We start from the raw sequence: 260,084 nt of genomic DNA, 5'->3' as shown, positions 1-260,084 counted from the left end.
ATGAAGGCATGCCGGCTCGGACGTCGCCCGGATCAACAAGGTCCGCGTCAGGTGTTGAGGAACCAGGGCACCCTGACGAAAAGTGGGCTACTGGAACAAGAAGGCATCGGTGGGCAAGGGACGAAAACAGGGCGTTGTTGGAATGCTACTACGCAAGTAACCCCGGCGGAAGGGGCTACATGAATAGGATGAGGGACCTATGGATTCTTCGATACCCAACATCCACAATGACGGCGAAACAACTAGTAGCTCAGTGTTCCAACATTCGAAAGAAGGGACTGCATATATATATATATATATATATATATATATACACACATATATATATATATATATATATATATATATATATATATATATATATATATACATATATATATATATATATATATATATATATATATATATATATATATATATATATGTGTGTGTGTGTGTTTTCATGAAGAACATTTTTCTGTTACCAAGGGGGGAGGTATTTTAATAAAAAAAAATCTTTCAACTATACTTCTCCAAAACCAATTACATGTAAACATTTACAAGCTTATAAGAACGGGAAGACCAACTTTAAAACACTGGAAGACACAAAACTTGTCAACATTTTTCTATTACCTTTGCAAATCCCAAAAGCAATCAAAAAGAAAATGGTGGTTACAACCATGAAACTTTTTCTGAGCTAAATCCCCAGTCCTTTCATCCATCTATAGTAGTACAGATTAAAGGTCACATCACTCACAACAGAACAGCAGACAAAAATAGACAACTTCCATTTGGCCAAAAAAAAGAAAGAAAAAAAGGTCACACTTTGAACAAAAGATATAAAAAGGCCAAAATCAACTTTTGTGCTGGGTCTTGTTTGCCTAAGCAAACATCTTCATTTTCATTTGCTGCATCTTTGTACTGAGCCTTTGTCCATCCAGATTCATCAAAATCTTCTGACAGAACTCAAACGTGTACTTGTGGTCATTTGGATAGCTCAGATCAAGTGCATAAATCAGTCCAAAGAGGACGATGAATGCCATGATGACACTACCGAGGTTGTTCATAACTGTAGTACCTTCAGTGACAACTCCAACATCCTCTGGCTCCTGAATCCCTTCTCTTCTGATGGTGTAAATACCCATGACAGTTGCTGCAGTGGACCTCAACCGTTCATCCTCAGTGGAGGAGGTCTGAAAAACAGGTTGTTTCAGGTTTAAGGGCTCTGTCACTTGGAAGGGGACATATTATGCAAAACTCAGCTTTTGTATCATTTTGTGCTGAAACATAGGTCTCTACCGCCTCTATAAACACTCCAAACATAAATAAAACCCGTCAATCTGTTTCCTATCAATAGTTTGGGTTCAGGTATTATGTACCTCCCTTTGGGAGGGGCTTGATATAGAGCAGCAGCTCCTCCAGTGTCTATCAGTGTGTGTGTGTGTGTGTGTGTGTGTGTGTGTGTGTGTGTGGGCTGGGTCAATTTCCCTTATTCCATCACAATTGGGAACCTTTTGAAACAGCTTGTTTTATGCACATTATTCCTGAAACCAGGAGATTGCTGTAATGGCAGTGACACTAGTTAGTGTCTTGATGCAATCTGCTGTGTTCCTTATAATGAAGACTTTTTACTAATTGGCATAATAAACTGAACTCCATTGGAGTGTTTACTTTCTGAAGTGCCTTGAGATGACTGTTGTTGTGATATACCGCTATATAAATAAACTGAATTGAAACACTGACAGAAAATGGATGAATGTTTTGTCCACATTTACTGTGTTTATAGAGGCAGTAGATACCTACATGGCAGCACCAAAAGAATGAACAATTGAATTTTTGCTGAAACCGTCCCCTTAAAAAGTGCTCTCCAGTGCAAGTTTCAACAATGACTATTAAGAATAATACATATTTCACAATTATATTGTCTCTTTTGAATATATGAGGATTTTGTGTGCGATGAACCTAACTCAAATTGAATCTAGAAAAGAAAGTGTGATAAGCGTACCAGATACTCCTTGAACAGTAGGTCTGGATCTTCATTAAAGTAGATCACCAGGCTTTTAAGAGTATGCTCCCTCTTTATGTCGATGTCATCACACTAATGCAAGGGTGGAAAAAAAAGGGTGAAAAAAATGGAATTGATTGATTGCATTTAATTGATGGGTTTATCATTAGTACCGACCAAACTACTGATCGCCATGATATCCTTGATCTTTTGGCCCTTTGCTCCTTTGCTCCCCTGAAAAATTTGCATCAGCTTGTCTGTTAAATTGTCCAGCTGAGCCAAGAACTTCGCCTGCAGGGGTTTTGTAGTGATCTGCAGGAACTCTGCATTCACCTGGAAATAAAACATACATAAATATAGTAAACTAGAAGTTTAAATACAGACTGCTGAATCAACACACTGAAAGTTGCTAAACATTTGAACCATCAGTGAAGTTTGTCAAGACCTAAACTGTTTTTAGCTGAGTTTAGGAATATATCGCCACCTGTTGCTTTGGCATGTTCCTAGCAGCGTTTTCCTTCATTTTTGCGTTTACCTGTGGACGGGATTATTTTTTAAAACGAAAACGGAAAATCTCCGTTTTCAAAAATACCTGTGTAAGTGTGGACGTAGCCGAAATCTTTTATAATAATAAATAGGTTTGAACGTCATGGGAGTGCGCATTGTGCTGCCTGCAGTTACTCTTCTGGCCACATGGTTCGCTTTTGGTAGCACCCTCAGTAAACTATGTAGTGCTTTTAAAGACATCTCAAAACGATACTTTCTACTAGAAAATGGCATATAATAATAAACACAGAATACCACATTTTTAGATTATAAAAAGAAAACAGTAAGAAAGAAGTTAGCTATAGGACATCATCTTTCATTGAGCACAATGGCTAGCTGCTAATAAGCTAGCACACGCTCCGACTTAAAAGTTGGCAGATACACAATTTCTCCTCTAAAACAAGGCACTTTTGAAAAGACCTGGCTATATTGTCAAAAAAAAAATAGTATTCAAGCAGAGAAGAGAATGGTAGCACCACCAAAAGTTCAAAAAACAACTGTTACAAGCTTCTATGATAAATAGCATTGCCATAGATTTAGCTGATAAAGAAATACACAATTGGATATATGAAAAAATAATATGTTACCTTACCTGAAGGTGTAGTTTTATCCAAAAAGTACAGAGAGGCGAAGAGCAGCTGCATTCATTTAGGTGATCCTGAAAGAGCGCAAAATTTTCAAAGAAGGCGGACCGTTGTGTAACTCAATAACTTTGTGTTCTTGTGACAAAGACTGCTTTGAGAGAAAATAATTTAGGTTCACCACACGAATAATAATTGCAGTAACGCTGGAGTGCTACATTTGCGTTGAATGAGATTAAAAATAATGTTTAAGCTTAAAGAGGGGCTTGAATTTATTTATTTGACTTTACAAATACTTAAGTGCAAAAATGTACTCCTCCTACCCCCAGTGCCCCAACAAACTCATTCATTTTGTGTTCAGAATCAGCCTCTGCTGGTTTTGAATAATTTTAGGTTTACACAAAGAAAATCAAATTAATTTGGTATTTTTTAATTGCATTTGTGAACAACTAACATAATTTGCATGTGTTCTTTGAAAGGAGGACCTGAATCTGTTTTTTGAGTGTGTTCTGCTGTGAATTAGCTATCCCATTCAGGTATAAGCAGAGATGGGCAGTAACGCGTTACTGTAATCCAATTACCTTTTTCAAGTAACAACTAAAGTAAGGGATTACTATTGCAAAAAAGTAATTAGATTACTGTTACTTTCACGTAAGCACGCTGCGTTACTAAACCAAGATTTTGTGAGTGTCTCATGACAATGACGTAAGCGCGTGGCAGAGACAGACGTGTGTAGATCAACAATGGATGATATGGAGTGTGGGAGAGAGTACGACCATGCAGCGTTTAAAGCTTGGAACTACTGACCTTACTTAGAGTTTGATTCTGTAAAAATTGACAGGAACATCAGCCTCCGCTGTTCACTCTGTGTGGGAAGAAAACTTCTTTCTACAGCAAAAAATTAAACTTCAAATCAGGAATGTGAAATTCACAGAGAAACCCCCGGATCCCTCCAGTGACATTACCACATCCAAAACCTCAGACGGCCCCACTCCAGCTAAACAGGTATGTTTTACTTGCATTTATTTCAAAGAGTGAGTGTAAACACAAAAAAAATATTTTATTTTATATGCTGGAATATGCAGAAAATAGGTTTAAATGCTAAACAAATTTCTCCAAGTCAGAGAATGTTACATATATTTTAATTTTTGCTTGATGCAATGTGCATAAAGTTAAAAGATTAAAACTAATAAAACAAATTTTAAAAAGAGACTTTTTCATTTGATTCAATTTTATATGATGGATTATGCAGAAAAAATAGAATTGGGCTGTAAGGTCTATTGCTTTATTACATATTTAGGTTGTGTATCATGTTTTTAAACAGTAACTAATTACTTTTGAAAATGAGTAATCAGGAAAGTAATGGGATTACTTTTTTATAGAAGTAATCAGTTTATTAGTAGCTAATTACTTTTTTCAAGTAACTTAACCAACACTGGGTATAAGGAAAATTTAAGAAACGTTCCTAAATTTGCCTCTATCTGTTAGTGTTATCTAATTATGGTCTTACATGGCCATCTTTTTATATAGAGGAGCCAGCTTTCTAGAAGCACTGGACTACCACAAACCACAAACTCAACTCTATGCATCACATAACCCTGGATTTTAGTTTAGATTCAGCACCATGTCTTATGGAGAAAATGGAGCACAGACGTGGAACCCAAGGGGTCTATAGTGTGTAGATTGATTTCTTTTAACATACCTCATCTTGCTTTCTCCCCTATTCAGTGTTAGAGAAAGTCAAGGGCTTTCCACATTTCCAACAGATGGGCTACAGTGTTGAAATTTTTACAGACAGAATTTGGGTTTTGAAAGTTTTACACTTTTTTTTTTCAAATGGTTTAAAGAGATTCATAAAAAATACCTTTTGAAACAGACTACTTGGAGAAATTGTGTTAAGTATACTTTTCCAGCTCTATGGCTTTCTCTGTGATACACATAGAGAATGATATCTCATTTCATTAGGTTACCTTCTTTAGTAACCTGCAAAAATATATTTCATTTTTCAGTAATTCAGTAATTTTTGTTATTGTTGGTTCTTTTCTATCCCACTAGAAACTAAATCCTGATTCTTGAGGTATGCTTAATGGTTTTTATAGTGGGATATTTATTCTACTATTATAAGGGATAACCACTTATTTTTTATATAGTTTCAGTCTAATTGTGAGAATATTATTAGAAAGTATGAATCTCTCTCCCACCTTTTAATCCTTGTAAAGGCTGATGTAATAACTGTCACAATGTCCAGAGAGAACAGCGATTATAAAATGCCTAATATGTAATAATTCTCAAATAACAACTTATATAATCATCTTCCTGAAACTGTTTTTAATAGAAGTCATTTTGCTTGGATAAAAAAAGTATTTCTGGCATTTTTTTTCCCATTTGCATCATTCTCTTGTATTTTTCTTTTCAGATTTTCCATAGATATGTGAATTATTTTGTTAAGGCAGCAACTTTTTGGCCATAAAAATTGTGCAGCGAAAGCCTTATTCCAAACCTGAAGGCCTGTCATTTACTCGTTTTCCATGGTCATAATAAGAAGGACCTTTTTGCAGGCTACTCAGCACATCCACGTCACTTTATGACACAATCACTGAGCATTATGTCAAAGTGCCCATTGGCTTCTTAAGCCATTTTTGGGTTCACATACACGTTCAGTTCCCAAAAGCAAGTGACCACAGAGGCACCTCTGAGCGGTATGACCAGTCCAAATTTTTCCCCAAGCATGGAAATCATGTGTAGCTCTGAGCATCCATCAAAAACCACATTTACCATATAAATATACATAGTAACATCGCAAAAACTGGACAAAACTAAGATGTAAAAAACAAATACTCATGTGCTAGTGAAGGAATGGAGTTGAATAGAACCACTTAAGGGTCAGTCAGTATGGCACAGGTACATTTGTAACTCGCTTGATCCCTATATCAAAATCCTATTTGAGGTTGACAGTGATTTTCTAAATTGTTAAAATATCAGTGTTTGAAAACTTGTGAGACCATGGACTTAGGTTAGAGACATGCTACACATAAAAAGCACTGCAAAAATAGCTTAGATGAAGCTTATAGCAGGGCACACTGACACTAATAAAAATAAGGGGCAAAATGATACAGCATGTTAAAAATACGAGAGTCAAAACCAGCACAGAATCGATTCAGACACAGAATCAAAATGTTATCACTTAATGTGCAGTCTCCATAGATTGTAGTGGTTTATGTGAACTCATTAAAACTGCTGCAGTTTTACGTAAAACTGCTAACCTATCTCTTTGTGATACTGATGGCATGCAGTGTATAACAAGAGAGAAGAAAAAATGGTAAGAGGGTGACAGAAGAGAAAAAGGAGATGGAGAGATAGTGATGGGAAGAAAGCATTTGCAAAAAAGAGTTGATGCTGCTATTACCTGCAGTGACAGGTGTCATTTCATTCCCTGATAGTCCTTTTCCCTACCTGGGGGAGTTATGGGTCATAGGCTATGGCTCAATCACATAGGATCAGCTTTATATCTCCTCTCGCGCATAGTCTCTTGTCCTTATTCTCATCCATCCATCCTGATTACACCTCTAATGGTTTCTCTTCACAGCAGCCACCAACTGTAATGGAATTATGCTTGAATGAACAACTGTGTCTCTCCACTTCTCCCCTTTTCTCCCTTTCTCTACTTTTTTTGTCTTTCTTAACACACACTCAAGCCTTCCCTTTCTCATTTGTACTGAATACAACATACTGGAACCCATGGAAAAAGACAAAAGCACTGCTTTTTCATATTTAGAGTGTGTTTGTAGTTGGCTCCAGTTGGAAAGAGTCCCTCAGCGTATATATCCACTATGTGAAACACTTCATTCAGGAGTAAAGGTAGTTAATCATCTCCTGCTTTGCCCTGTATTTCCACATTAAAATGCTTTAATAATTGCTCATACTTTAGCATTATTGTTCAATCTTGTCCCTTTGCCCCTCCCCGTGTGCCTCTTCAAGTCTGTATTGTGACACTGTTGCGTTGCATCTCCCTCTCCTCAGGGAAAATCATCCTCCCATCGTCCAACCCCGCCAGCCTTATCAGTGACAGGGTAGAGATGAATAAGGGATCAAAAGGGCCTTTTCTCTCCCTTTTTTCACACTGTCAGGTTATATTTACTCTGGGTCCCTGTGGCTCAGCACAGTGCCACACACACCAATTACACATGACAGGCTTTTTCATTCCTGGGATCCTGTCTAATGCAACTATAACTGCTGTACCAAACATGTCTGAAGACCATACCTGCAAATATCACCCAGCTTAATTTTACAAACTTTTTTTTTTTTTTACAGTAACTTGATTATTTTCTAATTTTGCACTCTGTTTGCCAGATTTTGGAGAAGTTTGCTCACGGCAATCCTTCGAGTATAGATTTACAGCAGGCTAGAAAGGCCAGAAAGTGTTTACATGAAATGATTTAATTGACAGAAAAGTATCACCAAGCTACCGTTAGCTCATGTGAGACCAATTATCATCTTGCACCACAAATGGACAGCTTGTTTGGCAACATGATTCATCCATGGATTCTCTGCTAGTTCAAATAAACCCTGCTGTGGAGAAAAAAAGAAAAAAAATCCCCAAATCCCACAAATCATTTAAAAGGAAACAATGGCTAACAGTATCAGCCAAGCCAATATAATGACCCGTGTCTCATTCTTTTAAAGAATAAAAGATGCCTTGTTTCAAGTCTCTACGCTAACTGCAATGTCACGATATGTCCGCGCACTACATAAGTGACGAGTTCACCCCTGCCACTGGGATCAAGGTTAATAACTAATCCTTGATATAAGCAGGCAATTTAGCTTTACAAAACTACAGCAGGCCAAAAATCCCAGTGTGTTTGAGTGTTTACCCAGCCCCCATTACAATGTACTAAAACCTTGGCTCTGATGTTGAGCACTGGCAATAACCCACCACTTAATGAGTAAGGCCTACTGCTGCTCCTGCCAGGCGATAATCTTCTCTTGGCATAACCAAATCAAGCAAAGAAATGTTCTTATCAGGAGGGAACAGCACACATCCCCCCCAAACACCCAACAGACCCCCGACGTAATTGATTTTCACCATCCCAAGGCAGCTCATTGCATGCATCAAACTATTTTATTTACTGGACTCCCTGTTTGGGTGCAGGATTGTTTTCTCTATATTTTTTCTGCATCCTTTTTGATTTGATGATGTGATTTTGCCCTTGATCTCGGTTGTGGAAAAGCAGCACAGATGTCATTGGGCGTTTTTGTGTTGCTGGTGTGTAAGTGGCCTTGTTTTAGTCAAATTAAATCGGTTTCAAAGTTACATCAAAATGTTGTACAATGAAATATTAATAAAGACTTTTTTAGGGGACATTCCAAGGCTTGTTAGTCAGATTAGTCATTTGTAGGACAGATTCATACATAACATGTGTAAAGGGACCTGTCTCTGTGAATGTCTTTGTAGGTCGGTTTCTCTTAATACAGTATATAATGACTTTTATAGTTAAAACAGCAATCAGAGTAGAAAGGGTTAGTTTCATATTTTATATTTGTCTTGTCAAATGTTAAACCTAACCTGATTAAACAACTAGACTACCACTCGGACTAGGGAGAATAGGGATGTCCAACTAATCATACATCCTGGATCACATGCAACTGGTGTAGCTCACATTGATGGGTTGGATCAGTTAAATTCCCTTTTCTAAAAGTGTAAAGACATTTTAATTGAACATGTATTACATATATTAAGACATGTCTTAATATAAGAAATAGCAGTGCAGTCGTGCAATTTGTTTGTAATATATGTCTAACAATGCATTTCAGTTTTCTTCATGACAGACCTGTAAAATTACAAAAGAGATTTGTGTATCTCAGAACCCAGACTGTCCTTTATTTTTAATGTTTTTTTGTGGTTGTTTGTTTTTATCATGGACCTACAATAAAAATAAATAAATTATTAAATACTTCTATAGCAAATATTAGAAAAACAGGAACTTTTCCATCATTTAGTTGTTTGTCTATTAGTGAACTCAGTTAAGTTAGGATGAATGCTGTGAGGGAGCTATAAAATGTATGAAAATACAATTAACAGTTTAAAATCTATGCACTCACATCCCAAAGCACTGCAGTGAAGTCTCTGCTGTCTGGTTCTTGCCCCCGGGCCTTATTTTTAACACCTCAGCATTAGACTATTAGATATTTTCAAACAAAGCTTGTCAGATTTGAACTTTCCCACTTCTCCTCTTAATTACAACTTTCATTTTTTACTTGGTCCTTGAGGTATAATTAATCCTATTAGACATCTCCTTGTCCTTTGGGTAAAATATTACAAGAGTGTTTTGTAAGTATTTTTTTTCTTTTAAAATAATAAATTTAACATGTAATATTGTAATAGGATTCTAGAGGATGAACCTGAGCAGATTGCGCCTCGTGCTTTTGCTGTACTTGTAAAAACCTCTTAACAGGATGACAGGTGATGTGTTCTTGGTACCATTCATCACTGTAAAATAATTAGGCAGTTAAAAAAGAGGCAAGAGGACACGCAAACACTGATGGAGACAGGAAGTGACATTTTCTGCATAAAAACATAACAAATCTTATGGAACAATTTAATCAGATAACTTATGTAAATGTTAGTCCAAAATATACACTCATTCAGTCATTTTATGACCAACTATTGTTATAAGATGTTTTTATTTGTCACTTGCACAGACCTATTTTTTTTTAAAGAAAGAGGAAAGGCGGGTGAATTTATGCCTGTCTGGATGCCTAGATTTAATCCTGCTACAAAACAGACTGTTGCCTCATTCAAAGCTAAACTCTAAACTGTCTTGGAAGAGGGATTTTTTTTTAATCTACAACATGTTTTTCAGTAGCTTTTTTTCTTTTTTTTGCTATACCATACCCGTTCTTGTATTTGAAGACTCCTGCTGCTCGTCCTTGAATAGTAACTTACTTTAGAAGAAGCCAAAGCATGCAGAATGCCTAGTGGCTATGGATCTCTCAGTATCACAAAAGTTATTAACCCTTAAAGCAGGGTTTGAACTTGGTTGCAGACGGGAACATAAACAGCAGAAACCACAGATGAGTAGTCACTCCTGTTCTTTGAAGTCCACTAGAAATCCATCTGAAGGGTGCATGTGTAGATAGTTCATTCACAAAAAATTGGCAGCGACATACACATTCTCACTGAGCTTCAAACTCACTTAAGAGGAAATTTACACGAACCCCAGCACACGCAAGGATATGCAGACGCTATACAGAGCAAATTTTTTGTTTTGATGTGTTTCAATATTTAATCTCGTTTTTATCTATGTATAATAGAGGTGAGCCGATGGACAGTGATGCCAGGGACGGACGATGGTGATAAGGTTAGGTAATGGTGATAGCTCATCAGTCAAGGAGATTTTTATCTAATTTCACCGTTGAGGCATTAAATTAATATTGTCATTGTGCTGAGCTTGATAATAAATCGTATCTGGAAAGCCATCGTTTCATATCACACCTCCACACATAAGCAGTGCTGCAGCACAGACGTGTCTGGGCCTGCACAGGCGTCCTCGCACAAGTTGGCATATTAACTTCTGCACGCGTTGAAGTTGGTGTGTGTGGAGCAGTTGCATGGATCCATCATAATCATCATCAAATGAGAGGAAAACAGGAGGAGGATATTTCTGACTGCCGGATTGATTTTTAAATCAGAGCTTAATGTGACTGCATTTGTGGAGACGCTCGTTTGTCTCGTCTCCTTAACTTTGTTCCGCCGGGCGTTTTTGTCAGCGTGTTGGTGGGAGGGGGTCAGTGAAGAGACATTTTATTCAGAAAAAAAAGATGAATCAGTAGAACTATAAATGCAAGTTAAATAAAATATAAAGAGGCTTTAAATCTCATGACCTTATAACTTTTTAGCTGCCACATTACTGTAATTACTGGCTACCAAGTATTGTCGATCAGCATTTTATGTCGACGTGCAAATATTTCTTCATCCTCGAAATGAGAAATAAACTCCCAGTGTGCATGCTTCTATTTCACCTGTGTGTGTGTGTGTTTTGTTTGGGTTTTGGGGGAGGAGGGGTTCTGCAGCTTTAGACCACAGTTTTGCTACATTACGAAGGGTGGATAGCACTAAAGTAATTGTAGGCTCCTCTGCTGCCCAGCAGAGATGCCATTGTTGTAATGGGATGCAATAGGATGATTGGACTATAAAGCAACCCTAAAGTAGAATGTAACCAGCTGTCATTTCTAGCTCTTTTGAGATTGTATCTTCTGGTACAGATTATTACTAATTTGAAGTTTGCTGTACTAGTAATTGAGACTATTACTTTTACACTGTTTATTGTCCCTAAACACTCTTTCGGTCATGGAGCGTGGAAAGTACATGGACCGGGCTCCACATCTGCATAGTGAAGCACGTGGGAATGTGTTTTAATCTGCTTTCGTTCTAATAAACATAATGAGGTGACTTATCTAGTTGCAAAACAGAAAGTCTGACTGTAAAAAATCAGAAGACATCTTAAGTTAATTGCCTTTAGATATGTGTGTGTATGTATTTCTATAAAATGTTTAACTTGGATAATTGTTGCTTCATGTATTCTCTTTGTGTTCAGTTCCAAAATGATTTGCTTCCTGAATTTGTTTTATTACACTCTTTAATTTAACCACTCCAGTTTTGAGACTGTACATTATAGCAGTTTGGCTGCATGACAGCCTTGTCAGCAGTAGACGATCATTTCCTCCTCTCCTTTACCCGAGTTCCCCACTGTCGAATGAAGCGTATACAAAGTGAGAGTTAAGCAAGATATATTTGGCATTGTTTGGCTGTGGTGTTTAGCTCAAGTCAATTTGCATACATAATGATTAAAGTTTTCTGTTTTCAAACTTTGGAGGAAGGCAGTGCTGCATATGCAGTGTGCGGTATGCAATCCCAAACATTAAAGCAGCTTTAAAGCAGCTTTATTATAGCAATAAATCAAATGACTACATGTAATGTGAAAGCTATCTAAGGATTGCAATGACAGTGCAACTCTTACACTCCTCCGGGACACAGCAGGGAAGGACTGATCAAGAAATAGCAGCTACTATGGATATTGTGGCTTTCCGAGCTCAACTGACTTCCGATCTACTCGGGTTTATGTCTGTGAGAGATCCCATTTTGTTTTTGTTTACTCTCGTGGGGGGGAAAATGGCAGTATTTGCAAGCCAGAAAGCGAAATCGAGATGAGATAACACAATGTATGCTCACAGTCTCCCACTAAGAAAGCATTCAACAAGGGGACAGAGCCGTTTGTAATCCACCCGTGATAAACTAAGTGCTTCGAGAGACGGTTTATGAGAGCCGCTCCATCTGCTCCAGATACCCGAAATGCATCTTTTATCTTCCATGAGTATTGTAATCACTTCCACATTTAGAATGGATTTCTTTCTTCCTTTTAGTCTTCCCATGCAATTTGTTTCCAATTTGCCTTTTCTTGGTACAGCACTTGAATACACACATCACCCGAAACGTCAGAGTGCTTCAATAAAACTTTGCACAGTAAAGCAGTAAAGCATATAGTCCATGTATTTATGATCCTGAGTTTTCGTCATTAGTGCTACCTGGTGTATACAATGTAATCTTTGTTTAAGTTGCACACTGATACAATTTATTAATGGATATGTGCCTATACACAATAGGCATTGGCACATATTGTGCATCAGTGGAAATATTTGCTTTGTATTGCAATACCAGTTCAACACTGCGTCCTACTTCCTCTATGAGGATACTGCTATTATTCATTTTTGCTCCACACTAGTTTTAACCACAGTATCCACAAACACAATAATAACACTTGACTACATGGGAGACAGGGGTTTCTGCAGTCACACCACTGTGTGCCTGAACAGCTGGTAAATAGCTTTGCAGCCCCACAGGAAAAATTCCTGTCTCCTTTCATGTTCACACTGCACACTGTAGACTTCAAATGAAACCAGGGCTCATCGTGTCTTTGACAGAATGCCTCAAATGACTCTGCAGGATAGCTAAGCAGGGGTTTGAGTTCGGGGAGCAGACTGACAGCTTGATGGAGTGATGTGGTGTGAGCCATATGGACCTTATTGTGACAAAGACAAAGAAGATTGTTGATTTAGGGAGAACGACGAGCAACCGGCCGGTCAGTAGTGGGTGCACACGTAGCATCAGCAGAAACCAATCTTGCTGAGGATGTCTCAATCTAGTGCAAGTCCAAACACAGAGGAAACAGATAAACAATCACAACTTTACTGGCAGAGGCTTTATCTAAAACTCATGTGGCCAAAATGTAATGTCACAAAAGTCCATGTAGATGGACACAAATTGTTCTGTAAAGGTTACCATGTGTTTGAAAAAAAAAACAATTAGAAGTGTGATTTATGTGAGCATATGTGAGGTAATTTAATCACACATACAACCCCAAAAGGGAGCTTGGAAAAATGTTAAAAATAGCATTTTTACCCAATCCACATTCTTTTAATTAGCTTTAGTTTGGTGTGGAAACTTAACTAAGCAGAGTGTTGTTGTTTTTTCTTCATTTTACATGTTTTTTAGCCTAATCCTAACTACACAGCAAGTTAAAACGGTCACGATCCTGGGTCTTTTGACCCAGCATTTTAAGTTTTAGTTTATGGTTTATGTTTAAGCCCTTCAAGTTTTCTAAGTTCATTTTTATCATGCCTAGGTTGTTATAGTTCTTTGTCATTAGATTCCCCTTGTGTCTTCCACCCCTGTTAAGTCTCCCTTGCCCTTCATGTGTTTCATGTCTGCGTCTTATGTTTCCTGTTTTATTTTGAAGAGGTCTTGCGTTCCTGTGTTCATCGTGTTTAGTTTTACTCTTCCACTGTGACGTCCTTATGTTCATGTTGTCAGCTGTTTCCCCCATGTGTTCCCACTTCTCTCATTAGCCTCCTGTGTGTATTTAGTCTGTGCCTTCTCATTCAGTCTTTGTTAGATTGTCTGCGTTGTTCCCATGCCATGACCTGCGTTCAGGTTTTCATATATCCTCATCATCATGTGAGGATACATGTTTAGAGTTTTGTTTGTTTTTCTGTTTGCCAGGGTTTGTCACAGGTTTCCTTTCTAGTTTACCCAGTTTAGGTTATTGCTTAGTTTGCGTTGTTTTTGCCCTTTTATTTTGTACTGTTCTGTCTGCCTTAATAAACGGCTCATCATCAGTTACGTTTGACTTTTAGAATGTCTGCACCTGGGTCCACTCTTCACACTCCACGCAGTTTGCCTCGGCAAACTGTGACAAAAACACATACACGTGGATAAAGTCACAGTTTACTACAAAATGAAAATTCACAAAGAAAAAGTAACAAACAATGGTCACGGACATTTTCAGAATCCCGTATTGACAACTTTCAGCTTTTTGGTATCTATATTCATTAACAGAATTCAATTCACAATAACAATCACCTCATATTACTTTACTTATTGTAAGATAAAGACCTACAATAATAGAGAGAAAACCCCAACAATCAGATGTGCTCCCGTGAGTGAGCAATTGGTGACAGTGGCAATAAAAAAAAACTCCCTTTCAACTGGAAGAAACCTTCAAAAGAGCCAGGCTCATGGACCATCTGCTGCGAATTACTGGGAGTGAGGGGAAAGAGATGAAAGCAGATAGACAGGACTAGTGGAAAATTATAGTAGAGAGAGCCAGGGATTAATAATTGCAATAAATTAAATATTTATAACAAAATTCCATGAGACAGTGTAGGAATTGTTAGCCCCAATGGATAGAGCTAGGGCCACTTACAGAAAATCCACTGGATTAATTAAACTGATTTCACTGCAAATCTTCTGCATTTCATGTGCTGTGATTGCAAGTTTAGAGATGTCATCAAGACTGTAGTGCATTATCAAATGTTAATGTATTTTATTCATTTCTTTTCAGTCTGTGGTATGATCCTGGGCTACTAGTAACACATGCCCACAATGGTATAATCAAATCATGTCAAGCACATATGAGCTGTAGGCTACAGATGTCTGGTAAGCTCATTCTTTCTAACCTCCGTTTTTGCTTTCAATTAAAAATTTACAGCACTTGTTCCACCCCTGCTGACATTGCCAAGTGACATGACTTGAGAAAATTTATTAGACTTTGCACAGCCTCCTGTAGGACTACAAACAGTTTTTTATATTTTATTTATACACAGTTTCTCTTACATGAGAGTATCCCAAAACCTAAAGAAACCATGATGTTTAAAATTTATTAAGTTCACCTTTAATTTATAAAATACTCTGCGTTTTTTTACGGTGGAGATCTTTCTTTTGTTTGTTTCTTTGATGTTCTCTGTGTGGGCTATTAAAATATTTAATCAAATTTGATTATTTGTCATGAATTTCATCAATACTTGTTTGAAGCACATTAATTGGGTGGACTCGTAATATTTTTATGGTGTTTTTCGGCTTTGGCTCATCTCGAATTATGCATTATTTGTTGCCTTTGGATAGTCTGTGGAAATAAAGTGAATACTGTGCAGATTTATTTAATATGAACATTTGCACTATGTTTAGTACGGGCGCATCAAACAGAGGATTTCTGTTCTCACTCCCAAAGTACCGAGTTAAGTATTTGAACACAATTCTTGAGGGAGTGAGCTACGTCCAAATTTAGATATTAATCACTGACTGGTGGCAGAGTATAACTACAAGCAAGCAATAAGAGCATTCAGCCTTTTTAGGCAAGCATAAATTATTCAAAAACTTGATATTATTTCTTGGTATTAAATATAATACTGTCGAGATTCAAAATAGACACAACCCCAAATATATTAGGGTCAGCCAAAGCTTTTAGGAGAACAGAGCCTTTCACCTTTGGCTTGCTCCCAACATAAGTAATTTACAGTTTTTGTGTATGGATAGATATGTTTTTCTACACCAAAAGATTAAAGAGTTGGATCCTCTTTCATCCATGGCAACTCAACCCACACACCCCTCTTTAATCAAGGTGCTGTTTTACCTTTCCTTCAAGTCAGGAATGAATTCAATAGGTTGACATTCTGTCCTGACCTATCTGCAATCATCTCCAATAGCTCTGATACTTCAAGCAGCAAGACTGTGATATTATGATTATTATATATCATTTTCATTCTTCTCTTTGGTTCAGGCTCTTTGGTTTCACCTGAAAGTGCACTGACACAGGCGGAGTGAAGAATTTCATCTCTCTACCTTGATAATTCACACACATTACTGCATATCGGCACAGGAGAGACTCTCTCGCACAAACTACAGCTTATTCATTTCCAGAGCTCTGCGGTCACATGGTGCAACACCGCAAAATTCTGGTGATGACCACAAACGTTCAATTCTGGAATACATGCCGTAGACACAACATACACATTACATTGGTCCTTAATAACGTATGAGAGAGAAGGGCACAAAAACATGGCTATTATTTAACTATAAACAGATCCGAATTTATTTTGTTGCTGCTATTGTGCTTGTTGTGGGACCTAGATAATATTACCTGCATAACAATTTGCTCAAATGGCTAGAACATGTACAATACACATTGATACATAGAGCCCAACGGTCAGACCTGACAAATGGATCACCTTAATCAGGTTCATCTCATCCAAAAGGACAACAAAACAGCCCCCCAATAAATCAATTAAAGGTGGAATTATGCTAATGAATCCCAAGGTGAATGACTGCAATGCTATTTAACTACATTTCATGGCATTCGGCTTATGTTAGCGAGCAAACCGTTTCTGTGATGAGCTACAACATGTCGAACATCACAGCTGACAGATAAACATCTGTCCTCTGTGCTGTGTAATCAGACACGAGGCACGACTTTGATGGTCCTGCAAAGAGAGTTGGCCAGTTGTTCCCATTAGGCCAAATGACACACAGCTCCATGTGAGAACTGTCATCATTAAAAATCCCACACACATTATATAACCTATTTGATTCTTCACAGTCAAATGAGAAAAAAAGATAGAACAGAAAATTAAATTCATGTGTTCAGGAGGATGTTTATGTGTATTCATAATTATGCAGGACTCTGCTGTGAAAATATTAAAAAGCCATGCAGCTAAAATCAATTTCACATTTACAGTAATAATACAATAAAATGCGATGATTGCATTCAAATTCATAAACATGACACATGACTGTGTGAACATTAATATTTTCTTCATTCACTGGTGCAGGCATAGTCCAACAATTCCACAGGAGGAGGATCCAAACACAGGCCACCCTGAGAACAGAGTTAAAGTCCAAATTCCAAATCTTTAATCCAAAAACAGGAGATGGTCACAGACAGTGAGGCAGGCAAACAGTTCAGTGAGCAAAAGTCAAAATCCAATAAACAGACCAGAAGGCAAAGTAAACAAAGAAACAAGAAAAAGACTTGAAACATGGGAAACAAGAAATGATGCCTGAACACCTTAAGCAAAGAAACAATACGATCGAGCAAATCAAAGCTGCAGGCATAAACATATACGTAGACTCATTACTGACAGGTTTGACATAAAACTACTGGAAACAGAAATGCAACTAACTGAAGTCAGAGACTTCAAATTAAAACAGGAAGCCAGTAAATATATGCTAATACAGTGACCGAAAACTCTTAGCAGTGGGCAATTACCAATGATGACAAAAGGAAATAGCTCAAGAGAAACTCACTGTAATAAATACTAACATACAAACTTGTTTCTTTCTCGCTCCTCTCACCCCAAAACAGTCAGTGTAGATGGCTGCCCCTCCCCGAGTCTGGTTCTGCCAGGGAGGTTTTCCTTCCCGCTGTCACCATAGGGGGTCGTCTGGGATTTTGTCTGTATTATTGTTGAGTCTTTACCTTAAAATATAAAGCATCTCAAGGCAACGGTTGTTGTGATTTAGTGCTATGAACTGAATTGTTTCATCAGCAGTCTATGCAGTGCACATCTGACTGTTGCAAAGCTTCAGGTTAAGTTGAAAGTGGATGCAGGATACAAGTGCATTGTGTTATATACATAATGTTTCCATTTTAGCCTCGCAGTAAACACGACTGACACTCATTGTTATATAAGTATAGACATTTATTTAGCAGGACCTCGGTGTGTTCATGAATATAAAAAATAAAGATATTCAGGGGGGAAAAATCATGTTGTACAGGCAACTAAACCCAGAAAGCACACACTCAGTGTAGTAATGAATCAACCGTTATATAAGTTACATTAATTTGCTAAAGTTAATAAGCATAACAGGGTGTCAAAAACATTTTTACTAAATCAAGAACCAAAGCCTGACATGTTTTGAATAATACGGCACTATGAGACACTACTACTACTGAGAGACAAAACAGAAAACTACAACTCCTAGAGAATCAAGAAAACCAAAAGCCTTTGGTCAAAGAAATGACAAATTTATGACAAACATCTTGGTTGTGTATTATGTTGCATGAATAATTCACATTTCCTGATGTGTGTGGCTACACTCCCTTACAGTACTGTGCAGAAGTCTTGAGACACATTTTGTTTCCAAGGAGTCAGACTTTCTTGTAATTTTTTTTTAAAGTGGTCGTGAGCAATAGTTCTCCAGGCCTTCTGTAAGACTTTAAAAGTTTTTCTTGGGGCACTGGCTGCTTTTTCATTCACTTTCAGTTCAGCTCTTGTACTTGACCATTTTTGGAGGAATGCTTTTGTCCTGTTAGGCTACTTTACACTGACCTATGACTCATTCAAGCACATAAATGGCACTGAAGTTAATGGAACAAGTGTTGTGTCACAGAACAGAAAAGTTAGAAGTGAACTGATTTTTAAAATGTATCTTTATATCAACAGTAGCAAAGTTTACCAGGCTTAAAATAGTAATTCTGCACAAAAAATGTGATTCCAAAATAAATATTAACTGAAAACTTGGCATACTTCAGCAGGGCGTGCAGTGTGCCCTAAAACGTGGTGCAAACTGAGCAACCAACTCACCCACAAAGTGACTTAATAACCTCAGACTTCCAAGCCTCCTCTAGCCTTAACATCAGCACAAAAAAAACTGTGCACCTGGGAGCTTAACAGTGTGGGTTTCCAAGGCCGAGCAGCTCCTAGGGTAGTTTAAAAGCATGACCTCACTCAAAAATTGCAAAACAAATGGAAATGTGTTGAAGATATTCTGTACTCACAGCCCATCGTCCTAGTGTGCGGTGAGTTCATTGATCCATTTCTGCACTTAAAGAAAACTTCTCTCCCTCCTGCTTGTGTCCTACCTTTGCCTTTGCAATCTAACACTGATATTTTTGCACTTCTAGAACCGTGGCTACATTTCTCTGTGAGGGCACTGTCCGTGTATGGTTGTAATAAGATTTGTGACGTAGTTTAAAGGAGCTTATTTATCTATAGATTTGTTGTGTGGCCTGTAAATTTATATAGGTTTATTAATCATGTAATATTGACTCTTGTAGTACTATTTTAAATATACATTTACATTTTTGCTGTGTATTTTAATTTATAACCTCTGTTTTGTTGACATAGGGTGCAAGTACAGTTGCACTTATGCACCTATGTGACAATATGAGTATTTCAGTTTTCTTTTGTTTTTAATTCATAGCAAAGTGGTTTCATACAAATGGCCTGCTGACAAAGTTGGTTGCCCATCCAATTCATATGCTCTGGCACCATACGCCACACCCAGCTACTACAAAGAAACACGCAGAAACACATAGTTTCTGTGTCCTGTGATGGCAATCAGAACTGTAATCTATGATCCTGAAATGAAAGAAAATCTGAGTGTCTACCATTTGCATATACCATGAATGTAATAAGAGCAACCACCCTCAGCCATCTGTTGTTTTGGGGAGATACATCCTGATCTAGCATTATTGTAGACTTTACCAATTCACCTCACATGCAAAGTTAATTTTCACTTCAGCCACACCATGTTTTAAAATGAGATTTGGGTGGGCGGTCCACATTAAAAGAGAAGCATTTTCTTTCCAAATGTAATGACCCAGGAGTATTAAGGAAATCCTTGTGTTATTTAATGTCTCTTTCACTTTGTGCAGATTACACTCACAGGAGATTTCAGGGGCTAAAAAAAATAGTGGGGCATCCTTTCCTACCCAGGAGCTACCTACAGCTTAAGGACATTGTAAGGTTAAATGGTAAAATGAGGTATCCGTCTGTCTTTTGGGGAAATAAATAGCCTTCATCAGGTAACTGTGAGCATGTGATGCTGAAGCCTGTGTGTTTAGTTCTAACACCTGTAAACACAAGGCAGAAGAAAAGCTGACACTATATTGGGAAAGGAGGCCACTGGTTTCTATTTTCTTTTTTTCCCTTTTTTAAAAAAAAAAAGGAAAAAGCCTTAGGTAGACTTAGTCGTGTTCCACAGAGGAAAACAGCTAAACATGTGCAATTTGGGGCATCAAAGAGATTTAAGGGCATTATATGAGTCACATTAAGTCTTGAACTACTTCAGATATACAGGGTCGTCCTTGTAGGGGGTAAAGATACTCAATGGAGTTATATGGCCCTATGAGATGAACAAGTATTTTTGGATTACTTCCTTCCTACTTAATGCCCAATCCCTTAAAGAGGTACAGATTGGATTTAAACCACTCTGAGAGCTGAGTCCCACATACATTAAGAGACTTTACATATTACAGGATTCATCAGAGTCAAATACTTGTGTGTGTTTTGGTAGGTGTGCTTGTTTTTGCATATACACATCAATGAGTTGCTTAGGAAAGTAAACTGGGAAGTCAGAGGCTGAGAGGTGAGTGTGTATTAAAGCAGAAGGGTGGGTTGGTTTTTATGAATACTCCTACTTTCTACTATCTGCATCTCTCAAACTAAATGTGAAAACTGTGTTTTCAAACATCCTGCAAAGAGCAGTAGCTTCAAGTAAAAAGGGGTTAATCAGAGTACTGCAAACTTGTAAAGGTGCCCCGAAGCATTGCCCATGGGAGGCCTGCGGATAATTACAAACCATTCAGCAAACACAACCCAGCAGCTCACCGAGACATTCTGACAGGGAGCCAAAAGGTAAACACCGTGCAAACAAGACATAGATGGCAAAACACGGAGTATATGGTAAATGGTAAATGGCCTGTATTTATATAGCGCTTTACTAGTCCCTAAGGACCCCAAAGCGCTTTACATATCCAGTCATCCACCCATTCACACACACATTCACACACTGGTGATGGCAAGCTACATTGTAGCCACAGCCACCCTGGGGCGCACTGACAGAGGCGAGGCTGCCGGACACTGGCGCCACCGGGCCCTCTGACCACCACCAGTAGGCAACGGGTGAAGTGTCTTGCCCAAGGACACAACGACCGAGACTGTCCAAGCCGGGGCTCGAACCGGCAACCTTCCGATTACAAGGCAAACTCCCAACTCTTGAGCCACGATCGCCCGATCGCCCCATATAAGTTATACAACATTAGCTCTCAGATTGAAAGCGTGGATCGAAGGGACACCTGACTCATAAATGGACCACAGCTACGCGTGGAGCATAATCAGGCTACGGATACTGTAAAACATCACACACAGAGAGCATAATCATAGTTAATAGCTTAGATACAGAAGTCTCCCACCATATTTCCAAGATCATAATCATTACAGTCTCTTTTGTGATCATCATCAGCACCACCACCACTTATGTAGTTCCAACTCCCAGATTTGTGCCTAATTAGCCTCATTAGTAAATGTCACCTCAATCTGAATTTGTACTCACTGGACCTCCAGTGCTCAAGAATGTGTGTTTGCAGTTTGCTGCGTGTGTGCTGCGTTTGATAAAATAGTTCTGCCCCACGGGGTTGATATTGCAGCTGAAAAAAGGAATAGGGCAGAGCGAAGACTGCAAAGAGTCTGATGTATCAGTAACCTCCATCTTGTCCCACACCTTTGGCTAACCTCGGGCTAAGTTAGGGAATTAACAGAGGGAGCCGGGGAGAGATGCAAGACTGCCTTTGACTTTGCACTTCAGAGGTGTGAGTGGTTTTTGCCCCTCCTCTGGAGACTTTGAGAAAGACCGGCATTATACATTAATAACACCAGAGATTTTTCACCCCGTCTGCACAGCATTTGTTTGTGCTCCTTATTGATTTTTCATGGAATTCCTTTGATGAGAGTATAGGAACTGACACCTTTGATACCACCTACCGTTAATCGTTGTGTGCCCTTTTGTGTAAGCGTGAACCTTTTTAGTATATAACCGTGCGAGCCATTGCTAATTGAATGTATTATTAAACTGTGCACATCTGTATGTGCATATATGCGTTTTACTAGGTGTTCTTTTCTTGTTTAGTAATGAGTGCTGTTCAATTATCTACATTAAACCACAGTGTCATAACGTCCCTCATATTTTTTTTATAACCATGCAAGCCTTCACACACATCTTTTCTTTTTTCTTTTCCTTTTTTTTGCATCTCTGTCACTTTACAAATTATAGACTTGGTATTTTGGGAAGGGCAGTTCACGCTGTTGGATCTTCACAGTTCTGTGCATTTGTCCCACTGCCACTCCATGCGTGAAAATAAAAAAAAGAAAGGAAGAAAGAAAGAAAGAAAGAACATCCAAGAGGAGAAAATCTCAGACAGCAACAATGAATGAAGTATGAAACATAACAAAAAGCACAATGGATGTTAGGAAACCAATGCCAATAAATGGCTGTATAGTTTGGGTTAATTTTAGAGATAAACAGCTTTTCCAGGAGATTTCTGGATGTCTTTGTAGATGTAGCTGATCAGATTTCAGTGACATTCAGAGATGAAACCAGAACTAAGCACACAGATGAATGCACATAAATGAAAGCATGCACGTTTCCAGTCAAAGACACAACTGATGGGATGACCAAGATTCTAACTTTAGCCGCTCTGCTGCATTTCTGGCAGCCCTCTGTTAAGTCTCTTCCCTCGATATTAAATTCATGGCTCATTCCTTGTGAAATAAATTGCTATATTATTGCAATATTTTGTCAAAAGCCCGGAAGGATATGGGCTAAATTGAACACCCCTGCAGTTTGTAAGCAAATGTGCAATGTTTGCACATTCCTTGTTTTTCATCAAGTGGTTACCACGACCCCAGGGTGTAAAAAGACATTTGGTGTTAACTGCCTTTTGTTCCAGTAAGCACGAGTCGATACTGTATGTCTGTTTTTACATGTTATGATATATGACACACTCTCTTGAAGCTGTTTGCGAATGCCTAAAGGATATCATGTCACCTGACTTTGTGTCAAAACAGACATAATTCATGTCTGTTTGCATAAAAATACTTCACCGAAATTTGTACATTTGAAAAACATGTGATGCCCCTGCCAACATGTCATCACATGTTATCTTGAATGGTGAGCTTGATGTTTTTTTAGGAGTACTCAAAGGCTGCACAGATTGTGAGGGGAAAAAAACACATTGGGAATGACAAAATAAAAAAATAGGAGAAACATAGAAGATTTGGCTGTAACAATGAAAAGCATATTTACTGTTAACCTGCTCATTAAATATGTAGTACCCAATCAACCAATTGCACGGCAGCAATTCAGTATGTTTAAATGTTTGATAAACAGTCACCCATTACAGCCAAGGTGTGCAGCAGAGCATCTCTGAATACACAACACGACCATAAAACAGAAGGGCAGCAGAAGACCGCACCTGTAGCTGAAGCTACAGTTCACACATTGGACCACAGAAGATTGGAAAGACGTTGCTTGGTAATGAGTCTCTTGTGGCATTTGGATGGTACGGTGTGAATTTGGCATAATGAAAGCATCCATCCAGCCTTGTATCAACTTTTCAGGCTGTTGGTGCTGGTGGTGTAATGGTGTGGTGGATATCTCTTGGCACATTTTGGGGCCCTTAGTGCCAACTGAGCATCATTTAAGTGCCACAGCCTTTACGCAACAAGTGTCCAGTGACTGTACATATGCTCTTTCTACTGTGCATGTTGCACTTACATGTTATTATGTTCATCCACATAGCCAATGTCATTGAGCATGCATGTATTCAAATACAATTACACAGAGATATGTGTGTTTTACAACCAGTTTTCCATGCATGACAGTTTGTGGATTTGAATTCACATATGCATATTGCATATTATTAAAAACATACATACACATGTATTTTTAAATAGCTAAACAGATGAAAGGAAAACTAGAATTAATGTGTAACATTAAAAACTACAAGCTTTTCCCCCATTCTTTCTTTATTAATCGCCCTACGAAGCCTTAGATTGAAGGAATTCACACCACCAATCCTCCAATAATTATTAACAAAAAAGTGGCAAATATGTCTTTTCAGAAAAATGCAGGACCAAACTTTAAAAACTTTAAACCACAATTCTCCAGTGCTATTGTGGTTTTCTAATATGTCAGATAGGTTCCTGCATGAGCACAATGTGTTCTGCCAAAACGGAAAAAGTTATTTCACACGAGAGTTCAAAATTCCTTTTCCATGTTGATTTGTAGTCGTCTCGTTGGTTTAAAATGAACTGGAAAGGGTGAAGTTGCATACTGTCCTTGAAAGATTTATAAGAATCTGTGTGACGGACTTAATCTTCACCACTAATTTAATGAAACCTTATCTGAATTGAAAGAGCTACAAAAAAGAGCAAGTCTGCTGCGTATCATAGCATTATTTTCAAGACATTCATGACGAACCATGCAACCTTAACCTTTACATACTTTTCCTATTTCATACCTTTATAGTATGCTATCATGTATCATGTCTTGATTTACCTAAGAAATGAGAACATGATAGCTGTAACAACTTAAATATATTTTATTGTATGTAAAAATGGCAAAACAATTCTGAAACTGTTGGAGCTTGTTACATAACTACATTATTGTATAACCGTTACAGCTGGTGTGCACTCACTGCTATATCCTCACTGCTATATCACAAAAATCCTCAGAACAACCATCTGTACTGTAATCATTATTATTAATTCAACATTAAGAATCACTGAAAACACAAAACATGCTTATTTCAAATTAACATATTTAAAGCAGTGGGAGGAAACCTTACATTTATGGGATTTCTCACGTGTTTCCCACACACTCACTGAAATGGCAGCTCAGGTGCATTATAATCTTAGGACTTTCCAGCCCCTCTTGGGATCTCTCGTCTCTGTCTTTAATCTCACGAAGCTCTCAGTTTGATCTCAGCTCAGAAAAAAAGAACTCTGATTGGTTTAGTTTTAGATTATTTTATTATATTTCAGATGCTTTATTTAGCAAGAGCAAATATGTTTGCATTTATATCTAATCTCACTGACCACTTAAACCACTTTTAACTACAATTCAGACTTTAACTATACATTAATACAGCACTACATTCTGTGCAATTCAAGGACTTTATTTACCTCATACCCATGGCCGATTTAGAATCACCAATTAGCCTAACATGCATTTCTTTACTTGGGGGAGAACATGCAAAGTTTAAACAGGCTCTGCCTAGATTTGAACCAGGAACTTTCTTAGTATGAGTTGACAGTGATAGCTCGTGCACCAACATGTCACTCCTGCTTTGCCCCCTGCACTAATTATCAGATCTCTAATCATCAGTTTATCACACTTTCTTAAATGAGCAGAAACAAGGCCAGTATTGAGGCCCATCTTATTGACCGTATCGACTGCGTGGAAAAGAGAAGGGTGGTGGTGGTCTGAGGTGGGAAAAATGTTGAAGAGAAAATTGATTTTTAGGAACGTTCATCAATTCATAACTGGAGTTCAAATAGTAGAGCTATTATGTTAACCAGCTGAGCTTTCTTTTAATGGTGTTTTTTTTTTTTTTTTTTTTTTTTTGTAAAAACTGCTTCCAAAAGAACCAAACGAGTCAAGTGCACATTTTTCCCTTATTATCATTTCCCCCCTTCATAGTGGCAATTCATATGATTTTCCTTTTATTTGGTTGCCGCTACATAGTCACTTTACTACAGGTGGGAATGAAAGGAAAAGGCTGAATGAAAGAATGGCACAACACAAAATATGCAAATGATTCCACACAGATTCATCGCATGACACAATTGGGCAATTAACAGCTAATCACGCTCTGTGTTCAGCTGTCTGGTGTGTCAGTAGATACAGTGCATTTAGAACTATGGCAGACACCAGAGTCAGAAACAGAGATGGGAAAGTGCGCGTTTACAGACCTTGATACTTGTGCATTAGTGCCATATGCATGGAAAAACAGAGGATCAACTCTACCTTAGAAAATGTCAGTGGCGTGATTAAACTGCAAGCAAGACTAGTCAATAAATTCTTCAAATACAGAGAAATTTTTTTATACCGAGCTTTAAGTGGAAAAACTCAATTTTAAGATGAATGCACACTTTAGAAGTCAGCATTGTTCTGCAGAGATGCAAAGAGAAGGTGATATGGTGAGATGAGTCATCCATCACCAACTTCTCAGTGTGTGGGCGAATGCATGTCATGCACCAAGAGAATGCCCATGGACATAAAGGCTTGACCCCAGCAGCAAGAGGATCCAATGGCTCTGTGATGGTATGGGAGGAATTTTGCTGGCATCAGGAAGTGTCACTGCAAACCACTGCAAAGCTGTACCGAGTGGCCACCTTTATTCTGTGACCAAACATTTCTTCCCTCATGGGAGTAGCCTACACTCTAAAAAATATTCCTTGTGTTTGTCAGTAGAACTTAACAAAAAAGCATTTTTCTGCTAAAAAAAAGTAAGTTGCCTACATGTACACGTTTCAGTGAGTTGAATAATCAATGTTAGAAGTCAGTGCAACACAAAAATTAAAAAACAGCTCCTTAACTTAAATGTTTGAGTATATTGAATAAAATACTTTTGTCATCAATCAACAACAGAAAATATTAAGTTTGTGTAACATGTAAAAATGAGTTTCAACATCCTTCCTGTTTGAATTGAGACCATTCAGACAGACGAGGGCAACCCCGTAGCATATGTTCGTATCTTGCGCAACAGTTTCTGGATTCTTGTGGCTTCGTGGGAGAAGAGGTGTGTTTGCCCTCGACTGTGTTCGGTGAGTTAAGTAAGTACTGAATTCTAAATAGATGAATTACAAGTTATATTTGTACACTCTAAAATGTCATATTTAAAAAAAACTGAAATTTGATGGTTTAAATCGTAATTTAGCAGAGTAGAGCTGTTGTTGTTTTTTTAAGTTTAGCTAGCCGTTTCTTTTAGCTAGCAAACGTTCCTCACAAATAAAAGAGACATTAAAACATGTCACTTGTCAGGGTACATTTGGTTAGCTGATAGACCATGCCGACAGCAGAGCATGTTCAATTTGAACCCGTATATGTTCAAATTAACCGGTCAGTAGCTGCCTGCATTTTTATCATGGTGTCAGAGTAAATTCGTGTTTCCACAAGATGGTCTCGGGTGAGGTAACTAATTACTGATAGAGTAAAATGTGGTGAATTTATCCCTGACTAAAAGTAACTGCTCATTTGAACATATGCTTCTCATAGGAACCGAAAACACACTCCTCACTCATTGGATGACTTCAAGCCTGAGCTGATAGAGAGGTGTGTCAGTCGTTTGAATGCAGGAGATGATCCTCTTGAGGAACATAATGAAAATCCATTGTGTGAAGATGTAGCAAATGAAGAGGATGAAGAAATTGGGGAATTGCCTAATTTAATTGAGAAACATTTAGCCCACCTACTACTAAAACTGGAAAGTATATATAATGTACTTCGCAGGTGTATTGATGAATTAGTTGTTACAGTTACAGTTATAGTTCATGTCATTCTCTGATTCAGGTCCTATTCATCAAAAGCACAATTGTGCTGTTGATGAAATTGAGGTTACATTTACTTTTAGTCACTTCATCCTATTGCTAGCAAAGTGGGCAGTTAAAGCAGGCCAGTGTGTAACAGTTTAAATTGAAGTTACAAAGATTACATCTTTATTTCTTTTAAAAACATATTTAAAATCAATATTTGGCACAATGCAAGTCACATAAATGTAATAGTTTTGACTTTTCACCTAATAAACTGTAAGTTTAAGTTTTGTTTTGCTTTTTTTATTCTCCAGAGTTCGGTGGAAATGAAGAGAGAGGTCGCAATCCGTTGCCTGAAGGTGTATCTGAAAGAGAAGGAAGAGGATCTCTTCAGAGAACAGCTGGTAGGTGAATCTCGCATTCTTTTGTGTTTTATTTTTAAATGGCACATAAAATGCTGACATGTTTCCATTTAAACTACCTACTTGCCAGGATGGTGAACAACAGTTCCCAGAAGAAATGGTAAAGACTGTAGTCACCAGACGTGCAGCAGTGTCTCTCAAAGCTGTCGCTAAAATTGTGATTGAAGGAACAGCAGTCCTGGAAGACCTTGATGTGCCCAGAGTGTGTGCCTTAATGATGGGGCTTATATACACTCTCAATCTGAGCTACCCAAAACAAGTAAAGAACACTAGAGGTATTTCTGGAACTTGATGGGCTTAAACCAGTCCACGGGTAATGTCTGTTAAGTGCAAACTTCTGTCATGAAACGAATGTGAATTGGACTGTAGTATTCCGATGTGCCTCTTACGTTTTTGTATGCAGTCCTAGATGAGTGTAGTTTTGAGAAAAGTTTGTAATACATATAATCTTAGCTTTGGATTGTTCTGTTGTTGAACATTAAAATCTTTTGTCATTTCCTTGATTCTGCGACAAGTTGAACAAGTTGATACCAATTTAAGTTAATGTACATGAAGTACTTTTTTTAGTCATTTATAATTAAAGGGCTGCTGTAATGTTTCATTTATGTTGTATTGACACAGAAGTGTATTACTTTAATTTTGTAATAAAATAATCAATTGGAATAAGTGAAATGGCTTTGTGTGATTTTAGAAAAGCTACTATAGAAACCTAAACTAATTGGCATGGATAATTGTGAGTAGGATATATGTAAAAAAGTTCGTTGGTGTAACTCAACTAATGTAATTTCTCAACTTAATTTTACCAGAAATTTTAAATTAATATTAGGTTGAATAAACTTAATTATGCTTGTGGAGGTCAAGGTAAATCATGTTGGTTTGTTAAACAAGTTGAGTTAGCCAAACCTAAAAATTACTTGCTGAATTTACTTAATAATATGCAAAATTTGTAACTTAAAAAGCTGAGTGGAAATTGTTACCTTACTTTTTTAAGTTGAGGCAACAAAATATTTTTTAGAGTGTATTTGAGGATGACAGTACCCCCTTCCCTATGGCAAAAGTGTTCACTGAATGGTTTGAGTCACTGGCCGGAGCTGTGGAAGCTTTTGAACCAACAGCGCTTCTCATAACCATCATTGAAACTGTCCAAATCTCTTTGGATGAATTGAGTTCAATCTCTCAGGTCGAGTGCAGAGTCAGTACAGACGTGCATGCAAACTGTAGTGATGTCAACACCAAACTGAGACGCTGTATGTATGTTTTTCTTTTAATTTGCCACCCCTTTTTTTAAAAACTGGCCTGGATTTTTATGTTTGGGATTTGATGTCCACTGAGCTTGAAACACAACACAAACTTGTGTTAATCCAGGAAAGGGCTCTAGTCGTCTGACTTCTGTGAAATAAATGAGGTAGTAGCTTCAGTTTAATATTCTGATTCATCTCCCTCTTTTTTTATATACCTCACTGAGGTTCTTCTGCCTTTAACTCCCGAAGAGGCCCCCCCCCCCCCCCCCCCCCCACACACACACACACACACACACACACTTCTAACGGCTGTCACACCAATTAGAAATCCTAGGTAATCTTACGTCTAGTCATTAAAATCCAGTCAGACACTGGGTGCAATAATGTTCAAAGGGTGCTGTGACAATCTCTGAAATATGAAGCAACCTTTATTAGATTTCCACAAGGAGGATTCCGTCAGCAATCTGTTCTCAGGATTGTGTTTAACCGCCTACAGTCTGTTGTCTCCACATTAGAAATATATATATATATATATATATATATAAATATATATATATATATAATCTATGATCTGCTTCTGTTTGGGTTGCAGCGGGATAGGAGGGTTTGCGCTGAGGTGGAAGTGAAGCAGTAGGCGGTGAGGCGGTGGCACATCTATCGAGGGCAGGGCGGTACTGGGGTGGAACGTTGCCCTGGAGCGCGCCGCACGTACCGAAGGGACGCGCTGATTGACAGTCGGAGGCACGGAGCGCCCCGTGCGGAGCTCGCAAGCGGAGCACGCTAATCTCACCGCAACACGTCTTGTCAACGGCATTGTGTGAAATTCCCAGATAGATCAGCCTGGCGCAGAAAAGAAAAAGAGCAAGAGTATCCGTCCAGCGGCTCCGTTATTGGAGGGTTTCTGGAGAAGTGGAAAGGACGCGGCGGCTCTGCAACTCTCTCCCCATCTTCTCTCTACCTGTTCAGTGATAAGTGGAAACAGTCTTGGCCAACCTGGCGCCTCAAAGTGTCCGGATAACGGGAGTGGGTGGACGCAAAGGTCAGAATGCACCAAGCAATCTGAGCGAACAAAGATTTTTGTCGATTTCTTTTTGTGGACTAAAAGGACTGCGCTTGGTGCTTGATCAAGATAAATTTTTGGGGGGAGAGGTTGCTCTTTTTTAAAAAAAAAATTGTTAAATGCAAAATAATCGCGTTTGTGAATCTGTTTTTAATTTCCAGGCGATTGTAATAGAAGAAAACTCTTTCTAATTGGAATATTGGATACAGAAGCAGGAAAGTCTGGAGGAATTTAGTCTAAGTTCCCTTGGTGCGTAATGTGTGCAAATGCCACATAAGTACTTTTGCCTTGTCCGTTTTTCTACGTCCAGTACCCCCATTTTTCTTTCTCATGGAGTAGGCTGAATCGCAGGTAAAGACTTAAAAAGAGTGGGCTTATTCCCTGCCGCCCCGAAACACAGGCGGATTCGATGCGCCGATTCTTCGTGTGATGGTAAATGACCGATGGGGAATCATGAACAGCTCTTCTGAACTCGAAGATGGAACTCGGCATAAAAACCAGGTATGTTCCGCACATTCTCCACTCGATCTGTGGGCTTTTTTAAATTATTATTATTATTATTATTATTATTATTATTATTATGAGGAGTGGTGCATCTGCTTGCTGCAGTGTTACCACGCTGAATTTGGTGATGTGCCTCTCGGGCGAATCACTGCACTGTAGAGACAGAAGCTGCAGATGAGCTGTTATTCCCGACTCCCCGAGCTTTAGCACTTCTGTTCCTGTCATAATGTTTCAACCCACCCGCGGATCACACGGTCCCCACGGCTACTTTTTATTTATTTTTTTATTTTAATGTGTCACAGCGCGCGAACGTGTTAGTTAGCCCTACTTAGAAATACATTAATTAAGGGGAATAGGTGAAAATCACTGCAGGAGATAATTGCGCATCTCGGCTGCATCCTCACCACATATTGTCAGATTACTTCGGGCTGCAAACTGCTCGCTTGTCTGAAAATCCCGTTTGTCTTGTTGAAAATGCCGAAACTTGGCGCACAGACATCCTCCCGACAGTCTTGAGTTCAGCCTGTCTCCCGCTCGGGTGAACTGGGACAGGGTCGGACGTGTATGGTGTTGCATGCACGAAAGGCTTACTTTGGGGAATAGTCAATGTGTTTTCACAAGGTCAGTAGAGGGTTATTGACAGCCAATGAGAGAGAGAAAGAGACAGAGAGAGGAGGCGAGAGAGAGAAAGGTCTCCTCGGGAACAAGGGATCGGATTTCGGGGCACTGATGCAGCTTGTGGCCTTTGCAAAACACACAGAAAGGAGAAAACACACGTTTTCCTTTCCTTGTTTCTAAAAATGTAGATGGCTTTTAATAAGAAATGTGAAAGTGCTGAAAAGTTCCTCAGAGAAATCTGAGACAGTAAGAGCAAATCTGACGTGAGCCTGCAGTTTGGCGACCTTTCCATTGCTGACGCACCTTTGATTTGTTTCAAAGGAAATCAGCTCACATAAATCGCACAATAGATTTTTTTTTAAATATACGACAACATTATTATCCCAGTGAGACTAATCAATAATATGTGTTTTTAGAATGTTTTTGTTTTGTTTTTTGTACTGTGAATTGCGAATGGTGCCATTCCAATTGTTAGAAAGACGCTCGACTTTGGCACATTTCTAATACTGCTTAGGTGTTGGATGTGTGGCTTGCTGCTCTCCTGTAGATTTCAGGGCTCAGTCAGAGTCACTTGCATGGTGGCACTGTGGGCCTGTGTTTGAGTCTTGCTGCATGAGTATGGACTGATACCGAGATGAGTTTAATGTGTTGTATGTTACAGCTGGCAGATCTTCATGTAACCTGCTTATAAGTGAAGTCGAGGCCAGCGTTTTATTGCCTACAAGCTCCCCTGTCTATTTTATAAGCACTTAAAGGTCACGTGAACACCAGATAGCCTGCCCTGGGTTTTAATGTGTTGAGTGTGTGTGTGTGTGTGTTCTGCAATGCTAGCCTCTCTGTGTCTGATCAGTAAACTAAACTGAGGTTGGGGGGGGGGGGGGGGGTGTTGTTGATGAATGAATGAAAAGTGAAGAGTCATGTTTAGATTTAAAAAAGAAAAATCTGAATGACTCTAATATTGTGAAAAAGCCGAATGTTATCCATAACTTCAACACTGGGTGAGAGGAGATGTTGTGGGAAATAAGAATGCCTAATGCTCCAATCTGTCCCACTCCTCCCTACATCAATCTGTCTCTTTCTTCGGCACTTGTTATGTTACTATCACACACAGGCAGACATAGCCATTCTCTCTGCCACCCCCACCCCATCCCTCTTTTTCTGTCAGCCAGTCTCTCCCTGCAATCTTTAGCAGTAATACCAATCTTTTATCTCCAGTCTCGTGCTATTGACACAGTCATTTCAGACCCAGTGGGGAGGGATCAGGTAATAGAGATCTCTTGCGGTCTCTGTTTGTCTTGATATTACAAAACATCGCCTGGTATTTGTCTGGTAACTCTGCATATTTGAGTCGTTGCTGTAGGTGGGCTGTCATCTGTGCCCTTTTGTAACAGATGGGTGCCATTTAGAGTAAAGCGGAGATTCAAGTGCGACTTAAAAACCGGCTTTGAAATCTTCGCCAGATACAAAGCAACTGTGTGACTGTGGCCACATGGTTGGATGTGCTATTAACTTGGGAGAATTTCAATAGCGGAGCATTCATATTAGGCTTTTTTGATGAAAAAAGTCAGAGCTGAGAAAAGTCAAGGCAACAGTCACCTCAAGGTGCTTTATATTGTAAAGTAGACCCTAAAATAATACACACAAAGAAAGACCCAACAATCATATGCACCCCCATGAGCAAGCACGTTGGCAACAGTGGGAAGGAAAAACTCCCTTTCTATATCAGATTTATAGATTTGTATATTAGTTACTGTGATGTGATTCTTATAGCAGGTTAAGGGGCATTTTCTTTTTAAATTTCATAGTGTGATATAAGTGCATACACATGTGCTAACACCTATGGTATATATAAATGTACTGCACATAGGATATGTCTGTATATTTCTCATCTTTACCACACATGATGCAGAAACACGCACACAGTACAGCTTTAAAGGGAGATAAGCCCAGTGGGGTTGCCCACTTGGGCTGGAGATAATCAATAACATTCTCTAAACTTTCCAAAGCATTGAGGAAAAAAACCTTTTTGTTTATGACTAGAAAACCATGGAATATATCTGACAGTTTGTCAGCTCTTACACCCTAAGCTTCACTTTAGAACCACAACCAACACAAACTGATCAAAGTCAAGAAATGGAATCAATGAGTCAGCAAAGCGTGTAACAATAGTTAGGAAGTCTATCTATCTCCAAAACATCATGAAGGAAAGCTATATGAAGGAGGATGATGTGCAACACATACATGCAAAGATATGTGCACACACACACTATGTTTATCACACACAAGTATCAAAAACAGACTCAGCAGCAACCCATATCACAAATTATGTCGACACCTCTGCTGGTATTTATCAAACTGCACTAACTCACTTAATTAGATGTTGTACCCACACGCAACTGTGGCACAAGAGTCAGGCTCTGTAGCACTTCATGCACACACTGATTTACGCCTACAGCAATAGTGGAAATTTTTTTATTTCTAAGTAACTGTGTGATTATTTTATTTCTGTCCTGTACATTAAACTGAAGTGCCCTGAAGTGAGTGCAATCACTAAGTAATCTTACTCATGTACTAATGGAATATGTATCATATGTATTTTTTAAGCACCTTAACCTCAGTTTTTAATGGAAGGGAAACGTGCAATATCTTCTGGTCAATGGGAGGGGGTGTGCCAATCAACAGTAGTCTCATGCTTGACATTGCTCAGTAGCATTCAAACATAATGAAGAAGTTCCAAAGTGCCTTTAGATTTCTGGATAACAGCACAACACGATTGCAGAGTGGCTACTCCATGATAATAACGACAAGCAGCTGTTAAGAGGCAACTGATGGTAATCTTGATATCTGCAATCACAAAGCACGCTTCTTTGCAGCTCTGAATCGTTCAGGTCACGATTTATAGCGTTCATGTGACGAGTTCAAAACAGTAATGTGCGTACAACTGAGAAGCCATTTACACTCGACAAACAAACACATGAAACTGCCATGATCACTGTACAAAAATGGTAATTATTCTTTTTTTCCATATAAAGAATACGTCAAATGGCAGCAAAACCTTTCCCACATAGCGATCAATACAGAGAATTATTAATCTCCTCTTCTCTGTAGAGCCTTTTAAACCAAAAGCCATAATTAGTGAAAAAGAGTGAAAATATAGATGAGTGCAGCCTGTAAAAAGTCAGCTACTTCCCAAAGGATTTGGTAAAGACCAAAAACATGACTAAAAGAGAGTCGTGGCTGTACTTACATTCCCCGCTGCTAATTAATGATCAAATTAAAACTGCTGGCATGCCCACAGTTAGCATACTAGCTAGGATGATAGCTAGGATATGCAAAGATTTAACATTTATTAACTGTAACAGAAAGAATTTGCAGTTGTCATCATAGTTTAAACTTTTACTCGCTACGGCTTATTTGTGTTTAATAGGGCAGCATTTGCGATTGGAAAATTGCGGCCTTTCATATCGTGACTTTGATTAATTGTTCGGCCCTAATAACAACGCTACACTGGAAGCAGACACATGTGAAGTATATGTTCTATACAGCCATGCCATGATACTTTAATCATCAGCATAACAGTATGTTGAGGGCTGAAGATTGTAAATGCGTGCCGTCTCCGTGACAGATGTGGGCTTGCTGCTTCTGTGGGTACCCTTGTCGAAATAATGAACCTGCTGAGCTGGCCAGAGGTATAGGAGGCCATGTGGACTGGAGCAAAACAGAGCAGAGAGACTTCCCTGGATCACTGGGCCTGTGATTTCCCTGTGGGGGGTCTTGCTGTGGCAGGACTACAGCTCTAACAACCTCGGCCTTGGTCTCCCCTGCCTTGCTCTGGCTTGGCATCGAGGAAGCACCTGACACCAAAGGGCTTCGTGTATTTGTCACATCACCGATACGGATACAATAATAGCTACACATTCTGCTTTCAGTCAACTTCAGCGCATCAATTACAATGATAATGTGGAAGTTGCTTTCTCTGTCTTTACATGTGGGCGCTTTTGTCTGTACTGTAAACATCTCAAATTAGGCTGTGTTAAGAACTGTACAGTACATGAAAGTACTTATAGTTTGACATTTTCATGCGAGGGTCTATGCATGTTTCTCTTGTGTGATGACTTACTTTTATCAATCCTTTCAAACTTAGTTGGGGGAGGGGGACAGAATAGATATAGTAACTCTATTTATCAAGAAGAAAACAAAAACAGTCCCTCGGTGTCACTGATTTCACTTTGCTCTTCATAGCAACATCCCCTATAAACTGGCGCGTGTACTATAATGAATTTCAAAGCCTTAATTTTTTGCTGTTTCTCATCTTCCTGTGGGTACGTCTCTTCTCACACAAATGCTTTTCTAATTGCCTCTCTCTGTTTTTATTCTTTGTATTGGTGCAATATCAGCTTCCTTCCAGCTATAAACACATCCATGCGCTATAGATGCTTTCCATTGTTTTAGTATTGTTGAATTGTGGGTTCAAAGCCTAAGTGGTTCACAGGAGTGTAGGACTATTGTTAGAATGAAGGTATGAATGTGTGAGAGGACCCTGTGTGTTGGTGGATCAAAGAGGTAATGAGCCATTACTGTCAAGTTGTTATATAAGTGAAGAGTGCTTTCTCATAGAAAGTGATTGAGTGTCGTAATGGAGCGGCATGCAGTTTTGTTTAGGTTTCCGACACAGACAGAGCCATTTTGTGTAGCATCCCAGCACACTCCATGGTTACAGCAATAGAAATGGTCACTGTTCAGCTGCAAAATACTGAAGGGTCATAATGAGCAATGAGGCCAGAGGTGGCCAAAATATTGGTTACCAAATTGCTATGGAAATAAAAAGCAGATGCATGTTGTTTTTTTATATTTTTTTAATATTTCCAACTTTTTTAGTTACAAAATGGTTGTAAACAGATAGTCTTAATATGTTGAGTTATTTTTTTTAATTGAATAAAAAAAAAAAAATTTATGTATGTATTTCAATGTAGAATGTTGGTGGTTCAGTCCCTGAAGAACCAGAATCCAATCCAATCTGAACCCCGAGCTGATCCTGATGCGTTCATCGGACTCTGAATGTGTGTCCGAATACTGGATAGGAAGTACTTATGCAGATGAGACATATTGTATAAAGCCACTTAAGCGCTTAAGTACTCAAATGGCACTATATAAGAACCACTCCCATATTTGGAGTTTTCAAAATCCAATACATAGGCTGTATTTTTTCAAAATATTGGTTTATGTGTAGGGATGGGTATCGTTTAGGTTTTATCCGATACCGGTGCCAAACCGGTACTTTTCAAACGGTGCCGGTGCTTAAACGGTGCTCAAACCGGTGCTCAAACCGGTGCTTAAAGAATGGAGAACACAAAATTGGTCCAAAAACCTCTCATGTTCAGCTGTTTTTTTGTAAAAAGATAACAATGTTAGCCTTTTCTGCAGCTATAGGGGATTTATGGCATCACTCTGGGCTGGAAGCAGTGCTTAAACAATGGAAAAAACACAAACTTTGTCCAAAAACCTCTCATGTTTAGCTGTTTTCCACTTTTTCTTTGGTCATTTTAGCCTTTTTGGCCAGGGTGAAGGGAGTATCTGCCATCAAACAAGAAGACAGCCGCATGTAACTACGACGGTGTTTGCTAGTTCACCTTACATGCATTAATGTAATAACGTGGTTAGCCTACTCAACGTAAATTACACACAAACAACATTAAGCTACTCACGCAGAGAAGAACGGCTGCTGCTGCCATCATCATCCGTCATCATTTCTGCTACACTGGCAGGGCTAGGGGCCAGGACTCTCTTCGGGTTTTTGGGGGATGTTGCTAACTCCGGGTCCGATAACAGGCACCACACCCGCAGTAGATGTGCTCAGTGTGAGGTCTCGCAGCAAGCTATCAAATACGCGCATTTTTCAGCTTTTAAAAAAACGCTATGCGTCGCCAGGTGTTTCATCAGATTCGAGGTGTTACCTCTTTGCACAGTATCACAGTATCAGCTTAAAGCACTTGTTGCAGGCTGCTGAGTTTGCATATTTTGCTGTCAAGTACAGCCAGACTTTTGACCGCTTGGCCTTGGGCGTTTTTAATCTGTAGCTCTGCTCTAAAAGAACGTACGTACCTGGACCCGCCTACTATCCTCAGAAACGTAAAATGATTGGCTAGAATCTAAAGTGTATCACAGCTCAGGAAAAAAAAAGCACCTAAATAAAGCACCAAAATGTGCGCTGCTTTTCGGTCTGGTTACTACCGTTTATGTCAGAACCGGTGCCATCATGGCACCGGACACCGGTACCCATCCCTAGTTATGTGTATTAAGTTCTTACAATAATGACATAAAGATCATCTTTTTTTGTTGTCATGACAAGTCGTATATCACTCATGTCTTATAGTCTGCTAGCATTAGCTTGTTGTTATTTTTGTGGTGTTGAAAACAGAGAAGTTGCAGAGCGCCTTCTGATGGATAACTGTGTAATTAATTTTCAATTTTCCACTGTTGTAAATGCCAGTACCAATATACTGACAAATAGATAATACACAAATACAACCCTATGGTTAAATTGTAATTTGGCTAGTTCATGGTAGGATTAAGATTATGAGTCTGTCTCATGATTGTGTTTAATGTTCTCATGTTTCCTACTCTTTTTATAAGTATTTCTGTCATCTTTTGTTCTAATACGACGTTTTTGTAAACAAACTGCTTGTTGGTAAAAAGTCCAGGAGGGGCATCTAGGCGATATTCAAAAAGGACATAAAACAGGTCACATCTGGAATGCCTGCACCATTTTTCAAACAAGACTACAGATCCACAATATTGGTGAGCTAGTGGATATTCAGAATAGAAATGTATGCTGGGATGCGTAGCTCTATGAAGATAGGCCTTTGCTCATTTGAAGGTTAAACATGGGAACTGCTTTCCTGTGTGCTTTTCACCCCTTATTTCTATATTTTTTCTCACTTTCTCAGTGTATATATTTCTTATTCACATGAATGTGCAGACTTTCAGATCTCTAGTGCTGCAAGCTGGCCAACGAGGCCTTCGGAGAAAAAAGAGCCATTATCCAGGAAGGACAGGAACACAAATGAAAACAGAATTTGATGAAGAAGAATGAAAACAAGACCTAGAGTAAAGAAACAAAAGAGTAACCCAAAGTGGAGTAAAAATGACACAGGAGGGTTGGAGCGAATGAATCATAGACAGTCCCAGATCAGTGTTGCGCAGACAGCGGGCTAGCTGGGGGCACATGTACCTTTGCAAGATGACGCAGATATATTCCAGCTGCTCAAAATCCCACGTACCATCAACAAAGGGTTGTTATCAGATATACCACACATTGCTTTTGGGGAGGGAACGCAGTCTTTTTCCACACAGTCAACTCTTGGATCAGTTACAAGGCTCATTGCAGATGCCCCAAAGCATCACCAAGGGCTCACTCGCATTCAGGAAAACAGCTGTAATAGGGAATAACTGTACCTAATTGATTCATGGTTCTGGCGATTATGTTGATTTTGTGCACTACATACGCTTTGGGTCAAGTGTGTATGCCCGAAGGTGCACGTGACTCAGTGTACTTGCATGTCCTTAAATGTGTGTGGGCAAACACAACGTGTGTACATGATGATGATGGTGGTGGCCTGTTGTATGTTTTTGAACAGTTGTGAGAAAAAGTAAATGCGAGCATTAAGAAAGAGGCCAAGGTTACTCTCTACCAGCCAGAGCACGTATTGACAGACCTGTCAACAAGCTGACCTGATGGGTAGGGTTTTACAGTAGAAGAGCTAAGAGTCCAGGAAAAGACTTGGGGGGAGAGGAAAGCAGGCAGGGAAGGACATGAAAAGTACATCTGTTGGACCTTTGCTGGTCCTGCAGCATATGTTGCAAAAAAAGTCATGAAGATTAAAAAAGGAACACTTTAAAGGAAAGAAAATGTTTTATTTTATTCCAAGAGACTATAATATCACTAATATGCAGCTGATCATTCACCTCCCTGCTAATTCAGCATTAAAAATGCATTGGAAATCACCTGTGAGAGGCAGCAGAGCGAGGCAGATGAGAGGTGTGTGGAGATGGGAGGAAAAGAGTGGGCTAGATGTGAAACGAGCGGTGGGGTGAGGGATGAGAGCGATGCAGCGTGTGCATGTATTACAGAGTTCAGTCATCGCAGAGGACAACTAGCCGGGCTCGTTTCCCTGACAGATTGGACCCTATCTTTATATCTGCAGTGAGAAATGTCCAATTTCCTCCTGGCGATTTCAATGTAAGAGTTAAAGAGCTCTGTTCATGTCACGCTAGCGTCTTGATAAAATAGAGATGTGAGATTAGGATCCTTCTTTTAAGCGAACATACATCGCTCCACAACACCACATAATGGGCTTTTTTTTGTCTTGATGCTCCCTCATCATTAATCAACTATTAAATATCATCACACATGGAAGCACACAAAACAAGTCACCTACGCATTTTTCCTTTCTGATGCATCAAACTAAAAATGAAGCCTGAACAGTGAATTAATTGAGCGAATTCATTTGAAAATCTAGTAAATAATTTATGATATACAGGGAAGTTTAATCAAGAAATCCATCTGCTGGCCACTGGACCTGGAGCAGAAAAAGCATAGGAGAGCAGGGGGTAAGAGGATGATAATGCAGTCTTAACATAAACTAAGCTGAATATGGAGAATGCCTCGGAGCAAGCCACAGCTGATTTTTAAAATAGTAATGCTAAAGAGTGTCATCTGTTCCTGTACTTGTGTACTGGGGGCCTCTTTTTACTGCCAGAGCACACGTGATCGAGATACTTTGCTCTCTCTCGTGCAGCCATCTCTCCAAAATCACATTATTGGTTCTTCTCTGAGCCAAGTAAAGGCAATTCCACAGCAAACCAGCTTCATATATTTACCTGCTGATGACTTGCTTAGGCTAACGGAGGAAACATAATAGCGTCATTATGGGCCATGCGCCATCAGATGTCTCAAGGTTAATAGCAGCATTAATTGACAACAAGGATGGAGGCTAAGAAAACCTTGTTCTAATTAGGTAGTATTCTTGACTTATGAATTGGCTTGGAAATGTAATTCCTTATCCATTCAGTTAAATGTGTCAGAAAAAACACACTCAGTGGATGGTTAATAGCCACCGATTTTTTTTTTTTTTTTTAGTTTCAAGGACCGGCTTTTACAAGATAATAAGAAATGAGAATTAATTAGATCCTGCACCAAACCAAGCCCAATCCCTTCCTTTAAAATGTACATCACATTTTCTGCAAGGATGGCACTGACCGCAAGCAGTAAAGCATCTTTGGTATCAGTCATTAATAGTAGAAGAGTTCCCGCTAACTATATTTTAAGTCAGTTATGTTTTACGTTTGTGATTAGTAGGATATGAAGAAAACACCAAGAGAGAGGTTAGGTGAGTGATATGAGTATCCCAAAAGGTATTGGAAGTGAGAACAGTTTTAGGAGAGGAATAAAAAATAAATAAATAAAATAGATTTGATCCATGAAATCTATCCAGGACTAATCAGACACAGAGGGAGGCAGGGGGGTATGCAGAAATGTATTTATTGCAGCTATCCAATTAAACAGTTATGACAAACTCATGGCTAATGTATTAACAGACTTATCCACTAACATCCATTATTTATTCATCATCAAAAATCCAATCTGGCAGACTGTGTGCCATTATTCAGATGTGCTGGGGGAAAGTGGCACATTTGAATAAATGAGGATTGTAGGCCTCACTCCCATGGCTTGTTGTTATTCCAAAACCCTCCTTTTAAGTGATTCAAACATTAAATCTGTCAAAAAAAATGTAGGAGAATGATTGTTGTTGCGTTTTGTTTTTTTTAAAAATCCCTCCCTAGCCCACATAGCTGGATTTACTATATCTTTGGGAAGAAACATATTATTGTTCTCAGCCCATTTAAAAAAAAAATCACACAGACACAGAGCTGCTGAAATGGGCTTTGTCATACATCATCTACCTTGCATTTTTTTAATCACCAAAAAGAAAACCATTATGCTTTATGTCAACTTACATCTCATTTCAGAGCAGTTTTTGAGCCCCTCGTATGGCTTCACTAGACAAGAGCATAATTATTATATGTGGTTTGTCTTGTCTCCTTTGGTGAAATTCTGCACGTCTCTGCAATACTATATCCTGAATGTGATTGGATATGGAAATGTTGAGTACTGCAGACCACTCGTTCTGCTGATGCTGTGGAATTTGGCATCAACAGAACGACATATTCCTCAGAGAAACAAACACTCACTCATGCAGACACCTACTGTGCATGAAACCGGACACACAGACTCTTTAGTAATGCAAAACATTACAGGAAAACCAGCTACAGTAAAATGTACACATCTAAAGCTCGGTAGCTAAAGCAGCTCGTGAATGGACACAAATATCCAGGAAACAGCAGATAATAGGCATAGCATTCTACAATATTCCTAATACTCAATATCACATGCAATACATTTTGACATGGAGTCTGTAGTCCGTAATAAGCTTGTAATGTTAATGCTTAGCATGGACCAGCAAGTTCATCTTGGACTGACTCACTTTGGTTGATCTGGCTTCACTGAGCCTAGCATTAGGTGCTCTGAATAACTAACATCACAGAGCAGGCTGTGTTAGATTTAGATTTACCTATTCAGCAAAAACCATTTTCATGTGAAAGAGGTAGAAGTACATAATTGCAAACTCCATTATGATAATTATGAACAAAGCACCGGGAAAATGGTGTTATAGTTACACACAAATTATGATTTGACATTTAAAATCTGATCTGCAAATATTTCCGATGGTCTTCCTGTCAGTCCTGTGGGAATGATGACTGTAATTTAATCAGTAGTGAGCTGCTGGTCTGATCCTCTGAAGTTAACCCGGTCGAGAATAGCGCTGGGATGACCTTGGTGAGCCAACCTGGTTAAAGTGAGACATCTGTGTGGCAAAGGTAAACACGAGTTAAGCTGATAGTTTGCTGATAATCTTCTCTGTGTGTAAAGTTTACCATGTTACCTTTACCTTTACCTTGGTAACACAGTAGTAAAGGAAAGTACCACTTTTATGAGCTTCCATGAGCAAATATCTGCAGACTGACTCTGCACATATTTGCTCATAACCTTGGTCATATGGGATGAACTGTTGAGATCTCACCATAAATGTTACAGTTTGTCTTTGAGAAACCATGACTTCATAAAAATTAATTCAACTCTATGATGCATAAAAACAACCAGCTGGGCAGAGGTTTTGTATTTTCTTGTTGTGTGAAAGGCAAGCAGTGTCCTTTACTGGCATTTTGTCTGACTTGGCTCTCACAGTGTGTATTGGCGTAGACTTGATAGCCACCTGTAGAATAATTGCAATCTAATACAACATCCATATAGGAAATAGTATAAATAGTTTTCAGGCTTTTAATGTTAGTGTTTTGTTTAAATTGTGCCAGAGGGGATTTTATTATTCTCTGCTGAAACTGATGTCTTAGTTTTGTTATTCTGCTGGAGTGCTTGTTATTTTATCCAAGGACTTAGAAGATGTATGGCCCAAACACTGCAGCATTCAGTCCCTGACTATCAAACAGTTCAAAACAGAATCTTAAGACTATCTTTGCATTCTCTCTGAGCATTATCTGCCCTCTATATCCCCCTATCCTTGTGTTTTTAGTATTATTTAATTTCATTCATCTATTTTTGTGTCTCATGGATGGCATGTAAAAGCACAATTTAAAATCTATACACTTGTAAAAGTTTCTTTTTACTTTCATCTTGACCTTGCTCTTAAATTGACAATTTCCAGACAAGCTGTCAGATTATCAGGTACAAGTGCTTCCAGTCTAGGTTTGTGTGATATTGTAAAAGCCTTTAGAAAGTCTGTCAGCACAGCAGTGTCTCAGCCATTTGTCTGCCACCTTTATTTAAAGTTTCCTTACAGAATCACTAATGAATTAAGTTTACACGCGACGGAACTGGACTGGATCTGTGACAGCCCTCTGTCTTGGTCAGGGCATGATGTGTTACGGCTGTTTGTTCATTTGTGTTGTCTGGTAGGCAGAGTTAATCAGTACAACAGGAAACACCTGGCCAGTCTTCCCAGAGCATTTAAGAGCTTGGTGTCTCAGCTTTTGCTCCATCTCTCCATTCACCCAACACCATATTATTTGTTTTGTGGGCTTTGGCCTGGTTGTTTAAGGTTATCACAACATCCAAAGCCATATATATTTAACATTCAATCACCCATCCAACTAGTGTTACGATGAAAACGCTGATTAGCACACCTCATGAAGCACGATGTTTGTCTACTTTATTTGGTTAATAAAAAGGTAAATTTTGGTTTAAGTCATTTCTCTCCTATTATTTGTCACGGCACTTGACTAACTGTGACAAATTTGGGGGCTCGTCCAGGATTTGAACCTGGGACCTCTGAACTGGTGGCATCATGTTATTGGTTGGGCGGCTTTTGGCCTGGTTGCTTTAGGTTTTACACTAAACAACACATACCTAACATTCATCCGCCAACATTTTTGGAGAGGCTCCAGGTTCAAATCCCAGATGAGCCCCCAAATTTGTCACAGTACAACTAAAGGGCCATGACAAATAATGGAAAAGACACTACTTGCACCAGAATTTAACAATGTATTAACCACATTTAATAGAAAACTATAGTACTCCATGAGGTGTGCTGATGTGTTTTATCAGTTGATAAAATGAAATGAAAGCCAAAGCAAACAAATACCATGGAGTTGGGTGAATGGAGAGAAGGAGCAGGAGCTGAGACACCCAGCTCTTAAATGCTCCAGGGAAGCCGGCTAAACTTTTCTGTCACATATCTAACAGAAAAGTTTGAAGTCTGGTGTTTTTATAAAAGATGTAGGGTTTGGAGAAAAAGCAGCGAAAAGTAAATAATAAAACTGAGAGTCTATTTCTTTTTTTGACAACCCTTAATTTGCGACTAGACTGTAGCATAATTGTCATATAATCACAGACAAGTCTTGAAAATTGTTCTTTAGCTAACAGTGTCTTTCTTTAATTCCCACCATACTTTGAACTTATTTTCTCTCTCGCACAGCCTCTCTCACTTGGGGAATGAAATCTGGCAGCCCCCTCACAGGCTCCTATAATGTGCTAACATAAGAAATCAATCAGACTCACACTATTTCTACAGCCACTCAGCTCACATTGATTTATTGCATGTGTTGAAGATGCAGAGAGAAACTCTTTAGCACTATGGGGCAGGGTGGTCAAGAGGAATGGATGTAGGAGAGGAGGATGAAGGAATGACAAGTTTAGGAGAAGAGATGGTGGGGGGATTTGGGGTCACTAACCTTTGTTCTGACAGACTGACTTTTAACTCCAGGGTTAAGGTACTGCCTTCATCAGCTGAAGAGAAAGTGATGATTGTGTATTTTCTATTTTAGGTGGCTGTGGTGTTATTGCTGTGGGGATTTCTGTTACGTGGGGTATAACAGTTGCTGTCAGCTTGTAGTGAGACGTGTCAGGGGTCACAAAGCTGCAGTGGCTTAGATATCTTCCATATATTATCAATAAATGAACCTGAGAAACTTATAGAACAATGTTCCTGACTTCCCTGTCTAATGGAAGAATTCTGCCCTAATAGCATTTGTTTCTAATCCACTTAACAATTTAACTCGATTCAAGTCTTGGCATCAAGTGTGTGCCATTGATGCATGAGCATCACTGGGAAAATGTGATAAAAAATGACTCCTATCTTTGAAACAAAATTATTACTGTAATAAAATCATAATCTTTACCTAATATACTTTGCAATGGCTTTTTGACTGTTGTCACTGATCTGAGGAAAATTCAGTTTTGACATTTTTAAGCTCAAAACAAATTATTTTGCCATTACTAAAAAAATTATGACTCATGCAGGTGAAGGGGAGGGAATACCTCACCAGTAAGTTATATACACCTCCCGAGTGGAAGGCTTGTTTATCTGTTTTGTGAAAGATGACTGTCTTAGGGAGAGACAGAGTAAGTAAGAGCTTAACAGCAGCTTGGTATATTTATATCATGAGCATACACTTAGAGACACCAAAGGGAGTTGATGGAGATGACGAGTGAAGTGGATTACTGAGATAGGATGGCACTATGGGGAGAATGAAATCGTATGTTTATATTAGGCTTTCATGAAACACATAAGCAGGAAAACACACGTCATTTGTGGCCATATGCAGCTCCGCTGAGTGGCTGTAGGCGTCTCTCTGCTGGGGCTGCGAGGCCGATGGAAGGGGTTAAAGAGAAGATTAAAGTGATAATGTACATCTCTAATCCGCAGCACATTAGGAGGGCAAAGAGGCAAAAACTGCCTCTGACCACGGAGCCTAACATAAAGAGCATGCATCAGTCGCCATCAGGGTCAGCTGTCACCATGGTAACAGATTATTCTGAATAATTGTGTGCCATATGCGCCTTGTCACAATTAGAAGTTGGCTGTGAGCCGGGCCATGGGTCAAATGGTGATCAGGGTATTGGGGGTGGTGGCAAACACATCCCTCTACAGTGTTTATTAAAATAAAGTTCAGCTTGCTGTTCACATCTGTCACAAGCCTCACAACCCACTCTCTGCTTCAGAGCAGATTTTCTTAGAGCTACAAGCTACAACACTTTGTTGCTGTGGCTTACTCGAAATGTCACTGCATGCTGTATGTATTGAGCTTTCAATAGTTTTTTCCCCCCTTTTATAATAGATCTTCCAAAATGAAAATCTGGAAATGAATAAAAATGGATTTATGATTTCAGTGAGACTACTAAGCTTCTCGAATCAACTTTTTAGCAGAGTAGCGAGGAAAGGAAATGACTGTGTGAAGACAGTGCTCAAATGTAAGCTGACAGAGGCTCAAGTAAAAAAAAACAAAATTGTGTGGTGTGTTCTCCCTCCATTAGGAGTCCAGACATTTTAACTCATCACTGCAGTTTTCCCACCGGGCTTATACAGAGAATGCCTCTGTTCCCATAAGCCATGTTCACACTAGTGCAGTGGGAAAAGCAGCAACAAGGTGCAAAGTGGTTTATCCATTATAGTGAATCATTTATTTTGACACTTCAGCCCATGTGTGAAAAGTCATTTAGAGTGAGATACTGTGCTTCCCTGTAAAGCATAAATCCCCAAATCACAATTAATTAAAATAGAAAAGCTGGTCATCCAAATACCATGAAGTAATGCAGCTGAGTTCCTTCTTGGTAACTTAGAGCGTCTTACGTTTGGCTCATTTTCCTAGCCAACATGTGCCATCTGAAACTTAACTTTCTCAAGTGACCCGTGACGATCTCTATTCACATCGAGTTTCTACATCTGATTGTGAATTTGGCACTAAACAGGAATCTCCAGGGAAGTGCAAAATGTGACAGCGGCTTAATCAGTCTTAAAACGCTCGCAACACCTCAGGCTTGTTACTGCAAGCTGTCAGATTGCATGAGTTGCACAATGATACTGCTTTTCTCTGATCAAATTTGTCACATCATGTCAGGCTGGATCATAAGGTGCAGGCGCAGTCGACACATTTAGGAAAGAGCCTAGATGTGTTCAGACAAGTCACTTACATTTAAACACCAATTAAGCCTCGTGCACCACTTATATCTGTAGTCTATTAGATTGTCACCCATCACTATTAAGAGGTACTTGAAAGCCCTCTGGCATTCTGGGAAAATAATTACATTCTTTCTGCGTCATAATTACTGCCTTGAAAGTGGCTCTTTCAAACACTAACAAAGCAGGCTCTTACTCTTTCTCCGTCTCCCCATTTCTCTCCCCCCCCAAGGTCTGCCTTTCTCGTCTGTCTGTTTTCTCCCCAGACACTAATGAAGCAGTTTAATCTCGTAACTCCAGAGAAATTGTCAGCAGAGAACTCCATTAATTAAGTTCTTGTGTGTCTTCCTTTTAAAGTTTCCTTATTTTGAGAATGGGTCAAATCTATAGGTTTGCCACCTTACTGTTGTTTTGAAATTGGAGAATTGGCATGCTGTAAGGACTGCATCGTCTTGTTTAATTAGTCAAAATTAAACTAAGTTAAGTTTTTTAATTTGATCCATTTGATTTCCAGTTGCCAGTCTTAACTCAAGTCGATGTGTAATCTAGAAACTCATATTAAGATTTGTTTTTGCTAGCTAACAGTAAGCTAGTAGCATTAGGATACCATATGGTTATTTTCCTGTCACTTCTGAACCTACACTAGCCCTTGCAAGAAGTTGGTATGAAAAACCTGCCAGACATGAGGTGAGTTTGAGTTATTATATAGTTCTAGTTCAGTAAATACAGTGAAAAGCTTGTCTGCTACTTCCTGAGCATGACTGATGTCTAGCACTAGCTAACCACACTCAATTGGTCTGTTTATGCAGTCACTCTACATTTATTTAGTCCTTGCCGTATTCTGACTGTTCATTTGGAGTACTTTTTTTGACACAGCCCTAGTTCATTCACAGGAAAAGTGACAGTTGTGTGACAGTTCCTATTACAAACAGCCAGAGAGCAAGTGTGCTTCTGCTCTCATATTTGTCTGCTTCTCAGTCCCAAAGATTCAGGCTGGTGACTTTTGATCCAAGTTTTCAGAGTAATGTAAAAGGAAAAAAAGTGCTCTATTTCAAATGGTGTGGCCTGCATTTCATTTTTTCCACCTCATCACTTTTTTTTTCTTATTTGAGCACTAGCCCAAGTAAAGTAAAATATGCTAGGTTGCAATTCGGATTGCATTAACTGGCTTCAGTAACTGTTAATGGAACAGCTTAACAGTACATACAAAAAATTGTTGTATGCAGTGTTGTTCCCGGATTCAAGTGCAAATAGTTATTTCAAACCATATTGAACAAATGGGATGCTTGGATATATCTAACAGGAGTTTTGCAACAAAAACAAATCAAATTCACCACGAGGGAAAATGTCTTACCACAAATCAGAACACTAATTTAGTAAGATTGTTATTATACATGAACATAAATATGTTATATGGTTAAGAAATATATTAAAACATACCACTAAAAATGTTAAGGGAACATGTGAACAACATTAACTTATTTTAAATGCAATATTTAAAGATTTGCTGATTTTGGTTTCTACTGGCTCTTGTTATGACTTTTGGTTTTCAACAAATTATATGTCAGTAAAGATTTTTTAGTTTGATTATTTAACTCATCACAATTTTTGAGCAGTATATACTCCATACCAACCCTGGGCAAGCCATTAGGGTTTTACTTTATTTCCCATTTTTCACTAAGGTGGGTACTACTGCTTTCCTCGTGGAGTGGAAAACAGTGCTTGCAGCGCTTTTATTTTTGCTGCAGCACTGTTTTATGCATAATGCCATTGCTTTGCTTTGTTTTGACTCATTGCTAGGGTATTGCTTTACCATGCAATATGTATTTGCTCGTAAGACTATTCCTTTTCCATTTGTTTGCCCTTTGATAGCTTTAAATCTAAAAATATGCCCTTACTGATGCTGAAACTGTGTCATTCTCAATAAGTTATACAATAACACAAACATTTTCCTGTGACCGATACTACACCTTATAAAGGCAGCGATCAAACCCCCGCACTCTACATGAAGAGGCCCCTTAACGATGCATGCATATCCCCATTCTGCAGTACGTGCTCCACTTATTGCCCATAGCTTCTGAAGGGTTATTGTGCACCGAAGTTTAGAATGTTTCCATTACAGTAAAGGCCCTATTGACAAAATTGCTTTGGTATTTATGAGTAGTGCCAGCAGCAGTACTACTGTGTTTGCTTTCTGGGAAGCTTTGTAAAGGCTAACAAGACCGAAGCCAGTAATAATCTTTTCACATTCACTTTTGAGGAGGGAAAATCAGATTTAGGACTCCAGGAAATTGACCTTAATGAACAGGTGTGTTCACACATACATGATCATAGTCGAACACAAACACATACTCTTTTCTAATGCAGAACATTGAAGAAGTTTGGTTATTTGTTGTAGAGGATGTCACTTTCAAAGAAAATGTGAAAAGGTACAAATGTCAGGGAGACAATTAAACTTAATGGGTATATCTTTAACAACAAATCTGTTCTTTAGATCTTTAATAAAAAGATATTATAGCAACATATCAGAAGGTACCTTCTGTAGTCTTACAGTTATTTATGTTATGATAAATAATACGAGTTACTGTCTACACTTGTGCTGGAAGTAACTCAGTAAGCATTTCATACTAAAACCTAACATCAATATTACAAGATGTTTAAGAAATACACTGTTATCCACTGTTAAGGATTGAAAGTGAGGTCAAGGACTCACAGATCTTAATAATGCCCTTGCTGTGCTTAGTCTTTCTCAGTGCAAAAAGCATAGAAATGCAAGTCATTGCACTTGATTGGTTAACATAACATCCTATTCTTAAGTAATATATCATTATAAAACCTTGATAGAGTTATTAAAGAGCAATTTGGTTTCCATACACTAGCATTAGCCATTTTTTTACAGTTCTTCTGCACTTTAATGAAAAGAGTTTCTATTTTACCTCTTAGCACAGTTTTCATATATCAAGCTAAGTTGCAAAAAAGCAATAGCAGACGTGATTAGCTATAGAGTGGTGAGCATTTACTCCAATGTGTACAGTCTAGCTTTTTTATGCCTGTCTGATTTTTCTGTGATTTTCCAATGATTCAAAATCAGAATAGAAATTCCTAATACGTAGAGCACAGATTATAAAGTTTTGAGAAAATAATATAATCTTCTCCAACTAAAAACAACAAAAATGATTATGCTACAGAGTGCTAAATATAATAAGAGATTAGTTTATTTGCTGTGTCTTCATGGTAGGCCACAATGATTTGAAAGGAGCAGCTCTGTGTAAAGCTCATGATTGATGAAAATGGTGCACTTTCTTTGGATTCCCTAGCTAATGACTCGCAAAAATATTATATTACCCTTTATGAGCAGTTTATATGTATATACGCATATATTTTCTTAATTCTGCTGGTTGTTGATGCTGTATTCCTACTTAGTCGGAGACAGAACACAGGGTCAGACACATTTGGCATATGTGTTTGGCTGAAGAGCCAATGGTGTGAAGCTACCATCTGTGGGATTATGACTGAATGCCTCTAAGACAAATCCTGGCTAGAAATCACAATATTAGAGCAACGTAGAACTTTGGTTGGTCCCAGACAGCCACTCCAGACTGATTAGAAAAAAAATCCCCAGGTAAAAATAAACTTAAAAAGTCATAATAAAATGCATAATATAGTACCAAGGCCTAAGGAATAGTTTTTATGATAATGTTTAAAATGTTTTATATGGTCAGAATAGTATATATAAAATATACAGTATAAGTATTTATATCTCCGTTGGGCTAAAGCAAATATGTAAATTGTGCTGTAGCGCTTTGTTTAACATACAATATCCGTATGTGAATGTTAATGGCTTATTTGAGGATCTGTGACCTTGTGTAACTGTGCACGCTACACAAACTCTAAATTCGGAAAAGACAATATGCTGCATCAGCTAAAATGAATGCATGCAAACACTGCAAGAAATGTTCTTCACCTTCAAAATAAGACAGCATGCAGAGAAAGAAGAGGAAGGAGAGGCCAGCAGGAGAGCAGGGGGATGAGTTCAATCCTAAGAGACAAATCACCCGCTCTACCCTCCACTGCCTGTCCTTGGAGCTCACACTGCAATTGGCCACACAGAGACTGACTCTGTCACCAACTGTCCCTGAGACGCACACACTGGAATGCAAAAACATATCACTGCAGCCACGATTATAAAGCACGCAATCACCGTAAGGTCAGAACGGCTTCTTTGTAAGCATGAAGTGAAACAGCAAGATTGAAAAAGGGCTTTCAGTTTCAAAAGGCATATATTGTTACCTCTTCTCTCACAGGTTATGTGAGACTAACCAAATGGAGACAAAATATGAACTTTAAGTAAATATTTTACATCTACTTTATGTCTTGTAAGACCTATATGTCCTATGCTGTCGTTTAGTGATAAAAAAAAAAGTGTTGCTTGCAATTGTTAAACACATAAAGCCTATCAGTATGAGGTAGGGAAATATTACATATTGAATGAGAAATGTGTCAAAGCAGTAAGTTTCAAACATCTTAAAGAGTTTTTAATAAAATAAAATGATTTGAAATTTCTTTAAAAATCATGTCTCTACCATATGGGTCTTTTTTGCAGACAGAAAACATCATATTTCAAAAGCTCAACCTACAATTTTTGCAATATTATGTTAATTTTCCGTGATTTCTGTGAGTTTTCTTCGACTTCTAAGACATTTCAACTCATAATTTTCACTTTTCTCTTTGATTTTTTTTGTTCCATGTCACTGACATCCCCTCGTTCTTTAAGTTTTTCATTCCTTTTTCAGAACAAAAGCAACCAGGCCTTGCTTTGGTGATATGATGACAAAGAAGACAGTGAATGTGAGATTGGGCTTCACAAATAAACCTGACTTGTCTTGACTTGAAATTAAACTTTAATGTGCAAGACGCAGGTCAAGTAAGGAGGATTTGAGCATGATTGCATAAAATGTCAAAAACATAATGCTCATGCACATATGCACATCAAGAGGGGTGTATTCTATTGGAGATTATACATGCACCAGTCATGCTTTGTTGACAGCAACAGCATCCTAATTGCACACACAAACACAAGAATATCTTTGGTAAAGGCACACCTTCACCATTCAATAAATTATTGTGGAGTGAAAAGGATAGATTTATAGTGCTTTTCCTGTTACTCTCGTCAGGAATAATCAAAATAATTCTCATCAAGGACTCCTCACAGCTGAACTTCACCAGCTTGCTTGTCTTTCTTCGTCCTTTCTACTCCCACTTCAATTTTTCTCTTTGAAATTGCAGGCCACTTAGAGTTGTGATTGCTGTTGCAAGAACAGTTAAGTGCACAAGCACAATCATGCAAGGACAAGAAACACACTTACCTGGGCACGCAAGTACACTCCTACCTGGATGCACAAGCACATTCACTGATACCCTTATGAACTTCATGCAGACACACACATGCGCACGCACACAAATAAGACGCATCATTAAAAAGCAAGATGAATCTCCACCCCACAGTGTTGCTACTTTAATAGCAGCGTGATAAGAAGGCAGACACTTCCTCAAATAGGCAAAAATGAAGAGCTGCGTCTCCTTAATGTATACATTTGCATATATCACTACGTGTAAACCGTACAGGCACTCATAAATAATACATGCATGTTAGGGATACTGGTGTCCTGCTTCATGGTACAGCTACCCTGCAGAATGACTAATGACTGTAGCTCAAATAGCACTACTGGGTCCCCTTACTTGTGTGTGTGTGTCCATGCATGTGTGTGTCTGCCCATCTATCTCTCTGTGTATGTCTATGTTTGCGACTGCGTTCGCACAAAGGGGGTATCCTACATCTTAAAAATTTGACCTTGGCAAGGAGATCAGATTTTGATGCTGATGGCACAAGACAAATGTAGCGTTTGCTCCTTTACTCGTGTTAGAGGATATGTGCATGCATGTGTGCGTGTGTGTGTGTGTGTGTGTGTGTGTGTGTGTGTGTGTGTGTGTGTGTGTGTGTACATGTATGGCAGTGCACGAGTAAAAGATGTGATGGTTGAGTGCTATCGGGTGGCAAGTGGTCATGTTCACTCTCTCTCTGAGGGGATGCTGTGCTGCAGTGGATATTGGTCTTCTAAGGTCAGGGGGTTAACTCAGCTCTCCGTAACAAAACTATAGTTGTGCCATCATAAAACACACAAAACCATTATTTTAAGGACACCAGCACCTAATCAATTTCACCCTGCTAGATATTTGTTAATATGATTACTTCCATACATCTTCAGTCCTGCATAAATAACAATGGGAAGGACAAGATCCATGAAAGATGGATATTGGGTGGTGGTTTACTGGGACTCAACAGATAGCTTAACATTTGGACCAGTGACTGGGTACAGTAAGTTCTACCCCCATACTGACACTCTGGCTGACTTCTGTAAGTAGATGATGATAGCAGATCATCTGCAGACATGATACAGTGCAGCTTTGGGGTGTCTTTTCTTTTAGTTAAAGTTGGAAGCTTCCTTTCATCTCAGGTAAGCATCTGTAAGACCATTAATCATCATTATTCTGGCAAGGCCGGCCTCAGAACTTGTTGAATTTTAAATGTAAGTCCCTGAATTAATGATTAGACAATGTTTATTTTGTTGGGTTGTGACATTTGAATCCTCAGAAAGAAAAAAAACAAAACAAACCCTCAAGAAATAAATGACCGTAAATTTAAAAAAAGAAAAGATTCGGATTAACTCCCATTTAAAACAGCCCCAAATTATCTTTAAAATCCAAGAACTTAATGAGTTCTTTGTGATTTTACATTGCCATATTTTAATGTAAAATACACTCAAAAATGATTCAATGCCCTCATAAACAGGACGCAATTGTGTGAGTAAAACACAGCTGATACAAATGTATATAAAATCAAAAGTGTATCTATTCAGATAAATAATCATTAAGGAAAAAAAGCTTCATATAGACTGAATGTATATCAATCAAGTAGATTTGTTTTGATGAGATTCTGTTAAATGTAATGTTTTACATTGTATAATATATCTACATGTAATCAAATTACTTTAAGTCATTATTTTGGGTATTAATATTTCCTTGTGGGTTTGGAAAATAACTTGTTGAAATAACTGCATGAATTGTTATTAAGGTATTAAAATGTTAGATTAAATGTATATTTTTAATACTAATCTGTCTCATTATAGATTTCAAGGTGTATTATAGTTTATCTTCTTAAGATCTGATTACAAGCTAGAGAACATCACAATTTATTTTGGAGGAATGGCACAAATTTATACACTTAGTCATTATTTTCTCACTAATAAAGTTTCCGTTTGGTTTTGAGTGTTGTTTGGTATAGCAGTGTCTACAGAGAATGCACACTTAAGTAGATAATCTCTTATATGAAACACTGCTGAACTATGTAAGGGCGTTCACCCCTACACAATATCCTTCTGCTTTTCATCCTGCTTTATATACCCCCTTTTTCTGCTTTTTTCATCATTCTGTCCCCTCATTTACCAATCTGCAAGTCCCATTAAATGATTTGTAAGCCCACAAGTGAATATATGCAAAGCCTCTTTTACTCCATCAGCTTAGTGAGCACTAGGCTAAAACACACCTTGCTAAAGTCCCTGTCACACAGTCTCACGCAAAGGTATTCTGCAAAGCGAACTAATTATCCCAAGAACAACACGTTCACACAATCCAAATATTCTTAGATAGACTGGGGATACTGGCCTAAAATATTTATATTCACACACTATCCATGCACTCATGCAAATACATAGGTACGCTTATTGAAAAAGCACACACGTACACATTCAGGCACGCCCGGGATAAGTCTGAGCCCTCTCTGTCTTATCGAGACGTGCCTCATCAGATAGGATTCTGCTTGTAAGGTCCAACCAATAAAAAGCCCAAATATTCCATTAAGTGTAAATCCTCTCCGCTGGTGGAGCTTGTGGAGTCAGTTTAGGACTAGACAAACACTGCCAAGCAGTCATGTCCAAGCTGGGACCACTGCCAACAAGAAGCTCCACAGATATTGGTGTGTCACTGTGGGGCACGTGCGTATATGTTTGTGTGCACGGGCAGCATGAAACCCCAATGTGAGCATTAGCAGGCAGGGGAATGAACAAACTAAAGCTCTGATCCATGCTGCTCAGTATAATGGAAAGGCAGAGTCTCAGGAATCTAAGTGGGTTGCAGCTGCAACACATAAGCTTTTGTTCTGTGTGTATGTGTTCACATGTGATGTTTTTATAAATTTTTTTCCCTTTTGCAACAAAACTGGAGTACACGTTGTGCCCATGTGTGTTGGTGCACACAAGCATTTACGCATTTTGTATACTCACAACACATTTGCCTGCTTTTTATTACTAAAATGAATTTGTAAGACACACAAATTCAGTAGCTTTCACTCTACTATGTAGCTGATTTGTTAGTGCGTTGGTCATATCACTGTGGAGTCTGTGTTTATTTAGTAACGCAGCTCTGTAGCTCTCTGTGTACTGCACAGACAGCTGCAATGTTTTAGGCAGAACAGACATAGATTTCTATCACTGACCCTAAGGCTGCTCATTAGAATTCTGCACACCTCTCTCAAATCTCCCGCTTCCCCCATCCACCCACCCTTAACTTTTTTCTCTCTCTCACTACCTTCCTTTATTTCTTTCTTGCTGTCTTACACCCTGGAAATGAATGCTTAGAGCAAAAAGGTGAGCTATTGGTTAGCCGAGATAACAATGACTGTGTGAGTAGCATACGCGGCAAGTCGCAGCTGACAAAACATACACAAAGGCAAGCAACGCTGCACAACTGCATACATGTAACTGCTGTTTGCATGTTTACAACATGCACTTTCACAGCTACTATATTTGAAATATTAACATTAAAAAGCTCAAGGCATCCATCATACCTGCATTAATCTGAGAGAATTATCAGCAGTCTCCCAACTTTAAGTGGATTTCAAGACTCTTTTAAGTGTGGCTTTTTCAGAAGGCCCACACAGTAACTGTGTGGCTTTGTATAGCTGCCACACTTGCCCCCCATAAGCAGCCATTTCCACATTTAGAAAGCTTAATGTTTAGAGATTTCTCATTTGAGGTCATAAGCCCATTGCTCCAGAGTTAGCCATATTGAGCGTCTTGCTGCCACCAGCTGCAAGTGTAAAATGTGTATTCTGTCATTGGTTGACAAGTAGTTGCCCGAGGTTGCCCATATGGAAAAGATATATATAAATCTTATAAAGTTTGTATCTGTCTTGTGTGAAACTTGTATGAAAAACATACAAGAGTGAAAACAGATATAAGATCCCTTGAAAAATTATATAAATTGAACTTGTATTTTTTGGATACTTACTAAAACAATATATGAAAGTAATGAGAAAGTGGCCACTTTCACGAGTAAAACCTTATATGATTCACTATATGGAGTAGGCCACATCTTATGCAAGTCTTTTATAAGTTTTTGCTATTTCTTTTCCATATGGTTGTTGACTGACACTAGGTGAAATTGGTTGCAAACTTATCTGCAATCACTTGCAAACTGCTAGCTAAGCTACTTGAAAAAGTGGACTTTTATTTTGATGGGAAAAGTTCTCTGTGTCTATTTTGTGTCGCACTTTTCACAGTTTCACTACAACCTTAAAAGTAGCTGCTCAGTGTTTTTCCACGTTTGTTTTGGGGTTTTTTTGTGGACTTTGGATGACTGTGCCAATCTCCGACCAACCAAAGCAATTCCAAAGAGGCTTTTGCCACATCTTTCTTTAGTGTCAGGGAGTCATTGACTTGTCAGCAGATGTAGGTGACTGGGGCTTTTAGCAGTCGATTTCCCAGCAACTGCCATCAACCTCCAGCAACCACTCACCAGCTGGTAGGGGAATACATATTTTTCCCTGATGACCAGTGGTTTTTAGTTGGTTGTAGATGGGTCTCTAGGTTTGTGTGACTGGGGCCTTAATCACTTGGCCACATGTTCAAAAACAGAGCAAGTTAATGGTATGTCGTTAGAAGTCATGTGTCTGCAAAACCACCATATGAGTTATGAGCATCACAACAGTCAGACAAATCAAGTTAGCTTAACAATTAGCACACAGATAGTTCTAAGGCCAAACCAGAGGTAAAAAATGAGTGTGGGAGGGTGGACATGCCATGTCTGCTGAATATAAGAGTCAGTGGTTCTTTGCCAAACCAAAGCAAAACTTAACCAAACCCAACTTACTTCACCCCCTGGTTACTGAAAATTAGTACAGCTCTAAAGTGATCTTATAATACTGCTCATAACAGGTGTAAAGACATATAGTCTTAGTCATATAAATTCACTAATGAAAATCTTATGACACCAGGCTTGGATAGAAAACTCATTTTGATATATTAATTGCTAATGTTTGCTGCATCCATTCTTAAGTACTCAGCTGGGATTGGGGATGTGTGCTTTTGTGTTGGGGTTATTGTCCCTAGCTAATTGAGCAATTCCAGTGGGGGAGGAGTAGTGTTTAAGGTCATGGAATAACGTGGTCTCTGGAAGCAGTTAGAAAGCTCACACTTCCGTAATTACTCTGCTTTTATCTGTGTAGCAGCTAGAACCGCTAGACAAACACACATATAAGCAGCACTAGGCACATACTGTATCCTGAAGCATGTTCAAATTTCACACTGCACACATTTACCTGTATGAATAAGTGCTGCTTGCACACAGTGTTTTCCCCGCATGCAGTTAATTAAAAGTTACTTTTTGATATTTTCTATTTTAGAAGAAACTCTGTCCATGATTTCTGGAAATTGAACCTGTCATAAAAACTGAATTTAATGATACGTTTGAGATGTAAAGGAAACGTTTGAAAAGTCATGCTGAATATTTATACTGACATTGGATTGGGTAATGTGGAATGACAGGATGCCACATCACTTGATGGAAATGAAAATGATGAATCTACTGTACAGAAGGCTGAATTCGGACATCCCGAAAATCAAAGTGGAAAAATGATGCAGCAGACTCCATTTTGACAGACCTGAACAGTCTGAGGTGCAACCTGGCAGCGTTGGACGGCCTAAAACATAAAGTTCCAGAGGTGTTCGATTAGATTTAGGTCTGGCAAGTGTGGGGGTACAGTCATTGGTATCAATTCCTTCAATCTCCAGGAACAGCCTGCACACTCCTACCACGTGAGGCTGAGCATTGTTGGACACCAGGTGGAATCCAGGACCCACTGCACCAGGATGAGGTCTGACAGTGGGTCCAAAGATTTCATCTCGATACCTAATGCCAGTCAGGGTGCCGTTGCCCATTGGCTGTAGAGGTCTGTGCGTCCTTCCATGGTTATTCCTCCCCTGATGATCAGTGACCTACTACCAACCCAGTCATGCTGAATGACGTTACAGGCAGTATAACATTCACCATGGTTATCCAGACTCTTTCAGGTGTGCTGAGGGTGAACCTGCTGTGATCTATGAGAAGCACAGGGTGCAAGTTTTGGCACCAATTGTGGTATTCTATGGCAAATGCCAATCTGGTTTCATTGTGCTCTGCAGTGACCATGAAGCCCTTTAGAGGATGTAGGTTCCTCATAAAGTCTTTTTCTGATTGTTTTCTCAGACACATTAACACCAGTGGTCTGTTGGAGGTCATTTTGTAGTTCTGACAGTGATCATCCTGTTCCTCCTTGCAAAAAGGAGTAGATGCTGGTCATGCTGATGGGTTAAGGACCTTCTATGGCTCTGTCCGGCTCCCTTAGAATAACTGCCTGTCTCTTGAAATCCCCTCAATCCCCTCAAGGTCCAATGTGCTAGGACCTTTGCACCCTCTGTACGGTCCAGATTTCAGCTCACAGTACCAGTAGTGACACTGGCCCTAGCCAAACAGTCAGAAGGGATGAGGAGGGAAAAAGTCAGTGGCCTCCACCTGTAAAACCATTCCTATTGTGGGTGCTCATTGTTACCCCTCTAGTGCACCTGTTTTTAATTTCATTAACACCAAACCTCTGCTGCCAGATCAATATCCTACAAGTTTAATTGACTTGATGCTAAACCCTGATTAAAAAGTATTCCTTTACTTGTTTTCAGGAGTATATATCCAAAGCCTGTGCGTCTATGCATGTATGTGTGTGTTTGTTTGCATGTGCACGCATGCTTGATTGCACATGTGACTTGAACAAACGCCAACACTAGTGGCCCTATCTGTTTGTCCCATGCAGACGTTCTGTGAATGTGTGCCCAGCTCCTCTCAACTCAAACATCGCTGGTCAGATTCAGAAACAGCCAGGGAGACCCCAGCTAAGGTAAGGCCCCGTTATCACAACATGTACGCACATGTATACTTGAGCAATTTGTCTTTTTAACTGGTTGAATTTACACAAATCAAACAAATTATTTTGGCTAGAGTTTGAATTAGATTTCTGCAGAATAATATGTAAGTTGATATGGGGACTAGCAAACACTGACGTGGATAGAAATGGCTAAATAAAAATAATCCAAACTGATATAATGTATAATATTATAATGACACAAATTAAATCCCCTTATTTCTTCCTCTATACTACGTGCACTGCTGTATACACTACCATCCACCATCCTCCTTTTTAGTCAAATCAGGGGCAGACATTGAATAGTTACTTGCTCACCTGTGGAGGAGATTATGTTTCACCGACAATTATTTTTTTAATCACCAGCCACTATCTCACTCCTTTAGAAATGAATCGTTGTGTGTAACACATTATATTTTGCCACTGAGAAGCAGCAATTGCACAACCTCAGCTCAAATACCCAGACGCACAAGAGGAAGATGGATAAGACCCTGCAGATACTCTGAACTGAGAGGGGAGGTCATGGCTACACTGGGAAATGGAGCCTGATTGTATAGCAGATTATAATGAAGAAACTGCACTGAATGCTGTTATGAGTCAGATTCAAACCGCCAGTGAATGAAAGGAGGGTGGAAATGGTGAACATGACTTCTTTTAAAACCAGTCCGTGCATGCCAGTTTAGCTTCAAAATATTTTTGTACCTTTCTGCGTGTATTAGTTTGGCAGCTCCAACGTGAATGTCTTCTGTGTATACATCGATTTGTGTCAGCATGTGCGTGTTTGTGTTTTGAGAAGAGGGAGAGAGGACGAGAGAGTGAGGATGCTTGGAAGAGTTTTGCTAGTTTCCTGCTTATCTAATGAGCAGGCAAAACCTTTTGTCCAAGAACTGTCTGCCAGTTCTCCTGCGTGGGAGGACATCATTTCCACAGAGAGGAATTCTCTCTAATTCTCTGCCTCTTCTTTCCGATCTATCTATCAGAATTCCCCAGTTCTCCTCTCAAATCCCATGGTGTGGCTTGAGTACAGAAAGGAGAGGACGTGAAAGTCAGCCACTAATTACAGAGTGGTCTCCTGCTGTGAGATCGAGAGTCTCATTTACAAAAAAAACCTAACTGTTAAGAGGCTGCTTGCATCCTGTTCTCACTGTCATTATGCCACTACAAATCTCAACCTGAGGTGGGAGACCGTGTACTCCAATGGGGCATGAAGCAGGTTGCTGTTTCATTTCATTTTTACTGACCATCAAAACACAATGCAAAAGAAAATCTCTGGCTCCAGAAACATTTTGGTTGGTTAATAATGCATAAAAAAAGGTTAAATTAGCCACCTTTGTTTCTAAAGTGGAAAAGATGCCTGGTTAGTTAATTTCTTTTTACACTTGCTCTGTTTTCTATTTCTTTTCTGTTGTCTTATCCCTATGCCATGTTTATTACTGGGAACATTGTTTGCCACAGCACAATAAAAAAATAAAATCATAAAATTATAAGATCAACTTAACTGAATAACCACCTTGTTGTTGAGCCAGTGCGTTTCTACAGACCAAAATATTACCTGTAAACAGAAGAATGAGTGCATTTCCTGTGATTATTCTTCTGTTGAAAAATAAATAAATCCTCATCCTGTACTTGTTTGAGCAAACATCCTATAATGACACATAATTATGTTATTGTTAAGTGACCTCGTCTTTTATTGACATTGTAAGTTGTAGGAAAAATTGACATCCAAAGTAGTAGAACTTCCCAGGAGAAAAAAGGCCTTAACAAAAAAAAGTCAGCAAACCTTTTAATCTTTTTTTTTTAATTTGATTTGATGGAATACGTGTGTGGTGAAGTGTGGTTTGTGCAGGGGTGGGGTGGAGCAGTGGGTAACTGCCAGGGTATCCAAAAAGAACTATAATAAAGCACTGTTGACTGTGACACACTGAGTGAGTTGTGTCCTGTCTTCACAACATGCAATTTTGATGATTTTTGGTAATGGTTCAAAAAACTTTTCAAATAAGTGTCTATGGGCATTTCGAGATGGTGCTGAGTAACACACTTCTACAAGGACTGTGTCTCTATCAGTGAACTGAGAGGTTTTCAGCAGTATTTCAGCAAATGCTTCCCAACAATGCAGTGTCTGTGGGCAGGAGGGTGAAATCTGGATTGACAGATTAGCAAAACACAGAACTTTAACACTGAACTGCACTTTTGTTGATTCATTGTTGTATTCATAAACATGAAAAACAGATTCTGCAGTCACGTTAGGGAAAATGGTGGTTTGAGATTGCAGCAACACCAAAGTTACTGCAACCATGTGCAATGAATTTGTGGTTTTGTTGCCCTTTGAAAATGTTTCTTTGAAGACGAACGGCAGGTATGTGTATGAGTGATCAAAGCAACTTTGGTTCATCAAACCAGCAATAGAGCAGCAATAAGACAGACTCAATAAGACTGAATTAGATTAATAACACTTAATAAGACACAGAGTTGAATGTTAGATAGCAAGCACTTAGATGTAGAAAAAAGTTCTTATATAAATGTGTGTGAATGAGACATGTTATATGAAGTGCTCTGAGTGCTCAGAGTAGAAAAGCACTATGTAAAAACCAGCTCATTTACCATAAATGAACTGGTAAACACAAAAGTAGAGATTCCTAAAAAAATAGGATTATTGTACAACAGCAATTTCATGGCAACGTAACATAGGCACGTTCTTTTATAGAAACCAGTTGGCAACTAGTTAGGTCGAGTTGGGAGTCTCTCCACATTTATATATTATATGCCAATTATAATTGGCATATAATATAATTATATTATATTAGCCTTAATTTTTCAAGACTAAATTATTATTACAGATTCGATTATTGTCTAGTTACGGTTCAACATGCATGAAACACATCTACTCCTCTGTGTTCTGAATATGTTTTAATGTATAGAGGTCTGCCTGTCAGCATAACTATGACTATCATATATCTTTTCCATTCTACGTTAATAATCAGTGTGCTAGCAATGAATATTTAGTGTAGTGCCAGTGATAGCTTTCACTGATGTCTTGGCCCGCTAGCGATAGTACTCAGGCAAACCGTTCTAATGTTACGTTGCTGTCATTCTGCAGAGCAAGGCCATTATACACATTATGTACGACACAGACACCCCTCTGCACACACATCCATAGACACAGCCAAGCCCAGTGAGTTAAAATCACTGAGCCGCACCTCATACAAACTGGAAAAAAGAGAAACACAGTTTTGATATGTAATGAAAGATTTTAAGGTAAATTCTAAGTATAGTCATAAGGCCTACATGTTGAATTAGAGCAAGCAAACGAAAAAAAAATGCTATGTGCAGTATTATTCCCCTGGAGCTCATTTCTACGATGATGTATATGGGTGAAAAAATAAAGCAATGCGCCAGTTTTTTTTATGTTCTTTTTCCCAAAAAAGCATTATGGTCAAATTATGTACAGTGGGGCAAAAAAGTATTTAGTCAGCCACCGATTGTGCAAGTTCCCCCACTTAAAATGATGACAGAGGTCAGTAATTTGCACCAGAGGTACACTTCAACTGTGAGAGACAGAATGTGAAAAAAAAATCCATGAATTCACATGGTAGGATTTGTAAAGAATTAATTCGTAAATTAGGGTGGAAAATAAGTATTTGGTCACCTCAAACAAGGAAAATCTCTGGCTCTCACAGACCTGTAACGTCTTCTGTAAGAAGCTTTTCTGTCCCCCACTCGTTACCTGTATGAATGGCACCTGTTTGAACTCATCATCTGTATAAAAGACACCTGTCCACAGCCTCAAACAGTCAGACTCCAAACTCCGCCATGGCCAAGACCAAAGAGCTTTCGAAGGACACCAGGAAAAGTATTGTAGACCTGCACCAGACTGGGAAGAGTGAATCTACAATAGGCAAGCAGCTTGGTGTGAAAAAATCAACTGTGGGAGCAATCATCAGAAAATGGAAGACATACAAGACCACTGATAATCTCCCTCGATCTGGGGCTCCACGCAAGATCTCATCCCGTGGGGTCAAAATGATCATGAGAACGGTGAGCAAAGATCCCAGAACCACACGGGGGGACCTGGTGAATGACCTGCAGAGAGCTGGGACCAAAGTAACAAAGGTCACCATCAGTAACACACTACAACGGCAGGGAATCAAATCCCGCAGTGCCAGACGTGTTCCGCTGCTGAAGCCAGTGCATGTCCAGGCCCGTCTGAAGTTTGCCAGAGAGCACATGGATGATACAGCAGAGGATTGGGAGAATGTCATGTGGTCAGATGAAACCAAAGTAGAACTTTTTGGTATAAACTCAACTCGTCGTGTTTGGAGGAAGAAGAATACTGAGTTGCATCCCAAGAACACCATACCTACTGTGAAGCATGGGGGTGGAAACATCATGCTATGGGGCTGTTTTTCTGCCAAGGGGACAGGACGACTGATCCGTGTTAAGGACAAAATGAATGGGGCCATGTATTGTGAGATTTTGAGCCAAAACCTCCTTCCATCAGTGAGAACTTTGAAGATGAAACGAGGCTGGGTCTTCCAACATGACAATGATCCAAAACACACCGCCCGGGCAACAAAGGAGTGGCTCCGTAAGAAGCATTTGAAAGTCCTGGAGTGGCCTAGCCAGTCTCCAGACCTCAACCCCATAGAAAATCTGTGGCGGGAGTTGAAAGTCCGTGTTGCTCGGCGACAGCCCCAAAACATCACTGCTCTCGAGAAGATCTGCATGGAGGAATGGGCCAAAATACCAGCTACTGTGTGTGCAAACCTGGTAAAGACCTATAGTAAACGTTTGACCTCTGTTATTGCCAACAAAGGTTATGTTACAAAGTATTGAGTTGTATTTTTGTTATTGACCAAATACTTATTTTCCACCCTGATTTACGAATAAATTCTTTACAAATCCTACCATGTGGATTCATGGATTTTTTTTTTCACATTCTGTCTCTCACAGTTGAAGTGTACCTCTGGTGCAAATTACTGACCTCTGTCATCATTTTAGGTGGGGGAACTTGCACAATCGGTGGCTGACTAAATACTTTTTTGCCCCACTGTAGGTCTCCATGCAACTATGTGTCCATGTGCAAATATGCAGTGAACATTAAGTGGCATAAATGTGTGTAGTGTATCTAGTGTCTAGTTGTACAGTATGCAGTATGTTGCAAAATATTACATATTAGGACATAATAAAAAATTATCTGGTCATCACCAGCTCTTAAATTAGATAACAACAGAAGACACATTATACGGTCTCATTACTTATTTAACTAAAAAAAAAGTACATTTGAAAAATTAGTACACCAGAAGATTCAGAACTTTTAGCAACAGTAACTAGATGGCTTTAGTCTGTCACATCATTGTGGAGGAATTTGAGCCCATTCATTACAATGTTGTCTGACTTTATTGAGGTTTGTTGGGATTCATTTATGCACAGCTCTCTTAGGGCCCTGCTATCCAGTCGTTAAGTGATGACGTGACGAATCCTACTTCCGGGCCTAAAGTAGTCTGCGTTTAATATGGCTTTTGTGTTGTTAACATGTTTAATGCTTTGTATTTTCTTCTATTTAATCTCAAAAAGCTCCTAAAACAGTCAGTGATCACTGTTGACCTCCCTCGGCTTTTATTACCACTAATCATTTATTTAAGCTCAGTTTTTAAAACCTTAGGATGTAACTACAGCCCAGTCCATGCAGCAGTATATGAATGACTAACCTCCTATTGTGGATGGATTATCTCAGTTGTTCTCCTGGCTGAAGTTTGGTCCTTTTACAGCATCCTGCCATGCGATTACATTTGTTCCTGACCACCGAGAACACTAACGTTAACTTTTATCGAGTGGGAAAAAAGTTAGCTTGTTTATATTACGCTAACATAGCTGAGTCGCTAGCGGTCACATAGCACATCATTATATATCAGCTAGCCAAACTTCAGTAACCCTACAAACGTCACTGCTGTTTAGTTTTCTGTCTTCATTTATGTTGGAAGTGATAACAGAGCTGTACGCTTTAATTTGTTTCCAAAACCCCGCAGTCTTGACATGCTATATTGCATTTAGATAGAAGCTAGCGAGCTAACTTCCTGCTAACTTCTAACTCCGTTAAATGTCATAAATTCTGTTTTCATTGATGCCTGGATGTTAAACTCAATTGTTACACCTGGTAGAACAGAAGTCTGATCATTTTATTAAAGATGAAAGACTTTAGACAGTTTTTCAACTCTCAGTAATGCCATAGTGATCGTTTGATATATGGACCTGCAGCAGAGTTTAGGCCCAGACACGGCTAGTGACGTCAGACTTAACGACCGGATAGGAGTTCTGTCAAGTTTAGGTCTGGACTTTGACATCTTGGTTCTGTTCTTTTTCAGCCATTTCGCTGTAGATTTGCTGGTGTCTTGGAAATATTATTATTATTGTCCTGTTTGCCAACCCACTTTTGCCCAAGTTTATTTGTCACACAGAAGCTCCCACATTTGACTCTAGAATATGTGTGAGTTCAAGGTCAACAAGTAGCTCCGCAGAGCGGATCAGCCACTAACCAGAAGGTCAGTGGTTCGATCCCAGGCTGCTCCAGTCTGCATGTCAACCCCATGTTGCTCTCCAATGCATCCATCGGAGTGTGAATGTGTATGAATGTTAGGCACTTAAGCTTAGAATTGCTTGTGTGAATGGGTGTGATTGGGTGAATGAATTAGCTGCATAAAGCGCTTTGAGTGCTCGGACAGAGTAGAAAAGCGCTATATAAGAACCAGTCCATTTACCATTTAACTAAGGGACTGCAAAGTGCTCAGGTCCTGTGGCTAAAAAAAACTAGTCCGAATCAACATGCCTCCACCACCATGCTTGACAGCTGGCTTGATGTGTTTATGCTGACATGCTGTGTTTGGTTTTTGCCAAACATATTGGTGTGCATTAAAGCCAAAAATTTCCACTTTCATCTTGTGTGTCCAAAGGAAACAGCTTTGCAAATGTAACCTTTTTTTTCTATGAGCATTATAATTTATTGAGCTAACTGAGGCTTAAAAAGTCTGAGATGTAGCGCTTTGGTTTTTTGTGGTCCTTTGGAAATAGGCTCATTACCTTCCCAAACAAATGGGGAGGATATAAGACCGTAATGAAGTAGCAACTGTTTCTTAAAGATCATTGCTAATGTCTTTCTTCCTTGGCTTTGTGTTAAAACACCTGAATGCCTCAGACCCACAAAACTGCTGCTTTTACTCAAGTGCTCACACTTTTTGATGATTAGTTAATCAAGTGTATTTGATTAGCAGCACCTGATTGCTTCTTACCCTCTTAAAGCAGTAAAGGTTTTTGTTTTTTTTCAGTTCCTGCATTTTGGCTAATTTTTGGTTAAATAAATAATGTCATAGTGAAATATGTCACATGTTGTTCATCTGAGAGCATCTTTTTTCCCATTTCAAAATCTGCTATGGACTTTTTTATTTTGTCCCAATGTGTAAAACCTTACTATTGAAAGAGGGTGTACTTTCTTTTTACCATACCTGTACACCAGTTAACACCCTTAACCTACTAATGTTGAGATCCTCATCATTTTTACCTGTCAGGGCATGGTTGCCCATGCCCTGTAGGATGATGCCTTATAGCATGTTCTGAAGCATCCCATCCCTCTGATGCTAAATCAAATTGGGTATTAGAAAGTATGGAGGCCTGGTACCCTCTGACACTTTAGCTGTCAGTAGTTTTAACAACATTGTTTATCATTACATCTGTACAGCAACTCATTTTAAAAAAATTTACGCAAGAGAGTTTTTGCAGCGACAGTGATCACACACATGTGAATGGTATCTCAAAAACAAAAGCCACATTAAGGTGCTTTAGTAAGCAATGATTCATGAAATTTCACTAAATGTAATCAACAGATTCTACTGGAGACAGGAATTAAAAAGAAAATAATAAAATAAGCCAAGTGCGGTTGAAGTAGTCATATTGGTTGTGTGTCTTGTGTGCTTCAGGTTTACAAAATTGGCATCCCATGTACACCTGCACATATCCAGGCAGTAACAACGTTTTATGTCTTCTATCCAAAGACTGTGGGTAAACAAAGTTGATAGGAGTACTTCCTGCACAACACAATTGATTTTCCTCACATTAAAAGAACTGTAAACCTCTCTCGTAAAGCAGGCCATTAGCTGTCTATTAGTGTGCTTCGCGGTGCTTTGTACAGCCAATTTACATATTAATGTGCTCACTCTCACTTTCACATGCTAACATAAACCAAAGCCCACATACAGTCATTGAGAACAAAAAAAAATACAGACTGTAGAAAATAAAAAACAAAAATCACTTAGACATCAACTGGTGATTCATTTGTTAGAAAGATATTGGGGAGCTAGGAACTATTAATCATTCATATAGGCGGGCCATAGTGCTTTCTCCTATCCATTGCTTAACCTAAGTGGGCCATCATAAAAAAACATTTTATAGCCCAATTATTGAAGACTATGTTACCGGTACAGTTCCTCCATTTTTTCTCTAAGTGGTTTCTGCTCATTTATTTGCATCCGACTGGCCGTCCACATCGTCTTTGCTTTACTCTTTCTCAGTAGCTCCAATTTCTTCATGTTTTCTTGTTTTCTTCTCCATGTTAGAACTGAAAAGAAGGAGCTCTCAGGTCCCTGAGTGGTTTCCAGACATGTATGAGGCTAGTATCCTCCCCCACACTGCATCACCACTCCAATGATAAGCAGGGTCTTTGGACAGAAATTGTCTCTTTGAGTTTTAATAAGGCCGACAGTTGATGGGATCTTTTTTTTTTTTTTTGGCTGCATAAATAATTCAAAACTACACTTTATCACGGAAATATGGTTACATTACTTAAAACTATGGCCCCGGTGATTGAAGAAAGTCATTTCTTTTTGAATAACTCAGCTTTTTTTTAAATGTCATTTTTGGTGTAATTGCATTTACTTTTCTAAAACATACCTTTTCTCTGCCTACCTTTCTCCCTCTCTTCTTTCTGACTTACAGAGGATGAGCTGCAGCTACCTGCTCTGCACTATCCTTCTCTTCGTGGCTGTATTGCTGGCTGTCACTGTAACTGGCACCATCCTTTTCATGAATCACTATCAGGCTCCACCCATGTCTGATGGCCTACCCCACATTTCTACCAACCAGGATGAAGCCAATGCCCTGGTCACTGTTGAGAGAGGCGATGGCTCTCGCATTAACATCTTCATTGACCCCAACTGTCCGGATTACAACAGTAACTTTATGCGACTGGAGGGTGTGCAGACCTCATTGCTCCACTCACTGACCGACCACGACTCCGACTTGAAGTCTGTGAAAGGACAGGATCGGGCTCTGCTTGTCAGTCTGGCTGAGGAGGTGGCCAAGCTGTCAGCCCACGCAGGCCAACTGAAAATGGACTATGAATCTCTACGCAGGGGGCAGAGCAGCCTCGGGCAAGACCTTAACACACTGCAAACGGAACAGGGACGCCTCATACAGGTGAGACGCATAAGCAGAGAAACATTCCTTATACCTCAGTGTGATGTAAAGATCAATACCTCTTTCATCACAGCTTTTAGTTGAAGTATAAATATATGAAACCATCCAGAGTAGTAAGCATCTTCAATTTTTTTGTACTTATTTTGGCACATAGAAGATTAGAAAGGGTTTTATTTCTTAAGAAGAAAGGGAAATTCATGCAGTTTGTGGGAAAACTATCAGTTTTGATTTGATTGTTTGTTTAGTTGTTGTTGTTGTTTTCTTAATCAATGAACCAATTTGTGAACTGTATTTAAAGCAATGCTCCTAAACCCTTGGGCAACACCCAAGTCCTGACTTTAAGTACTGTACTGAGGTGTTCAAGGACTGGATTGTGACACATCTATCAATATGTATCGATTGTGACACCACCTTCAGGAGCGTGAGACAGCATTGGACTTTCTGGTGTTATTTAGTTACTTCCTTTTCCCGACTAGAGAATCCAAACACCATCACTGACTAATCAAATGCCAAGTAGACTGTGTCAATTTCTTTTTAGACTGTTAAAGCCAAATAACAGCTAATTTGAAGTGCAAATAGGGCTCATGTTCCACTGGGTACAACTCGCTCACTGTAGTGTTTGAAGACGAGGTCACGGGGGGAAGAAAATGCCCATCATGTTTCAAGAAACAGCAAACACATTTGCACATTAATGCAGTAAAACAACATAATGTTTCCCAGTGTGTAAGTCAGACTGAGCATTGGATGTAAACATAATTAGACACCTTTTAGTTTCGACTGTCCACATTGATTTATTGATGATACATTTCCCAAATGTGCGTGGAGAATCTTCACACTACATGGTCTTTTAATTTTGGCCCATCAGGCTCAGTCTCTCTACTCTGCAGTAAATAGATTTCATAGCTGCCAGCCATATAGCTCAAACTACTGAATTCATTCTGCTTCTGCCAGTCCCCCTTTCTTTTTCTTTTTTTTTTTCTTTCTTTTCTTTTTCTTTTCTTTTTTTGTTAAGCCAGACCTTTAAAGCTCACAGATCAACATTGTATAAAAATCACCCAGAAACTCCCTAGATGAGTCTGCTCTGGACCTGTTGGCTAAGAAAACATGGGTGCTGATTGAGCACACAAAGAGAACGTAAAACGGTCCATTGCCTTTGCTCCTGTTAATTTCTGGTGTGGGTGGCATCGTGCAGTGGGTACTGAGGCTAAGTGGAGGTGGTACTAGCAGCTTAGACAGTCCAAGTGATTGATTTCCTCTTTGGAAGCAAGGCATGTGGTGCGCACATCCGCTGTTTCTGCCTGACACTGTGGTGTGACTATGTGATCTATGGGCCACCTGTGGCCAAGACGTCTGATTTATACGATGACACAGAGCTGACTGTGCCAGTGTTAGTAATGGCTCTGTGTGCACTGCAAGCCCCCTGAAGAACAGTTTCACCCAGCTACATAGGGAGAGGCCCTTCCACATCACCTGATGTACAGGGAAATGTGATTGCAGCGGGTTTAGGACCAATCTTTTTCGATCATTGAAAAACTGACATTCATTTTTCACAGTAAGTGCTTGCAGCCTCAAATAGAAAGGTACGCCAAAGCCCCCGTATTTGCATCCAAATAAATCACTGTGATGGGAAAGGCTCGTGAAATATAGGGATATAGCAATGAGGCAATACATCCAGCTCATGGTCAGGTTTCAGCACCAGCAGAACACAGGCGGTACTTCTCGTTAGTTCAATTTTCTTTCCTTAATTTGAAAAACATAGCTAAATTTGACAGCGTTTACTGTGCTGTAGTGTTACTCTAATCTAAAAACTTTAATTGGGAATTTAAGATTTAGAATTGTGAGCAATGACGTTTTGACCACCTGATAATGAATGCACATATCCATAACACTTTGTTCATTAGCCCATGTTCACATTTTAGATAACTGATTATTTAGATGTGCGTGCATAACAGGCTGCTAGCATAACACATCTGGAGCAAGAGCAGATGAACTACAAGCTAGGCAGTCGAAAACTCTGCAGTTCTGCCTCTGAACACTTTTGCTGAATGTTTTGACAGATTTCTCATGTTCCCACCTTTACAAGCAAAAGATCTGTTGCATTTGTGACAACACTGTCGGCATCGACTCTAGCAAAGTGCAACCGCACTTTTGAGCATTTCATTCTCTCCTCCATCTGCACAAAGACCAGGATCTGTGTGGTATGTGCGAGACAGAGCTCCCCTCGCCCCTCACATGCAGGCTCTGAGAGAGATAAAGAGACAACTGTCCTCAGGATAGGGAACAGGGGAAATGCCTTGGATTAATGGCTTAATCAGTAACAGAGGAGGTCAGATAAAATGTGAAAGATAACTTTTATGTACCAATAGTAAATCTATTTTCTTAATTTTTTCCAGTATTGAAAATAATACAGATAACATTGGAGCTTACTGATACTTAAATCGTTTTGCCCTGGAGCCTGTTTAATATCAGATTTCAGTACCCATTCCCATTTAGCATCATATTTTTGCTGCTGATCAAATACAGTTGTTAGGATAGAGTGCCACTGTTTCTGTTGTTTTTAGGCACAAATAATCATGGTACCCTGTTAAATTAACACTCTCTATTAATGTTACAGACAGGCAGGAATGATAATGTTAGCTGCCAAGGCTCCAGTGTTAACATTATTGTTTTATTACTGAGCTGTAGCCTTTGGCAGCTACCTTAATGATAAAAGACAGCTAATGTTACTGTCAGGCAGTTGCGAATGGTGAAATGAGTAAAATTAACGTGTCCGTCAGCCAGGTTAACGTTAATGATAACTATTTAATACTTCAGTGTTGTTGAAATGGGAGCTTTACTGACCTCTCAGAATTCCTCATGAAGAGTAACTCAGTGTTATGAGCCTCAGCTACTTCAGCTGCCAGTGAGGGGAGGGGCTGTGCGCCTCACTGCCCACGGTGGTGCTATGTGAAGTTGTCCGTTAGCTGGAGGAAGAGAAGACTATCATAAATTAGTATCTAAACTGGTCGTCCATTAGTATCTGAGAGGTGATTTTTCTTTGACAACCCAGTTGCTTACTTGTTCAGAGTACGGCAGTGAGTATTCATTTGGAAAATATTTAAGGGCCATGAACAGAACCCTGGTGGACTCCAGTTTGCTTCATTGCTGAAATTCACATATGCAGTGAGGTGATGCCTATAACTTCTAGCTACAGCTTCATTCAGACACATGTGATTTATTACTTTCATTGGTGTGGCCTCACCAGCCTCAATGCTATGATGTTATAACAAGCCAGAATGAATACTGTCAGAAAGGTTACATTTCTATTTAGGTCTTTATTACACATACACATAAAGGTGTCACACCAAATTACTTATCTGTAGGTTTAAGCTTTACGTACTAAAAAATATAACTATAGTGCTTAATATTCTTGCACCCTTTTCTCAAGCGCCAACTCACTGATTTTGCCTTCTGTCATTTATATAACATAGTTGTACGCTGTAACTGAAGATTACACTTCTGGTTACCGCAGGGACCAAAAGTCAAGCTAACTTTTTAGTTCTTATTGTAAATTACCCAAGTCCCAAAGCACTCCAGTGCAACACCCTCACACTACTGCAGTGTAGATCTTTATTTCCTGTGAAGTGTTCTTACCGTTAGGGGTTGTCTCCATTAATCTTTTTTTTGTATTAAGTTAGAACCTGTCAGCAGCGGTATGAATTACATTAAACATTTTTAATGTATTTTATTTTTAGATCTGACCAGCAGTGGCAGCCCTGTGCATAAGCTATGATGTACAAAGTAACCGTAAAAACTGAAGGCTATGGCCCATTAACAGAACTCCAGCGCCCACAAAATGAGCCTAAATATAATGTTTGGCACAATATATGACTGCAAAAACTCAATGAGGAAAAAGCAACAAGGAAGAGTATGACTTGCTGATATCCTTGAACCACAGGTCACAGTTTAAACTGAATTATGTGCCTGTGGAATTTTAATGTTGTTGACAAGCAAAACTCAGCAATAGAAAACCGTATTGCTCAAGATGTTCATTAAAGTTGATGCAAGTACTGTAAATAGCTGAGGAGTTTAATATTTTCTGCCAGAAATAAGATTTAAAGAGCTTGAAAAGCTAAAGCCTCAGTCACAATCAGTAAAACTAAGACTAGTAATTGGTTGTTTATTGATTGTGGAAGGCTGCCAGCTGTCGTTGGATCAAATCAGCTACAAAGAAGGCGCCACACTAAAATCCTCCTTGTGGAAAATTGCATAGATGACACTTAACTTCTCATGAATATGCGTTAACTAACAACTGAGCTGTAGTGAAATTTGAAAAAAAAAAAACACAACTTAAACTGGAAATACAAACTGTTTTCTTTTATAATAAACATTTTTCTTTTCCTCCTGAAGCCAACATGTTTCATAAAGGAGCAACTTTTACTTTGAAGGCAAAATGGCCTTCATTTCCTGCATAACACTCTTTATAGTTTCACAACTGCTTAGCAAGTAGGTGTGCATATGCATCTTTGTGTCCAGTTTCACTGAGCTACAGCACTACAGCAAGCAACTGGTTCCCACCACTTGTTAACCGGTTGGGGAATGCACATTTTCCTAGGAAAAGTTGGTTTCCAGGGGGTCGCTGACTGGTCTCTAAGCCTGTGTGACTGGGGTTATATTAATTTAATAGATTACAGTTACCAACCAGTTTCTTGGTCTGTGTGACTATGCTCTATTAACAGTAGGTATTGATGACTTCATAAAAAAATCAATTGCAATTAACAGTTTAAAAGGAATAAGGAAAATGTATGTTTTAAGAAATAATTGAAACAATACAAATGCTAAGATAACCTTTATTAGTCCCACACGTGGGAAATTTGTTAATATACCATATTAAGCTTTTAAAAATATCCAAAATACAGTCAGTAACAATAGGTCATTTGCCTCTAACATGAATGGGATCATTTAATTCAGTGGATTAAAATTAGAACTGATGACTGTTTTTGTTAAATCTAATATTTTGTAACAAAACACAAGACATCATGAATTTCTAGGACTGTGGAAAACAACTCTGAGACAGAAATGAAATGCAGTACTTATTTATGCATGTGTGGGCCTATTTCGCAAGTGAGACTTAGGACAAGTATAGCAGAGAAATGTTGAAGAGCCATTGCACGTCTTTATTTCATTAACAGTGATTTAATGGCATAGCTGGGCTCTTTGCACTCCACCCCAACAGCAAGCTACATATAGAAAAAATCAAAATCCTTATCAGATATTACTCATATTTGATATGAAAACATCCTGTTTATGTATGAAGGCTCTCTCAATCATCAGGGTAATCTTTTATTCATCGTTTCTTTGCTTCAGAGGCCTCATATATCTAGAATCGCTGACTGTTTAATTAAATGGATACAGGATAGGAAGAGGTCGGCCTAACATTTATGAAACACTTTAATACAGCGAATTAAGTCAAGCCCTTGTTGATGGTCAATTTAAGCACTGCTGAATTGCTTTCACATAAGATATCTGTGCATATCTGTGAAAAGTATATGTAACTTTTTCCCCCTTAAAAGATAAAATGATTATTTTAAAACTGCATTTTTGTGTTTACATGGGTTATCTTTGTCTAATATTGAAAGTTGTTTAATGATCTGAAATATGTAAGTGTGACAAAGATGCAAAAAAAAAAACAGGAAAGGGGACAAGTACTTTCTCACACCGTAAACTCACAGGCCTGTTAACTAAAGATATGTAGTAAGTACACATGTACAATATGATACGCAAGATTACATTAATTTACTTACGCATAAACTTTTAATTGAACATTTGCACACATCATATGCTAACACACTTATTTCCCATACTATAGTATAGTAAATGGTAGATTGTGAATGACAGACAATTCACAGACAAGGTATCAACATAAATTACAGCTGACAATGATTATGCGCCTTAGATGTGTTACAGTAAGTTACAGGTGTTTCCTTTTTCATTGGAAATACTTTGTGGAACCATTTGTATACTACCCAGGTTGTCTGCAAATGAACTGTCACTGATTACGCCGCTTGAGCGCAAAACAAAATCTTAATGTTTTCCTTTTGCATTTTAGACCTGTTTGAAATTATATCTGAGGTTCGGAATAGACAGATATGGCTGAGAGTTTAAATTATTTCTAATTTGCAAAAGGAGAAGAGGGTGACTTTGTGAAGTGAAGATGTCATATTATGCAGATGGTGACTAAATGACATTTTGTAATTGCCCTTTCTAGCCTTGCTGTGCCTCTCTGTTCTGTGACTCGGCACCCCAGGGATGAGAACGGACTCTTTATTGTGTTTTGCCACAAAGTTTCAGCAGGTCAGCATTTAAGTTTGCAGTTTTAAGAAACAAAGCATCAGATGAGAGTGGATTTTATCGATGGTGAGAAGCAAAGAAGCTGATTTTGAGTGCGAGTGCACTGCACATTATCGTCTGAATTGTGTTAAGCTCTAAATAGGAACACTTACTAACAATTTGACTTTAACCTTGACTCATGAAACAAGGCTCCATGTGTTGAGTGCTGTGGTGTAACTGATTTTGTAAGACTGTGCAAAGGCTGCCTAATGAGAGGTAATTACTTCATGATCCTAATTGATGTGTCAGTCAAGGCTTAGCATTAAGACCACAGACAATCCTTTGTTTTTGGTACGTACAAACAAACACAATTAACTTTTAAAGACAACACCAGTAATAATGTTAAATGTGCACAAAAACAACATTTACAGGGTAACTCAAATCTTTGATAATTTCCCTACCTTTCTCATTTTTAAAAATGAATTTTTCTGACCACACAATGGGTTTGTCGTCAAACAATCAAGATGTGCTTGAAGTGCAGACTTACAGCTTTAATTCAACGGGTTTAACAAAAGTATTCCATTAAACTTTTACATGTTACTGACATTTTTATATGTAATCCCTCATTTTTAAAGGCTCTAAAGTAACTAGCCCTCCTTCACAAAAGTAAAGAATTGCTTTGCATGAACCAACTAACATCACCAAATGCCGTTTCCTCTGTTGAGAAGAACTGCAGCCACTTTCCATTGCTGTGTGTTTGTAGGTCTCTTTGAACTGAACTGAAAAGCTCGAGCCATTGGTTTAAGATCAGGTGACTGGCTTGCTTACTGAAGAATATCTCATTTCTTTGCCTTGAGAAACTCTTGGGGTTGCTTTTGCAATATGCTTTGGGTCATTAACCATTTGTATTGTGAAGCACTGCCTGATCAGTTTTGCAGCATTTGACTGAGCATTGCCCAGTACACCTTTGACTTTATCCTGCTATTTCTAGAAGCAGTTTCATCATAAATATATTCTAGTCACAGGTTCAATTGGCAACCATACATTTGCATGCTATAAGATTGCCTTCACACCATGTTTGACAGATGATATGGTATGCTTCACATCATTAGATCTCTTTCCATCCCTATAGGTTCTGCTTCCCATCATTCTGATACAAGTTTTATTCATCCAAAGACTACACACACTCTTTTAAACATATTCTGGCCATGTCCAAGCCGACCTTTTTGACTTGACTCAATATCATAAAAGGGTTATTCTTAACCAAAGAAACAATTCTGTGACCCTGAAATAACAATCTCTCAAGCCTTATTAAGAATTTGGCTATTTAGCTGTCTCTCTGAATTTTTCACCCTAATAATGGCCTAACTTCCCTCCCTGTGGTCTCTTTGGACCTCGTATTGATAGTACCTGTCACCAGTCACCAAATCAAGTTCAAATCTTTAAATTAATTCTAGCTCTTAATATATAAAGTCTTTGTCTGTCCACACACTCCTTCTAGACAATCAATAGCTGACCAACCAAACTTGCCACACAGGTTCATCTTAGACCTCTGAAGGTTTTGTCTACATCAGGTATTATGACACCATCATGCAACTGCTTAGCAGCCGGCTAAAATCACGAATTTTTCAACACTTTATAAAATATAAAAAGGGTCACATCATATCAATTTTACAGCCAACAGTGCAAACAGGCCCAGCAGTACTGTAGCATGGGCATGTACTAGTCTGTTTAATTTGGCATAGGATCATGAGGGACAGACCTTACTTTGCTATGAATCTCCTTGTCAGTAAATTCACCAATTGCTTTTCAGCCCCTTTAAAATTGAGGTCTGGTATACTTGTTAAAGCCCTTAAATTAAAGCTGAAAGTCTGCACGTCGATTACATCTTGACATTTGATTTCAAATCCACTCTAGTGGTGAACAGAGGCAAAATTACAAGCTGCATCATTGTCGAAGTAAGTACGGACCTGTCCCTGCACTTGCAGTTGTACACATCAAACTGTCTTTCTTGTATCTAGTCTAGGTGTAGAGTAAGTGATACCTGTATGGAAGGCATGCGTCTTCTTCTTTTTTTTTTGCTTTTAAATTAAACACAGCATGCTTATACAGATTCAACTTAGGACAATTACTACATTTAGCATTTGTGAACTTATAAGCATGGAAAAAGGAAGAAAAAAGAGGAGGAAAAAATATAGCAATATTAACTAAATAAAGAGTAAAATAAAATAAAATAAAATAAGAAAATTCACGCGGGGTGTGAGGCATGAATTATGAGCAGTTCATTTTTAAGAATTCTAGAAATGGCTGCCAAATCATACAAAAACTCGCCAGTTTCCCCTTTCTATCACTTATCTGTTCCACCCTGGCCACAGACACCGTCTCATTAAGCCACCTTTTAAAACACGGGGCCGAAGAAGACCGCCACTGTAAAAGCATACGTTTCTTTGCCACCAGCATGCCCATTGTAATTATCTGTTTTTGTGAAAAGGAAAAAGATTCGATTGATGCAAATGATCCAAGTATAGCCAGTGTACCATCAAGTGGTACTTTTTTCCTAAATTGGTTTGAAAACCACGTAAGAATTTGGCTCCAAAAAGCTTTCAAGACAGGTCAATGCCAAAATAGATGTGCAAGGGAACCTTCACCGATATTACTTGTATCACATAAGTGGGACACAGAATTATAGATCCGGTTAAGTTTAAGTTTAGAAAAATGTGATCTGTGAATGACTTTAAACTGGATTAATTTATATCTGGCGTTTATTGAGCCTTTCTGAATATTGGTAAAAAAGTTTGACCATTGGTCCTCAGACAGAGGAACGCCGAGGTCTTCAGCCCATGTACTCCTAATTCAATCAGAGTCAACTGGGATTGTAAAGCACTTGACAAACTGAGATATCAGATGTTTAAAATCTGCTTTCCGAATTATATCAAAGTAAGTATGACTTAGTGGCTTCAGCGGAAAGTCTAAAAAGTTTCATTGAACAAAAGGCATGCGTCCTCTTTGCACTGACATGGAGGCATGCATGTAAATGTGTCTTTTTGTTTGCAACTTTGTGTTGTGTTTGTGCGTGAGTTAAACCCCCAGTGTCACCATGATATTATTTCATTTTAGGTTGCTGTGCCTCAGAGGTGTGTTGCATGGTTATTGAGGGCAGGGAATGGCCACTGGGGTTTCTAGCTAATGCAGTTTTAGGACCCAAATATAGCTGCACAGACATACGTTTGATAGAAGATTCTGAATCCCCTATACATGTCTTTGAACACTGCAGGTCTCGGTGTGTGTTTGTGGGTGTGCATGTGTGCATTTGGGTACAGGTAAGATGAAAGAGAGGGAATGAGATGAGGATTGTGTCCGTGTACAAATAACAGCCAGACTATTTCTCCTGTCTGCACAATATAGTGTGCAGTGTTCTCAAATGGAGCTTAAGTCCTGGCTGTGCATACACTTTGGCCAACTAGGGCAATGTGTGAAAACAACCTTTCTGCAATGAAAAGCACATTAAGGGCTGCAGGTATGTGGCCGTGGCAGATCAGAGAGGTTACACTGATCTTTGCAAGTCCTAGCATACATATTCATCAGCATCCTTCCCACAGGGCTCTTTGTGTTTCACAGCATAGTTGATTGCTGGGAAGCATTACCAACACATATTCTGAGTCCAACCTGGAAAAGAGCCAACATGAACGTGGTAAAATACATCGAGTCTTGCATTTAACATACGAATCCCAATTATAGAAATTGGACTGCTAGAAATATTCAACCATAACATCTAGATCATCCTTGAGAAGACAAAGGAGGAATTTCAAAGTCTGCATATGTAACATTGATTTTACATTGGAAAAGTTCAGAGAATATAACATTTTAGTTTGGGTTTATGAAGCGGGTAATTATAAATGCATCTTTCAAAGCTACACTGTTAAAAAAACATCCTAAAACAACGGTAATATTCCGGCAGCTGGGGCGCCAAAATACGACCGTAAAATAACAGAAAATAACTGTTCCATAAAAATACGGTTATTTTCAATAATGAAAATAGAGTTTGTTGCGCTAATTTGACATGGGATTCTGCCTTTTCCAAGTGCTTTTAGACATTAAATTAGGAACATTTTTACGCGATCAAACAATGAAATTACCTATAAACAAGGTCACTGAATGTGGAAATATGAATCATAATACGTAAATGTACAGAAATATACAGTTAACAGTTGGTTTAAATAATAATTGATTGCATGCCCTGGGACAGACTGACAGAGGCGAGGTTGCCATATCGCTCCATCGGCCCCTTTGGCTATCACTAGTAGGCGGTAGGTGAAGAGTCTTGACCACGGACACAACGACGGCGAGTGTCCGAGCCGGGGCGCGAACCGCCAATCTTCTGATCACATGGCGAACTGCCAACTCTTGAGCCATGAACGGCCTAACTAGCAACGATAATAATACTTATGTGATGTAACACAAGCTTATAGGGATCATGTTATATACTTTTCCATAGCATTACATTTGAATTCAACAGTTCAATCTTTCAAATAACGGACAGATATTTGTGAAATCATGATACATTTGTGAATGTATTTTAACAATCTAAATATGCATATGTACAGACAGATACATTTAATAATCATGACAATTATGTTGTATTACATTACAGTGATTTAACGTTAATTTACATTCAAAATGTGAAGTTAAAGTCTATTTACGTAACTTTAATGATATTCTAGAAGAACAGAGCATTACTGTAAAATGCACAGTAAAATGCCTTCATATTAGAGTTTTTTCCTACGGTCGCAGCGTTACCCACAACCTTGTTGTTAGTTCACATTCATTGGCCAATGCTTAGCGTCATGTTATTTATATTAATTGCAATTCCTACCTCTACATTTCTTTTTTCAAAATATATAATTAGCACAGCGTGTCCGTGCAATGTTTTACATTGTGGCATGCAGAGAAATCTTAACAAAGTAGCTCACAGAGAGAGATTGAGCTTGTTATTTAACCCCAAGCTGGTAGGGGGAGCTCCTTATTAAAACACTTGCCGGTGCTACAATGTGCCTCAAGGTTCAACAACAGCACAACAGAAGTCACTCATGGTACAGCACTCTCTCTACAAAACAACAACTGTCAGTGACTCTGCACCACGGCGTAAACACAACATTCAAGATAACAGTTAAAAGTAACGTAACCATAAACAGTAGAACAAGAACATCTAAACAGCAGCACATGTCCCAAGGCATGATGGGAGACATTTCTGGATGTATTTTTACGATCTAAATATGCATATGTACAACAAAATATATTTAACAAACAAGTAAATTGTGTTTTATTACATTTACAGTGATGTTATGTTATTTTACATTTGACGTGTCAGATCACAGTCTACTTATGTAAATGTAATGATATTCTAGAAAAACAGTACACAACTGTAAAATACACAGTAAAATCATTTGACATTACTATTTTTTGGAACAGTGTAGACTCTTCAGTCCATTTTGGTAGTGATGAAATTCATAAATCTTCCTTATGTAGCTGTATCTATAGTTGTACTGACAAATATGAGGAGATTAAAGGGAATGGCATTATTTCATTTGAGGATAAATTATGTTACTGCACTTGGACTCTGCACCTGGTTAGCTCCTGCCTTCCAGATAATGTGTAGTACGTGTATTGTTTTCACATGGTATTTGAATCCAGTGCAGAAACCACTGACAGTGCACACTTTTCTGAAGAGGGGTTTGTTATGCTGCCAGAGTGTAAATACATTTCTGTCAGGAAACAGTCTAAGTAGCATTGCTATTCCATATGCATTAATTCATATTTGGAGGTATGGCTCTGTTCTGGGACTCCCCAGCTGTTCTATTTGCATTTGTAGAAAGATTAAGTATGGGAGAGCACACACCTCCTCCCCCTCCATTTATGGACATGGAAAGCAGGAGGCAAAGATAGATTAAAGACACTGAGCATGAAGGTGGAAGTGGGATTGCAAAGGGGCTTGCCTGTATGCAGGTTGATGAGGCTTAAATAGCATTAATCATTTTATATTTACCATATCAGCTAATGTTGGCTGGCACTGACATCAGCTGATCTGCGGGGATTGCTGGCTGAGCTCAACTCTGCAGCTTGCCAGAACTAATGTCATGCTCAATTGATTGTTTATAACCGAATAAATTCCAGCCCTTAAGAGGGTCCAAAACTGATTTCTTTTATGAAAACTTCAAGAACCACATTTTACCTTAAGACTCACATTCAGTTTTACTATGCATATCTAAACAGTAATGTGTATGACATGTTCAAAAAGGTAGAAGAAGCCTGGCTGTCTAGGAGGTAGTAAAAAACCCTCGGAAAGCTTTGGGAAATGGTCTGAAGCAATGTGCAGAGTAGACAGTTTAAAAATGTTCAAAGTAAATAGAGACGACTGGCTTGTGTGCATTTGCATTGTAATTACGAGTGTAACGCAACATATATTTAAGTGTTTTTCTCTGTCATTCCCTGTTTGTGTGTTGCAGCTGCTGTCAGACAGCCAGATCAACATGGTGAAGGTAGTGAACTCGGTTAGTGATGCTCTTAATGCCATGCAGAAGGAGAATGTGGGTCTGAAGGCACGTGTCAAGGCTGACTTACAAAGGGCACCAGTCAGAGGTGCCCGCTTCAAGGGCTGCTCCAACGGTAAGAGAAATGAAGCATGGTTGGACTTTATGTATCTGTCCTGTGGGCTTGGATTCTTATACACTCAACAAAAATATAAACGCAACACCTTTGTTACTGCTCCCATTCCCCATGGGATGGACGTAGAGACCTAAAATTCATTCCAGATACACAATATAACCATCCCTCCCAAACAGTGGTCACAAATCAGTCCAAATGTGTGGTAGTGGGCACATCTGCCATATTGAAATAATCCATCCCACCTCACAGGTGTGCCACATCAGGATGCTGATCTGACATCATGAGTAGTGCACAGGTGTACCTCAGACTGCCCACAACAAAAGGCCACCCTGGAATGTGCAGTTTTTTGCGCTATTGGGGGTCTGGGGACCCAGAACCGGTCAGTATCTGGTGTGACCACCATTTGCCTCATGCAGTGCAACACATCGTCGCATGGAGTCTATCAGATTGTCAATTGTGGCCTGTGGAATGTTGGTCCACTCCACTTCAATGGCTGTGCGAGGTTGTTGGATATTCGTGGGAACTGGTACACGCTGTTGTATACGCCGGTCAAGCACATCCCGAACATGCTCAATGGGTGACATGTCCGGTGAGTATGCTGGCCATGCAAGAACTGGGACATTCTCAGCTGCCATCTGCCCTGAACAATGTGAACCATGATTCATCCGTGAAGCGCACACCTCTCCAACGTGCCAGACGCCATCGAATGTGAGCATTTGCCCACACAAGTCTGTTACGGCGACGAGCTGGAGTCAGGTCAAGACCCCGATGAGGACGACGGGCATGCAGTTGAGCGTCCCTGAGACGGTTTCTGACAGTTTGTGCAGAAATTGTTTGGTTGTGCAAGCCAATTGTTCCAGCAGCTGTCTGGGTGGCTGGTCTCAGACGATCTTGGAGGTGAACCTGCTGGATGTGGAGGTCCTGGGCTGGTGTGGTTACACGAGGTCTGCGGTTGTGAGGCCGGTTGGATGTGCTGCCATATTCTCTGAAACGCCTGTGGAGACGGCTTATGGTTGAGAAATGAACATTCAATGCACGGGCGACAGATCTGGTTGACATTCCTGCTGTCAGAATGCCAATTGCACGCTCCCTCATTGCTTGTGGCATCTGTGGCATTTTGCTGTGAGACAAAACTGCACATTCCAGGGTGGCCTTTTGTTGTGGGCAGTCTGAGGTACACCTGTGCACTACTCATGATGTCAGATCAGCATCCTGATGTGGCACACCTGTGAGGTGGGATGGATTATCTCAATATGGTAGATGTGCCCACTACCACACATTTGGACTGATTTGTGACCACTGTTTGGGAGGGATGGTTATATTGTGTATCTGGAATGAATTTTAGGTCTCTACGTCCATCCCATGGGGAATGGGAGCAGTAACAAAGGTGTTGCGTTTATATTTTTGTTGAGTGTATGTAAGGTTTTCTTTTTCTTATATTCTGTTTTTACCTTTGTCTCTGTATATGTAATGTATACATCGACACATTTGACCTTTTCAAACTCTATTCTGCTCCCCGTCACGATCAGTCCTTCTCTTCTTCCATCTCCACCATTCATCAAAATTTTATTCCACAGACGTGCGTCTACCATCGGTCTTCCCACATATTTATTCAATCCAGCATCTCCTCGTGATATCAATATGTTTCTCTGAGCTACATCTCATCCACCTCATCCACATTATCCACTGGCCTTGGTAGAGATGTGGATTTTTTTTTCTCGCTCTCAGCATGAGAGATGACTTGCATGGCCACCGGGCTGTGTTGCTGAAAGGCAGAGAAGGGCCTGAGGCATCATCCCATTGGAAGGCTTTCAACCAGGCATAGTACACCCAGTGGCATCCCCCTGTTGGATTTGCGCTGTCTTAGGTAGCCAAGGTCACAGATTGAAAGCTGCCCGTGTATAGCGGGTACGATGCCAGAATAAAAGAGCAACCATTTGTGTCTTAGAGGTACAATTTGAGAAGGTGCAGGTGTTTACATAAATCTGTAGACATAAAGAAGTAGGCATCGTCTAGGAATTGCATAACAAAGGGATATTTTGAAGTTCAAGTTTTGCTTATGCTCTAGAATGCTTTATAAAAAACTCATGACTAATATTTAGTATATTTATTATATACTTTAATATTAATATATTGCAGGCTTGTAACATCATCAACCTAACTGTTGCAGCTGAGTAAGTTCTCCTTGATGCTGATGATGGGTTTCTAAATTAAATCCAAGTACCATATTTATTTATTTTTACAAATATAACATATATACTGTTATATTTTAGGTAAGTGGGTCAACGATGTTCAGAATTTTTATATTTAATGTATCGCATTTTACAAATGTATCTATAATACATTTAATATAAATACTAATACTTAACAGTTATAATCAATTTGATCTGGAATCCATTTAAGCGTCACTGTTAATTGGAAAGCAGGTCTTTAGGTTGAATAACACTATTGGAAACATTATATATTCTTTAAAATTTAATCTGTGACAAAATTCATAGTCAAAACTCAGAAACTCACAGTCAACTCAAGGTTCAGTTCAGAGGACGCCGCGCTAAGGCTCTGTCCATGGCGCCGAAGGTTTTAACCAGTGTGCCAGTATATTGTTTCATGATGATGGCAAGAGTTGTCATCCAACAATATGTAATACACTTCAGTTTGGCTTTAATCTACTGTCTCCTGGCTATATATTAATGGCAACAACATCCGAGACAAAAACATTAAATTCCCCTATTCAGTCAGGAGATCATTAGTCAATTTATGAGCCGCATTGTCATAGTCCTGTGTCTCCCACCGAGCCGGCATCTCCACCCCTGGGAGGGGCCTCAGTGTTCTGCTGATTGCTCGCACCTGTGGGTAATGAAGCCGGGGACTCATAAGGCCAGCACACTCAACCTCTCTTCGCCAGATTCTCAGCTAACCCTACCACGCACCAAGTTGCCAGACACAAATCTCCGCCAAAGAGCTCCAATCCGGACGCTGGACCTCCTGACAGTCCCACGGGCTGTTCACCCGACTCACCTGCCTGCCTCCCTGCCTCAACGCCAGTAATTTCGGACCACTCACCTGGCCCACTCACCCCTTCATGCCACTACAGACCACCCACGGCAAGTACGCAGTACTAAGGAAGATTCAGAACGAATAGCTTGCCCGTATCTCTCCCGAACCATACCTGAACGTCTGTACTCTATTTACAGTGACTCTGACCCTTGCCCTGGACCCAGTTTGACTCTCCCTCCAGCCCAATCCCCGGAACAGCTGTTTCCACAGACCAACAACCAGATTGCTTTCTTAGCCCAGGCTGCTTAAAACCCTTTTGGTTTAATTGTGGCATTTAGCACTTGTTAAAGTCACATCCCAGTTTTCCTGATTGTGAACACTTACTGAGAAAACAAAAGTTGTCACTGAAACTACTTACGAGCATTTGAGTCCTTTCCCTTTTGAGGCGGCCTCGGCCGTGACACGCATAGATTTCCCCCCACTCAGTTTGAAGGAAAAATACTTTCAAACTCTAAAGAGTCAAAGAGAGAGAGTCAAAATAAGACCCACAAGGTGCTATTTATTCGATAACTTCCATCATATTAAATTGTACATGTATTTGCGTTACTGTGATTATGCCTGTTCAAATTAAGGAGTCATCATGTACAAGGTATATGTTTTTCCTAATTCCGTTTCTGGTTTACATCCAGTACGGGGTTGTAGTGATGATTACATCAGCCCTGTTGTGCCTGCTGGAGTAGCTCGCAGGCTGCTGCCTCTCTCCAGTTTTCTTACGGTGGAGCCTAAAAACAGGTGTTGAGTTCAGTCAAATATTTGTCACGCGTTATCGCTCATTATTAATAGTTTTCCACATGAGTAATTTCACCACTTTGCATAAAATTTACCAATGCAAGATTTTTTTTTTTTTTTTTTTTGCTAAAAGAAAAGTTTAAAGCCAATTTAAAATGTGCATACATTTTTATGTTGGAAAAAAACATTTTGTGTTTTGGGACTCACATGCTTTTTGGAAGAAAGAAGAATACAGTCTGCAGATATGCTTCATGCCTGAATGTACTATTCTTTGTCCCACTGATATAAGGGAATACAGGAGAATTATTTAATTTATTTATTACTCCTGTTTACTTCATCTATCATTTAGGATGAGCGTTCCAGAAAAATTCTGGTGTGTGTATTTCCAACAAATCTTTCCCATAACATAATATATGTTAGATCCTGTTAAAAAAAGCAGAAAAATGACCAACTCTTGTCTTAAAATTGGAATAATAGCGTACCATAACGCATAACTGTCATTGCCTGTAAGGGTGTAGGCAATGACAGTTTGACATCAAAGCATCTTAAAGCACAAAACGTCTGTTATAGTCTACCTCTTTTTAATAGCGCCAAGGTATAGAGTATAAATGCAGAGTAAAGATAATTAAAATACATGCTTAGAAATCCCATAGCACTGGTTTAGTTCACAGGTTGAGCAGGCAGCCATATGCTGGGAAGCTAAACTGTAGAATCTCGGGTTTAACTTTTTTCTTTTTAACTAAAGAAAAAAGGCAGATACCTTACACAGCCATTACTTCAGTGTCTCAATGACATTAAGACTTGGATGTCTGTTAACTTTTTTAAATTCAGTGATAAAAAGACAGAGGTGATGGTTTTTGGTAGCCCCACTGAGACCCCCAATGTGTATGTAGATTCCCTGGCCCAGTATGTTAAGCCAACTGTCACAAACCTGGGGGTCAAAGTGGACTGTGATCTGAAGTTTGATGGTAAAATCTAGCTTCTTTCACCTCAGGAAGCTGGGAAAAATAAAGCCACGGCAGCACTTTGAGACAGTGATCCACGCCTTTGTTAGCACTCGGCTGGATTACTGTAATGCATTTTATATTGGGGTCAGCGCTTCACATATTAGTCATCTACAGAGGGTGCAAAATGCCGCAGCTCGTCTTTTAACTGGCACTCGAAAGTTTGAGCACATTTCCCCTGTTTTAGCTTCATTTCACTGGCTGCCCATTTCTTTTAGGATTCATTTTAAAATTCTTTTATTTACTTTTAAAGCCCTCCATGGCCTAGCCCCATCGTATCTCTCTGAGCTGCTACAGCCTTATACACCCACCCGCTCTCTCAGGTCAGCTGATCAGCTGCTCCTGAATGTACCCAGGACTGGGCGTAAACTTAGAGGAGATCGTGCTTTTGCTGTAGCAGCTCCAAAACTGTGGAACGAGCTTCCTTTAGAGATTAGACAGGTCAGTTCTTTATCTGTTTTTAAGTCACACTTGAAAACCCACCTTTGACACCACGTGAGATGTTGGTTTTTATTTTTATTTCAGTTGTTTTTAGGTGATTCGATGCTGTTTTATCTTGTTTTTGTTTTAATATAGGGCTGTTTTAATTTTATGTTTTATGTGTTTTATTTATTTATTTGCTGTTTTCTGTTATTCTATTGTTTTAAATTATTTTCTGTACAGCACTTTGTTCCTGTGCTGGGTATTTTAAAGTGCTTTATAAATAAAATTGGATTGGATTGGATTGGATTGGATTAATGCTGACATGGAGCCTTGTGTTGCGTTTCTTTCCCCACCCACTCACCCATCATCTCTTTCTACCTGCTTTCCTGTCTGTAACTGCACTGTCTAATAATGGCAAAATCAAAAATAATTAAAAATAAAACCGCCTGCCCTATATTAAGAATTTTACAGGAGTGGAAAGACCTAAAAGAACGTCTGTCTGTTATTTGCTTTTTAATTTATTGCGATGTGAAATTTTTGTGTATTTTTCAAGTTAAAAACACACACTCACACATAGTGCTTCACAGAAACCTGTTTTAATGGTGCTTAACCTGTAGCTATACAAATGTCAAGAGTAGAAAAGGCATTCATGCTAACTGATCGACCAGCTTCAGGGTTCAGCACCCTGGACAGAGCTTCACATACTGAACCGACTAGATTCTTTGAAAGGATGTTTAAGCTTGAGGCTCCATTTTTCCGTGCTTTTTATGTCACTTTAAACAGGCATTAGTCTTTTTTTTCCTTTTAAATCTGTGCCTATTTGGTGACAAGGAAGAAAATGAAAGAAAAGAAAAACCTCTTTGTATGTGACCTCTTTCAGATGGTGGCACATCTTGGTATTTGATGCAGTATAGTATTTTATTCACACCGAGGAAGTTTTTCAGCCTACGCTGTCATCTAAATATGTAATATGGTGAACCGTAGTCTCAAATTAATGTACATACTGATACTGCAGTTGATGAGCGCGGCATCTTTCACCAACTTAATACCAGTAGTCATCGCACTGCAGCAGAAATGATCTACAGTTGCTAATTTCAGACTTGCTGTGCATAATTTGAAAGCATGACATATTAGGAACTTTATTAATTAAGACTGGTGTTAAGCATTTTTCTAAATGTCACTCTACAGAGGCAGACTCCATGCTCTGCAGACTAATCATCTAGAGCAGTGTGCAAGACGACTTCTGATATTTTTACAAACAGGACAAATTTTCAAAAGAAAAAAAAAGTGCAGGATTTTAATAGTGGGGAGTTGAAATTTAGTGAAACTTTAGTTCCTAGTTCTTTTCTGTTAACAAACAATAAAACCGCATCTTTAAAAGTTACTAACTTATTAAATTTTGGTTGGTAGAAGATGGTCCAGGTGGTTATTGTAGAGTGGTAACTGATGTGTGCAAGTCTTTGTAGAGACAAAACATTGTGTAGTGTATTTACCAAGATTATTTGCTTCACTCCTGCTTCTGCTTCACTCAGTGTTTAGTTTTGTTTTCACTTGCTGTTTACTTTCACCTCCACTTACTGTTTGGTTTAGCATCATAATCTCCAGAGGGGTGTGCTGTGAAGAAAGTTAGACATTACCAAGGATATCTTTTCTTTATCCTGGCTTCACTAACCCTAATATATTTTATCAGGCTAAGCAGTTACACACAGGCAGTTATCAAGCCCTTGTTTGTCAGTCCAAAAATGGAGCTCATTCAAATGAAAGAGGTAGTCTTGGCAGCATATAACAGTCCCAAACTACAATACTACAATATGACAATAAAACAAAGCAGTGTATTAACAGTGCTGTGTGAACGTTCATGTGCATTTAGCACTTTAGTCCTTAAGAATGGAAAAAGCACTGCTATATTAACCCTTTAGAGCCGATCGGAGCGGGAACGCTCTGTTATACGTAACTATTTTTAAATCCCAGTAGCACTGCAACCACGTAAGCTAGCGCAAAAATTTTTTTTGCATATGAAACCGGAAGAGTTGTACTTACATCTTATGCCATCAGCTTGTCCTCGGTCACGGTTTCCTTCCACATAAAGCTTTGCAAAAACTGCATAAAAAGCGCTTGCAGGAACAAAAACATAATATTCCAGAAACACGCTTTACCGATCCGATCAGCTGTCCATAACACTTCCTACGTTGGAATAGACGTCAGCGCGAACTTTTGCATTTCCGCCATTACCTGCCCGAAACCGGAAGTGACGTCATTTCCGCGGAAATGTAGTCTTTTTTGCGATCAGGGCCTCAGGGCCTATACTGCTCTTTTTAAAAGTTATCTTTGACTTTATGACTTTCTGTGTCGTTTCTGGGATGCTTAGGACTCATATTGCACTGCTGGAAATAGTTTATTTTGATGCATATGCTGCTTTTTTGCAAATTTGCAGTATAATATTTATTTTCGTTTTTCCTGCAGTGTATAAAAATTGGTGTATTTCAAAAATAAAACTATGAAGACACTCAAAATAAATTTCCTGTGGTGGGAAACTATTTTGTGCAACTTTTTTGTATTTACAGTTTTGAGGGATAAGCCTCTTAAATTTCTCTAACTACAAATATATGTTAAAAAATCAAAAACGATTTTCAATTTTTTTGTAGTTTATTGCACTTTTTTGCAATTTATGTAATTACTATGCACTTAATGAATACATATTATTAAAATCTGGGCTATAATGGTTGTATTGATGTATAGCAACTTGAAATGCTCCCAAAAATGGCTCCACAGCATGTAAAAATATAATATAAGCTCTGGCGGACTTGGTTCTATGGTAGGTCTTAAAGGGTTAATAAAGTCTTACATGTTAGTAGCAAGGAAAGCCAGCCAAATTGCAGGCTGTGTAAGTTAATAGACTTATCAGTACTGCAGCTCCATTATTAAGACACAGGGGAATCTGACAGATTACAATTACGTATTCCATTAAATTAATGTTTAGATGTATGTAAGACAGTTGTAACATTATTCTTTCAGCTACAGCCCCAGTGGTGTTTAAAGGTCTGAGAGCAAGTGAAAAAAAATTAATAAAATAAAACATAATTTAAACATAAGCTTAGACTGCCTTCCAGTTTGGCATAAGTTGAAATAGGTATTGAAATGGGATCATATGATAAGGCTCAAAGAACAACAAAAATGTTTGAAAATTACTAACAGCAACCAGAGAAAAAGCAGGGTAAAGTTGGTGGTCAGAATCTGTATTTCTTACTGATTTCCCAAGACTGAGCTCTTATATGCAGTTTAGGTCTGCAACATAAATGTTGCCTGATACAAATCCTGCTTCATAGCACAGGTCTCTGCTGAAGTTTCACAAGATCACAATGTTTACATTTGGAAAAATTGAGAATACACATAAATTATGACGTTAAAACCATTTAACTTTGGCATTTATTACAATTTTATTGTTAGGAATACAATAATTATTCATTAAAGTTGCATTAACTGCAAATTTACCATCTAATAATAATGGTTATCATAAAAGTAATGCTAGCCACGCTACGTGCGTATTGCTAAGTCATACACAAAAGAAGGAGCCAGAAATTCAGGTCTGAAATGTTTGGAATTAGTTTTTTTGTATAGAAGCTGCAGAACAAATTAGATTACTTATTGTCAATTAATTATTAATTTTTAAACTGGTGTCATTAAAAATTTGTTGTTGTTTTTTTTCCAAATTTGGGATAAATGCAGTATAGCTTTTCTGATCTTATCCCATAACTTCATTAAAAAATTTTACAAGAGGTACCAGCACAACAAAAAGAACTCATTTCCAACTGAATCCATCCTTTTATGCAAGCTCACTGCAACATGTTAAAAAGCAAAGAGAAACGCAGAGGATACAGGATCTTTTTGAGCAAGGAGGTAATTAAAAAAAAAAAAAGACATGATTGCTCTTCGCTTTTTAACATGTTGCAGATATGTTCATGGTAGGCTCCTGTTTCTCTCTTATTATTTGATCTATTTCTTGAAGAGGAAGAGGGACGCACATGTGACCGGTCATTACTGAAGCTCACCCTGACTCCATCTGCTTATTCCACATTCCTCCTAGTAATAATGTATTCAGCCTCTCTTCCAAGCTGCATCCAGCTCCACCTGCTTTGCTCCTGCACCTGTGCTCCCAGAAATTTCAAAAGTAGAGTTTGGCACAATGCTGTGAACCAGTAGGCTTCAAAATAGCTAAATGGTATGTTTACATGTGCTTATAGACTATAAATATGCTCTACATTAAGCTTGTGAAATCCTGAAATGCAGTTTGATGCTGGGTTTTACTGCTTTTAACCCCTAGAGTTACTGTCAAGATAAAGTACATCAAAGCTGCCGGTGGTAAATCAGTGTTTCTTCTTTTTTGGATTGTTTTGGGGTTTGTTTGGTTTTTTTTTTCCTCTGTGTGGAGCAAAAACATCTAAACTAGGATAGACAGCAAAACAGCACCACAGAGCATCAAAAAATGATTTTTTTTCCACCTAACCACCCATACTCGTTAACTACATTGATTATTTTTATTATTACTAGCATTAGTAACTCTTGTGGTGGTTAAGTCCAACTCCAAAAATTTGGATTTACATACTAAATGTTAAAACCAGATACTATAAAAGTTGTGTGTGCACATATTTTATGTTAGATTTAATAGATTTACATGCAGTCTTTAGGCAAAAAGTGATCTTTGACTGGCTGTGTGCCCATATGTAAGTTCTCATGTTGAAAAGCAACAGAAAAGCATATGTAGTACATGTACTAGACAGACCTGTTGAACCACATTTTAACGCAAATATTCATATAACCAATCATATAACAGCAACTCAGTGCATTTAGACATGTAGATATGGTGAAGACAAACTGCTGAAATTCAAACTGAGTACATCTTTTTGTACATCTTTTCCATATGGGTGTGAATGTTTTAATAATTCATGTCAGTACTGTTTGCTCTATATTCCCAAAAGAACATATTAGATTTTCAAAGATATATGAATGCAAAACTGACAGCACTGAAGTCCGTCCCTGCATGCAGCAGGGTTTCTGATCAAACCGCTCTATTAGTCCTGCTCTGCAGCTCTCAGCGAGCTCGACTTGCTGTATTGTTACACGTCTCTACTGCATTAGACGCCAATGTTGTTTCAAATCCATGGCTGGGAATATTCCCCCAACAACTGAACCAACTGGAAGCTTACATTTATGGAAAAACTATAGTGGTTACTTTGCCGCTAAAATAGATTCAGAAACCAGAAAGTCGATATATTGTACATGTTATAGGCAATGGTACATTTTAACATTATAGGTAATGTTTCTAAAAGATCTGTAGAGATCTGGGCGACATTATGTTTTAAAGTTGATGAAGTAGATTTTTTTAAAATCCTTATAGTAATAATCAACAACCACATGATCACCTAAGCAACTCAGAACCCTGCAAATGAAGCAAATTTGTGCCTACAAAGTACAGAAATGCTATAAAAGACATTCCAAAAAGTTTTTAAGAAATGATTGAAACAAATTCTTTGATTGAAACAAAACAAAGAAATAGTGGGCAGGAAATGCAAAGCAAAGACTCCTTAATGACTGCAAAAAACCTGCAGGAAGGTTTAGCTGACACAGGAGAAGTGCTACACCATTTCATTATGCAATTTCAGTGCATTGACAAGGTTTACATGGATGAGTCACTAGATAAAAGAAAAAAACCTACAGTCTCATCGCAGATGTCTGAAGTATGAAAATCGTCATCTCAATAAGCCGTACATGCTGTTGATAAAAAGGTTCTTTGCCCACAATCATCAAATATATTTAGAGAAATGTTCTTCTTTGGTGTTTTGTAGCAGACCTTCAGGACTAATTGAAAAATGTATTCTGATAAATCTAAGTATAACAGTGCAAATTTTAAATTAAGAAACAGAGATTGAAAGGAGGCTGGCTAATTCAAAACAGGTAGATGATCCAAAACTCACCTCAATATGCTGAAACAACTTCCTGAGCTGAAGCTTTCACAGTAACGCTAAACATCATTAAATGTTTAGCGTTAGTGAGACTGAAACCTGCCAGAGGTGTATAAAGTCAAGCACGCGCATGCAAGTCTGCCTTCACAAAAGAGCTTATTGATTTGAAAGCGATACTGAAATTTGATGGCACAGTTGCAACAAGTCATTTGGTGAAATTTGTTCTATACTAGACATTTCTTGATCAACTAAAATTTTAAGTGATGTTATTGCAAACTGAAATCTTTTTTTTTTTGCCTGTCCCGTTTGGCTCTTTTGCCATCAGAATTGTTGTCTAAAGGCAAAGAAAGATGCCCAACGGATTTACTTTACCAAATGGACCGTCCCAGCCTTGCCGTAATGGTCTATTTGATTCACCTTTTATTGTTTATTTTAGTTTTTATTTTCACTTGCTAGAGATGGGACAGACTTGAATGAGGAAAAGAAAAGGGAGAAAGAAAGAGGGGGAAAAAACAGCAGAGAAGAGGGACGGGGATAAAGGGCAAAAAACAAAAACCAACAAAATAAGCAGACAAAAAATACATAAATCAATCACCTGGATCACCTGTTGAGAAAGAAAAAAGAAAACAAGCATTTAACAAGAGATAAACAACATCATGATGATCTATGGGAATATAACAGTAAATACTAAGTGTTAAACATTATTGTGCAGCACGTAAGATCGACAGCGCACAGTGTGCTTTAAGGTAGGAGCCAAAAAGGGTGTAGTTTGTGTGTGTGAGCACCCGTGTGTGCACCTGTGAGCATGAACACACTTGTTTTTAAAAGGTTCCTTCATGTAATGATCTGCTAGAGGGTGTGGGGAGCCACAGCCCCGTCCTCCAGGGCATGAAGCAGGTATGGAGGAGATCAAAACTCCAGACATCCAGAGGCCCCCAGAACACAAGAGACCAAGGAAGACCAACAGAGGGGCAGCCGCGCCACTGTCCCAGAAAGAGCTGAGGAGAGTCCCAGATGAGGGCTCACTCAGCAGCCGTGGAGCAGAAGCCAGGAGGGGTTGCAGTGACGTGCCCGTGAGCTCCGCCGGCAGCCAGCTGTGCCAGAGTGAACGAGCCCCAGGCCGAGCCAGCTCCCCCGCACCCCCACACTCCGCAACCCGCCAGGGAAAGGGGGCCCAGGCCCATCCGGACCGGGGCCCAGTACAGCAGCGCCGCCTGGCCTCACAGAGCCCGGGACAGCCACCCGACCCCACCACAGAGAAAACTGCACCCACCCCGTCATCCACTCATGTTCCAGACTACATGAGACAATAGACGCCCAGGCTGAGATCTTCCTCCACCTCTCCTGTATCTCCCCCTCCTGCAGAGTGAGGTCCTGAAGAGAGGAGAGCTCCTGCAAGATGTAACAACCTCCCCCACCAGTCGAAGAGCCCCCCAGGTGGCTCGATGCACCGGCGGCACCCTGCGCAAACTGAAATCTTATAAAAACTACAGAAACTGCTGAGTCCCAAACTCTTCTGGCATTAACATCAGCACAAAACCTGTGCCGGGAGCTTTGTGATGCCTATGGCCGATCTGTAGATGTAATGTGTAGACGTCCCAGTACTTCTTCCCATGTAAGGTGGTTCTGGGTAGATCTGATAAAACTTGTGTGTGAGTATGTGTAAGTGATCTGCAAGTAATGTTCTTATTTATTCCAAAATATGCTTGCATTTTGGAATATCTAATGGGGCATTCCCATGACTCATTAGACTGATAACTTTCTGTGCATGCCACAATTACTGTTTAATTTTCTGCGTTTACTAAATTAAAAAAAAAAAGTAATTGCATTCAATGAAAGGGCCACATATATATCTAATGCAGTGGGGTTGTATTTAAAAAAATAATTAACAGAACATGGAATTTGATGATAGATGCGCAGACATATGCATACAACTATAAGACATCTAAAGTTGTGAATGTAAAGCCTGTGTCACTAAGTCTTGGAGAAAGATTTGAAAACGAGTGATTCCCATTCATTTATTGCTTCCATTGTATGCTTTTGTATTAAATATCTTGCAGCCATAAAGCAGGTCAAGTAAAAGCAGACCTAGAGTGTAAGTGCAATCAATGAAGGTGTTACTTGGAAGGAAATTTTCTCGGCTCTAAGGGATGATTAAGCTGAAAAAGAAATGACTGTGTTAGAGAATTCCTAAATAGCGACTCTTCTATCGAACCTAGACACCCCCAGTTTCCAGTAATGAAAAGAAGTAGGAAATGTTACCATTTATGTGTGACGGTGATGAAAGTTCGGATCTTATTAGCCGAGGCTTACACGGAGAAACTGAAAAGCTTCGGGGAGAGCAAACATTTCCTATCATGTAGGGTTCTGTAAAAAAAAATCTTGTATGGTCTTTTTAAGAAGTCTCCTGGCTGTTTTAAATTCAGGGGTTTGACCCGGTGAAGGCATAATCTATAACACTGTCCTCATCACAGAGTTTCTCTCCTGCTTCCTGGTGAATAGATTTTGTATCCCTTGTGTAAGAAGGGTTTCTCAGTCACAGACAAGGGTGCTACTATTCTGCTCTGCTGTGGCTTACAAGCTCTCTCTGTCACTGTCACGTCTCCTCTTCACTAACTCATCTCGAATTCTGCCTGTTATATACTTCTCTCCAATCTTTCTGCCTCCTTGTCTGTTTTATATCCCTCAAATGTATATACCTCCTCACTAAGATATCCTTCTTTTTCTCTAACTTCCTTTTGATTATTCCTTTCCCAGCTACTTGTATTATCTCGCATCACGGTGCTGTATATCTGCGCTCCACCCTCGTGTCTTCCCAGCTTCATTTAACCTACTTGCTTTTCATATTTTTCCTCCCATAATTTCGTCTTTGACAGACTTACAGTGTGTTTTGTTCCACTTTTGTCATCCATCACCTGCTCGTCGATCTCATCATCAATCTTTTTTTCACAACACTCAAACTGTTCCTTTACAATTCCTGTGTCCGTGTGTCAGTGGCAGTGCCTGGATTTAAATGGAAGGCAAAGCAAGACTCGTGTACAAGTGCATGCTTTGCCTTTGAAATCCATATTAGAGCCAATTTATTTAATGACTCGCTGTTTTTGCATGTCCCCAGGCTCACGTCCCCGTGACTGTGGTGATCTGTATGCCAGTGGACAGAGAGAAGATGGCATCTATTCTGTGTTTCCTATTCACCACCCTTCAGGCTTCCAGGTCTACTGTGACATGACAACAGACGGTGGAGGCTGGACGGTGAGTCAGAGAAAAACACACTTTTGTATCACAGTGAGCACACACCCACACACAGCTTTTAACCCCTGTGTGTCTCTCCCCGAGGGAGCAACATTCACTCTTTTGGTGCGCTAGGGTAGTAATCAAGATGTATTCAGGGAATGCAAGGTACTAGAAGGTCATTTTATTAGGTCTGCTTTTTAAAATCTGCATGTATGAACCGATTACCTAACCCTTGTCTTGAGGGAAGTTTTGCAATATTTTTTTGGACAACAATGGACTTATTAAATGTTGCTGGTTAAATATAAAGTTAACAGTTACTGGACGAAGCAATGTGTGCAATATGTCATGAACACCTTGAGATTTTTTCAAATTTGGGAAAGTCTTTACTTTAAAAAAAACTGATTATAATTTGGTGGTTGAAGCATATATGAATGAAATATGAAATATAAATAAAATATATTTTGTGCCATACAGTACCATGCAAACGTCTTGAGTCACCCCATCCATCCATCCATGTATTTTCCTCTGCTTATCCAATTCAGGGTCGCAGAGGGCTGATGCCTTTCCCAGCTGCCCCCCTTAATTCTTTATGATTTCCTAAGGAGTCGAAATTCCTTCCAATTTTGTTAAAGTGGTCTTGTGCAATAGTTCTCCACACTTTCTGAAGGCCTTTCAAAGTCTTTCTTTGGACATTACCTGCTTTTTAAATTACTCCAGTAATTGTACTTGATCTTTTTGTTGTTGGTGTTAGCTACTTAACACTGATCTAAGAAGCATTTAAGCATAAAAACATCACCTAACTCAAGGGATGAACCGCTCTTGTGCATACACATAACATACAACAGCAAAGAAACTATTTAAATTGTATTGTATCTTTAGGTACTTTTTACTACTGCAAAAACACATAATCTCTTCCCAGTTTATTAGCTGAATCTCCTAAATATGACAAAGGTAACGTAGTTTGACAGGTATAAGATAACATTTTTGCACTAACAAGCTGATTCCCAAAGACCTATTGGCTGAGAAATGTCTTCGCATGATTTACAATGTGTCCTTAAAAAATCTGAAAAGAGTTGGAGACAAAATATGATGTGGCAGTTCTAAAAGAAACTAAGTACAGCAGATGAACAGGATCTCACGATCATGTCCATAAGAAACAGGAGAAAATCCAGCAAAGACCTGAGACATGACTTGATAGAAGCATCGGGCTCTTTGGCTGATCCATCTACTTTTCACTGAAGCCTCATTAGAAATGGTGTCAGTGGAAGGGTGTCAAGAAGCCATTTTTAAGGAAGTAAAACGGGGGGGAAAGGCTGACATATGCCAAATTACACAAGAACTGGACTCAAGATCATTGGTACCATGTTTTATGGAGTGATGGGCAATGGGTGGAATTATGAACACAGAAAAGTCTGATTGGCAATGGCTTCATTTTTCAGCATGACAAGGAAGTCAGAAGAACCCACAATGGAACAATATGAGTCATGGATTGGCCTCGTCAGAGCCCACCCCTCAACATTATTATTAAAATTGGAACAAAAAGGCAGCAAACATCCCTTTAAAAGGCTTTGAAGGTCTTCAAGAAGCCTGGAGAACTGTTCCTGAAGACTACTTAAAGAAAGCTGCCTAAGAGACTTCGCACTCTGTTGGCCTGATATATATATATATATATATGCTGTATATCAGCGTATATTTGCACAGTACTGTAGCTCAAGAATTTTCACATAGATACATGTCTAAACTCTGGTAAAATTATGAAGTTGTGACATTTTATATCCAAAAGTATTGTCTAATTACTAAAACAGAGGTTTCCTGCTCATGATTTGCTTTTAATTTCAAAAACATAATATTCGTGACTCATAATTTAGGTGACAATATCAAATGAATAAAGCAGAAAAGGAAAGCCAGTATTACAGGGGCAGTCACAGCAGAAGATGATGACACCTTTTGTTTTGTAAATGCTCAATAAAGGTTAAGTAAGTGCTGTCATCATGAGTAGAGATTCAGATACTCTTTTGCTTTGCCCGTGCTGAGATTTCTTGTAGAAAAAATACAAAGAAAGCATATTACAGCATCTGACTTTATGCGTAATTCCATTCGCTGTGCATCAAACTCACCGGAGAAAATGTTTTCATTATAGCTGACAAATTCCTGCACTGATTGTGTGTTTTTCGCTTTGTAATTCTTGCAATCTTGTCTTTGTACAGTAATATTTTGTATTTAATTAAGAAAAAAAAAGAGATATTTTTGTTTCCTAAGAATGTGGTTTTTCTTTGATCAAATACATGTCAGCTGTCTGGCCTTGTTAAAGCAAACATCACGGTTTAAGTGAGACTGTATACTGGATGCACTGCATCTTTGGGGAATGAAAGACAAGCGAGGTGAACAAACATTTACACAGGGATGTTTGAGGTTATATTTGGAAGCGTGGTTTAGATGTATCTCACACAAAACACACACGGAGGCACACGCACACACTCTTACTGGTTAGAGCCATTTATGTCTATTTGTTCTAAAGCATAATGTAGCAGCTGTCAGGAAAGCAGAGCAGTTTTTAATGGAGGACTAAGACTCTGAAACTGAAGCTGCACAATCCAATATTTTGATATATAATAGGTTGTGATACTTGTAAGTAAAACCAAGAGCCCGGTTTTTCAGCTCTGTCCCATGTATTTGAATGGATAGTTAAAAAAAATCTATTCAATGAGCTGTTAAAGAAAAAGATTTCTGCTTCTCGCAAAGTAACATAAGCAGCATTAAAAGTCTTCTACATCCTTTAAGGGAATAATTAAATCTCTCCCATTTATAAAGGTTAGGGTGCAATGCTGCCTTGTTTATTCTTTTTTTTAAATGGATAGTTAAAACTCCTTGAAGGCTTTCCTCCTGAATGTGTGCAGAACTTTCAAAGGTTTAAAGGAGAGCACACAGTTTCAAACCTCCAAACTACTTTGCTCGCAGTCTGTGGCTGCAATCACAGCTATATTGTCTGCATTTTACGCACTAATTGACTGTTTATACTGGCGGACGTATTATGCCGCTACAGTCATTATGCACATTGTCAAGCTTAATAAGGAAAAGAAGCACAGCAAAGGCAAATGTAGTCTGAAATAGGTATCCTATTATACTGCGTCTGAGTTTGCTTTCCACATCCGCGACAGTGACATAAGCACATATAAAATATCAGCTCAAGTCGCTGTTTAATCGGCATGTCAGTGAATTGTGCGTGCATGTGTGTGCACTTGTAAACCAGTGACTAACTGCGTGAGATAGGCAAGGTCGTACCCTCCTATCATCAAATAAAGCCAAACTGTCAGAATGACAGAGTGCTTAGCCCAGCATGATGGAATAGAGCTACATACCAGCCTGTCAGTGGATAGCAGCTTGTATGTGTGTGTGTGAGTGGGAGGGTGTATGTGTTCGTGTGTCTGTGCATGAATTACTGTTTGTGCATTAAAGCGAGCATACTTCCACAAAAACAGTTTCTGAACGTGAACGTGCTTTCCTGTCAGAGTTCCCGTCCGTTTTCCGAAAGATGCAGCAGTGTCAAAGTGAGCAGACTTTGAGTATGGTCCTATAAAAGGATTAACAGCTCCGATTGAGGTGATAATATAGCAGTTACTGATCCGGCCTGGTGTGTTGAGCTGATTGTGATAACGCTTGAGCCTCATTAAGAGATCAGTGTGGTGTGATCCAACTGGGGCAGGTAGGAAGAGGAGATGCATGGTGAGTTGAGTGGCTTAGTGCCTGTCTGACGGCTGAGCTTAAATAAGGAATGAGCCATATGCTGCCACCTCATTAGCATACTGACATACTGTAGCACTGTTGCAGAGGCTGCTGCAGACACACTGAAAGATGAGCAGGTTACTCGCAGAAGGGAGGGAACAGAGGAGAGCGAGTGGGACTCGGAGGAGACAAAGAAGGGAGTGGGCTTGATGAAAACATCAGAATCCAAAAGGGAGGAAGAGTGATAACAAGGATGCAGGGATTTAAAAAAAATAATACCATAAGTGAAAAGGAATTAGATCGCTCCCCGTACTTTGAAATGGATAATTCAAATGCAATCAAATGTTTCTGTTCTGCAGTATTTGCAGTGAAAAGGTGACCTTTAGGGAGCCTTGTTAATTGTACAGCTGTCTTACATAGATTTAGATGTCAGTCAGCAGAGCTGTAGCATCAGTCAGTGATGACCTTTAGAAGAATGTGTTTTCAGGGTCTGTTCACTTGTCTGTACCTTAATAATACAGCAGACAAATATGTTCACCGGATATCACCAATAGCAGTTCCCATAGTTTTAGCATTTGGAGGGCGTTAATGTGTGGGTTCGCCTGGACGATTTCTGTTTCATTGTTCTAATAGCACCCTATAAGATTTGCCTTTAGAAAAAAGGGCAAAAATTAGAGACCACCAGCTGTTTTAAATGGCAGCATGTTCAAAGAAAATGTGTTCCATAATGCCATGCATGACTCATAATCAGACCAAACCAACACAGCCACCCACAAAATCCACTATTTCTAACATCACGAATCTCTTCTGAAACTATACATTAATAATAACACATAGTTAAATTCTAGTTTCTACTTTTTCCATCAAGCTGTCCACACTATGAAGGGTGATTTTTGCAATGATCTGGTTATGAGAATAAAATATTGGTACTGTGTCAAACTACAAATATGCTGTGATAATATTAGGATACACATATAATTAATTATAATTATAATTAATAAAACAATTAGGGTGGAGTTTACTGCAAAACAGAAATGGGAGATAATTAAAATCACAGAGGATAATTACAAGCAAAATTAAAAGCATATTTGAAAATAAGAATGAGACAGTTAAAAATTGAACTAAAATTAAAAGGTTAAAGAGAAAAGATGAATTTTTAATTGAGATTTGAAAACTCTTAGTGAAGCAGTGTTGATCACTCTAGGATATAAGGAATTGCATTAATCCAGCCTGGGTGTGATAAAGGTGTTGACCACCTTTTCAAGGTTTTAAAAGAACAGAAGGGTTTGGCTTTAGCTAAGAGTCTTGACTGAGAGAAGCCAGCATTGACGACAGATTTAATCGGCAAATCTAATTTGGGAGCAGAAGTCAAGATTATAACAAGGTTCTTTACATGAAGTTTACAGCATGAAGTTAGAGATCTGAGGGATGGAGTCAAATTTGTGAACTGTGCTGCCTGGCAATGAACAGGGTTAATAAAAAACATATAGGATTTTGGTTTGGTTTTCACTGAGGGTTAGAAAATTCACTGACAGCCAAGTTTTAATCAAGTAACGCCAGTTTTTTTATTTTTTTTATTTTGCGCAATAAAAACCAAAGGAAAACAATGCATTACATAGCTAACAAATTTGGGAGCTATTGCAGTTTCAGGAACCGGATGCATTAAAGCTGCGGTCTCGTTACATACAGGAAAATCTCACTTAAAATAAAAAAATAATAAAACAAAAACACACAAGTGTGCAAAAGAAACAGCCAGTTTTTTCTCTGTTGGGTCTTAATGGCTTAATGTAGAAGCCTTTACCTTACAATAGTCCCCCTGGGGTGACTGCAGCTGTGATTTGGCCATTTATAAGTAAAACTGAATTGAATTGAACTAAATTGGCTGCTTGCAAACTGCAGATGCTGTAAAGTAGGTTGTAACGTGGTGAATACTTAGAGAAAGGTTTTTGTTTGTTTGTTTTTTTACTATAATTAAAACATGTAATAACTGGAAAAAAACAACAGCCTTTTACACAATCAATAAATAAAGAGTTTAGAGGCTGCATGGGAAAAAAAATGGCCGTGTACCAGGTTGATTCAGAGACTGAGATAGAAAATTGTAGATAAAGACTAAATGTAGGGTTTTAGTAACTGTCAAGTGAGTAGAGTGGTGGTACCTTTATACGAAAGACAAATCAATAACTAGAATAACATGCTGAGTTTTCTCGACTGTAAGATACTATGCAGAATATGAGTTTCCCGCACTGCAGGGAGTATCCTCTATAGCACGATGACTCATATGTCAAATAGATATAAATGTGTTTTTTCCATTTTTTTTTTAAAGAGAAGACGCTAAACAGGATAAAAATCAATGAGCAGCAGCAAAAAAAGATGTATCAGATCAAATCTATGTTGATAAATCATAATGATATTGTTAGTCAGAGTTAACATACTAGTTTTGACAGAGGTGCGCATCTTGGATAGGGCTAGTATAGTACACAGTAACCACCATTAGTGTATTTTAGTGCTTGAAGAGAAGAGAAGAGAAGAGAAGAGAAGAGAAGAGAAGAGAAGAGAAGAGAAGAGACATTTCATGGAGGTTGATGTGAATGGTTGTCAGAGGAAATTGGTCAGTATTTCCTCACTGCCATAACTCATGCCCCAGAGACTGTTGGACAACAGAGGTAGGAGGGATGATGGCAGATAGGACATAAAAGAAGAAAGCTGTCATTACCTGCTCCCAAAACACACACTCAGCACTCATAAAAATAAGTTATGAAGTGTTCAACTATCTATACAAATAATCAAAGAAACAGAGATGCCTGTACATATATATATATATATATATATATATATATAGCCAGAGTAATCCTTTGGGCAAGCATTGCCATCTGCAAAAGGGTGATTTCAAATGCCATTTAAACACATTCTCACGGCTTAGGGTAATGTCTTCTATTATTACTATTTTATTTGTTAAAAGGAAGGGCCTAAAAATGACCACAGCATAAATAATTAATGAGAGTAGATATATCAAAGTGCTCTGCGGGTCTGCATTATCAAATGGTGCTTTTATCGAAAGCACTGCAATCACTCTCAAATATTCAATTCAGCTAAGAACTGAAATGTAAAAGTTTTTGAGATTGAATGTACGATTGTGTGCATGTTGTATCACTCCTCAGGAGGCTTAGAGTGCCTTTTTGAGCATGTCGGAGGCGACGCTATAGGCTTTTCAGCATCTCTATCTGACTCGCAGGTTCTTCAATATTTCATGCCTGTTAGTTTATTGGTTTGAAAAATAAAGCAAATCCAGGATGGAAGTTTCTCCAGTTGTTTCATATCTCTAAATGATCTGTAAGGCACAGAATTGAAAACCTACGAGTACAATCTCACTTCTGTTTAAAGCATGCATTTTTCTTTTTAATGTTTAGTTTGCACACTCAACAGTCACTCTATCCAAATTCAATTTACTTTTCTCGACAATGAAGCAAACCTCTGTTTTCACCCTAAATATCTGACATAAAGAAATAATATTGTGGTGCTGAGACAGAGCATGAGCTGTCCACTGGACGCGTTACAGCAGGCAGAGTCAGACATGTCCTTTAGGATATTACTGCCATTAGGCTGGGATGAGTGTTTTTTGGGAATGGGGAAGGTTAGACGGCTGTGGGAGAGATGCTGCACAAACATTTGCTAATTCTACATTTCCTATCTGAGCAAGCACGCGAACAGGACTCTTGATATAGCTGCTGCTACCGTTTAATGGAAAAGCCTCAAGCCTCATCTCGAGCCACTTTTCATTTCTTTCTGTTTTGCTTGGAAACACATAGCAATACATGAAGTAAGGCAGAAACAGAGGTCGTACAGCTTCTTTAAGTAGTCTTCAGAATTTTCAAGGACATTCAAAGCTCTTCTTTGAATGTTGGCTCCATTTTGTTCCAGTCATTGTTGTGATGATCCCACACTGCTTCAGTAATGTTAAGGTCCGGGCTCTGGGGAAGCCAAGACTGCTAGTGTCCCATCGTGTATTTTTCTCTTCAGGTATTTTACAGCATTGGCAGTGTGTTGAAAGCACGAAAAATGAGGTCACTGACAATCAGATGTTTTCCAAATGCTGGATCAAAATCTAATGGTACTTTCATGGGTTCATAATTCAACCAATTTTAACAACGTATCCAACACCACTGAATGTAATGTAGCCTCAATCCATGACAGCCGTCACTGTGTTTTACAGATGGCTGTAGATGCTGTTTCACTTCTCTCCTGACCTCCTCAGTACTTACAGAATTTTCAAATTTGGATCCATCACTCCGTATGACCCGTTGCCACTGATTTTCAGTCTAGTTCTTGTGTAAATTGGCATGTGTGCACCTTTTCTGCCTGTTTCCCCTTCCTTATGAATGGCTTCTTGACAGCCATCCTTGCACTGAGTGAATAGTAGATGAACCAAATGAAGGGCCAGATGTATTTCTCAGGTCCTGTGTCAGGTCTTTGCTGGACTTTCTTAAGAGCATGACTTTCAGATAGTGTTCATTTGCTGTGTTTTTTTTGTTTGTTTGTTTGTTTGTTTTTTTGTCTGCCACCTCTTGTTTTGTCCTCTAAGGACACACTGGATGTCATCTTGAGTTATGGCAAGTGTTTAGCTAACAGCTCTTTGGCAATTACCTTGTTGGTGCAAACTGTGCAAGCCTTGGCATTCTTCATAGATATAACTAAAGCGGTGGGAACAAATTATGTGTTATTACAACAGACTAAAACAGTTTCGTTCTTTGTCTTTTTGGCGCAGGTTTCTGTCGTGCAGACACAACAATAGTCCCTCCTTGAGTTAGGTCCATTTTTATGCTGGAATGATTCAGAATTCAGTGTTAAGTGGCTAAATAACAAATTTCAAATGACAAAATAGAAAAACAACTGCTTTGTTTTTTTGTTGCTTTGTTTTTTTCTTTTCTTTTTTTTTTTAATAAATTTGTTTTTAGCTCTTTGAATGCAAAATATAAAACAACAAGGGCTGGCTTTAGACTTTTGCACAGCACTTTATATAAGTAAAGCTTATACTGGCTTTACAGTTTTTCTCAAATGTTAAAACACAAAAGCCAATCCTGTAACCCAAATGACCAGTAGTCTAAACACATTTACTAAATGTAGCCACCATATTCCAGTACCATAAACACATGTCACATGAAGACACAATTCACAAAACACAACCCTCTGTACTCATAAATCTAAACACATTTTTCCTTGCTAAAACACATGTTGCAAAACAACTCTGCTCATATCCTCAAATGAAAGCCCATGTGATGCAAAATGCTTGCCACAGTCACCAATCTTTGAACACAGGGAACACACCTGGCGTCATTCACTACACACAATGACTCAAAATTGAAGACACTTGTTGCTAATGCTGTACCCACATGTAAAAGCAAGTTCAGAGTGCACAGTATGCTGAAGGTTCCAAACAAACACAATGGATGAAGGCAGAGTCAGGGGAAGAGGAATTTGATGCAGAGGAGGGAGAAGAGCTGGCCCTGGAAGAAGAGGAGCAGGCCAATGAGGAAGAGGAGTTCAAATGAGAGGAGGAAGAGGAGCGACCAACGAGGAAGAGGAGAAGGCCAACATGGGAGAGGAGAAGGTCCAGGAGGGAGAGCAAGACAACCTCGTACCATCATTACGAGATGCGAGCAACAGCTCAGCGACATGATGCCGCACAGTGATTGTGGTGTGTGTGGTGTGAATAACGTAAATAAAAAAACTTCACACCCTGTTCATGTTTTCAAGATTACTGTTGTGTGCAATAGATTCTGTTTTTGCATTGAGTTGTGTTACAGTAGTGTACGTACATGCAGGATTTTCTATAGATTTATACTACTCATATGAAACTCACAAATCTAAATGCCTAATCCTCTGCAGAGATCTACGACGATCCGTTACTGTATAGTTTCTAAAATATGCATTGGCAGTTATGGAACAAAGAACCTTCTCACAAATTGAGCATTGTGTTTTCAATTGTTTTGCTGTAGTGTGTAATGCTGTGTATAGTGTTTACAGTTTTGACAACTTCGAGCTGCTCTCTTGGTGTGGGAGTTTGAGTTTTGCAGTGGGAAGGTGTGGTTGTGTTTATGTAGCTTTAGAGAAGGGTGTTGTGTTTGGACATTGGGGGACCTGGTGGTAACGTTTGTGACATGTGTTTTAGCATTTGAGAAAAACTGTAATAAATAAATCAGTTTTAGCTTCTTGTATCTTGGCACGCGCCACACCAGTGTGATGCTAAATCCCAAAGTCTTGTACTGCCCTTGATCTTTGTCTACATGCAGACTTTAGAAGAATGTTTACAAGCCCTAGCAGAGATCTACCTGTGTTAACCCGGTTTCTCTTAATCCTTTCACCCCACCCAAAAAAGGGAAAAACAGATTTCTTATTTATATGATGTTTCTGAAATCAGGTTACCCCTGCAAGCCAAGAATAATCTTTTTTACTTAAGCACATGTAAATGCAGAAATATGTGTGTAAGCAGGAGTGAAAAAATAAAAAATAAAATAAAAAAATGCTTGTGGATTGTGTTTGTCCTTCTGTTCTCATTTGCTGCTGCTGTGTTTGGAGCACATCTGTCTTTCTGATAGGATTATAAAACATTCACCAGCAGATGTTTGCACTCCTCTTTGAAGATAGCAATTGTGCAGACTGTTGTGGATTTATGAGTGCTTTCATCAGACAGTGTTGAATTTGTCACTATATCATCAATATTCTTAACAATGTAATCAAACTGTTAGAAGCTCCTCTACCAGTCTGTTTTGATCCATCTTATGAAAAGGAGCACGGAGCTGCTTTTGGAGCTGATTTTATTAGCATCAAGTCATGTTTTGTGTATTTATTTTATTTATCTTATTTTCCTCCTGTCTACATGTCTATCTTGGCTATTTCCACATTGTGTCTGTTTTCCATAAATGCTGCTTTAAAAAAAAAAAAAAAAAAGATCATTCCTGTGTGATTCAGTTTGCCTTTATAGCAGATATATTAAGCGCTCAGGAAGATGTTACCATTTACCTTCAGGTAGTGAGCAGAGCAAGTGACATCTGTTGCCAAAGCACCAAACATATAAACATAGTGTGCTCACAGCATGTAGCCTATATGCCAAGAGCTAACAAGCTATTGGCATAATGCCTTTTTTCCACCCAGTCACATGCCAGACTGTAAATCTCCCAGAATCAGCTTTTGAGTGCTTGTGTTGATTCTTCCCTGTGTTCTGGTCTGTCAGTCAGGGTGTCCGTCTGTGCACGCTGCAGGCTCCCAGTAGTTGACAGAAAGCCTGCTGAAGAGCTTAAGGCAGCTTGTTAAGTAGCCTCCATCTACTGCAGAGATTACAGGGAGCTTAATGTAATCATGCCTGTGCAATAGCCCGTGTGTTGGGTGAGATGGTCATTAAGGAGTGGAGATTTGCTTGTTAACGTTGTTTCGGCCATTGTTTTTTTGTTTGGTTTTTTTCACTGCATTTCTTGTTTGCCTGTTTAAACGGTCCTCCTAAAACTACTGACTGTATTTGCATAGAGCATTTAGATGTTGGCCTGATGCTAGTCTTGATTTATTTTTATTTTTTTTTTGCATGTGTGTGTGTCTGTGTCTAGCCAGTGGCTGCAGGCCCTAAACCCAGAGTCCCTAAATGCAGGGGTTACTTTTTTTTCAAAGAGGTGTCAAGTGAACTTGACTTTTACATGTCTAATACTTAAATGATGTTGATTTGGTGACACAGACACTCTGACAATACATGTTACAGGAGCTGCTGGCACCCTCAAAGCTATTTTTCTTCATCTGTACAGCCTTGTAAATAACTGCTCCTCAAAAAATAAGGAAAAAAAACAAGGGAACAAAGATCCACTCCACTGAGTTAACAAAAATACAGCTGTTGCCACTGCAATTCTGACTTGTACCCTGTGACATACTGTCATAAACAAAATAATACCCTGTTAGTATATCCACATAGGTATAATCCAGCTATATATGTGTGTGTGTGTGTGTGTGTGTGTGTGTGTGTGTGTGTGTGTGTGTGTGTGTGTGTGTGTGTGTGTGTGTGTGCACCTGGAGACAATAATAAACAGCTCAGTGCCATAGCTGATTATTTTCTCTTTGGAACTACAGTGTACTAGTGGCAGTCTCAAAATTTTATTCTAATATTCCTAAGGGAAGAATCCCATCAAACTTGTGTAGGTAGGGCCAACAGAGTTGGCAATCGGGAACAGGTTTATTTAACACAGGCAGCTCAAGGCTCATATTATCCATGTGCACTGTTTCATTTCAGCTCAGTGCATTTGACTGTCATTCACAGATGCACTATTTTCTCCGTCTGTGGTGTGTTTGTGTCACGGCAGAGCTGTGTGCTACCTTGCTGTAAGTGCATTAATAAAAGCTTCCAAACATGGGTCTATCTGTCTTAAGGCTTTGTTTGAGAATGACAGTTTTGTTTAGACTTAACAGCTGGCACCTAGGTCTCGTCCGATGTGGTGGAGGGACTGTGGATTTTTTTTTTTTTTTTTTTTTACTGCCTGTCCTCTGATTTATCAGAATAGCCCCCTCTGTGCATTTACAAATCAACGCTGGGTTTCACTGCCTTTTAGCAAAACATATAGTTTGACGGCATGGACTGGCAATTCCTATAGCTTGCTCGGGGAGTCTTCAGATGAAGGGAAGAGAAGTGAGCCTTTATTGAAATAAATAAATAAATCAATAATGCATGAGGGATGAACCTTAATAATCCATTCAGGGAACTTGATTTATAACAGTTACTTACTTAAAGAATTGATTGTACTATGCTATGATACTTTTGGTTTTTTTGTCTCAAGTTTCCTTTAATATTGACTTATTGTTGTGATCCCAGCCTGTATTCACAGTGGGCTTTGTAACTTCGCTTTAGGGTGGTTATATACTTTATGTTGTGTTAGTAAACCCCAGCATCCGTTGCTGAACCCTTTAATAAAACTGCTGCTGTATCATAACTGCAGTTCTCAGTCTGTGTACGGCGGGAGCACTGCCTGCCCCTCACCCACATAGAACAAGTCAGCTTCTGACCTTAGCAGAAACAACTTTGATGTCAGGTACAGCCCTCTAGCTAGACATTGTGTGTGAGGATTTGTCATTTGGGATGTTAAGCTGCATCCTAGTGGAAACTGTGTGTGCGTGTGTGTGTGTGTGAGCGTGTGAAGAGGCATACACTCTGAACTGGGTGACTGATTCCATTTCCTGTTTTTTGAAGGTGCGGATGAAAAGCTGTGGGGGTTTGGGGGGAATTTTTGTGACACAAAAATTCTTTTACAATGCGTTCTGACACAGTGCTGACCAGTGTTCGGAGAAAGTTCTGCATTAATGATCATAATGTAGGGATCAGAGCAGACAGCAGTCAGTCACAGCCTCACTCAGACTCTGTGTGCATGTGGATGAGTGAAGTGTGAGGTGCTGAATTTAGTGCTGGATGCTATAAATCAAATCAGGGGAGTGAAGAGCTCCACTAGGATGGATGATTCATAGTGCGAGGTCCAGGAACACATCAACAGGAGAAAACATATTCAGGATAAAGAGGCAGCTGACCGTCACTGGCCTCAAATTTCTGCACATTCTTTACTCAGACATGTCAGCGATGAAAGAGGCCAGAGACAGAAAGTTTGTATTACTCATTGACTTCAAAATTAGAGTGGGAATAGACACATTTTTGCTTTTATCACCATGAAGTAAATGTTGATTGCTAAATTTAATGGCTATAGAGTTACAAAAATAAAAAATAAAAAAACACCAATGGCATTTAGATTGGTTCCCTTCGAGTCGCTCTTTCACTGCGCAATTATATCTGACACCAGGTACTCAATCTCCTGGGAAAATGAAGGGTCGATTTTGCATCCAAAACAGACAGCGCACTTTGTTTATATTCTCTCCAGGTAGTGGAAATGGTGGAATTTGTAACAACCTGTTGAATTGTTTAAACTTTACCTGGTAAAAGAGAAAAGAGCTCCGTAGCTGGAAAAGACAGTGAAGCCGAGGAATCAGAGTAATGGGAACAAATGTTGACTGTAACCTATTTAACACTCATTATGTCATAATAGAACACAAATGCGTTACAATGGCTGGAATATATATGTAAAATAAATAAGTACATGAATATTTAAACTCATTGGTTGTGTTTAGAAGCAAATTAGCAGTGTTTCAAATGTATCTGTACTCATACAGACAAAGGTTCAGATTGACTACACGATCAAGCACCCACTTTAACATCTCTACACATTTTTTTTTCCCCACTCCAAAAAGCCTCGCTTCATTCCACCTCCCAGTGTTGATCAGTGCCTTTCCCTCCTCAAACATGTGAAAGAAAATGATTGGTGTCTCTGCAGAGGTTCATGTCTCCAGGGAAGATACACACACAGAGAGAGATTCTGACCTTCAGGGTCAACATGCAATTAAACCTCAGATGGGCTCTCGAGTCTTACAAGAATACTGGCTGTGGAGGGAGACATGGCTAGCAAGACAAGAATGTTAACCCTGATATGAACTGAACTGCTTGTTGGTTATCCTGCTTTTGTAGAGTACTGCTCCACGTGACCACTCACCAATGCTGCAGAAGTGATTCACAGTATCGGGGTAGCTGGTACACCAGTATCTCTGATTTTGTGTCAGACAGCAACCCCTGAATTACAGAGCTAGTGGGAAAGGTTAATGAAGACTCGAACATCAGCTCCAAGGATGGCTGCTGACCTTTTGTATAGGAGCTAACAAAAATGAATTCTAAAGCAGTGCCTTCATTTCACCCGAGCAGTTTTTCCCTTTATGTTTCAGTGTCAGCGGGACAGATGTTTGAAAGCATGGTGTAAATCTCTCATGTCTATCTTTTATCCGACATGTGTGTTATATGTAAGCATGTAAGCAGCTAGACAGATTTCATTTGAGAGGTAACGGGAAAATAAAAGTCATTTTTTTCAACGACACATTTGCTTCACTGCTGTAACACAAAATACCACAATTTCTATTTTTATTTATTTATTTTTTGTACATAATTTACATTATAAGCCAATGTTACAGCAATTAATATCATTTTTTTCAAAAGTCTTTATCCTGTAAAGCCTTTTTTTAATGAGTGAAAAGTTTTGTTTTTTTTAAAAAGGAGAAACATGCAGATTTATTTTTTCATTTGTGTAATTTTTGCGACATCTGACATTTTTGTGTAATTTATTCCCGTTTTTCCAGAAAACAAAATCACACTGATGATGTAGAGGTCTGGAAATCTCACAAAACACATGTATTAAACATGATTGATGATGAGATTTGGTGTTACAGGGTTAAATATTAGCTGCTTTTGTATCAAATGTAAGATGAACATTTATGAATATGAGCTCGGGTTATGTATAGTAGCTCAGGTTGCAGATCAGGTTTTCGTGGATGACAGTTTGATCTTCAGCCGCTCCACTTTCAGAGGTTTCCTTTGACCACTAAAGTTGTTCCTGATAGCAGGTCATCTGCCATGCATGGCAGCTGTGTCACCACTGGTGTGTGAATTTTCCAAGCTATTATTTCAAGTAAAAGTTCAAACTTTCAGAGTCTTGGAAATGCGGAAAACGCAGCTTAAATCCCAGAGATTACATGTCTGCTATTTTCAGACAGCTTCCCTGCATACGCTTGACACCATGTGGTAATTGTAGTAAGCAGAACATGTTAACACAACATGACTGTCATTAACTCCTTTCTGACACAAAATGTACAATATGTGTTAATAATAATAGAACTGAATTATAGTGCATTTGCCATCCATCCATCTGTGCTTTCAGCTGCTGGGATGTGGAAATGAGCTACACTCTAACCCTGTGTATGAATGATTAATAATATTATTTACAGTCGAGACAGTATTTGGACAGTTATATGCGCAGCAGTGGAGTGCCAGGTTTCAGCTTTAATTTTAATTTCTGTTTTGCATCAATATTTAACAAAGTGGGTGGTAGTCGTGGCCCTTTAAAACACATGGAACCCAAACTGCAAGGGTTCAAAATAAAATTGGACACTTGGTTATTAAATCTTTCTTGGAGAGCTATCTGTCATTTCAACCGTAGTTCACAAACCAAAAACTGCACACATGGCTCATGGAGAGTTTATTTAGAGTTGCCATTCAGACTGAGGGGGAGCTGTCTGTGAAAAAAGCTCTGCCTTGCTCTCTGATATATGTGAAGACTGTCATAGCGAGAGGCAGGGTACACCCTGGCCAGGTCGCAAGTCTTTCACATTTAATTCGTGGGGTTGAATTAATGAGCTGCATTAACTGTTTAGGCATCTGGGGCTCAAGAATAATTAGACAGTTGACAGATAGATTTAGATAGAGTTTTATGCCCAGGTGAATTCCAAATTAAGAAGACAAAAGACCTGGAGTTTATTCCAAGTGCTGAACTTGCATTTAGTTACTGTTCACCACAACTCTCAATATGAGGTCCAAGGAGATGTCGATGCAAGTGAAAACCCAAATTAATCTGTTAGAGGGAAAAAAGTTTAGGAGTCACTTTAAAAAGGCGTGTGATGGAGATCAGGGATTCTGTTACATTTCCCAGTATTATTATTATTATTAATTTAATGGGGGACTGATACAAAATTATATATTTTATTTTTGGTAGTATTATTTAAGTGATAGTTAGTGGAAGGTGAAGAAACGGGGGGTGGCGGTGTGTTAATGTCAGTAGAACTTACCTGTAAGAGTAGAAGGAGTTCAATCACTTGCTTATGATGTCACGGTCCTGGGTCTTATGACCCAGTGTTTTGAGTTTTAGTTCATTTTGATGTTTATAGTTTATGTTAAGCCCTTCAGGTTTTCTAAGTTCATTTGTTACCATGCCTAGGTGATTTTAGTTCTTATTAATTCCCCCTCGTGTTTCCAACCCATGTTAAGTCTCCCCTGCTCTTCATGTGTTTCATGTCTGTGTCTTACGTTGTCAAGTTCTGGTTGTCATGTCTGCGTTTCATTATGTTTCCTGTTTTATTTTGGAAGGAGTCATGTGTTCTTGGTTCTTTGTATTTAGCTTCACTGCTCCTGTCATTAGGTTCATGTTAGTCAGCTGTTTCCTCATGTGTCTCCACTTCCCCTGATCACCTCATGTGTGTATTTAAGTCCTCTGTTTTTGCATGTCATTTGTCAGGTCGTCTGCTCATCCATGTCTCATCTCCAGGTATCTCTGGCAGTTCACTATGCTTAAGGTTTTTTCATGTTTAGTTTTAGTTCACCCAGTTTAGGTTAGTGTTTCGTGTTCACCTATGCCCTATTGTTTGGTACCCTTGTTTCTAGCCTCAATAAACGGCTTGTTTTGTTAATCCACGTCACGTTTTGGTCTGCGTTTGAGTCCTCTTCTGCAACACATACAGTCTGCCCCAGCCAGACTGTGACAGTTGAAGCATCTGGCATAAACCAATGTGCAAGGCTAGGGGAGGTTAGGTTAAGATGTTTCTGATAAATATAACTGATTAAAGCATATATGTTGTTGAACTATTTATAGGAATGTACTTTTTTACTAGGCTTTACTACCCCAAGACTTGACCTGAGGTAGATAGAGTACTGCTGCTTTTCATAGTGGCTGGTATGTGTTGTGTTTGTGAACACTCTCACTCTTGTATTCAGCTATTAAAAGGTTTCTGGTCAAGGTTTGGGTCAAACTACTGTAACTCTTGATCCACTAGCACAGTCGAAAAATGTTAACGGCTCTTGAAAGCATTAACTCTTTTTCAGTGATATTAGCGTCATTGCGGTTATCCCAGACACGGCACCACAGAAACATGGTGAAAAGAAGACAAATGTCTCATAAAATGTCTGTGTTCTGTAGAGCTCCATCACAAACACTCACACTACTGTCTCGCAACCAACCTCCGTCTTTGCAGTGCTGCTGTGACACTGTTCCTGGGTTTCCCGTAATCACCCTATTACCACTGAAAAGCACAGAGTCACTGCTTTGAGGAACTGTTGGAACTCTTTCAATTGAGCAAGTGGTTCAGGAGTTAAAGAAGTTGATAACATATTGCAAAACAACCATCTGACACCCGACACAGGTTTCGCTGTAGAGGGTTAAAGACCACAAGTTGGTGAATGACTTTTATCTGAACTCCATGCCTTTTTGTTCAAACCACAAGCAACCACTGGCTAAACTCAAAGGAGTGAACTACCCAGTGCATTAACACCATGATGTCTAAAAGATGGCAAGAAGACAGATAAAATGGATGATCGCAGAATTCTTTCCTTGGTTAAGAAACATGTGTTCTTCAATCACATCAAACACCAAAAAAACATATTTGTCAGAAATTCCATGCCTACATTCTAGTAAGAAATCTCACCTACTCTGTCAAATATGGTGGATGACAGATTTTTAATATTTAGCAGAAAAGGAACATAAGGTTAAACATAAGGTCAAGTAACAAAAGTGGCTGAATGAAGGCCGAGAGAAACTAAATGCTGAGGAAGAGCTAATGGTGGCTACAGTAAAGGTCAGGGAGAGCATCACCATACAAAGATGCAATATCTGTGGGATATGATTTAAAAATTTAAAATAATTTGTGATGTAATTTAAGATAGGAGTCGTGTTTAGGCACAACAGAGACTGTACAGTGCACAGTAAAGAGAGTTAAGATACTTATCTGAGAATCTTGGTCAAGTTGTGCAAGTTCCTGGCTCACCCGTTGAACGGCCACTTCAAAAAGTTAATTCCGAGAAGGTTTCTCATGAGCAGGACCAAGAGATCTCGCATTGCTATCATCCACCTGCAAAAATCACTGCCATTGTGGGAACAGTCAGTGATGATGGCCGGGATTCGGGACATCGCCAAGATCTGCTGCACTCTGCACATTGAGGATTACCAATGGTGCATGTGTCAGAATGCTGAAGGCAGGAGTTCAGATGACCTTTGACCAGCTGGCTTTGGCTTCTCCCAAAGGCTAAATGCTGCCGTCACAACCCAAGCAAAAACAGAGGGCTGGACGGGCTCTTTGGAAAGAACTCTTGGAACAACCTCAAAGCCGTAAATTAAATGTTTTTTGCTGTCTATGACATCTAAGACAAATAAAAGGCTGGCTGCACTAAATAAATGAATAAATAAATAAAGAACACATCACTCCTACTAGTGGCAGTCAGTCACACTGCTTTCATACTAATTAGTAGATTCAGAGTTATTATAAGCAGCAACATTTCTTCATGTCATCTTGTGGAAATTAAGAAGTGCAATCACTGCCATCATTACTGGCAGCTGAGACACTTGCTCGATGGTCTAATGTGCCACAACCAGAGGAAAGACAGTCTTATGGAAGTGCTGATACAAATCCCTTTGTTTCACTTTGAGTAAATGGTAGTTTCAGATCTATGCAGTCCTTGCAAAACAATGAGCTACACTGTTTATAATGCATGTTTAGAGGCAAAAGAAAAAAACAGCTGTTTAGTTTCTACTGAAAAGAGGATAAACAGTGGCTATGTTGCATGAGTCTTTATTTTTCTACTTTAAATGAATCCCATGAAAAGAAAAACGATGCTGTTTTATTGTGAAATATGTATATTCTTGGCTTAAGTCGTAAGCAGTGACTCTGTAAAAGTTCTGTTAGCTCAACATTAAATCACTCACTGTCCTGTAATAATTGTTGATTTTATTTAATGATTGACAGAATGTTTTTTTCTTTTTTTACTGTAAGCCCATAGAAAAAATCATAAAATGTTTTGAATGGCTGTAAGGAAGGTCTTTATGAGTAGGTAAAGCTGTAAAACGTATGTAAATGCATTTTCCAAAGTCATCCAGTGGGACAGATTAGAGTCTTTGGTGGACCATGTGTTTGATATTTCTGAGCTATAGTGTTAGAGCTCCTGTTTTATCCTGCTTCAGTACAATGTCTCAAACACTTTAGTGTCACATAGTATTAGGAAATGATCTAGTCTTGTTAAAAACAAATAATAATAATAATAATAAGCGATTAACTGACAGACATTTTTAAAGATTTTTGTTTACAGCTTTATGTAAGTTATAGCAATAAATAAATAAAAACCCACATTTCCATTACTGACTTCAGATGAACTGGGGCAGCTACCAGTATTAGAGAACATATCGATCTAGAATGGGGAGAAAAATTCCTGCAGTGATAAGTGATGATGATGATTCAGTAATGAAGATTAAGACAATTTTGTAGACAATTATCAGGATGAAGATGATTAGGACGTAACCGTCGCTCAGCAGGGTTTCTTTGTCTGTGCGGATGTTAAAAGCAAACATGGCTGTTGGTGCCATCTGGTACCTTGTGGTATGCTTGGGAATTAGTCATGCTGAATATATACTGTCTCAGGGAATTTCTTTTGTCATTTTGCCATTTACATGGTCTCCAACAGTAGGTCCTAGACCGTTTTCCATCTGCATGCATTTCTCTTCTGAAGCACATTTCCAATTTCCTTTCATCTTGGGCCTGATGCTTGGGATGTCAGCACTTGTAATAGATAGAGTGTTTCATTTGGCGCTACAGATGCTGCACCCTCACACATGCATATGGCTAAGCTAAATCGCTAAGTATCTGCTAAGGTTTTCCTTGTTTCTCATACTGGAAGGGATGCTATAAAAAGCTCATCATATAATTTCACTGTGCACCACTGTTTTAGAGACTTTTATGATACGTGGTGAAAAGCAATTTCATCTTTCTGTGTGTATTTAGAATTATCATTTTATGAATATCATCTCTTTTCTGGGATTTTTTTTTCTTTTCAATTACATATGCAGATTCCCCTGCAATTTGATTCAAAGTCAGTCAAGATTTAATGGATTCCTTTTATTATCTTCCGACAAATTGCCTTTTTAGTGGGAAGAGTGTTTGCATTATTCATTTGTGAAAGAGCAAGCATTTATGAGTTCATTTAGTTTAGTTCTGGATGAGCTCAGCGACCAACAGAGGGGCTCAGAATGAGTCATCACAATGGATGATGAAGCACACCGCGTGTGATGAATCTCATCTGACCCCTGAACTCTTGTCTTGCTGTCTTGACTGTGTAGGTGATTCAGCGCAGGGAGGACGGCTCAGTCAACTTCTTCAGAGGATGGGAATCTTATCGTGAGGGATTTGGCAAGATCACTGGAGAACACTGGCTGGGTAAGTGGCTCAGGTGTGTGCGTGTGTGTGTTCCGCAATGTATGACTCATGCGCAAGACTGCCGAGGATGGTGAGCCAAGCTCGGGGGAAGGAGATTTCACACAGTATATAAATGTTGGTCATCTTGTGAGTTGACAAAAAAGTAAAAGAGAGAAAAACACTTAGTCATGTCAGGTGATGGAGCAAGATGAAAGAGACACCCAAGAAGAGGCCGACAGATAGAGATGAGTTTGACCCTTCATAGCATCAACAGAGCAGCAATAGCTGTATTACTGACAATGAAAAATGCTGCGGTAACAGAGAGAAAGAACTACAAGGATGTTTTATTGTGATAGCCACTCAGAACAACACAGGCCAAAAGACCTGCAATGCAATAACAATATTTTTGGTTTTTCATATGCCAAAACACACAACAGTGTAATTATTATTGCAGCTTTTTCAGTGGTCACCGTCTGCTTAAAACAAGTATTTTTTCAACCAGCGCCTTTTCCAAATCCTTATATTTCTCACTGGCAGCCAGGCATATTAGTCTTAAAACTTGACAGGCGAAAGAATGCCAACAAAAGAATTCATTCGACTGTGAAATTATCGACTTTTCCGAAGCCAAATTCTTTGCCTTCACACCACTTCTCATTAAATGTACCAAAATATTTCTTTGTGGGGAGGGGGAGTTGCGAAGGAGGATCCATGCACATCATGGTCTAAAAGCAAGTTTCTCACAAGGATGAGGGCAAATTCGTGATAGCTGACTAAATTAGAAACATTTCCGGCTGTAGAATTAAATTCTGTGGCGACATCTAATCACTTTTTTCGCAGTCATAGTCAGCGTCTTTATAGGATATCAGTAATTGCTACATGGCGTCAGCTCTTAACATCAGCCAAAGTCATTGTGAAACCTATAAAGTCTTTTTCCTATAAATCTGTGTTTTTATTAAAAAAAACAATATGTCATCCATGGAGAACAGTGACCTGCTTCGTATATTTTCTGAGTGCATCACTAATTCTGAAAAAAAAAAAAGGGCAGCTCATTTTAGAAAGGTTGAGCAGCCAGGTGTTAATGAGCTATCATCGTAGTAAGTGCGGGTAACCACCTCACAACAGTTTGCTCAAGTTCAGACTGGCAGAGTAAGTGGCGCTCGAAGAAATCTATTTGTGTAAAAGCACACATTCACAGTCAAGGTCATGGACGTGCTTACCACAGCTGAGATATTCTGCCATCGGCTCTCTAGATTAGAGCTCTCTTCACTCAAACGCACACACATATGCACGAAAGAGTAACACAACATAAGCATCTGTGGGCAGCTCAGCTTTTTAGGCACGCTATGTACTGTAGATTAATTGTAACGTACTGTAAATGATTTTTTTCCCTTTTTTTGCCGCAAATGTGGCTCGTGAATCACAAGGCCCAGAGGGTACCCAGAGTTTCTGCCCATTTGTGCTCTAAATAGAAGCGTAATTTACAAAATGAACACCATTTAGTATCAAATTCATCTTTAAATTAGCAACTGAAACCATAAACTCATAAGGAAAGCGTAGACTTCTATCGATTATGATACATGATGAGTGTCAATAAGAATTAATAACTCATAGTGTGTAAATAGGCAGCACTGCAGACCAACAACATGATATGGGCGTACGTGGTTTTAGGCACTTCACCACCTCCACGCTATGTCCTTGCTGGACATAGGAATGCTTGTGTGTGGTTCACAGCTTTTGCAGAATTTATGTGAATTAATGGAGATCTAGGTCTCTTTGCTGACCTGAGGCCATTACAAAGCGCAGCCCATAAAAAAATAAAAAAATAAACGTGGGTAGGGATCTGGTGAGATGGCACACAGTGGAAGTATAGTGGGAATATGGAAAGCTCAGGTTTTAGCAGACTGAATTTGAATGAGGCTACAAATTACTTTGAACCTTTCAGCACAGCCTTGGTCATTCAGGCTGGGCTGTTTTCTAGTCACCCCCCCCCCCGATCATCGATGGCAAAAATGAAAAATGGATTCATGCTCGCCTGGAGCCTAAAAAAAATCATTGCAACTCCTTCCTCCGAAACCAGCACTGCTCACAGCTACCACCCACCACCTCGGAGGTTTTGTACATTTCTCATTAGCATGAGTTTCATTGTATTTACTGAACTACTGATAGTATGATAATAGTGATAAATTTTGGAAAAATTTTGGATAAATTGATATAAATATAAATATTCACCGGCCACTTAATAAGATACACCTGAAATCTCAGCCTTATTATTTCAGTAGCTGCTGATTTCCAGGGATTTTCCCACAGGACCATCTCTGGGGTTTACAGAGAATGGTCCGAAAAATAGAAAATATCCAGTGAGCGGCAGCTCTCTGAGTAAAAATGGCTTGTTGATGCCAGAGGTCTGAAGAGAATGGCCAGGCTGCTTTAGTCTGAAAGGAAGGCAACAGTGACTAAAAATAACCACTCGTCACAACAAAGTATTCAGAACAGGTTGAAACCTTGGAGCCGATGAACAACAGCAGCAGAAGACCACACCGACTGCCGCTCCTGTCAGCTAAGAACAGAAAATATGAATCAACACTGCAAAAAACAATGGAAGAGAAATAGAAGATTGAATTGACCTCGCTTTCTGCTGCGACATTCGGATGCTAGGGTCACACTTTGGTGTAAAAACATCCATCCCGCCTTGTGTCAGCAGTTGAGGCTGGTGGTCTGGGGGATTTTTTTCTTGGCACGCAATGGGCCTCTTAGTGCCAGCTGAGCATTTTTAAGCACCGTAGCCAACCTGAGTACTTTGGCTGACAAGTGCAGACATAGAGCACCTTTGGGATGTGCCGGAATGGGAGATTCATACATGAATGTGCAGCAACTGTGTGATGCTGTCGTTTCCGTAGGACCAAAATCTCTAAGGAAGGTTTCCAGCAGCACCTTGTTGAAGGTGAGTCTGTGCCATGAAGTAGTTCTGAATGCAAAAGGTCCTTCAACCCAGTACTATGGTCACCTAGATAGACATACACTGTATATTATCATCTGTGCACCAGCATATGTGTCAATTAGTCTAACATTTTAATTTGTGTCAATCCAAAGAAAGAGTGCAACAGCCTTTTCCACTTGGGATTAGCTCTTTTTCTATTTATGACAAACTGTCATTCACACTGGTGATTTGAAACAATCTGCAGACTGAGTTTCATAATGACTGTCGAGTTTTATATTATATTATTTATGTTACATTAGCATTTGTCTCTTGATTCTGTTGTATTCTTTAAACCTTCTTTACACTGACGTCAAACATCTGTAGTTATAAAGGTACAGTTAATGTCAAAGTAAAAGATAACTAATAAAATTTATGCCTGACAGAAAAATGCTTCCCACATGTTGTGTGTATAAAGGTAAAACCAACATATTGCTGAATAAACTCCCGGAGGAGTAAGTATAAAGAGCATAAAACTGGGTCAAGCAATTCCATTGTCACAATCAAATCTATTAGACACCTGGTCGCCGATGCTGATGTAGGCTTGTCTACCTGTAATATAGGTCCTGAAACAGTTTAACGTGGTCCCAAAGGAACCAACCTAGTTTTCCAGATGGCCTATTACAATAACAGAACTTGGTCTGCAGTGTCAAACCCAGCATTAAAAGTATAGACAAACGATCTGTTGTCACAGTCATGTCTTCTCTCCTGCCTCCACTTCCTTAAAGTACACCTAGAATAATTTTAATGTTTTACTTTTTCTTTTGAACAAAGAAAATATTATATAACTTAAAAGCTGTGTAGTAGTAGCTCAGGAAGACACTTTTGCTCACATTGTTAAGGATGTGAAGGTCTAATTGGAATAAATCCCAGAATAAGCTTGCTCAGAATTACATTACATACAATCTAAACACTCCAAGTGAATGATTTAAAGTACGTAAATGAAAGCATTAACAACTTTCCAAGTGTTCTCTTACATATACATGCATCTGCATATTTTATTGTTGAAATGAGCATGAATTTGTTTTGGTTTCCTCATCTCTATTAAAGAAAACAGAAACACAACATTCTTGAGCAGTACTCATTTCATTATCCAGTGGAGCTTAAACTGCTTAATCAATGACAAAATGGAATTCTAGTTTTTGGTAACTGCCTGTAAAAACAACAGCTTTTCATTTCTTTTCATGCAACTGCTGGACTGAATTCCAGTTATCCATTTATTAATTTACAATCAGAGATGTATGTCTGTGAAGGTTCTCAGTCATCCAGGTCATCGTAGTCAAAGGAGCTTGCAAAGAAAAGCGTCTGGACTTCTTTAACTTGCTTGAAGGCATTTCACCTCTCATCCGAGAAGCTTCTTCAGAGATGTACTGTTCCTAATACAATAACAATCCCGATACCATTCAGTGCTGGCTTAATGTATCAGCTCAAGGTATCTGCAGATAATGGATAATGATCTGATATCAGTGTTGATCTGATACCAGTAAGCTGTAATAATAAGCTGTAATCCATGTAATTCAGCAGGCTTAACTTGGATATTTATTTCCTGACTTGGCAAATAAAAATATGGCAAATAAATATATCCAAGAATATAAATGTGCTAAATGCAGTATAGAAAACAACATACTATAAAACTGAGTTAAGTGGAAAGCTCATTTTCACCAATATCCTATACCACAGCGTTTAGAGTTCATGATCAGTCCATTAGCCAATTCAAATATAAAATCGGTGCACCCCAATTTAAAATACATGTTCATTCCTTTTATACTGCAACCCCTTTGCAGCTTATATTTCACTAATCAGTGCACATTTAAATGTCCCTGCAAGAATAATCTGTAAAGCAAGAGGCATCTCTAAGAAGACACTAATCTGATGTGGCAGCTGGTACACAGAACCATCTGAAAAGTTGTGCAGAGCTGCTTGAATAAGAGCAGGCACACAGCGGGCCATTTGGCCAAAAGTCCATTTACAGTATCACTGTCTACCGCAAGCTGATAAAAAACCAACCACGTCAATGTACCACAAGGCACAGCGTGACAAAGAGAAAACAAAAATAAAACCACAGTTAGGATTTCATTAGATTACTTTTTAGCATGTTAGATTGCATACAACTGACACTAGCAGGATTTTATTTATTTATTTTTCATTCTTATTTCAGAAAATGTAACTTTGGATGGTTAGTGGTTTGATACCAGCTCCTCCAGTTTTCATGCTTAAGTCTTCATAGGCAATCCCAAATTTCCCCTCATTTACTAATAGGATTAAAAGAAAAAGAATATATATAAAAGTCCATTTACCTTTAACAGTTGATTAGATAAACAATCTGCCTTTTATCAGATTTAAGAAGATGCTGATTGGTCCAACCCAACTGTGGCTTTCCTCGTGAATACAGCTCTGAGAATCCAGCTGCTTTGTCATGTAAAGAAACTGGCAATTATAAAATCACAAACTGTATGATGCAGAAACTTGTACTGCTCTGTGATTTTCAACATTTCTGAGGGGCAGAAATACATCAGGAGATGCAGTCCTCTGTTTGAGACTTGGACCTGTATGATACCTGCTTGCCTTGGCTTTATACTTCAAGGAGTGTGTATTAAGAGAAGATAGAATCAGCTTTTATATGAGAAAAAGTCAGTTTTATTGATATAACAATGTAAAATCAAATCTGTTGCCCTCACTGTTAAGCTCTTTCCATTAACGTTAAGCCATTTTATCCACCGCAGGAGTTTTTCCCTGTTATTTTGGCGAGTGTTTACATCCTGCCACAAGCTGATGTGAGTGCTGCACTGCAGTGTGTGGCTGCCCAGATAGCCAGTATGAAGAAGAAACCAAAACTCTCTTCTCATTATTTCAGGGGATTTTAACAGAGCAAATTTCAGCAAAGAACTGCACAAATCCACACAGTATATGAAGAATCCCACTGGGCAACCTACTGTCACGGAGTATTAAAGGATGTATACTGCCCTGTTCTTCAGCAGCTTTTAGACCCTCTCATCACTCATCTTCTTTTGGCTCACAGGCAAAAGATAAAGTCTGCAAAGCCTACAGTAAATACAGTGGGGAAATGGGTCTGATGAAGCTTAGTGAGCATGCAAAAGATGCACCGCTGATTAACTAAAAAATCAAAGCTCGTACCTCTTCCTGGCACCAAGCCATTCAACTGCACAACTTACAGCTCCAGCTAATTTTACTTCACGTGTCCTTGTGGTGACCAACTAGCTCCAGTCACAGCTCTGCAGCAAAAATAATCAAATACTCAAATTCTTTCTCCAAATTGTTCTATGGGCCTGCCACACACATGTAATCCTGCATCACAGGGTCCTGCCTCACATCTGTAGTACAAGTCGGTGTAAAGCACATCACAAGCCCTGTGCCGGGTTCACTTATCTTCTAGGTTTTAAAAAAAGTTGACTACTTAGGCAATGCTTAGAGCACTGTTCATAATTTTTATGCATCAGTCCCAGTTCTTGTCCTGGCACTCCCACTGCTTAAAATTCACTCCCGCAGCTTGCACACAATGTTCCACTTCAACCTTTGGATCACAAACTTCCATAACCCCCCCCCCCCCAAAAAAAAAAAAAAACAGGATGGAGTGAAGAGAAAGTAGGGAAACTTGCATCCAGTTCTGGCATTCTCCAGGGATGTGTGTTCTCCTCACTGCTCTTTTCAGTGACTACAACTGTGGGCACACTGGTCTTATCTGAGACTCAGCTTTCACCACAGCCTTCATACTTCACACTGTGGCTGCCATGAAAATTTCTCGGTTTAGACCAAGCTGTTCTAGAGGGGACTGTTTACACACTCCTACATTGGCCTTGTCCCATTGGATTTCCAAGCATTGCAGCCCACCCACACAGATGCACCGTGCTGCTCCTTCCTTTTTTTTCCTGCGGAGATGCTGATCGCTGTCACCGCTGTCACAATACCCGCTTTCTGGCGAAAATCTGTCTGCCCCATCCTGCAGGGAGCACATTTAGCCCTTATAGATTGTTTTAATCCAAGACAAAAATGTTAATGCAGTTACTCAGCTGTTTAATAAGCCAGCTGTAGAAGCTGTGAGCTGAAAATAAGCTTTATTAAATTCCTTCTTTATAAAAAAAGAAAAAAACAGCTTCAGCCTCAGGCTGTTCGAACTAAAAGTGGATGGTAATGTTATGGATCGTGTCCTTGTTTCTCTGACAATTTATGTCATATCTTATAACAAGAGATGCAAATCAGAGTCTGCAAAGCTAGAATTTAGAGCAGGAATTATTACTGTGTGATATTGTTTCACATAAATTTTGGCTTAGGGATTAAAATGGTTACTCATGTTGAAATAGAATGTAGGGGTCTGACTGTGCAACTATTATACACAATACGGACCAAAGTACTGAACCTCCTACACAATACACCTACAGGAGCTGGTCGGCCTTATAAAGCCATGCCATGAAGCTCCCAGCACAGTTTTTGTGCTGATGTTAATGTCAGAGCAGATGTAGAAAGAAAAGTGATGTACAGCAGTGATGTGATGCAGCACTGGGGTTCCTAAACACACTACTTGGAGTCGATTGTAGTTTTATTGTTATGTAGGGAGGAAATTTAATGAACTATCGTCCACGCTAAAATTCAGTGAGCGCTTTACAATGACCCATTCTTTCACGTACGAGATCAGAAGACTTTGAAGACTAAAGGCAAAATATAGGGGGGTTTCATTTGCAGCAAATTTATGAAAATCTAGGAAGAAATGAGGCAAAATGTCAACAATTTAATAAAAAAGAATGAATTATAATAATATTAAGATACAAATCAATGCTATTTGCACTTTTAAAAAGATGTCTGAAAAGAAATGTTTTCAGAAATTCGAGGATTGCACTTTGTAGCCTCAGCTGAGATTTTTATTATTATCTTTAAGCACCACTAAATTTGTTTATTCCAAGTATTCTATGAGCCTTTATTTCCTAAGCACGCCCAGAGAATGTCACATCATTTTTGCGATGGTCCCCAGCAGCGCGAGCGTAGAATTTAATAAGACCCATGCATCTCGACTGCTCTGCCTGGAAGTCGTCCTTTATTCGAAGAGTGCCTTGTTGTGATCTAACATTCCTTGGTTGCCTACCTCAAGATACACTTACAGCAGCCACTGGGAAGAAATAAAAAAATAAAAAAAAGTATTTTTTTCCTCCTCTACAGTCCTTTCTTCTGTCTGTCACTAAAATTGCACGCAATTCGAAAATTGTGTGAACCACTTTACATATTGCTCACCTTTAACGAGTGGGGCACATGCAAGTGCTGTAATTGAACTCTTATGATCAAGCAATAGATGTTTGTTACATATATATAAAGCTGCATTCTAGTGCCTCTCAAAAAACAGAAAATTCTTTTGCCTAGTTTAATTAAAAAAGTAAACTTCAACATATCTCATATTCATCGCATGTAGAGTAAAAAAAAAAATTCAAACCTTTTTTTTTGTTTGAATTTTGATGATGATTGTGGCTTAGTGCTCATTAAAATCGGAAATCCAGTATCTCAAAATATTTCATGAGGGTGAGAAAATTACTATTCAAACAGTACTAATACTATTTATCTCTCGGTCTAGTTCAGTGCACACAGCCACAATCACGGGGAAGACTGCTGACTTGACAGTTGTCCAGATCACAGTCATAGACAAGTAAGCCACAGAAAGTTCATATTAAATGTAATGTAAAGATAACTGGAAGCTGATGAAAGGGAAGTGGATGGTCAGGACATTTTTATCTTTGAGAACTTGGGAGAGCTTTACAATGACTGCATTGAGGGTGGTGTCAGAGCATCAAAAGCTACCCCACACAGAGTTCAGGAGCTGGCTAAAACTGTTATATAGCTATTATCAGCCCACTCCAGAAACAGACATTCTTAGGGATAAGGACAAGAAAAGAAAACTTGACTGTTTTCCATTTGGAAATCAAGGTGTCTGTAGGAATAGTGGCGAAGCATTGTACATGGCAGCGAATACTTTTACCACAGACTCTTAAGCACATATGCCCAAGACACAAAACAAGGAATTTATAGACACACTGTTCACACACATTCAAGCATGAACGCAAGAATTGGGGAGCATGATTCACACGGTTAAAGTATTATATGTCACAATACACCCATTATATTCAGTGCACATCTTCACTTTTTCTACCTACAGTATGTCCCTGTTTTTTTTTTCATTCCTCCTCATCTTTTTTCTTTCCCACACATTCGTGCATAAGCACGTCCTTACACACAGTTATCCTCCACAGCGCGCATGTATCACAATGCTGCATCCTGAAGCTTGTATTTATATTCTCATCACCCAGTAGAAAATCTAAAGGAGGACTGTATCAACAAAGAGAGCACAGCTCAAAGAACATCACTATTCCCATGAGGATGACAGCTCATTTTGCTCTTTGTGTGTGTGTGTGTGTGTACTTTTTCCCCCACCCATCATTTTGACTGTGGACAGTTTCTTGCTGTTGCAATAAGCCAGGGAAGTTTTCATGGGTTTGAACAAACATTTGATCAACTAATAGGGACAAGTTATAAAGCTGGCCCTTTTCTTTACTTTGCACAACGCTGCAGTCCAAGACAGAACTGGAAAGGTCAGGCAGACAGCAACTCCAATTACACTACAAGTAGACCTGTTCTGAGAGAAGCTATGAACCCAGATAAAAACAATTGCAGTAGATCGTTTCTTCAACTCTGACAATCTGTCAAACACTCCAGTCATGTGGTCCTGCATCTTCTCTCAGCAGTGGTAGGGCTACTGACAGCAGCAAGGTCAGGGGTCAGTATCTCCTGCTGCCCACCAGTTAGTGGACAAAGGAGGATGGATTGCTGATTGATTGTGCTCTGGAAGATTTATTGCTCCAGTCTTTAACGGATACGCGACGCCTTAACCTCATTTGAAGTGAAGGGATTTTGGCTGGACACCCTACTGTGCCCATGCTCATGAAGCAGATTATATATTTAGACATTAAAGGAGTTAGAAGGATAGTAAGGTTGAAAAAATGTACATATAGGTGTTGAAATAACCAGAAAAGAAAACAAGCGTCGATCAGAACAGCTCACAGTGGAGGAAGAGAAGAAAGCAGTGGTTAAGGAGGAAAATCCAGTGGGTTGTGAAGATGAAAGAGACGTATAAAGGGAATTAAAAGAGAGACTAAAGCTGAAAACTAAGAAAAGTTAGATCAGATTTTTTTTTCTTTATAATGAACAAAGTTAATATTTGACTGCTCCCAGAATTTCACCCCTATACGAATGCATATTCTTGCCAGGGGTGTTGCATTGCACACGTAAAATACGCATACATGCATAAACATAATGTGCATAAGAAGACAATTTGAAACTACTGTACCTTACAGGAAGGTCGCCGCTTAGAGAAACTCTCTAGAAGGCTCTACACAGTCTACCCCTGAACTCTCACTGTTCCCGTTAGAGGGAATAAATAGCCTCATTATTCCACTAGGCGCTCACCATCCATCCCCCATGTGTCGCTTCCATTGTTTCTAAAAAAACTCCTTTTGCATAGCTGTGAAAACTCTTCATTCTCTCTGCTTCGCACAATAGCCCCCATAACCATACTGTATGAATGATTGGACATTAAAAATGTTATATATAATTTGCCATTTGTCTTTTCTATAATGCAGAACTCGTCGCTAGATGATTTGTTCTGCCTGAGGAGGCAAATCTTAAATTCAGAAGCCTGCGTTATTTACAGCAGGTGACATTTAATCCTCCAGTCTCCACTAAGAAACAAGTTGCCAGTTTATATATAAGAATATATTAGTGGGATTTTTTTGAAGACAACTATGAGGTAGTTAGCTGTTAACCTTTCTGTGGTTCATTAATCAAACACTATTGTGTTTTGTTTTTTTAGTGTATTTTTTATATAAAGAAATAAAATTTTGTTTGCATGCCATTAAACGATAATAAGCACAGTGAATCCATTTATCACTCCCACCTTTGGGTAAATACTCCCACCTTATAAACACGGTATGTTGTTCTTCTGTAATTATTGTTAAAAGCCTGTAGCTTGTAGCGTCATCATTAAATATACCGACACCGATCGATTCATTTAACAATGCTGAAAACACAAACAAATTATTTTCACATGCGGGGATCACTCATTATTTAGCTGAGGTGTTCTTTGACTTAGGGTGTGCCTTGCATACTGCCAAGTCTTTAAAAGCAAAACAAAAAAAACATCTAACCTGGCCCATCATACAGTTGTTACTCCCAGATTTGTTCCCACAACAGTAATTTACTGAACAGTCTGAGGAACCTTTACTCTTAATTTCCCCAGATCCTAATGTCATCTTTGTCTTTTCCCGATCAGCCCAGATTCACACTTTATCATTAAAGAGTCAGGCATTTGGAATTATGCAGAGTAATGCTAATTCTATATCCACTAAGTCTTTCGCAACAACATACGCATTAGAATTCTTACTTTGATCACGTATGGATGAAGCCGAGTGTTTTTTTCAGTGCATTGTGCAGCTCTTTACCTCCAGTATCTGCCCACCAGCAGTGGGTCTGTGTTTTTTACTGCCATTGGCTTTCTACCCTGCAGATTTCCTCCCTCCAGCCGTACCCGCTAGTAATTATATTCCAGAAAACCATTTCATGAGTTAGTACAACCACGGCAGTTTGCTAACACTATATTTAATTCCTCACTGTGACACATTGTACAATTTTAAGAGTGTTTCTGCAACAGTGTTTCATACAGTTGCTGCCATAATAATTGGCTCCATATGAAAGGGGCTTTATAAAGTACATGTATTACTTTGGTCCCTAACTATTCACTTAACACTCGGAAAGAAGAGCATAAAGCCTTGGAAAGGTACAATACACTTAAAATGCATATACTGCGCTAGATAAATGATGTCTGTCTCAGGTCATTGACTTGTGTCTTTTAGTGTGGGTGTGTGGAAGCTCTGTTTTGCCTCCTTCGTAGCCTTCAGTGTGCTCATTGAACTGACTTACATTAATCTCTTTCAACCAAGATGTTGCGTTTCAGATCAATGTTTCTCTCTCAGTATTTAAGCTGTACATCTCTCTGTAGATCCTTGTCCTTTGGAATTACAAATCATTTAATTCATACTCAGATATTTGATACTACTCACTTTTATATGTATGTGATGAGCATGTGTTTCTTGAAACCTCAATTCTAGCTACTCTGCATTTCTTGGAACACACCACTTAGACTACATCTTGCAGTCTACTAGGAAATCTACTACAGTTATACAGGTATGAGTACATTTGCATTTGTGCGCTAAATGCATTTCAATGCATGTTGATTAATGTGGCAGCACAAGCTAGAGAGTGCAGTTCAACCCAGGGGATCTGATTAAGATTACTCTGGAACCCAGCTGCCTGAAAATACAGTGAAATATCATATGATACCATATCCCATATGACAAAGGGAAATAAAGACTACAATCCCCTGCAATCTATTATTTAAAACACTTGTAAGTGTTTTCAGTTAAAGCTCCTCCAATACTGCGTTCATATTCAATCAATTATTCAAGAGTATGATTCCTCTTCAGTGAGTCTGACATAGTGATGTTGGCTGTCCGGGGAACCAGTCAGCCAAGCAACCGAGGCCTTGCCAATCACTCCTGACGCTGACACAATGATGCTTTGGCCTCCAGCTCTGCCTGTGCTTCCTTCAGGAGGGTACACTGTCTCTGATTGGTGCAGCTGTACCCTGGCAGACACTCCATCTGCACAAGATTGCAGTGCTGAAGTGGAGATAGCTGCAATTTGGAGCAATTCTCCCAGTAATTTCGATATGTATGAGGACGATAGCTATTCGAGCTCCTCTCCACAAGACCCAGGTACTTTATTTGAAGCCTCTCTTTACCAGCCTACAGGTATATTGCTCCACCTCTCTACTTGTGCTGGTACCAGAGTCTGGTGTGGTCCATGCAGCACAGAAGGATCTTTAAAAGGGGGAAGGGATTTTTTACCTTCCAGTTGATGTACAATCTTTATGAGCAGAATCTGCTCATAAAAGAATGTCGAACGAGCACAGATGGGACGATTGAAAATTTTATTGAGGAATTACTGAATAGATCCCCTTAATGACAGTGACGGAAAGGTCTTTGAGGACCCAGCTTCTCACCATATAATTCCATTTCCAATTTTGTTTCATGCAATAATTCATTTCATCATTTGTCTTGCTTTTCTTGAGGGCTTTCAATTAAAAAGCACATAACAGCTTTCGAGTACACATAGCCGTGCGTCATTGTTCATGCCTGGTCAGACATTAGACAACAGAACAACATATAGATTAACAATTTATGAATTCAAGCACTGCTTCAACTCCTCTGAGCCAAGATAAGCACACACTTCTGCAGGGTCTCATCCTCGCTTTGCGCTTGTGCATTGTGAACAAGAGTCTAAATAAGGGAGGAGGCTATGGTAACTGTGAAGAGTAGGTTTCTCTCACTGAATTAAACATATGTCAGACAGTCTAGTGCTACTTTAGACAGTAAGGGTTCCTGTCTCGTTGAGAATCTCTCGATTGTCATTATCTCATCATTAACCGAGAACATTCTTGGGAATATTCTGCATCTATAGCACTTTTGTAGGTCAGTATCGGTCATTATGCAAACTTCCTTTAAAATACCTCAATTTGGCTTCTGTTTTAGCCTTCATTTTCAATTAGGCAGGGATTTTTTCTTTTTTTATTTGCTTAACGGTCAGAAAAAAAATCTTTCTGTCCATATGACAACTGAGTGCACTGACTTCTTGAAAAGTCAAAGATTTCTAATGGCGCCTGGTGCTTAATTAGCGGTGACCTTTCAGCAACCTCATTACAACCAAACAGTGCTGGAGGGTCTGAAGATGTGTTGCCCTGTTGGACACTTTCCCTCTCAAGCCTCTCATTACTTTGACCTTGGAATCAGAGAGATGCTTTGCACAGTGCCCATGCTTAGCCCAGAATTGTGTCATGTGCATCTGATCAAAGCTTTCATTTCAGTGGCGTTTCAGTAATCTACTCCATGCAGTTCATGCTTTGCTGAATAAGAACCCTCTCTCCCTCCCCGTTACGCTTTCAGACGCTTTTTCTTCTTCTTATCTAATACAATCTTTCTCCCTAGTTGGATTTCCTCCTATTCATTCTCTGGGCTTTAAAGGGACATATCTGGTCTTTAAGTCTGATGTCACTAGCCGTGTCTGGGCCTAAACTCCGCTCCAGGTCCATATATCAAACGATCACTATGGCATTACTGAGAGTTGAAAAACTGTCTAAAGTCTTTCATCTTTAATAAAATGATCAGCGTTCTGCTCTACCAGGTGTAACAATTGAGTTTAACATCCAGGCATCCATGAAAACGGAATTTATGACATTTAACGGAGTTAGAAGTTAGCAGGGAGTTAGCTCGCTAGCTTCTATCTAAATACAATATAGCATGTCCTGACTGCGGAGTTTTGGAAACAAATTAAAACGTACAGCTCTGTTATCACTTCCAGCATAAATGAAGACAGAAAACTAAACAGCAGTGACGTTTGTAGGGTTACTGAAGCTTGGCTAGCTGGTATATAATGATGTGCTACGTGACCGCTAGCGACACAGCTATGTTAGCATAATATAAACATAATATAATATAATAATAATATGTTAATAATAATAATAATAATATAAAGTTAACGTGAGTGTTCTCGGTGGTCAGGAACAAATGTAATCGCATGGCAGGATGCTGTAAAAGGACCAAACTTCAACCAGGAGAACAACTGAGATAATCCATCCACAATACGAGGTTAGTCATTCATATACTGCTGCATGTGCTGGGCTGTAGTTACATCCTAAGGTTTTAAAAACTGAGCTTAAATAAATGATTAGCGGTAATAAAAGCCGAGGAAGGTCAACAGTGATCACTGACTGTTTTAGGAGCTTTTTGAGATTAAATAGAAGAAAATACAAAACATTAAACGTGTTAACAACACAAAAGCCATATTAAACGCAGACTACTTTAGACCCGGAAGTAGGATTCGTCACGTCATCACTTAAAGACCGGATATCTGTATAATTATATAATAAATAATAAAGATCATTTTGGCAGCATAATCCAAAACTGACAGTTTACAGATATATGGTATGGTATGTGTCGGGGGGGGGCACATGGGTGGAAAACGGGGTAAGCTTCCCTAGAAGGATCCTAAATAAGAACAAATCAAGGTCAATTTTCAATAAATTTTCAAAGAGCTCACATTTCCTTTGAATGTACAAGTAAGAAGGACAATAGCTGCTGATATAACTGGAAATATTGTATATTAAAATAAACAATTAACAAAGTCCTTTACATTCATATACCCATATTGTATGGTAGTGAAGTTAAAAATTAAACTACAACAGTAGTATATTATAGTAAATTACATTTAAGCTCACTTTTAAAGCTCAGAGGAAGGGATTTTTTGGTCTTGCTTAATTTTGAAGTTAACAGTTTCAAACTTTGTAAAGCATAGTTTCAATCTGATTTGATTTTGAAGCTCAACTCACTAATTCCAAACTTCATAAATGTTGTGCTCAGAGCGTTAAATGTCATTTCAAGCTGTATAAATTTACAGCTTTTGATTGTTAAACTGTTTTGCTTAATTTACTTTTGAAATACCAAATCAAACCTGATAGCGTAAGTTAAAATCACAAGTTATCCATTTCAAAATTGATGTTACTTTGTGTCAGGGATAATTAAACTGAACATTGTCCAACAATATTGGGTGTCACATATCATTTCCATCACATGCTGTCATGCTGCCACACGATGTCATCTCCATTACAACACAAATTTTGGGGGAAAATGTTCGATAAATAACACAATTGAGAAAATTATATGTTGTAGTTGTGAAACTTTTGCAAGAGGGTATATACAAACATATATAAATAAACTATAACCATAACTGCGCAATTTTGAGAATATGCTATCAGAAATTATATATTATTTAAATTAATTCATCAAAGGAAGTTTTTCTACACTATGTGGAAAAATGAAACATTAGGTATGTTAATTTCAGCGCCTAATTTCAATGAGTTTCACAATTTTGGACTGCTTGTTAACCTGTATGTGACCTTTTAAACATCCTATTTAGCTTGTTAGAAAATTGCATCTTCCGCTGGAAAACCTTAAAGCATTATTCTTGTGTGAATACTCCGCACCCAGTGGATCTTCATGCCGTCTGTTGCCAGTCCTTCCTGTCAAGCTGGGGCTGCTCTGCTCATTTTGTTTTACCTGAGAGCACCTCTAAATATTAATGTGGTCTTCTCCTAGAATTACATCCTTGAAGGCCTGCCAAATCTCTCAGCATTTGTCTACCTGCCTCTTTTCCTCTCCTCCACCTTCCCTCTGTGTCTCCCTTCACCACTCTTGGCTCAGTCTTTTCCACCCCGAAGGTTAATTTCTGATGATATCAGATGTGATGGGTTGTTGGCTCTCTCATGATTTTATGACTCTAATCTTGCCACTTGAGCAAAATCCTTTCCTTTATTTTGCCCGGTGGATGGCATTTGGAAGTGTTTAGTTTCACAAAAGCGTGAGGTTGAAAGCAAACCCGAAATCTAATACTGACATCTATGTGAGGTGGATAAATTAATCTTATGTGACGCGAGCCAACATTAAAATCAGCATGACTTCAGAGATTTAAATTTGTTGTATCGCAGCGTTTTACCTGACCTTCTTATCAGTAAAAAAAATGAATCCCGTTTAAGTCGGATAAACAAGCGAGCTGTCTTGGCTGTGGCAGGGACCTCAGCAGCAATTTTGAAGATTTATGTTTGGCACTCTCATGGTTTGGGAAAAATACATCTGAAATGGTCCAAAAGGATAACATTCAGCCTCCTTGCACACTAACGCTGTCCTTGAAATACTCTGTGAAGTGAAGTGCTGTGAGTAAATCAAAGTAAATTTAAAAAATTAAACATCCTGAAAGAGCAAACAACCAAATGAAAACAAATCATTAGGCAAATAAACCAAAATTGTAATGGAATTGAAATTCACAGACAAAAAGGTGGAAATGAATAGAAAAACAAAACACCTTAAATGAAATAAATGAAAGCAATAATGAGCAGAATCACAGGTAGTCATCCTTTGCCTTAAGTGTTAATAAAACAATACATTCAGAAATCAGCAGAGGTTCTGCCACTGTAGTAGCATTTTTTTTTTACCTCCTTTCCTTGTTAAGTGTTTAATATGTTATGACAAACCATGTCCTCCACATACAGTACACTTAAAGTGGTGCATGTTTAGTATAAAAAGTTGATGGTACAGAACATTTGGGATTTTACACAATGCATTTTTTTCTAAAAACACAGAGCTAAAATATAATGAGCATCACCCATGGCCGGCCTAACGCTGTGTGCATTCTAATGATGTTAGTTCTTCTGTTACAGTTCAGATCAGTTTGTGTGCCTCAAACCAGAGAACAGTAATCCTAATTAATCATATCCCTGAATAACCCGTTATCTACACTTGTGCCATCAAAGGCACTAATTCCCTACTGAATGGCAGTCAAACCTATGGCACCTTGCTTTCACTGCTAGCTCTGCTGACTTATAGGTGTGCTTGATCTTCAGCTGGATTTTAGTCAGAATGAATTAGTTGGGAAATGGCCTATTAATTTTAAGGTCACTGTCAGACAACTGAGTGTTGTATTTCTTGTCAAAAAAAGGCCACTTTTAATTTCAGCAGTTAGATAAGGAGAAGAAAATGCACGAATAGTCTTTTTTTTTTTTGCTGATACTGCAATGAAAATGAAATTGCAAAGTGATATTTGATATCTGATATTCTATTTGCATTTAATTAGGATAGGATTAGTTCATATAGGCTTAGTTGGTCAAAAATGTGTTAACAATAGCACCTCTGATATTGAAAGTTACTTCTTTATCCATGTGAATGCTAACATGTGCAATAAGATTACTATCAGTAATCACAGGCACATGTATTATTATAGCAGACATTTTGACATCCTTGTTCTGTCCTCTGTTTGGTCTGCATGAATTATTCTTTGAGCAAGTGCAATGTTTTATGCATCACATATCATATCAGGATCACATGGATCTTAATGGTAAAACACTGTCATGAAGTAAAGGAAATAAGCACAGAGCCAGCCAGTAATGAAGTGAAATAATTATTACCTATCTTAAGATTATAAATCCTTCTGTTTGTGTATCAGACAGTAACAGTATATGAGCTATGTATTCTTAATGCACTGCTGATTGCTACGGTTGCTTGGTTGAACTATAGCGGAGAGGTTATTTGGATAGGAAAACGCCATTAGTTTTAATCAAGACTCACTGCCATGACTACATCACAGTACATCATTGTGACCTGCCAATTAGCTTTGCATCTCGCCTGTTACATCAACCTTTGCCTGTCCTCATCTATTTAAAAAAAACATACCCAGTCATTAATAATAGTCATGATGAGAAAATGCATTGGGTGGAGGAAGAGCTTTGCGAAACAGACAGCAGTTTGCATTGGAAGAGCTCCAAATCAAGCTCGCTAGCAGTAGCTGAACCATACAATGCAAACATGCAATTAAACTGTTCAAGCTACATTATAAGCAACATGAGCAGACTCGTAGCAAAGTTAGTGTCTTACTGTGAGCTGTCACTAGCAGCAGCGGCAGGTACTCATTGTTTTTCAGAGATTTCAGCAGAGCTCAAATACAGAAGTGGAGATATTTGCAGTTATGGTGGCTTCATGTACGCAGTAGGAAAGACAACATAAGTAGACATTAACATGATATGAAGGAAATAAACAAAGAGATAAAATCTTTGGAGACAGTAATACATGCCATTATTACGTCTTGGTTTGATTGCTGGGTCGCACTTTGTGTTGGAGTTAGCCCTTCTTCCGGTTGGTTCAAAATGATGCTTTTTGATTGGGAACACATAAAAAGAAGAGCACATTACACATGTTCTGACTTTGCTCCACTGTCTGTGAACTTTAGAGTCCATTTCAAGTTCTTGTATTTGTTTGTAAATCCTTAAATGGTATAGCCCCGCCTTACCTCAGCTGCTTTACCCCTGCACTCCTGTCTGATCTCTCAGATCATCTCACTATTTGCTCCTACATACTCTGCACATTAGACGGTCACCTACGTTGGCCAATTTTAAAAATTGAAATTGTGTTATAGTTGTTTTTGTAGTTTTTTATGATGTTCAATTTTATTCAATTTTGTGTGTAGCACTTGTGCGGCATGGTATGGTAATCATGTAACACCACCTTTGTCATTTTACTGAAAATTACCAATAACATCCCAACATTTTGATATGGTAATTATAACTGAGAGCTACAAGTTGCAGTTCAAACTATTTACTAAAAAGTTAATAAATGATTAAATAACATGAAAAATGGGGAACAGGTTAGATAACTAATTAATCATCTGTTGACTGTCAGTAAATGTTAGAGAAGTAGTTTTTAATACACAGTTAAACATGCTTGACTTTTGTCAAATAATACTAAAATAATAAAAAATAATTATGAACAAATTTGGGGAAAAATATTAATTAATGTTACAGATACATTATTTAAACATGAGGTAAAAGTAAAAAATAATTGGTAGACAGATTCCAGTTTATTAGCATAAAATTAGATTAAATAACAATCTATGCAGTATTTGTTGTGTTGGATCAGAAAACTAGTGTTTCGTTATTTGACGACATGGTAGGTTTTTTTGTGTGTGTTTGTTTGTTTTTCCTGTCTGTTGAACATATAATATTAATCCTGCATGATCATTTGTTTAAACCTTTAAACTTCCTCTGCTTTCTTGCCTGTGTGTTTGTTATATTCGTTATATATACAGTTCCTGTTTTATCACACGTTATACTGAAACTGATAGCAAACCATTCTTAAATAGTTAAATTCTGTATTTGCATTTTGTTTTACTTGTACATCATTGAATACCACTTCAGTGGTATCCCATTAATTTTCCATCATGTGCATGGCAGTAGTACTTGCGATCAAGTTAGTCAGCAACCACTAACACACACCAGAGATTTAAACAAAAAATAAAAAGATGGTAATATCACAACTGGCTTTTATCTGTGCAATTTAGAAAGACCAGCTGATTTATATTATAATATTTTCACATTATGCAACAAGGTCACTTTTAATATTGCTTTTTGAAGCAGATAAAAAAAAGACCAATTCCCACTTAAAACTGTTTTACTGCAGTATGAGATGCCCCTGATTGAGAAAGAGAATTTTAAAGTACACATATTTTGCAGCGGATTAGCATTTAATTATACGTTGTATTGGAACACTGCAATAAGACTCTTTTGCTCATCTCTGCCACTCAACAGCTCTGTTGGGCTGCCAGACTAACAGCATTGCCACCCGTCGTGATCCTTCATTCTATAGCTTTGTGTGTCAACTCTGCCTAATTAAATATGACCCTTGACCTTGAAATAGTAAGAAATATCCTCCCAGTTTACAACTTCATTTAGTGATGTCACGCTTCAGTGTCGAGTGTCATGGATTAGCAGTGTAATTCTTTTTTTTTTATGCTGTCATCCTACAAACCATTTATCGATTCTGCAGAGCCACATCTTCACACCTGCAGCCATGCTGAACCACCTCCATCTGCGGGCACCGCGAGACAACTTCCATTAAAGCCGCAGAATTTAATTCAGTGAAAATGCTGGAGGTCTTGAATATGCGGCTCAGTGAGCTTTTGTCTATTCAGAAACCCATAAGACTCAAAGGAAACAATATGTATTAATAATATATTGCAAAATGTATCTATCTTCAAAGATGAAGCAAGTGACTCCTAGCAGCAGTAATGAGGGCGCTGTGGGCAAAGTGAACAAACATTCCCAAGATCATTATTCCCAAGTTAGACTCAGCCTGGGGAACGCTACCGTGTGTTTGTTGCTGAATAAATAGTACTACTGAAGTGTTCGTTCAGCTAAAGAATATTCTGTATTCACTCTCGAAATGCTTTTGAATATTGTTAAATCAGGCTCATGTGCACTTGTTCGATCGGTTAAAAGCAGGGTGTGTGTGTAAGGCTTCTTACCAAGCCTGAAAGATCTAGGACCATGTTAGCCCCCACGTTTCAGACCATATCTCATTTGATCTAGAGGCAGTCGGAACATCCAAAAATATGAGTGTGTAAGGGGAAAAGATTTTCCACTTTCCAGTTCCAGTATAACCAGAGAACATGTATTAATTAGCATACATTTTTAAAGCGTCCACATGCCATCTTCCTGTTTATGATAAATAATATCAAGTTTCTAGAACAACTGACTGATTCGAATTTGCAAGAGGAAAGTTTTCAAACAGGCAAAGCAATGTCAGAGGTGTGACAGTTAATCATAAAATTCTTTTGCTTTTGTGTCCCACCAAATGTCACAGTTGGCTCGGAGGGAGCAGCAAGTCAGAGAGTTCAGCGCACACCTGTCTCTGTTTTTCTCCCTCCACTCCTATCTTTTGATGACAAGGGGAGAACCAACGATAGCAAGCCCTTTGTATTCCCTAAGAGGAGACGACAGCAAGCTTTTTCACTAGACGCGTGTTCGCAAACCCTTCAACCAGCCTAGCCTCTGATGGCAAAGGGCAGAAGAACTGTCCTTGTGGCTATGGAAATAACCGCTCCTCTTCGAGCGTCCGCTCCCACCCCCAACATCCACAATCTCTGTAGAATAAAACTGCTTGACAGGAAGAATAAGGAAAAGACAGCGATGGAGTAAAAGAAAGACAACATGAGGGAGGGGTTGAGTTATCGTGGGAGGGTTAGAGGAGGAGGAGGAGGAGGAGATGGAAGAGTGCTGCTCCTTTTCTCCTTTTTCTACTGAAACAGTCACAGGAGCTGCCCCCCAGCAACAGAGGGAGAAAAGCATGATGAATAATTAACTTCGAGAAATGTCACAAACGGCAGAGAGAAGTGTAATCATTCCTCTGTTGGGTTTAGAGATCTGGGGGGTTTTTTAAATTCTTTTTCTTTTATGCCCCGTAGAGCTGCGTGCACGGCACTGAGACTCTGAGAGCAGGACTTTAACCCTAAAAGCATCAAATACATTCCCCTACACATTTTTCAAATAAAAGGAAATAAATCATTAATATTTAGCCCTTTTAGCAAGTATCACAAAGGCATCTCACAGAGGTCTTCTGCATTTTTAATCAAACCATTGATGTCAGTCTCATTAGCTCTAAAATCACATTTAGGGAGCGAGAGCCTCTGATGGTAATGGTTTAATCAATGTCAGGAAGGCTTGAGCTTTGCTTCCTTTTAGTTTGGGAGAAGCGGAACATGCCCTCTCAGAATGAATAAAAGATTTTAAAAAAAGACAAATTATTGTCTTCATGTTCTAAACAAGCTAAATTTGTCCTATATCCCAGAAACCTGTTGTGAAAATGAGTTATAGATTACCATGACCTAGTTTAATGAGGTATTGCGGGTTATATATATCATTTCTATTGTCATTTTCATACATTTATCGCCAAAGAGGATCGATAGCTGGCTTCCATATTTGTGTGTTTTAAGTTTAACGTTGGTCTGCTTTTCATATATTTAGCAGAGAAGACTCTTTGTCTTCTGTTTACCTGATGTGCAGTCAGCTGGATGAAGATGTTTAAGGCGCAGAACTTTTTAGCTTTGCAACTTTGTTGGTAAAGACATTGTGAAAAAGAAATAAGGACATCGATAATTGAAAAGCAAAGAACGCTTATAGATTGTTCTTCCATCATTGTGCAATCAGGCACACTCTAAATGAGATTCCCTGTCAGTAAACACATTGATTGTTCAAAATAAGAGGATTTTTCATTACACAGAGTAATTATCCCTATACGGGTAGTTTTGTATAATGTAGAGATCCATCTTATGAAGAAAGGTTAAGGAACATTGCTACTCATTTATATTGTGTTTGAAGCGCTGGATAGCATTAGTAGGAGGGGGTAGATTACCTCACCAGGACATTTTTCTAGCATCATAGAAGCTGGTATCGATGTCCTTGCTTTGTTGGTGATGGCGATACTTTCAGTAAGCTCACATTCATTTCTGATATGCAGGAATGTTTGATTTAAACATTTATAGTAAAAGGAATCAAAACTTGATGTTATCCAAGGTGGCCTTGAAAGGGCTGTAACTTTTGAAAACACCAGCAAATAGGACAAATGCTGCAAAAGTTCACAAAAAAAAAACCAAATCACAAAACACTGTATTTGTGGTTTTTTGGGGGGGAAAGACAATAACGTGTCTCACAACCGTGACAAGCTAATAGTAAACGCCTAATAGCAAATATGTGTCTACAGTAATAAATAAATCGTGATTAAAACACACATTACCTTGCTTCTTTTTCTGTCTCACAACAGCAAAGAATCCTCTGCTTCTTTTAAAAGTGCCTTGGTGCTTAAATCCTTTTCATGCGTTGTTTCTCTCATTTCTACAGCTGTTCCGTCACATTAATGTCTCCCCAAAAACACTTCCATTGTGTCCATTGGTTTTTTTTCTACTTCTGATGTCTCTTAAAGTTTTGTTGTTGTTTTTTTTTTGTTTTTTGTTTTTTGGGGGGGGTTGTGTCTTTTACTGTTTCTGTTGTCTTTCATTAAACTTCCTGTTTGCTTTTCCAGCATCTTTCTGTTTGCTGCTTTTTTCTTAAGTTGCAGTGCATCTCACCTCTCAGGGACAACGTAGTACAGGAGCTTTCTATGAAACCTCACTAACAGGACTAACCAGTCTACCCTACCTTGTTATTGGTGTTTGAAGTAGGAGAAAGTTCCACATTGGACTTATAGTATAACTAGTGTAATTTCTTTTTCATGACTACATCATCCAGTTTGTCTAATGTTTTCTGACGTACCAGAACATTTTTGAATTTCTTTTCCCAGCCAACTCTGTTCAGTAGCGCAAAACCAAGAGTGTACTAACAGACAGCTTGTGTTCTGTTGGTAATTTGAAATGTTTTATATTTAAATAGAATAGTTGTCAGTCTGTCAGTCCACCACTTTAGTCCAAACTGAAATCTCTCAGCAACTATCAGATGGGTAGCCATGAAATTGGTACACATTTCAATAATGCCCAGAGGCTGAACCCTACTGAATCTTGATCTCCTACGTTCTTCTATCTGTCCAGTACTCTGTTTTGTGACCAATTAGGACAAAGATACAACTTCCCTCACACCCTCGGGTGACAGCTGTACATCCACAGACAGTATGGCTGCGTGACATAGAAACATATAACTGCTGATTAGTGATACCTGAGTGACTTGGGTTAGGTGCCCAGCAGGCAGCCTGTCACTCAAAGTGACCGCATCTCTAATAATGCAAAACTTTAAGACTTAAAATTTGGGGTTTTGGAGGGGTGTAGCCTATCCCAACTGTCATAGGGCAAAAAGAGGGATACATTCTGGATGGGTGAGAGAAAACCATTCACGCTCTCATTCATTCTCATATCCACACCTAGATTTACCATTTAATCTAACAGATATGTGGGAGAAAGCCAGAATCCCTGGAGAAAACCCACACAGCGAAAACATGCAAAATCCACAGAGAAAGGAGCTTAGCCTGCATGTGCATTTAAAACTAGGACACTCTTGCTGTGCAGCAACCGCTATAGCTGCAAACAGATGAGCTCGGAAGCATCATCCTTTGTGGAGGTGACTTTAGCAGAAAATGTTTGTACTATGTTAACATGTGAGTCTACGGAAGAGCAGGTCGCCTATGGTCAGTCGAGCAACTGCAGTTTTTTGGCATTAGCTTCATTTTTCAGCCTCACAGGCTTCCACAATGTAGCACTACCAACCTTGACCTCACCGATCTCATTCCGCTTCTATACAAGAAAAGCAATTCAAATCTAAATATTTTACTGGCTCTGAAATAAAATCATTTTGTATCTTTTCTCTTTTTTTGGCATTGTTATAGAAAACCACATTTATTTTCAGCTATTTGTACTGAAGATCTAATTATTGCATTTCCCATGTATATATACATGGGTTTAGTCTCTGGTCAGTTGTAACATTTTAATATTAACGGGCTGCAGAAAGGATACAGTACATCAAAATAGATAATGATATGCCACTATAGCTAGAACAAAGGGAACAAAGAAAGCATGCCCTAATTGCTCGTGTGAAGCGCGCAGGAGGACAGGAGGACAAGTTTTCTGACTGCCTCCTTTGCTTCTCTTAAATGGCAAATCAGCGAGAAGAGAGAGAATCACTGCCCCAGCAGAGCAATCAGCATGTTAATACTGAAGCAAAACACCTCAAAATCCTCCCATGTACCAGAATCCATTTTTAAATAACCTAACAATAACATTTAATTAACAGAGAGAGTTACACCTGAGCATTTAGATTTTAACCAAAGAAGTCTCTGTTGTTATTTCACTTGTCTTCCTCTTTAATTATTCTGAATTGGAGTCTTGCTGAGATTCTCTGGGGCTTTAATTAGGGACTGAATGAAAGTTATGTAAATACAGTTGGAAGCCGTAGAGTCTTTAAATAGAGTTGTGTTGCATCTGGCATTCCCCCCACCTGAAAGAGAAAACATCCTAAGTCTTTCTTTTGAAGTTTGTCAAATCACTCTGGGGTACTTTTCCCTTAGGTGTTTGTGTGGATTGATACTTTTTCTCAAAGGGTTATGACACAAAAAATATTTCTGTGAATGTGCCGGGTTTTTCTGTCTGAAGGCATGTAGAAAACAATTAATGTGTGTCGCGTTCTCGCTGTGTTTTTACTGCTGTGTAATCCCGAGCATTTGTATACTCGTATAAAACTTTTAACTATTCACTGGAAACCCGCACGCATGATGTTACTTGCCTATGACTGTATTAATAACTGATTCTCCAGCTCCAATTTGCTGATCTACTGTGAAAATGAAAAGAACGGGATCAACCTCCCATTGGGCTAGATTAAATCCAAACTAAGTGCCTGGGCCCAGACTGCGAGCTTCTGTCTCTGAATAATAATGGGTTCTTTCAGCTGTGTTTGTCATCAAATTAGCCCTCTACTTCAGTCGAGGCACTCTCAGAGAGCAATTCTCGACAGCGATGGAATTCAAATTAGGCCGAGTCAGTTTGAGGTTTGTAAGCTTTAAAAAGGAGAATGAGTTTCATTTGTGGAGGTGATGATTGCCGTAGGAGGTAAAATGACAGTGTTTAGGTTCATAAAAACAAAAAAAAAACATCTTCCTTCCTCTGGTGAGGAAGGAAGTACCTTTAATGGTGATTTTGAGTCATGTTACGGGACAGACAGTAAAACAAACCCTAAACCAGAAATTGTAGCCTGCAGCATGCTCCACATGCGCTAAATCCAACTCTTATTCCAAACCATAAAGCCTTTGAAGCTCTTCCATCGGTGCATGCACTCATTTCAATTTTTTTTCCTCTCTCTTTTTATTCTCTCACATAAACACTAACAGTACAGAGTGCACTTATAAGCATAGCGGAGGATGTTTTACAAACTCTTGAGGCAAAGTTCACTTTTGTTTGTCTTCCTGCCTTGTATTTGGTATTAAGAGGACCTAGACAGAGTTCTTCCTGCTTCTCTGTGCCTGACACTGTGTAACTTGTAGCTTTGATCAGCTCAGGAGAGGAAAACCTGCACTGGGAAGCGCCATCACTACAACGCAGCAGGGAGGACACGTAGAGCAGGAGGGGGCAAGGAAGAAGGGAGGGCAACCCTGTTTTCCCTCTGGCACTTTCTGTCTTGCATACGTTCGTTTAAGGGTTTAGCGATAATTAAAAGATCCATCCGGGGGATCGAGAGAACGATGACAGGCATGAATCTAAAACAGCTGAAAGGGTTGAACATGGACTGTGAGTTTATAAAGAGGTCTTTGGAATATGTCTTGGATATGAAAGCAATACACAAACTTAGAACATATTGACAACTTAAGATTTTCTTGAAACTGAAAATGCTTTTTGGATGCTATTTTTAATTTGCAAAGAATTTCCAATCTAGTACATTTCTTCCTTTTGGTTCTGAGCCTTAATGAGCTGGGACTTCACACGTCAGTAAAATCAGACTTAATCTGCGCCTCATGCCCAGTTACACGTATTGATCTGATTCTTGCTTTAGATAAAATTGTGTTCATAATAGCAGCTTATTTTTTGTTAATACCTCCCTCACTTTCTTTTTTGAATATCACAGATCTGATAAGAATTGAAATGATTGCGTCCCTGACATCTGAGAGTTTAAATAGTGTTTTATTAGTGCATTTGGAACAAATGTAAAGCAAATTACAGTCATGTGAAAAGGACTCTATGCTGGCCTGTGAAAATGTAATTACACCCCATGATTTAACAGCTTCTAGAACTGCATTTGGTAACGACACCTTGACATTCATTTACTGTATGACTCTATCAGTCTCTCGTTGTGGAGGAATTTTGTATCACTCTGCTTCACATCATTTCAGTCCACTGAGGTTTGCTGCTGGTTTGGTTTGAGGTCTGGACTTTGACTGGGTCATTGTGACACCTTGATTCCTTTCTTTTGTAGATTTGCTGTTGTGCTTGGGATAATTGTCCTGTTGCATGACCTAATTTGCCACAGTGTGAGTCTTGACTCACATGTGAGTCTCGAATACCTCACTGACTGCAGACTGTCCAGGTCAAGTGGCAGCGAAAAAAACCCAAATCAGCACCCTTCCATCACCATGCTTGACAGTTAGGCTACGTTCACACTGCAGGCGAAAGCGCATCAAATTTTTTGACCCTATGCGACCCATATCCGATCATGGTATGACAGTGTGAACGGCACAAATCCGATATTTTCAAATCCGATCTGGGTCACTTTCGTATTTGGTACTGAATCCGATACATATCCGATGTTTCAGAAAGCGACTGCTGTGTGAACGGTCATGTTGCATTAAATCCATCTTTTACGTCACTGACACAAGACAGACGCTAATTATCAGCGCCGGAGAAGCGCCAGATAGGACATTGCGAACGCTTCCTGGCCATCCGGTGAACCTGCTGGGAAGACAACGTTGGAGAAATGTTAACGTTTTATTTGTACTGCATAATCTGCAGATTCTGACAGAAATCTGCAACTATCCTTTGAAGCACCGCTCCTCTCTAAAACAGCAATAAGGATCATTAGTAGGTTATTTACATCATTATGTAATAACTTAAAGCAAAAATTGGGAAACGTGAAGTCCGAAGTCTTTATATTAAGGGCCATCAGTCAAACGATATTGTTTGCTCTGGATCTAAACAGAGCGCGTTGTGTGTGACATATTCTTTTGCGCATGCGGGCCGCTTTGAGCGTTCACACTGGAGCGCGTTTGCTGTCGCATTTTATTTGTAGCGTGAACGAGCAGACAAAAAGATCGGATTTGATCAAAATATCGGAATTGAGCATTAAGACCTGCAGTGTGAACGTAGCCTTATTATGAGGTGTTTCTGCTGATGTGTTGTGTTTGGTTTTTGCCAAACTGGGAGCTGTGTATCATGACCAGACCACAGACCTCTCCACTTTGGCCCGTCCAAAGGAAAAGTCTTGCTGAGCCTTGGTTGTTCAGTCTTCATATAATTGTCCTGACATGAACTTTAACATTTAAAATGTCAACTGAGGCCTGTAGAGTCTGCAATGTAGCTTAATGATTTTTTCCAGTTTCTCTGGGACAGTCAGTCCTTGGAAGATTGGCAGCATCAACACATACGTGAATGCTACAGATCAATTAATCAAGTGCACTTGAGTATCAGCACTTGATTAACTGATCTTGATTAATTCCTATGATAGCAGTAAAGGTGTGCTTAGTTTTTCTCACAGCATCTTGTGAAAAAGTACTTCTAAAAACAACTGTGGGTGAGCCCAGGATTTACAAATCTGTATTTTTCTATCATCCAGGGAGCAGCGATGTTGTGAAATTTGCATTTAATAATGCATCCTTTGATGATGAAATGATAGGTTTATGGCTGAGTATGCTTGTTGTCCAAGACAGCAAGGGGAAATAATCTAGAAATTGACTTACGGGACATTGGTACCCTCTTCTTTTGAAGAAAGACGATCTTCTCCTCTTAAAGTAAGACACTGTCCCGGATAAGGCTGCCCAGCCTTGCAAGCACATGATAAAATACAAAACGCAGCCTGTCTGCTTTGAGAAATCCAGGACATCGCCACCTTATCTGGGAGCCTTCAAAATAATGTCAACTGGTAATCAATAGACTTTGGTGATTCAAATGGCTTAAAACCCATACTGAAAAGTCAACATGCTAAACATAAACACGGTTCTTATAAATAAACCAATATTATCTTGTGATACACGAACATGATTAATACAATTTTGAACTACACTTGAAGCGGGGTCAGTGTCTGGTGCCATTCATTCAAGAGGAGAAACGCTGATGGATTCAATAGATTCAGCTGGGTTCTCTAACCTCCAAGCATTCAGCAGTGTGAGCAGTCCACACCCACACACACTTTGAAAAGAAACTCTAATCTTGTTTTGGAAAGAAACCCTACACATGCAGGGAGAGACTCTAAATGGGACAAAAACCATGTTACAGCTTATTTCCAGAAAATGTATGGCATTGAGAGGCTGCTGAAATAGCTTTATATTGCTTGCTGAGAATAACGGCAGTACTTGGTAATGGATTATTTTGGTCTGTGTCTCGCTCTTTTTTCTCCCTGCAGGGCTAAAGCAGATCCATGCCCTGTCCATCCAGGGGAACTATGAGCTACGTATCGACCTGGAGGACTTTGAAAACAACACAGCGTACGCCCAGTACGGCACCTTCGGAGTGGGCCTCTTCTCGGTGGACGCCGATGATGACGGATACCCTTTGACTGTGGGAGACTATTCAGGCAATGCAGGTATGTGCTGTGTACTCAGTGAACTCATTAAGGCTTTTCTTGGAAGACATACTGTGCACTCTGATTAGTATACACCATATTTGTTTTGCACATATTATTTTTTTCCCCTTCGTTCAACCTAATGGCAAACACAGCAGTGTGCGAAAGTCCAGCCAACGCCCCTCGTATTCTGCATTCCAGCAAATATAACTGTGCATTATTTTTGCAGTGCAGTAGACGTGTCCACTTGTTAAGCTTTGCAGAGAGTGCTCAGAGTGAGGGACTGCTAGTGTCTGTTTCTCTGCTCACTCATCATGAGATTCAAGCCAGCTACCTGTCACCTTGATTAAATTACTGCCAAATAATTGCCGTGCTTGACCTGCAGCGTAAACAAAAAAGCTGCCATTGAAATGAAGAAGCAATTTAAAGAAGCTTTGGGGAGCAGTGCTTTGAGAACAGACAGAGAGAGAATGGGGACAGATATGAGAGCGGGGAGGAGAGTAGTCGATAAGAAGGAGGGTGACTGGAGGAAACTGGGATGGGAGAACTAGGGGGACAGGTGTGGGAGAAAAAGAGGTAAATAAAAATGAGGATAGAGATATTTAAGGGACAGAGAAGGCAATGAAGCGAAGGAGGAAGAGAAAAATGGGTTGTATGTATGATGGGGATGGGGGGGTGTTCCTCCAGCTATGGCTCTGCTAAAATTCCTGTAAAACTCCAGGCCTGTCCTCTTCAAAGCCTGACCTTGAACTCGTTTGCCTGCTGGACATTTGAATCCAGTCAAATTATGGCTACTCCAACTCTCTCGGGATAGTCACACTCTCACGTCAGCTTCCCCCACAGCAGCTCTACTGTTATTATTAGTAGTATTTTCCATAGCTCTGGCTGCTTTTGATCAGCAGACAGGTGCTCGTTTCTACTGGGAGCAGCTGGATCTTAATGGGCATCAGAGGAGGCTGCCGGCCCCCAAGCCACCCAAGTGGCATCCTCTGCCTTGTAAATGAGCCTGTTTTTGCGCCCCTCCCCCACCCTTCCCCTTTTCTTCCTAGCTCTGGTCATCATTGTACTGTTGACACCAGTAAGCATTTTTTTCCCTTGTTCTACTCCCCCACTATCTAATTTCTCCTAACATCAAGCGGCACACAACGTGAATATCAGACATGCCTGTCAAATTATTTTTCCTACCGAGCGGTTACCATAGTAATGCCAAATAGCAAGTGGAGCAGGGCAAAGTGAGAGGGTAAGAAGCTGTGCGGCCACATCCTGGGCAATTAAGGGCTGTTTGATGCCCTGGCGAGCTGTTAGGCTTCACCTGATGACTGGTGAGCACTCTTTCATTCTGCTCACCACTTTTTCCCTCTATCCATTTCTAGTCACAGTGTGAAGCCTGCTTTTTTTCCAAAAAAAAAAAAATTTGAAGGGGCAAAGAGTGGAGGAAATGTATGGGGAGTTTATTGAACATTATGAGCTCTTTCAACATCCATTTGCAGGAAACTTTTGGTCTACCGCAGCATCTGCAAGGGCGTTACTTTCATTTTCCTGGTGAATTTACAGCAGCGGCTCGCAAAACAGTTGTCAGCGTGAGAGGATTTGCCAGTAATAAATCTTTAAATAGTCAGAGCGATATTTTCAGCTGTGTGGATCAGATTGACCTTTCAGACCACTATTAGGTCCACTTAGGTGATGCAACTTGGCTGCGCCACATCCCTGCAGTGGTCTTTCATCACTGCCATAATCACAATGAGAGGTTATGGGAAAGAATGCCCTCTTATAGAATAAGTACGCTTTTAAAGCTCTTTGAAGCTGTTACAAAAGTTACATTATTATACTAAATTTCTTAAAGTGGACAAAATACCCTGACTTAGCAAAAGACTGAGGGGCAAGATGTAGGGGTAAACACACACCACATAAACAAACACAAAGACATAACCGGAATGAGGGCACAGAGGGCAAGGGGATGTGAAAACACTCAGACCTCGAGGGAGGGAAGAACAATATGGCCGTACCTAAAACCATGACATCAACATATGTGAGACAGACCATTTAGTATGTCTCATGTATCATCTGAAAAATTTGTATCCATTAACAACCTAATGAAATAATGAAATCATTTGGGGAGTGTTATTAAAAGGTCGCCACAGAACCTTTGAGTAACTGCCTACAAAGCCGTCTGACCTACTGCTTCAGCTAATGACAAGAAATACTCAGGAGGACACTGGAGCTGTATTTTTATTCCTTTATCTCTTTCTCTCTACAAAACAAAAAAAAGAATAATTGGAAAGTTATGAGGTCTTTTGAAGTTAATCGCTTGTGTATATGTCTAATTACAGGTTTCTAAACCAAGAATGTTCTGATGAAAGATGTAAAGGAGATAGCTATTATTTCAGTAACACTTAATAATATATACTTTACTAAGAGAGTAAATCCCGATGGAATTCAATGGAATTTCACTTTCATTTATTTGAACAAAAATGCAATTATATTTACCTACAAACACAAACAAGTTCGGTTTTTGCAGGAAACAAAGACATAATTGTAATGTAAGTAAATTTAAGTACTATGTGGGTAATTTTGAGTTGATTTCACTTCTATGGTCATTTAGCAATGAAATCAGATTAATTATGTCACATCATAAATATGGTATACTTTTTGGGCCACGGGCCATAATATGGAGGGTTTTTTTTATTAAGAATTAATTAAGAAAAAACAGGTCCCATTAAAATATGGGGTCTCGTGACATAATGATGGGGAGAAACCCTTTTTTAACAATGACTGTTCAAACATCCTCGTGTCCTGTAACATATCTGATAGTTATGCAAAGTTTTGCCACCACATAATACAGTCCGTGTTCCAAAAGGTACAGTGTGCTTACAATGTACGATGGAAAAAGTGGCTGTGGGGGTGGCTGTAGCTCAGGCGGTAGAGCAGGATCAGTCATCTACTGATTGGAAGGTTGGTGGTTTGATTCCCGGCTTCCCCTCGTCTGCATGCCAAATATCCTTGGACAAGATACTAACCCCAAGTTGCTCTCTGATGCATCCATCGGAGTGTGAATGTTAGTTAGAAAGCACTAAGAAAATTGTGCTTGTGCTTATGGGTGAATGCACTAGTTGTGTGAAGCGCTTTAAGTGCTCAGAAGAGTAGAAAAGCGTTAGATGAGAACCAGTCCATTTACCCAAAATGTTCTTTGTTTTTCCCACAAAATTACCAAGAAATGATGCAGTACGGAAAATGTTCTAACTGTGCGATTTGGATCGCGTTTCTTGTAAAATACCCAGAACTTAAATTTACTTACAGTCTAATTGTTCCTCTGTTCCTTCTAAAAACCTGATTTGTCACCGCATTATTCTAGTATTTCTACTTTTAAGTATTTGTAGGCAAGTATAATTAAACTGTAATTTAGTTTAAAAGGCAGTTTAAATTTCATTTAATTACAGTTGAATTACACTCTTAGATGCAGAACATATTTTTATGAAGTTACAGATTCATCTATGTTGTTTTATTCATTAACTTCAGTTATACGACTATTTTGTGTGTACTGACACATTCAAATTTAATTGCCGTTCTTTTCTTTTTTTTAGGTGATTCTCTGTTGAAGCACAATGGAATGAAGTTCACCACCAAAGACAAAGATAACGACCACTCGGAGAATAACTGCGCCTCCTTCTACCATGGCGCGTGGTGGTACCGAAACTGCCACACCTCCAACCTTAACGGCCAGTACCTGCGCGGTCAGCACACCTCCTATGCCGATGGCATTGAGTGGTCCTCCTGGACTGGCTGGCAGTACTCCCTCAAATTCTCCGAGATTAAGATACGCCCGACCCGCGACCCAGAGAATAAATGAAACTGACACGAGAAGGAAAAAAAAAAGAAGAAGAAAATTTTCAAACATTATAAACCACAGTTTCTGACAGCTTGATGGAGTTACTTGTCTCGATATTGTTTATTCACTAAAACGTGCATCTTTGACTTTAGTTGACTCTGCTGTTTTCTCGTGATGTCTCTCTTCCATTTTTTTGCTCCTCTTCCTCGCTCACTCAGCTACTAGTCACCCTGGCTACCTTAATCCTTCCCGTGGTCCCATTCTTTGAGAAATTAAATAACCCGGACGCTCTTATTTTTGAACGTTTAGTTCACAAAAACAGCTTACCAGAGCCCTGAACCAACAACAGTCCACTGCTCCGGGTCTGTCAATGTGGTCCAGCCCCCCTCTGAAGTAAAATGGGTCCCCTGACATCAACCTGACCTAACCTGTGCTGACATGGCACTCAGTTCCACTGCCCACTCCTGTAAAATATGTGAAGACAACCGCCGTTCACAAAACATGAAGACAGAATATGGAAATTATTCAACCCCGCAAACCCCACCCCCACCCTCTGCAAAGAAACTCTCAAGTTTTACCAGGGAGAAGGGGACAGGGCAGTGGTGCACTACGTCACATTTACATCTTTGATCTGTCCGAATGAGCCCCGGCAGGGAAAGTGGCGAGAAGTATGGGCGCTCCGATAATGAGAGCGAGACGGAGAAAATGAGGAAACAATTTGACAGGAGCTAAATTGGTGGAAGGAATGGGGGGGGGGGGGGGCAGAGTGAATCAAACTGGGGAGATGAAGTAGGTGAAGAAGAAGAGGTGCAAGAAAAGGATGGGGGGGAAAAGAAGAGACAGTGGAGGATGTCATTCATCTGACTTGGACCATTAGGGAGCATATTGGGCACTTTGTCTGATCTGCCTGCCAGCTGAGTACTGGCCAACTGATGCAGCACTCACAGATGGTAACCCAGCACTTTGTGTGTGTGTGTGTGTGTGTGTGTGTGTGTGCGTGTGCGTGTAAGAGAGAGAGAGAGAATGTGTGTGTGCCTGAGACAGAGAGAGACAGACAGACAGAGTTCTCTAACACTATCAATTTCCTGTCACGGGTTCAGTAGAGCATCTCGATTGACTACAATGTTTAGCACAGAAAGACTAAGCATGATGCACGGCTGGCTTACCTGCACTCTGTCCAACTAAGTAGCTGAAATACGCCTGCAAGGGATGTAACGAATTAAAGCAGGAAAAGACAACAACTTAGAAGAAACTGATGGAGCCACTGAAAGAGACCCGAGGAAACTTCACGCCCCCCTTTCTTGTTTGTCCTCTCTTTTGTACGTTTTTTTTCCTCTCTCTGTTGTTTCCAGATGATTATTGTGGAATCGGTTTGTGCGATACGGTTTTATCTTGTCATGCAAACGGAGCGAAAGATGCTATAAAATAAGATTTGACGCTCTCAACCGCCGTCTTTTTTCTTCAGAGTCATGGCAACATCCAAACTGCCTACAGAAAACAAAGCAAAAAAAGAACAAAAGATGAAGTCAGTTTAAAAAAAAAAGGAAAGAAAAAATTCACAGCACATGGGCGGAAAACAGTGCAATCCCGATTTTTTTTCCCGTCTCTTTTTTAAAGTCGGTGAATCAACTTTTTTTTGGATGTAATAAAAGCTTTAAAATATCTGTAGATTTTATTGTACAGTGTGTATGACTTTTAGAGCATGAGAATCTGTTTCTTACTATGCTACAACACAAAGAGAACTCAAGCACATAGACTTTACAAAATCCACTGGTTCAAAAAAAGAAGAAGAAAATGCAACATGTGGAGCAAAATAACTTTCCCCCCCTTCTTATAAAATGAGCAAAAGGTGGGGAGTGGCGCTCCTTAGGCCAGATCCAAGTGAAGAAGAGTAACATGATTATCCCTTAAGCACATGCCCGCTCTAATCTGCAGCACAAATTTCAGTCTTTGTGTCAAAGGCACAATGATAAGAGTTTTTTGAACCTCCTCAGGCACAATAGCTGCCTTGCTGGACATTTGCGACCTTTGTGATTACTTGGCTTTGGAGAGTCACTTGGAAGCAGTTTTGAATCCGTGCTAAAGGGTGTCGCTCCAGCTGACAGTGAGTTAACGTGTAGCACCGAGCAATGTTGCACTTAATACCTCTGACACTGGAACAGCTGTGAGTTTTTCTGTCATCCCCGGTGCTTTGATGAAGGATCCCGTTTCTGTGTGTGTTTCTGCTAGCGCCTCGGCTGTGCACACGCGGTATATGTCACGTCGTGGTGGTGGACTCCTGCCACGTCTTTTCATCGAAGAAGCGCCGAAGACACGTTACACATGCCTGCAGATGTTATTGTGGCACAGAGTGTGCGGTGCGCTATTGTCAATTCCGAGACAAGCTGGAACTGTGCGGAGTCGCTCGAGGAGAGGGAATTGGACCGCTCGTTGAGTATGTGTGCGAATCGTGAGTATGTGCGTGTCTCTTTGCCGGACGGAGCGTCGGTATGCGTGAGCGCAAGCGTGCATCTGCAGTGTTTCTGTGTGTACACGTATATGCACATGCGTCGGTTTGTACACGCCCAACGTGCATGAGCCAGACAAGAGAACAGGAGGCTGGGTGTGTCTCTCTGTGGAATTCTGAAGTAATGTGATGCCTATGTACTACATGCCTCCCTCGCTATTTGTGTTGATAACAGAGAGATTTACATAATTCTAATAATGAACTATTACTTATTGTGATTGTGATCCCATTAAAATGGACACCACCTTCTTGGTACTGTGTTGAACTGCGCTTGTGCCCTCGAATCCTGACAACCCGCTCCCGAATTCTCTGTTCGCCTCAACATGACTTTGTGCTCACTGTATACGTTAGCGCTATGTTTCCCTTGTTATTTAAGTGTAAAGACATGTATTATTTGCCATGATGATCCACCACCCCACCCCTCCTTCCCTCTGTGTTAAAGGCCTTCATTGTCACTCTTTGCTGCTGCAGCTTGCTAAGTCTCCGATGGAAGAGATGATAAAAGAAGTGAAATCAGAGGCTCTGATAATTCCCAATTAACCCACTCATTACAGAGTATCCGCACCCTCTCCATCGATCCGCCACGTCCCCAAACCCCTTTCTTACTTTGTACCTCCTTAATTGCCTTAGCCTGTGCTGCCAACCCCGGCTCCTAAATTCCTCTCTCTGCTCTTTCCGCTCCTAACTCCTATCCCCTTTATTGCTCTGTTTTTCTTCCCCTACTCCCATCTCCGCTCTCCCAGCCCGCCCATTCCTTCATTCCCAGCGCAGAACTAACTATGTTTTTCTTTTTTCCTTTTATTTTTGGTGAAGTACTATAGATTGTTTTGCTGAATCTTGATACTGTGTTTTAATGTTCTTGTCAACATTTAATAAACATTCACATTTTATAAATGGAGCACACGCCGAAGCATTTGTGTCTCTCTCGCTGTCTCTGTCTCTAGCAGCGCATCCATACACATCTATAGGCGTGTGGTTCTGTGTTTGTAAGAAGCATTTAGTAGCCTTCTGCTTGTCAAAAGAAAAACTTGTTAACGTTTTGGAACATCAACCACGATAAAGTACCACAAAGCATGTCCTTGGTTTTGAAAGGTAGACTAAGCAGACAAAGAAAAGAAAAAAAAAAGCTTTGGGTCTCTGGGGTCGAGCCACGTAGTTATAGCTTTGCTCGGCGAGGGTTTAGATAATATCAACTTTCAACAACTTTTCTGCTGCAAACTAAATGCAGAGGTAAATTGAATTTTTGTTTGTCAGAAATGATGCTGCAGCTATTTTAGAGTTGTTCCACAGAGTTGTTCCTTGGGAAAACTAAAGAAGACCATCACCATGCTCCATCAGGACATATAACTGCATGACTGGACATTGGCCCCATTTCTAGTATAAGTTCCAAGTTAGTTTTAGCATTAATTTCACATAAGTGTATACCTAAGTGCACGGAATGATCCAATACCTTGTGCAAACACCTTTAGCATTAATAACTTGAAATAACACATAGATTTCTGTATGATTTTATCAAACTCTGACATCATTGTGGAAGAAAGAAAAAAAAACCTCAAAGTACAAGTTTTCTAATTTATTAAGCATAATAACAGTGACTGTCTCCTCCTCTGTTCAGCATGCCAAACAGACAAAGTGCACCACACCCAAACAGTAAACACTTTTATTATGAGACACAGAAACAGAATATTAATGTCATTGTTTAAAAGTTGGTTTAGCCTTGGCTTCTTCCCTTATATGGAGCTGGACCCAGTGCTTGGTTCATCTTATACTTTCTTTACTGGACATCTCCCTGTAAGAGAAGAGCAGAAAAACAACCCCTCTCTAGACACAGAACCTGGTATCGCATGGGTGTGGCGTTCTCTTTCAACACTCTATTCTATATCACTTATTTGTGTAATAAAAGATGTGACATAAATGTGATAACTGATAAAATGTAAATATGTGATATGAGGTGTTTGTGTTATCTAAAATAATGAGGTATATTTGTATTAAAGATAAAAAGTAAATTGCTAACAGTTTTGGCCCACTCTTCTTTACAGGATAGCATCAGTTTATTAAAGGTACTGAGGTAAGTTGGTGAGGATTTCCTGAACTTTTCTATCAGTGAACATTTCCTTTGTTGCTTCGATTAGCTGCTGTTAGGTAGCATTTGTGAAACTTTCTTTGAAATGGATCTAACATTGTTGAACTCAGGCTCTTAGCAAATAAAGTCTCATAGAATCTGAGAATGTAATCAAAGTGCATATCGGAGGAAAAACGTGATTTTGATTTTCAGGAAAGTTGAGCCTAATATTAGCTGCCTTAATGTTAGCAGGTCTGATCTTTTTTTCTATAAAACCTGTATTCTATATTTCTATAAAAATCTACAAAAACTACTACTGTTGAGAGGATAGTGCCAGTTTTTTAACACACCCAAATGCTTCACACCTGCCAACTGTCAAAATGTCTGCTTTAACAGAGGTGATCACATTTGCCAGTGGTCAGTTAATCAAGGGCATTTGGTTATTAGCACTTGGCTGCTATTTACTTCTTAATTCCCATGGAAGCAGTAAGTTTGTGCATAATTTTTCACATGACTGCATGGGTAGAGTAGCCCAAACATATTCAGAACAAATTTAGAGAGAAACATTCAAAACTTAGATCGCTGGAAGGACAAACATAATACAATTTGATAACAGCAAACGAGCAAGTGATATTTTCAAAGGTTGTATTGTGTGTAATTTTATTACTGCTCTGAAGAGCCGAGTGAAATTGTGAAAATAACAACTAAACAACAAAACAGTAACAAAATAATATTAGTCAGCTTTATCCTTCACTGGGCTTTCAGGTTTTTGTCCTTCGGCTCATTTTTAACTTGGTTTGAAGGCCACAATAACAATGTCTCATCCTGTTCTACGGCAGCTCAAGATCAAAGTTTACTCTAAACACTACATATGACTAATATCCAAATTCAGATCCCCCCTGTAAAAACGCATCATCAATAGAGCTCTTGATAAGAGGAAACCTCTAGAGCTGGAAAATAAAGCCAACGTGGAAGTGGCAAAAATTGCAGGTGGTGCCGCTTGAGGCTGGCTCCAAAAGAAGTCAGTCCCCACAGACTCCCCAGAGAGTTAAAATGTCTAAATTTTTATATTTTTATAGTATTAAAAGCAGATTTACAGCCTGGTGAAATGACAGTTGTGGTCTCCATAGTCTCCACCTTCATAGCAAGTGGATAAATGAATAAGGGGCAAAGACATGTCAATTGACAGGTGTCCCAACACAGGCAGCTGGAGCGTCTGCTTGGCCTCGTTAACAACTTGGAATCTTTAAATTGGACCAGTAAGTGTGTGCTGCTGTTGCCTTGTGGAGCATTTTTCATTTTCATGCAGACCATCCTGGGAAGTTTGTCCTACAGTTTTAATTGAGTGAAATTCTAGTGTTTTATCAGTTTGTTCACAAATTTTCCTCTTTAGTTCATCACACAAATGCTTATCACAAATTTATCATCTGAATTTTAACGAGTTTAATTATTTGTGTTTATTTTTTTATTTTTTTTCCCAATGGAGAAACAATCTCAGACTCTCACAGTCACAGCATCCAATTGTCCATCGTGTAGTGAGCACCATCTCTTTGGGGGAAAATATCTGCCCTTTTATCTGCATTGCTAACAGTACCTGTGTTCCATTTGGTGCTGAGTAGGTAGTATAAAGTGGGGGTTTAGTCTCTTTTCTATTACAAAAATATATATAGCAACTTCCTTTTTAGGGATATAAAGGTTGCTACAAAAGTGAAAGGGCATAAAAGAACACAATGAACTGAAAGATGCTACATTTTCAGCTTATACATCTTCAGAAACTGCAGTGAGACAGCCTGTTGACAGCGTGACATTTTCGACAGAAGGAGTTTATTTCGTAATTTCACTGCCATTAGCAGAGTACCCATTCAAAATGTCCCTGTTAAGATTATGTGGTTTAGGTGTATAATTAACAAACAAACATTAAAAAAAAAAGCCTGCTGAACAGAGCTCTCTACTCTTTACACTCAGCACAAAGAAGGAACAGGAATTAGCTTTAAGAGCAGAGCTATATAATCTCATAAAACAGCCAAATATAACTTCAGCATTTTATCCCCATTTTTACATGAGCAGAGTAATATTTAGTAGTTACTACAGACTGTAATGAGTATGATTTTACAGGATGCTGCACTGTATATAAGGCCACAGTCACACAGGTATAGAGAAAGCTTGGTAATTACTGGTAACTTTTACTTTGAAGGCCTGGTAACTACTGCTTGTTTATTCCCTAAGCAGTTGTGAATCATTGCTGTTGGTTGCTGAAAACTATTGAAAACCTACTTGTGAGTGCTTTGATGACTAGCAGATCACCCATAGTTTGTGTGGATGAAGCAGCATCTCACCAATCTGTCACCGTAAACAAAGACTGTTTGCCTTCAAATTAAAAGATGTGTTGGTTTCAACAGTAATGCAGACATTTTGCTTTGAAACCAAATGTTCTCCATTTCTGCATTGCGTTGAACTTTTGAACCCCTTTAGCTGTACAAGGCTGATGGAAAAGGACAACTTTTTCCAGCTAGGGTTTGACAAAAAGCAGCATCTGGTATCTTACAAGCACTACAAGCAATTGCCACAATCTACAGAGCCCTGCAAGGGACTTTTGCGCGATCCTGAGAAAGATCCTGCATTTATCGTACTTCAATAGGTACCCGTAAAGTTATCCAGGGTACTCCAGCTAGCTGTTTATGTATTCTACCAACCAAGTCCACCAGGTCAGAGTACACTTTGCCTCAAGTGTATCAACTGGTACTAAGAAGTCTCTTCAGATGTCTCTCACTTATATAAAAACCATGACCTGGAAGTGCATGGACTTGAATTAAAAACTTTCTGCGGGATCTTCAAACCCACAATTTTTTTTTTTTTTTTTTTGGGGGGGGGGAGGCTCCGTAGAAGTCTGCTAACAGACAACACATTCACAAAGGGATTTTTTGGTGAAGCAGTCTCTTTGTGATTATTACACCTAATTAACCTCAAACAACCAGTCAGGAAACACACCAGGGGTTCCCAGAGGTCAGCCAAGCTCTATACATGTGTGATTGAGACCAAAAAGAAGAAAGATTTGAAAAGTGAAGCCAGTGCAGCCTTCAAAATGGGATCTCACCAACCAATGAGTTGATCACAGTCATTGTTGGTGCTTCAGTCTTTTATATACAGTGTTTGCAGCCACTGCTAAGGCATTTGTTCTGTCTCTCTGTCTCCTCCCCAGAGGGAGTGAAGAAGACAACTGCAGTATCAAACAAATGGCTGAAAGTGTGACGATGACTGACGATGTCACTAAAAGCTGTTGTGAATGAGCCGTCATTGCCAGTGTCAGCTGAAAACAAGAGTTGGTCACAATATTAGGACGGCTTTATCCAAAGACCTCATTTCAACTGCTCTACCTCCTTAGGCCCTTAGCAATGCACTCATGAAGGATGAAGCTGATCGGAGAAACACACATATCCATACAGACAGATACTCCTCCCTCGAGAGTTAGATGACAACGGTAATAAACATTTCATATCCTGTCCCTGCTCACTTTGGCACCAAACAGAATTCCTAACCAGCTAAACATAAATAAAGGATGCAGAACAAGTCAATGAAATTAACTGCTACATGTTAATTTGCACTTCTTAGAGCATTTAGAGCAATTATTAGTGAAGCCAGTGGGTGAATAATTAAATTTAATTCTCTCAGTAAGATCACACACTACAGTGTAGCATAAATATATCTCCAGTGTTGTTCAATTAACATATTGCTACTGTTGTCACCAACCAGTTATTTCAGGACTTATCAACACTGACATTACTTTAAACTTTTATAATGTTGGCCCACAAATAACATTTATGCATTAGTTTGTTGTCATAAGAGAAAATGTTTATTTTCCATTTCTCTCCCATACACCGCACTAGCGTGATGGCTAGCATGTAAGAATGGAAGACTCTTCGGTTGTTCAGGCATCACTTCTTGCTTGAATGATTTTATTGCCCTTATTGTTTTCTGTTTCCTACATCTATTGCTTTTCACATTTTGGCTGTGTCATTAGAGTCTGTATCCTTTCGTGCGCCACTGAAACATTACTCGTTGCAGCTCTAGCAAACATCATGGAAAAGCAATTGTCTTGCATTTAATTTCAAGTAAAGTTCTGTTTCCTGTTGAAAACCCCACATGTGAAGTGAGTTCTCATACCATGCACATGGAACCAGTGCTGTAATAAGAAAGCCAGAGAAACCCCTGACGTTGAACAATCTTCTATGGATCCCGGGGGTGTTTTGAAACTGTGCACCTCGATTGCATTTCAGTTGTCTGTGTGTATAGCACATCTACTAATTACCCTGAAGGAGTGTGAGCTGCGATAGGGAGGGTGTCTGCTTGAAAGACTAGCAGTGGGGAAGGATGCCAGCCTTGTGATTGATCTCTTCAATTCATAGCTTAAAAGACCGCACACGATGTCAGGGACCGAGTTCTTATCTCTGGAGAGCCACTAGATGCGCAAATACATTCTCGTCTGGCCTTGACACAGCATGCTCACTGGTGGCGTCGTCTATTCAAGCTGCTTCAAAAGTGCCGAATTGGCAGGGAAAAATGTTGCTTGCTTATTTGTGAGGCTGTGTCAGGTGGTTTTAAATACCGTTTTTGCTCTTCCCACAGAGATCAGTCAATGAGCGGTGATGCAACATTACTACTGTTTTGTGCAATTCAGCTGCTATCCTGTGCAATTTGAGAACTTCCTTCACTTGAAGCCTGCTGCATACTTTCATTTTCTTTCGCAAATGCCCCTGTCACACTGATTGGCCTTACCTTAAACAACTACAGCATTGTCCTGTCTCATTTTTAATCTTAGGAATGGACAAAGCCCATGTTATTTTTTCCACATCAGCTTTCATTGTGGATCACAACTGAAAAGACCTGTTAGAGAACTGTCCACGGAGTGCATTTAGTGCCATTCTCTTAGCAAAATCCAAATCAATAAAAGCACAGGGTGGCAACGCAGAGGTAAGAGGCGTAAAACAAAACACAGTAGTCATTCTGTAGTTATTTTATTTTACTGTGGCATGAGAATCTCAGTAAGACTTACCAACATGCTTTACATCTCCCATTTATTTGAGAATAAAAGCATTCCTTCCCTGCATATCTTTTTAATATGGTAGCAGTGTAAGCGCACAGATGAAAGCAGAGCCATTAAACCCAACTAAACGCATGGCCACCTGCCTGAATGAGAGCATTGTATTAGTTCAGGCAGAGCACCCATGTCATGCTTTGCTAATCTATCAGCTAATCGCTAATCTCAGGGCTTTGCTATTAATAACAAAAAAGCAAAAAGAAAACTGTTCAAATGGCGAGTACACTGATCGTTGCTGCTGCTGCACTCATCCTCCTGCACAGTAAAGCTTTACCTACACATCCCTAATGCTAAATTTGATATAGTCTATCCAGTGGCTCTGACACTGACAACACAGTATTGTTGTTGCCCTGGCTTCACTCTGTGAACACCCATGGGGGATTTACATTACAGCCTGCCTATATCTTCAGTGTGTCTCCAGAAAGGCAGGGGAGCAGCTTACAGGAGAGCTATGAAAGTCAAATAGAAATCTGTTGCCATTTTCTTGCTATAAAAAGGCTTCATCTTTTGGCTGCTGTCTTTCTGACTGAATTAGACGCATCTTTTGTCTCGTGTTTTCGTTTTAGAAATTCTACCATTGTGCATCAGCAGTCATTATTATGCAGCCAAGAAACGCCACAACAAATGCAATACATATTAAAGCAAAAAAATAAAAAATATGCATAAAACAGATGCACAGATTTGAGCTATTTCAGTGGCTTTGCACAGGGAATCTGCACAGTCTGACAGTGAAAAATTATTCAGCCTTTAGATCATAAAAACTTAACAGTAAGATGGAAAAGAGCAGAGTGCATGCCATGTTTAATGTCTTGAAAAAGCCTGGTCTGGTCTTACTATAGTTTTTTTTTTTTTTACAATCATGCCGTGTTTCCTTACATCACCTACATTATTTCCAAGCTGATTTGGAGTCATTTGTATAAAGGATCATTTAACAAAAACAAACCAGACACGGCCAAGTTGGTCCACATGATGTGGTGCTTTTAAAGTGGTTTCCAAAGTCTCACTAGTTGAGTCATAGCTGGAATTAGAAATGTGACTGATATTATGCTGTCTAACGGTCTTGTATTTTGTTTTGTTTTTTACAACATGGCACAATTATCAATGTACTGCAAAGCAGTTTCAATGCAGACAGGTAATTATGCCTCCTCTTCTCATTATATTGATTGAACCAATGCAATGAGTAACACTGAGTGGCTGCGTTAGTGCTTTTCAAAGACCTTGTAATGAGAATGTGTTGATGTTTTTTTCAGAACTTTGAGGTAACTATTTGAATTTGATGATCTAATTATATGAAGTAAAAAAACAGTTACATTACTGTCACCTTCAGTCTAAAAGCAATAAATAGTCGTCAGATAACAATGCATACTGAGGAAGACATGAAGGCTGTTTTTTGTTGTGCATTGATCAGATGCTTACAGAACTAGCTACTGTATGGTTCGATTATTTTTTTTCCTATTTATATCACAAATGCTCCTTTGTTGTCAACAAATGTTGGTAAGCCAGCAACCGTCACCATATACAGTTTGACATCTGAGCTGCAGATGGAAAAATGTTTTAATTTGGAAACAGTTATGTACACATAACAAAGAGGAACTTCCTTTTGACATTTTACACTTTTATTTTGTAAATCCTCGCCACTGTGATTAATTGTAAAAATGAAGAATACTTAAAAAAAAAAAAAAAGCTCATTGTTACATACACCCTTTTCAAGACTGTACGATTTCAGAAGCATACATGACATATTCTGTACTTAATAACTACAATATACTCAATTCACTACAGCACTAAATCACAACAGATGTCTCATGGCGCTGTATATTTCAAGGTAAAGACCCTACAATAACACAGAGAAAACACACAAAACAATTGGACGACCCTCCTTATGTACAAACACTTGTTGATAGTGGGAAGGAAAAACTCCAGTTTAACAGAAAGAAAGAACCAGCAGAACCAGACCCAGGTGGTGTGACCACCACTATTTTTAAACATAGTCTCAACTCTCTTGGGCAAGCCTTCTTTAAGCAGCCTAAAGTATTCTTCAAGAATAGTTTTCCAGACTCCTTGAAGGACATGTTGTTTTTTGGATGTTGGCTGCCTTTTGCTCCATCCTGATGATCCTACACTGATTCAAAAATCTTAAAGTCCAGGATCTGGGGAGGCCAATCCATGACTGATAGCTTTCCATTCTTTTCTTTTTCCGTCCACGTATGTTTTAAGGCAGCGGTCTCCAACCTTTTTTGCGCCATGGACCGGTTTATGCTCGACAATATTTTGACGGACCGGCCTTTAAGGTGTCGCGGATAAATACAACAAAATAAAACTAGTACCGGTACCGAAAAAAAGAAGATTTATTCATAACACACGTGAAAAGACCCAGGAAAACCGAGTTGACAATCAAAACGATAACAAAATAACGCTGAAAACCGATAAAAACCCTGAAAACCATACATTTCACACCTGAGCCTCAACTCTCGCGGCCCGGTACCAAACGACTCACGGACTGGTACCGGTCCGAGGCCCGGGGGTTGGGGACCGCTGTTTTAAGGCACTGGCAGTGTGTTTGGGATCGTTGTCATGTTGAAAAATGAAGCTATTAGCAATCAGATGCTTTCCAGATGGTATTGCATGGTGGATTCAAATTTGACGGTACATTACTGCTTTCAAAATTCCATCAATTTTGACAAGATTCCCAACACCACTGGAGATAATTCAGCCCCAAACCATGACAAACCCTCTACCATGTTTTACAGATGGCTGTAGGCACTCACTGTTTGTACCTCTCTGACCTTCTCTGTACTGATGATGATTTGAACCAAAAGTTTCAAATTTGGATTCAGCACATTTTTACTAATTATATTTATCTCTCACTTCTGTGTTAGGTCTTTGCTGGATTTTTCTTTCACAAGGCACAAAAATGCCTTATTCAAGTACTCTTGAAGTAGTATTCAAGAGCACTTTAGTAGCGGTGCAATCATGTTTGGCTCCATGTATGAAAATATAAATAACATTTTAAAAATACAAATGAAAATAGCAGTCTACTTTGGACTACAGTGGCCCCGCCTGAAACATATTCATGAATTCAAATCAAAGTGAAAATTAGCCTGTTGACTGCTGCAGACAAATACTTCAATAAAGGTTCAGTAAACCTGAGAAATGTTGTCAGCCAATCAAACACACACTGTGCTTTAGTACTTTTTCTGAAAACTCACTTTGAAATTAATTAAAAAGCATTGCCTATGCAGTGACAATAACAGCTAGACTAGCTGACCGAATAACCTGATTGTATGCTTGCATGTAAAAACTAGGAAGAGTTAGATGTTAGTGTGATGTTGTTTTTGCACAGCTTTCTAAAAATGGCTAACAAAATGATAAAATGTACCCACATAACTGCACTAAGCCAGCAGAGTTTTTTTGTGAAGTATGGATAAATACCATGACATAGAGGGAACAATGGACAGGGAATCAATCCCACAGACGGGGTTAATTATCCCAGGCCGAAAAACTAGCCCTCTGCAGACCTCAACCTTTCCCCTGGTGGAGCCAGATCCAGAGCAAAGGAGTAACACAATAGCACTCAATGCACAAGCAGTTTGTGTGTGCAGCCAGAAAAGCAGAGCAGATTGTTCAAAACTGGCTTCTCAACTAAACAAGACGGAGAATTTTGTGGCTGCTTCTTAGCCAGATGTCAAGGAGTGTTATGAATACATCCTCAAGGAAAATATGAAGGGAGTCACAGACACCCGTCCCGTTTGCTGGTTAGCTAGAAAATTATTGTGTGAATCAATATGAGCCACTGATTTAATCCGTTAAGAGAGCCGGGGTTAGATATAATATGCGCACGGAACAGAAAGAACTTTTAACGGGTTCAATTTAATTTAAGAAGAAGTCTGTTATATTAGAAAGGCTTACTCCATCTTTTTTTTTTTTCAAATGTTCCAATATGTGAATCGTATAAATACTGAGTCAACTAAGATTTTTTTAAAGAAAGAAACTATTTTATTTTAGCAGTTTTACATCAAACAAGCAAAATACGAAATTATCAAACAGGTGTGAAATAAACTGAAAAAGGTGTGGAAAAAAACCCCACACAGAATCACATATAACAGCTGGAATTTAGCAGTTTTGCTTTTTATAATTTTGCTTATTTTACCTGCTTGCTGTAGTTTTACTTTTTACATTCTTATCATGTGCAAGCTGGGCAATTTAAGTTAGCAATGTCATTCACTTATTCATAAATGCAGATGTTAAAAATTAGCTGTTATATCCATCAACCCCTTTTCTCAAAATTCCTTTTATGATAATCTTTCTGTACTGCAGCTCACCAGAGGCGTTTCATCATGCCATCGTCCTTTGAATCCTACATGAAGAGTTTCAATGATGTGTACGACAGAACAGTGACAGGGACTTACTGTAGTGATTTTCCTTAGAGCAGGAGCATAAACTGCCTCTCTGGCTTTTCTCAGAGCCATGGTTTAATTTTATTTTTAATTTTTAAATACAGATCTTTTTTTCTCCTTTGCAGAATTCACCTTGCTTTTAGCAATGCTCTGGGCATGTCAGCACCTTAATTGGAATGATAATACAAAGAGAGAATAAGAATGGGTTGATGAAATACTGAGGCAATACTGAGGCTGGTTGTTTTACTTTGCTTTACCTGACAGACATCTTTCTACATAAATCAGAATCATGAAAGCATGATCCTTGAATTTGTGATCTGACTGACTATTTCTCATTTTTTGACAGCTTTAAAGCAGCACGCAGCAGAGTTTTTCGGTGGGAGCTCATTTAGAAAAAAATCCAGCTTAGAAATATTATACTGTAATACATTTGAGACCCATATTATTCAGCGAAACAGTAGAAATTGATCCCCATTATACTTGCTTATTATTATCAGTTAACTGGGCCTGGACTGGAGCAGTCACTGAATTAAATTGAATTACTAATATTTTTCCAAAAGTACTTTTTTAATATTTCTATTGATGATAATTTCGATCTGGATATTCTTTAAGACACACATATCAGGTCTCATATCTACACCGTAAAAAAAAATATCCTAAAAAAACAGTAATATTCCGGCAGCTGGGGCGCCAAAATAATACCATAAATTAACAGAAAATAACTTTCCCATGAAAATACGGTTATTTTCAGTAATGACAATACAGTTTGTTGCCCTAATTTTACATGGGATTTTGCATTTTTTAAGTGCTTTTAAACATTAAATTAGGAACAATTTCAGTCGATGTGTCCTTGGGCAAGACACTTCACCTACCGCCTACTGGTGATGGCCAGAGGGGCCGATGGCGCGATATGGCAGCCTCGCTTCTGTCAGTCTGCCCCAGGGCAGCTGTGGCTACAACTGTAGCTTGCCTCCACCAGTGTGTGAATGGGTGGATGACTGGGTGTGTAAAGCATCTTGGGGGACTAGTAAAAGTGCTATACAAATACAGGCCATTTACCATATTTATGTGAATTTAATGATATTCTAGAAGAACAGTACAAAACTGTAAAATACACATTAAAATACTTTTATATCACAATTTTTTTTTACAGTGTAGAACCATCCTCTCATTAAACCTGTATTGCTAATAAATAGCTAACCATAGACTGTATATAAAAGATGGATATAGTCACATGTTGGTTTGGAACAATTTTTACACGTTTTGATATTTAGAAGCTTTAGAAAGTTGTAGCTAGAAATCTTATATATAAACTCCAACAAGGTGATTCTCAAAGAAAATCTGTCAAATCTTGTCATGGTGTGCAGTGGGTCGTAAAAAAAAATCTGAGGATACTATTTGCTTGAAGCCACATCAGAAATGCTCTCAGTTGAAGTGTGGCTTTTGCGCCACTGTTAAGAATTCTTAACAATGGTGTCTTGAGGGAGAACACGCTAAGGTTTGCCGATTACACAGGACTGAAAATCAGTGACAACAATTCTATGTAGTGATGGACCCAAATTTGAAATGCTTGGTTCAATCTGCCATCAATATCTAAAGAGAAGGTCATGAAAGAGGTACAACAGTGACCATCCACATCTGTAAAACACAGTGGAAGCTCTCTCATGCATTGGGGCTACGTTTCAATCAGTGATATTAGGGATCTTCTCAAAACTGATGGAATTATAGCACACAGAAAAGATCCAACATGTGCTACCTTCTGGAAGACGTCTGATTGGCAGCGGCTTTATTTTTCAGAACCAAAGTTCCCAAATACACTGCCAGTGCAGTAAAAACTTACCTGGATAGAAAACCACACATTGAACACTATCAGTCATGGACCCTCACACCCCCACCCAGAGCCTGGAGCCCAGACCTCAACATTACTGAAACAGTGCCAAATCATCTTGACAGAATGGATGGAAAAGCAGCCAACATCCAAAGAACAGATTTGGAATATCCTTCGAGAAGAAATATTTCTGAATATTAGAAATGTGGGGTGCCTCAAGACTTTTGCACATTGGTGTAATTCCATTAAAAATCCTCGAAAAGGCATCAACAGTGTTAACACTATTGAGAGATTTATAATCTGAAGGAAACACACCTTTGATTAGTCAGTTGCTAAGACATAACCACCAAGAAACAAGTTGTACATGGAAAGAATTGATAATAACAACAACTTCTCACGTGCAGAGATTTAAAAAATACATTTTAAAAAAGCAGGTTGTTAAAGTTAGTGATTGAAGTCACACAAAGCAGCTGAGCTCCAGTCTGTCACTGAGTTGGAGGGTGTAAGGAGCAGATTGGAACGACTCTATTACATCACTTCCTCTATTGCCTCCCATTACACTAACGGAGGACACTATCACAGAGACCACATAACCACACAGCGTAATAATGTGCTTGAGCGAAGCCACCCATGGGGTTGATTTTAGATGGATGGACACTTACCAAGCTATTCTTGTATTATTTTCAAAAGCTTTAAGTTAGTTCTGAATCAGCTGCTGTGAAAACACATATTATTAAACACCCCTTCAATTCTCCTGGAGAAAGGGAGAGTTTCTCTCTCAGAGAACTATTACTGCAAAGAATGCATTCCACCTGTGCCCATTCAGGCTCCCTTCAGATGAAAGGGCAAGGCAGCCTGACCCAGTTGCTGAACATCAAGCTGAACCTTCCAAACAACAGAAACTGTGACATCCTCTCTACACAAACACAACTAGAAACCTTTTTTTCTCAGGGTCCAGCTTTGGCAGCAGCTGTGACAATCTCTATAAATGAATGCTCACACCATGAGTGACATTGAGAGAGAAACCGAACAGTAGTCATTCATCTCAAATGAGCACTCAGACATGAAGAGCACCAGAGAGCAGAGCGGTGCTGGGTTAGAGATCTCGGCATTTTTGGCAGAAAGTTGAGCACAGTTCAATTTGATGCAGCGAGGAGCAATTTGGTGCTGTCACAGTCAAGTTAAGCTCACGGATGGGCTTCTATATAACTTCTTAAACTTCTGTTTGTTCGCACCACTTTACGGATGACTCTGTTCAAGAGTAAGGAAATGGATTTTGGGTTAGAGTAAGCCTTCTGGTTGTGGCATGTATGGATGTGCCATTCTCAAGGATTTAGACTACCTGTGCAACCTTGTTAGGGTCCAGGTATCTCTTCATGCTACCAGGAGTGAAACTGACTCCAACAGAATTTGATTCATCTCCAGATGTAAAAACCATTCCTATTTTGGGGGTTTTGTCATTGTTGCCCCTCTGGTACCCCTGATGATGAAAACCAAAGCAGCTGAAACTAATTAACAACCCCCTCTGCTACTTAACTGAACAGGTCAATATCCAGGAAGTTTAACTGACCTGATGCTATACTCTGACTAAAAAGCATTCCGTTAATTTTTTTGAGCAGTGTATTTGGTTCAGATGTATTTTAAGTGTGCTGCTGTATAGCTGTACACATAAAATACTTGAAGAAAATGCAACAATCAAAGTAAAATATATTTAGGTATCATCAGTTGGACCTGTGGCTGATTGCAAATTTGAGCACAATTTAGTAACTGCTAAAAATAACCAACCACCTTGGAAAAATAGCATTTCTAATTTTACTGTATTCTGTAAAGTGACAAAAAGCTTTCCATTTTATTTCCATCAGATATTTCTAAATCCTCACTTGCGCACAAAAGAACATAAATCTCTTTCTTCTAAATACATCCTCTCCTCTTCATTCCAAGTGAAAAACAAAAACACCCACAGAAATCTCGCTTCTAACCTTAGCTGAGATTTTTTTGATTTATGTAAGACCCCACTACTCATAATGAAAATGTGTTTTCAGGGCATTTATTGGTCTTTATACTTGCAATGTTACATCTTTGTACTGCCGCAGAGAAAAGTTAGAATTAGACGCATGAAGCTGTTTTGGTGTCGCTTTTTAGTGATGGATAAAGCTCTTGTACCAAGGTAGAGCGTTATTTTTGTCAGACAAGAGTCTCACAATCTTTCAGCGCATTCTGTGTCAAATAATTGTCCCTGCATGCATCCATCCACATGTGCCACTATGTGCAAGACATATATTATGCGGTTCCCCTTCTCCTGCTAGGTATGTACAGCATATGTGAAAATATCTCAGGCCAGGCAGCCTTGTCTCCGTGTCCCCATATCTCCATGGAGTGTGACATTATTGTACGTTAGGCTAATTGATGGTGCTGCCAGGTAGAAGGTCCCAGTGGGGCCTTGTGGGAGCTGTGGAACTGATATCCTGCCTGACAGACACAGGCAAAGGTAACCTGGAACCTGCTTATTACTGGTGACACCTCACAAATATGGAGCACTGGCTAATAACTAAGTAGACCCCATGAGAGCCTTTGATGGAAGGATGTTGGCAGGAGATTTCAGCTACAAGGCTTTTATTCAAATTTCAAAAAAGGCTCTCACTTTTTGGCGGGTATAAAAGGGTGAACTCAACTTCTACTGTTTAGCCTAAATGGTTCTGGACTGGTCCTCTAAAGAAGTTTAAAGGAACATACTTGAGGTAAGAATTCATGCAGACTGAAAAATCTTACTAACTATTTACTGGAATAGATTGTCAGTAGTTTATGGACAGAAATTTCTCTCCATGGTAGTTGGTCAAAATGTTTTCCCTTATTCTCACATGAGGTGTGATCAAAATATTTTGGGACCCATAAAAATTAAAAATGGTAAATGGTCTGGTTCCCCTCTTTGTCCATTGCATCCAGTAATTTTCCACTACAGGCTTGTGTTATATGGATGTGTTATTTTCTTTCAACACTCTATGTTAAACTGCAAAATGTAAATGTGTAATAGAAGATAAAACATAAATGAGATCATCAAAGATAAAGATACATGAGGTATATTCCCAAAAACCCCAAATGATTAATAGTTGACCTGCTCCACCTCCTGAGCTACAGCAACCCAAAAGTGTAAAACTATTTTTAGTTTCAAGTTGGGTAATCATCTCCCCTTCAAAATCATCTTCTTGTTCACCTCCAAACTATTTTTAGCAGGTTTTCTATTTTTAGATCAGTTCCTGGGAGTCCTATTCTGTCCCCTCCACGACAGTATCTCCCCGAGTAAGTCGAAATGGCATCTCCAACATGATTTTCATTTTGGGAAAGCGTTGAAGTCCTGCATTTTCAATGTGTCATGTTCCAATGAAAAGAAAATAGCACACACCACATTTCAGGTCATTTCTATTAAAAATCCTCCCACAGACATTTCAGGACAGTAAAGCTTTGTGTTGACAGTCTCACCCTCAGGGTTGTATTACTGTTACACAATTGTGTGAATGTCAAAAAAAACCCCAAAAAAACCCAAAATGTTTCTGGTTACACTTGTTCATAAAGTCTGCTTTCAGTTATGGAAACTGTGGACTGTTCAACTGAAAACAGCTGGGTTTAAGTCAGAGCTCCAGCTCTCATCGCCAGTGATGACTTCCATGCAAACGTCATGTTAGTTGAATAAAAAACGTTGGGAACAGCTTATAATACAGCTTAATGTCAAGGCAATTAAATGGAAAGTCCTGGTATTTTATTTGAAATTAGCCCTTTCACGCATAGTGGTCACTACAGCGGACAGCTATTCAAAGGCTGTTTTCTTGTATTTGTGTCAGTGTTGATGGTATACTTGCACATAAACCACTACATTGGACACTGATGTGTCAGTTCATACCCTGCCACCCACTGTTTAATGTTACTATAGACATATGACGCGTTTCATTGTAATTATTGTTATTTAACCCTGTCATGCATGAATTATGACAACCTCAATCAGGATTTTTCATCTTTTCATGCCTAAAGATGAATAAAAATACTTAAGAAAAACATCATGATTGAATGTAATGATTAAATGTAATGAGGGTTTGATGGTTGACTTTCCATCTTGAACTATATTATAGTGTTATAAGAGTTTGAGCTTTACTGTAGACAGAATCATATCAGGAGAAACTGAGCTGGGATCTGAGCTAGGAGCCTACCAGAGAGAACTCAGTATTGTGCGGTTTTTTAAATAAGGCTGTTCGGTCTGCACACAAGCACCTTGTAGCTCATTACTGATCAGGTGTCACCATAGCATTATTTTTCCAGTGCATCATACAATGTGGAATACGCAGTTCTAATAAAAACAAATGAGCCCCTTTCTCAATTCTAAGGTTTTACATATTACGTCTTTACCAAATATTAAAATTAGGTAAATAAAACTTCAGGCATATTACGCTGTTTAAAAATAGGGAAAGAGTAAAAAAATAAAACACAAACAACCAAAATTTAATAAAGAATGAATAAACTGTGTTATTATTTATTGACGACTAATACAAAATGCAGAAGCAGTGTGTGAAAAAGTAAGTAAACTCTATGACTCAGTAACTTGTAGAACCATCTTTAGCAGCAACAACTTGTAAATAATTCTTTTCTGTATGACTTCATGAGTCTGTCACATTGTTCTGTAGGAATTTTGGCCCATACTTCTTTACAGCATTGCTTCAGTCCTCTTTAGTTCACAGGATTTAATTTACACAAAACTCTCTAAAGGTCCCACCATAGCATTTCAGTCAGGTTAAGATCTGGATTTTGACTGGATCCTTGTGACACCTTGATTCTTTTCATTTGCAATTAAATGGAATGTCCTGGTATATTTGCTGCTCTGTTTTCGTTTTTTGATCTTTGTCCTATTTGACGACCCAGTGCTGGCCAAGCATTAGCTTTAGCTGACTCTAGGATACTTTGGTATACACAGGAGTCCACTCCAGTGACATGTGGAGACTATTACAGAAAGGCAAGCAGAGGTAATGGTATCCCTCAACCCCCACCTCACTCCCCACTTCCTCCACTGTTTAACATGACAAATTCGATCAGAATAAAAAATACGATTTTGTGCTGCCTGTCTTTTATTCTTCTATATGTACTGACAGCCTCCTTCAGCTTGCTGCACGTTTCCTGAATTCCGTCACCTTTCAGCACTCATTCCTGGCTAAAACATTGTAAAACATTAAAACTTCTATAGTTTAATAAATATTTACTATGTATCCAAATATTTAGTATTAGCTGACATGATGAGTGCTGGAGGAATTCTAAGAAGCATTACTGGAAGATTAGCAAATAAAACCCTGTGAAAGCATCTCATTACACATAAAACTATATTATTGGCAAATTGTTACTGTGATATAAAATTATATGTTTAAAATATGGCTGAACTGTGACTACTATCTGAAAAAAACTGCTGTTAAGGAGCTCAGAAAAACAGACCAAAACCTTGATTTAACAAAGCATAGTATATATATTTATAATAAATCACAGCTGAATAGAATAGAATAGAATTCAACTTCATTGTCATTGCACATGTCTCAAGTACAAGGCAATGAAATGCAGTTTGCATCCATCCAGAAGAAATAAAAGGCATAAGCAGTGTGTGGGTTAGTTAACTGTATGTACCTACAGGGGGATTCACAATATTAATGAAAAGTGTTGGCAGTGTTTTAGCAAATCAGCTGGTTAAAATTTGTATATTTATTCAGCCGAGTGATTTCTCAGACATGCTAATCAGAAAGTGCTGTCTGAGTTAAACTTGTCTGTTTTATTAAACCAAACATTTTCAGAGGTGACCTTCCCTCTCCATCATAAAGGCTTTATTTACTAGTGTAGATAACTCAAAGAAGCTCATCTAGCTGCAGCTCTTTTCCACACAAAGTGCAGCTCCTAACTGATCTCAGAGCAGGGACAGCAAAGCGATCAGCAGCTTGTCTAGTACACTAATCTCTCATCAGCCTCCTGACAAAGACCAGAGTTTTATTCACAATGCACACGTGCAAACAACCAGAAAAAGCTAATATGCTGTAATATGCTGGCCTCTCAGCTTGACAAGCTCAAACCTTTTGTTAGCAGGACAAGGACATGCCAATGAAACGAGACATGCTAGAGATAGGAGTAATGTAAAGAATGAATGCACACAGGCAAGAAGCTTTAAGACAGCACAGTGTGAGATTAAAGTAGAGGGTTCGCTTTCACTTTGGTTTTAACTAATGTCCATTTTTATTTTTCCCTAGACGAGCACTGCCTGCCTTGCTTGTACTGTAGAAATGCCACTGGTTTACTCCACGACTACCACATGCCCAGATCCTGTGGCTGCAAAACAAGCACAAGTCAGCACTTTTCCATCACCTTACTAACATGTTTGTGCTACTATACTGTGTTTGGCAAGCATTGGGATTGGTGAAAGTCAAACATGTCCACAGATATTTCCATTTTGGTCTTGTCTTTTCAAAGAACCTTCTTGCGGTTTGTACTTGTAACCTCTGACCTGCAGAGTATAGCAAATGTTGTTTTTCTAAATACTGCACAGCATTGCCTGACCTTGGGGTGAATTCCCTGGGATGTCCACTCCTGGGAAAATGGGAAACTGTTTTGAATAATTTCCACTGGTGAATAATCTTTCTAATTATAAAATGATGGTTTGGCAATGGCCTTTTAACGCTTCACAGATTGATGCTCCAGAGCAGCAATCTGCCAAAACCTCTGCTTTTTAGAAGTGCTCATACTTGCTGATGATCAATTTATCAACCGCATTTGATTAGCAACAGTTGTCTGCTGCTTACCTTCTTAGTTTCTGTGGAATTAGTACGGTTGTATTTAGTTTTTTTCTAAAATAAAATACTGTGTAATGTTTCATTATTTTGTCATTATTTTTTTAATATCCAGAATTAGAATTTTAAGCAAGTGTGCTGACTCTGTCGAGGTCACCTGAATCAAGGTGGGATTTGGGTTTAAAATGAACAAGTTTTTTGGTGAGTGGTTTTAAAACTGAAGAAGCCTCTTGAAAAAGTGAAACATCTTCACAAACCCAAAAAGGGAGTCAAGTTCTTTTCAAGAACTCAGGACTAATGTCAAGAAAAGAAAATGCACAGATAAGATGAAAATCAAACATTCAATATTCAACTTGCTTTATTCTGCGCATCTTATTAACAGTCTCTGAAGCTGAAGTTAAGTCACTGTGGGGGGAAAAGACTAACATAGGCATCACATTTTTCTCACAAAGGTTCTTCCCACAGAGAACAAGGACTATTAATATTCATAAAATTAGCTTGAAACCAGTTAGAAGGATATATCTGAGCATGGGATGGAGTGAATTTCAATGAGAAAGTGCAATTGTAGTTTGATAATGAATACATGGATACTGATTGAATTTACCGCAGTATGAGAGTTCCTGTATTGTTATAGTAAGCAACAGAGTCACACAAAAAAAGCCATGCGTCATTAAATGTGAGACATCTTGTAGATCCTAACTCGGTGGCACTTACACCACTGTTAGTGAGAAGCAGATATTTTTACTAGCCTGATTAAGTACCACTATGTTTGTGTGTGTGTGTGTGTGTGTGTGTGTGTGTGTGTGTGTGTGTGTGTGTGTGTGTGTGTGTGTTTAATAACTGACATCATTAGGGGATGAACATGTACACATGGAACCTTAATTTCCCCTTTGCTTCCAGCTACATATGGGACACTGCAACAAATAATAAAGCAATAACTCAGGTAAGCTAATGGGCCAATTGACTCTGTATTTATACAGCCATAATGTGCATGTCAGTAACCATACAGGTACATGTAAGTTTCCTCTTTCATGGAAAAAAAGCTGATATTATATATTAGAATTCATGTGAGGAATCATATTTTTTCCTCTGAAGCAAATTGACCTCCACTCCTGTGCATCAATCATCAAAATCAATTTCAACAAAGTGTGGCTAAATAAGACCTGCAGCCAAAATGTATTCAAACTCCAAAGCATAACTTCAGAATCAAAGTGACACTTTGTTGATCCGACTGGCTGTATGCAAAAAAAAAAAAATGCTAAAAAAGATGGGCACGCAGCTTGTGTCAAACATTATGCGCACATGAAATTATTTTGATGTGTACCAAATTAATTCACCAGAAAGTCAGTGACGAGTATGCTGCAGACTTTCCAACTCTCAACTAATTTGTGTTCAATTTCCCTAAAAGCTAAATTTTAGTAGAAAAACCGGAATGTTGTATGTGAATGTGCTCACATCACTGATCATAAAATTTAACCAACACATTTAAGATTTTACTGCCCTTGTGAAGGTCAATGACCCATCCCTAAGACTTGTCTCTGAGGGGTAAGGGGAGGAAAGATATGCATTTGGGGACTGCTGAAAAATAAAGTGGTGATGTATTCAGAGGTGGCTGCCAGCATCTTCTTCTGAAAGTGAAAGTCCTTACTGGTCCTCCTGTATATCCCAGATGAGAAGCTTTCCCAGAATTATTTGGCACTGTATTCAAATGTCAGCACACATCTTATCTTACATTATCTTTTAATCCAGATTTAAGTATGCAGCACAGCATCAATGACTTTATGGGGCCCTTTACAGAAAGAAAGTTTACAAATCCCCTGTATGAAGCTTGGTTATGGGACACATTTGATCTTAGATTTTGTTATGTTATCTGAGGCTGTACAACATACCTGCATTTTCAGTCACATAAACTGCACAGATAAAACCACCAGCCAGATATGCTTCAAACGTTTTGTGACTTTGTCCCTGATATAAGGTTTAAAGCTTTTTGTACGCACATACAAAGTTACACAGCTGTGTGTCTTTGTCTGCAGCTAATGTGGGAGCGCTAAGGGTGCGATCAGTGTCTCTCGCTGATCCCACCAGAGCACTTAAACAAATACACGCTTACCTACATTTTTACAACATTCCTGCAACCACACTATTGAAACTGTTGCAAACCTCAACTGTGAGCATGCCGCAGTGCAACAACGTGATTAGCTTTAATGTCCCCCGGTTCGACTGTTGGAAAGCAGATGATTGGGTCTTTGAGGGAAGGAGTGGGACAACCACGTCTGGCATTACAGAAATTTCCCATAGATTTCTGTTTGGTTTTCTCTGAGTTCTATGTCCCCACTTTTGCTGTCCTTTTTAGTAGATTTGCAGGCTGTTAGATACTGTTTTCCTTTCTCAGATCCTACTTTTCCTCACCTTTTATTCAAAGTCTCTTTCTCACTCACACATACTCTGACACAAACTCAGCAACACTTTGCATGCCTTTGAGTCTGATGTGGGATATTTAATACAGCAAGTAGTCACACTGCAGCGGGTTTTTATTTTGGGGTGTTGCTTTCATGTGTTTCACACTGGTGTTACCTCGCTTTTTATGACAATAAGAAGTGAGCATTTCAGCAGGTTTTACAGCTTAATTCAGATACACTTCAGGCGTGTCTCTTTATTTCTCGTCACACAATTGTGGATGATCTCTTTGTTGCATCTTTGCAGAGAAGTCAGATTCTAAGCATCATAATTATACTCAAATCAATAATACACTCAAATATGTATTTTTTTTCTGAAAACACCACTTTAGCTGTCACTTACCACAGCCATTTGCAGATGTAGTACTGCATTGTTCTTCCTCTTCAGGCTTTATTTCTCTGTGTTTTATGATAAGCCTCTGGATTGTGAGATTGTGGCAACCCTCCACATAATTCAGTTTTATTCGCATCATGGTACTTATTTGTGAGTTTGGTTTTAGTTTATGAAACTTTCCAAATGTTTCAGTTCACATGTTGGTAAGTAGAATGTCTTTCATCTCTTTTTTAAAAATCTGCAGATCTTAGCCCTGTACTTTACTCTGACTACGGTAACACTGATCTCTGTTCCTGGGTCTGAAACACAACCTACCAATCCTGATACACCGCTGAAGTGCTGCACGTTGCACGCATGTGTCCACTTTTTACACATGCGTGCAAGAATGTAGGCTTATCTTTTTACATTGGCTTTGCTGATTAGAATCTACAGAGCAAAAGGAGATAAAGATGATCCTTACGAAAGTGCTCTATGGATCTGTACACTACAATGACAACCTCCTTAATACCAAGAAAAAATATCAGCAGTTGTCTAATGTAAATATTTTTACATTCAGGAACCAATTGCAAAGAGTTGCAGACACCAACTAGTCGAGCGTGCCACATGGTCTCCAAACGGTTGCAATCCAACTCAGACTGATTGGAGTCATTCTGAGGCAATTATTCTCAGACTGATGAAGGTTTGCAAACTGTTACTGTGTAACTTATAAACGATTGCCAAAACACTGCAATCAGTCAGAGTCAGCCTGGACTGATGAGCACTGCAGTGCGCCTTTTAACAATAGGGGATTCAACTCATCGCCAAGTGATTGCATTCTTGTTCCTACATAGAAGCAAGGTTGTGGAGAGTCTCTCATTTTCCAGTTAAAACAGCAGCATACTGCAGCACCTACATTGTTATTTGTGGAGGTGTTTCTGTTTCAAATGTGTGAGGTTCTGGCTGGACAATGAATTTAAGAAGTTCATATTGATATTTGTGTATGAAGACAGCAACAGCTTTCCAAAAGCTGGCAACATCTCCATTAATCACCATAATATCACAATCACACATTGCACATAACTGCCAAGTTGACCAATTTAAAGGCAGACTGACAGCAGACTGAGTGTCTTTTTGCTTATGACTAAAGTCTGGGGGAGGGTGTGCATCTATTTGAATGTAGCCAAAAAATAAAGAGCTCCTTGCTGACTGAATTTACTGTATACTAATATACTATACTATACTACTTCTGCATTTACCTAAATCTCACTACAATACACTGTTAAACAAGAGTATTACATGTTTGCTGTAACCAGGTATTACCACCCACAGCACATTTGGCTAGCACATGGCTAATTACCATGAAAACATATACCTGTTTTTTCAATATATACAAAGTTCCCTTTTTGCTGTCATAGAAAGTTTTCAGACGTACATAAGCACATAAATGCTTAAACATTCATTTCACAGCATTTCACCACAAAACTTGGCTATCTTACCAACTGGAATTAGGTACAGTGATAAACAGCCCTCTGTACAGTGTTCACCTATATATCCTTATTCTGACCTCATGCACTTCAAATCATTTTTTATCCCTCTTCTTAAAAACTTCCTATACTCGGTCTTCAACACAAGACCACAGATGATAAATAGATGAATAAATCCAGCATCAGTTTCAGAACCATTATGCACTCATTGGTGTTTTTGTGTCTGTGAGCTGGAGATAATAGTAACACTTCTTATTTCAGTACGTACAAAATGCTATAAAATACAAAAAATAGAGGAAGGGCATGTTTTAAAAAAGGAGTAAGATAGGGAAATTATTTAGGTTTTTTTTTTTTTTTTAAAGGTGTTAAAATCCTTCCCACCCCTGGCAGCTGCTCTTTAGCTAGCTGTAGTAGTATGGTGGTTTGTAAATAGCAGAGATGAAATGCTTCATATTTTACTTATTAGACACCCGTCTTTTAAAAAATGACAAGTTTCCTAACTATAATTTGAACACCATCAATACTCATGAAAATATACAGTTGATCAAAGAAAGTACTTTCTTGGTTGATTTACGAATGCTTCTTCATACAGCTTCCCAGTTTCTCATGCAAGGGCAGGGAAAACACTGAGTTCATAATTCATAATTCTTAGGTTATCCCTTGTTAGTGAAAGTGATAGTGTTGCATTCTTTGTTACAACCATCCCCGGTCTCCTTTACATTCTCCGGTTACATAATGCTGTGAGTGTGAATGTAGCCATCAACAGTGCCCTATCACACATAAAGGAAAACTCAACAACATCGTGAATTTCTAGATGGCTTGATGATTGTTGAACTGCGCTGCTCCCACAGGCCTCGTGGTTGTTCACCCTAGAGGTTCTGCAACTGTTGCACAAAGGTGAGTTAAGCATAGTGATCAAGATGCAACACAACAAGTGTCATGGTCTGGGTGTGTGGCTGTGAAATTCCATTGAAGGTCTGGACCTCCCTGGTATCCAGGGGCGGATCTAGAGAAATTTTCTTAGGGTGGCATGAGGGTGGCAAAGAAATCAAATGGGGTGGCAAAATCAAAGCCTTTTTTTCCCCCCAAACACATATGCAGGTGGTTACATATGGTTAAAATGATTCAAATGCAGTAAGTATACACGTTTTTCATATAAATATAGTCTATAACTTAATTATTATCTGTAGCCCACATAATTACACACTTTAGTTACATAAAACATGTAAGTTTTGATGTTATGTACTGTATAGCCTGTGTAATAAATAAATATGTAGCCCAATAATTATAAAATCCAGAAAGCTACACAACATTGGGCGGTTCATTTACAAACACAAGTCTAACTTAAGTTTCACGCTGTTTTTTGTTAGACAACAATCACATTGTTACAGCTTAAATTACACAAAATGTCAGAAATCTGCACTGTCATGAACAAAAATGTAAACCTAATTTTTCCTGATTTGTTGGATTAAACCACTGAGGTCTGAAATACAACTGGCCATTTTTGACTCCTTTTGAGTTTACGTTTGTATTTCACCCTCAGATTGTTTCATTTTATTTTTTTCCACTTGCCTTGTTTGGTATCTTTTCAGCTCAACTGAATTTAGTTGTTTTTTTCACTGACATACTGCATTGGTACTACTATTACTATTACTGATCTGAAATCACACAAAGAACTTAAAATTCCCAAACACTCCCAAAGCTTTTCCCTCTTCCTAAAAAACCAAATCCCACATGTTGATTTTTTTTTAATTGGTCGACATGGTACATTTTTCCACCAATGGAAAGAGGTGGCTTTTTCTTCCTTTCTTTACTGTTTTCGTGCTGTCCTTAGAAAACGCTTAAAACACACACACACAAAAACGTGACGACAGTATTTTAAAAAAGCGTGGCTTATATATATTATCATAACTCTGGCCTGTAATTAAAATGTAAAAACTTTGAAGTCCAAACTTTCAATGTGGGCTGAAATAGAGAGTCAGCGTGGCTGCAGCTTTTTGCTATGTCAGCTTACATCAGTCATGTGATTTGGAGGTGCAGTGTGTCCGTGGACCACAGAGGGTTAATAACACTCACCTTCCTTCCATTTCCAGAGTGTAACATCCAACCACCTGTGTAAAATCCGAAATTCCCATGGTGTTGTTCAAAATGTGCTCTGGCACAATCATAAGCATCGCTTGCTACTGAAAACAAGAAAAAAGCCGGTCCTGCTATGGGCTGAACCATTTGTTAATGTGGAGTAGGGGGGGGAACGACATTATCCAATATATTCAGTTTTAGCATTTATATTCACCGTTGACTGTAACTACGCTCAAACTGTTAATGCTATCTTATTTTAATAAACAACACTGTCATATGGAAAACTGGGGTGGCACTTGGGGTGGCAAGGGATCATTTTAGGGTGGCACTTACCACCCCATGCCACCCTTCTAGATCCGCCCCTGCTGGTATCCACCCATGGGCAGGGCCTACAGCCTCTCTCACCTGAAGCTGATTGAGGCAATCAGGTTGGAGATTTAAGCTGCTTACTGACACTGCGTCCTCGCCAGTTTGTCAACTACCCTATTTACTCCAGGAAAACTCCATCACACTGAAACACTCAACTTGAAAATCTGGTTAACCCGCCTGCTTTCGGAATTATCTCCTTGCCTCACCTGCCTGCCCTCCTGCCCTTACACCACCTCGGGACCTTCACCGCTCAGGACGGTTGCCACACACCACCAAACCCACCTGGACCGCACCACCTCTCCCTAAACGCTTCCATCTCCCACCTACATACTTAGTCACCAGCCAGCTGCCATTGTTAGGATGCCTTGGTCGTTGACCCAGGGTTTTTGAGTTTATTATTATTTATAATTTCTAGTCTTTGGTTTCTTTGTTAGAGTTCTGTCTTTTGGTTTATGTCTCTGTGTTATCCTTATTTGCTGTCTCCCCTGTCGGCTATATCCCCGTGTCCAGTCAGTGTCTGTGTCTGCCCTGGTCCCACGTCTCTGTTCCCTCTGTAGTGCCCAGTGTTGGGTAAGTTACTTTAAATTAGTAACTTAGTTACATTACTAGTTACTTCCATCAAAAGTAACTCAGTTACTTCAAGTTACTCGTTACTTTCAAAGTAACTAGTTACTAGGGAAAGTAACTTTGAGTGCCAGTCTTCTAGCTTGCTTACTTGCCACAAGTGCACTGTGCCACCTACCAAAGGAAAAAATAATGTGCATATTTCCACGAGAGAAATCCCACACCTGGACCGTCATTGACTGCTGCCATGATTCTAGCCTACGTTACAGCGTCATGTGCGCTTTTTACATCCAACACAAAAACTGCAGTCGTGGTGCTTTCGATTGTACTCAGAACTCAGAAATTCTGCCTTCCGAATAGGAAGATGTAGGCAACACCAGACTGCAGATGAGCTGCATACAGAGCTGGACTGGGACAAAAAAATCGTCCCGGGCATTTTGACTAGAGACCGGACCACCATTATAGCAAAAATCATAAAGCCTTTGAATGAAAACAAACACTGTTGTGACAGTGATGTTCACTGTCTTGATGGTATATATGCATCAATCTATCAATCGTTTGTTGTAAGACTCAGATAATTATTTATTAAAAGCTAGACATTTGAAATGAGAATAAGAAAGTATTTCTTTGTGCCCCCCATTCCCTGTTAATGCCCTACATGGACCCCTGGCAACACTTTGCTAGATCCGCACCTGCACAGTTACCAGCTGTCAGCTACATAAAAAAGGATCCTGGTGTTATTTGTCTCTCAGAAACAGTTCATAACTTCCCTTCAACTCATTCATGTCACCTAAAAGGTAAACCTGTTTCTCCATCACAGCTCTGATGATTCAGTAAGGACGTCTCCTGGTTTCATCTTCATGTTTCCCTCTCACCAGATAACCAAACCATATCATGACCAGCAGGTTTACAGCTGTGGCCCCAGCAAACATCAGCTGATACTAGAGAGTAATATTAAATAAATTCTAACAACAGCTGATCAAACGTGCTGCTGTTGGCGCAAAGTGGGCGATAAATAAACAAGAGGGAAAAGCCGATCAGCTGATCATTGATCAGTTTCATGATTGAAGTAGAATCAGGAGAGGGAGGGGAAGAGAATGAGAGAAGAAGAGGCAGCTGTGCAGCAAAGACAAAATAACTCCAGCTTTGTGTCTTTTTCATTGTAGCTGAAGTCCGGGACAAACTGTTCCTTTTCACCCCAATACGAAACGCGTAATAATTTCTCTGAATACCAGACGATTCCGTTTTTTAGGGAATGGTTGGCAACTCTACTAACCGTATGAACAAAATTAAGTTCAACATCAGTAACATAGCACCACCCAGCTGTATAGAAACCCCATCATGCTAGCTAGCACGCAGTACGAAAAAGTCAGCACAACGAAAATAAACTCCAACTAAACTTGGTTTATATCTGACCCAGAGAGACTGCAGGTCATAACTTCTTACCTGAGTTCAGTTCACCTGACAATCGGACCAGCGGCCGCTTCGGGTCTCTCCTCTTGCCTCCCTTTCTCTCATCCACCTGCTGGCTTCCACTACTTGCTAATGTTACTGAATCTGTGGAAGCTCCGCGATAGCCACCGCAAGAAGTAACGAATAACGAGCCTATCTAAATCCCAGTAACGAGTAACGTGTTCCTGATTTTGGCATAATAACTAGTTACCGTGCTCGTTACCACAATAATAACGTAGTTACTGTAACGCGTTACTTAATAACGCGTTAGTCCCAACACTGGTAGTGCCTGCATGTGAGTCTGTGTCTTTTGTTCAGTCTGTGTTTTGTATTTCCTGTTTTACTTTGAAGGTCTCTGTCTTATCTCAGTGTGTTCAGTTTACGCTTCCTTGTCTCGTCAGTTCTGATTTGCCCCAGCTGTGTTTCCCTCCTGTTACCCATTCCCTGATTGCTCCCTCTGTGTATTTGAGCCCTGTGTTTCTTTGTGTCTGTGTCGCGATCTACTGTTTACCTAGCTGTGTGTTTTAGTCAGTCCTCTGGTGTAAGTTTATTTTGATTTTTTCCAGTTATGTTATATTTGAGTTTAACATTAAAGCTGTTTTGAGTTCACATCTGTCTCCGGAGTCTGCACCTTGGGTCCTATTCCTGTCTGCACACAGCCGCTCATAACAGCCATTGCTTTCTTGGACCTGTCCCCTGCTTATCCCACTCACCTGGCCAAGACCCTCATGCCCCATGTGTCAAGCCTTAAATCCAATCAACATCATTTTTTGGTGTTAGTTAATAAACCTTTGTTAAACCCTTTACTTTGCCTCCGCCTTGGGTTTTCTGCACGTGGGTTTGAATTTTGGTGCTCGGCCTCCGGCCGTTTTGTGACAACAAGGCAGAAAGTCCGTTCATAACAAATGGAACAGTGTTTCCATTATCATTGAGTCCCTCGTGTAATTTATCTATTTATCAGCCTCAGCTGCTCTCTCTCCAATAACTTATACTGCTTCCATGTGTGGGCGTGCCTGGAGTTTGAAGCTGAAGCTTGGGATTTACCAGCCCATCTATGCTCCAGCTCTCACCTTTAGTCTCGAGCTGTGGGTCATGACCGAAAGGATGAAACTCCAGATATTAGCTTTTGAAATTAGTTTTTCTGTGCAGGCATAGGCTCAGATTCTGTGATACCCTATCTAAGCTCCTAACCTCTTCTTGCAACAGTTGCTATTTTATGTTGAATGGAGCCTGCTGAGGTTGTGGGGGCATCTGATTAGGATGTCTCCCTGAAGCCTCCCTGTTGAGGTATTCTGGGCATGTCTGACTGGGAGGAAGCCCAGGAGCCCCAGGAGAGATTATGTATTCCAACTGGTCTAGGGATGCCTCAGGTTCCCCTACACAAGGCTTGGAGCACACGGATGGGCAAAATGATGCCTGAGCTCCTCTTGTTAGTTTGCTGTCAATGGAGCCAGAACCCTGATATGTTGATAGACACATGTAAAGGCAGATGTCGTTGGAAATCTGAAAACGCTTCAAGGATTTTGTCTTTTGTCAAATTGTGGTTGTCATATGGCAAACAGCAGTGAGGGGCAACTCCTTGAGGGCACACCCGACTACAGCATTTTTCTAAATGTTATTGTTTAGAGAAGTCCTTAAACTCATCGTGCATTTGTAATACATAATTGCATTAAAAGGTCTCTATCTTGAACAACTCTGCATTTTTAACTGTAGTTATTTTTCCCTTTCTGTCAAGATTTATATTCCAGTATATTAAATAGTTTTTCAAAAGATCCTGCTAAGAGGCAAATGGGGTCAAAAAAATTGTGTGCTGAAAGTAATTGCAGAGCATTTACTTCACTCAGAGCTTTGACTACCTTTTGTATTGTCAGCACTGTGTATGTATTGTATGTCTGTGTTCATTTGTGCGTGAAAAAATTGACAGTTGCATAAGGATGAAATTGGCTGTTGCTTGTTTGAATAGAAAGCTTCCAGCATGCAGCATAATTGTCCGTGACCTTCCCTTAGTGTTGCTTTAATTCTCTCTGAATTATGAAAAAAGAATGGTTACTTAATGTAACATTTATTAAGTTAAATTCTAGTGACAATTTTTACTTCATTTGAGTGAAAGTATATTGAGTTTATGCAATGGAGAGGACTCGGTCGTAGATTTTCTCTGTTTGTAATTCACAAGAATCACTACTCGTCCTCGAGTATTGGTCAGAATTTTATCAAACATACACACAGAGATTACGGATGGTGTCTTTACCCAAACTGAGCTCAAGGTCAAGATCACATTTGTTGTTGTCCGGGTAATAATCTGTGAATTGTGATGGATCGTGAGTCAGATGAGCTACTGCGTCACTGACGTTCTGATTTCTGATTGGAAACAGCACTTAGGATTGTTTTCAGACATATTTATGAAAGACAAAAAACGATGAGGATACTCTGAGCAGGCAAAAATAAATAAATCCCCCTTGTATTTCAAGGCAGAGATCCGAAGAACATCTTTCGACCATTCATCACATCTTGTCACATCCTATCAGTAGCCATCCATAGTAAGCTTCCTCTCTGAATACAACAGCATGCATCGATTGACTTCAAATTCCACCTTCCTCGTGACTGTGACTTTTGCAACTCAGATTTTGATGTCAGGGATGCTTTGCAGGGCATTGCAACATGTTTAGCTTGAATTTATTGCTAAAATAGGATGCTTTATCTGGATGAAATACACAATATGGACAAAAGTATTGGGCCATACCTCTTAATCTTTGAATTCAAGTGTTTTCCATCCCATTGCTACAGGTGTATTCAAGCACCTAGCCATGCAGTCTGCTTTTGTGAAAGAAAAAGTCGTTCTTACTGAATTTGAATGTGGTACTGTGCCACTGTTGCAACTAGTCAAGTTGTGAAATTTCTCACATTCTAGATATTACATGATTAACTGTTAAGCACTATTGTTGCAGTGGACGTGTCTAAATAACTAAAAAACAATTGTTAAGACATTTTTCAAATGTTCAAGATGCCTTTTTTGCCCAACACAGTTCATCGATGAAACTCAAGATGACAGAACGCATGACGAAAGTCCTGCACATGGCTCAACATCACAAAGTCTGAGCGTGTGTGAAGAAGGGGGGGAAGCCTCAGAAAAAGAAGCGCTTTTGTGTGTATCGACACATCGTGATTTCCCATAGTCAGTATTGGGATTTACTGAAAGAACTGAGGCTGTTGTTAGCAGAGATGGGCGCGTTACTGTAATCTGATTACTTTTTTTAAGTAACGAGTAAAGTAAGGGATTACTATTGCAAAAACGGTAATTAGATTACCGTTATTTTCCCGTAGGAACGCTGCGTTACTGCGTTACTAAAACCGTGATTTTTTTGCGAGAATGCCTCATGACAGTGACGTAAGCGAGTGCGACATTCGTGACAACAGCTGTGTGCAGATCAACAATGGATCATATATCGATTGTGTCACAGATTAGTAGGCAGAGGACTCACTCGCAGGACTCTGAAGTTTAGAGAGAAGGTGAGGGTTTATTTGCAATGTGACACCAAGTGAGAATATATACATATATACAGTGGAACAGATAACACGGGGCTCCAGGGAGTAGGGCGGGGTCGGAAGGGAAGGTCCAAGACGGGGGTACACACACGCTCTTCTTCCACTTGATCCGTAACTCAAAAATGTCCACACTAAGAAGCTCACGCTCACTCACACACATCCACAGAAATCCAGACGGCAGGGAAGACGGGCAGGGAGTCTAGAAGGCACTTGGTAATGTGACGATCCAGCGAGGAAGCAGCCTCTCTTGCCATCTTAAGTAGTCTGCCAGGATCAGTGTGAATGAGCCACAGGTGTGTGTTCAGGGTGGGTTCAGAGGCGGGGAACCAAGGTCCAGTTCCGCCCTGGTGGGAGAGGTTAAGACAAAAAATACACACACCACGACCTCTCCAGATCTTGAGAACCATGACAGATTGTGGGAGAGAGTATGAGCGTGCAGCGTTTAAAGCGTGGAAGTACTGATCTTACTTTGAGTTTGATTCCATAAAAAGTGACAAAAACATTAGCGTCCGTTGTGCGTGGGAAGAAAACTTCTTTTTACAGTGAAAAAAACCCTAAACAAGCTCCGAGTGCGCTACGACGTAATGGGAAATTCACAGAGAAACTCGCGGAATCTTCCACTGACCGCTGCGCCACACCTGCACCAGAGCACACCTCCGCCTACCCCACTCCTGCTTTACAGGTGAAAATAGAGCAACAGGACCGCTGAGTCTTTGACTTTATTTATTTTCTGCTGTGTTTTACTTGCATCTATTTGAAAGACTGAGTGTAAACACAAAAAATATTTTTTTTATGTGCTGGAATGTGCAGAAAATAGGTTTAAATGTTAAACTAATTTCTTCAAGTCAGAGAATGGTGCATATAATTTAATTTTTGCTTGATGCATAAAGTTAAAAGATTAAAACTGATAAAACAAGTTTAAAAAAAAGAGACTTTTCCATTTGATTACATTTTGTATGATGGATTATGCAGAAAAAGTAGAATTGGGTTGAAAGATCTATCGCTTTATCACCTATTCAGGTTGTAAATCATGTTTTTAAAAAGTAACTAAGTAACTAATTACTTTTGAAAATAAGTAATCAGTAAAGTAACAGGATTACTTTTTGGGGGAAGTAATCAGTAATTAGTTACTGATTACTTTTTTCAAGTAACTTGACCAACACTGGTCATTAGTGGCAGGTTTCTGCCTACACAGCAAATTCAAAAGTGTTAAATGTTTTGGTGTTAATAGTCTTCTTGCAAAAGTAGAGTTAATTTTACTCTAAGCAGAGTCACATTCTTTTAATGTAACTCTGAGGTGTAAAATGATAGTAGTTAAAATCGAGTGTTAAAAATGAGTGTTTCGCTGTCAAATCTGGAGGTGTTAAAATGGAAACATTAACTCTTGACCTCTTAACTCTGAACTCCTAGAGGGGCTATGACACCAACAGAGTAAATTCACAGACTCCGCCCCCAGCACGGCTCCAATCGAAGCTGAAGTCAAGCCGTTTCAGAACATTTTGCTCTACATATTTGAGTTGTTTGCCATGCTTGGTAAGTCATTTTTTCAAAGATTGTTTCAATTGTTATTAGCTTTTACTTCTGTGGCTCTTTGGAGTTGAGACAAAGCTGTGTGAAAGGCATTAGCCATGTTGCTCGCTGATAGCATAATATTCTGTTTTAGCTAGCTGAAAGGTATTGTTTGCGGGCAAATACCACAGCCTTGAAAAAAAGCTTGCATGTGAATTTTCAGTCAAATCTTTGGTCAAATACACCTAAAACAATGTCTAGAATGTGAAATGTTGGTATAATGGTGCTACTTGAAGCCTGAAAACGATCGCCCATAAAAAACAAACAAACGAGCAAACAGCAGTAGCAGACGTCCTGACTGGGTTCTACGTTAGCATAGATCCCTCCAGAGTTTGGTGCACACGGTTTAGGTAAAAATGAAAAAGGTTGAGGTTTTACATTTAGTTCAGTATTACCTGTTGCCTGTGTCCTTGTCTTTTGGGAAAATACTTTACACAAGTAATGGCTCAAAGAGGATTCCTTTTTTTTTTTTTTACTGTGCTGCAATTGTTTACTGGATTATTTGTGCCATTAATTAATGTCAACTAATTTTTATTCAATCTCCGCACAGGATATGCTTGTGAAGATGGAATATGGGGGAGAGCAGAAGTGCGTTGAAGTTCCACAAAGTGATGAATGAAGGACATGCATATTGTATTGAAGAAATAAGTGATGAGAATGCTGTTATTTGCATTTACCATGTCAGACCTTTTGATAAACAAAATTCTAATGAAAGTGAGAACATGTATACTGTTACATCTTTCAGAAAATGTTTTGAAATTGTGGTGCACAGTTCAGAATAAATGTTTTTCAACAACCATTGCATCTTTTTAGTAAATGTTTATTTCCAAAAGAAATTTCTAGAAGATCAGAACAGTAAAATTCCCACTTTTTAGAATGAATTAGAAGATAACTCTTACGTAGTTAAACTAAAATACTCTTTGAGAGTTAATATATAAACGCTTAACACCAAGTGTTAAATGATCAACTCCAGACAGATTTGGTGTTTAACACTAAATCAGAGTTAACGTACCAACTCTCCAAAAAGAGTTAAATTAACACTCTCTGGTGTGGACCCATATAGACACTTTAATAGTGTTGAAATCAAATCCGACAGTGTTAATTTGGACATGCTGGATTTGCTGTGTACACATGCATTTCAGCCGCTTACCGTACACCCATCACTTTCAGGTTCTCATATGAAATTACATATGTAGTGCTGAGTGAGGGCCTGAGAGGATTTGAAGGGGAAGTGTATACAATTTAGCTTACAGGCTCTACAAGTTGCATTCAGTAAAGAAACTAAAAAAACATCCAATGTCAATGTGACACCGCCCGAAAATGCTGGCCTTTAATAGAAAAATTCATAATGTCTCCTCTGTAAAGGATGCATAAACCTTTGGTTGTCTTCAGAAGCCAACTATTAGGTCTGAAATTGTTTTTACTCGTATGGTATGTACAGTTTATTATTATTACAGTGACTTTTATGCTGCCCTCTAAGCCAGAGCTCTGATTGACCAATAATTAAAGTTTCAGTAGGCTACTTATTAATTAATGCCGGAAAGACATTGAAACTGTCACTTTTTACTGGCTTTAAGCCTGGAGGTATTTAATGGCCTTCTCATTTTTATTCACAGAGGACACATTTTTCAGTTGACTCTAAATCCTGTGTGTGTTGCATAAATCTAGAGTCAGCAGAACCTAAACAAGAGGCTGGTGACACTCATATATCTCTTTTATGCAGCATTACATACACTTTTAATCTCACAGAGAGAAAAAAGTTTTTAGAAATTAAACTTCAAGACAGATTTACAGCTGAGACATTTTTGTTAAGGCACAATAAATCTTTATTATTGTGTTTAACCATTCTTTGAGCATTTCCCTGTGGAAAATACTTTTTGTGTCTGACAGCATTTAGTGTCAGTGAAAAATCAGAGTTCAGAGGAAGTGGCACCATTACGGGAAGCTTGTTTTGTTGACGCAACGTGAGTTTTTAGATGGCAGTTATGTACCGCCACCCAGAGAAAAAAAAAGAAAAGAACCTTTTGGAAAGATGCTGAAAATGATTCTAACAGACGTCAGAACAACAATCTGATGTTCTTGAAAGGTGAAAAGCTGTTTTCTCACGTCGATGAAAAGATGTCCAAATTTGGGTGAAAGCGAAAACACATTGTTTCCTCCTCAACACCTCTGCAAACTGCTCAGCTGACACGAAGATTCAAGTCTGTAAGCTTCTTGTTGTGAGGCAGCAGTTCTAATTTCTCCACCGCCACACCACCTTTTCATATAATACATAGAACCAGTAAGTTTAGATTAACCAAAAAGTCCATTATTATTATTTTTATCCTGTTTTGTGACTGTCTGCCATTGCACAACCAAATATAACGTTATTTGTGACAGATTATTGCACTATTATTTTTGTCTGTGAAGGTTCTCAGTCATCCAGGTCATCATAGTCTAAGGAGCTTGGAAAGAAAATGACACCAACTGTCTGCCATCCATAATCCAGTTTTGAGATTCCTTCCCAGAATCCTTAACGCCCACTCACATCCTGGGCCATCTGACCTCAGGAAATCACATGATAGGGTGGGGCCAGGTTTCACAATGAGCTCACCCGAAACCCTGGCTGATTGGGACACACACCCACTTTCACACCGTGGCGGATGTGATTAGGTAGAGGATCATCAGGGGGTCCTTTGTCCCTCTTTGGGGGGAAACTCCCACTGGGTTTAAATCTGGGACTCTTCACCATTGACCCTTAGAACTGAAGAAGCTTCTCGGATGAGAGGTGAAACGTCTTCAAGCAACTTAAAGAAGTCCAGACGCTTTTCTTTCCAAGCTCCTTAGACCACTATTATTTTTATTTCTTTATTTTGTCTTTGCTTTTCGGTGATCTCAATGTCTTTCAAAACTTTTGGGACTACCAGTTACAGCCCAGATGAGGTCAATGTTAGTTAGGTTATAGCATGGACTCATCGACAAGAGCTCAAAGTTCTTTCTTACTTTTTTCTACTGTAGGAACCACTGAGCTGCATTCATTAGCTAGTTTGTTTCTCTACCAACAACCCGAAAAGCACTGCAGAGAGCGGTAGAGGCAGCAGAGAGCCGGGCAAGATCCTTCCTTACATTAAGGACATCTACATCCAACAGTGCCTGAGTGAGGCCCACAGTATCATCAGGTATCGCGTCCATCCAGTATAACAGCTACTCTACTTTTTACTGTCAGGCAGACATGGGAAGTGGGACGTGTAAATTCAAGAATGTTTATTTATTTATGGCTTCTTTTATCTTTTTTTTATTTTATCTACTTTTTTTCATATTAGTTTTTAAACTCATATTGCTTTAGTTTTTTTTATCCTGCAGAATTTTCAGATGCTGCGTGACCTGGTTTTTGTCTTGTCAAACACATTTCATTGTAATGCTGACCCTGTCATAACTTGCTGTCATGAGCTGCGGAGTGCGCAGCTCAAATATTGCGGCATGTGAGGACCCAAACACAGACACTCAAAAGTAAACTGTAGTAAACAAAAGCAAGCCGTTTATTTAGGCTGGTGGTCTGAGTACAAAACAAAGCAGGGAGATAAAATACAGAATAGAAAAACTCGTGCTAACAGAAACTACACTGGAAAAGGAGTCAAGAATCAGGGACAGTGAGGCTACATGAGAGGAAAGTGACTGACATTCTAACAATGGACAAATGGAGACTTGAGACAACATAAGGGGTGGTTGGGAGAATGACAGACAGGGGACACTACCAGACCATACAGAGAAAAGACTAACATGAACAGGACACAAGAGGGAACTAACTAAGACAAGAAACTAAGAACTAGAAATGTGAATAACTAAACTATGAAACACTGAAAATACTAAAGATAACCTACAAGAGATATAGGAGAAGTTCTAAAAGAATACAAGAAATCTAAACTTAACAACATAAAGATATTTCAACAGGCCTTGAAAACTCTGGGCAACAGATCCAGGACCATGACACGTACATGTAACAAATAAAACCGAAACTGAACATAAGCAGTAAGTTGGTAAATGGGAGAAAATCAGTTTAAATTCAAGTTTGTTTGTTTTTTCTTTCAAGCATTTTTTACTTGTAAACTGATTTAGAGGTTAGGGGAAACTGGCTGATGGACGTCTGATGTTTAGGAAGTTGTGTTTACTTTTCTCTCTAGCCGCTTTTTATGAAGATATGCTTGAGTTCCATCTGAAAAGACTTTATTGAACTTTATAAGGAAGGCTAACCATTTGCACATGAAGGATGTGGACACTACATTTGCATACGTCATATTTTCTAGATCTTCTGTCCATAAATGACTTAAAATTCAATCAGCGGGAGTCATCATGAACATGTTTGCTGTCTTAATGTTAGTCAGGAGACAAAAAAGTGCTAATGTAGTCATGCAGCCACTAGTGAAGCAAACTGATGTATACTGCTTCACCACAGTGCTGCAGTTAATAAAGTTAGCATTTTAGCATTTCTAAATAATTAAACAAAATTAAAAAATAATACATCTATCCCTTTTGAAAAGTAAACATTACAAGTTTAATAACCTGAAATGCAATTGTACAGTGGAATGTAATGCATTACAGGCCTGGCATTGGTTATTATGTAGAAAATGCATAAATCATTGCACTGAATTAAAATGTTATCTGGAGAGTGATCTGTGCTATAGAAGTGTGAGCCTGGGCTTCCAGACCCTCGTCTCTTTTCCATACATTCAGCTAAACAAACTGATACTGCAGCACCGTAGAGCTGATGAGACTGGTGGAACTCGTGTCTCATAGCTGCGACTAGTCTCTGTACTACACCAAGATTAAACCCAGTGGATTTTAAATGTAGCACAGCGAATTAAGTTACATAATTTAGTCTTTTTCTATTAAAACAGGAATTTTGAGTCATTAAAGCTGCCGTTCCTCTGGAAATGCCATTCATGAATTCAGACTTCAGCGACATCTCCATTTGTCCATATATGAAAGAAAAGGTTGTTACCAGTCCCCGTGCAGATTATTGTTATCTGCTGATACAGCTTCCGCTGCAGTCTCAGCTTGTTTTTCGTCTATCTGCATGACCTAGGAATGACTTCGGTTTTGGGGAAATGCCTCTTTTCTCTCCTCTGTTTTGAGAGAACCCTTATCTCTGTTTAATTTGCCACACAAACATCTTTCTTGCTCATCCTTTGTTCCCCCAGTCTCTGCATATCATGCCACGGAGAGTTCAGTCACTCCTTTCTTGGCGGTGCTGCTGTTAGAAAACCTTGCTGTGGCTCTCTGTTTAAAGAAAATGCAAATGATAAGAGCGATAATGGATTTTTTTAATGTATATCCTTCTCAATCATCTTTTCTGAGTTCACCCAGGTACACATCCAGCACACGGACTTCAAATGCAACATGCATAATGCAGACGATTTTTCTTTGATAATGGCACAGTGCAGCTAAACGAACAAATTGAATGTAGCTAAGGCTTCTTCAGATATTGATTCACGGTTTCAGCTCAGTATATGAATTTGCACAAAGGGGATTAGAAAGACTCGTGCGCATTAGAACACGCCGTGGCTTGTCACGGATGCATATGATAGATGAGTCATAGCATTTGTTCGTAATTTCCTCATTTGTTTCCAGACATCAGTAATAACCTGCAGAGCTGCATCCCCATCTGTAACACACTGTACAGGGCCAGGAGTTCTGCCGTATCCTTTCCTGTAAACCATATTTCCTGAATGAGCGTGGTGTTCAAGGTTATATATGGGATAACGTTAAAGTAAATGATGAGCATGCTTTATTTCAAGTATTTGGGATATTTTTCACGTCCGCGACTCCACGTGTCAATCTTATCTACATGCAAAGCTAATCTATAGCGAAGGCACCGGGAGTGTTGCAGTGTTTGGCTACGTCATGTTAAATCATTTGCAAGTCTGCACATGTGTGATATGAGCTGCCTTTCATTAATCATTCAGGTTTCACCAGATAGCAAAATAGCAAAGGCAATAAATAATCACTATTTTATATATGTTCTTTGCTCCTTTCTTTAAAACCAGTGAGATCTCAATCTGGAAAACATTCAAACAAGTTTGCCCTGATTGGAAAAAAACAGTGAAGGAGGCTTCTTTAGCTAAACAGTGTTCCTCTTTTATGAACTGAATGAGAGGTGATGTGGCTGCTGATGCAGCTCCCTGCTAAGATAAATCTCGCTGATCTCTGGGGACCTGTGACTGTTCAAATGGCATATACACACATGTATTATCGAAGCTAATGTTTTCCAATATTGACACGTTCGTTGTTAAAGTTGTTTGAATAGAATTAAGCTGGGGTGCACAGTGTGAGGTTACCTGGCTGATATTAAAGCCTTGGCCTTGGATCAACATATCTGGGAGGTTTCCAGGAGATTGGAGTAATGCATGTCCCTTTATACAAGAAAGTGACCTGAGGCGAGAGAGTCTGGCTGAGGCAATAAGGCAGAAAATCTAATATGGTGGCATGGGCTCTCCCACTGGGCTAAGCTCTCGCAAGCAGCGACGGTGGGTGTCTCACTCTGAGTGTTCCTCCTCTTTTTTCACCCACCTCCCTTTCAATTTCTGTTTCGGTCTTTTCTTCCTGTCTCTCTTTCTTCTTGATTTTCCTTACATCATGGCTATACACTCATTAATGCATGCTTGCACACACACACACACACACACACACACACACACACACACACACACACACACAGTGACACACAGGTAAAGTGATGATCTGAGGCCTGTCAATGACCCTAACCTCATTGCACAGTATATTGGGCAGCTTCACTGGAGAAGTAACCTAATTCTGCCTGGAGGAATACAGAGTCAGCTATTTGTTTGGGTGACTGCACACTTCCAACACCCTCATAATGCTAACAACCCTCTTCTTTCCTCACACTATCCTCTAGTTTCTCACCCCAGTATATCAACCAGCATCCACCATGCATTCACAGACGATCTGCACAGGATGGTGTTGTTACAGTTGCGCACCTTAAAGAGCAAACAGTTTTAGGAAACGAGCTGAGCAAAATCACTTCCCGAAATGACACGTTCTCCATCAGTTGCAGGCTAATGTACTGGGATGCACTCGTTCACTGAGCAAGCGATGCAGGTCATTGATTTATTTGCATCCTGTGACTGATTAAGTATATCCCTTGGAGCAAATGTTGGCTATGTACTGTAATCCCAGATTCTGTGAACATAGGTGTAGCCCGAAGAGATGATGGCCCAAGTCTTCAGGTGGTTACTCTTAGAAAGCCACATGATCAAAACTTTAAAGTACCACTGTACTTGAAATAGCGGAGAGTCATTATGCCAATATGAAAACATTATCTTAAGTAACAGTCAGAACTGTAGATCAATGTGAAAAAACAGCGTTTCTGATACTCTGAGAGATGCCGTCTAAAATATTGAGATTTAGATGCTTTTTTTAAAACCATCCATTCATACATTTTCTTCTGCTTATCTAATTCAGGATGTTCAGGGTCGCAGGTGCTGTAAGGGACTATCACAGCTGCCATGGGGTGAGAAGTTGGATACACCTTGGACACAATGCCAGCGTGTTGCAAGGCTAACGCAGAGAGGCAGATGATCATTTACACTCACACTCACATTATGGGGAATGTAGAATCCCCAGTTAACCCAGTCCCACTAACATCATTTCTTTGGACAGTAGGAGGAAACCGGAATACCCAGAGAGAGCCCATGCATACACAGCGAGAATATGGTTGATTATGAGGAATATAGCTCAGTAGCAGTGTTTCAGTTCACTGAGTGGGACTTTGTCGTCGGAGCGCCAGTGTGGTATTTAGCGATGGGCAACACGTCTTTTGAATGAACCAGTTCTGGTTCAGACCACTGAATCAACAAGGAGCGCTTTGAAAATCACTACCATAGATGATGTGGTTCAGAACAGAATAAAACTGGCAGCTTTCTGCTAAATTGCTGATGTAATGTTCGCACCTGATGATGTGGAATTGTCTGCAGTCAAGCACGGGTAAAAGCCAGTCACTGCAGTGACCTCTGAAATGGTCTTGAGTGAAAACAAAAGAAGCTAACAGCAATAACTTAAATTTATTATTCTCAAAATCAAAAGCACTAAGAAAGGGGGGAGACATCGCTCTGCCTAGTTCTTTTTAAGTTTGCATTGATTTTTACGCACTTCTCTGTCAGAGCAGTTTGTTAAGATGCTGGCTTTCTTCTTTTTTCCATGCTTTCTTCATTATCTGTCTTACCACACTGTGAGTGTGTGAGTTGAAGGGCGGGTCACATGGCGCATTATTCATTTGAGGTCACGAGAAAGACTTTTCCTGCTGTACAGACAGAGAATTATGGACTTATTTCCATATTTCTTTAAAGCACTCTCCACTAGCTTCCCCATCGTGCACAGCTGACTGCACGGTGAACTCCCAGGTCCTCCACGTGCACCAAGTCCACCACCTCAGCCTCCACCCTCAGGCATTAAGCTGTCATGCATGCTCGCTGCATGCACCTATCATAACTGATGTGAGGAAAAGAAAGACTCAGATGTTGATTATAGAAACACCAGACTAGTGTACACGCATAAAGAAGCCAAGAAGTAGAAGTGCCTGAATTTGGTTATAGTGCTTAAATCTACTATTAGCCTGATCAAAAACGTCAAAATTCTTTATGGGATGATCATATTGGGAAGGTAATCTTTTTGTAGGACTTCAGTCGCATCCTCTCTTTTGTGGAATTTAAAGAATGGGCATTGTACTGTATCAAATGTTAACATTCATTCAGGAGTATGAGGTGTTTGTGCTCCACTCTCATTAGTGTCAAGCGGGTGATAACAAAAGGAGAACAAAACATCTTCAACTGCACTGAATTACTGATTATGTTAGCATCTAAAATTCCACTGGTGTGGGACAGGGTACAAGAGTGACTTTATAAAGCACCTTTTGAGGCACACAATGGGCTCATACATCTTCTTTGCTTTCCTTACAGCCCTGATTAAATGAGTGTGATGGATCTCGGCATCATTAGGGAGACTGAGGGCTGGCGGACTGGAGCCATCACAAATCAGCTTTATGTGAGAAGAGCATGGAGTGGCAGTGACAGCTTTACAGCTCCTGTGATATAAATGGAGTGGCCTGTTTTACATTGCATGGCCCTGAAGCCTGTTCCACATCAGATACATGGTAACCAGTGGTCATTATACACCTCTGGGCTTCAAGTTATGAGCATGTCCATTGCTGTTCTTTACCTTAGTCAGCACATTACTGGTTGTCCACAAGGGTGTTAATCATTAGCCATGTTATGAGAATGCTGACCTAGTTCCTGCCAATGTAAATTATGTCTAATAGTACTGTGCCAAAAAAGAAAATGCATCTATACCCAGAACTTACAAATAATTATATTTCTTGAAACTCCCTGTACTTATCCTCTCTGAGAGTTGAAGTTCTCTCAGAATGCCTTCAACCAGCGTATCGTCTTACCGCAGATGGTGTCGCCTTCTTTCCCCTCATTTGGCACAGCTGGTACATACGTTTTCCATGATCAATATGACATGATCAAATGATTGTTTAATGCTTCATTCATAGTAAAACACAGAAATCGTTTAAAGAAGTCGTTTAAGTTGCACAAATTAAGAATTCATCTTTTTCAGAACTGCATTTTCTATCCTTTTAATTGCAGTTCAATTTTATTTATATGATGCCAAATCACAACAACAGTTGCCATAAGGCGCTTTATATTGTAAGGTAAAGACCCTACACTAATAGTGAGGAAACCCCAACAATCAGCAGGAAAGAAAAACTCCCTATTAACAGGAAGAAGCCTCCAACAGAAGCAGGCTCAGGGAGGAACAGCCGTCTGCCATGACTGGATGGGAGTGGTGGGATGGAGACAGGACAAAAAACACACTGTGGAAGAGAGGCAGAGATGAATAATAAAAGACGATTACCGTTAATTGAAAAATGGGAAAAGAGGTGAGGGAATAAAAAAACATTCAGTGCATCATGTGACATTCCTAGCAGCCTAGGCTTCTTGCAGCCTAACTAAGGGAGAATTCAGGGTCACCTTTGTCAAAAAGAAAAGTTTTAAGCCTAACTATAAAAGTAGAGAGGATGTCTCTCTCCCAAATCCAAACTGGGAGCAGGTTCCATAGAAGAGGGGCCTGAAAACTGAAGGCTCTGCCTCCCATTCTACTTTTAAATATCCTAGGAAGCACAAGAGTGAAGCTTTGCTGTGGCGGTATGGTGCTATGAGGTCTTCAAGATAAGGCGAGCCCTGATTATTCAAGACCTTGGGCTATTGGTGATGTGACTTCCCAAACTTAAAAATGTATACAGTGATGTAGCCACACAGTAAAATAGGTTACTTTGAGACAACAAAAACTAGGTGGGGGGTGAGGGGAACATGTGGGGGAATCATAGCTTTACTATTAGTTGATGTAAAATTGTCACAGTGATGTTTTTTTCCGAATTTGGCACATTTTCAGAAGCTTTTATCCGTCTACTTTGTCAGGACTCTTTGATCTATAATGCAACATAAATACAAGTTTCTATCTAGTCTTGTTATAAGTTCATTACCTTCTGCTTTCTACTGAAAACAAAACATGAATTTCACTCAAGCTGCCTTTTGCACACTTGTTTGTTGGTAGTATGATCAAATGAGGAGATAATAATACAGATTCTTTTATCAGTGCCTTCAGCCCCCTTTTTTCCCATTAATCAGAGAAGCATAATGTGTAAAGAAGGCTTTTCATCTCTATCATCCTCTGTGTCTCTTGATATATGAATGTGTAGGATTATTTTTATACCACGACCATATGTGCATGTTTGAATAAGCAGCTAATTATGTCAGGCTTTATCACACTTGATCTTGAAATATCCCTTTAGCCACAAAAGGGAATCAACTTCCTTGAAGATGCACTGCAAAGAAATTGTTGTCATTAGATTGCAGGGATGGTGGTGGGAGGGAAGCTCTGACAGATTCACCACACCTGGAGTGGAGGTCACCTTTCCTGGGGAAACTGGCATTACAGCTGCAGTAAATTCAGGCAGATTGCTCTCAAGCGAGCAAGCTTGGGAATTCAATATTAGAGCAGCGGCAAAACAAAAACAAAACTAAGCCAATAGGAGACACAGTGGGTTGTCAGGCTTTTGCTTTCAGAAATGAGTTATATCCAAACCATAGGCAGCCACTGAATATAGAGCAGCAGCCCCATGCCCGCGAGTATGCAACTTCCAGCGAACAAAGTGTTCCCTAAATCTGTGTTTATTTCTGTGTGCGTATGCGCACGCACATGTGTATGTGTGTGTGTGTGTGTGTGTCTGCGTTCCTTTGGTATGTGTGAATCACAAAACAATGTCTCTGTGTGAAACCTCTCTGGCAGAATTTGCCTAGTGTGAAAATCCATCCACCCAACATGAGCTAACATTTTACTCATTAATGTCTTGAGAGGTTTGCACCAGAAATACCAAACAGCCTGCTGAATGCATCTTTGTATGAAGATGACAGGATTTGCAGTGTTGTTTGTGCCTGTTTGCGTGTTTGTTTGTTTGGTTGTTTTTGCCATGTGCTTTTTCTTTTTTTTATCCCTTTGTGTGTTTTGACATCCACATTGCACTCTCAGTTTGAGGGATTGACTGTAATCTACAGTCTATTGTCACTGAGACGTGTTTTTTTTAGTGCAGCTTTTCATGCATATTCAATAGCTTGTCACCAGTGAAATAATGATTAAAAGAAAAGTCCATGAAAATCCAGCTAATGTCATGGGATGCAAAATCCACCCAGCCAACAAAAGTAGCTCTGGAAAGTATGTAATGCTCAGGCTTATCACAAAAAGTACGAGTTAACTCAACAGTAAAGCAGCTGGCAAGTTCTGTTTTCTGTTGTTGACCGTATTCGGATTACAGTGCAATCAGTTTTAGCTCATCTATGCTGAGGACCAATGAGCTCCTGCCATGGCAAAGAGTCGCTAGGCCATTCGTCAATAATCCCCAAATTGGCTATTTGTACTACAGTACAGGTCAGAATTTTATCAAACTTTAATGGGTCTTCGCCCAAATTGTGCAAAAGGTCAAGACGACGTTTGTTGTTTCGTTTTCGTAACATAACCTTCATGAACACTTCAAAATGTTCACTCTTGATGTACTTTCTTTTTATTTTTTAGTTCAAGCCATTTAGCAAAGTCCTTAACATACGATTGTCGATCTTACTAGATTGACAAATAAAGACTTTCATGAAATACGAAATGACAGGCTGAAAAATGTCACACGTTACAGGTAAGTTTCATCCTGTTAGATGGTAATGACAATGATCTTATTGGCCGTGACCATGGAGGGAGTTGACTCCTACAAACGGCCAACCAGTGGCAAGAAAGCTGTTCACTGTCTTTCTGAACTTCACACATAATAACCTGTGAAATGTTGTGGATCATGGACCTGGATGAGCTACTACATTGCTCCATGATATGGTTAGAAAGATGACATAATTACCCTGGAGTGTTTGTGTATGTTATTTGAAATTGCAATGTAATTATATTTACATACAAATACTTAAAGGTAAAGTAAACAAGACCAGTTTTTACATTAAACATAGAACTGATTATACTGTAAATAATTATAATAGTATCACATAATTTCCTGAAGTTTAACTTCCTGAAGGTTAAACTACTGCACAATATCCCCAAAAAGTACAGCATACTTATGATGTAAATAAATATTGCTTGTTTTTAAATTGCCAGGAAATTAGGCAGGACTTAAATTTACTTGCAGTATAATTATTTCTTTGTTTCCTGTAAAATCTGACTTGTTAACCCCTTATTTTAGTGTATCTACCTTTAAGTATTTGCATGTAAATATAAATACATTCAAATTTCAAATATAATACAGTGAAATTGAATTTAATTACAGGGAAATTATACCCTTTAATTACACATAGCTTGTAAAGAACTGAAGAACACAAGTTCTTATTGGCATAGTAGAATTTGAGATTAAGATCAACAGTGCATTCAAACTTGTAGCTGCCTTTATTTGTCCTGAAGGGTCTTTCGTCTAAAAGTGTGTGGTCTAACTGTAACAATGCAGCCTTCCGCTGATAAATCTGGCATTCATGAACATGACATGTACTCTCCCAGCAGGACAATGTTCCCCGCTACACTGCAAAAACTACTTTGGAACAGCGAGCCAAAGGTACTGAGCAGTTGTCAATCTGGTAGTCCATGTGCATCCTACAGGATGCAAAGGAACTACTGCTGTAACCCTTCTGCCAGAAACCCTGGGACACTAAGAGATTATGTCCTGATCTGTTTTGTTTTGGCACGAGGGGGACCTACACAATATTAGAAAGGTAGTTTTCATTTTGTGTCTGATCACTGTGTATTCCATGAGGCACAATTTACTTAATAGCATCGCTGACTTGTATTTGTATTTGTAACTGTTAACACCAAAAGGACAGCACATGTCCAAGTTAGGGATTTTGGTCCTGTTTATGGGCTGGAGGTTATCCTGATCTTTGGATCAATTTAATGTGTCCCTTTTGTACGGCTGTAGTGTGTCATGCATGAAAAAAATTTGCATCAAATTCAGCCTTTCTAAACTTTCCTAAATTGTATAGCCGAGGGCTTTGTGAGCCTAAGTTCCGTTAAGGATAAAGACAGGGCATAATTAAATGGAATAGGGACCATCAGAGACATATTTGGGAGTGGCACGCTAGTCTCAGCGAAGCTACTGAGCCGCACAGACATGTTGGCATGCTAAAACGCTATGATAATGTAAATCCCAGTATTAAGCAGCATGCTAACATTTTCCAATTTGCATTAAACACAAAGAAACACTGATGGGATTGCCACTCATCTGCAGATGTTTAGTCACAAAACAAATACTGAATACATAAAAAATTTGACTTACGCTGAAGGTATTAAATAAAAATGCAGCAATAAATGTTGTTGTGCACGTTCTTGTACCAAGTATCCTTTAAAGGTTTAATGAAATTCAGTAGATGTTAAAACACTCATTGTTGACTCGAAGAAAAGCCACGAGTCACCGAAGTCAGTGGGATACATCTTTTAGAAAGATGTCTGAACAAATGTTCATGGTAACAGATCTGAACCTTGTTAAGATATTAGACACTGTTGTCATAAAACTGATACCGTCTTCACCACACTCCTAATGTAGTTTCTCCCTGCAGTCACAGTTTACTGGAGCTGCATTCAACACTGTGACACTGGCATGCATGAAGATGATATATAGATGTGTGTTAATATATGCCATTTACACTGATGGCACTTTATCTTCCTATCATCACAATCTATTTTTACACAGACTGTGAACCAGATCTTCAGTCCACAGTTCATTAAAAATTCCGACACTTACATGTAGATCTGGAACATGAATGTTGTAATGAGATAAACCTGGAAAAAACTGTACCTGTTCTTTAAGGTGACATGCTCCTCTCTACTTATCCAACCATTTTAAACAGCCAAGGCTTTGTTACACTGACCATACACAAAGTCGTCTGGGACAAATCTGGCATATCATCCAATCCACCTACTAAGCAGGAGGTGAGAGACAGCAACAGCCAACTCATGCAGATCGTAAAGCATCAGCTCTGTATGCCTCCTACACAACAAATCTCACATGCCCACTGGACTCATCTCAGATCCAAACCTGAACCTTAAGGGAGACCTGAACACAGCACCAGACGGTCAAGAATATATTTCCATTCTCTACCTTTTCTTCTTCCTGCAAAGCAGAATGTGGGAGGAATAGTGAGCCAACCAAGGCAGGTCTAGTCAATTTTGCACATATGTCCTCCTCACGTTCCACTGATTTAGCCTGCTGATGCCAACACAGACTGCCTTTGTCTGCCAACATGTAAGCTTGCTATGCCTATCATAGGGACAGCAGGGAAGCCTATTTTTAGACCTAAGGCTTTAGAATGTGTATGCACAAGATCACCCTCGAATCACCTACAGTATTTATTTCAGTTCAGCCAATACACTCTGTGGCTGTTATGGGACTCAAAGTATTCCTGATTTGAAAAGAAGCTTTGTACTTACGGTTGTTGATTAAAGGCATATTTTTTATGCTCTAGATCAAGCAACGGGGCTGGGTGTACTTTTATAAGGGCAGTTCTCTTGGTGTTGCTGCTACCACCCAGCCTCAGTATCTTTCTAGCATGCCATATAAGATTTCTGGAAATCATCCCACCACTGCTGGGATCTTGCTGTCAGTGACTAAGTTGACACTGAAGGTCAATCTTGATGACCGTACCTACAGCAAGATTTTCCAGATGGCTCAAAGTGTACCCAGGAAATCATAACTGTTATCCAAATAATACTGCTTAGACCCATGTATCCTCTAAATTGCATTGTTTTTTTTCTTCCTATACCACAATGGCATCCATTCTGAGGCTTCACTCTGATCTATGTCCCTAGAAAATCCCCACTCCCCAATTCAATAGATCATCTTTATCAGACGTCAAAACTTTCCCAATTAGTTCTTTCCTGCATGACGGAGCAACATTTGTGCTCCAGGCTCCTTCAGCCTGTCCAACATATTCTCCCCACAGCCCAAAAAAACCCCCCAAAACAAAACAAAACAATCATTCAAAACATGCCTCTTCTTCATGACTGTCACCACTTAAACAGCCCTCTTGCATCCTTGATGCTTTCTTCGACAGTTTCTTTGCTCGCCCTAATGCAAACTCAATAAAAGTGTTATTTTTTGTAGCAAACTTGCAGAGCCACTAGAGTAGGACAGCCCTTGGTGTCTCTGCAGCAGCAAATTTTAACTGAACTAAGACGGAGGCTGTCATCGCTGAGGGTATTAGCTGAATGTGATTCGGTATTTTCTGCTTTATAGCCGCGGCCCCCCTCGCACTGCTATCTGGCAGTGGAACAGAGGACTTGGGGCTGTCATTTTGCATAGCATAAGCAAAGACACTGAGAAGATAGTGTCAGCACTGGAAGATCACAGGTAGAAGGAGGTCTTTTTCTGTGGGATGGGTGCTGGTAATAAGACAGCATTAGAGAGGCAGGAAAATACAGGCCGACAACTAGAACTTATCTGCACTGTCACTACCTCAGCGTGCACACTTTATGACATAAAAAAAGAGAGATTGTATATAACAAAACTAAATCTGTTGCCAAAGAAATGTAACCAATATGTGGTATATATTACAACCAACCTATGCATCTTTCTAGTACATATTCAGGTCATATTTCCATCATATATAAATCTTACACATTTTTTATTTTCATTTAAAAAATTTTTTTATTATTTTACTGCGCTTATATAATATGTCAACCTTGGCTTGTATTTCCAAGTCACAAATATAATTATATTCCCCACATGTCCACAGGCAGTTTGAATGAAAAGGAAAGCGAAGGCAGTGAAATATGAAAAATACAAGATCAGGCGATGAAGGACAACAAGGGAAAAAAATGATTGGAACATGAAAAGTTAAAGAGAAATCAATAAGGGGGGGGGGGGGGGGGGTAAAAAAACGCTAAGGTTATTTGGTGTGTCCTTGTGAATGCGCATAAAACCTTCCATCAAATATCTACCGACACTGAATGATTCTCTTGCAGTTAGCCATCTTTTAAAATAATTGGTCATTTGCAGTCGATCATAATCTTAATTAAACTTAAAAAAAAAATCTGTCTAAAACAATCTGCCTCTTTTTCTCCCTCTCTGTTAGCTTTATCTAGTCAGGTATCTCAATATACTGCTCTGTTGCTCTTGACAGATTGGACCTTGTTTGTTTGACTGCAGAAATGTCAGACAGAAAACAGCCAAATGTCACTGGTAGACTTTCAGCTAGCAATCTATCTTTCTGTCTGTCCACTAATACTCACACACACACACACACACACACACACACACACACACACACACACACACACACACACACACACACACACACACAAGTATTTCATATTTACACCGAAGTCATCCCAAGACCGCTCTCCTGAGTAGGCCAAACGCGTTCCTTAATCCATCTGCAGAGGAGAAATCAATAGTGTTTTGCTCACCCACTTTGAAAAAGATTGTGAACACGGTCACATCTGTCCAGCTCACATAACTAAATTGTTCCATGTTATTAATCCAGACATCAGGGCTGATGGCAGACAAGATTGATAGGGTTCATGGGATAATGTATAGCCTAATAATATTTGTCACTTTTTTTCCCCAAGAAATAGACTCGGACGGCCTTTTCTTTGAAATGCCAAAACCGCTGACATCTCATTCACAAAAAATCTCCTCTTCCATCTCCTGCTTATGGCCACAGTAAGATGGCTATCATACCTTCATAACTTATCACATGTGTTCAGGATTTATCAGTGTCATATTAACGCACTGGGTACCTTTGGCATGCCAAGTGCCATTTTACTTAATCTGACAAGAGCTGTAGGCTTATTTAACCGCATCTAAATTTGCTAAACCAGAGCAGCTATTTTTGGTGTGTAACTCTAAACTCGCAATAAGCAAAAGCAACAGTTAAAAATGAATGCAAATGAAAATTAGAGAGTGGAAACTAAGTCTAAACTGGAAACAAACCAAAACATCTAAGCTGACAAATGGATTTACCACATTGCTTCGTCCTTAGAGTACTAGCTAAAGCTGTGACACATGTGAGAATAACCCTGTTTATTTTATTGGAGTTATTTTGGCTCAGGGCTTAGAGACATATTTAGAAGACAAAGCCTGGATTCAGTTCTAAGTTAAAGAGGGGCTTCAAATTTACTAAACTATCAAGTACCATTATGTAGGCTCCAGTGGTTTTAGAGGGCAATTCACATTATGAAACAAGACCCATGATGCTTATTATTTTAATTCCTGTGTTCTGCAAAATAAGCTTCTTTTTTTTTTCTTTTTTGTATTTTGTAGTTCAAAATAAGTCTCATTTATTTTATACTGGGCCTTGGTGAAGCCTTGATTAGTTGGATTTGTGTGCCTGGGAAGACCGTATTAAGGTTTTCACTCCTCACTGACATACAGAGCTAAGAGTTGAAAAAAGTGTGTGAAACCAAGAGCTTACAGAAGTCTGAAGCCTGAGATTGTGGCTCAGAGGAATCACTTGTACTTGTTCCTTATTTTCTGTCAGAAAATAAGGAAAAAAGCATAAGAGATTCCTCGTCAAACCCACTGAACAAGAACTGATATTTTTCTCCCCTCTTTTGCCACATGGGGCTTAAAAGTGAAACAAGTTCATACTGAAAACTGCATCTGCTAAACATGCTAACCAGCTAGCTGCTAATGTCATCTCTGCCATTTAGCATTAAGCAGGTAACGAGCAGTTGGTTTTTAGTGCGTTTTCACTGAAAACAGCTGCCTGCTATGGCCGAAATCAACAGAGAGCACTAAGAGTGAACTATCACATCAAAGTCGTGAGCCGTACAGCTGAAAATGACTTAAAATTCAGTTAATCACTGCCAAGCAGATTGGAACAGCAGAGTCGGGTGATAATTATCTCTCTAGTTTTAATAATTGCTAGTGACAGCTTTCGTATTGTTACATTTTTCTACATTTTAAGTGGCTACACTTTTATTAGAAGAGTCTCTGGCAGCTGCTGAACTAAAAGAAAGAATGTCATGGTGTCTTTTTGCATATTAGTGGCTTTTATATGTTTGTTATTTTAGAAATTCAACTTATAAATAACTGGTACGAATCTATTGTACAAATATATCATGGTTTGAAGCACGGAGATGAAAAAGTTTGGATTTGTTTCAACGACTCATAATCTCCACTATCTTTATATTGATTTTAAGACAGTCGGTGCGATCACTTTATTTTTTTCTCTCTCGTGTTCTCTCATGTATGTCCATAGCTGCTGTGTGACATTCATCTTTTCTTGCTGCATTACATGTCTGCTCACACAGATGTGCTCAAAGGTAACGCTTTACTGGTCTCTTTCTCCACCTACTTCGATCTCGCTCTCTCTTTCACTGCTAATGCGTGCCATGTCGGTGATAGACAGCCATGTAAATGAAAAGGCATGAGCCTGGGATGATGCTTTGATGCTGGTGATTCATTCTCATAAAGAAATGTCATCCCGTCAAACAACCTGCCATGCGTGTATTTTTTCACATGCCGAAAATCTTAGCATGAGAACCCAGATGTGTATTGACATGCTTCATATTTCACCAGCATTCAGTCTAATTATGCATGTGTATGAAGTCAATTAGGATAAGTACAGGATTTTCCTACAAGCCGTGCCATAAAGTGGTACCGTACTCTCTGCTTCGAAAACCTCCACAGCTTTCAGTGCTTGACACCAGAAACATCAATGTCTTTTACATCAGCTCAATTGGTACAATACTGAACTGACTCACCGGGTAACTTGGGGACATCTCTGCATTGTATTGCTATTGATCGTTTAGTGGTGCATCACAGAACCACAAGTCCCAATCTGTAAGGTCAAATTAGTCCTGGAAGTATTCTTCCCTTCTGCTTCTGCTTGCATTTTTTTGTCGAGACAGAGTCATTCGGACTGCCGTGGTACAATGAGAAGATGTAATGCTTTTTTGCATGATGCCACTCAGTTCAATTAGAGATGGTGTTCATTTTTAACAGTTCTCATTTTGGCGCAAGTCAGCCGCCTACAGTGTTAAAGGAGAAATGGGACTTTGGCAGTTGGTGTTTTGTTGCCTACTTCTCTTCTCAGTAACAGACACACAAAACCACTGTTACATCTGAGAAAGTCAACAGCTGCAGTATAAGAGAACCAGCCGAGCCGCTGCAGGAATAATGTTCATAATGGACTTTATGCAGTACATGATTTTGCTACAGTAACAGCAATCTTCTACCAATGCCACAGAGACTGCTGTGCTTTCACAGAGTTACTTTATATGTTGTGCTGATAAAGACAAGTTTTCCCTAGTTCCCAAGTTTTACCTAAATGTCTAGTGTGTGGGATTTGAAGAGTTCCAAGACCTGCTATTAGTAGCATTGATAATATATACTGGAAAAAAAAGAATAAGATTAAAAGAGATTTACATTCCCAACCCAGACTGAATTCTGTTAAAAAGGTAAATTTGCAGTGAGGCAGGAGTTATGCCGTGGTGACCTACCCATTTTCCATGCTTCTGTATGCAAAAAGATAGCAGAGCCCAGTGTACTAGAGGCTCGGCTTAAATGTAAAACCACAAGAAATGAATAGTTATGGTGTCATTTTCAAAAAAGTATGCCATCTATGACCTTGAAAAGTACAGTCGGTGGGGAGAAAAAAAGAAAGTTTGTAAAGATGGACTTAATGTTTCAGGGTTCACAGTTTATTGTAATGTTGATGACCTGGCTTGTTTTTATGGAGATAGACTTGGGCTATGATTGAAGGGAAAGAAAGAGCGGTGTCAAAAGAGCCCTTTTTTATACTTGAATGGTATACACCTGGTAGATACACCTGGTAAACATTGAGCCTACTTTCTTTTACCTCTCTTTCAGTTCTTTCATCAACTCCTGGGAGAACTACATTATATGGCCCCACTGGCACAGGTGTATAAACTCAAACTCCTAGCCACGCATGCTTTTACAAAATTTTTGAAAGAATGAGTCGTTCACTGGAAAACACCTATTATAGACTATGGTACTGCAATAGGATGCTGCTAGTGCAGCAAGTCACTTTGTGAAATTTCTATTCAATTTTCAGTTCAGATAAATTTTATTTAAACAGCACCAAATCACAACAACAGTCGCCTTAAGGCACTTTATACCATACGGTAGAACCTACAATAACACATACAGAGAAAAATCCAACAACCATATGACCCACTATGAGCAAGACTTTGGCGACAGTGGGAAGAAAAAACTCCCTTTTAACAGGAAGAAGCCTCCTGTTAAAAGGACAGCAGCCTTCGACACTGTAGATCACAACATACTGCTAGCCCGCCTTCAACACTGTGTCGGTTTAAAGGGCACTGTCTTAAAGTTTTTCCAGTCCTATTTGAATAATAGGAGTTTTTCTGTTCACCTTGGTGAACTGTCATCTCCCAGAGCTCCTTTAACCTGTGGCGTACCTCAGGGGTCCATACTAGGCCCCCTGTTGTTTATTCTGTACTTGCTCCCTCTGGGCGATGTGCTCCGTAAACATAATGTGTCCTTCCACATCTTTGCCGATGATATTCAGATCTACCTCCCTCTGAGGTTAAACTGCAATGTTTCTTTGCAGCCGCTACTCTCCTGCTTGTCTGACATTAAGACTTGGATGACTCTTAACTTCTTACACCTTAATGAAAGCAAAACTGAAGTCATTGTGTTTGGGCTTCCTAAAGATCCCAACTTCTCTCTTGACTTTTTGGGACCCCTAACCTCCGATTGCACTTCTTCCATTAAGAGTCTTGGAGTTATTTTTGACAATGCTTTTAAACTTGATAAACAAATCAGCTCTGTAGTTAAGGGATCTTTTTATCATTTACGGATTTTAGCCAAAGTCAAGTCTTACCTTTGCAGGAACGATCTAGAAAGAGTGGTCCATGCTTTTATTACTTCACGGCTGGACTACTGTAATTCCCTCTATGCTGGCCTAGATCGTTCCTGTCTACATCGCCTTCAACTGGTGCAGAACGCTGCCGCTCGCCTGTTGACCGGTTCAAAAAAAAGAGACCACATCACTCCGGTTCTCTGCTCTCTCCACTGGCTCCCAGTTGCTTTTAGGATTGATTTTAAAATCTTACTGCTGGCTTTTAAGGTTTTAAATGGCACTGCACCTTCTTACCTGTCAGAACTCCTTAGTACTTATCGCCCCAGGAGATCTTTGAGGTCAGCCGATCTGATGCTTTTAGATGTTCCCAGGTATAAATTAAAGACAAAGGGAGAGAGGGCGTTTGCTGTGGCTGCACCCAGACTGTGGAACAGTTTACCTCCTCACGTCAGATTCTCCAAAAGCCTAGAAACTTTTAAAACTGCTCTTAAAACTCACCTCTTTTCATTGGCTTTTAGAAAGGTTTAATTTATTTGTTTATTTATTTTTTATTTGCTCAGCGAGGTGTTTTATGAAATTGTGTTCTATTGTATTTTTATCTGTATTTACTGTACAGCACTTTGGTCAGCCTTGGTTGTTTTTAAATGTGCTCTATAAATAAACTTGACTTGACTTGACTTGACTCCGTCAGAACCAGGCTGAGGGAGGGAGGGAGGGGGTGGCTATCTGCCGCAACCGGTTAACAACAACACGGGAACAGCAACTTAAGTGGAAGGTTTGTATAATGTGGCCAGTTTTCTTGGTTCTTGGGAGAAGTTGGGATCTAAATTATATGTAATGATTTCTGATTGATACCTGGTAAAAGACTATTACAATAATCTAACCAAGAAGAAATAAAATATGTTAAGTGGTATTACTGTGAAGTGGAAGTGTTTAGGGACCATGGCAACATGACTGCATTAAAATACAGAGCAGGGTTGCTGAGTGCTTAGGAACACAGACTGGAAAAGTCAAAAAACACTCTGCGGACTCAAGATTTCCAAATTAGCATTAGCACAAAACCTGTGCACCAGGTTTTGGTGCATGGGTTTCAGTGGCCAAATAGCTCCCTGAGGTGCAAGATGAAGGTGGCCCAGAACTTTGTGCTTATATGACTCATTCTGACTCATTTCTGCTATCTCTGTGCAGTAGCCATGAAAGGTCAAATTCAGTGCAAATTAAGAAAACACCATCAAATAAAAAAAAGTGCTGCAAAAGCAAACAAAAAAAAACAGAATTAAAAAAAAAAACAGCTCAGAAAAGGCAACAAAAGTGTTTTGGGGAAGACAACAATGTGAGAGAACACTTCCTGAAGTCACAAGCTAATAGCATATGTACCTATGGTATTATATGTATCATACGATTAATACCCAGCACTGAATCCTCTGTTTCTTTTAACCATGCCACAGAGCCTTGGGTTTCTTTCACTTCTGCAGCTAATGTCTAAGTTTTGTGTGCGTTTGTAGTGTTTTTATGTTTGCTGGTGTTTTCATAAGTTGCAGTAAATTTGATTTCACCATATAACAGCCACGTTAAAGCCATCATCAAGTTGCGTAAAATATTTTCTGAGACCTCCAAAAGTTGATTCTGTTCATCTGGACGTAGCGTTTTGTGGGATAAATGTTTCGTCACTCATCCAAGTGACTTCTTCAGTCTCAGCTGACTGCAGGTTTCCCCAATCTTATAAACAGTACATCTGCATAATGATGCAAATGTACTGGAGATTTACTTTCCTGGGTGATTGAGAATGCATCAAGATATATTTTCAGAGACCTCTTTTGCTAACAACTAGAGTAGGTACTATGGTTTAAAAAGAAGTCAATTAAAGTGATCAGGATCGAGTCCAGAATTGTAAAACTGCTGGCCGTTAAACCAAAACAGCAAGTTAAGAGATTGTAAAAGCCACTGCACAGCTGAGGCTTAATGATCCCCTTCGTTATACAGTCATTACTTCTAAAGGAGAATTCAAGGCATTTCTTTGAAACTCTGAGAGCATGAGGGCTACACATTTTATATATACTAGTAGTTACTCTATAGTTTAATGTAGACTTAAGATTAATGTAGCATGTTCTTTCTCACTATCTAAATAGATGATATTTACTTGATGTGACTGTGAACGTGCACACACTGGACTGCTGTGTTTGTAATGATTATAACGCCCCACTTTGGGGGATTATTACATTATGTTTTGTCTTTCTTGATCGCTCACATTGCCCTATTAAGGACATCTCTGTTTCACTAGAGGAATATGCCTAGTTAAAATCTTTACGTCAGTTTCATTTAAGGACAAGGTGACGGTTTCGCAGAATTCTTCGGTAGGTAGGATAACAGGGTTACATTCTCTAATGTGAAGGCTGCTGTTATGTCTGCATTTCCTATAAATAATGCATGGAATTTAGTATTTATGTACTGACTAGACAAAACCTGTCAAAAAGGGAATGGGTCGCTCTTTGCCTTGAGGGCCTTGCTCACTTGACCTCGCTTTAACCTTGGCTGCTATGTCACATAGAGAGTCTGGGAATGAGATGTGAACTCTAATGCTGGCATATCGTAATCTTTTAAGTTGAGAGGGAATATATGTCAGAGACTAATTGTTTATTAGGACACAGTTTACTTGTACTCTGCTTTATAATGCCTTGGAGTTTCACATTGGTGTTTGAAACTACAGTGAGCTGGATAGATTGCTACATGACGATGGCCCCATGTCTATTATATCACTTTTCAAAGCAGGCCTTTGGAAGAAAATCTCAGACCTGATGCACCAGGATCCACCTGCTGTTGGGTATTATTATTAACCAAAATTCTTGTTAAAAAGAAAAAAGATCCAATTTAACATGGCTAAATGCTAAGCTTGTCAACATCTGCCTCCAATGTGTTATCTGGGAGGATGGCACCTCCAGATAAAGGCAAAATAAGACTTACCAAAGCAAGCATTACTCTGACAAGGCTGAGCCAGTGAGAAAGAGAGAATGGTGCTTGTGTGGGTTCATCCCATCAACACAGCAGATCCCGTCAAAATGTGAAAACAGTTAATTCCTCAGTTCCGTCACATCTGTGCAGAAGTAGGTGTTCGCCACAAACGTTTTCCAGGTAAAAACACCAATGTTCCCAAATCTAACAAGTGCAGAATATTAGCATTCATTTGTCTCATTACTGGGCGTATAGATGTTAAAGTGCAAGGCACCATTAACAGCTCATCCTCTTACTTCCTGTCACGTTTTCTGTCATGATTAAATTTGATTTAAAATATGTATTGAAGTTGTTCTAGATTTTCTAAAGTTGAAACCAGCAGTTTTCACTGCATGTCAGTAACAACCCATCTAGTCCACACATGCAAAGAAATCAAACCACAGATGTCCATAAATGCTGTGTAATAATGAGAAATGACACAGGAGGAAAAGTATCGAACACGCTTAAGGCCTTTGTTTATGATGATACTTCAAGACGCCTCCTGTATGGAGGAGTATGGAGAAACTAGTCACATGCATTGTTCAGGTGTAATTTTGGCCCATTCCTCCACACAAACAGCCTTCAAATCCTGAAGGCTTCATGGGCCCTGAATTCTATGAACGCTGAGCTTTAGTTTTTGTTTTGTTTTTTTCAGAGATTCGCAATTGGATTCAGGTCAGGTGCTTGGCTGGGTCATTCTAGCAGCTTTATTTTCTTTCTCTAAAACCAACTGAGAGTTTCCTTGGCTGTGTGTTTGGGATCATTGTCTTGCTGAACTGTCCACCCTCATTTCATCCTCATCATCCTGGTAGATGGGAGCAGATTTTTATCAAGAATGTCTCTGTCCATTTTTCCATTCATCCGTCCTTCAATTATATGAAGTGTGCCAGTGCCATATGCTGAAAAACAGCCCCACACCATGATGTTCCCACCTAATGTTCCCAACTTCACTGTTGCTATGATGTTTTTGGGTAATATGCAGTTACTTTGACCGGCAAACATGGCGTAAAGGGTGGGATTCAGTTCATTTAAATTTTATTTATACAGCACCAAATCACAACGTCAGGCGCTTTTCATTGCAAGGTAGACCCTACAATAATACATACAGAGAAAAACACAACAATCATATATCACTCCCTATGAGCAAGCATTTTGGCAACAGTGGGAAGGAAAAACTCCCTTTTAACAGGAAGAACCTCTGGCAGAACCAGGGTCAGGGAGGGGCGGGGCCATCTGTCGCGACCGGTTGGAGTGAGAGAAGGAAAACAGGATAAAAGACATGCTGCGGAAGAGAGACAGAGATTAATAACAGGTATGATTCAGTGCACAGAGGTCTATTAACACACTGTGAGTAAGAAGGTGACTGAAGAAAAAAATACTCAGTGCATCATGGGAAACCAACACATGGGATGGTGTGAGACTGAACCAGCTGATATTTGCACAAATTGGCATAATGGCTTCCTAATTACTGAGAGGTTGCAGCAGGTGCCATGACTTTCCATGCCTTTTTGCCCGTTTCTTCATGTGTTCAATACTTTTTCCCTGTATCATTTCTCATTCTTACACATGACCTAATTTATGGACATCTATGGTTTGATTTCTTTGCATGTATGGATTGGTTGTGAGAATTTCTTGTCAATAGCACCTTAAGAAACATATTTCCTTAGAAAATTTGTGAAGTGTTCCATACTTATTTTGCACGCTGTTTATGCTACTAACCAAAATATATTTCCATTTGCCTTCGCTGTATTATGTCTCCGTTAAAATGACTGACAGTCAACACTTAGTACTACCCACACGATTGTGTTTTTAACACATAACAAGATGACTGACATGTGTAGACTAGCAGAAGCTTGCTGAGTACCTTGCTTTTGTCTAGCAGACATGAAGTAAAATAGGAATAAGCTGGTGCCAGTAATGCTTGATTGATATTCACACGAAAATATATATTTGCAAACCATCTGCTGACTGCTTAGCATGCTGGTGGGGTTGAACTGCTGCATAGGGGTTTTCATAGCAACCTACGTGGGATTTGAGTAACTAAGACCGTGGACTGTGTATTGTTATAGTAAATGCACTGGATATTTGTTAGATAATACATTATATAAGTTATTTTGTGTTATTGAGTCTGCTTATTAAAATGACTGACAGAGTTTTTAGTTGTTTTTCTTTATAATATCTGATAAGATTTGTTTACGAAACCCTGGCAATGACAGCTGAGCCTGACAATGGTTTGTTTTTTTCACATTCACTCCCCTTTAAGTTTAAAAATTTACATTTTTAACTACTGATTCAACTGCAACGGCGACCATGGCTCAGGGGGTTGGGAAGCGTATCTGTAACCAGAAGGTTCGATCCCTGGCCTCTCTGTCCTGGTCGATGTGTCCTTGGGCAAGACACTTTACCCTACCGCCTACTGGTGTTGGCCAGAGGGGCCGATGGCGCGATATGGCAGCCTCGCTTCTGTCAGTCTGCCCCAGGGCAGCTGTGGCTACAACCGTAGCTTGCCTCCACCAGTGTGTGAATGCGAGAGTGAATGAATAGTGGCATTGTAAAGCGCTTTGGGTGCCTTGAAAAGCGCTGTATAAATCCAATCCATTATTATGCACAGACGCTGGCAAAGCATGTCTTCGGGCAAGATATCACAAGCTCCCATCATGCCTTTACACCTTTCAGGACTACTTTTTTTTCAGCTGCACGATTGAAAATTTCCCGTTAACTTTGGGAAACGTATGGAAATCCCATGAGCATTATAGTATATATGGTGCACTTACAGGAAAAGATGGTGAACTGGAGCTGATGGCTGTTTCTGTATGTTTTGTAGCTTGTAGCTGAAGCTCTGACTTCAGGAAATCTGGTCATCGGGGCAGTCTCATGCATGACTCAGCAATGTGTCGAGAAAACATTATCTCAGCCGTAATGTCCCCGTTTCTTTCATTCGTGGGGCGGTTTAGCAGTTTTTCCAACATCTCCCACTCCTAATCTGCCACCTCTTCAAATGTCAGAGAACGCGTGCCTGCTGCATGCCACTGCCTCTCGGGTAGCGCTTGTGTTTTTCATCTAAAACTAATAATAACGAGACAGGCCCTCAGAGGCGCTTTGTAATTTCTCTTCTCTTTTTCGCTCTCTTTTTTTTCTCCACAGATCACTACGTTTCTTTTTTATACCGCCGCACATAAAATCCCTATTACAGGGCAGCCGGGGAGTACTGCCATCTCTAATTTTCACTTGGATTGTGATTTTATTCCAGTCTTATGCCACAATATGTTCTACAAAGATTTTCTTCTTTTTTTTCTCAAAGAGCCTGTGAAAGTTTTGCTTTATTTATATATTTATTTATTTTGTGGAATGCTCAGGCTGGGAAACTTTTCCTGTTAGAGTATTTGCACAGTAAACAGAGTCAGAGGCTATCACATCTGACTGAATTTGTGTTACGGCCCTTATTTGTCTAAACTTCAGTAAACTGTGAACAAGTGGTGCCAAATCCCTTCAGGTGTCAACGAATCACTGATATGTTCGATGGTGGGTCAGTTGATGTATTTTGCTCTAAACAGAAAACGCTGGGAGTGGCGAAAGGTTTTCATTATTATAGACATCGATTTTCAATACGCGCGCTGCCGATGAGGAGACGGTGGCGGCAATCCTCGAGTCCACTTGATGTTATTGACTGCATCACCCGGCAAAACTTATTGCCCGGATCGCCGCAGTCAGCAAAATATTTTGACAAGTGATGAGATTGAGTGGGTGGAATGAGCCACTGATGGACTGACGTGAAAGAGCTGAGAGAGAAAATGAAACACTGTTGATAGCTGTTTTTTTGCAGTTTGTCCTTATGTGCAAGGTTTTTCCGGATTATTTTAAGGTTTGAGTGGAAATCAATGAACTCATTGTATATCAGGAGTCCATACATCTAAAAGAAAGTGAAATTGCAAAAGCAATATTCTGGCTATGTAGCAAAGTCTCCTGTGTGATGCACTTAGCAATGACAACAAAACTAATGGTCCTCTGTATCAGTCCCAATAGGCTAGGAGTAGGCCAAACACATGAATCAAAAGCTATACTTGGAGCGTAGCTACTTCCTCGGAGTGTGAAGTACATCCTCACTTCATTACTCAAAGCCAATGAGTTGCACTCATTCATAATGTAGCCTACATTACAGGTTGATTATCTGAGACATTAATAACACATGGAGCTCGATCCAAGGTAAATATGATTGATCAAGCAAGTGAAAGCCGTTTTTCCACATAATTTGCTCTTTATATACATGTATTAAAATCCCATTTTCACTATTAATTTTTAAAGACACACATGCAGGAAGACATGATGTGAAAGTCAATCATTACCGATTATGTGTGTAGGTAAGCATGGCACACTTATGCAGAGGGCTGTGTGTGTGTGTCTCTGTGTGTTTATTTCTCATGTAAGTGTTCACAAGCGTTCCATGGTTGTATAGAGTCCAGAAAGGAACACATTTTAAATGTAGCCCAAGCAGGCGTGTGGCAGCAGAAACCCTCCGAGGGAAAGATTGAACAAAACAGAGCACAGAGCAAATCTCGGGGCAGCTCGGCCGTCTTCATTGTGTCACATTGGAAAAGCAGGCTATAGAGTTTTTAGTTAAACCGTGTGTCTTAAAGACATGAAGACCTGGATGAACTCTAATTTTTAGCTTTCAAATTCAGATAAAACTGAGGTCACTGCACTCAGGCCAAAAAATTCTAAAAACATGGTCTCTATAACCCAGTACTTAATCTGGGTGGCATTACCTTTGCCTCCACTGTGAGGAATCATGGAGTCATATGTCTTTCAGTGCACATATTAAACAAATATGTACCACTGCTTTTTTATTTGTGTAATATCTCTTAAATTAGAAACATCCTGTCTCAGCCTGATGCTGAAAAACTAGTTCATGCATTTATTACTTCTAAGCTGGACTATTGTAATTCATTATTATCAGGATGTCCTACAAACTCCTTGAAAAGCTTCCAGTTGACAAGGACTAGAAAGAGAGACCGCATTTATCCCATATTGGCTTCTCTTCAATAACTTCCTGTTAAATCCAGAACTGAATTTAAAATCCATCCCTTCACATACAAAGTCCTGAATTATCAGGCCCCATCTTATCTTCATAGTATCGTGTCAACACATTAGAGCACTTCGATCTCAGACTGCAGGCTTACTTGTTGTTTCAAGGTATTTAAAAGTAGAATGGGAGGCTTTCAGGCCCCTCTTCTGTGGAATAATCTCCCAGTTTAGATTCAAGAGACAGACACCCTCTTCTTTCAAAAATAGACTTAAAACTTTCTTTTTTGATAAAGCTTGTAGTTAGGGCCTGTGTTCTACCTTAGTTATGCTGTAATAGGCCGAGTCTGCTAGGGCTGGAGTGTTTCTTCTTCACTCACCTCTTTTCACTCTCTGTGTGTTTATAGTCCATTCTGCATTTAATCATTAGTTAATATTAAACTGTTGCTCTCTTCCACAGCGTGTCTCTTGTTCTGTTTTCCTCCTCTCACACCAAACCGACAGATGGCTGCCCCTTGCTGAGCCTGGTTCTGCTTGGGGTTTCTTCCTGTTAAAAGTGAGATTTTCTTCCAACTGTTGCCTAGTGCTTGTTCATAGGATTGTCTGATTGTTGGGTTTTCCTCTCTATTATTGGAGGACCTTGACCTTACAATATAAAGTGCCTTGAGGCAACTGTTGTTGTAATTTGGCACTATATAAATAAAATTAATCTGAACTGAACTGACGAGATCATGCATGCCCAGGGTGGTATGGCAGTAGTGGTGCAGTGGTTAGCCTCACAGCAAGAAACTTCTGGGTTTGAATCTACTTTCTGTAGTTTGCACGTTGTCCTCATATCTGAATGCGTTCTCACTGGGTAATTTGGCTTCCTCCCACAGTTCAAAGCCATGCAGATAGGGTCAGGTTAATTGGTCATTCTAAATTGCTCATAGGTGTGAATGTGAGTGTGAATGGTTCTCTGTCTCTTTGTGTTAGCCCTGTGACAGACTGGCAGCCTGTTCTAGGTGTACCCTGCCTCTCTCCCTGTGGTAACTGGGATAGGCTCCAGATTCCCCACAACCCTGAATTGGATAAGTGGACTGAATTGAATTGAATTGAATTGAATAGAGTCGCATTAAAAATGAAGCTGATGTCGTGTAGACAAGCCAAGAAAATTCTAAAGAACACCTTATACTGTACATAGCCTCGACTTTACCTACAGTGCAGCTCATTCTGTCTTGTTTGCTCATGCTGTTGACATTCCCCTCTTGCCAGGCAGCTCTGACAAATATAAGCTAACTGATGCAATAGAAAAACCTTTTAAGGTTGTTTTTTTTCCCTTTCTCTTTTTCCTTCCTTTCATGCAGTTACACACTAATGGATCTATTTTCCAGCTAAGAGCATATCTTACCTAATGTCTTATACGGGATTAATAAACAATTTATGACTATCAGTCTTTAAAAAAATGATAGGCAGGTTTTCCTACAGAATGTAAGTGCAGAGTTGTTGCGCGTTTGTGTTTGCATGTGTTTGGTTTTATTTATTAAATTATAAAAACACATGTCAGGTAATGCTTGCAATGCCGTGGTCCATAAACTGACAAGATTTTTTTTTCTGTATACATATATGCACATCTTGCTAATCTTAAACAAATCAAGTGGCATTGCATTTATAAATAAATCCCCAATTACCTTTGCAAATGTCTTTTATGAGAAGATAAATTCTTTGAAATTGGATGTGGGATTCCTCCAGCGATGGAAGCTAGCCATGTTTGCAAATAGTTAATAAAATGTTCTGGTGGTTTAAAAGCCTACAGGGCATAGCGTTGGAGCGCTCATAATTTCTGAAGATTCCTATCTGCGAAATAACCATATTATTGATACTCTTTAATATCTCTCAGACGTGGCGATAATAGATCCAGCAGGAAGCTCGTGGAGAGAGGGAGCAGAGATTAAATCTCAGCTGGCAGCCCCCTGTGCAACTTTTACACACAATCGGCTGACTGGATCACCGCCAAGATGCTGCAAAGAATCGAGCAGAATTGGAAAGTGGTGAAACATTTGATGCTGGAGTGTGTCGTGTGTGTCCGTGTGTGAGTCTCTAGGTGTGTGCAGAGGATGCATGTGATCTTCCCATTTCTGGAGGATGATTTCTGTTTTTGTGACTCCCACTTTCCCCAGCCATCTGTTGCTCTGTTCCTTCTCTCATCTATATGGATAACGAGACATGCATTAGAATACCTAATACTACAGGCCTCAGATGGTGACTGTGCACTAACAAGGTGGTACAGATTGCAGGGAGGTCCGTCGAGGTTACGCTCTGCTGAGGTTAAAGGCCATGCCTGGGACTGCTGAGCTACAGCAGCATGGTGGACTTGTGATGTGCCGCTCTTGTGGGAGGTCATATTTTATATGCTCCAGACTGAAGACCTGCAAATAGCTCATGTTTGACCTGTTTTTGCAAACAGTAAATATGGCCACCTTTTAAACAGGTCAACTATGAGGTCACACTGTTAGTGGCTGTTTGGTGAAGACTCTAGAGAGGCAGGCCAAGCCATGAGGGGAGGATGTGGTAGCAATGCTTCAAAAAAGAGCAAGATAGATGGAAAATAAAGAATGGGAGATGAAATGTTGTTGAGGGAATATTCCTCAGTGGAGCCTCCAGTGGTAAAATAGAATGAGAGGCCAAGGGGTGGGCTGAGAGAAGCAGTCTCCCAGGATGCTATGCTAAAATGGAGAAGTGCTCTTGTATGTCCTGAGGGAAAGGCTGTCCACATCCAGATGTTGTGAGGCACAGTTGATGTCTGACGCCTGGAGGGAGAGTAGCGACCGTAGACGATGTGTAAGCACATACACAAGCGCACACTTAATGTCTGTATGTGTTAGTCACAGATTCACGCTAAATATTTCAAAGGGCCAAGAGAGAAAACAAAGGGAAAATGGGTATCAGAATCTGGAGCAGCAGTCCCACAAGAGACACCGAAGGAGCCCCCTTCTCCCAGTTACAACAGAAATAAAAATCGTTTGATCTCCGCCGCTCCTGCTTCCATTGTTATCTCCTGCAAAACCTCCACCCGCCCAACTCTAATCATCGTAGCACTGTGAATGTGGTGAGGCCAACAGATACGCGCAGATAAATAGGCAGAATTAAGAAACGTTTTCTTTTTTTTCCCCTCTCGTGCAACCTGCAAAATTCTTGATACCACTGGGACACAGCTAATTTGTAGCATTTTTAAACACCTTCCCACTTTAATTAGCACTTTCTGGAGAACAACCTCACCCCAGCACGGCAGCTGCACCTGATTCAGTCTAGCTTGGCAAATCGTAGCCACGTCATCCTCCCCACGGGAATCTCGTTAAGCCAAACAAACCTATTATAAGGTAAATAAATGTGTGGTGTTTCTCATGTTCACGATGCAGCTTGGATGGTGTTTGTGAACAAGCTGCAGCTGGATAAAGATCCACTGTATTGTTCCACATGACAAAACATAACAGATTTTGAGAGGCAGAGCAAACGGAAGCTTTTTCTTTTTTATTCTTTCTTTTTTTTTTAAGTACAATCTGTCCATGTTGGATGAGACTAAGAAGTGTGAAAGTTGACATAAAACTAAGGCTTTTCCAAACATGTTTTGTTTGGCTCTTTCAATTCTAACTCTGGTATGAGTTCATATTTATTTTATTTTATTGGTTGAATGGTTGATTTATTCATTTTGTTTCATTCCAATACACATCACAAACCAACAAAATATCACAGACACGTTTAGAACTATTTAGACCATGATACTCCCAGGATAAGGAGCACTTAAAAGTAATCATAAAGATCCATTTTTGGACCTTTTTCTGAAACATTTTTTGATAAGAAAACATGCCAAGCAACAGCAAGGTAAATTAGCCACATTCCTCAATTTGCTAAGTAATTCTTTACATCTTAACTGTAAACATATACTTGGATGGAATATTTATTATATTATATTTTAAATTTTGTAGCACTGCATCTAAGTTTTGTGGTTTTGCCCTTGAAATAACATATGACATATTTATTATTGCTCTATTGTTATTATCAAAAGTTATGTAACGAAAGCTTCTTTTTTGTTTAGCTTTTTTTTAGCTTTTTTTGAGCCAATTCCTAACACATTCTGGAGACGATTTAAATTCAACATCCTTAAGAGTTTTGTTCCAGTAACTATTAGAGTAGAATCATCTGCATAAAGAAAAGAAACAAGAAAAAGCCTGAGATATATTAATATACATAGAAAAAGTAAAGGACCTAAAATAGATCCTTGTGGTACACCAAAAGTAACACTGTAGAATTATTGTTTAATTCCATATACTGCTTTCCTTCTTCCAGATGAGACTTAAACCACATTAAACATATATCATCTAAGTCAATATCTTCCAGGTTTGTTTCTAACATAGAATGTATAGAATGGTCTACAATATGAAAAGGACTTTTGAAGCTCAATCAATACAGCACCAGTGTTATGTTTTTATCAGAAACTAATAATAATCTGCATCAGCTGAAACATTTCAACCACAGCAAACCAGTCAAAGTCACTTAATCAATGCAACACTCTAGATATTGACCAGGCCTTTAGTTTAGACTGCTTCCTAATGGGTCTGGACACCTGTGTTTGCTGTACTTTGCAACACTGCTGTTGTCCTTCCTTGATGCCAAACATCCTTATTGGTTTCTGGTCACACACAGATACTCACACACACACTCTGCAGCATCCTCTTTAGCTGGTCATTTCCTTATCGCCACAAAGCTTGAACCAACCCATTCATTAGCATCGATTTCCTTTTGAATGACCACAAAATGGTCCTCTGTCCATCCCTTCACCCACTTATCTCTTTATTCTCTGTTCCCATTTTCCTCCTGGTTCTCTCCTGGCCTTAACTGCTCTATTTCTCCTCTGGCTCAAAAGGGCTCTTTTCCTTCCTGACTCTATACAGTAGAGGCAAAGTCTTCTTAATTGCTCACAGCACTTGGAGGTTATCAGCTGACCAGCAGTGAAGGTCTGAATAATAGGCTGAGCTAAACAAAGCTGTTGTGGAAAAAACTTTATCCAGGAGTGGAACTGCTGCTTTCTTTGCAGAGAGGATGAAGACGGAGGCGGGGAGATTAGATGAAGTGGTTGCAGGTTTAGAGGTGACTCATAAATAGGGTAAATAGGAGCAAAGGCAGTTGGCAGGCTGATTACGGTCTCTAAAAGGTTGCCCTAAGCATGCCTCTGGCTGCCCTTTTTATGGTGATTCCAGCATTTCCATAACATAGCGTCTCTCTCACACACATGCACTTCCAGCTTGACTACACACAAAGCTCAAAGTTAGATCTGCACTGGATGGTGCGTCAATGAGTGTATTGATTTTTTCTTTTCTTTTTTTAAGCAGCATGTTTTTTTCCAAGTGACCTTGCCTTTGCAGGCAGATATTTTGCAGACAGGAACCTTTAAACATTTTTTGCAGGAAATACTTATTATGTGCAGTGATGGAGACACGAGAAGTATAAACCCCTGTTTCAAAATCCCCACCAAAATCATTATAGATTTCAATTCATGATTTCAAATTCAGATATCATCAATCACTGCGACCGCCGTGGAAAAATATTTAAAGTACACTTAAGGATTAGTGAACTAGGTTTTTCCTCTTTTTTCTGTTGCAGTTGTAGCCTCCTTTCACACATGCACACAGCCCTTTAAGTCCACATGTTATTGCCTGCAGCTACACTAACTTGGAGCCTGAACTTATTATGCCTTCTCCCTTCTCTGAATTTTGGTGCACTCAGCCTGTGAATGGAGAGGGGGAATGAGCTCATTCTACCTGCGTCAGCACAAGGAACGGTTATGCTGCAGACGGCTCGGTGAAGAAAGTGTAATAAGGAAGCCCGGGTCTTTCTGTGGCGGAGGTGGCCGCCTGCTCTCAAAAAGGTTTCACCCTGTCGACCAAACGAGAGTGATGTGATTTAAGCCCGTCGCCGTCACTGCAGGTGAACTCTGCAAGAACAGAATTATATTGTTTAACTTTTCTTTTTTTTCCCTGTAAAACTGCTCCAGGGCACTTTGTCCTCTCTCAAACCAAAAGAAGCAAAACTGCTGCACATCTCTCTCTTGTCTCTTCTATTTTTTTAATCTTCCCTTCATTCTGCTCACTGAAAAGCACCGAGCTTAAATTCAGGCTCTGGATCTGGAAAAATGTGGCTATGTTGCTCTACAGATATAAAAAAAAAAAAAAACTAAAAAAGCTCTGGGTTTTCTTTTTGCAAGATTTTTGACAAGTGCAGAAGAAATATATAATGTGACAGTTCAGTTTTCTGAGGAATGGGCTTTGTGTGTTGCACCGGTTGTGACATAGGGGGCAAAAGAGAAGGGAGAGAATAGGCAAAAGATGACAAGATATGGTGTTTTTCTGATCCTTGAGAGAGGATGGGTTTCATTACCTGAGGGACTTCAGCAGGGGATGTCTTCTTTTTTCTTTTTTTTTTCTTTTTTGCTGCTTGTCAGTGTTGTGGCGCCGCTATGCACTCCTGTGTTTTCAGCCACTCTGGGATTTCTGTAGAACCAGCAGGAGCCAAGGCAGCCCAGAAATCAGCTGTGACGGATAGCCATGTCTCTCTGAGAGGATGGAGGGGTCTCCGGGGTTTGCAGCAGTGATAGAGACACTTCCCTGCTCCAGCCCCTGTGACTTCTTTAATTAACCTCTTTGGGAGGACCAGCCTAGGTAATCACAGCCTAGAAAGTCCAACAATTAGGACCTATCTGACCTTTGAGTGTCCAGTAGTGTGTCCAGTTTCTTTGTCTGCCTGTTCCCTACCTCTACCCCCTCCCACCCTCAATCAATGCTGTAATGGCACTGCCACACAGGGAAGAAGACAACAGCAGACACAGGCTGCAGAATTCTTGGAACTGTAGCTCTGTAGTTTTCATTTTCCGTAACCCCTGTTTCCTTGTTCACACAGAGTTATCTGTTCTCTCTCTCTCCTAAACTCTCCAGTTCTTGTGGCTATAATTTGTTTTCTTTCAGCGATTCAGTTTAATGGCAAATTAGAAATGGCACCCGTTGCCACGTCCTTCTGTGCTTTTTTTTCCTCCTTCTTTTTCCCCCCCCTCTCTTCGCTCTTGTACCGTGGACCTTGTGGCCTCATTACATACAAACAGTCAAGAAGCACGGACAGAAATAAAAATTTATCTTATTTTTCACATTAGACTTCTAAGGGACAAATAGGCCTCTACGCTTCTCCGGGGGGAGGGCTTTGAGTGACGCCCTAGAACAAGCAGATCAAACGCCTCTTCGGCCAGCTCCTCAGCTTTCTTCCTCTATCTCGCTCTATTTTGGTTGCTTTCTTTCATTCATGTTGGGGAACAGTGGCTTAAGTGGCTCTATTGGAGCTCTCTCATGGGCTCTCAAATGAAGCCTGCGTGAGCTTCGGGGAAATAAATTGGTTTGTTCTGAGGCGTTGTCTCTTGTGGCGCCCCCTGCTGTTCAAGCTCTGATCTGTGCTTGTCCGATGGAGGAATTGAAAGGGTTGGGTGGAGTGGCGGGGATGAGCAAAACAAAATACACAAGCCAGCAGTGGGAGAGGTCAAAGAAAAAAAAAGCTGGGGTTGGAATGAGATGAGTCATGTGTTGGAACATTTACATTTCATTTTAGTCGAGAGTTTTATACAAGCTAAATGAGCGCTCTGCATTTGATTTATTCACAGTGGAAGTAGAGGAGGCGACAAGGACCTTGTAGATGCATGAATCCACAACTCCCCCATGTGGGCATCCTGTACAAAACTGCTTCTTTTTCTCTTTTTCTTTTTTTGGGAAAAAAAGTATATAAATCTTTTTACTGATTTGTATCAGCGGCATCTTGTCAGGGCCTAATATTAAATTTATGCCCCGCAGACAAATTTAGTGTCATGCAGACGTAATTTCCTTTCTGTTTTTTCTATTTATAAACTGTTTCCACCAGACTTGGCAGTTTCACATGCCAACTGAAGTTTTTTTTCCCCCCTTGTTTTCTGCATATGTTATGTGAGGCGTTGCTCACTCGCATATTCTGTGAAGCCGCGCAGTACCCGTATCCCCGTCTGCATGTCTGCGTGTGAGTGAGTCACAAAAATGTAAGATTAGGATTTCTTTGGCACAGCATTTTTGTTTGTGTCTGTGTTTTGTAAGTACTGATTATTTTCTAAGAAGATGAAAATGTGCAATGTGAAATAAATGTGCTTGTTTATCACCACATGCCACTGAACGCAACGGACTGTCAGGCTGCTGGTATACTTTATACATTAAAAAGCATTTGTTGGTGCTCGTTTAGCTCCACAAACACAATCCCGTGGCTGGAACACAGTGGCCTGGGTCCAAACCCAACCTGTGGCTCACTACTGCATTTCCTATCCTTCTATACCTTCTATCCAAAAAAAGAAAAAGTATTTGCCTTAAAGGTGTCTTTGGCATTTTAACATCTGAGCACTAGTTTCGATTCTTTAAAGTTGAGTGCAGGGGGTTGTTTAGAGGTGTGATGCTGATGGTTTTATTGTTTTTTACTGCCTTATTAATATTATATGTGGACAGTTTGTTGTCATATTGATTTTATTTTTAAATCAGCCGTAAAACTTCTAGGTATTAGGAATGGGAACCAAGATGTTTCTTGGTTGTGTTTTTTGTTTTGTTTTTTGTTAGTAGAGGTTTTTTGGCAGAACTTCATCTCCTTTCAAGGTGCATGAAAAAAAAAACTCTGAAGAGGTTAAGCTGTAGCAGCACTTGCAGTATAGAGAAAAACTTTAATGCTTGACAGGATTCAGAGTCATCATATGGTCTGCGATGATAAGCCGAAATGCGTCAGTCGAGGAGGAAAGTTGTTCTTTATGCTGCAAGTGTTGCTGAAGATTTAACCTCGTCTGACCTTTTTTAACCACATGCATGTAGAAAAGCACTATGGCAACCAAATGTTCAGTTTGCACCATTGGCAGGTGATAATGTAGAGAACCTAAACAGAGCAGTTTAAGGTAAACAGTAAATATGCTGGTACTTATAGATCACTTTTCTACTGTAGCCGAGAACTTAAAGAGCCTTCTTCAGACAATCACGCAGCACTTTCATGATATGTCTTTAACAGTTTTGTTTATGAAAAGCACTCACAGTGATATTTGTTCGAGCAGCATTTCAGTGTTGCCACAAATCAAGGTACTCTATAGTCAACAACTTTACATGTGTCATGACGCATGTAACGAGGCAGGACCAGACGAGGCAGGACCAGACGGTGGCGATGCGGGGGCCGGACCAGGCGAAGCACAGGCTGAGGCTGGACCAGACGAGGACGAAGACTCGGAGGCTGGACCAGACGAGGACGAAGACTCGGAGGCCGGACCAGACGAGGTTGCAGAGGCTGAGGCCGGACCAGGCGGAGCTGCAGAGGCTGAGGCCGGACCAGGCGGAGCTGCAGAGGCTGAGGCTGGACCAGGCGGAGCTGCAGAGGCTGAGGCTGGACCAGGCGGAGCTGCAGAGGCTGAGGCTGGACCAGGCGTAGCAGAGGCAGAAGGCTGAACAGGCTCCTCGGGCCCTCCAGCTGACGTGGCAGAAGGCTGAACGGGCTCCTCGGGCCCTCCAGCTGACGTGGCAGAAGGCTGAACGGGCTCCTCGGGCCCTCCAGCGGAGACAGGTGGCTGAACGGGCCCCTCGGACCCTCCAGCGGAGACAGGTGGCTGAACGGGCTCCTCGGGCCCTCCAGCGGAGACAGGTGGCTGAACGGGCCCCTCGGACCCTCCAGCGGAGACAGGAGGCTGAACGGGCCCCTCGGACCCTCCAGCGGAGACAGGAGGCTGAACGGGCCCCTCGGACCCTTCAGCGGAGACGAGGAGGTGCTGGCCGGGCTCACTGGAACCCCCAGCGGACGAGGTAGATGGCGGCGTGGGAGCCGCGGAGTCCTGGATGAGCTCATCCGAGCTTCCAGCAGGAGCTGATGTAGAGCCAGAGAGGTTTGGGACCCCTGGCTGAATGTTAAGCCGAACAGAAGACCGTATTGCTATCGGGGACTGGGCCAATGGTTCAGGTGCGAGCTGAGCTACGGGAGATGCGGATGAGAGTGGGAGCTGAGCTACTGATGGTGGTGAAGTAGATAACTGCACGGGAGACTGAACTGAGGGCGTCTGCACTGGCACAGGGGACTGAACTGATGTCTGTTGTAACGGAGGTGGTGAGAGTGGAGTAGGCAGTGGAGTTGATGACTTCACAGGAGAATGAACCAGAGGTGAGTGCACAGGAGACTGAGCTAGAGGTGGTAGTGATAGTTGAGGGGAAAGTGGAGCTGGTGATTGAGTGGATGACTGTGCTAAGGGATGCTGCACTGGGGACACTGGAGACTGCGCTAGAGACTGCAGTGACGGTTGTAGTGGAGGTGTAACGGGTGGAGGAGTGGCTGAAGTGGCTGCGGGTCGGGCAGCTAGTGGCTCAGCTACAGAGTGTATTAATGGCAGGGTTATGGGTTGAATGACTGACTGAGGGGCATCCTGTGCAGCTGAGTGCAATGATGGGTGTGGGAGCGGATGTAGGACAGGTGGCAGTGTCAGTTCCCCTGGGCCTACAACGCAGTTGAAAGGTGCAGGCACCTGCTGGACACCAGTCGCTCCCACCTGAGGAGTAGGTACAGGTGCAGAGACTGGCTGGGTCCTGGCGGGCCCCACCTCAGCGGTTGGCACAGATTTCGGCAGGGACTGGGCGGCTGCTGTCCCCACCCGAGGAGCCGATACGGGTGCAGGGACCAGCAGAGCCTCAGTTGACCCGGAAACCGGAACAGGGACCAGCTGGGCGCCAGCCCCCCTCACCTGGGGAATTGAGACAGGTGCAGGTGAGTGCTGGGCCGCAGCTATCCCTAGAACACAAAGGGCCTGGGAGGCGGGCCTAGAAAGAACAGTCTGCAAGAGATCGATTCCCTGCCCTGAGTGAGCGGATGAGGAACAGCGCTCTGAATTCGTAGCGTTAAGTGTACTAAAGCTGTAGCTTACAGGCACTAATGCATCACCTTCAGTGTGTACAGACTCTAGAGAAATGTGATCAGCTGATGCACCAACAGTCTTAGAGCTTCTTTCTTCGGAGCTAACCGTACTTATACTGACAGAGGAGGGGTTAATAGCCGATGTAAACATAGGTCTGTGCACCGGAGAGGCAGATGAAACAAAGTCTTTTACCACCGGATCGCCGGAAGCAGTAAACCTAGGGTAAACAGTGGTGGGTGTAGAGCCCCCTGACTCAAGAACATTTGAATCAGTACATACGTCAGAATGGACAATCCCCGGGGGTGATGGCTCAGAAGCAACGAGCTGGGGTCGAGCTATCACAGGAACATTTACAGTCTTGGATTTTGCTGTTTTACCATCTAAGGGGGCAGGTAATAAAGCCCCAGGGGTGAGCTTAACTGCAAAACAATCATCCTCAGCAGACACACAGGTAAAGGGCACAGAAACAGGTGTCTCTAACTCAGGAAATGCTGACTTCGAGTTTTTAGACCTAGGAAACACTAGCGAAGGATGATCTTTCTCGAATATGAGTCCAAACGTAGGAGAAACTGTCTCTGAGTTGACCCTCCGGGCAGTACAATGGTTCATAAGAAGTTCGGGTTCAGATTCAACGTTTACAGACCGTGAGCCTTTAGCGTCTACGGCAAGAGTCACAGAGTTTGCATTCCTGCGTTCAGAGTAGTGAGAACCAGCCTCAGAGTGAACAGAGAAAGTGTCTTTGTCACTCACCCCAGCCGGCTGCCCAGTAGTCCCGGAATCCGACTGAGGAGAGGACCGGCGACGGCGTCTCCTCCTTAATGAGGGAACGGAGGTGACGGGGGAAACCGGTGATGATGCGGGGGTGACGGTCTCCTCTTCATCATCCGACCACATCGCTGCTAGGAGAGCAGCGGGAGAGCGACGGTCAGAGCTGAGAGGGGATGGAGAAGGGCTCTGCGGCAGCGGCGCCAAAAAACCCTCTCGTTTTAGCAGCTGCTGTTGCGGTACCGTCGCGGCGAGCTTAGTTTGCTGCTGCTGCGGCGGCTGATGGGCGGAGATCTCCGTCTGCAGTCGCTGTGGCGTGGAATCCCGGGAACGGACATTGTCTGCCAGCTCACGGGCTTGTAATGCCTCCTTAGCTCGGCTCAATTCGTCGATAAAGCCTTCATAGCAGGTGAGCTGCTGAAGGAAAGGGTTTCCCTCGATTATTGCCTTTATGGCGTTAAGTCCGACGGAAATTGTCCGTGAGTCCGAGGCGTGGGTTATTCGTTGCACCAGACTCTGTACACGGAGAATATCTCCCTCACGGGCGGAGCCTGCTGGGTCCGTTTCGTGGTTGCGTCGTTCTGTCATGCGGCGGCTGTGTGAAGACAAGAGAGGACCCAAATGCACGGCTCTAGACACACGGGGATGAACTCAAAGGCCGGTCTTTATTAACAGGAACATAAGAAGTCATACAAAACTATACTGGGAGCAACTAAAAGCTGAGGCGCTGGGAAGACACGGAAATTGCACACAACCTAGAGGGACGACGCAACACAGAACAAAGGGACACTCTGACATAAATACACAGAAGGTAACGAGGGAAGTGGGAACACACGGGGAACACAGCTGAAGACAATTACTCATGGCCGAGCAGGGAGGACACGAAACTGACGATACTGACACCAAGATGTGGACCTTAAACCCAACACAGTACACAGAGATGAGCACGGAGAGAGAGAGGCAGAGAGAGAGGCAGAGAAGAAGGATGAATACGAGGGGATGAGGAGAACACAGAACACATAGGATGGGAACACGGTACCAGAGCAAACACCACAATAAAAACATGGACACAGGGGGAATCCAAATACCAAACCAAACAATCCAATGGACATAAGAAACAAAATACAAAACTACAGAAAAACTAAGAACACTGGGTCAAAATGACCCAGGACCATGACAACATGACATATTATTGCACAGTTTATGATGCAAAATATGTTGCAAAATGTATCATATTTTACAAGATAATACAAGGCAAGGGCTTAATCAGAAAACAAACTGAATGACAGAGTTGTCATGTAAAGATCCTTACTTTTTTTTATCTTTTCTCAACACTATGCCAGGATAGTTGATGCTCAGTAAGGATGTTTATACAATGCTACGAAAATCTGCTTGTTTGTTTTTTGCATATTTGTCACACTAATTAACAAACTACTTTAATATTACACAGAGATAAAGTGAGTCAATACAAAATGCAGTTTTTAAATGATCATTTCATTTATTAAGAAGAAAAAGCTATGCAAACCTTACTCGGCTCTGTGTCGAAAAAGTAATTGTCTCCTAAACCTAATGACTGGTTGTGCCACCCTTAGCAGCAAGAACTGCAATCAAGTATTTGCGATATCTGGCAATGAGGCTTTCGCTGTGGAGGAACTCTGGCCAATTCCTACTTGCAGAATGGTTTTTATCCAGCTACAATGGAGGCTTTTTGAGCATGAACGATCTGTTTAAGGTCCTGCTAAAGAATCTCAATTGGATTTCAGTCTGACAAGGTCACTCCAAAACCATCATTTTAGCCATTATTTTTTCATTAATTACAGCAGGTAGCCTAGCTAACAAAGCAGAAATCTTTAGTCCACAGGATATTTTCCCAAAAGTCCTGGGGATTATCAAGATTTTTTTGGCAAACGTGAGATGAGCCTTTGTCAGCAGAGGTTTTCATCTTGGAACTCTGGAGTAATTTTAATATGCCAGCCACTCCTGGGAAGTTTCACCACTGTTCTAAGATTTGTGAATAATGACTTTCACCACGGTTCACTGGAGTCCCAACGCCATAGAAATAGCTTTATAACCCTGTCCAGACCAATAGAGGTCAATGATTTGAGTTTCTTGAGATTGTGGCAGGCTGCGGGTTCGGGGCTGCAGCCCCTGTGTCTTCTACACCATGGCTGCTGGGTGCAGAAGGTACCCCTCAGCTCTTGGTGGGTGGCACAATTGTCCCTGCAATGATCCTCCTTGGGCTCTCGTGCCTCTGGATGTCTGGGAGCCAGATCTAGCTCCCTACACTCACTATTATACATTTACATGAAAAAATCCTATGAATACAAGCACACACAGGTGTGCAAACAGATGTACAAACAGGTATGCACAGGCGCTCTTTAGAGGCTGCTGCCTCTAAACATATCATGTAATCCTGGTACTGTGTGCTGCTCAGTAACATTCAATATATTTATTACTCACTGTTCCTTTTGCATATGTTGTTTGTTGCTGTGGTTTCCCTGCTGTGTTGTTTTTGTTTTGTTTTTGTTTGCTGTTTTCTTTTCAGCAGTTGGTGATTCAGATTTTCAGTCTTTCCTCTCTCTATCCCTCTTCTCTATTTTTCTCTCCCTCTCCTTCTGTTAACTTTCTTTCTAAATGTTTCTTTCCCTTTTCTTACTCTTTCCAGTCCCCAGTTCTGTCTGTTATGATTATAATAACTAAAAATAAAATAAAACCCCTAATAAAAATCTAATAAACTATGACTATCAAGTGGAGGGGTATAGCAAAAGGCGTAAAGCTCCACTTGGGAAAGTAAATGTGCGGGGCATTTTTCTTGGCCTTTAGACAATAAAGGGGGGTATTTTTTCCACGCAAAGGTAAGGTAGGTTTTCCCCTAATACATGAAATAATAATTTTAAAAACTGCACTTATAAACTCATTATATCTTAACATTCAGATTTGTTTGATGAGCTGAAAGGTACAAGTGGGACTAAAGAACAACAACTATGAAATCAGGAAGTAATAGAACAGGTTTTTCACAGCTCTGCAGACTTTGTGGGTGATTGTTTTTTGGAGTTTTTTTTGTTTTTGTTTTGTTTTGTTTTTGAATACTTGTGCATAGTTGACTTTGTTACACATCTTGAATATGTACTTTTATTTTAACAAGTCATCTTTTGTCCTGCGAGATCAGTGATTTTGTGCATGGTGCCTGACAAATAAATAGTAAACTAAGTCAATATGTCCCTAAATGGATAGGGTAATATAAAAACAAGCCTATAAGCTTGATGTATATAAAACGTCATATATTTTCGGGGGTTGTGGATAAGAGGGCATTATAGGAGATTAAATAAGAAAAAAGGTCTTCTGACAAAAGGACTTTATTTTTCTATTTCAGCTTGAAATAAATTAAAGTAAAGATTTATGGATTTATCATAGTGTTTTAAGTAAAATCCATGGGAGACGTGTTTATCTAGCAAGATAAAGCCGATTATGCTCCAGGCCCGGAGGCAGCGCACTGGACGTGAACTAGCAATTTTATTGGTCGCCGGCGTGGCAGGAAGTCATAGGCAACCAATGGAAAGGGGCAGAGATTCGTCACTGTATTTCTCCATTCAACCTACCTGTCAACTTTACTGTATACCCTTCTTATTTAACGTTAGCAAGTATTTAGCGTGTTTTCACTCACTAAACTCGTATTAAACAGGACTGACAAAGTTCTAAAAAATAATGTCGTAACACTAGTTACAACGAGTGAAAGTGTTAGCGGTTTAAATGGGCGAAGTTCAGCACAGTTAGTCCCCCCTGCACTGTCTAAACTGGCCGGTCTCCGGAGGAGGATATTAGTCAGAGCCCGCAGGATGGAGTGGCTCTTCCAGCGATGCTATAAAGAGGTCGTCTTGAGCTTTCGCTCCGTACTGCTCGTGTCGTGTTTGGTGAGATACTGTTTTTGTGGAATTACATGAACGTTTCTGTTTTCGAAAAGTCTCGTAAAAGTTGTGACTTGCCCTGGTGACAGCTGGTGCTTTAATGTTGGCCGCTAATTTAAAATTATAAAAAAAAAAAAAAACTGCCTGCTTTACAATGACTTGTTTGGGGGGAGGTGGAGGATTTTACGTGCATCTGTGCCGGGCTGTGAAGCAGCGCTATACGGAGAAGTAGGGCAGCTTATAAATTGGTCACTGTATCCAAGCCAAGTCCAATACTAATTTATCTGTGACAGACAGTGCCAAATAATAAGAGGATAAATACTGAATCCAATCCAAACATGGCAATCCCTACAGAGGCCAGTGGATAATTAAATTGAGTTATAAGTTTCCTTCATCCCAGCATAAAAAAAGAGGGAAAAAAAGAAGTTTGACATCTAAATGTGATAATAATTATAGACAGGCTTTATAAACATTACCCAGCTCTTGCAGTGTCTTGAGATGTCAGCATTTGACAGCCCTGTCCTATTGCACTCACAAATCCCCTTCTAGTTCTTGATCCTGCTGGCGTGCCTGTTCCCCGGGCTGTGGTCCATTGGGGTCCAGCTTCATTCTGTATGCACAGGGAGCTATGTACCAGGGCACTACTCTGTCCTTGTCATCAACACTCCCAATGAGCAAACAGCAAAGGACGTTGGCAGGTATGGTGCTTTTTTTTTTTTTTTTTGTCTTTTCAAACACTTGCATTGCATTTTGCAGTCTCCTAAGGTGTCATACACCGTTTTTTGTTTTTTTTTCAGTGTTTCCACAAAGTGAAAGAATATTTATGCCTTTTCTTGTTCAGCTGAAAACATTATTATCACCCTTGTTTGGCGTGCGCAGTAATTATAAAAGTGCCAGCAGCCAGTTAGCTAAGAAATTGGAAACACCTCTAACACTTATTAATTAGCACTTTTGCTCACATTTTCTTGTTTAATTATTAGTTTTGTTTAGTTTTTATAAAACTGTGCAACAACAGAAGTTTCATTTGCTGCCAGTCAACAAGAAGTTCCAAATAGCTTCACATTTATTAAACAGAGCCTTTCCAATCTTCCCATCTGATTTAAGAAAAATACTTTTCTAATTGTAAAAAGAATAAAATAACTGAGTATTGATGCTCATCTCCTTTTTGGCGTGTGACTTGTGGTTTGTGAAAGATTTGAAGTGACTGAAGTGATTTCCCCTGACATAAGTTTGACTTTTCTGCTCGGAGAAGAGATACAATTCTGTCAAACCAACAAGTGGAGCAGAGCACTGTGTTTGCACTCTCATCTCCCTTTGTTGGCATTTTAGCTGCATGCAGATGAGATTCCATCTAGAGCAGGGCGATATGGCCAAAAATATTTATCACGATATATATTTGAAAATTTGCGATAACGATATAACCAACGATATAATTGATGTGAGACAAAATACAACTCCACAACATTACTAGCGCAAAAAGACAACCTATCATTTATTTTCACTTAAACAAGAAGCTGGTTTTTATGTACATTAAAGCTTTATAAAAATGTAACAGTGCAAATGCAAATTCCTTGCTGAAAGTTTAACCAAAAGGCATTTCCAGTAGAAATGGGCTGACATAAGAGGTGCTTTGCAACATTAAACTGTAGTGTGCAGTACGTATTTTTCGGACCATAGGGTGCCCAGGATTATAAGGCACATTACGCGAAACAAAGCAGTCAGATAAATCAAACTTTATTAAACTCATTCTTCTTGCTTCCTCCACTTCTGTACCATTGATTCATTAATGTTGAATTCTCTGGCAGCTGCTCTATTCCCATGTTGTTGCAGTATATGACTAACCTCGTATTGTGGATGGATTATCTCAGTTGTTCTCCTGACTGAAGTTTGGTCCGTTTACAGCATCCTGCCATGCGATTGCATTTGTCTCCAACTATCAGGAACTTTAACGTTAACTTTTATAAGTGGAAAAGTGTTAGTGTTCGTCCTCCAGCTTCACTGTTTATGTTATGCTAACATAGCTGTGTCGCTAGCGATCACGTAGCACATTATTATATACCAGCTAGCCCAACTTCAGTAACCCTACAAACGTCACTGCTGTTTAGTTTCCTGTCTTCATTTATGTTGGAAGTGATAGCAGAGCTGTACGTTTGAATTTTTTCAGAAATCTCTCAGTCAGAACATGCAATATCATGCTTAGGTAACTAGCGAAACTAGCGAGCTAACTTCCGCTAGCTTCCTGCTAACTTCTAACTCCGTTAAATGTAATAACTTTTGTTTTCATGGATGCCTGGAAGCTAAACTTCATAGTTACACCTGGTAAAGCAGCAATGCTGATCGTTTTATTAAAGATGAAAGAATTTAGACAGTTTTTAACTCTTAGTGATGCTGCAGTGTTCGTTTGACCTGAAGCATACGGAGTTTAGGACCCAGATTACTCCCAGATTTAAGGGCATCTTAGTCCGACGGCCGCTTGCATGTTCTGCAAAAAAAAATGTGCTTTGTCGTGTATCTGACGGACAAACACCAAACCAGTTCCACATCACTGAAGTTGCACCATTTTTACAAACCAATTCTGGTTCATCTGTTTCACTCAACAATCGGCCATGTGCGTATGAAAACAAAGGCACTGCGCATGCGCGTTTTACTCCCATTCTATCGCGATATTTCATTTTCCTATCGTTGCCTAACATTATACCGGTATTACCGTGAACGGTATAATATGGCCCAGCCCTAATTCCATCTATTAACCACGTGTCAAGGAAAATAGCCACAGTGCGCTTTCCATATATGTAGATCACCTCCTTCACAGCTCCTCGCTCAGGGAAGGGGGGCAATGCAAAGGTGGTAATAAAATTTAGTTTACCGTCTTTTTTTCTTTTCTTGAATTCCCATCAGATGTCCTTCCCCTTCAGCTTGCTTCGTGAGTCTTGACAATGAAGGGCCCAGTTTTAATAGACAAACAGCTGTTGGCTTGTGTTTGATTTTTTTTTCTCTTTTCCCTCTTAGCCCCCTTCATTTCATTTCCACCAATACATCCAACCGTTCTCGCCATTCTCTCTTTCGTTTTTTTCTTCCAGGGCAATCATGGAAAGGCGGTTGGCGGCCAGCGTTAACATTCTCTCCAAGACCTCCACAATGTAAATTACACCTGACCTCCATTTTTGAAACGCCTCTCTACCCAGGCGGCACACAATCACAAAAGCTCCCCTTAGTTACCGTGTCCATCACATGTATGCGCTCATAAATACAATGAATGCACATGCTTCTTTGTTCACAAAGGGGAAGCTGTTTTCTTCACAAACCACAAAGCAAATGGGCTTCACCTGAATTTATTTGTTTAGCCTTATTGGAAGGCTACTGGAAACTTGAATGGCAGTTAGCCTTCAAAGTAGGCGTGTTTTTGCATGCATGGATTAGCTTTCCTGTCAATGCATAACAGCACAAAGGCGGGGGGTGGGGGGCGATTAGGTTGGGGGCAGGGGGAGGAAGCTGAACTTTGGACAAATAAGAGTAACTGAATAGAAATGTCAGTGTTAACACCTGTTTACAAAATAGAGGTGAAAATACAGGTTTGGCTTGGACTTGGCGTGGTGTGTTATTGCAGGTATGCCGTGAGCTTTCGGTTATCTTCGTATCTTAAATGTCAGCATAAAACTTGTTGACATTCCTGTGCTTTAAAACCACTTTTTAAACAAAGAGGGGGTTTTGCACCTGACACCACAGGAGCATATCAAGAACAGTCCGACAGCCACTGTAGGGTGTAATAAACTATTATTAGTTCTTTGCATGAAAGCTCTTATTTTGTTAAATTTGAAGGCTCCATTTGTCTGCTTGTACTTTCCGGTCAGTAGCCCTGCAGTGCTTCAGTTCCAATACTTTCTGTCATTTTAGGTTCTATTGGAAAGGAGAAATCCAGGATGCAAATGAAATCCTGATGGTAAGCTCTCGGAGACAATTCCTTCTGTGATCAGCATGCACTCGGGCATGTCGAAATACAAGACTGGTGAGATGAGATGTGTTTGTTGTTGCAGCTGGTGAAAACAAAGACTTCCAGGATCCAGAAGGTGGTGGACTACGTGAGGTAAGCTTGTCACGTTGTCAAATTCACACTGGACACTGTGCCATGTGCTCTGTGAAGAAGAGTTATTAAAGGGAGAAAAAAGCCAGGTTCGTGGCTTCAGTCTGAACATTATTTTCAGTTCAAACGTTCACATTCAAACACTGATACTTTCATGTTTGGACAAAAAACTAGAAGTAATAGATAATGAGGTTTTTCTTGTCAGCTTCTGCAATTCTGCATCAATATTTCACACTATTTATAATTAGAGATTGGCTCATTCTACATGACAATTCACGTTTTCGGGCTATTCAGTATTAGAGCGTTAAAAACACTGCATAATTGCAATATATGCACACATCTTCAGTGTACTGTCAGCATTGTGAGGCTTTTAAAGCACTGCAGTGCTTTTAGTCCTAGGTGATGGGAAGAAATTGAATCAAGAACCACTTTATACAGATTTGAGTTTATACGAACACGTTCTTTGCGTGCCTTTAGGTCTATACATCCCTACGGGAACCCAGAAGTCCTCAGTCTTGCAGTAGATGACGGCAGCTTGGCATACATGAAATGGATGGACGAAGCCATTCCAGATGACTGATATTTCGTTAAGGCCAAAGCTAATCTCAGCGAGGACTGCCGTCAAACAAGGAAACTGAGCCATGTGTGTTTGTTGCTCTTAACTTTTTTTTTCCAGGATTTGGAGAGTTTTAAAAGTTCAGGAAGTGCTCTGTAGCATTAACGTTTAATACAAGGAAGTTTTGTAGGCCTGACCTTCTTAACCGGAAGTGTACTGCAGAGATTGGATTTCAAACACTGCTTGTAAAAAGAAAAAAAATTACATGAAAGAGTCAAAGTTCCACTCAGGTAATCTGTTGTAAGGAAATGGACAAGAACTCTTATGGTGCTTTTAAGCATATCAGTTCTTTTTTATGGTATGTTACCAGATCATTCTCTCCAGTTTAAAAAAACAAAAAAAGTATAGTATGTGGCAAGTCACATAACCAAGATGTAATAATAATAATATGAAATAACAATAATAATCAATAATCAAGACCTATAATGTGATAAAAGTCATAAAAAGTACAGTCAAATTGCCCCTTATTTCCACTTTGCCTTAACTCACCTACATGGTAAAGGCCTTGCGTATATGCTTTACTGCTATTGTCATATAGGAAGTGAAAAAAAAAGTGAATTTTATGGAACCACAGTCTGCAGCACTTCTCTTTATGCCCACCAGTCCAGTAGGGCCAGGAATTAAACACACTGGAATGTAGCCTGTGTGCATTTACATAATTTGTCTCAACTTTTAGAGAGTTTTTGAGTTGACCCCTGTATTTTGTTAGACCCAATTTTTTCTATTTTGCATCTGCAAAAGGCTTCAAGGAGAGACCAGCTGAATGTCAATAATGTAGAAGGCCACTGAGTTTCACCCTATTTTGGGTGAATGCATAAAGAAAACCCTCTATGCAAGGTTAAACTTCACACTCGCTGTAAACCTATTGGCTCATCTCTCGTCTGTAATAAATGCATCTATATTTTATACTATTCCGCTGTATCTCTTGAATTATTTTTTCCGCTCGAGGACAAACCTTTTCTCTCCGATATTTCCATACCTGTCATCCATACATATGCTGTGTATAATGAAATAATGGTAAAATACAGGTTTAATAACCTATTTCTTAACTTAATGTAATTTATGTGCATTAAGAAATGTTTAAACAGCTCAGTACCAAAGTAATTAGTAAATCACTGTCACCTAGATAACATACCATGGCCCACGGTGAAATATTACCCTATAATATATTTATTGTTATGAGTTATGTATTTTTAAAGCCCTTCCCAAAAGCATAGGCACACTGAGAAATCTGTGCATGCAGCAAGACAGGGTATCAGAGCAATCTGTGTGTACCCACAGTTTATAGATTATCTGTCAGGCTCTAGAGTAACACTTGTCCACATGCGCACATCCTTTATTAGTGTGAACTGAAACACAACAAAGAACAGCACGCCTACATGTTGCATAAGTGTCCCAGATTAGCTCTGCCTGTGTTAATAAAACATCTACTACCAATTAGCACAACCTCACCTAAAGATAAAAATATGTCTTTTTTATCTAACTTACTATGGGTAAGTTCATCTATTTGATTGTTATATCAGTTTTCCACTTTTAGCACTCCTTCCTAATTCTAAAAGCTGAAAGAACTGCTGCTGATCTGTCCTTGATCTTCATAGATGAGTCCAAAAGGTTTTTTATTTAATTTTCTAATAAACGGCACTTGCACATTATGTGAACAGACCAGGTAAGAGTCTTGTTGCCCTTGTGAATTTTACAAAGTGTACATGAGCAAATATGCTGCCTGTAACCTTTCAGATACTATTAAAATTTAACTTCATTCAATTTCAAAACCAGGTAACTTTAGCTAATCTGATAGGTGTACCACCCCACATTTGCACTTTTGCAAAAATTTGTCAGCCGTGCAAGCTTACTCATTAAACCAAAGTATGCACTAAGCCTGAGTGTGCATAAAGTGTTTCCAGCATGAGGCCTCAACAAAGGAACTGCAGACATGGTTTAGTTTGGTGTTGTGTCTGTGGAGCCAAAATAATCCTGCCTGTCAGGTCCAGAGTTTAGGCCATTTGGTGGTAGTGTGCAAGTGTGGCTGTTAATTCAATGAATTTCCTCTTGTTCAACTGTAATTACACCCACACCAATGCATAGGTATACATCCCATGTTTTTTAGTAAGCCACATTCATACTTATGCATGTGTATACAGTGTTTGCCTTGGCTGGTAAATATGGTTGTGCAATGACAAAAGATGCTATATAAAATATAAACTGCAGTTCACGTTGTGACAAAAAATAATAATTATCATGCAGTTTGATTAAATGTTCACTAGATGGCAGTGTTTTACTACACAAACAGACTCGACATCATTCTTAAACAATCACATGTGAGTCATACTGAATGAATGCCTGTAGTTTTTGCAGTGATAGAGCTCAAATATAATCTATTCATTTCCAGTCAGTGTAATTCTTATTAGTTAAAGAGTCTGGCCCCAGTATTAGTCAGTGCTACTTTAAGTATTTTGACATAAAGTTCAATAATGAGCCCTCTTGCACAGTGTGCTCATTATAAGACACATTCAACAAAGTGTTTAATATAGCTGTCCCACGTAATGATATCATTATTATTATAATGTACTGAGACACTATAAAATCTCTGCTATTAATATTTAATACATGTGACTATTAAGAGTTATCCTTTAACTAATTGACAACTGAAGAAGCACCATTTATATCCTTGCACGAATATTGTCATAAATTGTGTCAGAGACATATGGCTGGCTGTTTTTCCTTCCTGTGCTTGATTAAGTTCTCCATTGGATGCAGAGCTCAGAACATGATAATTAAAAGTAATCTGTAAGAAACAGACGCTTCTAACATGACGCTCCCGCTGAGAAATTCAATAAACTGAGGATAGCACACATGCAGAGACAACAAGATGTCCAAGTAGTCAGCATTTTCCCAAATTTTGATTTATTTATTTTTTTTGCTATGTTGATTAGTACCTTATAGCTGATATGTTATTAAATTGAGTGTTTTTACTAGTTATTGTAATTGTTTGTATTATTATATAGTATATCACAGTGGTTTCAAATTTTAGTATAAAGGTAGGTTTCTCTTATGTATTGTTTCACAGCTGATAAGCGACAAGATCAACTGTATTTAGATGACAATACTGCGCATAACATTTTATATACTATATTATTTATTTGAGATTTTTGGTCTGAGTGTAATCTTTTTTTGTATGTAACCCACACTATAATCTTTTCCTCACTCTAACCAAACAGCAATACCTAATATATAATTATATATAATAATATATATAATTGCTAATACAGCAATAAACCTAATCAAACAGTTAGTGAAAGTAAAAGTAAACGAAAAGTAAAATAAGACCAAACAGTGAGTGAAACGGACAATTCCTCCACCCTCCTTTCTATCTTATGAGTTTTGATGCATCATCATTCAGGTAAGTAAACCCCCAAAAGTTGATTCTGTTCATCTTGATGTAGCGTTTTGTGGGAGAAACGTTTCGTCACTCACCCAAGTGACTTCTTCAGTCTCAGCTGACTGCAGGTTTCCCCCAACCTTAACAGTACATTTAAACAGCACATTTGCATGATGACTGAAACTAGTACCACTGAGGGAACAATGGACTGGTTCCTTGATCATTAATATGCAAATTCTCATGACAACAACCACTGATCAAGGCTCATTGATCAAACACCACTGATCAATGGTCATGAGTACCATTCACAGAGAGTTGGGGAATAGCTGCAATCACACCATTGTAAGATGGTGAAAGATGTACCCTCGGGCCCCCTCCTCGATGACTCCCCGCTCAAACCAGTGTTCCTCCCTGTCCAGGATGTGTACATCCTCATCATTGAAAGAGTGTCCACTGGCCTGTAGGTGTGAATAGACTGCAGAGTTCTGGCCTGACGAGGTAGCTCTTCTGTGTTGTGCCATCCACTTAGCCAGAGGTTGTTTGGTTTCCCCGATGTATAAATCATGGCAATTATCCTGGCACTTTACAGAGTACACTATATTATTTTGTTTGTGTCGGGGATCACTTCGGGTTTTCACTTAAGCTCCAGCTGTCCGCTGATCAAGGAACTGACCTCCCAGCCCATTGTTCCCTCAGTGGTGTTAGTTTCAGTCATCATGCAAATGTACTGTTTATAAGGTTGAAACCATGCTGAGGCTTCAAGAACCCTTTCTCATCGCTTCATTGTATGGCTGATCAACTTTATCCTTCTGTGGTCACTCCAGCCCTGCTCTTAAAGATTGGTACCAGTGCACTTTATCTCTACTCACTTGCCAAGACCGTTGGTTAAAAAGTCCACTGCCTTCTCTACTAGACATCAACATACCGCCGCAGCTATGTCATGTGGACCAACTGCCTTTCAAGTCCACATCCTCTTCATAGCCGCCCTGACTTCCGCCTTACTAATCCTCTACACGCCCTTATTTATCTTTTCTTCTATCTGTCCTCAGCACTCTCACATTTTTCTTCATTCGTCCTGTCCTCTAAGTATTTCCATCTTTGCAACCTCTCTTTGAACTGCAAACTACTCAAAGTATATTTTAGTACATATGAAAATAACAAAAGGAACCACCAGCCACTTATGTAACCTATACCATTATCGTAAAATAACAAAAAAAAATGTATAACTCACCTGCTTTAAACCTTTAAACTTGCTTCTGTAGCCAGCCTTAAATGGCAATAGTAGGAACTGCAGCCCTGGAAGTCACTACTTACAGTAACCACTCTAGGTCTGTGGGGAATCTGTGGGAAAAACCCCACTTATAAATTAGTTATTAAACATTTTCAACTGCAGACAACAAAGCTGCTTTCTTATGAAATTGGCAAATGCAGGACCGATTTATTAATGACCTCTGAACAGTAAGAATTCGACAAACTGCTGGCCGTGCAACCATTCAGCACAGCACACCACATAGTGTCAATATGTCAATATGGTGTTGCTTTTGCACAAGTGGTCCACTGGTGTTTCCAAACCCATACAAGTTAGAAAACTCAAACACATTATACACTCGCCTGATATATTTTTTTATATGGTTTTCAAACACTGACACTGGCTGTATTTGTGCCAGTAGTCTGCTCAGTTCATCGGTCTGCCATTCACGGGGGTAGATTAAAGAAACAGGCTCAGCCCTGAGGCTATATATAACCTATGGAGAGATGACAGTGAGCAAAATGGCATGCAGTGACATTCACAGAATTTAACATTTACCACTAATAGCACATGATCTTCAATTTTTTTAGATGCCTGGATCCTCGGCATGGTAAGCACCACATTGTTTGGTGCATATTTATTGATAAAAATGAGAATTTTAATTTTAATATATTCTGAGATAAAAGTTTCTCATCAGTTGTGGGGAAAATGGGCTATTTATGTTGTTCTTTGCCTGGTTTTAAATTCCCTGGAGGAGCACTGTACTGTATCTGCATTAACCTGCAATAAAATCCATTTGGACTCTCTGAGTCTGTATATGTTTCCCAGAACATGTTTAAATGAAGTCATTTCTTTTGACCCTGTTATATGTATACTATCGTGGCACATTCTAATCAGGGTGAAGGAGTCGGGTGAATGCATCGTAGGTAGGAGGAATATATTAGTCACACGCACTTTAGTAATGGGATGGGAGGGAGAACTCCAGATCTGCTTCCCAGAGCAGAAAGTCTGCTCTTAATTTAGAATAATGCATTCACATTAAAATTCTTTCTGTAAAGCTTTGCTTTAAGAAAATCTAAATGTTTTATTAATGTTGTATTAAATTATATCCTATCACAGTGGACCAAGATGGAACTTTTAGAAAGGCTGAGCTTTTATATTTCATAACCGTAGCACATAAAGTAACATGAATCCAGTTGCCAAATTCAACCCAATTTTTTTGGGCTTTTTACTTTTTACCGAGGAAGAGGAACTTTGCACGTATTTCCCAAAGCTAAATAAATCTGTGTTGGCAAAGAGGAAAAAAAAAACCTTCCAGTTCTGCGGCAAATAAAAAACAGAAGTATGATAAATAGTGATGTGGGGGTGGGAAAAAAGCAAACCTTACATAGATTTGTGAAAAGAAAAATATATATTCATTTCCAACTCCCTGCTCTTGAGCTGCAAATGACGCAAAGCTGGTTATACTTTCTCATTATTCTTTCTTTAAAACTTTTACATAAACTTTTATTTAACAGTTATCGGAAGGTCAACAACATATGGTAGTTAACTGAAATGTATCAGCTTATTTCAACAAAATATCTTTACCTACAAACTTACCTGAGGCTTGACTAGAGGTCAGGCTGCTGGCCTTTCAGTACAGTGGTATAAAGCCTGAAAGCATGAAGGAGTCAAAAACATCTCTCTTACACTGAGTGAAATGCAATGTTAGTCCAACTGAAACGAGGAAATACAGTAAGGGAGCATCATCATCAACAATGACGAAAGAAAGGTCACACACACACGCACATAGGAATTACAAGAAATACACACACATCCGCTGAGAAGCCCCTAGTGATACTGCACAGGATGTTTTGAGTTGAGTGTTATGAGACAGAGTTGAGCACTTTGATGGCATTTGGACAGAGGCTTTTCTGTAGTCTGGAGCCACAGTCTTTTATTGATCTGTAGCATCCTTCAGAGGGCAAGTGAGTGAAAAGGCGGCACCCAGGATAAGAAGAGTCCTTGATGATGTTCGGGGTCTGGCATGAGCACCGGGCTTCTGTAGATCTCCTCAAGTGCAGTGTGAGTGAGTGAGTGTTGTTGGTTGTCTGTGCCGATTGGATGGTTTTCTTAAGAGCCTTGTTGTCAGCCTCATTGCAGCGGGAATGCCACACCAAAACTCCATAGCTGAGTGCACTTTACACTGAGCTACGGAAGAAGGACACCAGCAGCTGTTTGGACACTTTGGCTTTCATAAACATCCTTAAGAAGCTGAGCCACCTCTGAGCCTTCTTTACCAGAGAGGCTGTATTTATATTCTATGTGACATCCTGAAGGGATGTGTGTGTGCCAAAGAATTTAAAGTTGGACACTCTCTCCACAGTGTCTCCACCCATGTGTAATGTGACAAGTTTCTCCTTCTGTCTCCTTAAGCTCAGGATCAGCTTTTTTCTTTTAGAGGTACTGAGTGCCAGGTAATTGATGGAGCACCATACTGACGGTTCATTCCTGTAAGCAAACTCATCAGCCTTGTGTATTAATCTCACCACATCATCTATAAACTGACCGTGTTAGTGATGAAACTCATTTTTCGTTTAAAAAAAAACAATTTGAGGTGATTTGAGTACCAAGAGAGCCACACCATTCCACCACCAGTAGCAGCCTGAACCATTGCTACAGGGCGCGATGGCGCTTTCATGTTGTTTATACCAAATTCTGAGCCTATTATCCAAATGTCACAGCAGAAATCAAGACTCAATAGACCAGGCAACATTTTTCCAGTTGTGTCAGAACTGTACCCCTGATTTAATGTCCTTAGTTGACAGGGGAGCCACCACTGTGGTCTTCTGCTCCTGTAGCCCATCTGCATCAAGTTTCAATATGTTATGGATTCAGGGATGCTCTTCTGCATATTTTGGAAGTAACAAGTGGTTATTTGAGTTTCTGTTGACTTCAGCTTGCTGCAGTCTGGCCATTTTTCATCTGACCTCCGACACCAACAAGGCATTTTTACCCAAAGAACTGCCAAGAACAAACTGATTTTCTGTAAACTCTACAGATGGTTGTGTGGGAAAATCCCAGGAGATCAGCAGTTTTTAAAATATTTAGACCCGCCTGGCACCAACAAGCACGCCTCGTTAAAAGTCACTTAAATGATCCATTCTGATTCTCAGTTTATAATTTAGCAGCTCATGCCTACATGCCTGGACTGAGTTACTGTCATGTTTTTTGCTTAGATATTAGATATTTGCATTAATGAGCAGTTGAACAGATGTACCTAACAAAGTCACCGGTGAGCATAGACACACATATATAAGCACACGTGTCTCCTGTTGTTAGACATTTGGAGGCAAATAGTCTAAACTATGTATGTTTGTGTTTTTTAAAGAACAATTAAATCACATTTTTTGGTCAGTTTTGACAGCCTTAATGCATAATAACAGGTATGTTCGCAGGTGCAAATAAATCCCGCAGTGTTTCAGAAACATGGCGCATTCCTTGAATTGTAGAGTCAGTGCACATCTGATGTCATCTAATGGTCACGCCTTTTTTTAATCAAGTGAAAGCGAAAAGTCATTCATCCTACAAGCCGCCAAGGTTGTTAAGAATTTCAGTTCTAATCTCGCTTCATACTGGAGACAGAGTTTGAACAACAGAACATTAACCGACCTGTCTCCATACAAACATCAGCTTACGACAACAGAACAAAGCTTTCTGCACTTGCGGCTCTTCTTTGTGCACTATACTAAGCTCCCCAAGCCTTAAGAATGTGCATGTGGATTTCCTACGTGCCCTCATGTAGACATGCTGGTATTATACCATTTAGACTGCAGTTTCACTAAAGATTGGATCTGTCACACACAGCCAAAGTGATGCAGTACATGTAAGCTGTGAACTGGCTTAGCGCTCTGCGTTGCAAGGTTACACAGAGGAGAGGAAAGAATAATGTCTCAGTGCCTGACTGAGTAAGCCCACACTAGCAGGTGATTGCTTTCTTCCTCTCCTCAGCACCTCCTCTTCTTCAACCTTTGCAACTCCTCTCTCTCCTCGTGCTCCTCCCATTTCCCTGCCCCTGTGTACCTCATAAATCTTCATCTGCAGTACACGTGCTCCGTGTAAGTCCAACACATCCACTTTCGCAGCAAGTGAGAGCAGGAATGAGAGAAAGTCAGAATGAGATTGGAGACACTTGACGAGGCAATAAAAGCAGCTCATTTCTTCTCCCGCACCTTTCTCCTGGCTCTGTTTGCTCGCTCACTCCTCACTCGCTCACTCCCCGAGCTGCTACACAGACTCCGTCATCAAAACACACACAGTGAGGCGTGTTGGCTCGCTCACTCTACAGCCACACAATCTGGATCAAGCGTTCAAGATGCAGCAGCAGGGAAAGATGTCTTCTGATTCCCTGTCAGGTAAAGGCAAGAATAAGATCTGTGTTTCTCTGCCTTCCTTCCCACTTCTTGTCATCACTATTCATCCTGTTTCCTCTCCTTACTTCAGTGTTAGAATTCTGGTTTCTGTTTGTGTAATTCTTTGCTTCGTATGCAAGCCCATGAGTGCAAGTGTTGCGTTAAAAGAGGTGATAACCATGGTGATTGTAATTGTAAATTACATAGTGTGTGTGTATGTGTTGTATTTTTTCCATATGGCAGTGCTAAAAGAGTACATTAAGGTGGAGTTGCTCGTGCTACTATGACTACCTCACTTCACAGCTTAGAAAGTGGATACGGACTAGAAAACATTGCATTCTTCTGACCTAGATATACTGACAAGGCTTGTGCTGCTTTTTCCTTCAACTTACTGTGTTTAATAGGTTGCGGCTGATTGCCAGAAAGTGTTGTTTGGGCTTGCTCCTATAGAGTGACAACATAATTTGCATGCAGGTCGTATGTGAATTTTAAACCACGAAAGATCAAAGCAAGTAGCTCGGGCTGAGGAAGAGTGCATTTACATTTGCTGTGCTCGGTCTGTGGAGGTTGATAGCTGTCCTCTGTGATGAGGATGCTCCTGCTGGGTATTGAGTTGGGAACTAGACTGTTCGCACTCATTGGCTGTTTGTTGTGTAATCCATTTGATTAGAGCCAGAGGGATAGATTCGTCCTCAGTGAAGCCTACTTTGATTTATTGTACAATGAAAGGTTTGATAATTCTGTTAATGTGTCGTGGGAATCTCAGCATCAACCTAATTAAGGCTACTTAGTGAGAACAAGAAGTTTGAAAAAAACTTGGCGAGGTGTAGAGAACAAATTGAAACTGTAAATGTAAAGAGGACCAAGTTAAAATATATATATATGGATAAACCAAAAGTGCACCAAAAACAAATATAATTTGGCACTGATTAAATTAAGAAACGTAACAAGATGATTTAGTTTAATTAGCATTAGTATTTTTTACAGTACTGAGTGTTGTTTTCTCTGTTCTTTGAGCTACATTAGCTCAGCACCTTACTCTATCAGTCTCCTGACTCATTTCTGTCTTGAGCTTTTCTTGACCAACTAATAGGTACAAAGCTGAACCTATGACAGTCCCATCATTTGCCTACTGAAGAAAATAAAGAAAAGCTAAATCTGGGAATTATTAGAAAAGAGGAATACAAGTAATGGAAAATTGACATAGAAACATCAGTCCATGTTACATTTTAAAAACAAATCCTCGTCTATTTATTTATTTATTTATTTTTAACACATTGATAAAATGTAACTTTCTTTCTTTCTTAGTTGGCAGTTTTGATCCCCCACAGGTCTTAAGTAGTCTTAAGTAGGATGTGAAGACTTCTTCATACACTGAAAATGATTATGTGCAAGTTAATAGAGCCTGACCTGTTTGTCACATGTTATTATCGGCCGATATTACCTATCTGCTAATATATTGGTATTGGCATTTATAACAGCTGATTAATGACAATAAAAAAGCAACGTAGAGCTGGGAGAAACACCCATATTCAACAATTGAATATTGGTGTTCCATAGTTTATCCTCGTCCCTGATGGCAGTCGAGCAGAGTATAAACGAGTGAATATATAATACACGTAACAAATGAAAGGAAAATCTGTTTATTTCCTTTTATTTGATATTTTTATTTAAAAAAATATCCACCAAAATATTGGAATATTGGCTTTTTCAATAACCAAATATTGGTATTAGTCTTAAAAATCCCATATCAGTCGAGCTGCATAACATAGTTCTTGACTGATGTATTTATAGTTTGTTTTTTTTTAATCACCAAGTACATAAAAAACCTATCAATAAAATATTGATAAGTTGTCTCTAAGTGTTAAATAAGGGTTTTGATGCCTTTTCCCATCTAGCTATGTTTAACTTGTTTGATCTTAACATTTAGTCCATTATTTTGGTTAATGTGGGCAAGGGGGACTTTTATGATTAAGAGGATGCATGGCAAAAAAACAAGAAATCAAGAAGGGGGAAATATTTTTTCACAGCACTTTGAGTTACAGTTAAGTAGTGAATATCTCCATTGCACTCTTAAAACAGTGACTTTGCAGTTGGCGTTTGTTTAAATAGCTAACATTGCTGTATTGTGCATTATGGCAGTTGGAAGACAAAATAAAAGTGGCTCCCGCGGAGTTCTTCATTACTTACTGACACATTGCTCCTGTTCTGACATGACACCTGTCACCCATCGCAAATTTAATTCAGGCTCCAAGTGAAATCCCTCTCATCTCCTTTGCTGCTCTTCGTCTGTGAGCAAGACAACAGCAGAAAACACAGCTGTGTACTTCCCGTAGACGAAAGGCTGTTATTAGTAGAGCCATCCTTATATGAACAGGAAAAGCAGAATCTACTCTGTGTGTTGTATTGGAACCTCAGCACTGACAATAATAGCTGGTCAGAAGGGTTACATAATCTGTGTGAGTGCAAGAGAGAAGTGTGAAGGTTCACAGGAAGCTAAATGCAAGTGGAGAAAAAAGGTAAACATCAGCAAAACCATTTATTCAATATAGAAATAAAGTAAAGAATCGTCCCTGTCAGCCTCTTTGCATTTCAGCTGCATGCCGCTGTGGTTTCCCTTTTTTGACAGCAGTACTTTTTTTCTGATTGCCTTGGCACAGATTCTACAACAGTTTGAATGTAAAAAAAAACTCTTAATCAAAGAACCAAACTGTACTGAAAGCAGCTGGCAGCAAGCACTTCACTGAAACAAACTCCATTTTCACAAAAGACTCTGACCATCTTTGTATGTCACAGGAAATGAAAACAGTGTACTCAATAAAATCAGCAATAATAACAAAGCACATAAAGAACAATTCTCTCCTCTTCCCCTTGAAGAGGGAAAACATTTTCCCCTTGATTTAATATATTTCGTACGCAAGTACGTGTATTCTCAAACACAGCAGCAACAAACCAGAGAAACCATCAAATATGTAACATGGTTAAAAAAAAAAACAGGGTCCTCAAAGTACAAGCCAATAACAGACCATTTAATGTGACCAAGGACAGTGTGCACTATTTTACATTTTATTCATCAAAAGTTCATGTTATACAAAATGAGACCAAAGCTGAACGTCTCTTAACCCTCAGCCCATTCGTTGTAACTATCAATGCGGACTAAAATTTTTCCTAAGAGCTAAAAAAAAATGTAACAGCCACTTCAAATACAGTGAAAATATTTCCAACATAAATCTCCACCTTCTGATACGACACGTTCACTAATGTGTCTGTCCGCCTGCGTGGCCGCCTAAATTTGCACGTAGTCATAAAACCCTTTTTTTGGTAATAAGATACCATTCTTAATCAGGATCGGGCTTCATAAAGGGTTAAACGGAGCTGTAATTTGTGCTTAACTTTCCTCATGCATGCTAGGCCACAATTATCAAAGGAATGTCCATCAGCAAAAAATCCACAGAATGATATGTAGGGTTACAAAACTCGTGGAGCAAATTATTGATACAAATCGCCAACCTAGGCAAAAAGTTTCGCACCATTTCCTTTCAATTATATGGTAAACTCAGTCTGAAACATATGGCAGTTTTTCTTCTTTTTGGTTTTGCGGATTTGAGGTGTAACATTTCAATCCAGTGGCAAATCTTAATTCAACGTCAGTGCAAACACACGCCAGTTCTAAACAGCTGCTTGAGTTTTGAGGCTGGGGAGCTGTTGTTATTCATGCATAAACAAGAGTCGCTGCAACAAATAGAAGAAAAGCCTGAAAGAAGTGCAACGCTGTCTTCCACAGAGAAGAAGCAGAAAAGTTAGTTTGAAGAAGCGCAATAGGGAGAAGCAAAAGGAAAAGATGTGGTAGGGTAAAATTGCATCAGCTGTCCTGTCCTACATAAGAACAGTACATAATCAAGAAAGCAACTGACCCTGAACACAGCTTCTTTCTTTCCACTAAAACATCCCCACTCTCTAAATGGCCTTAGCTAACTCAACGTCTGCATCTCAGGCTGGTTATAAATGGCAATGCTACATGAACCGACCTTATATTGGAGCCAAGCAAGTGCCAGCAATTACGCCTGACTGCCTGAAGGGAGAGAGAGCCAACCTACTGACACCTTAGCCAGGATTACAAGTTGTTGTAGTGAATTAATTAGGGAATGGGTCCAGAAATATTTGTGTCCAGGTCTGTGGTGAAGCAGAGCAAACACACTTCCAAGTTACATGATTGGCTTTCTTTGTCACCCCACTATTCCAAATAACACATGCTGCCTGGCTTCAGCCTCGTCTCTCTTCCTTGAGCTGCCTTGTTTCAAAAAGTTTGCTTTTCTCGCCTCGTCCATAATTGTTCTTGACTGTCATCTGCACTGGCTTTATATAAGAGGAAATCACAAGCCCCACAATAAATTTCAGTCTTTTCGTCTTTTCGTACCTTTGGGTTTGTCCGATGTTTGTATGACAAGAGGGAACAGCCTCATCGAAGTCACAGTCTGCAGATAATCACGGTAGCGCCACCTACTGTAAGCACACTACACTGTTTTATGCATGCATCTTGCGTGTAGTCAACACAATTGCCTCATGCTTTAAAGTTAAGTGTAACTAACTAGTGTAGAAACTACATGATATGCAGAGAGGGTATATTCAATTGTTCATATCACGTTCGAGTGAAGAAAGTCAATATGTTAAATCTCGCGACAGAGCATGTGATTTCATCTCGCGCACTTCGGATCGTGGTTTGATCCTCGACTGCTCACAATCCGAAGCACGGACAGTCGAGCAGTCGCCTCTACTTTTTTCGGTATACCAAAAACAGGACATTGGGTGGTTGTTACATTTACAAAAGTCTAACTTGTAATTTGAACAAAAGTATTTCATGTTTCTATGGTGAACATAATGAAATCATGTAAGATCTGTATGAAATTCAGCTACTTAATTTGTTCTTATTCAGATAACATTATACAATCTAGTAAGAGCTGTTCAGGGTGTACCCCACCTCTTAACCTATCACTTAAGGTGTACCCACATGGAAAAGATATACATAAATCTTATAAAGTTAATATCTGTCTTGTGTGGAACTTGTATGAAAAGCAAGAGTGAAAACAGATATAAGATCCCTTGAAAAATTATATGAAACTTGCATGTTTTGGATACTTGGATACTGTTACGCCCCACTTAAGAACGAAGTGTCGACTGGAGTGAGGGGTAACACAAAGTGAAAGGGAACACATGAACTACTGGAGAAATAGATGTCAGTATACAAGATTTATTGCCTAAAACTACTACAGTACAAAAACACAGGGAAGCTCTTTTCTTCAGGGTCTCCAAGGCCAGAACAATAAACAAAACACCCCCCTTTAGCTAGAAATCAAAACCAAGTACTCACTAACCAAAAACAAAATACAAAGGCTGAGCTCCCTGTCTAACCAAACCAGGAGAAAACAGTTGAAACAAAAATGGCAGAGAACCCCTACCTGCTTCCACAATGACAAACTAATTATCACAATAAGGGAACACCTTCGCTCACAATAAAAGAAAGAAAAACCAAAGTTCACAGAGGGTAAGTTCTCACACACATACACACACACACACACACACACAAAGGCCCGCTGCCCAAAACTCTACAGCTCACAGCTCTGGCAAACATGGGGAAAATGGCAGGGGGTGTGGCAGTTTAGGATGGCAGACTATATGCCGTGGCTGACGAGCTGAAACACACCTCAGCTGCGGCTCATGAGGCAGACCTGCAACACAAGAAAAGGAGAAAAACAACTCTTCGACAGAGGGAGAGCCACTAGAGGTCAGCGACCGTAACAGATACTAAAACAATATATGAAAGTAATGAGAAAGCGGCCACTTTCATGAGTAAATCACATAAGCCTAGTAAGTAGAAGTAGGCCACATCTTATGCAAGTCTTTTATAAGTTTTTACTATTTCTTTTTCATATATGGGTTATGCCCCAGCCCCACTGCAACCCAGATGATGATAAGAGGATGGTAGTTGTTGTAAATCCATTCAGCTTTTATGTTAACCAGACTCTAGACTTTGTTGAACGTTATGTAATAGAAGACAACATTTATTATTTAAGTGACCAAGTAGTATTGGGGTAAAAGTTAATGAATAGTCTTGGAATAAAATGACAAAATTGTGAAGGATTAAAATATTCCAAGAGCTCAACTTACTTCATCTAAACACGTTTCAATCACGTTTTATCAACACAACATGCACAGGTTTATTAAATATGAATGAGTTGTGTTGATTTAACTCAGTTGTTTAAGTTTCTGCCAAAGCAAAACAATTGTTTGCAACTAATGTCCACTATTGATTTAAGTAAATCCAACATGCTCTTTTTTTCTGTGCATGGGGAATGATCTTGCAGCTTAGTTTCACAAACTTTTTTAAAAGGGCCTCCAGGTTTCTGAATTATCTCCAGCAGGTATAGTTGCTCCACAACTTTAAGTATTTACATTAGTGGAATAAAAGGATTGACTTTAGGAAATAAGAATAAAGAGCTTCCTGTGCATTTAGACATGATTAATTCAGATGCTCAGATGAAGCAGGTCAGTTAAGAGGTTCAGTGTCCAGAAATAAACATTAACAACATTTCCTTTTTGACTGAGGGGCAGACAAATGATGCTTAAACAGTAGCTACCGAGGAAGTACAAAGTCTGGATCGGTGAAAAAAAAAAACAAACATCCTCCATTAATGTCAAGTGTAGCACTGCCTACACAACTCCTACTCACCAGCCAAGAGAGATGGCTCAAAATCTACTCTATTGTTTATTGGAGGGGGGTTGCATTCAAGTATGATCCATAATTGGTTTATAGGCTTTTTTTTTGTTTGTTTATTTCTTCTTTGTCATCACATACCAGCTCACAGGGACACGATGTTACTTGTGCACACACAGGGTTTTTTTCCACATATAGTTTTCACAGTCCAGTTGTTCCTCAGAGAACAAGAGAACTGTTGACAAGTTGGGCCACATTGCTTTTTCAAACATTGCTTTTTCAATAAAAGCCAGCTAGAATGGCAAAAATGACTGCTCATTTTTCCCAAGGAGCAATGAAAGACAAATTGTGAGCGTACTAACAGGACGGTCATCCTGAATTGAAACAGATGTGCCAGCAGACACAGCAGGAGGTACCAGCTCACCTTCCTCCTTCCGATAAACAAACAACCATCCAAACCATCAGCAATAACAACTTGTGAGACTTTCAGGTCTTTTCTTCTCTCCATGCACATAAATCAGATCATAGAGAAAAGGTCCACAGTTTTATCCGTCTCTTGATAAGAGACTGATTACCAGTGGTTACATACTTTAAATAATTTTAGAAAACACATGCACAACCACTTCACTTAAGTGCCATGTGCTCAAAAATATGAATATACTTGTCTCTATTTATCATTTGTTTTTCAATTTTTTCTTCATTTAACCTCTGAAAGTCTAAGACAAACAAACAATAAAAGCACCTTGCTGTAGGAAAATGAGCAACTGCTAGACCAGAGGGGTTTCCTATGACCCAAATTTAAAATAACTAGACTTTCTTTGTGTGAGCTAGCTCAACAAAAGCTAAAACACCAGCCAGAGACGATGGCTAGTACAATGGTTGCGGCAGATGGCCGCCCCTCCTTGAGCCTGGTTCTGCTGAAGGTTTCTTCCTGTTAAAAGAGAGTTTTTCCATCCCACTGTAACCAGAGTGCTCGCTCAAAGGGGCTCATGTAATTGTTGGGGTTTTCTCTGTTATCTCTGATTTATTGTAGGGTCTTTACCTTAGAATACATAGTGCCTTGAGGCAACTGTTGCTGTGATTTTGTGCTATATAAATCATACTGAATTGACTGAATTGAATTGAACAAAGCTTTCTGTGTGCTTACAGAGAAGGAGGCTTGCAACACCTCCCTTCTGCACAAAATGGACTGATCCAGTGCCACCTGGAGGAGAATTGGAGAGTTGAGATGTATCTGTAAAAATATATTACAGCAAAAACAGCTACAGAGTGCAACCACGGAATATTGCTATTCTGGTAAATTTATGAGTTGATGTCATTAATTTGAAGCACATAATTATGCAATCATAATAATGTCATGGTTGCACACCAGAGCTCCAAAACATTAAATTGTACCAGTGAAAAGCATGACACTCAAGAAGAGAATTTAGTTCTGATGTAAACCCATAATGAAGTTTTTTTTTTTTAACAAATCAAGGTTAAATTCATCAATAAATACAAATATCTCTTAATATTAATCCATCTGCTCTTCTTCTTTTTTTTGAAATTCTGAAAGTATTAAAAAAAATACAGACCTCCAGACTTCCACTACTTTTTTAACTGCATCAACTCTTTCATTGACATTCATGCTTCAACGACACTGTCATGGAAAGGTTTTTGTGTGATTGCGATGCTTTATCTTTCAAACCGAAGCTTCGGGTTATGTGTGGAAAACACGTTATCATGGTGAACTAGGCAGTTTAAAAAAGAACAACCCTTCTTCTGCACCCCTATATGAAGATTTGTGATGAAGAGTTTGAATCTACAAAGCATCTAGAAGCAACAGTGCTGGCTGCTATATTGTTTTGTGCACTCACCAGTCATGTTGTCACACCTCTTCAACTGCTCTTTACCACGATTTACAGAAGAAGAAGAAAAGAAAATATCTTATTAGTGGCAGTTCTCCAGGTTAAAATATCTTTTTTATGCTAGAGGTCAAAGCAAAATGGCCAGACTGCTTCAGGGTTATAGGAATGCAACAGTAACTGTGTTGCCATTTACATTTGAATGCCTTGTATTAGAGGTTCAAGCTGGTTAAGGTGGTGCAATGGTGTGAGGGAGACTTCTTGGCACACTTAACTACTAACTGAGCATTGTTTAAACATCATAGCTTACATAACTATTGTTGCTGACCATGTCCATTCTTTTTAATGATCATATTGTACAGATTTTCTAAAGGCTGCTTTCAGTTACCAGGGTTGTATCTGTCTGTTTTTGCCAAGCGTAGTGACCGTTCTTCAAAGATGCTTGAACACTGTCACACGTAGAAGATTTGTGATCGTTTTCTCACTTGTCAGAACTGTACATTACATTTTAACTGATGCCCCATAGTCACAAAATTGCTCAAGCCTAATGTATACCATGTGGAAAAAAAGGGCTGCACATACTTCACTTCTTTTCGCGAGCTTTGCACCAACACCGTGTGGTTTACACAGCAATTCTAGCCTTATGCCAGTAGTAGCTTCATATTGCTTAAGTGCCTTTAGTATGGCTTCATCTTTGAGTCTGTTGACAGCAAAAATGAGGAGTTGTCAAGAGTATCGTGACAGAGCTACAAATGACGCCTGTAAAGTTCTCCAAACCATGTGGGAATAAGACTAAAACGTTATTTATTTGTGTGCTTTCTTCATGTCTGTCACTTCTTTTTAAGTTGTGATTGGTGGCAGTGCACAGCTTTAAGTCACAGGCAGGCCCGTGACATTTATATGCTTGCATGGCATTTCTGAAAAGCTCTGAGAGGAGGTTCAATCACCGTCTCTGCATGTGGCCTTAACTTGTGGCCTTTGCTATGTAGCTTTGTATGAGCAGAAAAGAAGATGAAGCTTTCGATCACAAGTGGAGCCAATCCAGCAGCTCTAAATCTCTCTTACTGCTGCATTAGGGCAAAGGTACTTGTGTAGCCAGCAGCATGTAGACAGGCGGGATTTATTGCTTGCTACTCAAAAGGATGCATCTCTTCTTAAGTGCTTCTTCAGTAGTTTATGATGAATGCGTATTACCTTGTAATATCCCATTCCCAAGTCAGTTTCCATCTTTGAAACTTTAAACATTCTGCAAGCTTTGTGTGTAGTGGGATATGCAGAATTTGTTACATAAATCAAGGCTGCACTCCCAGTTTTTGGTATCTGAAACTATACCACATTCTAATTAGTCAGGACATGCAAAAGCAAGGTCTGAATGCAACACAGCCCAACTAATGTCACTAGTTTCACCTGAGTTTGTTTTATCAGTTTGAGCAAAGATACAATCTTACCAGAATGTCCTTATTCCCTCTATGTTGTACTGCTCAAAAAAAAAAAAAATTAAAGGAACACTGTTTAATCAGAGTATAGCATCAAGTCAGTTAAACTTCTGGGATATTGATCTGGTCAGTTAAGTAGCAGATGGGGTTATAAATCAGTTTCAGCTGCTTTGGCGTTAATTAAACTAATAAAAGGTACAGTAGAGGAGCAACAATAAGACAACCCCTAAACAGTAATGGTTTTACATGTAGAGACCACTGACTTTTTTCCTGCTAAGATTGGAACATTAATGTGTGCCATTACCAGAATGTTTGCTGTGTGTCCTAGCACAGTCTCAAAAGTAGGAGGATGAGGAAATTCCAAGAGAAGAAGATACTCTAGGAGAGCAGGACACAGCTATAGAAGGTCCTTTACCGATCAGGAAGGCCGATATCTGATTCTGGAGGACCAAAATGACCTCCAGCAGTGTTACGTTTCCCTAAAAGGGGTCCAGGCGATGAGGGGAAGTAACAAAAAGTGTCCGGGTCAGAAAAAGGAGACAGAGGCAAAATGGTTAAATTAAGGAGTTTTATTACGGTTTCTAATAAAACTTCGTTTTTAAGTGGGGTGTAACAAGCAGGAAACTGGTGTGAATATCTTACCAAACAAACAGGTGGCCCGAGGGCCTGGCATCCACTAGTGCCACTCCTCAGCATTGTAAAGTGCGATTGGTATTTGTCATTGAATTCCAGAATTGGCAGGCTCCACCACTGGCACCCTTTGCTCTTCACAGGTTCCCCCTGAGCACATGTGACAGATGTTTCTGGAGAAGCCATGGAGAACACTATGCTGCCTGTGACATCATTCAGCATGACCAGGTGGTGGTGAGTTTGATAGTCTGGGGAAGCAAATCCATGGAGGCACGCACAGACCTCTACAACATAGGCAACAGCGCCCTGACTGCCATTACGGATTAGGATAAAAATTTTGAGCAGTCTAAAGACGCGATCATATGAAGAAGATATGTGGGTCTTGATACACTATAGCAACACTGGGAAACATAAACAAATGAAGCAAGCTAAAAGATGGGTCTTATTTATACGTCTGGAACTGGATATTATCCAAACTTTGTAAGACTCTTGTAAGAGTTTTATTCGGATGAGCTGGCAGGTTAAAAATCCATAACATGTAGGAGTTGTAGGTGCAGTGACTGTTCTCTCATGGCAATTCAATAGTAACCACAAACAAAACGGAGAACATCTACAAAAGAGGAAGTTAAATTTAAGACCTCGCTGTAAAGTTTCGTCAGATTAGATTCCAGCCAGAGTTGGCATGACATTTCCACCACTCAGCCTAAACACCTGTTTTTGCTTCCAATCTCTCAGTTTCGGCCATCACTCACTACACTGTTCACAGAAGAACATTTCAAACTGAAATTATTGATTTCATATTCTTTTTGCCAATACACCATGCTGGAAGGCCTCTGTAGCAACGAGTCGTTTTTATCGGATTGCTAAGCGCCGCTATCGATGCAGGAGTAATAAATGCTAATCTTCTGCCATTATTGATCTACTCAGTCAGCCAGTAATATGTAAAATACATGAGGGAGCAACACAGCATGGCCATAAATATATGCAAATCCAATGTGGCCAAGCATGTGTCATCTGGGTTAGATTTAAGCATATATCTGCTATCCGACTGGAGCACTCCTTATCTTTAACACCCAGAGTGAAACACACTCATCTGTGACACTGGACTTTCATGGACATACAAATATCAATGCACACAAGCCCAATGAATATGTGATCTACTGTCTCTCGATGCTCCTGTTCATTTGAAAAACATGCTTTATTACATAACTGTGGCACAATGGAAGGTAACACTTCACAAAGAACCAGTGTGAATGTGCCACTTCTCATTCAAAAAAGCACTTTGTGGCTTCAGGATGGACACAGCACATGGGGAACCAATGCTGTGTGTGTAATCAAGTGACCTATTTAGACCTAATGGTTCACTGTAATGTCGTAGGTATTTTATATTGATGGAAATGTTATGTAAATGATGTGAGGTGCAAAGTGTAAATAACATAAAATGGATGGTTACATTTTTATATCTACAAACGCGTCTCAAAAAAAGTAAAATGGTGAGAAAAGTTTGTTTATCTTCAAAAATTTGATTAAAAAACAAAGTTCGCATAATCTGGATTCACTGCATGTAAAGTGAAACATTTCAAACTTTCATGTTTTATTTTCAATAGTTATGATGTATAGCTGATGAGAATATGAAATCCAGTATCTCAAGTTATTAATAGTTCTAACAATCAATTAAAACACTAATACAATACAGAAATGTCCAACTTTTGAAACATATGTTCATTTACAAATTCTGTACTTGTTCTTAGGTCATTTAATATAAATCGAAGTGATTGGATCGTGTCACTGCTGAGGTGTTATTAAAGCCCAGGCTGCTTTGACAGTGGCCTCCAGCTTGTCTGCTTTTGGGTCAGGTGTTTCCCATCTTCCTCGTGACAATATCTCACTGGGTTCCAGTCGGGCGACTTGGCTGGCCTGTCGAGCAGGGTAATAGAATGATCTGTAAATCATTTGGCAAAGCTTTTGGCACTGTGGGGAGATGCTACGTCCTGTTGAAAAAGGAAGTCAGCATCTCCATAAAACTTGTGAGCAGCGAAGTGCTCTGAAATCTCCTGTGTTGATGTCACATTTGATATAACACAGTGGACCAGCCACCAACAACAGCAGCATGTCAGACTGCAGAGATTTATGCTGAACTCGAGACACCTTGAATTAAATCCCTCTACACTCATCCTACAGACTCTAGTTCCTTGATTTCCAACTGAGATGTGTCTGTAGAAATCTGTAAAAGACTGCCTACAAGTGCTGACAGGGTGAGGAAATAGTCTTCCTGTGGTGCTGTAGGACGCCCACTTCAAGGCCTGTCTCTGACTTGGCCTTCAATTTGGAGACGGTACTAGGGCTCTGGTCATAATAATGCTGAGACACCAGCTTGAAGTTGCCCTGTGGCACAGGATCTAGTCTGCTGTATTTGTTTTTCCTTCTGTGATGAAATATTGTTTTCGTGTTGGGTGGCTGTTTCTTTGAGTGCTGCTTGACTAAAACTCCATATGTAAATCCATATATTCTCCACTACCCAGATTTTTTACCAGGAGATAGCAGTACTCACTCTTCTAACTTTGTCTATTATGACATAGTGTGCACAAAGTTATTTATGCATGCAAATTATCAAAGTATGTTATTTATACTCAAAAGAACCTAGCAAAATTAGCCTAACTTGCTAACTTTCCCTAGGGTATGCCATAAGGCTTGTTTATGTGTTGAATGATGATTTTTCTTTTTTCCTGATACTAGTAAAGTTTGATAAGTATGTGGTTAATGGTTAATTATCAGCAAGTAATGTATTGGTTGCTGATACTTAGACTTTGCTAGTTTTCTTTTACATGTAACAGTGTATGTGTGGGAGCTTGTACTATAACTTCTGGTTAATATGGCTTTTGAAGAAAAAAAACAATTATCTGTTTTCCCACAAAAAGATAAGAGCCTTCTGCCAGGTTGTATCTGTGTTGTGCATTGTCACAGTTCCTTCAGTCTCTTCATGTATTCCCAGAATGATTCAGTGATGTTGTTATCAGTGTTTTGTGTGGACCATACCATCTGTTACAGGGATGCTTGTGCTTATTAGTTTGGGATTGTTGGCATGCAGCAGAATGATTTTTTGAATAAATTGGATTCCTTCCTGGTTGTGTTGTGATGGGTAACAATCTAAAGTAATCATTCTCAGAACCAAACCACGTCTCCAACTCCTTTTGGAGAAATACGGGTCCAAATCTGCCAGGAAGTGCTTCACTGTTGCCTGCAGACATTCATTCTTGTGGCATTCACCAGGTGACAAACAAATTGTTTTCTTTCAGAGCCGCAACTGTGTTGAACTCAATTTCATTAAAGTAACACTGAGAAAGGATGATCACACTGAGGGTCACAGGGGGGTTAATTTGATAGAAAAAGTCAAATGTTCACAGTTATGTTACTGCGTGTTGCAAATAATCTTCTCATATACAGTTTGGTTCACGTGGCCCTCGACAAGTCACCAAAAGTAAACAAGCTGCTGTGGCACATGTGAAAGCCAGCTCACAAAAGCCCGATATGTCAGATACAGGTAGGTAGTGTGAGGCATTTAGTAACCAGCACCATGCAGTAGTGCTGTCCCATACTGCAAATTTTTGATTAGATCCAATACCAAGTACATACAGGGCCGATATTGCTAATACTTTTGAC

The 260,084-nt window shown here is 39.6% G+C and overlaps 4 protein-coding genes and 2 long non-coding RNA genes across 8 annotated transcripts; 3 read left to right on the top strand and 3 right to left on the bottom strand.

Moving 5' to 3' along the window:
• Positions 1–440: 440 nt before the first annotated feature.
• LOC309711849 (uncharacterized protein) lies at positions 441–2,639 on the bottom strand. Its single transcript, XM_082542367.1, has 4 exons — positions 2,469–2,639; positions 2,162–2,317; positions 1,985–2,077; positions 441–1,172 (listed from the first exon to the last, which is right to left on the bottom strand). The coding sequence occupies exons 1-4, from the start codon at positions 2,505–2,507 to the stop codon at positions 861–863; spliced, it is 600 nt and encodes a 199-aa protein (XP_082398493.1). The 5' UTR covers positions 2,508–2,639; the 3' UTR covers positions 441–860.
• A 24,131-nt stretch (positions 2,640–26,770) lies between these two features.
• Positions 26,771–28,700, top strand: LOC309712207. The gene is made up of 4 exons (XR_014278205.1): positions 26,771–27,060; positions 27,503–27,559; positions 28,071–28,160; positions 28,249–28,700. It is a non-coding gene; the product is annotated as an uncharacterized lncRNA (long non-coding RNA).
• A 1,331-nt stretch (positions 28,701–30,031) lies between these two features.
• Positions 30,032–153,965, top strand: fibcd1b (fibrinogen C domain containing 1b). Of its 2 annotated transcripts, XM_082542362.1 has the most exons (8): positions 30,032–30,980; positions 59,310–59,393; positions 68,400–68,879; positions 81,692–81,851; positions 96,140–96,276; positions 116,964–117,060; positions 146,577–146,756; positions 150,317–153,965. In XM_082542362.1, the coding sequence occupies exons 1-8, from the start codon at positions 30,909–30,911 to the stop codon at positions 150,580–150,582; spliced, it is 1,476 nt and encodes a 491-aa protein (XP_082398488.1). In that variant the 5' UTR covers positions 30,032–30,908; the 3' UTR covers positions 150,583–153,965. The 2 variants fall into 2 exon arrangements, with proteins under 2 accessions (XP_082398488.1, XP_082398489.1); XM_082542363.1 differs by lacking the exon at positions 59,310–59,393.
• On the bottom strand, positions 42,381–75,676 carry LOC309711856. The gene is made up of 3 exons (XR_014278121.1): positions 75,650–75,676; positions 71,721–71,842; positions 42,381–42,526 (listed from the first exon to the last, which is right to left on the bottom strand). It is a non-coding gene; the product is annotated as an uncharacterized lncRNA (long non-coding RNA).
• Positions 153,966–218,942: 64,977 nt separating the features above from the next.
• LOC309711817 (uncharacterized protein) lies at positions 218,943–228,769 on the bottom strand (the record flags this gene model as incomplete). The annotated part of the gene is made up of 3 exons (XM_082542295.1): positions 218,943–219,018; positions 226,224–227,245; positions 228,167–228,769. 3 exons carry the CDS (start codon positions 228,767–228,769, stop codon positions 218,943–218,945), a joined length of 1,701 nt encoding a protein of 566 aa, XP_082398421.1.
• A 2,956-nt stretch (positions 228,770–231,725) lies between these two features.
• LOC309711850 (protein CutA homolog) lies at positions 231,726–237,694 on the top strand. Of its 2 annotated transcripts, XM_082542368.1 has the most exons (6): positions 231,726–232,092; positions 232,636–232,784; positions 235,167–235,226; positions 235,981–236,026; positions 236,121–236,170; positions 236,645–237,694. In XM_082542368.1, exons 1-6 carry the CDS (start codon positions 232,018–232,020, stop codon positions 236,745–236,747), a joined length of 483 nt encoding a protein of 160 aa, XP_082398494.1. In that variant the 5' UTR covers positions 231,726–232,017; the 3' UTR covers positions 236,748–237,694. The 2 variants fall into 2 exon arrangements, with proteins under 2 accessions (XP_082398494.1, XP_082398495.1); XM_082542369.1 differs by lacking the exon at positions 235,167–235,226.
• Positions 237,695–260,084: the final 22,390 nt, after the last annotated feature.

Source organism: Aulonocara stuartgranti (assembly GCF_965226115.1).
Source record: "Aulonocara stuartgranti genome assembly, chromosome: 7".
NCBI lineage: Eukaryota > Metazoa > Chordata > Actinopteri > Cichliformes > Cichlidae > Aulonocara > Aulonocara stuartgranti.
Note: the sequence above shows the minus strand (reverse complement) of the source record. Positions and strands in the feature narration are given on the sequence as shown.

Coding starts and splice junctions, on each gene's coding strand:
- fibcd1b (XM_082542362.1), top strand. CDS start 30,909: ATGGTAAATGACCGATGGGGAATCATGAACAGCTCTTCTGAACTCGAA. Junction 30,981..59,309: donor GAACTCGGCATAAAAACCAG/GTATGTTCCGCA, acceptor TGTCCCATGCAG/ACGTTCTGTGAATGTGTGCC. Junction 68,880..81,691: donor AACAGGGACGCCTCATACAG/GTGAGACGCATA, acceptor TGTGTGTTGCAG/CTGCTGTCAGACAGCCAGAT.
- LOC309711849 (XM_082542367.1), bottom strand. CDS start 2,507: ATGAAGGAAAACGCTGCTAGGAACATGCCAAAGCAACAG. Junction 2,318..2,468: donor GGAACATGCCAAAGCAACAG/GTGGCGATATAT, acceptor TTTTATTTCCAG/GTGAATGCAGAGTTCCTGCA. Junction 2,078..2,161: donor TCATGGCGATCAGTAGTTTG/GTCGGTACTAAT, acceptor CCCTTGCATTAG/TGTGATGACATCGACATAAA.
- LOC309711850 (XM_082542368.1), top strand. CDS start 232,018: ATGGAGTGGCTCTTCCAGCGATGCTATAAAGAGGTCGTCTTGAGCTTT. Junction 232,093..232,635: donor TACTGCTCGTGTCGTGTTTG/GTGAGATACTGT, acceptor ATCCCCTTCTAG/TTCTTGATCCTGCTGGCGTG. Junction 236,171..236,644: donor AAGGTGGTGGACTACGTGAG/GTAAGCTTGTCA, acceptor GCGTGCCTTTAG/GTCTATACATCCCTACGGGA.